Raw genomic sequence first — 277,077 nt, 5'->3', positions numbered from 1 at the left:
ATGAATGAAAACGTACTCGGTTACTAATGTAACCTCGGTTCTCTCTAGAAGAGGGAACGAGTATTGCGTAAGGTTAGCTTACGCATCGGGAAAGTCTTCTTTCTTCGAGATCTGAAGCCAAAAAATTATCCTTAATTTTGTATACATTGTCAACGCAGTGCAGCAGCCGACAGACCTAGGCAGGCTGTATAAGCGTGCTCATTGGCTGCTCGGCGGCAACTGCTTAAGCCTATCGGTGAGCGCTCTGAACGCGGCAACCAATGAGGGCGCTTCGCGCCCTCCACACCCTTCTAACCGTCAGAATGGGTGTGGCCAGCGTGTATATATTCAGCGCTCATAGGCTAAAATTCTGGTTTTCGCAGTCTGAAGCGCAAAAGCTCGTGGCGCGACACGGCAGGTTACGCAATACTCGTTCCCTCTTCTAGAGAGAACCGAGGTTACATTAGTAACCGAGTACGTTCTCTTACGAGAGGTCTCTCGTATTGCGTAAGGTTAGCTTACGCATCGGGAACCCTTTGTCAACGGGAACCCTTTGTGCGCTGAGCATCCAGCCCATGAATCCCAGGGAAACCGGGGAAAACACTCTGCTGGGAAATGTGGCCGGTCGGAGAGACGGGCCAGCGCAGTACAGGCACTTCATGCAGCATATGAAATAGAGCGGCGTGGCCGGTCTATAAACATATAACAGTACAAACAGTAGGGCCGGCAGAGCGAGCCCATACAGTACATAAGCACTCATAAAGGTAGGAGAAAAACGACATAGTCGGTCTCACATGAAGGGAAAAATTCCCGCGCGACAGAGAATAATACGAAATGAAAAGAAATGGGCAGAGCATACATGTCACTTATGCTGACAGTATTTTTGCCAGTAGGGCAGGAACTTCCAGGTTATAAAACCTCACGAATGTTGACGGGGAGGCCCAGCCCGCCACCATACAAATACCGTGATTAGAAATTCCGCTGGACCAGGTCCACGACGAGGCCATGCCTCTAGTGGAGTGGGCTCTGATGCCCAGAGGGCACTGCAGGTGTCTGGAGGCATAAGCTGCTGCTATCGCGTCCACTATCCACCTGGACAAGCTCTGCTTCGAGGCGGCAAGACCCTTGGTGCGTCCGCCGAAGGAAACAAAGAGCTGCTCTGAACGCCTGAAAGCGGCGGAGCGCGTGATGTAAACTCTCAGCGCCCGGACAGGGCATAGGAGGTTATCACTGTCCCCACTGTCGGATGCTGGCAGAGCCGAGAGGGACATAACTTGTGCCCTAAACGGGGTTCCAATCGCTTTGGGGATGTAACCGTGTCTCGGTCTGAGAATGACTTTCGAGTCATTCGGCCCGAACTCAAGACATGCAGGGCTAACAGATAGCGCGTGCAAATCACCCACTCGTTTGACTGAAGACAGAGCTATCAGAAAAACGGTTTTAAGCGACAGATACTTTAGATCCGCGGATTCAAGCGGTTCAAAGGGAAAAGCCTCTAGGGCCGCTAGGACCAAGGACAGATCCCACGAGGGAACCGAGGGGGGCCGCGGGGGATTCATCCGTCTAGCTCCTCTGAGGAAGCGGATATTGAGCTCATTCCTTCCCATTGCCCGGCCGCGCGTCGTCTCAGCGAACGCTGCAATAGCGGCCACATATACTTTGAGCGTGGAAGGGGATCTGCCCTTTTCCAACAGCTCTTGTAAGAAGGAGAGCACCCGCGGGACCCCGCATGCGCGCGGATCCAAGTTTTTAGTAGCGCACCATTTAGAAAACACCGACCATTTAGACGCGTAGAGCCGTCTCGTGGAGGGGGCTCTCGACTGTGTGATCGTGTTCACGACCCCTTCTGACAGGTCAACGGGTATCCGTTGATCACCCATGCATGCAGCGACCAGCGCTCTGGATGGGGATGCCAGATCGATCCACCGGCTTGGGAGAGGAGATCCTTTCTCACCGGGATCGGCCATGGGGGTGAGTGCGACAGCCTCACTAGCTCTGGGTACCAAGTTTGGTTTTCCCATCGCGGGGCTATAAGCAGCACTGAGTGGTGCGTTTCTCTGATCCTCGAAATGACCTGTGGCAACAGGGAGATCGGAGGAAAAGCATACAGCGGGAGGCTGGGCCATGTCTGGGACAGCGCGTCCTCGCTCTTCGAATAAAACTTCGGGCATTGAGCATTGTCTTTCGATGCAAAGAGGTCGATTTCCGCTCTGCCGAATAGGCGCCAGAGAAACTGGACTGTCTGGGGGTGCAGAGACCATTCTCCCGGGGGAATGTTGTCCCTGGACAGTCTGTCTGGACCGACATTCAGGTGGCCCGGCACGTGCGCGGCTCTCAGCGAGCGCAGCGAGCGGTAAGCCCACACGAGAAGGCGTTCTGTCAGCCTGCACAGATTCCTGGATCTGACACCGCCCTGTCGGTTCACATAGGATACCACGGACGTGTTGTCCGAGCGGACTAGCACATGGTGATCCCGTATGAATGGGAGGAAGCGCCTGAGCGCGTTCTCGACCGCTATCATCTCCAAACAGTTTATGTGGAGGCATTTTTCCCGGTCTGACCATAGGCCAAAAGCCGGTTTGCCCTCGAACAGAGCGCCCCAGCCTGAGGTGGAAGCGTCCGTCGAGATAACTTTGCGGTGTGAGATAGCTCCCATTGTCACTCCCCGCTGGTACCAGTCGGCCGCTAACCAGGGCTTCAGAGCTGAAACGCAGCTCTGAGTCACTCTGATGCGAATACCGCCGGAAGCCCATGCTCTGTGAGGCACTCGGGCATTCAGCCAGCGTTGTAGCGGGCGCATTTGTAAAAGACCCAGCCGAAGCACTGAGGCCATACAACCCAGTAACCTCTGAAATGTTTTGAGAGGTACGGTGCTGCCCGGCCGGAGGAACGCGGCCAGGCGTCGAATGCAGCGCGCGCGTTGTGTCGACAGGCGGGCCGTGTACTGATATACCTGACCGTCGAAGGCGAATCTCAAGAATGGCCTGTGACGGGGTATTATCTGGATCTGAAAAGCACGCGTCTTTTAGATCGAGAGATATAAACCAGTCCCTCGGGCGAATTTGCGCGAGAATTTGTCTGGTTGTGAGCATTTTGAACGGTCTTCTCATAAGAGCCTTGTTCAAACGTCTCAGATCCAAAATTGGTCTGAGAGCTCCGTCCTTCTTGGGAACGAGGAAATAACGGCTGTAAAAGCCCGACTCGCTCATGGAAGGGGAAACCGGTTCTATAGCCCTTTTGCACAGAAGCGTAGCTATTTCTGCTCGAAGTAGATGTGCTACTTCCCCATTCACTCTGGTCTCGATACGCGCTTGAAAGCGCGGAGGGCGGCGAGCGAACTGCAGAGTATAGCCCTGTTTTACTGTGCTTAGCACCCGTTCTGATGCGCCTGGAATAGCTTCCCACGCTTTTGCGTGTGCAGCCAGGGGCAGAATGGCCTCCGGGCTCCGATCGCCGCGCATCGCGGGCTCGAGAGCTCGAAACGGAGGGGCGGGCGCGGCGCGAGCGCTCTTGGTGCTTAGATACGGCGGATCGCACGCAGTGATAGCTGGCCGTTTTACACACAGTGTCCCGGTGGCTTTAGACGGGGAACATAAAGTGTGAGGCGCGACGCGCGATGGCGGCGTCGGGGGCGAAAATGTTCGTTAGTATGTGTGAGCGCTCGAGGGCGGGCACAGGACTTACATTCAGGGGCGGGCGCGGCGCGCGCTCTTGGTGCTTAGATACGGCGGATCGCACGTAGCGATAGCTGGCCGTTTTACACACAGTGTCCCGGTGGCTTTGGACGGGGAACATATAGTGTGAGGCGCGATGCGCGATGTCGGCGTCGGGGCGAAAATGTTAGTTAGTATGTGTGAGCGCTCGAGGGCGGGAACAGGACTTACATTTAAAACATGACCGGTCGTGCGAGGCCGTGTGACAGAGCGGGCAGTGAGTAGGTGTGGGCACGGAGAAGTGGACACGTGACCTACTTTTAACACTAAAGCGGCTTTTGCCTGCTTCATGAGAGTGGGCTCTGTGAGAGACACGGGATGTATAGTGCTTGTGTACAGGGGTGAGCACAGAACGTGGGCACATTCACTGTACTAGAAACACATACGGCGTCAGCCGTGCAACCAGACATTATGCTCTTTTGAAATTTCTCTGGGTTACCGTGAGAACGGCGGATGCGCGCAGGCGAGCGGGTAGATATACCGGCTCGTTGACTGCGGGGTAAACAGCTGCAGTAGCCGTGGCAACGGGGACTGACAGAGCGTTAAGCTTCGACGGTGGTCCAGCCGCAGGGCTGCGGGATTTAACCGTCTTTTCTTCTCTCGTGTTTAGACGCTCAAAAATACTCGAGCACCCTGAGAAGGTGTGGTGCGAGAGGCGGGTTCGCTTTCTGTAAGTAAGAAAGACTGGCCGCGAGCTCGGAGAAGCAAGCAGCATAAATTTTTATCTGCCCCGAGAGCTGGGATCGAACGCGGATCTCCCGCATGAAAGCGTATGATTCTGCCACTGAGCCACAGGGGAAAACACATTAGCTTTCAGTTAGCGCGAGCATATAAAAAGCGACCTCATGTGTCGCGTCGGCGTTTGTTTGCAGGCGTGCGTGTGTTTAAAACAGGCTCGTTTACTGCAATAGTAATATTTCCAGTCGCCTGAACTTAAGAGGGGACTGAGAAATGTGTGAGGATTGGCGGTTGTCCAGCCGTAGCGAGACTAACACACTCTCTTCTCTTTTCGCCGGTGAGTGAGGCGCGCACGCTGAACGCTGCTCGTGACCGTCCGCTTTGTCATCCCTTGAACGGCGCAATCTGCGCGGCCCAACGAGGGAGAGAGCGGGCTTGTTTTCTGTATGTAAGAAAAACTGGCCGCGAGCTCGGAGAATCGAACAGCATAAACTTTATCTGCCGCGAGAGCGGGGACCGAACCCGGGTCTCTGGCTTGACAGTCTAGGATTCCGCCACTGAGCCACAGGGGAGAATACATTAGTACTCGGTTAGCGTCATCATGTCTTGTGACGGCGTTTGCTTGCAGGCGAGCGTGTATTTATAACAGGCTCGTATACTGCAATAGTAACAATTCCAGTCGCCTGAACTTAAGAGGGGACTGAGAAATGTGTGAGAAATGGAGGTTATAGTCCAGGCCACGGCGGGACGAAAACACTCTGTTCCCCTTTCACCGGTGAGTGACGCGCGAGGACGGAGTAGCTTTCTTGTAACGTAAAGAGAGCTCCAAGACCGTCCGCTCCTGCCATCCCTTGTGAGCGGCGCAGTTTGCGCGGCTCGAACAGAGGGAGAGGAAACTCGCTCCGAGACCGTCCGCTCCTGCCATCCCTCGTGAGCGGCGCAGTTTGCGCGGCTCGAACAGAGGGAGAGGAAACTCGCTCCGAGACCGTCCGCTTCTGCCATCCCTTGTGAGCGGCGTAGTTGCACGGCTCGAACAGAGGGAGAGTACGGGTATCTATCACATTCGCCTCATCTCCTGACGCGTCGGCGGCGCGGGCGAGAGCCGGCGGTTGAGCGGCCGGGAGGGAGAGGGCGAGAGAGAGCTCAAGGGAGAGGTTCCGGCGAGCTCCTCAGTCACAACAGTCTCCGGTGGTCGCTGCGAGCGGCGCTTCTTATTGCGCGGCCCGGCAGGGACAGGCGGAGCGACAGCTTGGTCGAAAGCTTCAAGTCGAGCCCGCAGGGTCGACATTGAAAGCTCTTCGCACTCGGAGAGTGCGGTGGCGGCGTGCCCGCGGCCCAGGCGGAGAGCGCAGAGAGGTGGCGGTCTCCGTTGCTGAGCGGGGCGCGGCACGAGCCGCAAAAACGAGGCGTGCTCTTTTAGAATACACACAGAAACAGTAATATAGTAAAGGATATGTCGCCGGATAGCGTAGCAGGCACGGATGGCTGAAGGCGGCGAAGACGGCCGGCTTCCTCAGGCACTGTCCTAAGCTTACTGGTCGCTGGTTTCAACGGCGGCGGCTCTCAAGATCCAGCGATGCGAAGAGCGTCGCTGAAGACAAGAAAATCAGAATTTTAGCCTATGAGCGCTGAATATATACACGCTGGCCACACCCATTCTGACGGTTAGAAGGGTGTGGAGGGCGCGAAGCGCCCTCATTGGTTGCCGCGTTCAGAGCGCTCACCGATAGGCTTAAGCAGTTGCCGCCGAGCAGCCAATGAGCACGCTTATACAGCCTGCCTAGGTCTGTCGGCTGCTGCACTGTGTTGACAATGTATACAAAATTAAGGATCATTTTTTGGCTTCAGATCTCGAAGAAAGAAGACTTTCCCGATGCGTAAGCTAACCTTACGCAATACGAGAGACCTCTCGTAAGAGAACTTCTTCTAAATATCTTATTTTGTGTTCCACAAAGGAAAGAAAGAAAGTCATACTAAATGTTCATTTCTGGATGAGTTATCCCTTTAACAGCTTCTCCTGAACTTCATTTACATTTTTTTTTTATTTGGCAGACGTTTTTATACAAATGAGAACTTTACTTAACAAATGAGCAGAAAACACAATTTATCTTCCAAACCAACCGTTGAAAAACGACATTTGTTAGAGCACTGATATGCACATGATATCACCTTCCCACATGCTGAGAGCCAGAAAAAAAAATTAAAAATAAAAAAAATTGCACATTTCCTTCCCTTTTCTGATTAAATGATACTTATGCAATCTGTTCTGAATTTGAGAGCCGTTGCTCATGGAAAATGTCACGCTCCATCATGCGATGGGATCAGCACTTGGAGAGAAACATTGTTTGTTTAAACTACGTATGAATTGGTCTTTCTATTAGGACAGATTCATCATGAAACATTTTTCTGATCTGTTTTCAGCTGTTAATGGGCTTGCATGAACAGATTTAATCTTGCTGAACAGATTTTCATAAGTCTTCACTGCTAAGGAATAAAGTATGTTCTTCTTCCTGTTTCACTCTTCACATAAACACATTGATGTCTCCATTGGGAAACATTGTTGAAAGCAAATAAACTCAGCTCAAAAAGTTATAAAAGATGAAACTGAAATCACTTGCACCTGATGGGCAAAAAAACTTAAAAGCAGAGCACAACGGGCTAAATATTTAGTCAAACAGGGATGCTAATAATGGTTGTGTCAACAATGAGGGTTTATTTTTATCTCAAAAAACAAACTTGCGTGAATGTGTAGAGAAAGCTGGAAAGATTTAGCTCTCTGAGATAGGCAAGTTCCAGTCATTAATGATAAACGGTTATGATATGAGGAGCTAAATCAAGGCTAGATATAAATCACAATGCTAAATAGTTCTACTATGACATGCACAACAATATTCTGATACCCTTTAGAATTTGGTCATATTTTGATTAAGTTATAACCAGATTAAGATGCTTGCATAAATCTGAATTTGGGGTCATGTAAACATCTTATTCAGAATTTGTCTAACTGAATATTTCAACATATGAAACATTAGATTTACATATAAGAAGCCACAGGAAAATAATGTGTACGTCCTACCTTTGTAAAAAACAAGTGTGCTTATTTGTATTTGCAGGAATATTCCAATAGCTGTATTCCTTTATTCCTTTTTTGGAACTAGAATATGGGCCTTATTCGGAAAATGTTGTTCATGTAAACACAAGTCTCAGTTTTAAGACTTGAACGGGTGGCTTAAAAATACATTTGCCACAACTTACAAATTAGTGGAAGAACTATCAATGTGTTGTTGTTTTGGCGAACAAGCAGATGATGATTGCGGTTTTTGACATCAGCCGTTTTAGTAGTTGGTGAATGTGTCTGAATGAGCTTGGCTTTAGAGTAAAGACAATCTTCATGTCCTTGAGGGAAAAGGACAACTTGTCTCTCAGCCCCCTCGCGTTTGCTCCACCTCAGGACTGAAGCGAGGGATAAAGCGAAAGAATAACAGGATTTATGAAGTCGTAACACAACACCCTCAGATCTTTAAAGACAGGCTTGTAAGATTAACACTTCATAAGTAGAGAAAGAGAGAGCAAGACAGATGGAGAAAGACTGAAAACTCATTTGTCATCAAGCTGACATGCAGCACCAGTTTACCATTCAACAGACTGATAGGACTATTCTGAACATCTCACATGGGTCTGTCTTTATAAAGTGTCCTTGAAGATGGTCTAAACACACCAGCTGAATGAGCTCTACATGTATCCACAAAGATAGTAAAAGCTGAAAACTTACACTGTGGCACCCAACTCATGGTCAACACGGGACACGGGTCAAAACTTGGTTGATTATAATGGGAGCTATCTAGTTTTATCACATCAGTCTAGCCAGACTTAGTTGTTGTTTTGAAATTGTACGTGGTGATGTCTAGGAATGTGTCCGAAGCTAAATACCTTATTCAGAAAGGCATCAATAATGACTTTAAAATGTAATTCTACAAAGAGAGAACCACAAACATGGTTGGGAGGGAGCATGAAGAATCATTTTCACACATGAATTGGCACCATGAGTCCAGACCTTAAATTCATTGAAAGTCTTTGGGATGTGCTGGAGGAGACTTTACAGAGTGCTGGACTCTTGCATTGACAATACAAGATCTTGACCAAAAATGTATGCTGTTGTGATATTATTTCCATCAAGAGGTGCATAATTGTTTTGTCAAGATCTTGACAATGCAAGAGTCAAGCACCTCTGACATCATACAGACCACACACACACAGTCTAACTTATATAATATTTACCTTATAACTATAAATTAAGCAGCGGGAGAAAAGGAGAAAAAGAGGCAGAGGCTGTCAGACATGCATTGCCATGCAGAAACAGAAAACACACTGCCATCTGTGCATTCATGGCACCAAATGCACATAAATCAAGCATGAGAATCTTCTAAGTCAGAGTGATGATCCATTTCCAAGCATCTGTAATGGTTCTGATCAGTTGTGAGAGGCGCCACAGAACCGCTGGCTTCTGAGAGCCGACACATGTGCTCCAATCCAGTCCGACGCTCACAAGCTGAGATTCTGGAGTCTGCAGACATGAGAAAATCCCTGTGTGACACCTGATGCAAACTCTGTAAGTACTTAAAGAAATGGAGAGTTTATTTCATGTGATTGTGGTTTGAAGACACCTTTAAATACACCTCCAATAGGCCAAACGATTTCCCACTGGAAACTTCGCAAAAAGATCAAGTTGGTCACATAAATTCACTGCATTGACCACTGCTTGGTTTGAAAGTGACTTTTTTTGTGAGCTGTGCTTCATATATCGATTAGGGATGCACCGATATGAAAATTTTGGCTGATGTCGATAACCGATAAATTGGCCGATAAATCTAAATCCAAATTTTTATATAATTTTTGAGAGCCTGATTACAAAAACATAAGTCTAATCATTAAAAGCCATGTCCAAAGCACACAATTATACTGGTCTCATTATAATTGTATGTATTATATGACAGACTTGGGCTGCACATGTTGCACCTAACTGTATTTTCTTTTTTTAAATGATTCCAATCATATTTCAAGCAATTCAAAACCATCATGGTGAACAGTGCGCATCTGAAGTGTCTCAGCTAAAGGAAATAATCCATTATTTATCGGCTTTAATATATCAGCCAAATTTCCTTATTGGGCCAATAACGATAACATTAAAAATGTACATATCGGCTGATACCAATATGGTGGCCGATATATCGTGCATCCCTAACATCGATCGCTATACTATTGACAGTAGACAATGGACCTATTTGACCACAACCTTAGTGTCTTTGACTGTAATGGCATTCTTTAAAATAAAAACATTTTTACACAAAATTCAGTTTAATTCAGGTCAAGCTTGGGTTTGGGGACATGCCAATGACCCCAGAACCACGACACAACCGCAACGGCTGACAGGCTCATCAGTGGAATATCTCTGACAAACATCTGCTTCACTTTTCGTCTACAAAGCCACACCGTCTGAGAAACTGCAGCAGCGCCAGCGTGTGAGGAATATCGTTTTAGGCATGTGCGGCAAGAACAGGGAGGATAAACAAAAACCTCCTTTTCCTTTTGTGTTCTTGGAAAAGAGCAGTTTGGACATTCTATGAAACATCTCAACAGAAGAAATAAAGTCATACAGGTTTTGAATGATATGAGGGTGAATAAACAATGACAGAACTTACATTTTTCAATGAACCTTCCCTTTCAAACTCAACGGCTCTGGTGTCAAAGGTTTGCATCCTTGCTGAGCCCATAAGGACTTTCTAGATGTTTCACAATCCATTATTACTGGTGTTTCTGTTCAGATACACCCTTGCCAAGGTGCTTATGCTGAGGGAAGTATCGGGTGGGCCAAATCCTTGACATGATTGTGAAACTCAGGCGGCTGTATGCGAACTGCGTAAGCTGCTTTGTGTTGAAGATCTGGCTCAACGCACTCTGTTCTGCATTCAAAACTGCAATCCACTGTGCCTCATTACGCCTGAGAAATAACTCCACCACAAATGAGAAAATCAGGCAAAAGCGTTGAACAAAGAGGGAAAGAAAACTGACTCTATCTTTCTTTCATTCATTTGCTGTTTTCTATTTCCCACTCAGCCAAGAGCAAGATTGCTTCAAGCCCCGCTGCACCGCTGTTCCTCTGAGTATCCGTATGGGGTGGATGGGGTTTCAAAACTCCAAACATGAACTCAAGTCACAAACCTGTGCCAGATTACAAAAGGGAGATGAACAATTTACTTCATTTGAACATATGTGCACACTTTTAACAAAATGATGGGGAAGGAGAAATGTTGTGGTCTTTCTCACAGTGAATAATTTTGACTTTACAGCTCCCCATGTACACAAACAGACCTGAGAAAGATGAGTGAAGATGTGATAGAAGAACCATGAGAATATTACACACTCCTGCTTTTTCATTGCAACTGGATTGAGCAATGTGGTTTATTATGGGTGTTTAAAAATGACTCTAAGGGGAGCTAACTTCAAAGTTAAGTCATAGTTAAAAAGGTAGAGTTTAACTAAATGCTTCATTTTCCCTCCCATATGTATTAAAAGGTTAGTCATCAATTACTCGCCCTCATGTTGTTCCAAACCCATAAGACTTTCAGCACGTTCACGCAGCACGCTTGAACTTCCTCAAGGACCAATGAGGTTCATTCTTATATGTTATGCACCACTTTTAAGCTTTCACAAGAACTAATGAGGTTAATTCTCATGTTACGCAGCACGTTTGAGCTTGAGCAAGAACCAATGAGGTTCATTCTTGTGTGTTACGCCGCTTTCTCAAGAGGTTTGTTCTTGAAAGTATGGTTGAGCTTCTTTTTACGTTCGCTGATCAATGTTTATATGTGAATAAAGGCTTAAATTAAATCTGTACATTATATAAAGCGATCGTGTCTCTTCAGAAAAGTTGGACTAAACCGCTCAATTCATGTGGATTAGTTTTATGATCTCTCTATGAACAAGTGACAAATTGGTAGTTGCGTAGCTGTCTGGGACATGAAGCTCTCAGATGTCATCAAAATATCTTAATTTATCTTTATTTTTCAAAGATGAACAAAAGTCATACAGATTTAGAATGAGATGAGGGTGAGTAGGCTAAATGATGACAGAATTTTCATTTTAGGGTGAACTATCCCTTTAAGTCAAATTCAAATGTAATGTACATGACTCTATGCATTAATAGTGTTTTTAATGGTTTTTAGCATCAGAAAGTATATACATTACCGTTCAAAGGTTTGGGGTCAGTACGTTTTGTTTTTGAGAAATGAATACTTTCATTCAGCAAGGACACATTAAATTGATCAAAAGTGACAGTAAAGACATTAATAATGCTACAGAATATTTCTGTTTCAAATAAATGCTGTTCTTTTTTCATCAAAGAATCCTGAAAAAAAAGTATAATGGTTTCCACAAAAATGTTAAGCAGCACAACTGTTTGATAATCATAAGAAAGGTTACTTAAGCAGCAAATCATATTGGAATGATTTCTGAAGGATCATATGTCATTTCAAAATATATTAATTTTTAAATATATTACAACAGCAAAGTTATTTTAATCTGTTTATTAATCTGTTTAATCTTAAATATTTCACAATATCGCAGTTAATATAAATATACCCTTGGGGAGGAAAAAGTGACATCTTTCAAAAACTTTAACAAAAATTGACCCCAAACTTTTGAAAGGTGGTGTAAATACATAATATATGCATGTTATTATAGGCTAAATGTCTTTGACTTGGAAAGGCCCCTGTTAGAGACTTGAGTCAAGTATTGCAAGTTCCATCCACCCTTCAATTTCCATCTGTACATGAGGAGAAATCCCCCGTGTTTTCATGGTAATGGATTTTTGGGTGACCTTGCTTTTTTTGTGTGTGTGTGTGTGGTTTGCATGCACATATGTATGAGTCACTGCGTTTGTGTGTGTAGCTATAGTCCACAACTCGAAATCCCAGAAAAGACTAAACCAGCTTGGTTTAGAAAGCCAGAACACAGTGTCAATATTTTCACAGATGAGTGACAGATGTTAGTGGCCTATCAGAGAGGATGAAGAATTATGCCTGATAAAGACATGGGTCATTTTAAACAGCATACATGTTTCGAAATGACAAAATGATGACATGAACTTTCATTTTTGGGTGAACTGTTCCTAAATGTGATTTGGGATGGTTTGTGGACTCTGCAAATGTTCTTGTGGGTAATGAGTGGGTTCAATGGAAGGATTCAGAGAGGCGTATGGTTTTCTGTGGAGTAATGCACTTTGGGCCCTGTAAGCACTTCTGAATTTCCCTTTCTTCCATTGCAACCACACACACATTTTCCCTCAATCTGGGCCCTTACTCACCCACACACTCCCACTTTCTTCTGGCAATCTACCAGTTCAACACACTCCACAACACAAACCTTGACAGTATAATTTAAATCCACATGGATCTGCGTAGACAACCTCCACACGGCCCTGCCAGGTACTTTCCTTTGTCCACTCCACCCGTTTCTTCTCTTCTCCCTCTATCTGTATTATTCCATCCCTCCTTTCCTTCATAAGGGATTCATTCCTCTTATAAAGCATGAGGGACTTTTGAAAATCTGCCTGCCTACATTCCACCCACCCACTTTGTCTTTTTTTCCCCCCTTCTCTCTTCAGTACACATCGTCTTTTCCCTCCAACTTCTTCCACAAGGTCCACAGAGGGATAAAATTTAAGATATGGAGAACATACAGAAGAATCTGTAGTTGATTCATCCGTTTCATTCTTCAATTTCCTGTCTCTCTACTTCTTCTAATTGGAAACAGATCTCAGTTTCATCTTTTGTCCACAGGCCACTGTTTTTGTCCTTTCTGTAGCTCTATCATTTATTCTTGTCCTCAACACACTGACAGTAAATTTACCTAGTTTTTACCCAGTAATTATTTACTTATATATATATATATAATGTGGAATGTATATCATTATTCCTAAAAATAATTAAATTAATACAATTTTACTTCACTGTAATCACACAATTCTCTGGAATACTTGGTTCTGATTAGTGAAATTTGTTGTCAGATATTTTTGTTTGACTGCTCAACTGAATAATTGTGCCAAAAATCAGATTTCCTACACAGTTGTGCTAGTGTTAATTACACTTAATTCTTTAGCTGGTAATTATTTATGTACACTATCCCTGAATTATGGTTTTCACACACCCAAAAAAAAAGGAAAAGGAAAAAAAAAGCCCAAACTCTACTGGTCCATTTACAGTGAAACCCAAGAAAGTCATTAGGCCACAACATGGCACTGTCCCTATTCTTCTCAGGCACCCTCAGTATGTGGTGTTGATAAAACAGTGCTGGTTTTAAAAGTCAAAATACGGCAAGGAGTTGGTAAAATACAGCATTTTACGTTCACAATATAGTACGCACAATATGGCCAACCTAGAAAGACTAGCCCTGCGTCTCAATGTGCATATACTATCCATCCTAAATAGTATGTGAGATTAGAAAAAGTGTGTCCCAAAGCATAGTATGTTGACAAGAGTATGCCAAAAGTCTCCGGATGGTCTACTATTTCCGGTAGATTTTCGAAGTGTGGATCCGTGCACACTATAATGGCTAATATTGCGGTTCAGAACTCGTAATCACGACTTCAGAAGTGGGAAGTAGAAAAAGTGGAAATTTCCGATAGCACGTGAAGGCAACATTAGATAAAAGGGTTTAAGTTACTAATAATCAACATTTAAACTGATGAAAATGCTTATTTAAAGGGATAGTTCACCCAAAAATGAAAATTCTGTCATCATTTAATCACCCTCATGTTGTTTCAAACCTGTATGAATTTCTTTTTTCTGCTGAACACAAAAGAAGATATTTTGAAAAATGTCTGTAACCAAACAGGTGATGGTCCCCATTGACTTCCATAGTATTTTTTTTTTTCCTACTATGGAAGTCAATGGGGTCCATCAACTGTTTGGTTACAGACATTTTTCAAAATATCTTCTTTTGTGTTCAGCAGAAAAAAGAAATTCATACAGGTTTGAAACAACTTGAGGGTGAGTAAATGATGACAGAATTTTCATTTTTGGGTGAACTACTCCTTTAATGCTATCTTTGTTATATTTTATCTACAACAACGTGAACTTTTATAAAGATCTGTTTGGCAATTAACTCTTAAATACATCATTATGCTAAAATATGAGGAGAGTTCTCTGCATGAAAGACCCACGACTGGCGGATCAATGTGTTTCTTCTTTTCTCTCCAATACACTGTAAAAAGTGAATAGTTGGATCAACTTAAAAAAATTACTTCAATTGGTAACATCTAAAGAAATTAAGTTTTCTCAACTTAAATTATCACGTTTTTCACGATAAAACGTGATAATTTAAGTTGAGAAAACTTCATTTCTTTAGGTGTTACCAATTAAAGTAATTTTTTTAAGTTGATCCAACTATTCACTTTTTACAGTGTACGGTAGGAAATTAAATGAAATATAATGTGGAGGTGACAAGATGATTGGCAGGCCAGTTTATGGTGACAGTATGCATGTAATTATGCAACAGAGTGTCCGTTAAAAATGCAATTTTATGACGTAATAGTATGTCCCAAAATGTATGGCCAATTGTTTATAAATTGTGTAGAGGCACTATATAGCACAAGTCAAAATATTAAGTGAATAATGGCTTACATTTCAGTCTGCTCTTTAAATTAGAAGACTTGTAATATTAATGGTAATAATGTTAAGTACTTTAATGGTACCTTTCTGTCCTTTTTGGAGCTCAACACAAGGAGTAGATGACATAATTTGCATGGGTGTACTATACCTTTAATTCTAGCTGTGTCATAGTTTAGGTGTAGTAATAGTGTGCTGGATTCCCTGATAGGGGAATAGGGGAGAAGAGAGAAGTGAGAGATGGAGGAAGGGAAAGAGAAAGAGAGAGTATGGGGTGATGTCTCCCTTGACCATCTGCAGTTAAATATAGCTCCATCGACAAGCTTTTCATCCAGAGACTTACTCTGTTTGTTTAGGTTTGTTCTGTTTTTTGGGGGGGCGGGGGGGGGGGGGGGGGGGCAGGATAGGGGTTGGGGGATCTTCCCACGGCCCGACCAAGTGGGACGAGTAACTCCAACAAGTGAAGGGGAGAATGAGGATGGAAGGAGTTGATATAGAATTGGACAATTCCCAAACAGTCCTACCTTCCAAACAGTTTAATTCTCCTTCATTAACACAGTCCAGACTTCCGGTGCTTGAGAGTTCATGTGTATATATTTTTTTGAAAAGACCCCCAAAAAAATTGGAAGTGCTGGTGTCCCTAACAGGATTCTTATTCTTATTCATTGGCCAACAAGCATTTTTGGGTCTACCAGGTGGTCCAGTAGCCTGACTACGTCAGACTTCGTACTTCCGCTCAATTTCATTTCGCTTCTGTACTTAGTCTGAGACAGCTTCAGAGCTTTCTGTTTGCCACCGGTCTGGAAACAGCCGGGCCAATCAACGAACAGAGGGCGGGCTGAGAGCCGTGACGTAGACGCTGATTGTACCGTGGATGCGTAGATTTACTTCACTTAACCTGCAAAAGTCGTTCACAGCCATGTTCACTCCGGTATTTCGCTCGATGGTTTTGTTTTTGCATCATACATGTGTTTACAGTGGAAGTTAAATGCGGCTGAGCATGCGCATAACACACGCCATAACCAAACGTCATGTGATTGGCTTACGGGTAACCAATGATTTTAAACTTCAGACAAGCGCCCCCCCCGCGAGAGAGAAAACACTTCTCTGTTATGCCATTCCAGACTCTGTCTACGAAGCAAAGAGAAGTAGCAGAGTCTGGTATTACCAGGCTAGTGGTCCAGCACTAACCAGCTAGAAATTCATGAAATTCAGCCGGTGAAGCTAGTTGCCCAGAGGTGTATTTCCCAAAAGCATCATAAGCCACATATGGTTCCATAGTTCCAACAAGCATTAACAATGTGTGGTTTCTCCAGAATCCCAAAACTCAACAGGTCATGGTCTTATAAGCAAGGTGGAAATGGAAGATGCCTGGGATGTTTGCAAGATGGCTGACTCTAGTGGTATAGAGCTCAGTACCTTCTATCCTACATCAACTATAAAACAACTAAGGCTAGAATACACTGCATGACTTTTTGTATTGACGAGTCGACACTAGTTGCTGAAATTGAGCAGTTGGAGTTAATACAGACTTACAGAGTATCGAGTAGAGTATAATGGGCAAAGACTCAGAGCACAGCTTCAGACTATGATTTCATATTTTGAGCCAATTTTAGAACACATTGTTTTCATTTGTCATGTGTCTCTTATCAACAAGGCATGTGTTTCTGCATAAGTTTGAACTTGAAAGTTTAGTGTGTGTGATCCTTAGTCATTTAGTGAATGATGACTAGTTTTTCTCTGTAACCATTTACCAGGCTGAAAGGTGAACTGTATGTATGATACCTAGAATTAAAAGTTATGTAGTGTATTCCATACTTTACTTAACATTACAGCGACTTGCATGTTGAGGAGGTGCTACATGAGATTGCTGGATTGGAATGAACTTCTGGACTCCAGCTATCGCTTCAGGGTCCCACTTCCAAACCACAATAAACAAAGACACGGAAAATCATGCTCTCCGAATGAAAGATGACTGATGCTACACCAAGAGGAGTTGAGGAGCAGGTCACAGCTTGTTACTGTTGGGAGTCCTAAATGCTATATTGGAGGAGATATGTGGGAGATGGGAGTCTTGAAATACAGATGTAACTGGCAAGAAGAGGAGACGGGAGTGTTCCTGCTGCCCAGCCATCCATCAGCACTGCGTTCTCACCAGTGTAGATTTCCATCAGCTGGCACTGCGCTCATACACACTCTCATACACCATAAACCTTTTATTTCCTGTCCCTATCACTTGCTTAAATCACATAAACACACCGGTGATGACAGATATGATAAGGTTGAGAAGAAACAGAGGAGATCATTTTGGTAACATTGAAGTTTTTAGAAAGGTTAAGGTAGTGATGTTTGTTATGCTACGCTAACTGATATGATTGGGTCATGCTCTCTCCTAGAATAGCTGTGAGCTCTTTTTCTTCTGGTCACCTTACACTGCGAGCGAGTGGCGGAACACACCGTGACAAAACTAGACCATGCGCTTGCGGTGTAGATTGATTATAATGGCAGCAGTCTTGTCTGGTCTCCTTACACCAGTAGATTGCAGTGTTGACAAGGCGCATGTCAGCTAACTGTCCATGTAAACACGTACAAATATATCCGTGAGATTGCTAATGCTTCATGTGCGAGTGATTACAGACATGTCAGACTGGGCTTTTGCTATATGAAGCAACCTCGCTCGCTGTCAGCTCTTCTGTACAGCATCGTCCATCAGTTGGGTGTACTCTGAGTGAAAATGTGTTGTGAAATCACTCGCTTTGGATCTCCTAAAATGGCAAATGGAAGTCAGTATTCTTTTTATGTTCTTAAAGGAATTGTTCACTCAAAAGGAAAATTCAGAAAATTCCAAAACCTGTAAATCTTTCTTATGTCCTTAGAACACATAAACAGAAATTTTTAATATTGTACTGGTATCTCTTTTCCATTCAGCTTCAATGAACTGGAGCTTTTCAAGCTCAAAAAGTACACAGAAAGTATCATAAATGTAGGTCCACATGCTGTATTCCAAATATTCTGAAGTTGTATATCACTGTTAAGTGAGAAACACACCAACATTTACATCATTATTCCCTGCAGTGAGCTCTTAACTCAAGAACCGGATTGAGTCAGTGAGTCATATGGATCAATCGTATTCAAATAACTAAAAGTTGTTGGAATATCAACCGATTCCTTTAAAAATAGTTAACCTGAAATAGATAACTGGCCATAGAAGAAGTCAGTTTATGCTAATGCATGCTATAGCGCCCCTAGTGGCAGCACTGAGAATGCGACAAATACATTTCACATTGCAGGTTCACATATGGGCATCACATCACTTATGGGATTTTTAAAACACTTCAAATCACTGTAAATGTAAATTATATAATCAATAAGTTATGACAACATATGTTTTACATTGCTTTAACTCACCAAAATAAGTGACCATAATTGTATAAGTCATACAAGATTCACCTAATTTTTTAAGTCAGTTTAATGTAATTTAAGTTGAAATGACTTAAACATCCAAGTTGATTGTACTTAAAAATTTAAGGCAGCAACTTTTTTACAGTGTATGAATTTTTGCATGAACAATCTGCAAGAAACATTTTGATAGCTAACTATAGTGCTATCAAATAGAAAAAGAGTCTTACTGATGTTTCACAGTGCAGTTTAAAAGGAAGTGTTTTTTTTAAAACAAACATACAGTAAATCTGTTAAACACAGACACACCAATGCGATAATGATGTTTAACTCTCAACAAATTATAGTCAGCAAACACATTCTCAATTACACTGGCAAGAACCTTATCAGTTTTTCACAAGCCAATAAACTCAGAATGTACAAAGTATAAAGTGACAAGCAAATAAAGAAATGTTTGAACAAAAGCACTATAAAAGCAGTGATGACATATGTGAATACCTAAGGCCCGTCCCATACTGTCTTTTTACAGCTTTGGGAAGAGGAAGAACAACTGTGTGTTCACAAACAAAGTCTTCTGTAAATTTGCTGACAGGTCTGTGATGCAGCATTTAACTCGACAGAAGAGTCTTCAGAAAAGCCCTGGGAAAAGCTAACCTTGGTTTGCACAGGTTCACACTGCAACAAAAAAGACGTACGATGAAAATGGCAATGAACTGAATTATGCACATTATGTTTCTGGCTCAGAAAGACAAAAAATCAAGCATAAAGATGGGGGCGGAAACGGACGTTTTTCAGGAAAGTGTCTTGCCCAATATTTAATGTCACAGACTGAGTGATATATGTTCCTCAAAGGATGCAATTACTTGTAGAAAAGTAGTTATTGCACACCTAAAATTGCACACCTAACTCATAAATACACAAGTATGTGAAAGATGAAGCTTTTACAATAATGTCAACAGAATGTATACTACATCTTTAATGAAAAAAATGGTCACATATTGTGTAGTTATCTTTAATGCAAGGTGAAGTTTAATAACCAGGCTTTTGACAAAAGAAAAAAAAAAATTTCACACAAATACCGTTTTTAACGTTTAGCTAAACAGTTTATTTTTTGCAGCCAATAAGTGACTATATAATGACTTTTAAAACTAAACCTGAAAAGTATTCACTGGAACAAAATGCAGCCTCTGCCTTCCATCTAAAAATTTCCAAAGTGAGCTTTTATAGTAAATTTAAGGCATGTTATATTTCATGGAAAGTGTCATATAACACTTTACACTATGTTTTTGAATTATGGCGAGAGATTTGATTTAATGTACATTCATTTGAGCTGAATATAATGCCAGATACTCCATGGCGCCGTTCATGTCTCACATTAAAACGCTCATCAGCTCAAAGAGGTTGCACTCCTTCACCTTTCCTCCAAAGTAGCCACATGTCTTTCTACTATATGTGCTTGTCTCTCTCTTTTTTTCTAAACCAATCAACATGTTGGCAGTCCATCCAAGCACATCATTTCAAGGTCCAAAATAAGCCAGAAGAAGTGCCTGGAATGTCTCCCAAAACAACAGGACACGTTCACCTCAGCGTTCCAGACGAACTGCGTATTGCTGGATCCTGTGCCGAGTGTGTACATGCGAGTGTGTATACAGTCTATATGCATAAACCTTTCCTCTGTCATTATTCCAATAAGATGACTAAAAACTGTAGGTCACCGTACAGCTAGACTCTTCAAATCTAGCAGCACAGCTGTTTCAACAGAACTGAACAATGAACCCCTGTGACTTCAGGCATTTACTCGCTCCCTTTGTCCTCATTTTCTTCAGCACTTTCTTCTTCTATGATCTCACACCTTTCGCAGTTGTGAAACTGACCGGCTGTAAATGCAATGTAGAGTTCCAGCTCATTAACAACACGAGGCATAGATATGAAACACAAAGCGAAATAACAGAAAAAGACAGTGAATTCATGCAACAGTTGTATTGCAGTGCGGAAACCTGTCTTATTCACTAACCTAATTCTTTTGTATGCAAATTACACACATTATAGATCGCATTTTATTCACAAATTCAGTGCTATGTGTGGCTCGATTGTGTTGTGCTATTATTGTTAATTGTAAACGATACTACAACAAAAACGCAAATTTGTGAAAGCGGTGACACCATGCGCATGTGTATTATGTGTTCAGTAGGCACGTAGTGTTTCTTCACAAAGTGGTATCGCCAACTACTGGCAAGAATGAATAATACAGCGTTTTTAGACATTTAACGGATCTGTGTGAACAGGGATAATTTTGACAATGTTGTTGTCTGTACACGAAAAACACAAAGGAAAACATTTTTTGTTGTTAGTACATCATTATCATGTAGACAAAACATTAAAAAACTAATTAAGTCCCCCACAATAATTAGAAATGGCCAAATTGCACGTTGTTTTAGTGCTCAGTTCTCTAAATCAGGGTTTCCGAAAAAGGGGTTTGCAAACCCCTGGAGGTTCGTGAGGGAACTGCAGGGTTTGTGCATTTATGGAAAGCTAATAATTTATTAAATCATAAAAATGAAAATTTTAAATAAACAATTACAATTAACTTGTACATGTTTAATATGTAAAAAAAAAATATTTAAAAAGTTTCATTTTTCAAAATAAAACACTTTCTAAAAAAAGTCATGTCATGTGACAATTAACCGACATCAGCAAACCGTGAACATGCAAATGTGTTGTTAAATTATTGAAATATTCACTTTAAATCCCAAGGGCTACTACAAGTAAATATTTAGGTCAAAAGTTCGGCCGACAAATTGTTTGGGAATCCCTGCACTAAAAGAATCAGCTAAAAACAGCGACCATAAAATTTGTGCTGAACAGAAATGAAATGCCACAATTCTTATCTCTTAATATAAATATAATTCCCTTTACCACCATTTAGCACCTTAGTGATTAAAACACTTTTTAACTGAAATACCTGTTTGCGTCTTGCTCTGCCTTACAATGTGAGACTAAAATCTAGAAAGGTTCACTAAGATCTGCATAGGATCATTCTCGCACAGACACACACACACACACAGTGCACTGCAACATGATCGCTTATTTTTCACAAGGACACACATAAATAGACAAACACACACACACACAGTCTAGTCTCATTTTTCTCATAGCTAAATTGCGGTGCTCTGAGCTCACTATTTCCATCTGTGTAGTTGAGGCCATTTACCCCAGTAGCTGATCAGAGCCAAGGTGGAGTAATGGGCCATAAGTAAAATTGCAGATTCAATATGTTTTATTGGGAAAAGTTGCAAAATGTACCTTCCAAGGCTTCTAAACAAAAAAGATTTATGAGGGTTATTTGACCGAACGGAGCAAGACAGGCATGCAGTTTAAATTATGTTGTTGTAAAAAGCGAATCATCATCAATCGTAGCAATTACCACCAGACTCCTGGATTTTTTACTGAGATGGGTTTCAAAAGAACAGCTCGGGGGAATACCGGTCAGCAAGTGTGAGGTTTGGACCGTGATGTTTGCATTGTGGGAGTTGTGAATTTTGACAGCTGCATTAAAGGTCTGTTATTCCTCTCAGCTCTTTGTTTACTTACATGCAGAACACACATACACACACACACACACACACACACACACACACAAAGAGATGCATTTATATGCATTTATAGACTGAAATAGCAACAGCGTTCCATACAGAACATATTATAACTTTCAAAACCTAGCGAGCTGCCTTCATAGACAGTGTTTTAGGCTTCAATCTCCCAAAATGAAGACTCTCCTAAACGTTCAGAAGCATGAATTAAGATACTTTCTTTTGGCCAAAATCTAAGACATCATCCCATGTATCCAGCTTATTTTGCAATGTGGAAGTAAAGTAAGCATTTTGATGTGAATGTGTGAACTTCCGATTAATTAGCCACTATAGATAACTGTAAGAATGCAGTAAATAGTAAAATAATTCACTCAACAAACCAGTTTATGATTACGGTAATAGTTTAAAATATGCATCACATTGTTAGTTTACACCAAAGGCTTTAGATATACAAAGATGGTGCACTCATATTACTTACGAATGGGAAAAAGTGCAACACGCAATACGGCGGAAAAGTCCCGTTTTGTTTTTGAAATTATGTTATAATTAACATATATGGGACAGTTCATGTCAGATTTTGCTGCCGCTTTGAAAAATGTTATTTAATTGAGAGTTCTGCAAGCATTTTTTGAGCTTTTAGGATTCCCCCATTTACATAGATAGGACTTGGTCTTGGATGCCCGAAATAGCTGCCCAGAGGCGCTGCAAATATGGCCGCTGAGTGAACAGACTTTCCTTGAAAGGGACTTTGATTACACTCTGTAGAAATCAAGCCAAGCTTGTATGCTGCACAGATATAGAGTCGCTGCCTATATTGAGTTTTAAAATCTTTCATATCGTTAAAATTTTCACTTATGATGGGCCGTTTCAGTTAGGATGATGCCTTAATAGCTAAGATCTGTCAATTAAATCTCAGATCTATGTATAGATTAATTATCTAAACAATGTTCCTGAAATCAGACATAGAACTAGATAGATTTGAATAGTTAGGAAGCACTAAGTTATAAGTTATTAGTCTTGGTCTGAGAATCTACAGTTTAATGTCAGGTCAAAGTGGCCTATCTCTCTCCTGTGGCCATGTTTTACAAGTCATCTCTGGCCTAAAGAGAAACCCGGGAGCCTTGTTCCCACAGGGAGCACGACCTCTGAGGTCAACCCAGCCACCAAGAAGCTGCATTGGGAAAGCAACACTGCACGGGTTCCCCTGCATTATGGGGTCGGAGGTTAAGGCCAGCCTGGCTGAGAAGAACATCACTGAAACGCCTTTTCTTGCTTCCTCAAAAACAAAAAAAACTACAACAAAATCTGCTTTGAAGGTGCCACCATCAGTGAGCTCCTCACTCCTCAATAATAAAGCAACTCAGAGGACAATTTTATTGCTCAAAAGTTACTTGATGGGCTTTTCAGTTATGTTTAATTAAAGTACCACCCTTGTTTCTGAAGTTCCTCCTAAATTTCCTTAAGACGTTCCAGAGTTAGCAGGGTGTTCCGAACTCACCCGCTGTGAGTTTTCCTTCCTCAAACCCCACACACCGTCACCAAATGTACTGTTTATATTTCAGAGGCTCTAGACAAGAGGGCAGACATGAGAGATGAGATGAGACAGGGTTCACACGAGCTTTCAGTGATTTAGGGATCTGTCACCTCGCACCAGAAACGAACCAGTTAAGACGAGGCGAAACTACTTTTACACTTGGTCTAATTATGGGCCTGGCTTTGATTCTGTCTTGTGGCATTTTCGTCTAATTATACGTTTCTGAAAATGAAAGGAACTGTTTGTCAAATGCCCATTGTAGTAAAAAAGGCCCTTGCCTGACCTATAACAAGAACACACTGACAGAACTGAAATACAGTGACCAGTTTTATTGTGTTTTATTTATACTCCTTGATTATACGTTTATAATCTTGCGATTCCGGAACTGTAGATGACAGTATCTTTAGTCAAACAAGAGCGTAATGAGTCAAAATGGGTAATGAGAGACTTCACAATACCTGCTCTATGCAGTCCGATCATTGATTGCTTGAAAAAATGTCCACGTTTGCCTCCTGCTGGTGTCTACCAACAGACTTTTTACCTTTGCAAAACAAACCGAGTCTTTACAAGAAGCAATAGTTTCCTTCTCCAACTTTCGGTTTAACCTCTGTAATCACTGTGCATGTGGCTAAAACAATGTTCCTCTGATTGAAACAGCTATAATCAAGACACCATTTGGGACTGGACCAAAACACTCACTTGATGCAGGCCTGAATCTGTCCCCAGTACAGACAGTTTAATATAGTCTATCCCATCTGCTGTAGGTTTGTTTCCAAACTCATGGGGAAAAAATCTGGGCTGCATATTGATAATGAACTAGGTCCAAAACACCTCACCCTGAAGGATCTATTTGTCCTTCTCACAGGAGTTCCAGTACATCAAAACAAAACTTTAGAGCTATTAAATGATGGGTATATGAGTTACTCACTGCCTAAAGAAAACACCAATTATAAATATAGTTCTCAATTTTTGCTAATCTTGCTCTAAACACGAGTATGGCTGGTCACCAGCATATATTGCGTTTTGGATTCTGGTTTACTAGTGTCCCCATCAGGTTACTTAATGTCAGTTACTTTAGTGGTCAACCAGCTTTATTAACTGGTGTAAAGCATGGATATGCAAACCAGAATCAGATCAGCAATAACCAGTCAATACAAGCATTCCTAGTCAAAATTTTAACTAACTGAAACTAACTTTCTCAGTAGGAACTTTACCAATAAAGAACAATCATAAGTTCACATTCCAAAGAAAGGACAGGCCACAACGATCTTGCCTAGTTCCTGCTAATATCCATTGGTGGTCCAGGCACAACTTTCCTATAACAAAATCCTTAACCCAATCATAAACATAAAGTACCCCTGAAATCAGAGGGACTAAAGGACATTTACCATTGTTCAGTCGAAATCCAGTCTTCGGAAACGCAGATTTTGCAACGGGTTCAAATTAGTCAAGTGATTTTACTGTGTTCACCAACTTTCTGTCTGCTTGGTTTGAAAGTGACTTTTGATACATCACTAGCCAATTGACTTTTTCGGCCAGACAATTTCGCTAATTTGACCACAACATAACCCTAGTTCTTTCCTTATGTCTAAGATTTGATTGTTTCATAGTTGGGGTGCTCAGTCTTGCTTTTTCCAAATGATCAAGGATTTGGGGTTCATTTACAAACATAAACTCAGCAGGAAGGTAGATCTCCAAGAGCAGGAATGAACACCCTTGGTTTTAGGAATGTTGTTCCAAGAATGTTGATCCAGGAATATGTCCTACTTGGAAATGTCAAGGTCATCAATATGGCAAGGTGGATAGCTGAGGTAAGGAAGGCCTACTGAAGACTGAACCATAGTGTGACCCCTTCATTTTTTGTTTAGAGTCCAATCTTGGTCCTGGAGAAACCCTAACTAGCACATTTTGGATGCCTCCCTTGCCTAGCACACCTGATTCAACACATGCTCATGAACGGAAGTGGCTGTGCCAAATAAGAGACACATCCATCATGTGCAATGTTGGTGGCGCTCCAGGATTATAAAACACTTGCTCTCCGCTCAGTCTCATAATACTTTCTTCATGTTATTCTACTCATTCTAAAGGCTTCAACCCTGCCAAACTGGACACCCTAACACAAATCAACCCTAGATCAGGTTGGTGCGTGGATTTATGTGTTCCTGCACCACATAAACACATGCTCAGTAACTCTATCCCTCTGTTTAAAGCAGAGGTGATGTGTGGCCTTGGTTAGAAAGGACATAATCTACGTAATAGGTCTGTAATCTAATGGTGAATTACAGTTAATTCTTGAAAACGAGCAACATCCCTCTGACCTCCGAACTTTGATCCCTCCTCACTCTGCCCCTCGACCCGCATATGGCAGTGATCAGAGCCAATAAGAGTATTGGAACTGGGAATGAGGGGAAATGGGAGTAATGGGAAACAGATTCACACACATACAAATGCCACAAGATTGTAGTTATTTGGCCTGCGAAAATCCCATTTTATGGACGTTGAGAGGCTGGTGTCGTACTCTGTGATTACCGTTATCCTGCTGTGTTGTCTATCATTTGTGACTTCTCTGGGATTGCATCTCTCATCCTTCATTTCTCCGTGACCACACTGCATCCGTATTTTTTCCTTTCTGATTCTTTTCTTCTCAATCATTCATGGCGTAGGCACTGCAGTTATGACGGCAGAGCGTTGGCTTTAACGCACTTTGAATGAGTTTAATTTTGTGGTATCAACTAGTTCAGATAAACACAGCACATCAAAACCAAACAAACTGTGGTTGGTCACTTAAATGTCAGTTCAAAGGTCTCTTCCTGTCAAAGTAGGCAGTTCTTAGCCAGAAAAATGGCACTATGGCAACACCAGATGCTTCCTAACTAACATGGGTCAAGCATAACAACCTCCCCCAAACCATATATACACTGTGGGTACAACTGAATATCCAAAATGCATTCATTCACACACAGCAAACAATCATTCAGCTTTAAACACATTTAATCATGTGAAAGAACATTGTGCCTTGGTCTTTAATGAGTTTTTGGGGCTCATTTTAATGAAGGGTCATAACCTCCACTCGGTTCCCACTGAATGACTCAAGCTTGCTGGAGAAACACAATTACCGCAATAAAGTTCCTTTGTGACAGCTTTACCACACCAGCTTCTGATCAGAGCAAACTGTCAATCGGTCCTGCTCCACAAATAAATCATATATTTCAGCTGAAGGACATTTTTAGATAAGGTTGGGCACATAGTATATTTGCACTCACAACATTGAGCAGTACTAGTCTTCATACGCAAGTTAGAGAATTGAACAAACTCCTAACTACACCAATTTTGGCACATAACATATCCCACACTATTTGTCCAACAGACATGAATGATATTTTAAACTGTGCAGCTTGTTGTGGAGATTACTTGCTATTTTCTATTACTTTTCAGACTTTTCTATTAACACTCAGACTAAGTGGATGATGAAACCGTGAAAGAATCTTAAGGAGGGACCCGAAATTAATAGCCACAGAGACCAGTATCCAAAACACCATTGCAAACCCCTAGAAACCATTCAAAGCCAACACTGACACTTTCATTAGAAAAGTGTAAACTAGTTTACCCTGGTGAAAAAGAAGCACACTTTAGCACAGGCTACTTTTTAAAAGAGCACTTAATATGGAAATAATATACAGTACTTTACAAGAATATACTTAAGTGTAAACTGAATGTAATATTTCTAGACACTTATTTGCATGTTAATTGAAACTAAATTAAATTAGTGAAAATGTATTATAGTGCTTTTTGATCCACTTAGTACATCTTTATATATAATTTCATACTTCTAATGTCATTGAAATATGGTTAAAGCGTACTGCCGAATGTAGTGAAAAGCATTAAACAAAAATATACTATTTGAACGTTGTATGTCATTTATTAAACATATTAGATATTTCTAATGATGAAGTTGCAATTTAGTACATTAAAAATATATTAACTTTACATGTAATATGAAATACTACACCACAGTTAAAATTATGATTATGTACTTTACATGTGCTTTAGTATGTCAGTCAACACGAAAAGGTTATTAAACCATAATGATATAATTTAACATTTTTAAAAGTGCACTTAAAGCCCCATTTCCATCGAAATTCCTCATAACAATTTGTCCCAGGAACTTTTTTCCCCCCAGACCTGTTGCTGTCTGAGTCTTAAGTCGTGAAGATTAGGCAAATAGGACGTAGGACTGCGCACGACTTTCCAGTCCCCGCTGAATTTCGTCCTCTGCATATAAACTTAAAGCCTGAACCTCGTCGTCGGTCCATCGGTTGTATTTTTTAAACTCCATTGTTGATTCGAACAGCAAACACCTCTTACTGCACGCACCGCAACAGACCTTTAAAAATGGTGGTTGAAATAAAATGCTGCGTGGAGTCAACCAATCAAAATGCTGCGTGAACTCAACCAATCAGCATGTTCAGCGCCCAAGTCCCATCCCCGCAGGGACTTTCTGACGGGGGATTTTTCTACCCGGAACTTCATTTAGATCCTGGTCCCTGTGGTTGAAACACCGAGTACCAAGTCCCTCGTTCCTGGGGAAAGTTCCTTAACTGGCCTTTGATTTCATTAACGTTGTTATCTGCCAGTACAGTATTTTGTAAAAAGTGATCAGTTGACTTAACTTGAAAAAGTGATCAGTTGACTTAACTTGAAAAAGTGAGAAAAACCCGCTGCCTTAAAGGTGCCGTAGGTGATTCTCTGCAGAAACTTTTTTTGCTATGCTGGTTGAAAGTCTCCTCATATCCTGATAGCAATCACTCCGTTTAAGTGGTCTAAATGTACTTTTATAAATATATGTCGTCTGTGTAAGGCGTAGGACCATAAAATGTTCGTTCAATCGTTGCGTTCGGTCCGAACGGTCCTATAGCACGTGTTCCCTATGTGTTTGCATAGCATGCGTTCACGCAGACATAATAAGTCATCAGCGCGTTCATGTACGCTGTGCAGACAGAGCGAGAATGGCAGGCAAGCAGCAACAACCTAACTTTCCTTCTGAACCGACAACAAGTGGCACTGGCAAAGGATCTACTCTCTATCTATCTTCATCGGAGCCAAGCAGACTCTCATCGTGGAAACCCTGTCATGCAAGAAATATTATTACACTGACAAGTTTTGCTAGCTAAACAAACCAAAATCTTGATGCACGTAATTCTGTTTTTAAGAATTTGTTTACGTTTGGTATTGTAGTGTTACTAGCTGTACTGTGAAGTTTTCTCACCGGTGAATGACACATGATGTATTGCAGTAACTTTGTCTCGGGTCCTCTGGGCTGTGCGCGTTCATGCTTTCAGGAGGCGTGGCTTTGGCCTGTGATTTGCAGGGAGGGTGGGACGTACGCTTTAACTGCTATCAGGCTAAAGTTAGCATTTTCCCAGATGTCCTAGAGCACCTTTAAATTTATTAAGTAATAAACAAAAATAAATAAGAAAAAAATAAGTTATGTGAACTTGACAATTCCACATAACTTAATAAGTTTATTTACTTAATTTTAAGGCAACGGGTTTCCTCACTTTTTTAAGTTAAGTCAACTGATCATTTTTTAGTACACTATAAATGCACATTAAATACAATTAAGCACACTTCTTCTTCGCAAGGGTGTGCTATTAGATTAGCCATTAGCAATGTTAGCAATTCATTGCCATGTCTATCTCAAGCATGTGTGCAACAGTAAGCAAAAGATTGAGTGTGTGAAAGAGCGCAGTTGAAAGCAGTTGAGAGCTGTAGAGCAGTGGGACTTTCTTAATTCAACACACATGTTAGCCATGCTTGTTTTACTGAGGGTGATTGGGGATTGTTAACTTTCACTGTACGCTGAAAGAGAAAGATGAACTATGCCTGGGTCTGAACCGCTGCCCACTCAAGAATGTCTTCATTCATTTAATATAGACAATTATCTCAGTGGAGTTTCCATACTTAAACATAAAATACATCCCGTTTGGGATTCCCAGAGATGACATAAGCAAACAAAGACACTCCATTCCCTATTTCAAATAAAATGGCCCTTTCTCACACAGAAACGGGCGTATTTCTGCCTGCGGAGGTGGCATAAGAGGCGCAGTGGTTAAACTCACCACACACACAAGCCTCTGCGTTCAACCAGCAACCAGGCTCATCATGACATCAGCCACAGTCGTTATGACATCATCACCAGGGGTCTCAGTGCGTCCAAACCCCAGTCGCCACAGGCCGGCAACACCACACTGCTCCGTATTAAACAGAGCCAGGGTTAGACCACACTTATGACTTGTGGAAATTGTGGGGTTTTATGAGTACAGTATACACTGTTCAAAATATCATTTTCCCTCTTCAAGAAACCTCAAGTCTGTTAAAAATGCTCGTTTCAACTCCTGACTCTGTCCCATGGGCTATATGTCAGCAGTCTTTCTGTACAGTGGGGAAGAAATGTGGAAATACTTAAAGAAAAATAAAGACTTTACTGTAAGGATGATCTTGGTCTGGATCTGAGCCTCAAGGGGCCTAGACTTGGTTCTGGTTTTGACTCCAGTTTTGCTATGGGAAAAAATGAGTTTAGATTCTCAGGATATATTACATGCTTAGTTTATAGCCTACAGCAGACAACTTTTATAAAATGCATAAATATCATGTGACACCTTATATTTTCCAATTATCTTAGTAAGATGACATTTAATGTTTAGTTTTATGATAAAAGCCCTGTAGTTTAATGCAGTGCAATACACTGACGATTGAGAGTTGAACGAATAAATGTTCCTAAAAAGCCTGATATCATATTTGATACTAGTTTAACATGATTTTCTTTTCTAAAAAGTGATGTATGGATAATCAAGTAAACGTAAGTGGCTTCAGTCCAGTAAGTGTTCAGCTTGAAATATTAATAACAATATAACGTATTCTTTTGTTTATCAAAAAAAGACGTGTACCACTTTTAGAGTTAGTCTAAAAGGCATTTACTTGGAAAAAAAAAATAAGAAGCATAAACTACCTATCAGATGACAGAAAGTAATTAGTAGATTGTGTTCGACGGGTTTTTCACCAAAGGTTATTGATCATTTAGACGCCTTAGAAAATTGCATATCAAATAATATTATGATACAGTAGGCTTTAAAGAGTTAATACAGTGTTATTAACTTACAGAAATAGCTTGTATTACCTATCGTATACACCACTGCTATCAAATTGCATATAAAAAAGCTCTTGTACACAAAACATGAAACCAGTCGTCTTCATCTCCCCAAACTGTGTTCACACCGCTCCATCTAGTGGTGAAGAGCCGCACAGCACTTTTAAATGAAACACCACGCGCATGCGCAGTACACAGCCGGCCCATAGAGCGATGTAAACATGGCAGCCTCCAGTGCTAGCTGTACTACACGTTGGCTGTCAGGCGGTTTACCTGGACTTCGCAGCACCTGTGCACTTTTAAAGTCCTCTAGACACAGAGACATCGCGGCTTTGAGGATATGTTGGACGCGTAGTCATGTGACGGGGGGTAATTTAAGCTGCTGGAGGCGCAGAGGATGTGTGACATTGAAGGGGGTACCAGGTGAGCTGGTTATGTGATCAAAGTTGTTACGTTAGTGGATCAAGCTTATTTTTAATAAATATACCAGGTCTAACATATCACACTTTTGTGGACGTATTTGTCCATTTATGTGTAGTATTAGAGAAGTTAAAAGAGATGATGCAACTGACTGACATAATTGCCAATATGAGTAAAGGCATAATATGCCAATTTTATTTTTTATCATTGTAACAGTAATAGTTATTGTCACTAACGTTAAAGTGTGGTATCTTGGATTTAAGATTGAATGTGTGATATTATAGACAAAAGTTCACTAAAAAAGTTGTTACATTTTAGGTAGAAATAGAAACCACTTTCTATGTCCAATTACTTTGTCTGTTTTTGCACCACCAAATAAATTATTTCCAAACAAACTCATGGCTGGATAAACAAAAGTTTGCGTGTTTCCGAGCGGCATACAGCAGAATTAGTGTTTTTTGGTGAGTGAAGGATTCGATCATAAGGAGAAGATTTGTTCCTGAATGCTTCCGATGTTGAATTCGGAACGCATACGAGCAGTGAATGATTCAATGATTCACTAATAATACACGTGTCGCCACCTACTGGCATGGTTATGTAAACTGCAGAAAGAACGGCTGAGTGACATTTCATTACTCCCTACATTGCAAAAAAACAATGAAAGAGATGACGATAGTGACACTTTTTCAATAAAGTGATGGAAATGTCTTTTTTATCCCATTCATAGAAGAAATAATGGTCTTATATTATTGTTGAGTCTGTGTTTGTGTTCTTCAGAGTGGAGGAATCACAGTGTATTCAGCTCTCATTTCTTCCACACTACTTCTGCGTGCCATCAGCAGGATTTCTATGACGTTTTGGGGGTTCCTCGGACTGCCACTCAGAAAGACATTAAGAAAGCCTACTACCAGGTTTGACAACCCATATGACAATAGATTCATATTTTTGAAGGATGGTTCACATGGGGTTTTAACACGGGTATTTTCACTCAGTTGGCCAAGAAATACCATCCAGACACCAACCCAGATGACCCTGAAGCTAAGGAGAAGTTTGCCAAGCTGGCAGAAGCCTATGAGGTGAGGAAAGTGTAATGTTTATTTTTTCCTCTAAATGTCTTGCATTACATTATTATTTGGGTGAAAAATACAAAATTATTTTTTGCATAAAGAAAAAAAAGCCTATTTTTTTAGTACCATAATTTTTTTTCATTGTGACAGTGTTTAATGACAATTATTAAGCACATTCCCTCCACCCAAATCTCATTAATATAATGTAAAAATATAATTTAAATATTACATTTTAAAGGATTTTACATAGGCTTTATGCGTAAAGTAACATCATATTTATCTTTATAGTCAATGTTTACGTTACCATTCAAAAGTTTTAGATGGGTATGATTTTGTAATGTTTTAGAAAGATTTTTTAAGGATTCTTTAATGCATATCATATTTAAAAAATAAAATGTATTGAAAAATGTTATATATATATTAGGGCTGTCAAACGATTAATCGCGATTAATCGCATCCAAAATAAAAGTTTGTTTTCACATAATATATGTGTGTGTATGGAGTATAATTATTTTCTATATATAAATACACACACATCCATATATATTTAAGAAAAATGTGTTATTTATATATAAAATATTTATATATAATATAAATTATATATAATATAAATATATATACACAGTATATACATGCAAATATTTCTTAAACATATACATGCATGTGTGTGTATTTATATATAGAAAATAATTATACACCGTACACGCACATATATTATGTAAAAACAAACTTTTATTTTGGATGCGATTAATCGCGATTAATCGTTTGACAGCCCTAATATATATTGGGGGCGAAATACATACAAGTATGACCCATGTTTTTTTTTTTTTTTTTCGAAATTCATCAGGATCTTTAATTAGGTGTGTTTGCCGTTCTGTGTGTATAGACCCTCAGTGATGAGCTGAAGAGGAAGCAGTATGACACGTACGGTTCTGCCGGTCCCAGCGCGAGTGGGGCGGGACAGCAGCAGTACTGGAGAGGCGGGGCCACTGTGGACCCAGAAGAGCTGTTCAGGAAGATCTTTGGAGAGTTTACGGGGGGGCGTGGCTTCGGAGACGTCAACTCCATGTTTGATCAGGCACCTGAAGTGAGACACACAGTGACGACTGTCCCTCATTTGTGTTCCTCTTTAAATTCCCACCACCTGAACCCTCTCTCTCTCCATAGTTTGTGATGGAGCTGACGTTCACGCAGGCTGCCAAGGGCGTGAATAAGGAGATAACGGTCAACTTAGATGACGCCTGTCCACGCTGTGACGGAAAAGGTCATGAGCCGGGAACTAAAGTTACACATTGTCACTATTGCAATGGCACAGGCATGGTGAGGACGCCATAGAAACCGTATTAGCAACCTTATTTATTTTCCTTACATTTTTTTGAAATAATTGACTCTTTTGTGCAGGAGTCTATTAGCACGGGCCCGTTTATGATGCGCTCAACGTGTAGGCGGTGTGGTGGGCGGGGCTCTATCATCATCACCCCTTGCATTTTGTGCCGGGCAACTGGACAAACCAAACAGAAACAGACCGTCATGGTTCCTGTGCCTGCAGGTGTGCTGCGCTGTGTACAGAACGAACTGTGGTGAACGTATGAGGTACTGACTGTCTATTGTGGATGTGTTTTAGGTATAGAAGACGGACAGACAGTTAAGGTGCCGGTCGGGAAGAAATACATTTATATCACGTTCAAGGTGAGTTGAATGGCATTCACAAAAAGCCGTGTGAACACAGTTTATAGCCTATATAATTACTCTATGAACATGGAAAACAGCGATAGATGGACCGACGCCGAAGTCCAGGCACTTCTCGACATTCACGCTAAGGAGGGAATCCAACGCGACTTTGAAGGAACCAAGCGAAACATGATTATGTATTTCTGCTCAGTTTGTGACATTTGGCATCAACCAGTTTTTTTAAACACTTTTTATTCATGTTTGTAGTTCTGAAACGAATCCTCCTTCAAAACGCAATGGGTTGTGGGCAATATTAGGCGTTATAGTGAGCACTGATCCACACTTTGAAAAATCTAACCGGAAAAAGCATACTCTTTTCAACATACTATGCTTCGGGACACACTTATTCTAATCTCACTACTATTTGGGATGTAGGGTTGGTTGGCTAGTTCCTATAATTACCCGATGAAAAAGCCCCTGTCCAAAGTGTCCAAATTCTATGTGTTTTCATTTTGAACTGTATGTGTATCATTTTATGAATTTAAAACCTAACAAACTTATGTTTTTCTAGCGATATCATTAAAATATATATTTTTTGTTTATGTTTTATATATCAGTTTATCTTAAGTGTTACTAAATATGTCAATTATTGTAAAAATGATCATATTCAGGCCCCAAAAAGTATATGATCATTTTTACAATAATTGACATATTTAGTCTTATTACAGATTTTTCTTGTGTCTACTATTATATACAGTTATTTAACTTTACTATCCCTTTTAAAAACTAATTTTAATGTAATCTTCATAAATTATACATTCTCTACTGTTATTTTTCTTTAAGTAACTCTAATTTATGAAGAAAACAAATGAAATAATTCCTGTTTATTTCATTATTATTATTTTTTTATTTTATTTTATTCTACACTTCAACTAGTGTTTTATTACATTTTATACTTTATATCTTTCATTTTTTTCAACATTTACTATCCCTTTTGTAACCGTTCTATTACTATTTATGAATGTTATTCTTCTGATTTATTCCTATTCATTAAATTGCTAATTGTTGTTGTTCATTTCTCATTTTCCTATGCTCTTCCCGTTTTCCCTCTCATTTTATTCCAAGCAATTTGCAAGTGTGTGTATCTCACTTCCCGTTTTGCAGGTCCAGAGGAGTCCAGTGTTTCGTCGTGATGGGGCCGATATCCACTCTGATGTGATGATTTCAGTAGCGCAGGCGATTCTAGGGGGAACAGCCAGAGCTCAGGGCCTGTACAGCTCCATCGACATTGCGGTTAGAAAATAAAAAACACAGAGTGGAATTCGACACCGTATTTTATGACTAAAAGAGGAAATGTGTTTCTTGCAGATTCCTCCAGGCATTCAAACAGACCATAAGATCAAACTGGCTGGAAAAGGCATCCCACGCTTGAATAGCTTTGGCTATGGAGACCATTATGTATATATCAAAATCAAAATTCCTAAGTAAGAGACTTTCACAGACACGCACGCCTATAGGAACTTCCAGTTTGTGTTTGTCTAATAAATCTCATGGATCACCTACAGGAAACTGACACATAAGCAGCGAACGTTGCTTTTAAGTTATGCAGAGGATGAGATGGATGTGGAGGGAGCTGTTACTGGAGTAACCAGACCAGCCACCGGTAGATCAACGAACACCTCCATACGCACAGACAAGAAGAATGCAAAGTACACTTACCTCAAACTTAAGCTTTTTTGATAAATGTTTGTGTGTTTATTCAGGTAATTCTCAAGCCGGACAGACCTCAGAATCAGGGCAGAGCAGAGAGGAAGAGCCAGAGAAAGAGGAAGGGGGATTTTTCTCTAAACTGAAGAAGATGTTTACCTGAAGATCATGGAAGGAAGCAGTCTTGTGATATTTTAGTGTAGACTTGGTGTGTATGAGCAGTATGTTCGATATTTAAAGCCACTATAGAGTCCAAAAGTGGGCCACTAAAACATAAACAGTGTCTTACTAGTTTTGAGAATAGATGAACATTTTAATTTTCAGTCAGTGTCTTTTAAACCATCACAATGGTTGATGCATCAGTCAAGTTAACAATGATTATTACCAGTACAAATTATTTATTTATTATTATTTTTTTTTTCATTCAGGTAAACAATCTCGTATTTCTATTCTACTTGAAGGCCAAAGACAAGAAGTGTGAAAGGAGCACAAGAATGAAGCGCTTTTACCCCGTAGAGGACATCTCTAATCACTCCTCGTGTCACATTTGCTCATGCAGATTAATTACAGAAGAGGCAATTTCAGATTCTTTGAAATTAAGGATTAAAAAAAAAAAAAAAACATAACTCCACCAATCTCTGTGTGCTAAATGTGTGCTGTTTGGTGTGTGTTGTTGTTGTTTTTTAAGGGGAATGTCTGAATAAATTAAGTTACTAGAAATCTGTCTTGTTATACACTAACAAACAGAACTGTAATAAAATGAATACAGTTAACACTAATAAGGTATGAAAGGCTATATTTTATTGTTAAAATAGTTGAGACTAAAGAGCATTTCTTGGCTGGTCACAGCAACCCTTCAGCTGTGACTACATTATAAATAAAATTGTATTCTTTGAATATTTACTTCTCAGTTGAATGCGTTTTACACTGTAAACAGAATATAACCGATGTCTCCTAAAATTACTATTTATTTAATCAGAATATTTTGTTGAAATAAATTTCGCTGAAAAAGCTATCTATTATTCAAAGAAAATTGTTATTTTTTCATTTTAAAAATCGAAAATTAATTGGCGCCAAAAAGATGTGCGGAAAAAAGCTGCTCGAGCTCTCTGACAGGATCAGTATCAGACGATGCTTCGTAAGTACTGAGTACTGACAGTATGTTCTTCCTATAGCTATGTACATTACAAAAAAACTTAATTTTGTTCAAAAATGCTTTGGCATACATATTAAAAATGCACAAAATAGGCTACTTATTACCTCATTTTAACCGTGAAACACGCGCTCTCACTGGCACCGTCTTTCCTCTCCACTAGGTGGAGGCCTTGCTTTGATAATTAAAGACTGCATTTCTGAGAGGTGAGTGAACGGGAAAGTATCCGTATAAATGTAAAAATTAGTTAAGCACTGGAACATCATATGTGACATTAAACTTAAATCCCCTAGTGAGGTGTCTTACTAGCTCTATTCTGCATTAATATCTCAGTCTGTCCCTATTAGAGTCAGAATCTCCAGTGCTTTCATGGATGTTGATTTCCTCCATGTTTTTGTTATTCAGCCTGTCACTTGTGGCTTCTACTTCAGCGCATTGTGATCTATAATAACAATATGGAGACTTCAGTGTATCTTCTGGGCTTATCTGTCTATAAAAACTATCCTAATAGAATGTCCACAGTCTGGACAATACAAAACTAGAAAATGTAGCTACACAAAGTGACTTTGAACCATATTGGCGTCAACCCATGATTTGTTCTTTTTACTGGGAGACAGTCCCTGGATTTTGAGGATGAGGAGTAAGTGGAATCTGGAGTTGTATAAATGCAAGTCAATCTGGTCTCCAAAACAGCAGGACCATCACAGCAACGTCAATGTACAGGGACTCGTAAGTACAGACACTGGCTCCACATACCCAACTGACACTCCAATACACAGTAGCTTTGCCCAGAGGAAGCCCAGAAAGAGACTGCGTATGGAGGAATGTCAATCCGTAGTTGTGTTTGTTCTCTGCTGCTCCTTGGATACTCAAAGTATCACTCGTCACAGTGTCTTTACAAAGCCGAAGAAATGTGAACTACAAAAGTAAATAATGTACGGCACACTAGGCTAACTGACCTTAAAGCAAAACCCTTAAATTCTTAAGTCAATAGGCAGCTATACTGAATGAATGGGTAATGTATAAACCTGTAGGTTGTAGTATGTAGGTCATTCTCTGCACAGACATTCTAGCACAGACAAAATGGTTTAAAGACACTTACACACTGCTGCTTGTATACGCCTCAGGAGCTGTAGGATTACATAGACGGGTCAAAAAAGGGTGAAGTCCATAGAGAGAAATATGAGCAAACAATATAATTAGGCCTAGTAACGCAGTAATAGGTTGTATAAATTACTGTTCATGATCCCTTAAAATGCACTTTATGGTCAGTTGAGTGTAGAAGTTTCAAAAATTGTGTCAAAATAAGTAAAATATTTTTAAATAACATATTTTAACAAGCTTTATTAATACATGTGAAAGTACACAATTATTATATATATATATATATATATATATATATATATATATATATATATATATATTTAAAGAAAACTTAAAAAAAATACCATGAATTCATTTACATATCATTAAGACTATTTTTGATACTAACCTTTCGAACCCTGCTATGACATAAAATGGTTAAATTATATAAAGAAAAGTTTAACTATAATATCATTTTATATAATTTAAAAAAATGTATTTTAACAAAACTTTTTCTAATAAATACTATTATGACAAAAAATGAATTTTTCTTTTCTTTTTTTTCCCATTAAGATATATCAGGACAGTTGTATCACCCTGACATTTTTTAAATTAATGCTTTCCAAAATATCTTTAATTAGCCTAATTAATTAATTAAAACCAGCTTGTCATAGAAAAGCTGGATTTAAGTCATTTTTATAAATTAATTGCTTGTATTTTTTGGATAAATTAATAGACAGGATGAAAAATGAGCATTGTATCACTGACTCGGTTCACATGGCAGCATCAAATGTGCAGCTGTTGAGCGTACTAACAGAAAATACATTTTTTAACAATCAAGAAGCAAGTTCTTCATCAAATGCTTTATGCAGGTTTCCAGTAAAATGTTACCACATAATGTTCAAACCTTTTCACTTCATGCAGTTTCTGGTTGGGTATTTGATAGTTTGAGGTGCTTCCATTGAGATGGAAAAACGTATTGAAGTGGACGTTCAGACTGTGGTTGGCGGCTCTCTTCTGGTAGGGCAGTAAAGGGGAAAAGGGCTCCTTTGTGTGGCTGACTGAGGAACATAAAGTACAGTAGTGAGCTCTGATTACTTTTAATGTGTGTGTGTGTGTAATATGAAGTGGGTGGAGGGCAATAGAGTGGTTCTTCCTGGGCCAGCGCCCTGTGTAGCACTGCTCTCTGTACACACACTTCTCTACACTGATATATATCTCTCCGCTGCTTAATGGCAGGCTTTCCACAGGAACTGCAAAGCTCTGATCAAGGCAACAAATTACTAGATTGCCACCATTCCCACTGACAGACCATGGGGGGGGGGGGGTGTGGTAGTGGTAGTAAAAAAATGTTCCAGACCCAAGACAAAATTCAAACCTCAAACCATCAAGAAGTAAAGCTTGTAAAAGCATATTAAAGAAGTACAGTGGCCCTTGTAAGTAAAAGTAAAGTACTTGGACACTTTTGCATTCTTAAAAATGTAATTTTATTAGATTAAATGATTTAAAGGCACACTATGTAATTCTTCGCCACTAGAGGTCGCTTATTCAAAACAAAGGTGTGACTTGATGCCTTGAATTCGCTAAATCATGGGAGTTGTTGTCTTCACCTCTACAGCCGGTGGAGAATGCAACGGAACTTGGGCAGAAATCATATTCATGGATGACCTGTAATGTATTAAAGATTTATTAACGTTACGAAAGCCGCTGGAGTGGAACAAGCCGCTGGAGCGATTGCTAATGAGAGACGAGCGCGACATGTGGCTCGAGAGCAGTGGAGCTTTAATTATGCCTTAAGGCCTGTTCACACCGGGACGAATTTCGCGCGCGATATTCGACGACGTTTAACGCCTCGTGACTAAACAAAGGGCGCCAATGTGAGTGTGCACACCGGCGCGAAAAACGCCACGCGTAAAAGCGGCATTTTTTGAAAAACGCCTCGGGTTCGTTTTTTTGGTTTGACGCGCCGCATCAAAAACTATCCAACCAATGAGATTGCCGCTTTTGTTCACGTGTCTGGAGCTTCTGAAGTTACAGTAAAACACAACTTGGGGGCGCTCAAACACAAAACGGTCTTGCCGAGCACACATACGTAACGGCGAAGAAGATATACACCAAGTAGCGTCTACACTGCCGGGAAGAAATAAGATGAGGAAGATGCAAGGCAAGATGAATGTAGAGCTGCTGGTCTCGTTGGTGTCGGAACATAAAGAACTATATGACAAACGCGACAGCGACTACAAAAATCTTGATAAAAGAGAACTGTTATGGAGTGGTATTGCACCTTGTGTACCGGGGTATTTCTGTTTTACATTAAGCGCCATCTAATGTCAGGGAATGAATTTGCATGTTCACTCGGCTCATCGTCAGCGAAAATCGCTTGGGTGTGAACACAAAAAACGCGTTGAAAAACGCTGGCGAATAACGCGCGCCGATATTCGTCCCGGTGTGTAGGGTGCTTAAGGCGCCCTTTCCGCTTCTTCCGGTCATGAGTATGTGGGGTCTGTTTTATCATATTGGATACATTTGAGTGTGTTGAAAGTTGTTATAATGCAACTCTGTGCGTTCGCTCGGCGGCTACTATATGAGACACTTGTTGCTCACTGCAGTGAGCTAGACCGATATTAGGCATGGTAAAAATGGTACTCGCGGTAAATCAAGAAAACGAGATTTAAACAAAAACACAAAATATATAACCTTGTTCTAGTGGTTTTTGGATATTTTGATCCAAAAATCTTAGTGTACCTTTAAGCAGAACACTATAGAATTGTAACAAGGAGCGTTTGGCGAGTGCTTTAGCGACCTGCAGGCCTTCAGAGAGTCGTATACGACCTGCATAGCACAGGTGTGCTGGATTACCGGGTGGAGGTAAGTATGCAAGGGTCTGTGCGTGGAGCCGCTGGGTCACCGGGCCGCCATAAACATCAGCTCAAACACAGAGCGGGAGATGGAGGAGACACCACTACCAGCCCTGCCCTGGGGTCATCCTAGCAGAAGACTGATATAATACAGACTCATCTGCTAAAGCAACACACCCCACCGTACCCTCTGGACGTCGAAGCGTGTGTCTGCATGCACCTTGCGTTGTGTGCGTTTTTGGAGTGATGGAAGTTGATGGTTTAATCTCCGACTGTAACTGACCGCCGAGCAGCTGGACGAGACGGAAAGTGGAAGACGGCTCTCTTTGAAATATGACAGATGATAGCATGTGATCTTGGCCATGCGAAATGCTTCACCTCGACCTTTTCGTCATCTCTCATTCTGCGCGGCGTTCCTTCGTGGCCTTTTGTTCTGTTCCTCTTGTTTTTTTTTTTGCTCTCCTTTCTCTCTCTGAGTCGTGAGAATTCTTGCAAATCCCCGCTGAGAAGCAGTCTTCTCTCCCGCTGCTGATTGTTCAAAGCTTTAAAATGGGAAAATAGGATGTGTATGTTTTTTTAACACAGCTTTTTGCGGTTTCGCCAAGCATTTTTCCAGCTAGGACCGTTTTAGCATTACACGATAAAACCCAAACTGGACTTAATCATGTTCCCTCCTCGCCACTTAATGTCGGAGGAGCGGGAGGGTCTGAAACCAGACGATATCCTGAGGAGACCAAGAGCAAGACCACCCACACACAGAGAAAAAGCAAGGGGGACTCCCGCTCGACAGAAAACCTGAGCTGGCTCCGTTTCCACAGCCGCCCTTCTGTTCTCAAAGAATACCTGAACCCATGACATCATTCTTCAACTGTAGGAGACAGAAAATAGATGGCTGTGATCTCCTGGGTACAATCATGCACTGATGACTGAAACATATCAGAAGTTGGAGATCAAGGAGTGCGGCTGGGTGTGTTTATAAAAGCAGCATGGGATTTTATGTGAATGAGAGCCGTATGTGTGTGAGAGGAACCTTCTGAATGACTGTAGGAGCATTAAATCTACAGCGCCTCAAAGAAATTATGTTTTACATGAGATTCTGGGGTTGCAGTCTGAACTGAATGTGATCAGATAAAACAACCGGATACAATAATGTTACATTGCTGGATGCACACAAACAACAAACATACTGCACAGAGGGACCAGTGTTAGTCTTATGAGCAACTTCTTTTAATGAAAAGATTCATAAACTCAGACGTTATCAGTTTAAACAAAGTCCCTTTAATGCAATTCATTCAGCTTCCATCTTGGTAACGCATCCATTTTATATCTATGTAATCCAAATGCTTGTGAAAAACATAAAATACTGCTAAAGTGTATTATAACTTTGGAATTGTAATAATTAATCACATTAAATAATAATATTATCAAATGAATGATATAATAATAATTATAATTATTAAATATTCCAATATTGTTAGATTTAATTTCAAATCAATTTTAAATTAAAACATTAAAAAAAATATTCAAAAATGTAAAAATATTATGTAGAATACCCTAAAATAGCCAACTTGGGCAGCCATCCCCATTTTATATCTAGGTAATCCAGATGGTAAGATATGATAAATAATAATAATAAATTAACTATTAAAAATTAAAAGTTTATTTAAAATAACTTTTTAAATAATTGAAAATATTTTGAAAAAAAGTATTGTTTTATACGTAAATACCTGTGTTTAATTATGATCCATGATTCCGCTTTTGATACAGAATACATTGGGGAACAATGCATTAAAGGGGTGGTTCAGGATTTTCGACATCGGACCTCATTTTCAAGTGAGCCTGGTTGTTATTCATCAGTGGAGACAGTTTTCAAAAAAATTCATCCAGTCCTTACTTTTGCGTAGTTCGCCTATGCTAGGCTAGCGCGAGTCAACGGTGCACGTTAGCCTGCCATTAAAAACAGTTTTACCCACTCCACAGTACACCAAAAGCGAATAAATTATAACGCCAGACTATCGATGTAAATGTCTGTTGAGAGAATAATGTTTGAAATCAAACTACCCTTTCATCACATTGCATTAGTTATAATTTGTTCCCTGTATTTATAAGCAGTCTACAGCAGCGGCGGAGTTATATTTGGTTACCTAGGAAACCGAGAGAGCCGGTCCACATAACAATCACGCAAGTGTATTTACCTGCCGCAGATAATTGAGATGCACTTTGATTTCTAACATTATTCTCTCAATAGACATTTACATCGATAGTCTGGCGTTATAATTTATTTGCTTTTGGTGTACTGTGGAGTGGGTAAAACTGTTTTTAATGGCAGGCTAACGTGCACCGTTGACTCGCGCTAGCCTAGCATAGGCGAACTATCCAAAAGTAAGGACTGGATGAATTTTTTTGAAAACTGTCTCCACTGATGAATAACAACCAGGCTCACTTGAAAATTATGAAGGACTAAAAATGACAGAACGAAAAATAAATAAATAAATAAATAAAAGTAGAAATAAATAAATAAATGCAGAAATAATAGTAAAAATAAATACATTTTGGTAATATAAATGGCTATTTCTGTATTTTTACATGTATTTATTTATTTATTTATGCATTTCTATATGTATTTATTTATGTATTTATACATTTATTTATATATTTATGTATTTATATATTTATTTATTTATATATTTATATATGTATTTATTTATACATTTATTTATTCCTATATTTATTTATTTCTGTATTTCCACATTTCTACATTTATTTATTTCTGTATTTCCACATTTCTACATTTATTTATTTCTGTATTTCCACATTTCTACATTTATTTTTCCCTGCGCATGTATGCTAATTGACCAATGGCTAACCACGCCCCCTCCACTCACTCAGTCAACATTCGGTAACAGGCGCTATGGCAGCTGTCACAGTCGGAGACATTTCACAGGAGGCAATTGATGATTTTTTGGAGACAGAAAGATTATATATCATCTCGATGTCACCAAAGGGCCTTAAATATGCATTGGAGGGTTATATTAATGATTTTATTGTTGAGAAGGTCGATAAGCTTCAGCTCCAGAACAAAGATTTACAGTTCACAGTGTAAACGTTATAGTTTGGTGCTATTTCGCTTCAAACGCTCGCTTTATACGCGCGTCCTATTCGCTTTGGATTCAAAATGTTCAAGCGTCGAACTAGACGCGGATACGCGCGAATTTGACGCTCTATTCGCGTTTGGTGGGAGCGCAGAATAATGAACAGGCTGCGATGTCAACTGTCACCCAACCAAAATCACACACACACGCTGTTTAAAAGCCAAAATGACAAGAAAAAACATAAAAACGAATGAAAACTGATAACCGCAATGCATTGCAATGGACGAGGAAGCAGAGAATGTCCAAGTGTATTGGGTTAGCTATGCGTACTGTGATTGGCTCATCGCGTTTGGGGGCGTGGCTTAGCCATTGGTCAATTAGCATACATGCGCAGGGAAAAATAAATGTAGAAATGTGGAAATACAGAAATAAATAAATGTAGAAATGTGGAAATACAGAAATAAATAAATGTAGGAATAAATAAATGTATAAATAAATACATATATAGATATATAAATAAATAAATATATAAATACATAAATATATAAATAAATGTATAAATACATAAATAAATACATATAGAAATGCATAAATAAATAAATAAATACATGTAAAAATACAGAAATAGCCATTTATATTACCAAAATATATTTATTTTTACTATTATTTCTGCATTTATTTATTTATTTCTACTTTTATTTATTTATTTATTTATTTTTCGTTCTGTCATTTTTAGTCCTTCATAGAAAATGAGGTCCGATGTCGAAAATCCTGAACCACCCCTTTAAGGCCCGTTTACACCAAGAACGATAACTATAAAGATAACCATATTAGATATCGTTTTGTTTATTCTAAGCGTGTGCTTGTCTGTCACTTTAAATGCCCGAGCTCGTTACAGCAGGATGGATTCTGATTGGCTGTCTATATTTTTATCATTTATCAGCTGGATAAAATGATTCTGAAAGTGATTCCAACAATATCGTTTCTCTGCGCCGTTATCCTTATAGCTGTGGTGTGATCTCTGCTATTCTTTAATATTGAGAATGATTTTTAGAACTATATCTTTATCGTTATCTTTATACTTATCGTCATTGGTGTGAACGGGCCTTTAGTGTGTGTGTGGTAACAATCTCCCTCCATCTGGTCTTTGAGCTCTTATGTTGATCTGAGCCACTGAAAGCAAGCCAGTCAGGCTAAGTGCTGTTATCTAATGATACCTTCGTTTGGGAAAACTAACTATTTTCAACACCAACCCTGTTTAGATCACAGGAGGTCCTGAAGGCATCCTCACATTTATCTAACCCGATTCCTTCTGCACTCTCCGTAGTCCCAGGTTAAGCCAGGGGCCTGTGAGATTTGAGACCCCAGCACCTTTTTTAAGTCCTCCCCAGTGTTTTTAGGTTCTCTGATGTTGAGGTCAGTGACTTCCGTACACTAACGCCTCTAGCAATGGTTTCAGCGTGTCTCACTGTGCTGATACAAATGTGTTTTAAAGTGATAACCTTTATCCAGGACCACCAGGTCTCTCACTTCACTTGTACCCCCAGGAAAGGAATCAGTCCCTGAGCTCAAAGGCCAAGTCCAATCCCACCGTCACCATCTCAAAAACATTCCACTGTTGCACAATCCTTGCAGCCTTTAGACATTTTGGCTACGTGCCCTGCCAAAAAAAGGATTTAGACACCTAAGGCATATCTTAAGCTTGTTCATCCTCATGAAGCTCCTCGGTGCCCAAAGGCAATGAATTAGAAATTTGTCTCCTAATATCTCAACGACTCCTGAAAGTGCACCAATCAAATCGCAGCAGATGTCACAGAGGGTATTGGGTCCATCCCGTAACAAGGCTTGCACAGAATACTTTTATTTTTCCTCTTGATCGACACAGTTTTCTGCATTTAATTCAGATGGATAGTCTTGTACAAGAACAGATGCATTACATCAAAGCGAAAAAGAGTCAGAAAGTGAATGAAGGCAGGCAAGGTGGCAGATGAAGAGGGTACGGAGTAAGAAGACAGCTGCATGAAGAGGAAGATGAGAGGATGAAGAGCAGGGATGTTGACAGGGAAGCTTTGGCTCACATGCACACATCTGGCGAGAGATTACAGCTGGCACGGCAGCATGCATGAGCGTGAGCACTACTGTAACTCCATCACTGCCTCTAGAAGTCATTCATTTCCATTGGAGATTTGATAGATTTGACAGTGATCGTTCATGATGCAACATTTGAGGAGATTTAAACTTTATGCATTTAAGCAGCGACTACCGATGGGAGCTCAAATGCGTTTGATTCAACCTTGCAAAACCTAAAAAAAACTGAACAAATTCACCTGTCTCTTCATTTCCTCTCTCTCTTTCCTTTATTCTCTCTTTTTTTCTCCATATCATTTTCTCTTCCCTCACCCTCTTTTCCCCTTTGATGTGAAATGCATCTCAAATCTGAGGACATCATGATCACATTAAAACAGTTACCCGCTTGCCAGTGAGGCATTTGGTCTTTGATGAAAGGGGGAAAAAATGAGTAGAAAAAAGTGACAGAGGTGGGCTTGTCAAACTCAAAATCCCTGTTCGGATCCTGCCCCAGCACGTATGGACAAGCAGGGCTTTCCCCGAGCAGCTTTGAACTAACGAAAGCACAGCTATAAATCACATTATGTTTATATATATATATATATATATATAAATATATATATAGATATATAATGTAATATATAATGTGTTTTATGTTGGGATAAGGGTGAGGTATGCCCGTTTTGTCAACAATCTACCCTACCAGTTCAGGTCTCTCTCTCTTCTTCTTCTCTCTTTCTCTAACCCGCAGGCTTTCCTTCTCTTTATTGCTCTGCTCCTCTGATGTTCTTGCCCTAATCTTGGCTGTTCTGCAAGTTGAAAACCCTTTTTCTCTGTTTCCGCGCTGTTTGATCTTGCACGTTAAGCTTGAGGAGCCTTCCCAGAGCCGAGAGACCCCGAGGTGAGGGGTAGCATAGAACAAAGGACAGAATATTGTATAGCTTTGCTCACATGAAAACATAGATAAAACTGTCTAAAACTGGCATTTGCACTTAAAGATCAATGCTCAATTCTTGACATATTGCAATGTAAGTCACACAATACTGTACATGGATGTTCAAACTTTGCAGGTCGGTGGAAATGCAATGACTTGACCCTTGCTTTATATAACGGCTTTATTCAACGAGAATCACTGCTGTGTTGGTGGAAATAAGAGATGTTTTATGAAGTCTAATAAATATTTATTCCTAGTCTAACTTAGCCAGACTATCAGCATAAACTGCCCACTTAAACAGGAAGGGACATCTGAACAATGCTTTTTTAACTTGACATTTAGTGATGTGTAAATCTGAAAGTCAGACATAGCACTGAAACAAATCTAGCCAAATATTTTATGGTATTTATATTGCAACCATTGGCAAATCTAATGTCTAAAAAAAAAAATGGAGGTGAACAATTTACATATCAAAAAACTACAATATTTCATAACACTGTTTCAGTATTCTTATGACAAGAATCTGTATTTTACGTAAGTGACATGTATTTTTAAATGCTTTTGGCTGGAAAAAATGCAATATAAATCTATTCTAATGAAGAATTCTAAAATGCAGTCAAAATTCTTAAAAAAAAAATCAATCGCAGTTTTAACGTACTGTGACACAAATATCAAGAGTTTTAAATTTCAGTGTCTGGTTATGAATTAAGGTAACAAATAGCAAAAAAACGAATTACTTTTTGAATTTTGATGGATGGATGGATGGATGGATGGATGGATGGATGGATGGATGGATAAAAGGATGGATGGATGGATAAAAGGATGGATGGATGGATGGATGGATGGATGGTGGATGGATGGATGGATGGATGGATGGATGGATGGATAAAAGGATGGATGGATGGATGGATGGATAAAAGGATGGATGGATGGATGGATGGATGGATGGATGGATGGATGGATGGATGGATGGATGGATGGATAAATGGATGGATGGATGGATGGATGGATGGATGGATGGAGTAAAAATCCAAACTGTGACATTAAATGGATTTGGATCCACACCAAAAAGTCTGAAAACATCCTAAAAGCATGAAACACAATATTAAAAAAAAGACTTTTGTCCACTTTTGTTCATCTTTGAAACACAAATGAAGATATTTTTTATGAAATCTGAGAGATTTCTGTCCCTCCATTAAAAGTCTATTCACCCAAAACTCTGATGGTTCAAAACGTACATAAAGAGATCATAGATTTGAATTTTTGGGTGAACTAACCTTTAATGCACAATATTCTTAAAAAGCCACAAAAAAGTATCTTCTAAGTCAATAAAGAGAGCAGACACGTGCTCAAGGCTCTTCAAAGCTGTACAAAAGTGAGTTGGTTTTCCTGTGGGAATCCCTGAAGGAATTTAGGGCTGAATTAACTGAGCTGCTGAGTCACACAGTGGATGGGCTCTTGAGAGGATCTGCTCTTTCATCAACTGTGCAATAATGCTAAATCTTATTTGTTTTTCTTCCAAGAGTATGAAGCGTATGTGTGTGTATGTGAAAGGGAGCGAGACTGGAGGAGGGGGGTGATGGAATCCCATCTTGCTTCTGGGCAAGTTGGCACCTGACTGCTTAACAAAGCCCCGGTCAGAGGTCAAAGGTCAGATGTCACGGGGAGAGAGCCCCTACGTGGAGCGTGCTGAATAAACTGCAGCTAAATCTTCCTTTATGTCCCTTTAACTCATCCTCTCCTTCGTTGTCCTCCCTTCTCTCCTCGGCTTTCTCTTTATCAGTCTAGTCCAGGCGTCTTGAGCTCTATTCTCTCTGTGTGATGTATGTAAGACAAGGGTGAATGTAAACCCAAGGGCTCCTCAATCATCTGTTGGAGGGAAACCGTTTAAAGCCTCAATCCACACTCAAAGTCCATTGTTTATTAGGTGACGCTGAAGGTGCAGACAGACTGACAATGCACTGTACACTGGTAGTGCAGATGGTGAAAAGGTCTAGAAATGTGACGTTGCAGTGTAAGTTTGTTTTAAAGTTAACCCTCATGCTCGGTTGGGGTATAAAAGACCGCGTGAGCACTTTAAAAAGCACAAACAACGATTGAATTTAGGCTTTTATTCACATTTAAAAATTGATCAGCGAACATAAACAGAAGCTCAATCAAACCTGCCTCTTGTTGAAGCTCAAACGTGCTGCGTAACACGAGAATGAACCGCATTGGTTCTTGTGGAAACTCAAACGTGCTGTGTAACACGAGAATGAACCTCATTGGTTCTTGTGAAAACTCAAACGTGCTGCGTAACACGAGAATGAACCTCATTGGTTCTTGTGGAAACTCAAACGTGCTGCGTAACACGAGAATGAACCTCATTGGTTCTTGTGGAAACTCAAACGTGCTGCGTAACACGAGAATGAACCTCATTGGTTCTTGTGGAAACTCAAACGTGCTGCGTAACATGAGAATGAACCTCATTGGTTCTTGCTGAAGCTCAAACGTGCTGCGTAACACGAGAATGAACCTCATTGGTTCTTGTGGAAACTCAAACGTGCTGCGTAACACGAGAATGAACCTCATTGGTTCTTGTGGAAACTCAAACGTGCTGCGTAACACGAGAATGAACCTCATTGGTTCTTGTGGAAACTCAAACGTGCTGCGTAACACGAGAATGAACCTCATTGGTTCTTGTGGAAACTCAAACGTGCTGCGTAACACGAGAATGAACCTCATTGGTTCTTGTGGAAACTCAAACGTGCTGCGTAACACGAGAATGAACCTCATTGGTTCTTGTGGAAACTCAAACGTGCTGAGTAACACGAGAATGAACCTCATTGGTTCTTGTGGAAACTCAAACGTGCTGCGTAACACGAGAATGAACCTCATTGGTTCTTGTGGAAACTCAAACGTGCTGCGTAACACGAGAATGAACCTCATTGGTTCTTGTGGAAACTCAAACGTGCTGCGTAACACGAGAATGAACCTCATTGGTTCTTGTGGAAACTCAAACGTGCTGCGTAACACGAGAATGAACCTCATTGGTTCTTGTGGAAACTCAAACGTGCTGCGTAACATGAGAATGAACCTCATTGGTTCTTGCTGAAGCTCAAACGTGCTGCGTAATACGAGAATGAACCTCATTGGTTCTTGTGGAAACTCAAACGTGCTGCGTAACACGAGAATGAACCTCATTGGTTCTTGTGGAAACTCAAACGTGCTGCGTAATACGAGAATGAACCTCATTGGTTCTTGCTGAAGCTCAAACGTGCTGCGTAATACGAGAATGAACCTCATTGGTTCTTGTGGAAACTCAAACGTGCTGCGTAACACGAGAATGAACCTCATTGGTTCTTGTGGAAGCTCAAACGTGCTGCGTAACATGAGAATGAACCTCATTGGTTCTTGCTGAAGCTCAAACGTGCTGCGTAATACGAGAACGAACCTCATTGGTTCTTGTGGAAACTCAAACGTGCTGCGTAACACGAGAATGAACCTCATTGGTTCTTGTGGAAACTCAAACGTGCTGCGTAATACGAGAATGAACCTCATTGGTTCTTGTGGAAACTCAAACGTGCTGCGTAACATGAGAATGAACCTCATTGGTTCTTGTGGAAGCTCAAACGTGCTGCGTAACACGAGAATGAACCTCATTGGTTCTTGCTGAAGCTCAAACGTGCTGCGTAATACGAGAATGAACCTCATTGGTTCTTGCAGAAGATCAAACGTGCTGCGTAACACGAGAATGAACCTCATTGGTTCTTGTGGAAACTCAAATGTGCTGCGTAACACGAGAATGAACCTCAATGGTTCTTGTGGAAACTCAAACGTGCTGCGTAACACGAGAATGAACCTCATTGGTTCTTGTGGAAACTCAAACTTGCTGCGTAACACGAGAATGAACCTCATTGGTTCTTGCTGAAGCTCAAACGTGCTGCGTAATACGAGAATGAACCTCATTGGTTCTTGTGGAAACTCAAACGTGCTGCGTACCTCATTGGTTCTTGCTGAAACTCAAACGTGCTGCGTAACACGAGAATGAAACTCATTGGTTCGCTCAAATGTGCTCAATTGAGCTTCAAGAAGGACCAGTTAGATTCATTCTCATTGAGTTAGAAAAAGAAGCAGAAACAAGCAATAAAAGCATTGCTTATGCAAATAATGCGATCATCAAACATTAAACAGCATATAAATCAAAACTGCCAAACATTACCGTATGAAATGTCGACATTTGTGAAATTGATCAAAAATGCTGGCAGTGGCTGGCAATTATTTGTTTTTACCGCTGGTGGGGAAAGAGTTAATATTACGAGAACTGATTACACACAAAAATGCCCTACATGAAAAACGTTACATTAGCCTGCCAAACTGATTTGTATACTCACACTTTATAAGTACACTCCTGACAGTTATTTACTTTATTCCAAAACCTAGTGAGCCGCGTGTTTACATGCACTAATTTTCTTCAATTGGAATGAATCCAATCCAATTTCAGATTCTGAATGCCTTGTTTACATGAACCCGTCTGATTCACATATTAGTTTACATGTGAATTACATATATTCCAAACAAAACTTCAGCGCATGCGCAGTTACCACAGTTACCAAGCCACCGTGATAATGCCATCAGAGCTTCCACAAACATAATTATCATTTTAGCCTTGATGACATACAGATATATGTATAAAGCTGACGTTTTTAGAATTTTATCTCACCATGTTCACCATTTTGGCTCAGTACATTATGGGATTGCCTTCTCCACAAAAGGATACATTCGATAGCTATTTGGCTAATACAGGTTTTAGAACATATATCAGTTGGGGTCAAACTAATCTCAAACAGAAACAATGTTATTATATTGGATATTAATCGCTGTTCTGGAAAGAATGTCTACTTTGTGAAAATCAGAGGAATATATTAAAAAAAATATTCATTTTGGAACAACTACTATTTAAAAAAAACATGCAAACAGAATGAAAATGATCACATGATCTAGAGGGTTAGGGACTAAATGTGAGGATAAATTGACTGGGCTTCCCCTTCTCTGTCTCCAATTCTTTCTCTCTTTTCTCTTTCTCTTCGTCTTGTTATGGTCCATTGGTCTTTAAATCACCAAACGCCTCGGGTTTCCCCTTTTCTGTAGTGTTGTTTTTACACCTCCCCTGTTCTTCATTCTCCCTGTCTGCTAAATTCCTCCTCCTTGTTTTCTAAACATCTCCTCCTTGTTCTGTGAAGTGTCTCCCTTGTTCTTTCGTTCCTCCTCCGTGTCTTTCCTCTCTCTATTTTCGCTTTGAGGTGTTGTTATTCTGAAGAGCCAGACATCCTCTGAATGGCATGCAGCAACTGCTTCTTTTCATTCTTCACTCTTGCCTTTATTCCTCTACTTCACCTCCCCTGCCCTTCATCTTGAGCCAGCACTTAAACCAGCCAGAGAGTCGAGCGTGAAGAGAAAGCAGGAGATTTAGCCGAAGTGCCGGTCACAGCAAGGAGCGAGAAGAGGATAAAAGAAGACAGAACAAAGTGTGTCTTCAAACAGCTCTACATTTTCTCTGCTAACTTAAACGGATGCCCAGATGCTGATCTTAAAGAGATGCTAAAGCTTTTTTGATTTTGAAAACTGAACACATTTGAGTTGCCGAAGTGTTTCCACAACCAATTTATTGGGTGTGCGTGTGTGAGGGAGGCCATATTGGTGATTTAGTGATTCAACTTGTCAGCTCATAAGCTTCCCTTTGTCCTCGTGGTGAGGCTAAACCTGTTTCATCCCTATAATTCACTCCTTCAATAAAAAGACTTACTTTTGCTTCAGTGGCCCTGAGTACCCCTGCTGCCCTTTCTCCAAAATACTCTACCCCATCCCCTAAACTCCCTGCACCTTCGACCCACCACTTGCCCATTATCTGTTTAGACCCTTAAGGGCAAAACGACTTTGTTTTTTTTATTTCAATATAATATAATATAATTATGTATTCAAACTATATGTATTATAGTGATGCAAGAGACACAAAATCACTTACCTGCAGGGACAACAGTAAATTATACAATTTATTGTTATTATACAAAAATATGTATTAACAGTTATTATATAAATGTTTAATAGTATTAATAATAATTAATATTACTATTTTCGCCTTAGCCTACTGATGTAACTGATGTAAGTTATAAATAGCCATATCTGTTAATCTGGATTAGAAATCCCAGGTCAGGATATATCCATTCTCTATCTCGCTTTATCTCTCTCTTTCTCTCATACTCATGTGTGCTTAGACAATAAAAGAAACGGTTTTAGCACCAAATCCCTTTGTGGAGTTTTCTATGGTAATCCCTGTGTCTATACAAGACATTGCTGCACTATATCCTGTAATTCTGGGAAATACAATCCCTTGTTTGAATGCGAGGCATGTGTCGGTGTGTTAAATGTGAGTAGAGTATCTCCCTTTCTCTCACCGACTCACTCGAGAGCCCTCACCCTGTCGGCTTCACCAGGCTTTTAATGGATTTGTATATAATGAAAAACTGCCGATGGATTAAAACAGAACGTGAGTCGTCATCTCCGCCATGGGATGAACGGAACCAGGCTGTAATCCTGCAAATGGCTGGAGTTTGTGAGAGGTGGAGAAAATAAATAGGTTATGGGACAATCTGTGGCAAAAGGTACTGAGATTGAATGACTGAACAGTGATTCTGGCAGTGGTGTCTTCTGGAAAGAGTTTCCTAATTAATGTTTGGGAGGCACATGACCATATAATTCCACCCATAACAACGATAAGGGAATATAAATAGTTGTTCACTTCACTCCTTTCCAACAGTCCTTCTGGAATCCCTCCTCCACCTAAACTCTGTTTTTACTCGTTATACACTGTCAGAGATTTACACCCACTTTTTAAAACTGAAGATTATTTGTTCTTGAGTTTTAAGTCAAATCAAATTTGTGCCAAAGTTCAGTTTCAACTTTGTTTACTGATGATTGTTTTTTGAGAAGTTCTGAAAACTAATAGACTAAACTTGACATTTTGAAGCATTTTGAATGTTTCCAGCTCATTTTATAATTACCCAAAACTTAAACATAGTTCATACCTTACGCGTGTTATCACGTCCGTCAAAAACTTAGACTGGCAGTCGGTAGGAATATTAGAACTGAAAACACACGCTCGGGCATCAATCACTTCATACGACATCATATTCATATTCAGTCATAACAAAACATCTGATTCTGACATTCCTGATTTGAATATTTTCAATAATTTTCTATTCTTGACTGATAATTGATTTGGCAATAGATGAACTGTTAATTGATGAGTCCAATTTGACTCTCATATGCTTATGTAATACATATTATAATCTTGACAGGTGATTTTTATAAAATGTAGTTTGATCACTATCTTCTTAGTTGTTTAAAAGATTAAGGAAATGAACAAAGTTTGATCAAATGATAGATTTTGCACACTTTTATGTCAGACAGGTATATAGACAAACAGACATGTTATTAAGACCAGTTCAAAAGAATTTGGTACTTAGATTTCTCTCTTTCACACTGACGCTCACAAACACAGACTCCCTGCTGTTTGAGTGACTGACGAGCGCAAGTAGAGAGTTCATCAAAAAGCACTTAGCATCCACAACACATCCTCTTATCAGTTCTTTTATCGCTCTCTCCTTCTTTTCGGCTCTCTCGCCCACCCTTCTTTTGTCTCAGCGTCTAACAGAGACAAAGTGGGAGTTCCATGGAGGGGGGGGGGCTCAGGGATGAGACACATTGTGTGTGTGTGTGAGGGACGGATTGACGGATGGATGAATACTGTTGAAGAGCGACCATTTAGCTGATAGTGATCAGCCAGTTTAACTCAGATCCCCCCACCCAACTCATCAACCTCGCTCTCTTCCCCTGGCTCTGCACCTCATCCATCCTTTTGTTCCGGACCTGCATGTCTCTACTTCTCCTCATTGTTGCTCTGATTGAGCCTCAGTAGCTCCTCTATCACCACACACACATTCTCCCTCATCTCGGATCAAATCCTCCATCCCTCCCCCTCGAGAGTATTAACCTGCCCTGTTCCTCAAAGTAGAATGTCACAGCTGGACTAATCCTCCATATGCAGACCTAAGACACTGAAGAACTAGACACAGCACTGCTGACAGTTTACACTTCCACTTTGGTGACTTTGTATAAATTCATACACTTCCACTATTGGCTGCATCTTCCAATCTGATCTCAAATTCATAAGTTTCAAATTCGATTTTGTATGAATTCTTACGATCTGTTTCGTACAAAAGCATATAGTACATATTGTAGGTAAAACATCAACATGAAGGTCCCTAAATCTAACCAGAATGTACATAAACATACAAATGAGATTGTGCGAATACATTAGAATCTGGCACGAATTCGCCACCATGGGCGAAGAAAATCTCCAAGAGATGCACTGGAGGAGGTTCTGAAGCCATGTTTAGAAGCAGGGCTTGACATTAACACCCGCCAACAGCCGATGGATTTCAGCAGTGGCATGTAACGCAGTCACTCCTACTAGCCACTGTGGCAGGTTGAATTTTATATATAATACATACATTTTTCAATTGTAGTAAAAAGGCGTCTGAAACAATAAACTAAGTGCAATGTCGTCCAGGCCCTTCTCGTCCTTATCGTCCAGGCCCTTGTCATCTCTAGGCTTGACTACTGCAATGCTCTTCTTGCTGGACTTCCATCATGTGCAACTAAACCTCTACAAATGATTCAGAATGCTGCAGCTCGTCTTGTCTTCAACGAGCCCAAAAGGGCCCACGTCACTCCTCTGTTAATTACTGTGCACTGGCTACCACTCGCTGTTCGCATCAAGTTCAAGGCATTGACGCTTGCTTACAGATCTATCACAGGCTCAGCTCCCTCCTACTTTCACTCACTCCTACAAGTCTACATCCCTACCAGAAGCCTACGATCGGTCAACGAGCGATGTCTCGTGGTTCCATCACAGTGAGCCACAAAATCACTTTCCAGAACATTCTCATTCACGGTTCCATGTTGGTGGAACGCTCTCCCCACCCTCATCCGGAATGCAGAATCCCTGACAACATTCAAAAGATAGCTGATAACCCATCTCTTCCGTGAGCACTTAACCTCATAAAAAAATGTAACAAAACTTTTCTTTTCCTTTATTTCTTCGCTTATCGGGCTTATGCTACTCTGAACAATGCCTGAACTTCGTATTTTGAGCACGTATTGCGTTGTTTTTTGCCTCTTCACGATGACTCGCTTAACTCAGTCCTAATTTGTAAGTCGCTTTGGACAAAAGCGTCTGCTAAATGACTAAATGTAAATGTAAATGTAGTGTTGCCAAAAATAGCGATTTTTTCGATACATATCGATACTACTGCAATGTCATTTGCAATATCTGAAACGCTTCGAATACACATTTTCCGCAGAACAGAAATACAAGACCAGCTGTGCTTTCGCGCTCTCTGTGCAAAGCCGCCTCTCAGTACTAAATCGAGTTCTTTTTAGCTGCTTATTGCACTTAAACAGTCACATACACAAAATAATGTCATAATACCAGTCTTGGCGAGTATTCACGTAAACACAGTCAGTTATGTTTTAAGTGAACGTAAACAGTTGAGAAGGAAAACGCACGTGTAACAGTATAATGGATCAGTGCTTCAGTTCTTAAAGTGACCGCAGCCTAATACACCTGTATTAAAAATGTCTGTATGGCAGTTTTTCCCCATGGTATTGATGTCAAATTTGCGGCCAGTGAAAATGCTGAGTGGCTATTAACTTTAGTTAATGTGCTAGTGAGAAAAAAATGTTTATGTCAAGCCCTGTTTAGAGGCTAGAATTTAAGACACTGTTGAGTGCTTTTGACTACTTAACAACCACACAGAAACCCCATACAACCACCAAGCCATGCTCTCAAAAACACCCAGAACACCCTGTGGCGTAAAGTTTTACAGTGATTTTACCACAGTTAAAATGGCTTTTAGCTATTTTTACCACATTACCGTGCTAAAATCACTGTAAATCATGACTTTGAGTGGCTTCTTGCTTTAGTATGACAGCAGTTACCGTAGAATACACTGTTGAATAAATGTCAGGTATGTTGTGACAAAAGATGTGAGATCACTTGTAGCCCTTCAGTCAGAAAGCTTAAAACAGGAAATAGACATACATGCCTGGAGGCCTGGATTCACAGCGTTGGATCTTTCATATCAGATCAACACTTTGTGAAACAAAAGTCATTTTCTTAAGAACAATCACGTTGTGTTATAGCGACTATATTCAGTTCTACCCCGGAGGAGAAATACTTTCTCTACGATATCAAAAGATGTCAGTTGCTGAAGGATAAAACAAATGAAGTGGTTGTTTATTGTACTCACAAGAAAGCTTTCAGAAGAGAGAGGGAAAATGAGAATGAAAGAAAGAAAATGGGTTGAAATGTGAGTCTGAGAAACAAATTCCCTGTATCCTTTCCTTTGTTTGCTTCCATCTGAGGTCAGAAACCCGAATCCATCAGACAGTCCAGGAAAAGGCCATTCTGTAATTTACACTATTAACGGCAATAAACCTGATTTCCACACATGACAGAGTTTAAACAGCTGAATTAAGCTTCTGTACTTCAACTTAAATTGCGTGAAACAGATCTCTCTTGTCCTTCTTTTTCTCACTTTCGTTCGGAGGCTAAATGAGCTCAGACTTTTCAAAACCTAGTGAACTGCCTCTCTTTTTGAAAGATACACAGGGAACGGAAACTCGAATAAAAAATGAATTCAGTGTTAGCATGTTGCTAACGATTCAATACTCTAATCAGCATAGAAATACAGAGCACCATTTTATAAGAAGCAGACTAGAGGTTTCAATCACAGCTGATTCTATTAGCATTTTTTTAAAAAACATGAAATCAAAATGGACATTTTCCATTTTGTTCTTGTTCGAGAAGCCAATTCAATACAATAGGGGAGAAAAGATTAGCCTTTCGCAATTTCTGTAACATGCCATAAGATAATAGCATGATATACAAATACGCAAAAATACAGCACATGCAAAATGGTTAAAATAGTCAATTTATAATTCATCAGTACTTTTAGGTATTGAATGAAATGTACTTTAATCGACGTTTTTACATTCTAATCGTGTATGCTTCTGGCCTTATCCCGCCTGTTTTTTGAAAAGTGGACGTGTTGGTTTACTTAGATGTGACTATCACAACAAAGTCACACTAATGACTCACATTGGATCTATTGTGCCTTCAAACACACCCAAGCTGGTGGTTTGAAGTAAAGAAAGCATGTTTAAGTCCTCAAACCAACATGTTACCGCATTTGTGGGTAATAGGCCTACTTGTTACGTAACAACAAGATCTCAAACATCACATGACGTTATTCTGAGCTCGTCTCTCAGCTAACCACTGTCTACAAGAGTTTTGTGTATGAACGCTAGGTCTGTGACAGTAACTGGCAATTATAATTAGCTTTCATTTTGAAACAACGCAGGGTTTCAGCACAAGCCAATTCCAGGAGCCCCATCAAAGTTTCTGGAGCAGCCAGACAGGAACTGGGCGACCAGTCAGGGCACAGTTTGGTTTAGTGGTTTGGATGTGTGTGTTTATGTGGCTGATGTTTGCTTTGGATATGCCAGAACCTGACAGAGCAGCTTCCATCATCTCAATTATCGTCATATTAGAGAAAGAGAGCTGCACGAAATAAGCCAATCAGAACTTATTAGATGCCTTAAAGTCCTCCAGGAAAGTTCATACTGGCGCGACGTGAAAGCGAAAATGGGGCGTGACCCGACGCGATCAAACAACAAATCAGTTTTTTTTTATTTACTGAAGGCTACAAATTGTATTATATTAATTCTCAGTATGTACACATTCATTATTAATCTTGTCCCTAACATGATGAAAACGGCTTTGTTAATTTTTCTTGTCACCTCACAATGACAGTAAACTAATTATTACGAGTCACGTTACATAGGCCGATTTTCAGTTCAAAATGGCGAAATTAGACGAAAGTTTATTCTGATTATTTTTGTCATTCGTTTAACATTTATGACCTAAAAAAACTGTCAAATATGAAATGTTTAGTTTAGCTACTTACATCTTTTCTCGCACTTGACTGTAAACTGAAGCGTCGAGTCGCTCCGCTAAAATTCGCGAACATAAAGCCCGCCTACTTTGATTTGATTGGTCATCTCAAATATTCTGACATTGACGAGCAGTGACAGTCCAGAGGCTCAGATGAACACACACACACACACACACACACACACACACCCTGCTGCCTTTCACCATCCACTCATTTAGCTGCTGTCGCATTACTTGACATGCCAAGTCATGTCCTTTTCCCTCTTTTTTTAAATATTTTTAGCCCACGACAGGTTTTTTGCATTATCCATCTTTTTCGAGGACAACTCACTACTCGTACCACTACCCCTTTAACTTGTGGTTGCATTAATCTCAATAATATTGTCTGTGGGACATATTTAAAATAGACTTAAAAATGGCTTGTCACCCATGGTTTTGATGTGGTTGCATTTGGTTCAAGAAACATTCCAGATCGACACTGAAGAGAGAAGATTTATCACAATGCTCCTGGTTAGGAAACGGTGTTATGAATGCACATAATCACACTCATCTTTGAGACATATTAATCTTTCAGACAAACGTCATAAAATGTATTCACTTTATTAGTATCAGTTACTGTAGATTGTGTTTTGTTGTACTCGTTCATTCTACGGCATATATAAGACAAGAGAAGATCAGTGTTGATAGAAAACTGGCAGTTATACAAAAATAAGATGATACAGATATTTGCTGGAGAAATACATTTTGATACACAAATAAAGTTGTGATAGATGCTCCTTTAAAAGGTCGTGGAATCAGTACTTCGACGTCTGCGACTCAAAGTTCGTTTTTCAGGCTCTGCGAGTCTCTGTCATTGCAGTCTCTAGTTTGTTGTGCTTTGTTCCCCCAGGGTTTTAATCCAAAGTCTCTCTCCGGGTCGCTTCTAAAGGTGCATCAAAAGTCCAAAGTAAGCCAAAAAGGCCGCCCTGATTCGCTCATTGTTGAACAGTTCACATCCGCCTCGTCTCTTCAGATGATATCACCCAATGGCTGTCGTGCAGTCCGAGTTATCTGATTGGATGCGATGGCCCTCCTTCTCTGCTTTCTTTTATCCAGAGCCACGCTCACCTTATATCTGCTGTGGAGAAAAGACTTTGTTAGCTTTTGACAGCGCACCTGTTGAACGGACAAAAAAAAAAAAGAAAAGCTGCTTACAATGGATGTCTGTGAGTGAAGTGTGCAATGGATGAAAAAAAAAATGATTTTGTTTCTTTGTTCTTCATTTTTCTTCCTCAAAGTTTATTTGTCTTAATATTAAAAATTGCATTTTATTATATATATATTTTTTTTAAATATTATTAGATTTTATATAAAATTGCACAAAAATGGTCTTGTCTTGAATAATTGTTAAAATAATCTTACATTTTTATATTAAAAATAATCAAATTTTGTATAAAAATACTCCCTAGACTGTTCTTACTCTCGACCTTGACCAATAAGTCCACTTGGCTTTCATCTTACTGACCAATAGTCTAAATATAGAGTCTGTAAATCTTGACTGCCTGCTTTTGGACAGTTTATCTTATTTTCCATTTCCTCTTCTTTTTTTAGCTCTGGCCTTTGAGCGAAGGAATGAAGGGAAACGACAAGGCAGGAAAAAAGGGTGGAGAGGGAAAAATAAAACAAGGTGTGGGAAAGCAAATGATTAAAAAGACGGAGTGTGTTTAAAGGTACAGTAAGCGATTCCTGAGAAACGCTGTTGAAAGTGGATTATACCGAGCGCCACAACAAACGTGTAGCCATTCAGCAATAGGGGGCGTGTCCATTCATGATGGGGGGGAGAGAGAGAGAGCAAGAGGAAGATTTGAAGAAAGACTGTAGAAAGAGAGATGCCTGAGAGACATTACAAAAGCGAAAAGCTCAGAGGAATATCACTGGAAAAAGAAAGGATATGAGCTTTAGGACCAGCGTTAAAGTGCCTTGGAACGCGCAGCTTTGTATGATGCATTGGCGTAATTTCCACTGAAACAGGAAGCTAAGGCGGGACATATTGAATGGCCCCTCCTCCTTTTCAAATAGCCAATAGCGTTTAGTTTACCTCACAGACTGCAAGTCGTACTTGACAGCACCATGGAAGCGAATCCGAGCGCTGATGATACGTTGGATTCAATAGTAACGTTAGAGGTGTGAATAAATTCTAGCCATTTCATTCTTAGCCAACGTACAGTTGGAAAACGGAATAAAACTCGAGCGTCTGAGCAACCGAACACACATTTTCAACCCATATTGCTCTGTGACATGTCTGTCAATGGTCGCTTTGGCCAGGTGGTATTTATAGCATAGGGGGCGGGAGTCCTAGACGCTTTAGATTCTAGAAAGCATTTGATTGGACAGAAGATGTGATGAGAAGCTGAAGTCCGCGGTGATGTCATACAAATCCGTGATCCATCTCCTAAATGCAAATTTTGTCATTGTTCTGGAACACACCAGCTTATTCATAATCTTAAGGCTAACATATTCATACTAAAAGCTAAAAATCGTATGTTTTGATTTCAGGGGGCCTTTAATATTAGAAAAGCTTTCCACCACTGGAGAGACAGAAGTGGAAAGGCCTGAAAACAGACGCAAGGTTGCGTTGTTTCTGCTCCATATACGTAAGTAACATTGGTTTTGCTGTTTCACAGAACCAAGATATGCTGTTGTTGTAATGTTGCTATAGTAACAGCACAGTTTTGAGTGTCATTGTTTATCTGGAGCTGCTGGCGACTAACAACAAACTCTTGCTTTCAAGACTCTTGTGTACTGTATGTTAATTTTTTGTTCTTTCGTCATCTTCGCATTATTTTGCTTTGCTTCAGCTATGATAAAGAGACATCCATTGTGCATTTTGGGGGCGGAGCAATAAAGGGAGGGGTGTGTTTGTTTGGGTTGATTTTAAATATCAACAGTGTTTCTCAGAAATCGCGTACTGCACCTTTAAGGGGCGGCAGTGTTTGCGTACCTGTGTGTATGCGGGACTCTGAGTGATGTTTGGACGTGCACACGCACTCGAGATGATCCTCCAGCTGCACCTGCACCTCCCGAAGCTTTGGCCTCCTGCGTACATATTCCACCTTGGCCACCTGAGAGAGAGAGAGAGAGAGAGAGAGAGAGAGATTGTGGGAACATCCTGAGTTGCACGCACACACTCATAACCCTATCAACAGTGTGTTTTTTCCTCTGCTTTTCCAGAGGTGAGATAAGGCGAGAGCTAAATGTGACTCGGTTGGTTTCCTGTAACGCAGATGAGCCGCCTCAAACCTCTCTTTCAAAACACACACACCTCATATCATACTGACAGACTCCTTCCCTCCCTGCCAACTCAGCTGCCCTGCAGGCCCATTTATACAATACTTTATTCAGGTCTGAACACTCACACACATTGCTGGCGAGATAAACGGAACAGAACACACCCCACAGCCGTGGAGTAACAGACAGATATTTGCAGCGGTTAACTCAAGGTTAGGGCTATTCGTTAACCAGCCGCGGAAGTCTGGCCTGAAACTCTTTCAGTGTGTTCAGCGGCCCTGAAATTCTCATTGACACTGTCCTCCCTTTTGGCACGTCCTACGCCTCGCTCTTGTTACATTTAAATTTGAGAAATGTGAAAAGCTTTGCATGGTGAAAATGAGCCTGGCAAGTGGCAAACACGGTCACAGCCTAGTGCGCAGGAGATTTGCATCAATAAAAACGTATTTCCAATATAAATGTGCTTAGACGAGGAGAAAGAAGGGAGTTGTTTCACTTAACTTTCACCTACAGTTCCTATAAAAATGCAGAAATGAGAAAAAAAAAAATCACACGCAGGAAAAATGGTGCGCTTTAAAATGTATGTGGATGTCATAACTCAGATAACTTGGTCTTGGAAGAAAAACACCTGAGTTCATATTAAGATTTTACATTTCATATTAAGATTAAGACTTTTGACTGCAGATTTTTAGATTGTTTTATATTTATTATTATGAAAAATATTTGTAAAATTATTTAAAATAATTATAATTTAATAGTCATTTATAATATGTTTAATCTATGTGCATAAAATATTACAATATATAACAATGTATATATATATATATATATATATATATATATATATATATATATATATATATATATATATATATATATATATTATTTTATATGTATTAATTATAAAACATTGAACATTTTTATTTGCCAAATTATTTAAAATTATTTAAATTTAATAATAATTGTAATTTAATCATAAGTTAAATATTTAAAATAGAAATATATATATATATATATATATATATATATATATATATATATATAATATGTTATATTTTTAAGCTAAATTTGCTAAATTATGCAAAATATAGTTATAATTAAGTATTATTTTAAATATATTGAGTATATATTTTTAATATATAAATTAGAAATATTTCTATTTTATAATAATACTCATTTTATATAATAATGTCTTATATTCATGATATATAAAAACATGTATATATAAATTAATATATAAAATATGTATTATTTATAAAACATTGAACATTTAAAATTTGCCAAACTATTTACAATTATAAATATTTGTATATATATATATAAAAAAGTGTATATATATATATATATATATATATATATATATATAATTTTATATTTTAATTTAAAATAATGATTAAATAATTACATTTCAAAAAAGTATATACTAGAGGGGAAGATGTGTGTTTTCTCACCTTCACAGTCCTGTAGTGTTTTCTGGACGGGTGGCAGCGCATGTTGCTGGTGTTGCAGCAGCCTGAGCATCGCCTCACCTCGACACACGGAGGCCAGATCAGGAAGTTGGCAGCCGTGGGATCCACCTGACTGCGTGGGATCTCGTAGATCACTGTGCGAGTCTTACAGACGGCTGGCACTGCCTCCTCTAAACACACAATAGCCCATAAACACACAGAACAACCTTTGCAGGAGCTTTGCAACCTGAGCATGTGTGTGTGTCTGTGTTTTACCAATGCTTCTCTTGCGTCTAGAGTGTGCGTGTGAACTCTTGAGGTGTCTGCTGTCATACAGATGCTCCTTATGGTGGCCCTGCTTAACGTCTTCCAGCACCTCATTCTCTGCAAAACAAGTCAACGAAGCACAAAGTCAACAGTGTTTAAGCAACATATTTTGGCTTGTAGAACAAGCAACCATCCAATGCACAATCCCTCCCTCACTATTGTGAAGAAAGAGTGCCCTTGAACCTCTTTGTGAACCCCGCCTCCGCCAGCCCGATGCAAAGAAATGAAGAAAACCCGGTCTGATTACTAAGTAAAGAATAAAAGGTGTCCGCAAACCTGCCTGCACGCTTCATTCGAAAGCAAATATATGCACCGCCTGAGGACACACCGAGAAAACCTACTCAACAATAAGACGTTCGGAAAGGATTGTGTCATTTAAAATGCTTTAAGGATGTCTGGTTGGTTAGTCTGAGCAAAGTGCGCAGTATTTAATCATGCTGTTCCAGGGATCCGCAGAGCCATTCAGCCATACAGCGGGACGATGGGGGGGCAGAGATGCCCCTGTTGTTGCCCCCGGAAACCGGCCCAATGGAGGAGGAGGGTGGTTTTAATTCAGGCTTGAGCACCGTGGCCGACCGACCCGCTCGGCTTTTCACACAGTCGTTAGCGGAGCAACAGACCTCACAAACGCAAACACTACTTGAGCTTCAGCCTCTTTTCTCTCCCAAACACACGGACACACACTCGCACGCAGAGATGCACACACAAACTGAGGAATTCGACATGAATAATACATTACAGCAGCGCTGGCATTCAGCCGCACTCAACTCATAAAGGCAGCATGACAACAGTATAATGGAGAGAGTCTCTTGACCTCCCTCAGGCACCAGCCACACAGACGCAGCTGTTTGCATTTCAATTACAGCGCTTATGGGCCGAATCAAATCTGAGGCTCATATCGTTACGGCTGCAGCATTTCCTCATTAGATGCGCTGGAAGTTTATATTTGAGGCGTTGTGGGTATTTTAACCCTTTCGCTTGGGTCTTCGCCATCAAATCTTTGCGATTAAAAAAGCTCCCGTTTAGGGTCAGATGATCTGAAAATCATACTAGGCTTCCTTAAAGGGATAGTTCACCCAAACATAAAAATTCTGTCATCCCTTACTCACCCTCATGTTGTTCCAAACCTGTATGAGTTTCTTTCTACTGTTGAACACAAAAGAAGAATGTTGGTAATCAAACAGTTGATGGTAGCCATTGACTTCCATGGTATTTATGGAAGTCAATGGGGTCCATCAACTGTTTGATTACAACATTCTTTAAAATATCTTCTTTTGTGTTCAACAGTAGAAAGAAACTCATACAGGTTTGGAGCAACATGAGGGTGAGTAAGGGATGACATTTTTTTTTTTTTTTTTTTTTGGGTGAACTATTTTACTATTTATATACTTTAAAAATTATTTGTGGGATGTGCAAAACTTCTTCTTATTAAAATTGACTAGTCTTCATTGTGGGAATAACTAATCAACAGCATCTGTACAGTGTAAAGGCAGCCGTTGATAAGTTGAAAAGATGCAAGCAAAGACAAATGACGATTGAGAATGCAAATAAATGCAAGGAATAGGACCAATAGCAATGCAGTATGCAAATGCTGCACTGACATCATCACTGTCAGTTAGAATTTAGAATTCTGAACATTCAATCATTGTAAGCCAAACCGAGATTTTTAAACTTTACGTTTTTAAAAAGCATTTATTTTTACACATATTCACAAAACATGCTGAAATATCACTCATGCTTCAAGAATGAGAATAAACTACTTTTTCATACGATGGAATAAATTTTTTTTACTGTGACTGCATAATTTCAAAGGACATATTTGAGTTCAGAATGTTTGTGCTGCCAAAATGTCACATGATTTAGCAAGTTCAAATGCTGATGCGGCGCCATGAGTGCAGGAGCGGGACTGCGGTCTCTAGGCAACATGTGCTGAGGCGTTCGTGGCGAGGTCCATAAACTTTGAGTGCAATAAAAGATTGAGTGAGTCTCCTCTGAATGGATAGTTCCCACAGTCTTGTTCTCCTAACATTGCACCTCAACATTTTGGCGACTTGACACATTGTGCTGACATTGGTTGGGTTTCACTCATGTTTTAAACAAATCTTTTAAGTGAACAAATCATTCTAAAACAAATCAAGGACTGCAACAATTCTCCGATTTATCTAGCACACAACCCACATTCCTGTAGTAGTTGCAGTGCTTATTTAGCAACTTGTTTAGCAACCAGCTGACAAGAAGGTTGAGTGAATGTTTCAATGACTCATTCATAAACTTGTCGCCAAAGATGTAACATGCAGAAAGGACCACTAAACAAAGCTGAATGAATCTGAAGAAATCTTTTTTTTTTTTCATTTTGAACAGATTCACAAGATTCAAGTCACAGATATGAATCACCACTAGCTGGTTTAGGTTTAGGATTTATTTTAGATCATATTCAGCCTACACACACCAGAAAAAACAGAATGACTTTACCTACGAAGTCAATCTCCAGGAGCCTCTGGAGGTCGCTAATGCTGCGGATGTCGCTGTTAGAGAGTCTCTCGATCAGCTCTCGGGGAATCGGCGCTTCCTGTGGAAGAAAATGGTCCTTCCAAAATACATCAAATTGAAATGAATGAAAATTCATGTGTTGTGGACCAAACCCCTTAAATTCTTTAGTAAAATATTTATTAAATAGTATTTAAATACTTTTACGGTTGCACCACTTGAAATTGAAAGTCATTATATCAAAATATTTGTAGAAAATTCTATATTTTTATGGTAAGACTTTACAATAAGGTTTCATTTGTTACTTCGACAGCATGTATTAATCTTAGTTAATGTTATTCTCAACATTTAGGCTACTAATACACTTTTTAGAACAAAAGCTGTAAGCTATCTTTTAACATTAGTTAACAAAGTGAACTAATATTCCCAAGGGTTATTTAATGCTGCATGCAAATACATTGCTTATTGTTAGTTCATGTGAGTTAATGCATTAACTGATGTTAACAAATGAAACCTTACTGTAAAGTGTTACGATTTTTTTCAATTGCATAACCAACATGAGTAGCCAACAAATATTTCATATATTTCTAATAACTTGTGTTAAAAAAGTTTAGAAAAAGTATGTGCAATACGAATGGGCGTTACTTTTATGATCATTTTATGACCATTAATAAATTATGACCAGTTAATGAAGAACTGTAAAGTGACAGACCATAAATTAAGCATCAAAATAAGTTGAGCAATTTTCAAATTTTTTAAATAATTTATACGGTACAAGATCCAACTCTTAAGTCAGTTTAATGTAATTTAAGTTGAAATGACTTAAACATCCAAGTTGATTGTAGGCCTACTTAAAATTTTAAGGAAGCAAATTCTTTTTTTTCTTTTTTTTTTTTACAGTGAACAATGATTCATCATTTGTAAAGGAATCTCTCTCTCTAAACATCGTGTTCCTCTGCCTCTATCCATAATGAATATGTGTTCAGAGGTTGGTCTTACCTCGGCGGCTGCTGAAAGCAGAGAGAAGCAGCAGAAGAGAAAGTAGATCAGCGCGGTTCTCATCTCCCCTGTGGTCCAAATGTGTCCCAGCGCAGGCGAAACCTTCCCGACCGGAGCCGCAAAGATGCTCCTACCGGCGTGGAGCCAGGGAACATGCCTTTCCACAGACAAACCTCTCTAAGGATAAACTCTTCACAAGTCTGTTAAAGCACTAAAACGACACTCTGAAATCAAATACTCCTTTTAACAAGTAATTGTCGTTTTAATCCGTTAAGATCACTTCACACACAAAAAAAGAAAACATGAATGAAGCGATCTTTCATCTCTTGGCCGCATCGCTTCTGAATTTAATTTAAAAAATCCTAAATTCTAAATCCAAAGGTAATCCTAGATTCAAAACCATGATAGAATAAAGAGTCCACGTTTATCCAAAATAGTCCATTTTATGCTCCGTCCACACCTTGTGTCTTCAACTCCTCATATAAAACTAATTCGGTTCAAACTTGAACAGGTCTCGCTCGCGCGCGTGGAGGGGATCTGACAGTGAATGAACTGGCGCTTCTCTCATCTCCTCAACTTAAACTCAGAGAGCCGCGCGCCCCCTCAGGACGAGGTAATCTCTGCTAACCAGCCTTTCAAGTCACCGCATTTCGAATCATTTCAGTGATTCCAATCTTTTCAATCAGTAAAAAAAAAAAAAAAAAAAAAAGATCCACTAAGTGACCGTCGGTAAAATCGTTAAGTCAGTAGGTGACGACGACTTCAGCCGTATCGTTAAAAACACCGTTCACTTAAAAGATAGGTTCAGAAAGTTGCTCAGAAATTAAACATCACCATAATTCAGATGTGTTTCACCTTGCTCACCCTGTGAAGACAGAATTATTTCTACTTGACTCCACATTTCCTCAAGATTTGACAAGTGAGGACGTGACATCCTACCCTCGCGTGTTATTTTTGAAAGAAACGGTTAAGCTATTTTCCTTGATATTTCGACTCTGGAGGTGAGTTATCAAGGTAACTTCCTCTGAGCTATTAGAAAGTTAATAGTTAACACGTTTAGTTCAGATTCAGACAGTGTTTACATTAGTCATGTTCTGTCAGATAATGTCTAACAGGAGAAATAGGAGTGGGTGAGTTTCAGGGTCTACTGAATCCAGTGTTCTCAGTTTTAGATGGGTGAATCCTTAATTAGCCCCACTGAGACAGGAAGCACCATAGACAGACAACTAGGAGACATTATGGGAGAGAAGGAAACACTGAATGGACTACAAGATAATAAGGAAAAGGTGAAGACAGCAGACTACAGGAGGTGAGCACACTGTCCTAGAGTTGAAACAATGTAGGCTAGATAAATAGACACGGCACACACACTAGCTTCCAAATTGGGTTTGGTGCAGTTTGGTGAGGTAAAAGGGAATAATGAAATTCTCTGGAAGCTTTCCATTCATTCCGCTCATTCCACAGATTGGCTCTTGGAATAAAAGACTTGGCATTTTCTTCTGTAACAAAATACATTATGGTTGTGCATGTTCCCTTTTCATTACTTTTGAGGGTTTGTGTGTGTGACAAGCACAATTTGCATTCCTGACCCTGGCTTTAGCCGTAAGATGGAGAGGAATGTGTGAGGACCCACACACACACACACACTAAAGCTTCAGCAGGTGAAGAAGCTGGAAATCCAGCGTCTATGTAGTTCATGACTGACATCTCAATGAAGACGGAGGGGGAAGGGGTACGAGGTCAGACGAGCTGAACCGAAAGAGCTGATACGGAAAGACGTTTTGGTATGGATGGACGTCTAGCGACAGTTTGATATGAAGGAAAAAGGAAAAGCAAATGAGACGACATTTGTTATGGTTGTGGTAAAAATAGGCAGAGAAAAAAGGGACTATGGGAGTTGAAGTCCCTTGAGATCCCGCCTTGCCAAAGAGAATGAGTCACAGCACAACCACATCTACCAGTAATGTGTGTGGGAAACCTCTACGGAGCACGCAGATGCGTACTTGTATCTTTTCTGTAAGACAGACACTCTTGGACACACGGACACCCACACATACCTCGAGCACCAGTGGTCCATGCCAAGCTGGGATTCCTGCCAAAACCAAAAACCTTTGCTCTCCTTCCCATCCATCCAAGCATGAGAATAATAAGTTGAACTTCTATCGTGTAAAAACACTGCACACTTGCTAGCTGGTCAAGCTCTTGACTTGAGGGACTTTTAAGGAATGGTTCGGAAATGAAAACTCTGTTACCATTTACTCACCATGATATCATTCCAAACCTGGCTTTGTTTCTTCTGTGGAATGCAAAAGGAGAATTAAATCAAAGCAATTTTGTTTTAAAACATTATGTAACTTGATAATATTTAAATAAACTTAATAAAATCAATGTGGTGTAACCAACACACAGAGGCCAGTTTTCCATCATCTGACCACTTTAAATCTTCACGATTGTCTCAATCATTACATTTTTCATTAAACAATGCATTTTATTCAGGTCAGATGGACTAACCCTAAGAAAACATGTTGATATTAATGACTCAAAGTGCATGATATTTTTACAAATAAAAATAAGAATCTTAAAAATAATTTTTAAACATTTGTGAATAATGATTAAATGTATGCAAAACCCAAAGAAAGTATTTAAGTATTTTCTACTTGGTTTCACCACTTGACATTTTAAAATCTAAATATTTGTAGTCATTAAATCAAAGTATTGTAAAAAAAATTGTGCAAATTTGGGGAAAAAATAGACCATTAAAATGTGTAGTTTAGTAGCGCATACGCATTCTTTTACAGAATGTTTTCCTTTGCATTTTTCGGGTACAGACGAGACGACAACTTTGTCAAAGTGATCCCCATTTCAAACAGATATGTGAAACAACTAAAAATGCTGTATTATATATGCCAGGCCAGTAGATAGCAATTTACGCGAAATATGAACACGAAATATGCACGCCGTCACCGTTTTCACAGATTCACGTTTTTGTAGTTTACACAGAGACGATAACAGTATCGTTTTCATAAACTTACATATTAATTTGTTCCCTTGTTTTAGGTGGTTTAACCATGGTTTAACTAAATACAAAGAGGGAACTTATTAGTACAACTTGGCCATGATTTACCTATGGGTATCCTTTGGAGACGGCTTATGGTAGAGAAATGAATATTCAATTCGTGGGCAACAGCTCTGGTGGACATTCCTGCAGTCAGCATGCCAATTGCACACTCCCTCAAAACTTGCAACATCTGTGGCATTGTGCTGTGTGATAAAACTGCAGATTTTAAAGTGGCCTTTTATGGAGGCCAGCCTAAGGCACACCTGTGCAATAATCATGCTGTCTAATCAGCATCTTGATATGCCACACCTGTGAGGTGGATGGATTATCTCAGCAAAGGAGAAGTGCTCACTAACACAGATTTAGACAGATTTGTGAACAATATTTGAGAGAAATAGGCCTTTTGTGTACATAGAAAAAGTCTTAGATCTTTGAGTTCAGCTCATGAAAAATGGGTGCAAAAACAAAAGTGTTGCGTTTATAATTGTGTTCAGTATATGATGTCAGATGTATGGAACACATGGCATGTGGGGGAAAAAAGATGTTGTGGCCACTAATTAACAATTCATTCCCATGACTTAATTTGTGGCCAAGTTTTATTAAAGGTGCTCTAAGCGATGTCACACGTTTTTTAGGCTGAAACATTTTTTGTCACATACAGCAAACATCTCCTCACTATCCGTTAGCTGCCTGTCCCCTGAACACACTGTAAAAAAACGCAGTCTCTGTAGACACCACAGGCTCCACAAACGGCAACAAAAACAAACTGGGCCAACCTGCACCACGAAACATAAACAGTGTTCCAGCCAATAACCGACAAGAATGATTTGGGAGTGGGGGTGGGGGGGTTAGTGCGCGTGCACATGAAGGGGGGTGTGGGGAGAGGAGGAGAGAGAAGCATGAAGAGGGAAGTTAGCTAGAGGAGAGATGTCCTAGACAACGACAACGACTAACGTTAGAATTATATTCTCTTGAATTTTGAAATGGCTGACACGACCAAAGAGACGACTTTCCGATGAACAAATAGCAAAGAAGAGGGAAAAAGGAGAAGGAACGCACGAAGTCCCGAATTTACATTGGAAAAGCACGGAAGGGAGGGGGAGGGGGAGGGGGAGGGGATGAGAAGGAGGGAGGGTCGAGCTAGCCCCCGTTTTGTTTGACAATACTTCGAACATCAACAAGAAGTGACGTCACCCAACATCGCTTAGAGCACCTTTAATTAATCCCTCGTTTTAGCTAAATCATTGGCATGGTTTAATTGAATAGCCCCGCACATGACATGCGAGAAAAAAAAAACAAGATATCGTGATGACAAATTAAGAATTTGTTTCCACAATTTACTAATTTACACTACACCATTTTTAACTAATAAATGAAAACTTTGTATGCGTTTTGGCTGTTCATTTACATAACAATGGAAACAGTGACGGCATGCGTATTACGTGTTCAGTCTATGTGTGTAGTGTTTCTTTACAAAGTGACATCTACTGGCCTGGCATGAATAATACAGCAATTTTAGTCATTTCACGGATGAATGGGGATTTGAATGGCGATCGCTTTGACAAAGTTTTACCTAAAACGAGGGAACAATTGAATAATCATATGGACGAACACTTAATTTGTGTCCACAATATCTTGACTCCACCGTCTCCTTTGAAAATATGGAGGCATGAATAAAAATTGAGAACTTTGTGTCCCAAAGTTTTGGCTCTTTTGAAAGTAAGTGAAAGTTGAGCAAGTGAGAAATAACATGTCTTGAAATGTCATGTAGCATCGATGCCAGAACAGTGGGACCAAAATATGTTCTTCAGTAATGGATCTTGGCAGTGGAGTGACAGCATCAGTTATTTTGATTTGCTCTGCAGCACTCATGAGTGGATAAAACATATAAATGTACATACAAAAGTATTATTGATGAGGGAGGAAAAAGACCCCTGCTCTGTCCCTCCTCCTCCTCAGTCTCTCTCAATTCATGCACTGTTCATCATCCCCAGTGTCTCTGGCTCCTGCAGAGCTTCAGTGTGTCCGGAGGAATTAACAGACCAAGACCTCTGCCACCAGAGACAAGCCCTCAAGCCCTCACAAGAATAACAGTGTGTTGCAATGCTTGAACGGGGAGAAAAAAAATTAAGGGAAATTCCCAGGAGCAGTCCAGACAGTTTACACAAAGAGACAGACTAGACTTATCTCACCCTCCTCCAATTACTGGCTTTGCGTATTTTTTTTTTATTATACATAGATTGTGTATGTTTGTGTTTGTGCATGTCTCATCTCATCCCTGTAAGTTATTTAATACTGAGACCTTAAGATGGAAGAAGGAAAGAAAGGTGTGGTTGAGCATGTTTGTTGTACCTGGAAGGAGTGTTTTTTACAGCGTGTGTAAGTTGTACCAAAAATGTGTTCAGGAAATATTAACCAGAGACTCTTGTTTCTCCCTCACTGATGGGGAGTAACTAGCGCCATGTAGCGATGCTGCTAACATAACTTTTTAGTAGCGTGACATTAGCTCAGCTATTCTCAAAATAGTGTTGATTTTCCAGTAATAAGCTACATCATTTTCAGCATTAAGCGGTGTAGCATGACTAAACTCTCCATCTGTGTTTTTTTATGTCACAATGTATTATGCTAACAGCCTTACAGCTAAGCAAGGCATACTGTATTAAAGTCAACATGAAATTCAAATGGTCCCTATTTACTTTTTTAATTGATGTTCCTGGTCTAACTCCAAAGGGGGAAAAAAATCTATAAATGTTTAGGAAAATGTAGCAACGTAATAATGCTAACAAATAGGAAAATAGCTACCTAGGCTACTTTTTTAACAAACTCACATTCAGTTTCTATAACTCTTACTTTTTATAATCTAATAAGTTCTCATTGGGTAAAATTTAATTCCACCTGAATTTTTTTCTCCTTGAATATCATGTTATAATTAATAAATACATCACATTATGGAAGTAAAATTGGCCACATAATGAACTTCATGTTGACATGAATGGAAAAATCTTTTAAAATGTCCCCTCTCTCAACCAATGTTGTTATTGTTAAATCAAATTAAACATTTTCATTCATTGAAATAAGGCTGAAATAAAATAAAATATAAATATTACAGGAAAACTTCAACTTAAAAAACTTAAAATAATTTGAAATTTGACATTTTGCCCTCGCAACTATCTTTAAAGAAATAATAGATTAAAACTAAATTACTTAAACATACACTAAAATTACAATAGAAGCTGAAAAATACAAAAATAAAAACTAATTCAAGATATTAATAAATGCTATAAAAGTTTAATAATATTAACCCTCTGGTACTGTTTGCGTGTCAGTCAAAAATGACAGATTTTTTATTTTATGTCAATGAAATGATTTTATAATATTTTAGTTCGATAATATTTTTTATTTAATATTTTGTATTTTTAGGGGGGTATTATGGTACTAAATTATATTTATGCAGTGGTTATAATCCATTTATTCACTTTTTGAGCCTGAAAATGAAATTTAATCTGTCACAAATCTTGAATGCTTTGAAGCACAGACTTAACACAGACTTGGTTTCTTTTTAAAGACGACACTTGACAGATTATTTCTGAAGTGAAAAAAGTTCTAAAATTTTACATTTATTGTTATGAAAAATGCAAAAATTCACAAAAATAAAATTTTAAATTTTTAAATGAAATACATATTTTCCAAAATATGTTTTACTCTACAGCTGTGAGAAAATCAAAGCTGTGTCCAAAATTTGAGGAATGATATCTTTAAAAAAAATTAGCTTTCAGTAAGATTTTGTTTGGGCGCAGTACCAAACATTTCCAATAGATGAAATTCGTCTCCCATTCATTTCCAATGCGGCCATTTTTGACAGCGAACAATACAAGTGTGAACAATTTCAAGTGTGTTCGCACAGCAAGTGCGAAAACCTTTACAAAGTTTCGTACCATTCCAATGAAGTAAAAAATTCAACAATAACAAAACTGAACGTAAACTTTTTCGGTCTAAAATTACCGAAAAGCACCAGAGGATTAAAATAATATGAAAATAACACTGATCTCAAATAGCCTTATTCACAGTCTACCAGGACATTTTTAAATTGTAAGGAGAAAAAAAAAAAACTATTTACCAATTAATCCCTGCACAACATAAACTTGAACTAGCTTGAACTCTCTTGTGGTTTGGCAAGCTGAAGTTTCAAAAGGAGCTTCCTCAACCCTGGCCTGCATCAGTAGGTAGGTCAGAGAGGACATCAAAGCCTATACTCAGTGTAAGCCTTGTTGGCTGCCAACCAAAACCTATTGTGCATCATTGCAGGAGCATTTGGGTGGTGTCCAATCAAAGGCTTATCCCAGATAATGCATGAATATGCTTAAGTTTACTCATAGACACTACTGTCATACGTCAAACAACATCTGCACGGTGATGACGGGAGCTTGCGTGTGAGCGCAGCTGAAGAGGTCAAGACCGATGATGTTGCACAGCTACCGTGTTTGAGAACGAGCCCTGCCGTAATCAGCATGAGAATAAAGCTTTGTTTTGATATCTAGGATCAGACACACATGCAGGAACATGCTTACATGTGTGTATCGCAGTTTGGAATGCTCTTACTCTTAGGAACAGCGTGTTACAACCTTATCTCCATTGTGCAAGGCCAAGTCTCTATCTTACAGCATTCACAAATGCACTTATTGACCGAAATATATCATTAGTGATGCTTGCTATGGGTGCATACTTAGTGTTAGTGATTTGAACAACTCCTCCTCCCACCAAATGCCGGCATGATGCATCAGAAGAAGCTGGATTTAATATTCTGAATTATTTCAATCCACAATCTGACTTGTCATGCAGACTGGAATTATAACCACACTATGTTATTTCGTCTTGCCAGAGGAGAACTGGTCCCCTGACTGGCCTAGTATACTTAAAAAACAGTATACTTTGGGCTTTACCCTAAAGGTGAAAATTCTCTGCATTTCATCTCTCATAATTTGTGCTACATCCATAAATGATACCTACTGAAGCTTGTTTCCGCCACAGAATAAAACATTTTAAAAGATAATTGCGTTTAAAAGTTTACATCTCGCAATTCTGACTTTATTTCTCAGAATTGCGTGATAGAAAGTCGCAATTGCGTGTTATAGTCAGAATTGCGAGAAATAAACTTGCAAGTTTATGCGAGTTTAGGCTATATCTCACAATTCTGACTTTATAACATGCAATTGCAACTTTATATCATGCAATTCTGACTTTATATCTTCCAATTGGCTTTATGCCCAGCTGCACTACTTCCTGAACTTCAGCCAGCTCCTTTGTTTCCTGTCTGCCATTATTGGACAAACTGATTAATCCAGGTGTGCCTGACCTCATTAGTCACAAAAACAATAATCAGACACCAAAATATGTTTGCGAAATAATTGCGAAATATAAACAGGCAATTCTGAGAAAGAATTTTCAAAATTTAAAATTTAAACTGAAAAATTTCAGAATTTTTATTTAGTTTATTTCTCGCAATTGCGAGTTTATATCACACAATTCTGACTTCATAACACACAATTACCACTTTATATTACACAATTCTGACTTTATAACTCGCAATTGCGACGTTATATCACGTAAAGTCAGAATTGCGAGAAGAACACTCGCAATTGTGAGAAACAAAGTCCGAATTGTGAGATAAAAAGTCACAATTACCTTTTTTATTTTTCATTCTATGGTGGAAGGTTTCAAGCTTCCATAGAAACCTCTAGGATAGAATCTATTTAGAACACTCTAAAACCAACCAATTGTAATTTAGCATGCTAACGGCTAGTTTTGCATGGCTAAGAGCCACTAATATTTCCTTCAAAGTAGTTTTAAGGAAGGTCTTTTTAACCTCATAAAGGACCTCATGTATAAAATTTGTGTTGATTTCATTCTAAAAGCGCCTTCTCCCCAAAATAACCATATTTGGACCTTACGACGCCTAGTTTTACTATGCATAACCTCATCTGCATATCATTTCCACATGGATATGGATGTGTTTAACGTTAGCCTACAAAACACTGTGGCCTATAAATCCTGAAATGCACTTTACAACACCCAGTTTGTGCTTATGCAACTTTATACATCAGACCCCAGATCTGAACGATCTTTCATATCTGAGTTTTATAGATAAAGCCGAAGCATGGAAATAGATAAGTGCTTTCCTGGTTTCCATTTTGATTCCTTATCTCCTGCACTAGTCATCTTCTATATATACTAAAACAAGAGGCTCTTTCTTTCATTGCTTCCCCCTGCTTTCTGTCTGCTGTTGTAATTTTTTTCCCCCGTGTCCTTGATCTTGTGTGTAAGATTAGTGGTCACCGTGGCATTGTTCTGTTTATCACTGAGCAGATGTGCCGAACACTGCTGAGTGGCCCACATCTTCCTCTCTCCTTCCTCTCCCCTCTTCCTCTGAGTGACAGTGATGAAGGTATTTGGGTAAACAGGACTCAGTGTTGATGGATGGGTCAGTAAGCATCTGGTGTGTGAGATCAGCGGCGGCAAGCACCTGCAAAAGACTCAGAGGAAACACTTGTTCATTCTTCTCATCTATATTTAGAGCTTTGTTTAAAGAGAAACTCTGTGATCATTCACTAATTTCTTCTGTGGAACACAAAAAGAGATATTTTCAACAATGTCCATGCTGCTCTTTTCCATATATTTAAAGCTTACACTCACTAGGGACTGTTATTTAATTATTATTTTTGTTTATTGTAATGTAGTCACTCCTACTACTTTGGCGGGTTGAATTATATATATAATATATCAACTCTATCTCACGACCAATTCGTACGAATGATAAAAAGTTGGCTAATTCGTATGAATTCGTACAACGTCACTCGTACGAATTTGTACGATTTGTCTAAACCCACGTGATGGTAGGTTTAGGGGCGGGGTCAGGGGTAGGTCATTCGTATGAATTCATACGAATTCGGCAATTCGTAAAATATGTACGATTTAGCAAAAATCGTACTAATTCGTACGAGTGAGGTCGTATGAATTCGTACGAATTAGCCACTTTGTTAAATTGTTACGAATTCGTCGTGAGATAGGGTTGAATATATACATTTTCAATTGTAGTCATTTAAAAAGTCATCTGAAATAATAAACTAAGTGGTATGTAGTGTTGTCAAAAATAGCAATTTCTCAATACGTTTCGATACGGAAATATCTGAAATGCTTCCAATACTCATTATCCTCAGAATAGATACATGATACCAGCTGCACTTTCTCTCTCTCTCATCTCTCTGACAGGCAGTTACACACAAACCCGCCTCCATTCACTCACTCATTTCATTTGTTCCAGATGAATATTGTTGCTGTTACAGGGCTTGAATTTCGTCGTGGGATTGCGGATATTGCGCATAATTTTAATCATTCCTCAAACTGACTCATTACTCATTTCGCTGCTTATTGCGCTTAAACAGTCAAATACACACAAAATAATGTCAAAATACCGGTCTTGGCGAGTATTCACGTATACACAGTCAGTTGTGTTTTAAGTGAACGTAAACAGTTGAGAAAGAAAACGCATGTTTAACAGTATAATGGATCTGCGTGTCAGGTCTTAAAGTGACAGCAGCCTAATATACCTGCAGTAAAAAATGCTTTTGAGATTGGTCTTTATGTTCACCAAGGTTGCATTTATTTGATCAAAATAAAGTAAAAACAATAATATTCTTACATAATATTACAATTTAGAACTGTTTTCTGTTTTATTATATTTTAAGATATAATTTATTCCTTTGATGCAAAGCTTATTTTTCAGCATCATTACTCCAGTTTTCAGTGTCACACGATCCTTCAGAACGCATTCTAATATGATGATTTGCTGCTCAAGAAATATTTCTGATTATTATGAAAACAGTTGTGCTGCTTAATATTTTTGTGGAAACGACGATACTTTTTTCAGGATTCTATGATGAATAGAAAGTTCAAAAGAACAGCATTTATTTGAAATAAAAATGATTTGTATTATTATAAATGTCTAAATATCGTATGTAACACATACAATAATCAAAACATTTTATAAACAAAAAAATAGAACATTCTTAATATCTCCTTTTGAATTACACAGAACACAAGATTCCATCTTGCATAACTCATTTCCTCAATTAAAGGTATAGCGGAGGATCTTTCCGAATTTTAGATAAGACCCGCCCTCTCCACTTTTTGAAAAGTTTGATTGATTCACCAGAATGATTGACAATTAGGAGGACCAATAGTATATCACCTCCACCCGGAAGTAAAAAATCCTCCGCTATACCTTTAATTGACAAACACTGACAAGCCCGCATTTGATCTTTCACGCCTGTTTTTAAGCCACGCCTTCTTCATGCTCTCATTAGGATGAATGACATTGTTCAAAGAAAGAATAAACCGTACACACCAGTGCAATGCAATGACGAATTTCATGATCTGTCTGGGTTGTTGTAGGCTACTTTTTTTACACGCAAGATTAGTCCAATTAGCAATGCGGTCACATGCTCAGGGGCTTTGCGAATAGCATTGTCTGAGTTGTATCGCTTATCCGCAGTGTCTTACAGAGAGGAAAGAGAAAGGCGTGAAGTGCAGTGTTACTCACTGGAATAATGAGGTCATTTTTGTCCGACCACACAATGCTTGCAGTCTTCCCTCGATTTAATATGCAGCTATTGGCGGGAAAGGACAGTATTGTTCTCGCTTTAGATTGAACGTGTGTGTGTGTGGGAGAGAGAGAGAGAGAGAGCTACCGCTATAGGTGACATCATCAGTGCAGAGAAAACCCCTCATTAGGGAGTGATTCATCTTATTAGTAGCGTTTCAGAAACGCAGCACGTGGGGCCCAAAGGAAAAGGTACTCGCGGTCAGATGATGACGGAGAGCTTTTCAGCACTTAAATACACACACAAACACACGCACATGCCCACACACACCTGTGCAGGTGGGCTTTTTGAGTTGCTTCATTTGAAGCCACAATAATAGATCAAAAAGGCCTCGCTGCCTATCCCAAGCTTTCATGAGACTGTTTAAAAATACAGTGAGCATGTGTGAAAAAGAAGTCGTTTACGTTATGATGGCAGTGCAAACATTGCGTTCTAAAGACAGGTGCACTGATGAGAATCATCTTTCTCACAGCGATTTATTGATGATTTCTGAAATATCATATCTTATGTTGATGATTATATTTTAATACATGTTTTCCATGATGTTTTCATAAGAAGAACAGTAGGCCTATGTGAGCATTTCGATATTTGGCGTTCAGAAAAACACTTTTCATAGCATATCTGACCATTTCAATGAATCTGTTCAAAACGCTGATGCACCATTGAATCCACCGTTCAGAAATATTCATAGAAAATGATAGTATTATATAAATAAATAAATAACAAAAAATATAATAAAATAAATAATAAATACATTTATTTATATTATTATTTTTTATAAAATAAATATAAATAAATAAAAATAATAAATTGTTGTATTGGAACATACAAATCATATATTTTTATTTTTAACATTTATTTTAGGTTTTTATCTCCTTTACGCCATTTTGATTAAAAACTGGGATGTAGGTCTACTCAAATATCACAAAAATTGTGACAAGAATATAATTTTTTAAATATATAAAGTATAAAATTAGGCCTAGTGTAGAAAGAAGTTTTAAAATATATACTGTAAAAAAGAAAGAATGTAGGCTCACTCAAATATTGTAAAATGGCTGAAAAATATATATTTTTTAGAATATAAATATAAAAAGATATGATACATATAATAAAAAATAAATTTTCCCTTTTTTATCCATTTTGATTAAATACGAAGATATAGGCCTACTCAAATATTGCAAGAATACTGAACGATTAATATAATTTGTTATAAAATATAAAGGATTATGAATAAAGATAAAAAAATATACAAAAAAAATATTTTGCACACAGGTATAAAAAGTCGCTGTTTGGATTTAAATGATTGGATCATTATTGCAGTGATTATTATGTTTCTTTCATGTTATATTGGCAACAGTTCTTTTAGCCCTAATTGATGGAGTGTGTAGCTTTTCATTTCTTAAACAACCATGTAGGAAGACACATCATGGCCATATTCCAGGATGACGATGTCAAGATTCATATATACATATGTGTGTGTATAGTTCATTTTCTTTTGATGTTAAAGTGTATCTGGTGAGATTTTAGTGTATCTGTGGACCATACGCATGTACGTACCTCTCAGATCTCAAAGATCAGAGAATCCACAGCAGGTTAAGTGCAGTAATGATGGTATGAGTGTGTTTATGTCGAGTGTGAGCGCTGAGAGTGCATGCCTGTGCTTGTGAGTGTCAGATGGAATGGCTTACAGCAACAGCCTGTTACAATACTAGGAAAATACTATTAAGTGTCTCTCCATCACTCTGAAGAAGAGTGGAGGGATTCTAAAGGTAAATGCTGATCATCTTATAGATGTGGGTGAAAGACGGTAATTCTCTGGTTTGATTTTTAATACCAAGAACCATTCCTACATGCAATGAGAAACCACAAAAAAAAAAAAAAAAAACACTAATATTTTTACATCTATCTTTTTTCTTTTTTATCAGTACGGTCATGCATTGCTCAGTCATGGTTTATCTTAGATAAACCGGGTTTGGCTTAACCGCACAGGTTATCTTTGAACTGCACACCTGTTGGTACTTTAAAAAAGCTGGCAGGTGAGTGGAGATGAAGGGGCGCATGAGACAAGCCAGAGAAGGAAGGGGAATGTGTGTGTGTAATGCTGGCAGTAATTGTCCCTTTGGCTTCTTGCCTGGTTTGTAATGGCTGGTGCTTTTTAATGGCACCGCAGCAGGTTGAGCTGGTGAATGAGGACATACTGTTACTGTAAATATAATAAAACAGAGCAGACGATCTAAACAGGAAGCCTCTCTCGCAGTGCCCTTCAGTTTGAGCTGGCGGGGAGGGCATTGTTTCTTTCTTCCTCTGTGTTATGACTAGATATTAAGCTCTCAGGGTCTTTCACACACTCACACACAATCGCTTATGACTGCGTGTGTGAATATGAAAGGAACCCTTGAACATGTCTTTGAAAATGTGATTTAAAATGAATTACAACTTAAACTATTTAAGGTTTTTTTTTTTTTTTTAATTAAAATAGTGATGTCTGACTCTTAACACTATAACTGGACAGGATCTCGCTTGAATGTCAGCTAATACTTGTTAAATTGCACCCTCTGGTGGTGATGGACTTAGACTGCATGATTTAGACATTTGTTGTCATGCCAGATCAAACATGATACGGAGCACCGCAAAAATAGATATTGGGACCACATATTGAGAATTTGTTCCAATAATTTATTCATGGCCACGTTTTATGAAGTCATTCCATTGTTTTAGTTAAATCATTGCCACACCATAGGCTACTAATTCATTCCCTTAATTGACTAGTTGCACGTGGCCGCCATTTTGGAATTCGGATCAGCGAGTGTACGCGTAGACACTTCCGGTTTCGCATTACGGTCGGTGCGGGGAGCCGGAGAAAGCCAAAAATTATCTTTTATAGTTGTTTATAGAATCAATTATCACTTAAAATACTACTAAGATCCATTACTATCACACGAGCCAATGGCAATTAAATGCACGGATGCATGGTCAGATTAATTAATGAAATACAACTGTTCACGGACAGAAGATTGTATTTGACTCATGCTGCATACACATACGCAATGACAATTATGCCTACTGTAAATATAGAGTTACAACTATGATAAGAGTTGTTTGCATAAAATGCAGTGTGAGCATTCAACTCGGTCACTGTTGTCTCTCGCTCTCGCTGTCAGATCACCGGAAGTACTGGCGCGCACACTCAAGTTCGAACGTAACGGTCGTGGTGCAACTAGTCAATTGTGGCCACGTTTTCCTAAATCATTCCCTTGTTTTAAGCAAATTTAAATTTTTGGGTGAACTATCCCTTTAAGTTTAATTGTGGCCACGTTGACTAGAATAATGATGTACTAAAAACGGAAAATATTTTCCTTTGCGTTTTTCGTGTAGGCCTACAGATGACAACGTAGTCAAAACAACACGTTTGTCACGGTGTTGGTTTATGTTCCCTGGTGTCCACTAGAGGTCCTCTTCCCCCACGGTGTCATTCACATTAGGAACTGCATTCCCCACTATCCTTGTCTGCACACATCACTGTTCATTGCACCCAGCTGTTCCCCATCATGATTGTTAGTTTCTGTGTGTATATAATCCCTGCCTGTTTAGTGTTTGTTACGGAGTCCTTGTTGAATGTCACTGCACTTTTGAAGTCTGTTTTCCTTGCCTGTTCTTGTATTATTTCTCGTGTTTGGATTGGATTATATGGATTTTGACCCCCTGCTTGGATGACTACGAGATTGGATTACATTTAATAAACTACTGCTACTGGATCTACCTTTTCCCGTGTGTGTTCCGTGACACCGTTAACACGGATCCGCGAAAACAACGAAAAACGCTGCATTATGCTGTCAGGCCAGTAAATGGCGATGTCACTTTGTAAATAAACAAACATTATGCGCCTAGACTGAACACGTAATGTCAAAACTAAACATGTTTTAATTTAGTTTTAACACCGTTTTCAACTGAAAACAGAAGACTTTTTATGTGTTTTCGCCGTTCTTTTACACGACGATGGCGTTTTGGGTGCCTGAAAACGCAAACTTCTGAAAATTGGTTTCAAAGTGCAAGTTTTTAAAAACAATAACTTTATTGTCTCAGATTAAACTACAAAAACATGAATTTGTGAAAACGGTGACATCATGTACAGTATTACAATGTTCAGTCTAGGCGCATATTATAGTGTTTCTAAATAAATAAATAAAACATTCAACATAACAGCACAGCTCTGTAACACTTTTATCAATGATATACAGTATAATATGACATCAGAGTATTAGGGTTTTTTTGTGTTAAGCTTCTGGTACAGATTAAGCATTGATTGCATTTTTTGGTAGTTGTTTTCTTTACACACATGCATTTTCGAAGTTGTAAACAAAACAAAGATTATTGGAGTATATAAAATACTATTTCAGTCTATGTCTACTTGCAGTTTCTTTGTAATTAATTGAGAAATTTACTAGCAATAACAGATTTGTTTTTCTTCTGTGGACTAAAAAAAACCCAATAAACATGCCAAAATTCATCAGTATATTCAAAGAACAGCATTTGTCTCAAGACTGACAGCCACTTTCTGTCAGTGCCGTTGCGAAGCTCTTCAGCTTGTCGCATTTCTCCTGCAGAGGAGATCCAGCACCGCATTCAGACTCAGCCGGCCAGCGCTCGACCCACGTGTCTTTACCCAGCGTATACACATACCTGAGAGGGAAACCGTGAGCGAATAGTCAAATACAGACCCTAACATGAACATTTCCAGTGCTATTACGCTACTCGCCTGTTGGACGTGCTCCCCGCTTGCCAAACATCAGCGATCGGCCCAATGATCAGATAGTCCTGACCCTCTCTTAAACCAAGCCCTGTCCTACAGCTCGCATGAGAGAGGAACATTCGTCTTTCCTTCTCGATCAGACCTTCTTCTGTCCCTACGCAAACAGAAATGTATGGAGGTACATGAGGTTAGATAAGATTATACACAAAATAACGGTTCTTTATTGGCATTTGTGATTCCGTGAACAACCTTTAAAGGGTTAGTTCACCCAAAAATGAAAATTCTGTCAGTAATTACTCACTCTCATGTTGTTCCAACCCCGTAAGACCTTCGTTCATCTTCGGAACATAAATTAAGATATTTTTGATGAAATCTGAGAGCTGATCACTCCTCCATAGGCTTCTAGGTGACCGAAACTTGCTGGCCCAGAAAAGTTATTAAAGAGATCTATAATATAGTCCAAGTGACTACAGTGGCTCAATCTTAAGTCTGTGTTACACGTCACCACGTAGGCTCACAATTGGCCGAAGCTGGTCATGTGTGTGATGCGTGATGACGTGCAACACAGACGCGCTGCGCAAAAACACTACGAGGCCCAGAGAGAAGGAAATGAATAGTGGAATAAAGTCGTTATTTTTGTTTGTTTTTGCGCACAAAAAGTATTCTCGTCGCTTGATATACTTAAGATTAAGCCACTGTAGTCACTTGGACTATATTGACGATCTCTTTAATAACTTTTCTGGGCCAGCAAGTTTCGGTCACCTAGCAGCCTATGGAGAAGTGATCAGCTCTCAGATTTCATCAAAAATATCTTAATTTGTGTTCCGAAGATGAACGAAGGTCTTACGCGGTTGGAACAACATGAGGGTGAGTAATTACTGACAAAATTTTCATTTTTGGGTGAACTAACCCTTTAACATCCATGGAACCTTTCCGTTATAGTGGAAAAGGGTTCTTAAAATGTTTTTGTAAAAGGGCATAATAGGTCCCCTTTATGAGTGTAGTAGACATACCCTCTTTGATAACCTGCACGATCTCCATCTCGTACTGGTCATAGTGACTCTGGCTGGCGCTGATCAGTTTGACCCTGTAGGCTGAAGAAAAGACACATTTATTGAGAAGATGGTGAGATCATGACCTGTTCCCCTCCAAAAAGAAACTTTTACCATGATGTAATCCATTGCACACAGCATCCTTCCTCTGTTCTGTCCCAAAAGACAAGGAGTCTTCTTTCACTACACAACAGTCACCTATGAAAGGAAGTTTTAAAACTGGTTAAAGTTGAGAAGTTGATTGAAAACATAAAGATAGTCTTGCTGAACTGACCCTGTGAGCAGCGGCACACGTCGTCTTTGCAGATCTGATCGAGCTGCTGTTGGTCTTCAGGAGGAGAGTAGAATCTGCTACAGCGCTTATCTGACAGAGCAAAGACCATAATCACAATCACACCGTTAGTTTCCTAATTCATGGGAACTAATTCTTAATAATCTGTTTTTCACATGTCTTGTGCGGGAATCCAAAGCATTCATAAGATTAAACGGGTTTTCAAATTGGGGTTCGTGAGCCACAAGGTAAGGGCTAGATAATTTGATTACTTTATCAAAGTTAAGATGTAACTCAATAAGTAAATAAACTTGCTCAATAAAGCAAGAGAGATTTGACGGGGCGCCACCTCTCAAACCTGCATTGCTGGTTTTGCCTTTAACGGTGTAGATTAGTAGTATAACTTCACAAACCTTTGTGTGTACGAACCTTTGTTGTAGTACTGGTAAACTGTGACAGTGGAGGGCTGAAGGAGCCCCACTTTAAATTTCTGATGCAGTCTGAATGAGATCATGTCTGTCTCAGTACTGGACACCTGTCCGGGTCATTCATACAAAGACAAATATTCAATGTTGCCTTCATTTACATCATAGTAAACAAGTGTGAACTGTAAGGGTGGTTGTTAGGTTACCTTAAACAAGTGAATTATGAGGGATCCTCTGTCACTCAGGTTGTCCACCACTTGGAAGTTGTTAATGTAGCGGTCTACTGAATTTTTAAGCTAAAAAAAAAAAAAGAAAATCAATCCTGACATTATCACTTCAATAACCTAATGATTTGCCTTCCTGCATACATTCTACCTGCCTACATAGTTAGCATCCTAACTGTCAAGGGGACAGATTTGAAGCGCTCTTCATAGTCAGAAAATGCGTGCAACACAAATAGACTCAACTCACAATTGTTTCCAATAGAGTTCAGTGTTAACATGTTGCTAAGCTAAAAACACAATACCCTTGGCATAAAAATACAAAGTACACACAAATATTGGGTAGAAAAGCCCACTGGTGTGTTGAATGAAAAAAATCATGATATTTTTAATCAACATCAACTAATTTTCATGATTTTTTCAACCATCTTGGATGTAGCTTGTGGCAATGCATTATGGGATTGTATTCTCCATGATAGATACATGTAATCCTGCCAAATTTGGCCAAAGTTAGAGCTTTCATGTCTGGAGTGCAGATGTGATGCCTCCAAATGTTGGCATGGTAGGCTACAACACAGCTAGCTACATGATTAGCTGTTATCGCTAATGTGTCATGAGTTTGGTCTTACCAACTCTAAATCTGAGTTTTCAGGCTCAAAGCCGGTGGGCAGGCTGATGTCCAGAATAACCATCCTCACTTGGCGTCCCTCCAGAGCCCTTTGGGGGTGCAAAGCAGAGAATTGTGGCAACCACAATAATATATCCTAGCAAAATATAAGATATCAAACTGCATACAAGCGCTCACCTCACGTGGATATTGAGTCTGTAGGACTTTTCTACATCCGGTGGGGTTTTTTCTAAAATGGACCAGAGAGCATCTTAATTAAAACGACATAACTCGACATTTCGAGTTTTACAGATTTAATGTATATTTACACAGTAAACATATATTTCATTAACTGATATAATGCCAGGTAACACTTTATTTTAGTATTCTTATGCTGCCTTCACATGCTAATCAGAATTATCATAAATACGAGTTTCCTAGTTAAAAATTGGACATGAACGCACTCTCAAGTCATATTTACCGCTGGGAAGCTTGGCGATAATTTTGATACCCAAGTTTCATAAACTTAAAACATGCCGGAGGGGACCGAACTACTGCTGTCGTGGCTGGTTTTCTTTATTATTTTCTCCACAACAGATACATAGCCTTGTCTTGTTGTTAAAGTAGTGCATATTTACATATATGAATAATCATTTGAAGCATATTGATGTTTTATACACAGCGAAAATAGCCTGCATTTGACCAAAATTCCAGAATTGCAACCAAGCTGACTATAGATAGTGCAGTGGATGTTTATGGTTGTCAATAAATGGGACGCTAAAAATAATTTTGGCTTTAATAACATTTTTCCAATAAATAGGCAAGAATAAACCTGATATCCTCCATGATTCCTGTTCTTTCCGATGTGACGAGCTTGTAAATACAACTTAAGAAGTGGGAAGATGGAAATTTCCGATAGCATGTGATGACAGCATTAATGCACGTTACTACATGTACTTAATATAGTAATACAATTAATTATGCATAATTAATTTAGACTTTTTATCTCAGAACAAAAAATTCAGCTCAATTGTGACTCCCCCCCACACACAATTCTGACTTTAGAACTCACAGTTGCGTGTTTATACCTCACAGCTATGAGAAATTGTAAAAATTGTCAGAATTTTGAGATAATTACTTGCAATTACTTTTTTTTTTAATTTTTCCATATAAACTGATTAGAGAACATACCATTAGTCTCAGCAATGGAGACGTCCAACTGAAAGCCATTACACGTGCTGTTCTCGTACACATCAGGAAGCTGGTGGTACACAGTCACTACCTGAGACACATAAAATGCAACAGAGAAAAGATTGTAAGTAAATTACGTCTTGGTTTTATATTTTAATAGTTCAATGTTTTGGTGTAGATGTGGGCATTTAGCACCTCCAAAATTCCCTTGCCCTTCCCAGAAGCCACCACTGTGAATTCCTGGTCAAGAGGTACCTGAAAGAGATAATGAAGGTGAGTAACGTAGTTATTGTACAGGGCCTTTGTGTTGGTGAAGTTGAAGTCATGCAACCCTGGTGTAGTTCGTTTAATATAGCCTACGTTTAGCTTTTAACTTCTGCCAACTGTATTTAGGCTTAAAAATTCATATCTTTTTTTCATTTATCTTGATGAACTAAACATGTGAGAATCATAAACGTTTGTTGGTCACCAAGCTTTTTTTCTGCAATAATCCAAACGCCAATGGAAAAATCCTATTGGGTTTTTGTCGGGGGAACCAGGGTGACTGTGACAGGGAGAGCACTGTATATTTGTGCGAAAGTGAAGGGAATCTGTGCTAGCTGATATATTTGTGCAGTATAATAACACCATATATATTTACAAAAACATACAGTTGTAATCAAAACTATTCAACCCCCATTGCAAATCAGGATTATTGGCAAAGTTTACAGACTATCAGCTGTTTGCAATGAACAAATCAAACAAAATTTAAATAGCTCAACACAAATGTTTCAAGTGGTTTCCCCAAATTTAACTGAAAATGACACTTTCAATGACTTCTACAGTCTCAAAATTATTCAACCCCTGAATAGAATCCCTCACAACAGCACAAATCTGCAAAACAGGTGTTGTCTCAAGCACACCTGATGCAACTAATCAAGGGCTTTATTAGTTGAACCAGGTGTGCTTGAGCTAAAACACATGAAATATCTGAACTGGCTAGGTTTGTTGAGTGTCACGTTTGACTGCATGTTCGAAATCAAAAGAATGGTCCAAAAAGTTAAGAGAAGATATCGTCGCCCTTCACAAACAGGATACAAAAAGTTTGCGAAGGCACGAAATGTTTCTAGTGACACAGTTGGAAGCATAGTTCGCAAGTTCAAAGTTAAAGGAACAGTGGTTACACTGTCCTGGACGGGGCAGAAAAAAGAAGCTATCAACCGCTGCAACCAGATTTCTAGGAAGGCAGGTTCAGAAAAACCCTTGAGAGACTGCAAAAGACCTGCAGCAAGACTTGGTGGCAACAGGCACTGGGGTTTCAGCTGCACAGTAGGGCGAGTAATAAACGCATGCAGTTTCCATGCCAGAACTCCAAGAACTACACCACTACTGACCCAAAATCACAAGAAAAGTTGGCTCCAATTTGCTCCAAAAAGCATATAAATAACCCACAGAGGTTCTGAGGTTCTGTTCTGTGGAGCGATGAAACAAAATTGGAACTTTTCCGGCCCTCTGAATCAGAAGTATGTCTGGAGGAAGAAGAATGAAGCATATGCTTAAAACAACACTCTGCCTACAGTTAAGCATGGTGGTGCTCTGCGGCTGCTTTATATCCTCTGGCACTGGAAACCTTTCTTGAACCCCATAGATTACCCCATAGAAAATCTCTGGTGGGATTTGAAGAAGGCTCGCAACACGCAAACCCAAGAATATCACTGAACTGGAGGCCGTTGCTCATGAGGAATGGGCTAAGTTTCCTCAGAAATGCTGCCTCATTTGCAGCAGGTCATTACAGCAAAAGCGTGCTCTACTAAGTAATAAAAATGCGTGCCATGAAGGGCTTGAATCATTTTTAGACTGCAGAAGTCATTAAAAGTTGCATTTTCAGTTGAATTTGGGGGAACCACACAACATTTGTTGTGTTGAGCTATAATTACTTTTGTTTGATTTGTTCATTGTAAACAGCTGAAAGGCTGTACATTTTGCCAATAAACATTTTGAATGAAACTGTAAAAGAGAGTTTGAAAGATATACTATCGCACCCGTGAAGATCGGGCCACGTAAGCAACTTCGGGATTGAAGGTCCAGCGTACGTCACTGCGACCGGGAACACTGAGCTGCACCAATAAATTGAGGTCAGTAGGAGGAGGGCTCTTCACGAGGTACTCAGACAGGGCCTGTAGCACTACCATAGTAGACTGATGGGAGAAAAACAGTCATTATATGAATAACCATGTACCTTAAATACAAATGTAAGACAATTAGTAAAGGTTTACACAAGATTTTTACCTGAGTAGAGCCGTACCCTCCCCCAATGCCCCGCTTCTCGCTCAGCCATTGAAAGGGGGCGGCTGCTTCTTCCATGTGGCCGCTTTTGATAAGCGCTAACAATGCGTAGCCTGTAGCTTCCAGCGTGAAGAAATAATTATCAGAGTCAGGCCAGTGGGTACGATCTGTAGACAGAAAATAAAGAAAGATGAGAAAGACAAGCCCACAAAAAGCAACATGTTTTATATTTTTGTTTTCAAAAGCTATGTACCAGGTGAGGCTAATTTTAGCAACATGCTCTTCATGCAGCCGTGGTTGGAGACTGCTAAGGCGTAGCATGCTATAGCCGCTGTGTACGGCCTCGACAGCCGGGGGAAATGCTCTCTTATGTAAATCGCTGCTTTTCTGGACTTGTCCTGCAATGATCGAATGTAGAAAATACAATTAGCATCATTGAATATTCAATTTTTTATCCGTGTTAAAGAGTGACGTTACCTGTACGTCAAGGCCTGGCTCTTGGCAGGTAACAGCGTTTTGTGCCTCTGCCAAAGCAATGAGCACGAATGCAGTCAGAGACACTTTGGATTCAGAGCCACGCAGGCCTCCCTGCATCACAAAACGTGTTAGCTAGTACTGTGAGAAAGCATTCAGATGACAGTGGTCCCCTTTTATAGATGATCATGAAACTAGTGCAATCACAGTTATAAATTCTCACCGTCATACTGGTGTCGTAGACAGGATTGTTCTCCTGAAAGGATCCATCTGGACGCTGTTTATTCTTGAGAAGGTACAGCAGAGGGCCACACAGATGCTTCTCATTGACACTGATAAACGAGTGTGCCATGGAGAACACCTTTACCACATATGCAGTGACCCTGAGACGGACATAACAAAGACACATTAACTTTACAAGGAAACGTTCAATATAGTGCTATAGTTTAGTGCTAGCATGAATACCATGTGCTTGTGCCTTCTTTGGCGTAGGGAGGGTACGAGTCATCCGTTTTCCGATAATTAAGTTGATTTTCGTAACCTGTAAATGAAAAAACAATAGAATATAAATAATCGATTTTAATCATATCTGAAAGAATGCAGTTAATCCCTGTTTGTCTGTCATTGCACCTCTTTGAATGTATTTGATGGCCTCTTCTCTGCGACTTACTCCCACAACGTCCCATTTTGCACTGCGGTCCAAGTAATGGGCAGCAATGAGGGGCAGTGTGATGGTGGCCAGGTTCTGCTCCACGCACCCGCCGGGCATGCGGATCAGTGATGCCAGCGAGTCATCCTGAATGGAGTTATCAATGCTGTCTGCCAGCAAATCACCTGAAAAACACACATACAGATCAGTACAAAACTGGGTCAAGAATTTCCCAGTTTTGTTCATTCACATAAATTTCCATTATGTAATTGAGTGTTAATACCATTTCATAATATCATGAATATTGCTTAATAAAATGGCAAACCTCTGACATTGACAAATGTCTCCGGCAGAGATCTTGGTACAACGGCGTCCAGCTGCATCTTCTCCACTTCTATCATCTGTCTCCCAGCTGAGACAAAAGGAAATTTTTAATCATTTATTATAACAAAAATATATAAATGAAATCATAACATGAATAAATTATTGAAATGAACATATACATTTTAATAATATAACATATACTTTTCATGCATCAAGACCCATTTATATTGTGTTACACTGCTGCTGAAACAATTTTTTTTAAAAGCGTGATTTTACAAAGGCAAGAATTTAAGTTAATTAAATGTTTTTTGTGTGTGTTATTGCATTGATCATTAATAATCTCATGATTTCCAACCAGTCTTACCACTGTCTCCTTTCTGAATGGGGTTCAACACAAAACTCCTCACTTTAATTGTCTGGATGCCTTCTACCTAAAACACAAGATATAGCATCATATCCCAGACAGTTACTAAAAACGTGTACGAACATGTAATTAATATCTAATGTAAAATATGTTCAATATTACGCAGGATTTAGTAACTTACTACCACACGTAGATTCTTCCTCACTGCATCATCCCCCATGAAGGAGGCCGCAATGGCTGTGACCTGTAGGGGGAGCTGTCCTGTTTTGAGGGGGATGATAGTGTATGTAATGAGCTTGGAGGAGCTGGCCTGCACCGAAACCTGCTGTCTGTGGGGTCCGCTAAATGCCACGCTACACATGTCCTCTGTCTTATCCAGGATCACCATTACCTACAAACAGACGGTTGTTCAGGTCAGGTCACAGAGACAATAGAGTGGGAGTGTGATTGTTGGATGATGGTGTGAATCTAACCTCCAGTTTTGAGTTCATGTAGTTGTGGACCACAGCTTTGATTTGCACATGTTCATTTCTGGACACTGAGTGAGGCAACCGCAGGTCTATGAAGAACGGCTTCCACGATCGCACGTTATAAGGTTCAGCTACACAGAAACCTGCGAGAGGTTCACAAACCAGGAGTAATCTCATTCTCAGGGACATTTTCACATTCATTCTCAGAAATGTCTGATATGTAGCATGAAAAGCTAAATAATAATTATTAAAATATTCTTAGTTCATGATGAAATACTTCATATGTAGCACTAAAAGCTAAACAGTAATTTGTATGGAAGCTTGTTTCCGCCACAGAATAAAACATTTTAAAAGATAATTGCGACTTTTTATCTCACAATTGCGAGTTTACATCTCGCAATTCTGACTTTATTTCTCAGAATTGTGAGAGATAAAGTCAGAATTGCGTGAAATAAAGTCACAATTGCGTGTTATAAAGTCAGAATTCGGACTTTTTTTCTCGCAATTGCGACTTTATATCACACAATTCTGATTTTATAACATAATTGCGAGTTTATATCTTCTGACATCTTTTCTCAGAATTGTGAGATATAAAGTCCAATTCTAAGGGGGAAAAAAAGACTGACTTTTTTTTTTTCTTTACCTCAGAATAGTTTATCTCACAATTCTGACTTTATAAGACGCAATTGCGACTTTATATCATGCAATTCTGACTTTATATCTCCCAATTGCGTATTATAATGTCAGAATTGCGTGATATAAAGTCGTAATTCTGAGAAATAAAGTCAGAATTGTGAGATGTAAACTCGCAATTGTGAGATAAAAAGTCGCAATTATCTTTTAAAATGTTTTATTCTGTGGCGGAAACAAGCTTCCATACGTGTTACATGTAGCATTAACATTCTATTTATTGATAAATAATGAATAATTAATTTGACATGTAACATTAAAATGTAAATAATTATTGATAAATAATTCATCATTAATTTGACATGTAGCATTAAAAGTTAAATAACTATTAGTAGAATATTTGTAAATTATATGCAGAAATATTTGACAGAATTAAAAGCTAAATAGTTATTAATAAAATACTCATAATAAATTGGCATATAGCATTAAAGCCTAAATAATTATTCATAAAATATCCATAATTAATTAGACTTGTAGCATTTAAAGCTAAATAAATATTATTAAAATATACATAATTTATATGCAGAAATGCATTACATATAGCATTAAAGCCTAAATAATTATTAATAAAATATCCATAATTAATTTGACTTGTAGCATTAAAAGCTAAATAACTATTACTAAAAAATATTTTAAATTCTTATGAAGAAATGCTTGGCACGTAGCATTAAAAGCGAAATAATACTTTTTTAAATATTCATAATTTGTATGCAGAAATGCTAGGCATGTAGCATTAAAAGCTAAGCATTATTATATTCATAGTTCATATGCAAAAACGCTTGACAGGTACCATTAATAGTTAAGCAATTATTAAAATATCACATTCATATGTTTATGTTGCATTAAAAGCTAAATAATAATAATTATTATTAATAATATATCCATAATTCATATGCAGAAATGCTTGTCTTGTTGCATTAAAAGCTAAATATTAATTATTAATATATTCCAAATTCATGTGCAGAAATGGCTCATATAGCATTAAAATCTAATAAAAAAGATCATAATTTATATCTTTTCATTGTAATTATTCAGCTATCACTATGACCATATAAAGGAGCTCTGCCCAGACAAACAGATGATCTTCAGACGAGACTCTTTACCCTTCTCAGGCGAGGCACTGACGGCCAGAAACCCCCACTGAGTGATACTGTCAGGAAGAACCGTGTCCACTGAAAACACAGCTAGCCTGGAATAACAAACACTTCATCAGTGAACATGATAAAAGTGGGACTTCTTCACTGAGTCTAAGTCAAACTCTTACCCATCAGACTTGGGTGCGCTGGGCAGTCTGATGTCAGTCCACAGCCACGACTCGAAGAACTTGGTGCGCACGTAAATGTCTTCTATGTCAGCTAAATCATCTTCATCGAACTCTTGCTCCTCTTCCTCCTCCTCCACCACCTCCACGTTCATTCTTTCAACATGCCTGTCCCTGCTTGGTGACACCCCAAGTCTTTGGAAGGAAGATTCGAGGACGACAGATTCGGCAACCTCAACACGATCTGAAAAGGTAAAATAATCCAAGCCACGTCCACGATTAAGCATAGGTAAATGAAGGCGACCGAAGGTGGGTCTAGGGATGAAGGTGGTGGTGGGTGTAGGGGTGGTGGTGGGTGTAGGGGTGGTCGTCGGGGGCCTGGTAACGACACCAAGCTCCTCCCCTCTGTACTGTGCGCAACAGCGGAGGAAAGCTAACACGCAGCTCCAGTCCTCTGTGATGTAGAGGGAGCGGCGGTAGCACGAATAGGGCATGGGAATCTCCCGCATGCCGTCCACACAACATCTCTGCAGGAGCTCGTCAGAATATACCTTCTCTGAGAGACAAGAACGTGTTAAGGCAGGGCGCATTAGCTCGACTCGCTCATTTTGGCTAGCGCTTTTGCTAACACTTGTCAACAAACTTTAAAATATCAAACTTTTTAAAGTTTTCTGATGCACAGCGACTCACCCAGCTGCTCTCTGAGCTGCAGTTTGGCAGCAGAACGTCTTCTTCTAGATTTACTGGAGCAATCTGTTCCAAACAAACCAAAAGAAATACACTCTTAAAAATAAAGGTTCTTTATTGGCTTCTACGGTTCCATGAAGAACCTTTAACATCCATGGAACCTTTCCATTCCACTAAAGGTTCTTGATGGTGGAAAAAGGTTCTTTGAAATGTTTTTCACTCTAAGAAAAAAATGGTTTTAAGAACTGACCACTGAAAGGTTCTTTGGGGAACCAAAAATGGTTCTTCTATGGCATCGCTGTGAAACCATGGCGAATGGGACGTGGATGCTGAAGGTCAAGATCACCCTAGAGAGCATCTCAACGTAATACCAATGATATTTGATATTATTGCCATAATGTTACTTTGCCATTAATCTGCAATACATTACAGTGTTAAAGTCCCCCTGTAGTCAATAATTATCCCTTAAAACTCATCTTTGATCACCAAAATAACATATTGAACGTTTTTTTCCTTGAAAAAAATTCTTCATGTCTTAAAATGGTTTGAATGTAACTCTACACCCTTGAATATGCAAATGAGCCCCGCCTCCACTCACTCACTCACTCACACCAGCTCATAGATCCACTCGTTGACAGTCACACGCTGACCTGATTGGTTACAAGATAGTTTGTGACGTCAGAAACACCAGCGATTTCAAACCGTGTTTTTGGTTCACTTGAGAAGGAGAAAATACTCAGCAATGAAGTTGACTTATGAATTTGCACATGTTTTGTCTTAAAGCATCTTAAAACACCACATAGACATTTAAACAACATTAAAAGCTTGATTTTCACCACAGGGGGACTTTAACCATGGGTAGGAGTTTTGAAAGGATGCATAACAACTGTTGCCTAAAAATGGGATGTATGTGTCCTGTATTTTTGATTAGACATTTGGTTGCACTTTATTTTACTGTACATGGGACTTATGTGCAAAGTGTACATTAGAAAGTAGAAAGTACAGGTTAATATAAGGTAACTACATTGTTTAAGGTTAGTACACAGTTATTGCAATTACTATAATAAGTATATAGTATGTACATGGGGAACAGGACTGTAAAATCATTTAGAGTTTGCCATTTTTGTGCAATTTTGTGTTGTTGCCATCCTCATTATCTTTGCCTAATTCTGAAGCTTTGGACTTGTTTTATAAATATAACCGTTCAGGGTCAGTAGTATTTGAAAGAAAGTTATACATTAATTCATCAAGTAAGCATTAAATTGATCAAAAGTGGCAGTTAATACATTTAAAATGCTACAAAAGATTAATATTTCAAATAAATGCTGTTCTTTTGAACTTTCTATTCTAAAATCCTGAACAAAAATGTATTATAAAAAAAGCACTGATAATAATATTATAATATTATAATAATAATAATAATATTATAAAACACTGATAATAATAATGAGCATCAAAACCGCATGTTAGAATGATTCTGAAGGATCATGTGACACTGAAGACTGGAGTAATGATGCTTTGATCACAGTACACAATATATTCAAATACAAAATAGTTATTTTCAACTGTAAAAATATTTCACAATATTGCTGTTTTACTGTATTTTTGATCAAATAAATGCAGCTGTGATGAACATAAAGGACTTTAAAAAACTTTAAATATGTTCCAATCTTTGAATGGTAGTGTAATGACATTTATTCTAGTCAAATTGATTAGATGTTAATGCTGTGTGTGTGAAGGACCTTTTTTGTAGTCAGTGGAACTTCCTCTGCTGGAATAAAACATCAGTCCTGCATCACTGAAAACACCCATATTATTCTTGCCTCCTCCTGAGGTGCAGCCCATATCGCCCTGTCCCACCACCTCCCACACCTGAGTGAAAGAGTCATGAGTGTCAATGAGGCCCTGGAGAAGGTTCTGGAGAGTACAGTGAAAATAACGTCGTCACTCACCTTCTTCTGCGTCAGGCGGTTTTTACTCAACAGAAAGATGGCGTTATCCACCGCAACCAGGCTGACCTTTGCTCCCGGGTCACCTTTCACTTCAAATTTAAAGCTGCTGCCTGGTGAGTAGTAATTGAGTTTTTCTCCCTCCACTGATCCTACACTGAGCTAATACAATCATAAAAACACTCAAATAAAATAATGCACTCATAAATAAACGAATGTAAGCCACTATTATGGCATTAAACTTATATGGCCTTTTTTTTTGCGGACAAAGTAACCTCTTAAAGGTGCACTGTGTAATTTTTAGCGGGATCTAGTGGTGAGGTTGCGAATTGCAACCAACAGAGGTTACGGTGGCGGACAGGAAAAGATCTTGTAGCCAGTTAAATAATGAGGTTTCTTTACAAAGAAAAATTAAGAAATTAGGTTTACTTAATTATTCAGTAAAACAATATGTTATTGCGAATATTATTGTTACTTGTTCATCATTGTTTATTCACTGACTTTAGCTAGCTTCTTTGCATGAAGAACAACATAGTGACGAAACGTGTGCGTTTAGGGCTCCTGTAGAAACATGTCGATGTAAGAGGATCCGCGGTGTTTGTTGATAGAAATGGCTCATTCTAAGGTAATAAAAACATAACGGTTCATTAAGTAAGGTCTTTATACACCACTGACAACATAGTTATGTATATGATATTGCATTTCTGTCAACAGATCCTCCTAAATATTACACAATGCACCTTTAAGTGGTTTAAAAGCCACATTATTGAAAAATAGGCGTTAAGTGCTAGAATCATGCAATGTTAATAATTTCTTATGGATACCACTAGCCTGGTTAAAACTAGACCATTCTCAGTAGTAACTGAGTTATGGTCTGGCAAAGCTTCATTAATAACTCATTTCCAAAGGGGCGTCACCAACGGATGTCGCTCAAATGCCTCTGGGCACAATTGGATAGATCTAAAACCAATCAGAGTGATCGTCATCGTGTACAGCCATATGCTGCGTCCCAATTCGCCTAAGTTACACTACGCCATAAAAGTATGTACTCTTTTTGTGAAGAAAAGGTATTTACTTTTGAATGTGTAGCAAAAAAGTAGGCAAGCTTTGGGACATACTACTTCGTCATCTTTATCGGACGGATGTCGCGTGCATCCTGTCACGTAAACTGCCCTGTCAATCATCTTGTCACAGTTAAAATCCTCTATTAAATCTAATTTAATTTCCTACCGTTTCGGAGAGAAATGTAGTAGCACGTTCATCTGCCAGTGGGTCTTTCATGGAGACTGTCCTCGTGTGTTTGCAATTTGAATATAATAATGCATTTAAAAGTTTGTGCGCTTCACCAACGGACGTCGCTCAAATGCCTCTGGGCGCAATTGGATAGACCTAAAACCAATCAGAGCGATCGTCATCGTGTAAAGCCCGCCTCAACATTTCTGATTGGTGCCTCGATTTGGACGGATTAGAAATCGGCTTGAATGGGCTCTTTCCCAGACTACTTGCAGAACAAATCTAAATTTGCCGGAAGTTTATCTGGGTTTTCCCAGGCTAGGTCACCACATGAACTCACCGAACCTACACACCGGTCCTCCACATCAACAAACACAGAATCTGCCACCACTTCCGCATTATATTTCCATGGCAAAATGTAGTACGCCACAATCCGAAAGGCAGGTAGCATTTCTGTGGTAACCAGCAGAGGAATGTTTATGACAGCCAGGTCTTTGACATTCATTCTCCCAGCATGGATTATATTTCCCTTGCTTAACACCTATAGAAACAATTGTAAGGGTAATCAATACCAAGATTGCAGTCATTTTCATCCCAAAATGCCCCAAGTGTCATACTCACGGCATACGTCAGATGCTCCACAAACTTTTTTTGATTTGGTGGGGATTTGATGTGCGCTTCGACGTTGATTCTGTCGCCCACCACCACTCGATTGAGACCCACTGAGATATGCAGGAAGTTCCTGTAGCCGGAATGAGGGGAATATGGCTCCACATGCACTTCTAAAACAGCCTGCTGTTCTGGTTTCAGTGAAGGATTCGTTGTCTCCACCTACACATGAATACGTCAATCATGACAAGTCTCTGGGTAGTTTTGGCAGGTTAATAAATATGGCAATGTTAATGTATTTTGTCTTGGTGGACTAGATCTGCTACGCTGCTTCAGAGTAAGTATGGACTTGCTTCTTCTAATAGATACACAAACACGCTGCTGTGAGCAAGCAAGATATGCTGCTGGTGCATAAATAGACATGCATAGATCTAGGCAGGTGGAGCTGCGGGAGGTGGAGGGGTTCAGAGGAACTCTGATAGCGCACTGCAGGACTAGCTTACAGCAAACACTGAACCAGACTATTTAAATGTTGAGCAAGCAATATCATTGGCTGCAGGATCAGCAGAGGCCAATCAGCTTGTGCCATGGAGTAATGATGTAATAGCTTGCAGATTGCATGTAAAGGACTTATCATATGCCCTGTGTGTATATATATATATATGTTTCTATTGTGTGTGTATGTTTTTTCTGTGAGTGACTTACTTTCAGTATCTGTGATTTACCATATGAGCTGGCCGTGTTAGGCATGTTGATGTAGACTTGGATGATGCCGCTGTGAACACTGATTGGGCTTTCAAGAAAGCTGATTTTAACAGGAATATTAGGGGCTGGAGAGCCGTCATGGTTACTCACTGCAACCTAAGCAACAAAATACAAACTAATTTGTAATAATGCTACCGTCATGTGCTAAAATCAACAATTCTATTATATATATACTGTATATATTTGTAAAAAAAAGAAAAACTTAAAATTAGAAATGCCTTGGGAATTAACTAAAATGAATCACACAGGAATGAAATGAAGGGTGAACTATCCCTTAAAGCAGTAAATGTCGCAACAGAAAGTAAATTACCGTCATGCCAAATGGCAGGCCATGTTTGAAATACTTTGGTGTGTCCCTGATGGACAGCATGTAGGGTGATATTACTATTTTAATGCCGGATATCTCTGCTTCCACAAGGTCGCTACCTGAGAAGAAAGTCTTAAGACGTAAGAGTGTTTTCAGAGAGGAAAACTCAGAGGCAAACGCTGATATTTACTGATTTCCCCACCTGAGCTGGTCATTACTGACGCTTTGACGTACACAGAAGACCCCACTAGGCTGTTCGTGTCAGGATAGACCCTCTTTATCTCCTCCATAGTCAAACTAACAATTCCTCCCTTCAGCTGCAATTTATAAAACATAATTACAAAAGTCTCTTTCTACAAAGCTGATTTAATGTTTAAGATACTTAAAGTGAAGTTTTTTTCTTGTTTAACCACTTACATCATTCAGTTGCTTCATAGATGTGAGTCTCTTCTTCTCACCATTTATTTCAATACCAAACAGCACATATGCAACACCTTGCACTGGTTCACCATAAAGATACCTGGAAAAAATATTCACAGATATTCACTTAAAAGGTTTTTGGACAGTTATGAATGTTGAATTCAATACGTCACTGTTCAGAAATTCAGAGTTTGATTCACACACCTGGCTGTTACTTCTACTTCCAGCTTATCTGCATCTAGACCGAGGTGGGACGTCTTTGGAGTCAAAGTGACATTGAACGCTGGGAGCACTTGGGAGCAAGAAGAAATGGCGTTAACCCACCGACAGAGGGAAATAAATAAGAATCTGAAGATTATATGAATTGCTTACCATATTTCTTTACTTCAAACTCTCTGCTGAAAATGTTCTCTTTTCCCTGATCAAACTTTGCAACAACTTTCCACTTGCCCTCTCTGGAAAATCAAAAAGATCAGCAGCACAGGGTAAATCAAAATGTATTATAATTATATTAATATATAATATTAAATATAAATTACATTATTTTATGATCTTAAATTTTAATTAAATATATATATATATATATATTTATATAACAATTTAAAATATTGAATGTTTAATTAATTATAAATCAGAGATAATTACATTTAAACACACAAACTATACTAATTGTGTAATTATACTATAAACCACAAATGAACAGTTCTATATGCATACTTGACTATAGTGGAGAGGAGGTAGGTGTCAGATAGTATCCCATCTATTGCTTTGGCTCTGGAAATACCATGAACTGCAATACCATCTGGATTCTGAAACATGAGCCAATTGAGCCATAAAACATTGTTGAAGATAAATAAACTGTTGCCTTGCAAACTGTAATGACGCTTATGTCAATGCCAGCGACAATCACCTGAATCTCAAGAGATATGGTTTTCTCAGAAGCACGGAATTCTGAATCAGATACAAAAGCCCTGGAACGCACTGGAAAATTCCGGAGTGATCAAGGAAAACAAAAAGGATTGAACAATGCACTAATAATTGATGATATCAATGTGCTCAACAGCATGTGAGAGCTGACCTGCATCTCCAGGGTTGTAAACAGGTTTATCAGTCTGAATGAAGATGTGTCCAGTGCGGAACGACACTGTTATTACTCTTTCTGCACGATGGAAGTGGCCGAACTGAGCAACCAGCTTCACATATTTCTTCTTTCCATCTGGAAGTAGCACATTTGGATCAATCTGGCAAAAGACCGTATTTTATTACATTTAGGTTCAGCATGCAACATGAGCAATGTCTCAAACAAGTGAGAACTTTAACCAACCAAGTTTAAACCAACCAAGATCAAATACATTCATACATAAATTCACCTCAATGGTCTTGAGGGCGCTGTAGTTGTTGTCTGACTTGAGGATAACTGTGTCCCGCCAATAGACAGTTTCGGAGACTGGATAGTCATAGACCTGGATATCGACTTTTAGTACCCGGGCCAGATTCTGACCCTCAAGCAGGATGTTCAGTTTTGTTCCAGGCCTTATCTTTGCTGGAGCTAGAATAGAAAACCTAAACCAAAACATACACATCCAAGCACACATAACTTCGATGGGAAACATGTTTTCAATTTTCAAATTAAGACATTTTAAATGATTTTGTTTTTGTGGTAAAATAAGTTAAAAATGTCAAAGTGGTCTGACCTAAAAGAAAATAAATTGAATAGCCTGACGTTCAAAAAGAATATTTCTAAACTAAAAAAATAAAAGAAGTGTGTTACAGTGTGTGTTAACCAACTCAGGTCAGAGGACTGTTGTGTACTTACGTCGGAGACGGGTCAATAACCGGCTCACTGTCAACACAGAACACACTCACTTACAGATAAACCCTACTTGATTTTACATACAACAAAAATCAATACTGAGAATTTTATATCCATGAAAGTTTTTCAAACAATTATCTCAGAAGCACAAAATACACAACACACAAAAAAGATATAGACTACATACGGTACTCGCATATTAGGTCCCCAAACTGTCCTCTTGCTGTTCAATTGACAAGATAAACACACTTTAAATCAACTTCTTCAAGACAATGAGAACATTTACACATTATTAAACGTTATTAATATAATATTAAACGCACTGTCTTTGAGAGGAAGCCTGGCCATCGGAGATGTGACAGAGCAAAGTCGTCCATATCAGCAGTGGAAGGAGCATATCGTCCTTAGGACTGAGTGACGACTCATAAAATGTCCGAAACATCAACGGGAGAGCTGTAATACCTCAAAATCCCTCCCACTAAACCAGACCACCGCTATCTTCAAACTTTGAAACTTCAAACTTTGAGAAACTCTTGTGTAATGTTTGCATTATTCTAAGCACCAGCCATATCTGGCAACATACACATAGGCAACATGATTTCAGCATTAGAAACTCTTAAAACATTGCCAAACATCATTTTATTAAAAGTAGATTTTTTTTTATTTTCTGAGTAAAATTTGTGAAAACGTTCATTATCATGATGCCAGTACCACGGTGTTTATTGTAGTTTGTGCTTTCTCTGCGTTGCCGCAAGGGGACGCTAATGCAGAAATTAGTGTAAATATAATTTTTACAGCAAATTTTCCTTTTTAGGTCAACTACTGTCAGTTTGAAGAGAATCTTCCAGATCATGTTATTTAAAGTCTAAATTTTAATAGCAACTTACCTGAATAATAAGCCATTTTCTTTCCATAAAGAAGTGCAAACACCATCCAGCAGCCAATTCTAAAGATTTCATTGGTTATTACAGAGTGCTAATTGCATACACAAAGCAGAAACAAATACTATCCCTGTGACCGTACCCTAAACCCAACCTTAACCTTGGAATGTGTTGGAAGCATATTCTGAAAGATAGCATTACTGTACTGTCTCCTGAAATAGTAGGTCATCCAGGTACTTTTCACCTACTGTTTAATGAGCACTGTGAATACGGACATACTTCTTTTGTGACATACTGTTTACCGCCTACTAAATAGTAGGGAATTATGCAATATCGGTTGCAGCCTATATTTGGAGATACTTTTTTTGCCGCACTGTTTTTCGCCAACTATATAGTAGGGAAGTATGCGATTTTGGATGCAGCCTTTATAGACCTTTTTTTTAACAGTTGCAAACTTCGTTCCTCATCAATTCTGGTACACTAGACAGTATGCGATTTCTGACGCAGTCATCCATTTAAATGCAAGAGGCATTTTAATGCAACTCTCTCGCCCCCTTGTGTTTTGGAGTTTGTTACCATGATTGCTGTGAGCAAATCAATAAACTAAGTTCAATTTTCAATGTTTGAAAGTTAAAAAGAGACACACTTTTCAGTATGGAAGAGTTTATTTTTTGGTAAATGACGACTAATTGTTGACCATAAGAAGACTGATATACGTGTGAATAATTTAAACTTCCGATCTTTTTCAGACCTCACTGCCCGAGTCGGAGTCACTGTAATCTGCAACCAGAGACTTTCCAGCACACGGGTCAATGGCGTTGTCCTCCTCTGATGTGGTTCCTTCACGAGTCTCTGTAGTGCAGCTGTGAGTGTTTGTGTTTTTGCTCACATTCGCATTATTTGTGAGAGGAGAAGATGAGTCCCTGGGGTTTATGTCCACAGCTGCTGGGTTAGTGTCGGGAGACGACGAGTTGGAGTTCATAATGTTAGCGCTTTCAGTCTTGCCATTTTCGGACTTCCTGCGTACCAGAATGTGTGGGCTGGGAATAGTCGAGCTGAGTGCTTTAGCCATGGCTGCTCCTCGACCCTGTTGGCCTAACTTTAGCAAGAGGCTCCCGGCAGCTCCCCCTGCCGCTGAAGACGAGGGACTGAACCAGGAACGAGTCGATATCTGTTTCCTTTTCGACTGCTGACCCTCATCATAAGCTGGAAGAGAAAAAGATTTATCCAGATCAATATATGTATAGATTTATCCATTATAAGCAATAAAAGATGAACAAAAAGAGTAACAAATAGTAAAATCAGTTGAAAGATTAATATATATACAAATAAAAAATCTAATTAAACAGATATAATACATAGATTTTTGACTTGAAAAAGAGAGCAGGTTCACTCACAGTCTGGAATCTGAAGGGTGAGTAGTGAGGCGAGCTTCTTATCTTCTTCTCTCTCGGGTAATAACGGGATGGACAGGCCAGTCCTCATTCGCACGGCGTTGTCTTTTTCCACCTCCTCGGCAATCACTTTCTTCTCAGACTGTATTTGCAAACCAGGAATAGGTTAACGTGGCAAATCTTTCATGGCAGATGCATATCTGATGCAGCGGGCAACGTGTAACCCACCCTGAACTTCCTGCGGAGGACGCTGTTCAGCTGAAAATCATCTTTCCAGCTGGACTGGTGATCTTGAAGCTCATTGAGAGACGGGATGGCAGCACGTAGCTTTTCCTTATCCTTTCCTCCGTGATCTAATTTATACATGGCATCTGTCTCCAGCTTCTCTTTCTCACTGTGCTCTATAAGGGAAAACAGCACACTGAGCCTAAATATCTTGATGACTGTCATACAAATAACTGTAATTGATTACTCAAATGCCTTTTTCAAATATTTGCAATAAATAATACTGAAAATATGGGTGGACTGACAGATAGACAGAAAGACAGACAAATAGATTAGCTCATAGACAGAGATGGATGGACAGACAGATCGAGACAGAAAGATGGATAGATTTACAGACAGATAGATAGATAGATAGATAGATAGATAGATAGATAGATAGATAGATAGATAGATAGATAGATAGATAGATAGAAAATCTGCACGATACATCAGTTAACGAAATATCACAAATGTACATAACGCGATTTGCATATCGCAATGGCTTACAATAACTGAATGACTTTAATCCTTCAAAAGAATATGAATGAGTTTTAGGTCGACGCAGACATTAGAGAATAGACTGGACACATGACTGTCACATACGTGTGACATGCTTAATCTTATTAGGAGAAATAAGAGAAGTGGGGCCTATTTACACACAGAAAACTGCGTCTCGGAGAGCACGTAATCCCGATTTCAGTTCTCTCTTCCGCAGCTTATATGGCCAGATACACAGAAAATGATAGGGGGAAAAAATGCCCGTCTTGGTGAGTTTTCACTTAAACAGTCAGTTTATCTTAATTGGGGCAAACAGTTGAGAAAAAAAGCACCCGTGTATTAATTTATTGGATCCGTGCAGCTCTTAAAGAGACAGCAGCCTAATAAACCTGCTTCCGTCTGTGTGTTTAATGTTAATCAAACAACAAAAGACAAAGAGAAAATCTCTCACTGCTCTTGATAGAATAACTTTTGTAGCTTTAATGGTATAATATAATTCATACAGTGAAGACTAAGCAGTGTTTTATTTTTACATTTAACTATTCAATTTCAGTTGTTAAATAAACCTAAGTTAGGTTAGTAACGTAGGCCTACCTGAAACCCTGAAGTTTACACTGACGTTAAAATGACACTTACTTTATACAGCTACAGTAAAACACTGCTGTTCAATTTCAGTTGTAGGGATGCTTTCTTCACTTAAAAAAATAGATTGTGAAACATGTATGTTGGTTATATCATTTTCAGTTTTTAAATATGTTTGAACATAATTACATTTATTTTACACACTTAAAGCATCATCGTCGTATCGCATTTTGAATATCGCACTATTTAACAAGTTATCGCAAAATATCGTACTTCTATATTGTGCAGCCCTGACAGACAGACAGACAGACGGAGAGATAGAGATAGATAGACAGACAGATAGACAGATAGACAGACATATAGATAGAGACAGACAGACAGACAGACAGACAGATAGATAGCTATATAGAGACAGACAGATAGATAGATAGATAGACAGACAGACATATAGATAGATAGAGACAGACAGACAGACAGATAGATAGACAGACAGACATATAGATAGACAGACAGCTATATAGAGACAGACAGATAGATAGACAGATAGACAGACATATATAGATAGAGACAGACAGACAGACAGACATATAGATAGACAGACAGATATATAGAGACAGACAGACAGACAGACAGATAGATAGAGATAGATAGATAGACAGACATATAGATAGACAGACAGATATAGAGACAGACAGACAGACAGATAGATAGACAGACATATAGATAGACAGACAGATATATAGAAACAGACAGATAGATAGATAGACAGACATATATATAGATAAATAGACATACAGACAGATAGATAGATAGATAGATAGATAGATAGATAGATAGATAGATAGATAGACAGATAGATAGATAGACATAGATAGATAGACATATAGATAGATAGATAGACAGACAGATTTATAGAGATAGACAGACAGATAGATAGATATAGAGACAGACAGATATATAGAGACAGACAGACAGATATATAGAGAGAGACAGACAGACATGTAAAGAGACAGACAGACAGACAGATGTATAGAGAGACAGACAATTATATAAAGACAGACAGACAGATATATAGAAAGAGACAGACAGATATATAGAGAGAGACAGACAAATATAGAGAGAGACAGACAGACAGAGAGATATGTATATAGAGACAGACAGACAGACAGACAGACAGGTATAGAGACAGACAGATATACAAAGAGAGACAGACAGACAAATATATAAAGACAGACAGACAGACAGATATATAGAAAGAGACAGACAGATATATAGAGACAGACAGACAGATATATAGAGACAGACAGACAGATATATACACAGACAGACAGATATATAGAGACAGACAGACAGATATATATAGAGACAGACAGATATATAGAGACAGACAGATATATAGAGACAGACAGACAGATATATATAGAGACAGACAGATATATAGAGACAGACAGACAAATATATAAAGACAGACAGACAGATATATAGAGAGAGACAGATATATAGAGACAGACAGATATATTGAGGCAGACAGATATATAGAGAGACAGACAGATATATTGAGACAGACAGACAGATATATAGAGAGAGACAGACAGATATATAGAGACAGACAGATATATAGAGAGACAGACAGACAAATATATAAAGACAGACAGACAGATATATAGAGAGAGACAGACAGATATATAGAGACAGACAGATATATAGAGAGACAGACAGACAGACAGATATATAGAGACAGACAGACCGATATATAGAGACAGACAGACAGATATATAGAGACAGACAGATATATAGAGACAGACAGACAGACAGATATATAGAGACAGACAGACAGATAGAGACAGACAGACAGATATATAGAGACAGACAGACAGATATATAGAGAGAGACAGACAGATATATAGAGACAGACAGATATATAGAGAGACAGACAGATATATAGAGACAGACAGATAGACAGATATATAGAGACAGACAGACAGATATATAGAGAGACAGACAGACAGATATATAGAGACAGACAGACAGATATATAGAGACAGACAGACAGATATATAGAGAGACAGACAGACAGATATATAGAGACAGACAGACAGACAGATATATAGAGAGACAGACAGACAGATATATAGAGACAGACAGACAGATATATATAGAGAGACAGACAGATATATAGAGACAGACAGATATATAGAGAGACAGACAGATATATAGAGACAGACAGATAGACAGATATATAGAGACAGACAGACAGATATATAGAGAGACAGACAGACAGATATATAGAGACAGACAGACAGACAGATATATAGAGACAGACAGACAGATATATAGAGACAGACAGACAGACAGACAGATATATAGAGACAGACAGACAGACAGATATATAGAGACAGACAGACAGATATATAGAGACAGACAGACAGATATAGAGAGACAGACAGACAGACAGACAGTTTCGCACCAGTAGTGAGTATCTGCTCATTCTCAGCCATGTCCCATCTTTCTTCCTTCCTTTGGGCTCCACTCACAATGACATAATCACAGGTGGCCGGGTCTGTCTGCATCTCTATGTAGTTCACACACAGATGGCACTTCATCTTGAACCTGTGGTACACACAAACCTACAGGTTAACACATGCTGCCTCGTGGCATACGAAACTGAACAGTAAGAGATCAGACGACATATCACCTGTATATCGGAGTTGTGTAGTAATTTCCCACTTTCGACTTCTCTGCATTGTATCGAACCCCTTTAAAGACAAAACGAATTAGACATCCTGTCAGACAAAATATCTATGTTCAGAATGGAATACTGAGTCAAGAAGAAATCCGGGTAATTCATCACACTAGAGAAATAGAAAATCAAGTTGGAGAGGATTGCATTGTGACAAACTATGTAAAATTTACATACTATATACTACAGAAATAGTACGAGTAGTACAGCTTTATGCACAACTTAAGAGTCGTACCCATGCCGATATGATTCTTACAGCCATCACACCAAATATTATAAGGCATCTCAAATCTGTAAACACAAAACAAACAATCATCACATGTGAATCAAAAAACAGTGACAGATACTGTTTAATGAAAATGTGTATTACCGGATGATGAGGATGCCCTGAGACAGTTTCCTGGCCCTCTCCCGCAGCGGGTGACTTTTCCTGTAGCCGTTGATGGAGCCATGCTGTTATGAGATACATATGTCAGGATATTTAATACACAAGCTGTCACACAGTCTTGAAAGACAGAACCCAGAAAAATTGTTGTTCTCACCTTGGCTGGATCGAAATCCGGAGGGTAGTACTTGTTCACTCCTTTACGTTCACCCTAAAACAGAGAACAAGCATTAAAATAATATTTTATTTTTTTAACAGAACCAGTGTGTTATTGTTAACTAAAACTATGAAAAATGGTTTTCAGTAGTTGAAATAAAGCTGAAATAAAATTAAATGAAAAACTTAGTTAAAAGTTTAAGTTGAAGTGCCAAAATGACAAAAAATAAACCTGAAATAAATATGAATTAAAGCTTATTCATATTTAAAATTAAAATTAAAATAAAACATAAAAATGACTAAAACTTTAACTAAAATTTAAAACAAATTATTAAAATAAAAGCAAATTAAAATTATTAATAGATAGTAATATATAAATAATACTTAAAAATATGGTCCATACCATTTTTTCTGGTTTAGATCAGCTCCAGATGATTTTAGTATCAATCAGAATACAACTGCAGAAAAGAACATGGTAGAGAAAAACATTATTATAAATCATAAATATGGTGTTTCAGACTCTTATAAGTTACATGTATCGCCTTAACGCTGACAAAAATAATACATTGTTTCATGGACATGACGCTGCGCTTATGTATATCAAAGTACCGTGGTAATACTGTCACTCCAGTACTTTTACAGGACTAATTAAATTGCCAGAGCAAAAATTAAAACGTGTTATAATTACAATAAAACGCAAATTGACTGTAGTTGTCAGCTGATACACGATATGTCTTAAAATAACCAAAAACCAGCCGACTAATATCAAACAACAACCACTGCGGAAACTTTATTCTATTTACACTACTAATACACGTAGAAACATATGAACATTATAAATTAGATGAAAATAATGCCCTGCGTTAAAATACTGACCAAACAACCGTCTGCGTAAACAGCGTCTGAGTTTCCTTGTCGTCGTCGCCTCGCGTCACTCTAGAGCTGAGAGTCCCGACAGCGCCACCTCTTGAGCGGAGGACGCGACGCGACGCGACGCGACGGACAGGTAACTCAAAATCTCAAAAAAGTTTATTTAAATTTATAAAATGTAAGGTTATCATATAAATAAAATATACTCGGACAACGGGGAACCCCTCTGAGATGGAAAAATCCGTTGTGAGTCAATCGTGAGGCGTAAATAGCATCCTGTCGTCTGTTGGCTCACATTCACTCGGAATAACCATGCCATGTTTGCCAGTTGGGATTTCGCTTCCAGGTGGGCATTTTCCCGCCAGTGAGTGGTAATGGAACATCTCTGGAGTTTATTTTTTGTGCATGTGTAGCCAGGTGGTCAGAAAAACTTGGACATGTGAGGGTTTTTCCAATCTTAGGCATGGAAACATACATGAGATGAGACAAATAGGATAAATACCATTTTGAAGAAAAAAAATAAAAATACCTTTGGAGTTCAATGTGCCCTGCTGGTCCAGTGTGATGGAGGGATGCTGAGAAAGGTGTGAGTGGATGAGAAGTGATGGAGGAGGCAGGAGCTTCTAGTGCGCTGGTCAGATTTACAGCACAAACAGCCCTTGTCTGGCGAGTTTGAGATTCCCCACTAATTCCCACAGAATACTTCCCAATACTGGAACGCTGCTCTTGCATTCCTGCCCGGAGCAGACGAGCCCTATATGGGCCGGCCGGGAGACCCGCCGGGGAAGGAATGCAACACAACTCTGGTATAAGGTCATCCATACCTTAAACACCCCTGAGAAATGCCCCTGATCTAACACACGATACACCTGAGCAGCATATAGACACATTTTATTCTCTTTATAGTCATTTAGCTTGCGCTCTTGGGAACCAGGTGTTTGCCAACAGGCGCATATAAGAAAAAAATTTCAAGTTGCATTATTCACTCATGCATGAACACAACGATATCATATACAGTAAGCTTCTAAAATATGTTACACAGTTTCACTGTAATAACATAAAATGAATTATTATTTAAAAGAATACTTTACAGACCACATTGGATCAAGTAGAGCTATTGTGATTCATTAATATTGTGTTGTTTTGCATCCATCTTCCCTAAGAATTATCTTATCAGAAAACAAAAGTATGAGGAATGCTGAGAGACTATGTACTTTTTTAAGACTAAATCCATGAGTGCATGCATAGGTGAGCTCTTGTGATTTGTACCAGACAGACAAAGCTCTTTTCCGTGGGTCCACACCTCCCTTCCATGTCACTGTGTGTTTTACAGTGTGCGAGTGAGACTGTTTTTCCACTCTGTGACTTTGATATTCATTCCTGCCTGACTCAGACTGCCTCGGATTCCTGAGAGGGTCTTTCAGGACATGCCAGAAGGGTTACCGTATCCCGACTGTACTTCCGTTAATAGGGTACGCTTTGGTGGACAAATCCCATGTGTTTTTTGTTTTTTTTGTTTTTTTGGGTGAGACCTATTTAATAGTTTGATAAACTATTATCTTATAGTCTCAGCCTCAGATGTCACACTCATGGACTGTTGGCTGAGGGTCTGATGCATAAAGGCACACAAAATTCTATGACTGGTTGAATTCTACAGAATTTCCAGGAGACGTGTGCGTCGTGTTTTTTAACGGTCCACCGAGAAACAAAGCCGTTGTGATGCCAAACCCCCTTATGGAAGAAGAAAGTCATCGTGTTTAGCGCTTATCTGGATCAACTAAACAATGGATTTTAACAAGTATAGTGAAGTTCACGGCATAGACTCTTTAAAAGAAGTATGAAAGCTTCACTTGAGGCACTTATAGTGAACGACCAGTCTGTTATTGTTGGAACATTAAATTCACATTTCCATGCCCCTAATCATGACGCTGAACAAACTTCTGCCATCAGTCTGAAGGTCTGGCTACGCAAGACTAATTATCGTACAGAAATTAGCATCGAAAGTAGCTACTAAGTATGAAAATTGGCTACTTTTAAACACATCAAATGCCTGCACACATTTGGCGATTTCGTATGAATTTATATGATGTGATTTGGACGGAAACGTATAATAAAAAAAACTTAAGCATGAAGGTCCACCCCGAAACCTAACCATTAGGCGTAAGCAAATTGTACGAATACATGCAAATGAGACTGTATGAATTCATATGAATTAGCCACAAATGTAAAACACTTGGCTGTCCAACAACTAAAATATGTCATAATTTTGATGTAATCTGTTAAATTATGCCACCTCGGATGTGCATTTTTTTCCCAAATAATTCAACGGCCCGTCATCAATTATTCCTTACTTAATTACTGAAAGCATAACATTTAACCTTTGCCTTTTGTATTCCATCCTGTAACTGCTGATTGATTATTTTATTCAATGATTTCCCCTAAATTGCCACAAACAAAACAAGTTGTGACATCTAAGCAGTGAAATCAATTAGACTCTAAAGCAGGATAAGAAAAATCCAATCCAAATTTAATACAAAATGTAGTGTTAACTGCATTCAAGTTCAGCCCTGTTTCATAGTTATTGTTAAAAAATGTTAAAATCTAATTCTTTTCTTAATTTATAGGACATGTAAATTGATCATAACTACAAAAGAACATTAAGTTGCAAACTAGCTATAGCCCCTACTGAGTGACAACGAAATTTAGGCTAAATTTGCAACCCTGTTACCTATTCTGGCATATACTGTATATGTTTATATATATACTTTTATTTGTATGTTTATTTATCATGTGCATACTAGAAAATAAAGTCCTCTTGGTGAAAAACGTGTTTGGATAACAGGGTTGGAAAAAAATGCAAACCCAATATATATTGAATAGAAATCTGCTTATTTTATATTTTGACCATATTTTTGAAAAGGAAAAAAAGATCTAATGTTTTTCAGGCTCAGATTTGTAGTGTAAAGTGCCATGCATATCCTCCTTACTTTCACTTCTTCATCATCTTCTTTATTTCGGCTTTATTCAAGGATGGAATCATACATAACTCTGGGAGGACAAACAGGAGTAAGGAAAGGATAATAAACCGAAGCAAAAAGGAATATATCATACTTTTGTTGTTTTGGCGAGACAAATAGCTAATATATTCCAAATCCATTCCCTCTTACTGATCTAATTCACTCTTTCTCCTTTGCGTGTCTGGGGACACAGCAGACCTGAACACTGCATGTTCACTCTGGTCTGGATGAAGACGTCCAGTTTTAACAAGGTTGTAAGGAGGTTTGAGTCAACAGCATGGCAGCAGCACCAGTGGAAACTGATCTCACTGTAATCTTCGTTATGATGGATGGGTTAAAAAGAGTTCTAAAAAGAAACAGACTAGCTGAGAAGAGATTTCTGTGGAAGTCTCCCTGTAAAGCAGATTGTTATATGGTCCTGTGTCAGATTTAAACTGCCCGACGATTGGCTGAAATCCTTTTCCATTGATCTAATTTTAATATTGATGGATGTCTGACTGGAAAACATTCCAAACTGCACACAATCCAAACTCTTAGGTATTTTTCTTAAATATAACTGCACTCAATAAGAATTGGCATTATCCTCAGACTAAAATTCAATTTATTTAAAGGATTTAGCTACATTTTATAAAACCACCATAGATATATATTTGCATTAAGTTATATCTGCAAAGCATGGCTATTTTTTTCTGTTTATACCTATGAAGTTTAAAGTTTAGGTAACATCCTCAGCCTTAGCGGTTTAAGCGATGGACAGCCACACAGAAAGATGGAATACAACATACCGTAATTACAATAAGGTAAGAAAATATACGAACAGTGGAGTTTAGTTTAAAAAGAAGTTAGAATAAAGACACTTAAAGTAACTTCAACCCTACATCTTAGCTCCTTTTATTACAAATATTCTGTCAAAATTACTACATCTGTGCACAGAACAGTAACATAATTATAATAAGGAAAGAAAATATATGAATAGTGGAATTAAGTTTGAAAACAGTCAACCCTGTTGCCTGTTACAATCATAACATTTTATTACAATAGTTCTGTCAAAATTACATCATCTTTTCAGGAAGTTCACTGCCAAAGTCACGAAAATGTCTGTTTTTAATAGGGCACAATCTTAGAATGTCAACCCTGTTACCATGCACGATTTTAAACAGTAAATGAGTGCAAAAATATATGATATTTGTATTATTCCAGTATTAAATTCTCTTTTTAACAAGATCCCTTGAGTATGGTGAGCACAAAGCAAGGAATGTTAAATCAAACTGTAAAACTGTCAACCCTGTTACCATCATAAAGCCCTTTTATTACAATAATCCTGTAAAAATTACATCTTTAAAATAAGTGAACATTCAAAGCCACGTTAATGTCTCCTGTTTTTAATAGGGCACACTCTTAGAATGTCAACCCTGTTACCATGCACGATTTTAAACAGTAAATGATTGCTAAAAAATAGATATTTGTATAATCCCAGCATTAAATTATCTTTTTAACAAGATCCCTTGAGTATCATAATGGTGAGCACAATTTAGCAAGGAATGTTAAATCAAACTGTAAAACTGTCAACCCCGTTACCATTATAACTCCCTTTTATTACAATAATTCTGTCAAAATTACATCTGCCTTTCAGAAAATGAACTCTTCAAAGGCATGTAAATATCTTCTGTTTTGTCAGTAGAGGATGACGCTTAGAATATCAACCCTGTTACAATCATTTTAAATAGTAAATGATTACTAAAAATTTGATTTCAGATTTCTATTTATCAGTATTAAAATCTCTTTTTGACAAAGAGCCCCGTAGTATCGTCATGGTGAGGTCAGCAAGTCTTACTGAACTGTAAAACAATCAACCCTGTTATCTTTTTAAAGTGCTGTATTTATTTATCCTTAGATTCATAATGGAATGTATCAACACTGAAAGATGTTCTTTGTCTGGTAGAAGATTTAACAAAAAATTTGTTTTTATAGCTAAAGGTTAAGGTTGTCGGTTTAAGATCCACTTGCATACAGTGGCCTAAAAAAGTATGTGGATGCTTGAAACACACTTAATAAATGTGTCTGAAATGTATGAATTAATGTATTAAAAAGATTTTAAGCAATATATTTCACAAAAATAATGTTTGCAAATGCAGCTTGGTTTAAAATTCGTTACCTAATGCTATTAAGTGTGACTTAAGTGTCCAAATATATTATGGTGCCGCTTTACTCATATAACACAAGATATCACTGCAAGTCATGCGCATTCACTTCTCCAGCACTGCAGGACTTCATGCCTTCATAGTTAAATAAGGAATGTAGATAGCGAGAGAAAAAAATCATATTTTAATAAATCCCCAAATTTATGTATCTGAAGACAGCCATTATTCTTGGAATTTCCATTCAAATAACTTCTGTCATCTATTTAGTTTTTTTTTAATTATGGGCCTTTCTTCCATCCTTCATACAGTTAACCCTTTATTTTCCTTGTTCATCATATTGTATCAAATGTGTGTAAAAAAAAAACCCTATTCCATGTGTTTCATCGGCTCAACCTCCATGATGACTACGCCAGTCAGACGTCCAACAGCTTTAAACAATTTACCCCCATTTTCCATACTCTCAGCCGCTCAGACTTAAAGAAATACCAGTGGCTTTCCAAACATTACATCTAGTTGCCTCTAATCATAGCCACGAGTCCAGGTGAGAGAGTGAAGGGTTATTCCACCTCCCTCCCCTCCAGGCCGCACCCCATCATCCCCTCCGCCCCGCTTAGATGCCTATAAAAGAGACGGTGACTCTGGCGCATCTCAGCATCACCTGCGCTCTCATCCTGAAGAAGGAAAACCAGGCGAATAGACAAGAAGAACGATGCGTTCACTACTGAAGATCACCGTTCTGCTGTTTTGCGTTCAAGCGGGAGAAGGACACTGGCTTAGAACACTACTGGGTAAGCCTGGAGGTCATGACTTTTGAGGAGAGGGCAACTCAATTTCTGTAGATTTATTATAGGCTCACAATTGCCGTTCCAAACCTGTATGACTTTTTTTCTTCTGTGGAACACATAGAAGTTATTTTGAAAAAAAAAAATGTTTTGTCTATACAGTGGAAGTCAATGGGGTCCAGTACTATTGTTTGGACCCCATTGACTTTTAATGTAGACAAAAAGGCATTTTCAGAAAAACTTTGAGTGCTACCATCATACATTTGACCTTGAATCAAGCATTTTTACTGAATAGAGATGTGCTGCTACTTTTCTAAGTTCTGGCAACCACGAGTATTTATGTTTCGCACTTTCTTTTTCAGACACAGACCTCCGTGACGAAGAGAGAAGAGGAGGTGATGGTGAGGAAAAGGAGGGTTCGGGGAGGGCGATTCGGTCGCCCCGCAGCGCTGAGTCCCCGTGTGCTCTGCACTCCATCCTGCTGCAGGTGCGGGACCTCGGGCTGGGATACGACTCGGATGAGACGGTGCTGTTTAAATACTGCAGCGGGACCTGCCCTCGCCTCGCCTCCAACCACGACCTCACGCTCACCAACCTCCTGCAGAGCGGCACCCTTCAATACACCGGCCACTGGCACCATCAGCCCTGCTGTCGCCCCACACACCACGAGGACATAGCCTTCCTCGACAACCTCCATCGCTGGCACAAAGTGGAGAAACTCTCCGCCGCTGCATGTGTGTGTATGGGGTAGAGACAGCCCAAATCCAGCTACTGTCTGCTTATCCTATTGGTTTAGAGACTGTACGAATAGTGCCTTGAATTTAAATAAAAGGCTGTTTAAGGTACTTTATTCAGGAAGAAATAATATGTATGTACTGAAATGTATTAAGATGTATATGTTGCTTTCTCTGATGACATGGCTTATTCAGCTATAATTGCGTCTAAAAGTTTAGTTTTGGTTAATGGCAACACAATACTGTGTTTGAATGGCCAATTCTGAGTCAAGACTGATTCCATCCAAACCAAAAATGTAAGATATTTATGTGCTTATAAATTATTTATTTATTTGAAACCCATTTTTACTGCCAAATAAATTATTGTTCATCTTTATTTTATTTTGCTGCTTGTAAATATGTACAGTTCTGATTAAATATACAAACAAAAGTTGTTGTGCTCGTTTTGTTGTAACTACACTTTGTTTACAATGATGAACTAACGACACAAAAGTATGATCACATAAAAACATCCTAAAATTATATAAAAAATACATTATAAAAACTTTAATTTTTTACTTTTTTTAATTGCTTTTTATATTAACATACAAAAATATGTATGACACAATCAAAATGATACAAAATAATGATTTGAATGAGTCCTGCTCATGTGTTTGGTGTTCAACACACACTACTCAGCTTTGACGCCATCCACAGCTGCATCCTCTGGCTCCGCCCCCCATACCTGAACACACCCCTCCATTGAAGTCAAAAGGCGGGGCTCCGTTGGGTGGAAGGACAGCGATTGGACGACAGCTTTCCCAACAGGCAGCTTTAAAGTCAGGGAGCCCTACAAGGATAGATTTACAGCTTCACATATTCAACTTGACATTATGTCATAGCATTGGCTCTGTGGGTCATGTGACATTCTGCTCACCTCCACCAGATCCCAGAAGTAAACATGGCCATCTTCTGAACAGCTCAGAACATGTGTGTCTTTATCAGACAGACAGCAGTCAAGCTTATAGCCTTTATTGACATGACCGGAGTACCTGTGAAGAGACACCACAGAAACACGTTATATTGAAGTGATAATAGTACAGATGTATAGAAATAATACATTAATGTAGTGTAGTATTTACTGTTCCATTTAACTAACATTTTAACATGAATTAAATTAACTGTTTTAGAAAATTAACTGACAGTTTGAAATGTGAATTACTTTATTTCACTGCCATGTTTAATTATGCTTTTAAACATAACTTTAATTAAACTGTTTTCAATAATGCACATTTATTTGTTAATGTGATGAGTGATTTATTTATTAATATTACCATGTTTAACTAAGCTTTTAAACAAAATATGCAAATTTATTCTTTTGAAAAGTGAATTTTTTGGGGGGTTGTCAAATTTAATTTATTAATTTAAAGTCCACTTTTAGACATTGTAAGTGTGCAATTATTATTATTTTTTTGTCAATTTGAAAAGTTAGGTTTAATGTCCATTTTTATTTTTGAATTAACACATTGAAAATAAAGTTCTCCATATACTTTATTCATAAAAGCTGAAAGAATCGTGGCAACTAGCGTTGTTTTTTAAAAAAAAATCTAGTTTTATTGTACGTGTGTAGTAGTTTGATCTGAGTTGTACATACTCTCCCAGCATCTCCCCTGAGCTTTTGTCCAACAGGCGCACCGTAGAGTCCAAACTGGAGCTAAGTGTGCACTGACCGTCCCGACTGAAACACACACAAGTGATGGGACCTGTGGAGCACAAATACACACAACAAAAGCATGTTAGACATCACACAGTACAAGACATGTATTTTTATTCCCTCATGTGTGATATAACTCACTTCCAATGAAATCGACATGAAGCTGCCCCATTCTTAGGTCATAACGCCTCACTCTTCCATCCACAGACCTGATAAACAACAAACTTCAGGTCCACACTCTTATTCTCACATCATATCCTACAATAAGATGAGTTTAGTTTGGTTCTGACCCCGTCAAAAGCTCATGCTCTGACACTTTTAGGCTGCTGATGCCATCACGAGCCTCGTCCAGGATCTGGATCGGCTCCATCCGTCTGGATCTAGTGTCCCAGCATCGTACTGTCCCATCAATGGAGCCTGAAGCATTAAGAAGTAACTTAGTCACAGTGAGATTGAGATTGGACTGCGGTTATTCCCATAATCAATTATGTTTAAATCAAATTCATAAAGCCTAACCCACCTGACAGCATCACAGTAGCCTCCTCATTAAACTGCACACAGTTCACTTTCTAGGGAACGAGCATAACATTGAAAACAAAAGACATTTTAGTGAACAAATCATCTATACCTAGTGAGTTTTATTTATTTACAATTATATACTGCAATTATCTTAGCAAACACAAATAATAAAGGCAGTATAATATCGTGGTGGGGAATGCGGTATTACCCCTGCGTGCCCGCGAAGTTTGCGCGTCACCTGTCCAGACCCCACATCCCACAGAATGACGGTTTTATCCGAGCTGCAGGAGCACAGCTGACTGTTGTCATAAGAACTGCAAAAAGAAAGTGAAATTAACACAAACCTAACACAGTAGTGATGATATTTTAATGTGATGTATGTAAGATATAAAAATACCAGTCCACGTCCAGCACTTCATATCCGTGACCGGTGTAAGTCTTCAGCAGAGTCCCTCGACTCACACTCCAAAGCTTCAGAGATTTATCACCTCCACAGGTCAGCAGATAATTCCCATCAGCTGGAAGAGCATATAATAAATGACAGGTGGTTACAGGTCTGAGATTAGCTCTGTTTTCACTGGTGTTCCCCAGGGCTCAGTCTTGGGCCCTTTACTCTTTCATATTTATCTGTCACCACTTGGTCCTTTGTTGTGATCGCTTGGCCTTCATCACTTTCATGCTGATGATACGCAGATTTATTATATACAGTACACTCAAAATCTGGTGAATACCCTGATGCTGGTCTTCTCTTAGGCCGTATTCCTGAGATAAAAACGTGGATGAGTAATAATTTCTTGTGTCTGAATAGTGGTAAAACTGAAGTTATACTCATTGGTTCCCGTCATCAAATTTCCAAAGCTGGTTCACTGTTTTTGACTACTGATGGCTCTGTCTTGGAGACTCAAAATAAAGCGAGGAACCTTGGAGTTATTTTTATTGCTAGTCTTTCACTTGATTCTTTAGTTCAGAGTACTGTTAAAACATACTTTTTTCACCTCAGAAATATAGCAAGATTGCATCCAATTCTCTGTAGCTTAAAAGCGAATAAAGAATGAAAAAGAAGCTGATAAAGATGAATGTTGGTAATCAAACCGTGACGGCACCAGTTGACTTTCATATTAGGAAAAAGTCATATGGAAGTCAATGGGGCCGTCAACTGTCTGGTCAACAACATTCTTCTTCTGTGTGCAACAGAAGAAAGAAAGTGATACAGGTTTAGAACAATTTGACGGTGAGTAGGCTAAGCAATGACGAAAAAAAAAAAATCATTTGGGTGACACCCCTTTAAGCATATGTGAAACAACAGCGTCACGCAGTACCTGTTACTTTTCTCAACGCTAATCTGGAATGGCCAATCAGAATCGCTAGTACTAGAGGTAAGACTGTGAGGTACAAATCTTTAAAAATTAACATATTTAAAAGACTATACTTAGTGTATAGCAGGTCTCCAACAAAGCGATAAAATGAAATTGAAATATGCGACCCGTCCTGTACCTTCTTGAGATAGACAGCTGTTTGTTTTAAGGTTAAAAAAGAAGATAGTTCGCTCAACAGTCCGGGCTCTTACCGTTGAAGCGCACGGCTCTCACGGCGCCCTGCTGACAGTCGACAGTCCGCAGGAGAAGCTGCGGCAGCTGAGGAGCTTGAGGACGGGGCTGGGGGAAAGCCATGACTCTAGCTGAAGATATTTACTAAAAAATACATATTGAAGCGGTAACACCACGATAAACCCAGGACTACTCCACAAACTGCATAAAAACACCGTTTTCTTCAGCGGAATGTATGTTGATAAACGGTGCTCATTATCGCCATCTGATGTGTCGGAAGATGCACGTTCTTGAAAATACTACGCTAAAACATTTTTGTTCGCATTGTGTTAGTTTATTTATCAGGTTTAAATATATATTTTTTTTAACTTCATGCTTTTCATTATAACTATTTCATAAGTTATCATGTGCATGTGATGGAAAATGCATCTAAATTTACTCCTCAATATTAATGAAACGCAATAACAGAAGCCAGATATGATGCACCTTCCTAGTGATTTTGATAACCAGAATGAAAGGTTCTTTTCACATTCATGACACACAATGACAGTGTGTAGTAATAACAACAAATAAAAAGGACACAAAATTGTGCAACAATATTTTACTCAACCATAAAGTCAAGAGCAAAATGGACCATGATCACATATACAATCAAATACTGTGCAATGTGAACAAACTGTTGGCTAAAAATCACTGGATTGTTGAATATCTTCCCACCCACATCATAAACGTGCCTGATTTCCAGTACATATCTGTATGAATCAAAATAGCTATTTACAATGACTAAGTAATCAAAGAATTTAAGGTACATGTCACGTAAAAAGTTAGCCTGAGTCTCAGCTTAAGTAACTTGTAATGTTTCTCTTACAGAAAAAGACATCTGGATTGTTATCAGCATCTACAGACATTACAAGAGAAGCAAAACGGAGGTCAAAAACAGTTGGTGATTTAGGAAAAGCACATTATTTCTTCTTGCCCTTGCTGGCTTTGGCCAAGAGCGCAGGGTCAATCTGATCTGCAGCCAGTCCTCTGACGGAGAACAGACGCGCAGCCCGTTCCTGCAGGGTTCCTCCACACTTCATCCCTCGTTCCATCAGCTCTTTCTTCAGCCGCTCCAGACCCAAAGCCTCCAGCTGCTCTGGCCCACTCGCAGAGAGCAGATCCAGCGGACCCTCCGCCTGAACAGAGAGGTCAGGATTATCAAACAAAAAAAACATTTCCAACAGGAACAACCACATCAGAAGTAGGAGATCTCACCACTTCCAGCGCCTGAGTGCTCTCGGCTGGGCCGCTCTGTGCTTCTGCTGGCGCAACCTGCAACTTCTCCTCTTCGGTGCTGCTGTTTTTAATGATGTCAACCTGCAACTTCTCCTCTTCGGTGCTGCTGTTTTTAATGATGTCAACCTGCAACTTCTCTTCTCCAGTGCTGCCATTTTGACTGATATCAACCTGCAACTTCTCTTCTGTGCCACTGTTTTGGCTGATGTCAACGTGCATCTTCTCCTCCTCTTTGGTGCTGCAGTTTTTAATGATGTCAACCTGCATCTTCTCCTCTTCGGTGCTGTCGTTTTGGCTGATGTCAACCTGTAACTTCTCTTCTGTGCCACTGTTTTGGCTGATATCAGCTGTACGTTCCTTCTCGGCCTCCTTCTGCTCCTCTTCCTGGCTGTGTGTTGGGGAGCTTGTTGAACTCGAGGAGGAGCTGCTGGTGCTGCTGGGCTGGTCCTGAGGTTCTGTCCTGTCACTCCCCCTGGTGGTTGAAGCCGGCTTAGGTTTGGGAACATCTGAACTACAGGAAGCGCCAGAGGTGGATGGGGAGGCCTCGCTGTCACTGTCATCACTTCCTTCACCAGAGCTGCCCGTGTCTTCCAGTTCCCCAATGCCAGACCTAATGGATTAAAGAAGGCATATTGCAGATTTGAAATTGTAGGATATGAATTTCATCTTTGTAGTCCATCTACATTTCCTTTATCATTGCCCACAACACATGTGAAATCTCACCAGAAACATTTCTTCTTTGCTTTCTTTTGGCCGTCGGTTGGTGACGGACGCTTGCGGCTCGGTTTCTCGTCCGCCTGAACGAGACCACTAGAGGAAGCCTGCATGCCTGAAAAGTAGAGAAGTTTATTTTCAACTTTTAGCTTTACTGTCAAGAATAATTAAGGATAGGGGATATAGTGAACATTTACAATATGCAAATATATTATGTAAAAACAAACTTTTATTTTGGATGCGTTTAATCGCGATTAATCGTTTGACAGCCCTAATAAATTATATATATTATATTATATTATATATATATATATATATATATATATATATATATATATATATATATATATATATATATATATATATATATATATACATACATATACATACATATACATACATATACATACATATACATATACATACATATACATACATATACATATACATACATATATTAAAAAAAAAATATATATATATATAGAGTTGTAATCAAAATTATTCAACCCCCATTGCAAATCAGGTTTATTGGCAAAATTTACAGACTTTTTGCAATAAATTAATCAAACAAAAGTAATTGAAATAGGTCAACACAACACATGTTTCAAGTGGTTTCCCCAAATTCAACTGAAAATGCAACTTTTAATGACTTCTGCAGTCTCACTACAGCACAGATCTTCAAAGCTTGTTGTCTCAAGCACATCTGATGCAATTAATAAAGAGCTTCATTAGTTGCACCAGGTGTGCTTGAGTGAGAACACATGAAATATCTGAACTGGCTAGGTTTGTTGAGTGTCACGTTTCACTGCATGTTAGATTTACTTATTTTTATTGATACCAACCGCTTGTGACAGGGCGCATGTTTAACTGAAAGAACGAGCAGAGAGAGAGACCCGGTCGCGCGCGCACACTTTCTCTCTTCGAAGCCAGGCGAAAGTGTAAACAAGACTTCACCGTCTCCAAACTAAGCGCTATCTTGCTCTCTCTCCCTCGCACATATTAATCAAAATAAATCGATACGGTGGTAAAAGGTCGGAAGAACAAAGTTTCATGTGGAGCATTCAGAGATTTTTTTTTTCCTGAATTACCGCTAGTTGTGAATTGTGCTAAATAAGTTGCCTTATCTTCTCTGAAAAGCGTTCCGGACATGCAGCTGACATGAAACAACACTTTAATTAAACGAAAAAAACTATCCAGTGATGAAATGTTTTCTGTGTTGACAGAAATCTTGGATGTCCATGTCCTAACTGCTGGAATAATCACACAACACGGATTGATAATCAGAATCGTCAGTGGCATTATTATTGATAAAATCTTATCAATTCCCATCCCTATGTGAAGACAGTAAAATTATAATCAAACAATAAAGAACATGTTTTTTTAATAGTTTTTTTGAGAGTTAAAAGATTAAAACATTTTGCTAACATGAGGTTTTGTGTCACTGTCAGTCTTTTTACATCAGTGCAAAACTAGGGTATGCAGATTAAGACCACTATTCATCAGCATGCATTGATAAATCCCATGGCATGTAGCAAAAAAAAAAAAAAAGGTGCGACCAAATCATATGCTGGTGCGACCAACTGAGAAAGTTGGTAGCACCAGTGCAACCAGTGGAAAAGTTAGTCTGGAGCCCTGATATATACGTTTATAAATATTCATAATTCTTCTATGTAAATGTAATGTATTCTAGGCTAGCAAATGGAATTTGAACACAGAAAATCACCAAGTTACCTTTCAATACAGAGTCCTCCAGTCTCTCTGAGAGGTCGTGGCACTGCCGTTCATAATTCGTGTCAGTGAAATAATGTTTTGGCTCGGCCAATTTCCTCTGAATCCGCTCCAGACGACGCTGCTCCTTTTCCGCCTCTCGGTCGGATTGCTTTTTCAACCACTCTGCCATTCTACACAAATAAATATTCACTTACTCATACAGTCATACAAGCCAGATGTGATGCAGCTTATGAAAATTATAATCAAACAAGCATGCAAAAAAAGCATATGGTATTAATCAGCATTACTCTTTCTCATGATTGACGTCTCGAAGTCTTCTTCCACTCAGATCTCTGCAGGCCTCGCGGTTCGTGGTCTTTTCGATTTGTGCACCGAGGGCCCTCAACATAGAGCCAAATCCTACAAAATATGAGTTTAAAACATTTTTATAACTTTTAAATGTTCAAAACGTTATATAAATATTTTCTACAACAAAATAAAATCTAACAGAATCATAATTTAGAACCAAGAATTAAAGAAAGAAAGAAATACCACCATTTGGGATTGGTTCCAAATAATGACAAATTAATTTCATTCCCATTTTATAGTCGAGGAAAAATTTATACCAAAGAAGACCCGAATCATTACACTACAATATAAATCTATAAAACAATCAGTCAAATATCAACAGCCTATCATATTGTAATATTTACAGACTTGAGACAGATCAATACTCGTCTGGTTAACGTTACCTCCTTTGCCTCCTCGTAACCGAGGCTCCAGACGGTACACAACTCCAGACTGAAGCGGGTCTTCACTGCCAGAGACGCGGCCATTACTCTTCACATAGAAATCCGTACAACAGACGCCCTGAGAGAAAATAAATACATACTTTAGGAAACTTTAATCATCATCAAAATCACATTGAACCATCAGCAGTGAGAGAGTACATCACAACTAGAGTTCATATCGCATTACCGTTCGGCTAATGATAGACTCACCTCTTTAACGGCAAAATGACTGATAAGATCGCTGACAGTCGAATCCGGGCCGACAGTTAGGTTAGTAAACCTCAAATTCGGTGAAATTACGAAGAGCTCCATGTTTTCTTCTCCACTGTTTGTTCTCGAAGATGTGCTTATAAACTTCCGGTAAAAGCTGTGACATATAACTGCGTTGACTCAACTACGGAAGCCGAGAGAACTTTCCAAATCGTAGCAAATTCAAAAGTATTTTTTATACAAAATAAATTGAGCAATGTCTCGAAGCTTTTTCATCTTCGGAGATCTACAAAATTCTGAAGACAGTAAAACTGTATTGCCTTTTTAATTTAATAAGATATATATATATATAATTTATTATATATATTTGATGTTTAATATAATATTGATATGAAATATTTTATATTTTTGATGTTATTTTTAATTTATTTATTACTGTATTATATTATATTATTGTGCTTTACATTTCTAGTTATTTGTACTATATTAAGTCTGTACATAATCTTTTTGTGATGTGATAACTCAAAAATGCCCTAAGAATAACAGAACCAAAATACATTTTATATTTTTTATGTGTAAATGATGATTTAAATAAATTACATAACTCACTGGTATAGGCCTAAATCTATCACCGAGCCCCTGGCTGAATATATGTATATATATATATATATATAAACACAAACTTTTATGTTAGACGATTAATAAAACTTTAGCATACTATGAGCGTCATAAATCCAAAACCACTATGCTAGAATCTCACTTTTTTTCTCTCATTTTCCATGAAAATCCCACTTTCTCGTGTATGCTCTTATTTTGAAATGCTCCCTGCGTGCTCTGCTCCTTATGACGTTTCAACATGGCGTCGCTCTGCAAGGTGATGTTCAACGTGAGTTCCAGATCATCTTTCCTGCCAAAACACAGCGTTTCAGCCACGCTCCGATCATTATACAGCTCAGACGCGAGCGGAGGAGAGGATGAGTCGCCCCAGAGGGTGAAGAGCGGGTTTGCAGCCGCATATGATCTGCACTCGGACCTGCGGCAGAGCGGCGACCGGAGCGCAGCGGCGCGGAGGAGCTCCAGGGACGAGACCTCCTTCACATCGCTCCTGCGACACTCCCCGCTCATGCAGATGGGTCCCGCCAAAGACAAGATCGTCATCGGGAAAATCTATCACGTCGTCAATGACGATCTGTATATCGATTTCGGCGGGAAGTTCCACTGTGTGTGCAGGAGGCCCCCGGCGCCGGACGGGCAGAAGTACCAGAGGGGCAGCAGGGTGAGACTGAGGCTGGAGGACCTGGAGTTGACCTCGCGGTTCCTGGGAGCGACCAGCGACACGACGCTGCTGGAGGCGGACGCCACACTGCTGGGACTGATGGAGAGCAAAGACACCAAGACCAAGGAATAGTTGCCACGGACAACACTGAGATTGAACTTTGTGTGTGTGTGTGTGTGTGTGAATGGACACTGTAATATTTGAGATATATAAAATTTTAAATCGCACTGATTTTGATTATTGTTTATTAATGTCTGAGGCCCTAAATATGTATACAATAAAAAAAAAAAAAAAAAAAAAAAATATATATATATATATATATATATATATATAATATATATATATATATATATATATATATTATACACACATTCAAAAACAGCCTTTTCAAAATCACATATGGTTATTTATGTTACAATTATTCAAATGATCACAGAAGTACCGAGATAAAAGTATTTAGTTAAGATATAAACACTGCGAATGTTGATTGTAATGGTGCTTCAAATACCCTAACTGTTGTATTAATTACATCGTTACACCAGTAGGTGGCGACAAGTTACTGTTAAAAAATGTATTTGTCATTGAATCATTCACTCGAGATTTGTTCAATAACGCGGATTCATTCAATACTGAAAGAAGTGAATATTTACAAGGGAGTCATTGAATTATTCAATCAAATTAAATAATCATTTTTTAAATAGACAGCAGTTATTACAATTTTATCAGAACCTCTAGTAAATTGTTATTCAGTTGTCTGTTCAGAATTGTAATCTCTATTTGAAACCCCCAAAAATAGCGGTTATCAATTTATCCAGAATCATTTATATAGACCATTTCAAGGACGTAAACAATAACAAACGCGTTGGAATGCTACTGTGCATGTCTGGCCCTGAAGCACTTCCGGTGGCGCCATTTTTAAACCACAGAGCTGTCAAAACAAAATGACTAGCACATACTTTTTAAGTCTAGCTAAAACAGAACAGTTAAGATATTTAAAAAAAATTCAAATCGGCGATAGCGTGGAATTACCGGACCCTTTAAATCAGACGTCAGAGGGCCAAAGACGTCACTTCCTTCCATCTTATAAATAGCCGTTGAAATGGTCTATATTCAGTGTATATAGCCATTAAAAACATAACATGCCAATAAGTTAAATTTAACCTTTATTTTCACTTCATATTAAGCAGCACAAAAGAAAGGATCTAGTGTAGCACAATTCCCTGAACATCCTATAAGAACATAAGTTATTTTTATATAGATAATAATTGCACAGCAAATCACAGTGATCATAAATTCTAACAAAATCATACACGAACAAGATCAATTTCTGAATCTCAAGTAAAACGTTTCTTTAAATATCAAGGCCGTAATGGTGCAAACTTCAAAATGCTAAGTTAAGCTACATATGCAACCTACAATAAAATATATCCTACAGCATAAGGTTAGTCGCATGCGGTTATATATATATTCATTTACATTTAGTGGTTTATAATTGATAAAAGCATCTTTCATAATGAGGTGTCCTGTTTTAATCAAAAAGCATAGTGCCATAAGCTGATGTGATGGTTATGTTGGATGTGTTTTAAGGCAGTATTGTATTGCTCAGGCATCTTTGGGTGTGTAATGGCTTAAAGCTGCGGTTGAGGGAGTGTGATTTCGGCCCTTCTAGTCCAGCACGATATGATCTTCACACATCAACCACACATGGTCATGTACAGCCACTGTTAGGGACAGCAAGAGGGTTAACAAATTCATTTCCTTTATATACAATATTAATTATCAATTATATGTCTTACCATGTTGAAGAACATAGGAGACACTTTACCCACCTCGCTTATATTGAGTTCTGCGATGCCTGACCCCTCTCTATCCAGCTCTCTAAAAGACCCTGTTGAATACGACAGTCAATGAGATATTCTAGTGGAATATTAGCGAATACATGATACAAATAAATAAATGACATACTGAACATGGTCTCCAGTTTGACCAGGCAACAGACAAAGTTGTCAAAGTCAATTGTATCTCCTTCGGAATATCGCGCCACCAGTATCTGATGAAGCTTGTTATTCAGTTTAAAACCTTAGGACAAGAAAATAGGCACTGGTAAAACGATAGATTTTCACTGATTAAACACGCATTTAATTGGAATGATCCTAATATGTTCTTAAAATCCCAAAATAGATTGATTTACAGTGGCTGCATAAAACGTATTTCTAAACTTGATGAGTTGCTTCACTCTTGGGAATCAAAAATATACAGCATTACCCGTTTCATGAACAAATTACTCTTATGAATCAGTTCTTTTTAGTGAATAAAAAACAGAGCAACCTGATGCCTGAAAGAATGACTCTTTTGAACTTATTAACTTTAAAGCATACAGCCTCGATTCCCGAAATCATGTGCAAGTAAAATGGTCACTATAACTGAAATATATCGAAATGAATCTGATTCAAATCAATTTGTTAAAGACATCTGTTATCGAGATTAAGCATGGGTATCCATACAGATCTTCTGATTCGATTTTGATTCACAAGCTCTTGGATCAATTCTGGTTCCTATGGAAACTTGTTTCTGCCACGGAATAAAACAATTTAAAAGGTAATTGCGACTTTCTCACAATTCTGACGCAATTCTCAGAATTGTGATAGGCCTATAAACTTGCAGTTGCGTGTTATAAAGTCAGAATTGCATGAAATAAATTCGCAATTCTGAGAAAAAAAGTGTATAACTTATTAACATGCAATTGCGAGTTTAAATCACACAATTATGACTTTATAACTCGCAATTGCGAGTTTATTTCACGCAATTCTGACTTTATAACTCGCAATTGCAACTGACGCAATTCTGACTTCATAACATGCAATTGCGAGTTTATATCACACAATTCTGAATTTATAACGCGCAATTGCGAGTTTATTTCACGCAATTCTGAATTTATAACTCGCAATTGCGAGTTTATATCACACAATTCTGACTTTATAACGCGCAATTGCGAGTTTATTTCACGCAATTCTGAATTTATAACTCGCAATTGCGAGTTTATATCACACAATTCTGGCTTTATAACGCGCAATTGCGAGTTTATATCACGCAATTCCAACTTTATAACTCGCAATTGTGAGTTTATATCACGCAATTCCAACTTTATAACTCGCAATTGCGAGTTTATTTCACGCAATTGTGAATTTATAACTCGCAATTGCGAGTTTATATCACACAATTCTGAATTTATAACTCGCAATTGCGAGATTATATCACGCAATTCCAACTTTATAACTCGCAATTGTGAGTTTATATCTCGCAATTATGACTTTATAACACACAATTATGACATTATATTGCGCAATTGCTACTTTCATGCAATTCTGACTTTATAACTCGCAATTGCGAGTTTATATCACGCAATTCCAACTTTATAACTCGCAATTGCGAGTTTATTTCACGCAATTGTGAATTTATAACTCGCAATTGCGAGTTTATATCACACAATTCTGAATTTATAACTCGCAATTGCGAGATTATATCACGCAATTCCAACTTTATAACTCGCAATTGTGAGTTTATATCTCGCAATTATGACTTTATAACACACAATTATGACATTATATTGCGCAATTGCTACTTTCATGCAATTCTGACTTTATAACTCGCAATTGCGAGTTTATATCATGCAATTGGGAGAAAAAAGTCAGAATTGAGAGATAAAAAGTCGCAATTACCTTTTTTATTTCTTATTCTGTGGCGGAAACAAGCTTCCACAGGTTCCAAATCAGTTTGATTTGAAACTGGGATCGCATCAAGAGCTTGCCTTGTGAATCAAAATCAAATCAGTATTTGATCTTTAGTCTCTAACCAGGAACCACACAAGATTAACATTAAAAACTGATTATTACCAGCTGACTCCACAGCCAGGCGCATTTCATAGGAGCTCATTGTGCCAGATTTATCCAGATCAAACTCTCTGAAAATGCCCTGCAAATGAGATAAACGAGTATGAGTTGCCACCATACTATGTGATGTAGGGAGGAATATGTGATGATTGATGAACCACTCAGTTTCTCACCAGCCACTTCCTGATTTTATTCCACAGAATCTGGAACTCCACAATTCCCAGCCGTGCACTGCCATCTTTCTGAGTTCGATCAGTCAAGGCACATTACAGTATAAACTAAATGCTTATTAATAATCCGCCAAAATGCATATACAGTACGCAATCTGATAAGCAAAAGTCGTTAGCATTTCAGAATCAGAGGATACATCCATCAAGCTGACCATGCATCTGCACGACTCCATACTGAACCCATCTGTCTTTAAGTCCCTGTCTGCAGAACACAGAAGAGTAGAGGTGTTTCTCAAGCACACATAGACACAGACCAGACGTGAACACTTGAAAACCTCAGCCGAGCTTACGTTTGCTCACCACTCGGTTCAGAATGGTCCTGAGCTCCTGAACTGAAATCTCCATGTCCTACAAGAGAGTTTAGATCAAGTTTAATCTAATGGAATACACAATATCATTAATCAAGACACGCACAGACACATACACACCTCTCCAGACAGCTGAGCAAACATTTTTTTGAAAGAGTTATCAATATTCTCCACTGAAACCTCTTCCTGTGAATAAAACACACATTTATACATTGGATATACACTGTTCCTTCCTTAAATGTAAGTCTATGTACTTTTTTCCATCTGCAATATGAGAAAAGCATGGAAGCTTGTTTCTGCCATGGAATTAAAAATAAAAAAGGTAATTGCAACTTTTTATCTCACAATTCTGGCATTTTCCTTGCAATTGCGAGTTTACATCTCGTGATTCTTTTCGTCAAACTGCGTGATATGAACTTGAAAATTATGACTTTTCTCGCAATTGCGAGTTTGTGTCTCACAATTCTGACTTTTTTCTCGCAATCTTTTTTCAGATCTCACAATTCAGAATTACGAGTTTGCATCTCGCAATGCAATTCTGACTTTTTTCTCTGAATTGTGAGATATAAACTGCCAATTTTCCCTCAGAATTGGACTTTATAACTCGAAATTGGCAGTTTATATTTCACAGTTCAGAGAAAAGAAGTCAGAATTGCAAAAAAGTAGAGCAATTGTCTTTTTTATTTATTTTTATTTCATGGCGAAAACAAACTTCTGTAGAAAAGTACTTACTTCATCTTCCAGGTTAAATGAAATCTCATCATCCATTTCGCTAAAAAAAAAAAAAGAAGATTTTTTTTTGTGTTCTCCATAATGATGCTGCACAATGAAATACAACAAACAGGCGACTCCAAAAAAGCTAAATAATTAAATATAATCAATATTTTAAACTACTTATTTATACTACTGGTGTTTGTTGTAGATGAATGGTCAAGTCACTTACTGAGTTTCTGACTGTTTCTCTGTGAAGACTCGCAGGACGAAGTCAGCCTCTTTTCCAGGCTCAAAAGTGGAAGGGACAATGAGATACTCGCCCGGTGGCAGTTTCAGTCGCGTACTGACCTCTCGCAGATTAATGAAGCTCTCAGACCGCGCACAGGACGATTGACGCAAGAAAAACTCCTTCTTGAGGTGAACACTCTGGGAGCCACGAAACTAAAAACAGAAGAAATACAGCTTTTAACATCACAAGTTTATGAATGTAATTTATAGGTGAAGTCTGTAATTTCTCCACCACCAAACAGATGAAAAAATTATTGTTTTTAAACAGGTTTCCTGAACACTTCCCTGTCTGTCATTGGTCAGTTAAACAGATAGCTCCGCCCCACACTCACGGCATTGGTTAAGCCGCTGTTACTATGCGGGGCTGGTCAAAATACTCAAACAAACAGAGCAATATTTTGAAAACACCACAGGGACACAGTGTTTATACAATTAGGGGAATATCAACCTAGAAATGACTTAATTAAAAGCCTCTGCAGATTACAAAGTGTTTTATACACTTCACCTTTAGATTCATATAAAACTGAAAAGATGACATACCTCTTCTGGGACCTAAAAACATGAAAAAAGACAAGAAATTAGGTATGATATAAGTTAACCATGATATCTAACAAAGTCTGTGAGTGCTGTTTCTTAATTTTTGTCCTCAAACCTCATATAAGGCGAAGCCGATGGTGTGCATGTCCTGTCCTTGCTTGCGGTAACGCCGTCTGTCCTTTTGCATCAAGGCCACCATGAATGTGCAGGCCACCTCATCATCCTCAGGATCATCATCTTCCTCCTGTAGCGTGATCTTATATTGAGGATTTATCCAGAATGTATCTGACAAAAGAGACACCAAACTAGATGTGTAATGCAGTATGTTTTAGCTGATGAATAAGTTGCATTGTGAATTAATCTCACTGGGGTGGTTCCTGCAGCCCCCTGCTGTACTTCCTCGCCTCCAGGTGCCATTAAACTTAATCGTGTTCCAGAAATTTAGAGAATCTTCACTCAGAGCATCTGGTGTGAGGTTACAGATCTCCAGACGAGAAAACTGACGTTTGAACTCCTCAAATGGCATCCTGATGTGGGCAGAGAAGCAAAGCATCAGTATCACAGCAAAACTCTGTGAAGAAAAAGTATACACAGGAAATAGAAATGATTCAATTCAAGAGCTTTTGGAATTGGAGTCGATTCCAAGAACTGATACCAGACTATTTCTCTTGATTTTTGAGAAAAAACACGGCAGATAATGAGCTGCTCGCGCTTCACTCCGAAACATGCAACTCACGTATAAATGAACACAGTGCTGCGCTTCACTCCGAAACATGCAACTCGCGTATATCCAAAGCTTTGGAGTCGACTCTGGAGTCTGGACTCCCAACATCTCAGAATCAAAGAATCACTTCTTCTTGGAACTAACTCACAGCCCTAATATAGAGCGCATAATCCATAAAGATCAGATTTCTATGCAGGAGATTTACCAAAACTCGCCATCCTCCATGTGGTTGTTCATTTCCTCTCTTTCTGCTGGATCAATTCCATTCCACTCAGAAGAACTGGAAATGAAGTATAAGTGTTATACTTTGAGCATGTCCGGTATAGCAAGTCCATTCAAATTCATTCTGATTGGCTGACTCACTTGTCACTCCAAGCCCCTGTCCATTCAACTTGCCCCCAAGGGTTTCGGACGCGGATCAACCTCTCTCTCCTGCCACGGAAATCCACCTAAAATTAAAACAACAAAAGATTGATGTAAATGATTAAAATGATAAACTAATGAGCTCAAGATACATTTTAGACGTGATCCTGACCTCTCTGAGACCTGTGACGGAGTACGCATGCCCCTTCACCAGCTTCTTAAAGGTCACGGCCTCCATGTCAAAGGCACTGGTGATCTACCAGACAAACACATTAAATCACACAAAAAAACTGTCCATCTTTATTTGGATAACTCATAAATGTTGAGATGTGTCTCCAGGCCTGTAGTAGGCGCTGTTGGGACTCACATCAATGGAGCAGCCCAGCAGTGAGCCTCTCTCCAAGGCTTTGGCAATGATGCGGTGCATGTCTTTGGGAGCTTTACGCAGCTCGTACATCTCGGCCACTCCACCGGTGAAGTCCTCAAAGCCTTCGGTGGTGGAACCTCCCGACAGAGCTTCATATGAGCCGTTCAGCCTACAGGCACAAACACACATTATGGTCCCTATAAATGGCATATAAAAGAAAAGAGAGGAAGAGACCCACTTGGCATAGGCCTTCTCCAAAAGGGCGCTCCAGAACTCATTTCCCTCTGCTGAGTGAACAAACATTAGCTCTTTATCCTTTACAGGCAATCGGTCATCAATCACAACGTCCACCCAGTCGCCAAACTGCCAGAACTGCACAACAAGGAAACAACACACATTAGTGCATGGTAAAGTAAAGAAAAATATAGTTTATTAGCAGTCGGCTGTGCACCTGGAAGTGGAAGATGCCGGCATACTCGTCCGTAAAGCTTTGCCCATGAGGTACAACTCTGTGAAGCAGCTTGTCGTTTAAAGTCAGGGACCCAATAGCAGCCAAAAGCCAACAGTCACCTGATTACCACAGAAAATACTGTTACTGTATATAATTTACAGTGGAAGCCTATAGGGCAAGACATTCTGAGGAAAAAAGAACCTTATGTACTATAACAATGCTTATAACTGAAAACGTCCTCCCCAGTCCAAAAAAAAATGTTTATTGAAAGTTTTTTTTACTATTAAATCGGCATTAAACAGAGGCGGTAATAGTTTTTTTCTGCCCTATTGTGGCTTATATCCGAGTAAAATGGCTTCTCGAAGAGAAAATGTAGGGCGCGACTATTTTTGTAAATCAGGAATTTATTGGATGGTTGTGGTTTGCTATTGGTCGATCTCATGTGATTGACAGGCTGCCCCACCCTCATGCCAGTAAACACATCATCAGAGAAGAGATGATGCTGCCAGAGGGAGGAGAGGTTATTTATCATGAGGGCACATGAATGTAAAAAAAAAAAAATGCATTTATAAACAATTTGAAAGGTTTATAAAAGTTTTCAAACCTATTACCCTTATAAAAATGTACCATGGTTAATAAATGCACCATAGTTTTAGCCAAAATACAATTGATAATACAGCAATTGTTACTACAAGAATTGTTCGTCTTCAAAGTTTGAGAAGCTAATTCTGAAGAAACAATAACTAGTATGATAAATATGTGTGTACTACAATGACCCATTAGGGGGAGCCCTACACCCACAGCCAAAGAGGGGGAGGAGAATGTGTTTATGTTTGAGATACTTCCGTACTCTATATTTACTTAGGATGAATGCTGTTTTATCTCAAACACCCTTGGCAAAGCCAAACCCGTTTGTCCGTATGTCTGAGGCGGCTCAATCTTTTCTATGTGCTAACTGAAAGGTAAAATGCATTTCTGCGATAAGCTTCCCCATCCTACTCCACCCTGTGTTTGCTGTACAAACGTCGGCACTAATGAGTGCACACCCACAGACTCTCTCTCTCTCTCACACACACACACACACACACACAGACACGCGCTGTGGGCTGTGGCTTGCAGCCAGCAATGGCAGAGTTCTCTAATGCGTGACTCACCACTCAGGCATCGTGTTTGAGCACTCCCACCAGCCAGGAAACAAACACACACATTCATCTAGCCCTCTAACACACATTTCCTCTCAGAAGCGACATAAAACACTATGCATTGTGATCATAGTAACATAATGAATGAATCAGATTTTGACTAAGTGGGATTTGTCATAAAGTCATTCATAAAACCAACTGTAATAAACCCAAATTATATAATATATGCAGTAAAATCTATCTATCTATCCATCCATCTATCTATCGTCCATGTAATATAATATTACATTACATTTACATGTTAATAAAAACATGCTAATGTGCAAATCATGCTAATAGCCTACCTATGCTTTTATGTCTACAATACATTGATGCATGTCTGCAAATATATGATGTTGAACAAGTTATTTTTCATAAAAAATGATTGGGAGACATCGGTTTCTTCATTTGTGTGGCAACATTTGACAGCCAATAGGCTATGTGTGAAGTTTGTATACATACTCTGTTTTGCTTAGATTTAAGCTGTAGGATCACCCAAACTGCAGTGAACACAAATTAATCTTTTGACATTCGTTAACGTGTGCAAGCACGCACAAACATACACACCCAGGCTCGTATAGTACATACTCACCTAGAGCCCCCTGGCAAATATCTGTCCGAGTGGCTCCGCCAACTATGAACTGAGGATTGTTCGACAGCTCCTGCAAACATTACGCAAGCAGATACACCTCAGCCAAAGTGTGATACTCTCCCTGTCAACCTAATAACACACTTTGCGCATGACTACATATCAACCATATCATCAAACATCTTCATCATACGCCTGCGAGATGAACTCAATGTCTCTGTCTTTAATATATGAGATGCCAACAAGTCTATACATATATTGAACAGGTTGGATACTGTCAGTTTGCCAATGAAAATATTGAGTTTGACAATGGTACACAGGCCGAGACAAATATAACACTCCTTGATGATTCAATGAAGAAATTACATTACTTGCTGCTTGTATGAAGAAATTAAACAATTTAAATTAATTAAATGTTTCAGCATACATATGGATATTTCCTTTCCTTTTTTTAGAGAAAAGAGGGAATATTTCATTTTTGCTTGTCCATTACAAAGTAATTTAACTCTCAATTTCAAATCTGTCTCGGTAATTAGCACCAGATGTTGCATCTTGGGACATGAGAGTTCGAGGCTAGCTCAGTCTTTTTTCAGTGTCAAAATGTGCCAAAAACAAAACAAAAACATGTTCCCTCAGTGACTATGCAGTTGTATGTGGTTTCTACCATGCTGCTTGTATAGACGGTGCTCTGTGACACTCACAGTGGGTCTTATCCACTGCACACCGCGTGTTTTGGAGGAGTTTGGCGCGAGCTCCTTGAAGCCCAGTGACTGGGGCACGGCGGGAAAGCAGGAGTCCTCAAACAGCCTGCCGCTCTCCACACACTCTCTCTTCAGCTCCTCGTAGTCCTGGTTCAGGAACTTGACTGCATTGTCATTGCTTCCCATCCCTTCAGCCTGCAAGCGCTCCTTGTAGATACGCGACGACACTCCTCCAATTGAAAACATACTGTAGCGCACCAAAATAAGGTAGTCATTTAAACACAAAGTAGATCCCATCCCATTTTGTTCCAAACCCGTATCCCACAGTCTCCATTTACTTTCAATATATGGAAAAGATATGCACTTTCTTCAACATTTCTCTGTTTGCAACACAGGTTTGGAACAACAGGGACAATTTTTTTGTGAGCTATCGCTTTAAATGATTATAGCTCATGGCTCGCTTCTTGTGGGAATCAAACCAGGAACCTCCTGATCACAAGTTCAGAGCTTTAACCGCTACACCAAACAAAACAAAAGAGTAAAAGTGTGTGCATATGACTAGAAGCTAGCACAGGAATAGCACCAATCATTCGACAGCACGCGTTCAATGTCTCTTGAGCGTTTAGCACAAAGTGCTGCTGCTAAAAGCTTATGATGCTTGCTTATGTTCGCTTATGGTCACCCACTTTGCCATTATTAGTGCAGCAGCATTCATGCGGCTTTTAGTCCAGCGTGCTGAGAGAAATGCCCTCTACAACAGTCACTCGATTAGCGCCATACTGAGGGTGGAGAGAGGTTTGCTAATGACTGGCTGATTTCATGTGGTCTTGACTTGTAATAGGGTTAAACATCAGCTCTGCAGATTTCCAGACCCTGTTTACCATGATTTCATGGACAATGCAATGTCCATGGAGGGCAGTTCTCTAAGCGTTAGCTAAAGGAAACCTCATACACCCAGCTGAGATAACTGTTAAATAGTCCATATTTAGGTCATTATCATTCCTTAATTTAAACTGGTACTACAGAAAGACAAGATGGCGAATATACCTTCAGTTCCTTGTGAGGGCCGTGGGCTTGAGGAGAAAAAGGTAATTTAGAAATGTATTGATCAGAAAGAGAAATCAGTTCATGGCTAATTTGCTAATGCTACCACATGATGAATTCATGTTAACATGGTACAGTGATGCTAACAGACAGTAATACCATGGTATTTTGATACCATTGTGTATACTGTATATTCATGTACTTTGGTTGTTACATGGCAATCCAAAGCACTGTAACTGTAGTTTGTAACTTTGTAGTTTGTATTACTTTGTAACAAAAAATATTAACATGTGATACTTTTTTGTTGCCTGCATGTAAGTGTTAAATGTACACATAACTGTTAATTTATATATTTATATAAGGTTTAAAAGGGCAGTGGATGTTCTCCAAAACATACTCTTGAAACTATACCAAAATGACAAACTTTTAACTAGTCTGTGGATTTTTTCGAGGTGCAGTAGGGCAGATCATGTGGAATGTAAACAGTGGCTACTGATACAATGTCAGCTGACTTAGTGATGTGAAATCAATAGGCCAGACTGAGCATCAGCATTCTAGTGTTTGTTTTAGTTGATGAATGAACACACCCTCAAAAACAGTTGCACATATTCACCACATATTCACTATCAGTTTGTATCTTTTGTTGTAAATGAGTTCATTATATATATATATATATATATATATATATATATATATATATATATATATATATATATATATATATATATATAAATGCACATCCTAAATGTGACCCCTTTGTTTACAATTATTAATATCGATTCACAATCGCCGGTAGAAATTAAACAAATAAGCAATAAGAAAATAGTTTCGTCACTTGCTAGAAATATAGGGCAGAGGTTTTATACTAACAGACGGATATCGCATATTAACACGGAAAAGTTAAACAAAACTTACCACCGTTTAGTTGTCGTTATGGTTATTAGCCCAGCGGGTTCGTTTTAAATTAACTGACAATAGGGAATGATGACCGGATCCGTGCAGATGAGACAACAATCAGGGTACCGCAGTGCACGGCCACGCCTATGAGGGCGGGACTAGCGAATGATTGACAGCTGAGACGTCAAATGCCTTAAAGGGACCGGAAGTGTTTCTTTAGTAACTTCCATTGATGTACAAAAATACGAGTTCGTACAGTTTCAAAAGTGTTTAATAATGTTCTTCAGAGAGAGAAAAAAATAATAATAACAATGCACACAGTTTTATTACACAGTGGTTAAAATTCTCCTGGTTCAACAATGCTTCCATTTGTAAACGAAAATAGTGTGGACAATGTCAAACACAATAAAATCATGCAAAATATGGAAGTAAGACTGGTCAAAAGTGCAATAGACAATTTAAAAAATAAAAGTAAATACCTATCTTTAAAAGTTTGACACATGTAATCTTAATAATTCATTCTTGAGTGGTGCGGTCTGTTGTCATCTAAATCATGGTAAAGTTCAGCCACTAAAAAAATATAGAAAATGCGTTAAAAAATGTATTTATTTAAATATTTACATTTAAAAAAAAATTATAGCGTGACAAACCTGCTGAAAGTCCAGCTCAATGAAGCCACTTTTGTGGGCATCCAGCTTTTTGAACACCCCTAGAAATGAGAGACACATTCACAATGATCAGACCAGAGATGTAGTACAAAACCTCTGCATATCTACAGGGGCGCAGACCCAACATCAAATGCCTAGACAGAATCTGCAGAGATTTTATATGCAGATTTTAGGGTCAAATCTGTTAAAGGCAGGGTAGGCAATTTTTTGTTATCCTGGTTGAAACTCTCTTCAAATCCTGATAGCAATCAATAACAGAAGTGGTCTAAATATTTAAACATGTACATATTAGGGGTGTGCATGAATAGTTGAATATTCAATCTGTAATTATTAATTATAATAAAAATAAAAGTGAAATCATAAGCTCGCAAACTAAGGGTGTTTTTACACTGGCAGAATTCGGACCGGGGGCATGGCTCGCATGAAAAATCAGTAATGTGAAAGCTATCATGTGGACCTGAGCAACACGGACTCGGGGTGCGCACTTTTTCAGAAGGAAAAGTAACCTGCACATGCGTTGTAGCAGATTACATTGTATTCATTTTTTATGAGACCAATTTGAATTCAATATTTTTGACAAATGGCCATCCCTAGTACAAATATCTTTTGTGGAAGTCTTAGGACCAAATAAGGTTCGTCCAATCATTGCATTCGGACCGGATAAGATGTCCTACCTGCTGGTCAAAGTATGTATTTCTATACCTCCGCGCACCTGCTCGCGCAGACATCACACGTCATTAGCGCGTTTCATGCTATGCAGAGTTAGACAGACGTCAGTCACCGAGCAGCGCAACCAAAACATCAGCTGCCTTTTACAGTTCCTCCTGAACCAAAACAACCAGCTTATGCTGCGTTCACAACATAACTACTGTAATTTGGAAGAGATGGAAACCTGTGACGTTATACTCTGATGTTCGTGACTCAAATTTATTGCAACACTATCAACGCCGAAATGAATCTGCAGCAGTCAGGTGGTACAGGTCAGAGCACTTTAAGTTGCTTATGTTCATTAATATTGTAATGTTATGTGCTTTGAGACATGAGGTATTTTAATGAAATAGTAGGTTTGCAGACTCTCCATGTGTTTTGGAGGAGGCGTGGCTTTGGAGACGCTCTAAAGGGAGGGTGGGATCTCATGCTTTTAAAGCTAGCTCGCTATTGCTAGCTGCTCTGAAAATGACCTACCCTATCTTTAAATCTAAATTTGATTAAATGTGTTCACTGCAAGATATTTGATAAACGAACACTCAAGGGACTTACGGAACATCATCTCCAGACGCATGAGGCAGGCCACAAAGTTATCAAAGTCAAGGGTCATGTCTGTCTCAGCGTAACGTGCTACCAGCAGCTGAAATATAGCGTTATTCAGGCAGAAACCTAGGAGAGGAATGAGAAACCAAGCAGTGAATATTAAAATACATCCCAAAATAAGATTATTGCTTGTATGTATGCGAGTATCTGAGTCTGGCTTGACTCACCGGCCTCTTTCAGTGCCATCCGCAGCTCTGGAGTGCTTATGGTTCCTGAGCCATCCATGTCATTCTTCTTGTAAATTGCCTGGGGTGATTTTAAAATAAGACAACATGTTCAGAATAATGTTAAATGGTTAATTAAGTAAAAGGCTTCTGGGTTTTGGGATCTCTTACAAGGTATTTCTGCACTTTCTTCCACAGAGTAGCGAACTCTCCAAGACCCAGTTTTCCATTCCCACTGTCCTGAGATACAGTTAAGGGAAATTTACAATACAGCAACGCATCAAATTCTTGTAATTCCTGACTCCAGCGCACATGTCACGTTAACACAAACATAAAAATGTAAGGAGTAGCAACTGAGAGGATACATCCATGATGTTCACCATGACACGACACGTCTCCATACTGAAGCCGCTTGTCTTTATGTCAGTTCCTGCAAAACAACGCACAGCTCCTTAGACTCCCCCTTAGATCTCGAGTGTAAACTAAAGGATGCAGGAGTACTTACGTTTTGCGATGATTCTGTTTAAGATAGTGTTGAGCTCCAAGGCTGAGATTTCCATGTCCTAGCGAGAGAAGTATGATTCAGTTGATCTGCTTTTCAGAATATATAAACGTTTACTGCATAACAAGTCGTCTCCACTTACAGCTCCAGCGAGTTTTACGAACATGGTTCTGAATCCAGATTCAACTTCAGCGTCTGAGACAGTCTCCTGAAAACATGAAGAAGCACATTTTAAAAGAAAGTTTCAGGTTCAATACGACTTCAATATGACAAAATGTTGATTACAACTGAAAATATTAATATTTCTTAATGAGGATGATTATTTTTAATTCATTGATTCTTATTATTGTTGTTATTATTTATTCATTTATTATTGTTACTATTAGATATTAATCATTATTAAATTGAAATTATAATTTACTAGTAATAATTTTCAACATTTCTACTAGTAATAGAAATAAACATGTGACAGGCTGTTTTCAGTGACAGGCTATAGCTTGTTTTCATCCATTTGTGCAAATTTTAGGATATTGCATAAAAAAAGTTGGATGGAAACGGTAAAATGCGTATCAAATCTTAAAATGTGAATAAAAAAACGTATGTACGTATTGAAGCAGATAAAAAAATTACCCGATAAGAAAACGCTCATAAACTATGACGGAAACACATTTACCGAATAAATTCTTTGATGGGCAACAAAAAACATGTGACTGAAAACTAATAATAATAATAATAATAATAATTCGTTACATTTATATAGCGCTTTTTCTGAGACCTCAAAGCGCTTTACATAGATGGGGGGATCTCCTCAACCACCACCAATGTGCAGCATCCACTTGGATGATGCGACGGCAGCCATATTGCGCCAGAACGCCCACCACACACCAGCTTACTGGTGGAGAGGAGACAGTGATGAAGCCAATCAGTATATGGGGATGATTAGGAGGCCATGATGGACAGAGGCCAAGGGGCAAATTTGGCCAGGATGCCGGGGTTACACCCCTACTCTTTATCGAAGGACATCCTGGGATTTTTAATGACCACAGAGAGTCAGGACCTCGGTTTAACGTCTCATCCGAAGGATGCACTCCCTAGAAGTGACGATTTTGTTCTCTTGAACACATGGGATAGAAACGGTGCTTTGTTCCCAAATGTTTTATGTGGTATTCCAATTTTCAGCATGAACTGAATTAGCCACTTTGGAAGGAAGCATAACTAATGTGATGCGGTTAACTTTTGAGAGCGATACATTATATTATTTGAGAGCAGTCTGTTGAGTTACTTACATCAGGTAATTCAGCATCCACAGGGTCATCACATATTCTAGGAGAAAACATACGATTTTCCAATCAAATAAATTCAGAACCAAGTATTTGAAATAAAAATATATTCTGTTTGCATATTGGCATTAAAGGCACAGTATGTAAGTTGCAACGCTAGAGTTCGCTTATTCAAAGAACAACAAAGGCGTAGCTTGATGACACCGTGAATGAGTGTGGAATCATGGGAGTTGTCGTCTTCACCTCCACAGCCGATGGAAAGCATCACTGATTCTCTGGATTTAAACATTATCGGGAAAATTAAAAAATCGTTCAAATGGTTTTTGGATATTTGAATCCAAGGGCCCTATCATACACCTGGCAAAATGCGGCGCCAAGCACAACGCAAGTGTTTTTTGCTAGTTTCAGTCCGACGCAGTTATCATTTTCATGTCCTGTGCCATGTTGTTTAAATAGCAAATGCATTTGTGCCCATTTGTGCACCCACGGGCCTGCTGGTCTGAAAACGAGGTGTTCAGGCGCATTGTTGGCGCGTTGCTATTTTGAGGCAACAGAAATAGACAAAGTGTACATGCATTGTTGACCCACCTATAGGCGCATATTACTAACGTGCTCTTTAAATAACAAAAAAAAAAAAATTGCGCCATTGACTTTAGACCAGGTTTCAGTTGGTCAATGGCGCAATTTATTTATTTTTGTTATTTAAAGAGCACGTTAGTAATATGCGTCTATAGGTGGGTCAACAATGCATGTACACTTTGTCCCGTAGATGGACTGCTTGTGTGCTTTAACCTCGAGCAGATCCGTTTCCTCGCTAGAAAAGCGTTAAATTTTTCCGTTTGCAAATTCAGCCATGTAAACAGCAATCCGCCATGGCGCGAGCGCAGCTGGCTTTTGAAGGGAAAGGGAGAGTAGACTCTGATTGGTATATTGCATGTTACGGCCAAAACACACCCATTACTCATTAAGAGAATAGGGATAACCCTTTTAGAACATACGCCGGGCACGCCGACCATTTTTCCAGACGTTAAACTAGCAAAAGTGGATTTGGACACGCCCTAAGTGCACTTGCAAATTAAAATAGGGCCCCCAAAAAATCTTACATGTTGTGCCTTTAAGTAGGGAAACATCACACAGATGTGATACATTACAGTGTTTCTGTCTCTCTTTCGGAAAAGACACGCAGGCAAAAGTCTCCGTCCAGGTTGGCTTCGAAGGTGGAAGGCACAACTAGGTATTCTCCTGGAGGCAATTTGAAGCGCGTGCAGACCTCCCTCAAGTTAATGAAAGTCTCAGAGCGAGCTTTCTGCCCGTGCGTCAGGAAGAAGTTCTTATCGAGGTGCACGTCCCGCTGACCCTGAAACTGATGGAGACAAAGGCCAATCAGCGAGCCAGGAAGGCTGTGGCTAATGTGAATTCTCATATATGATTGGTCAAGGGAAAAGTCACCACCCCTCTTTGTAGTTTAATGCTTACCTGAGGAGGTACCTGTGGAAACAAACAAAAAAACATTGATTTGATATTGTTCAAATGTAATCTGGGAGTTCTGTTAAAGTACATGTGTTCCTTTCATCTCCATCCATCATAATCACAATGTTTAGACTGCTCTTTGTGTCTCCACCCACCTCATAAATAGCAAAGCCAATAGTGTGCATGTCCTCTCCCATTTTCCTAAGGCGGCGCCGGTTCTTCTGGATCAGACCCACCACGAAACTGCAGTCCGGCTCATTATCGTCTGGATTGTCATCTTCCAGCTTAATCACAAACTGAGGATTCATCCAGAATGTGTCTGAGCAATGAATGGATGCATTATTATTAATCAAACCAAACCAACCAAACTTTGTCCATGTGAATCATTTTGTTTGCACTGAAATCTGAATCTGCTTCATGATGCTTATAGTGTGTTTGCAGTTCTTTTGTGGCTCACAAGGGTTGTTTCTGCAGCCCCCGGCGGTGGAGCCTTTCCTCCAAGTGCCGTCGTGGTTAGTCACGGCCCAGTGTTTTACCGAATCGCTGGTGATGGTGTCCGGGGTCAGAGTGCAGATCTCTATACGAGAGTAATGGCTTAGGAATTCTGAGAATGACATCCTAAACAAATAGAGAAAACATGTTATACATATTTAATATAATGTATGGAACTTTTTTAATACCCTATATTATGTAAATGGATGTTAGATTGTAAACGCACCAGAATTCACCATCCTCAGCGTTGGCGTTCGGTCGCTCTGAAGCCGCAACACTGTTCCATTCAGATGAACTAAAGGAATGAAGAAATAAACCCTTCAGATAACCATCAGCAGTTCAGTGTTTGATGTAGATGTTTGATGATGATGTTTGATGCTATCGTCTCCAAATAAGTTCCAAGCACTCCATAAAACTATGATTTCAACATAGGCCATTTTCTACACTTCTGTCCACAGTCAAGATTTCTTGCACCACAAATACTCATGTAAATAGTCAGGTGTTTTTGCACTGAATGACTAACTTCCAAATGCTGTCATAATTCACACTGTTGTTTAACAGGGGTGGACTAATGAATTCTGAATAGGCCACATATGTCAATATGGACGGTTATATGTTAATGATTTCTAGTGTTTTTAGTCAGTATTTCATTGTCACATTCATTCATTTTAGTCTAAGTAGCATCTAATTTTAGCTGACCAAAATAAAATTGCACGTTTATATCTCACAATTCTGACTTTATAACATGCAATTGCGACTTTATATCATGCAATTCTGGCTTTATATCTCCCAGTTGCGTGTTATAAAGTCAGAATTGAGAGATATAAACATGCAATTCTGAGAAAAAACTCTGAATTTCGTGTTTATTTCTCGCAATTGCGACTATATCACGCAATTCTGACTTTATAGCTTGTAATTGCGACTTTATATCACACAATTCTAAGAAAAAAAGTCAGAATTGTGAGATAAAAAGTCAATTACCTTTTTTATTTTTCATTCTGTGGAGGAAACAATGAGTAACAATTCTTATCCCCTGACGTCTGTGATTTCATGTACCAATTGGGATTGGACTAACATCTCTGTGTTTATTACACAGCTGGGAGAGTGTTTTCTAGTCCCGCCCGAATAGGGCTTAAGTCTTTGTGTGTCGGCCGTTGTCTTTACATCCCCCTTGTAAAACATTTGCTTATGTTTCTGTCTCGTTTGGATGAGTGTTTTTGCTGGAATATCGTCAGCCTTGTTTTGTTTTATGTTTTGTTCCTTGTTTGTACTTCCCACATCTGCAGCCCTGCTTGTATTTACTCTGTTTGTGTTTTCAAAAATAAACTTTACTGTACTTGGATACTTCTCTTCCCTGCCGTCGTGTGACAACATCAACATTTAACAAAAACTACCAGCAAAAACTCTCCTGAAATAACACAGAGTAAACTATGTCTCTCTCTCTCTGTTTGCACATTTGACCAGCCAATTATTACTAATTCTATGTCTTTTCTTTCTTTATTCTTTAGGTATGAATCTGAAGAGTCTGTACAGGCTATACAGGAATTTCATCCTGATGCATTCAAGAGGTTTTATCTTGGCATTCAATAAAAAACATGATTTACACATTCTGAGCTGAAGTCATCTTTACAGTTGATATTTTATCATGTCATTTAAAATATATGGAGTACCACATAAAATCAGCCACTTTTATGAATTCTTTGTTTGGTAAGGTACTGGTTTATAAAAATAAGAGTGGTTGGAAAGTGAATTTTGCATAGTGAATTATCCGACCCACTGGAATCTTCAAAGAAATTAATAAATGAGGCCCAATTTTCACCCATTGTGGTTAAACAAAAAAAAAAAAAATGGGGCCATTTGTGGGTCCAGGGTGATCACCCATGTGGCCCCCATAAGGATTTGTGTGTACCCCAACTTGGCCCCATTATTAGCACTCATTTGGGACCCAAGTGAGCCCATACAATGAACATCTAAATGGGCCCCACTTAGAGCCCACTATGGACCAATCATGGCCCCAATGGGCTAACACACCCATGTGGAGCCGGAGGACAAATTTATCTGGGTAGGGCCTTTGGGTTGCCCATGCAGAGCCCAAGTGACAGCCAATCAAAAGCCCACATGCAAATGTTGGCTGGGAAAGTTATTGATGAATCATGATTTGTTCGTGAAAACGTTTGCATAAAGATTTTACACACTAATTCATGCGTAAAATTTTGCAACTGTCAGATTTTTAATCAAAGGTATGTTTGTTTTAATTAAAATCAGTTCATTCTTTTCATGATCTGCAATTTCTGTTATTGCTGACGAAGTCAAAAAACCCTTCGTTTCTAACCATTTTCATCAGTCAAGTTTATCGACACTGCACGGTTGCGACCTCATACTTTCTGAATAACTGCTATTTCAGTTACGTTTAGTGAATTATATTAGTATACCGATGAACTTATGTCGTATCTCTGGTTCTGGCGGTAATCAAACCGTACCTGTCACTCCAGGCTCCGGTCCACTCCACCTGCCCCCAAGGGTTGCGCATACGGACCAGCTTCTCCTTACGGCCACGATAGTTCACCTGAAGAAAAATAGCATGTACTCTAATGACACAATTTAATAATTCTGTCATTAAGAAAAGGGCTTGCCAATAACTTTATTCATACCTCTGTCGCCCCCGTGAGCGAGTAGGCGTGGCCTTTCACCAGCTTCTGACGGGTGACGGCTTCTGAATCAGAAGCACTAGTGATCTACATCATAGAAATAAGCATTAAACAGGGATATCTGACAAAGGGCGGGGCTTATGACCCAAAAGTTTTTTCCAAATTCAGGTCAAAGCATATTAAACTTTTTTTGGCCCTGTTTACACCTGGTATTAAATTGTGTTTTGGACAATCGGATCACTAGTAGACAAGTTAGCCACATTCCCGTTTACACCTGCTGTTTTAATCTGTCTCTTTTGTCCACTTTCAACTACTTCTGTCCTGATTTCTTCAAGGGGAGGGTCTATGGGCGGGTTAATGTATGGGTTTTCACATCTTTCAGTCTAATGGACGAAAATAATCTTGAGCAATTTACATTTGAACACGACCGGAGATTATGGGAAAATATATGGAGAGCAGCAGCTTCAGTTTCTGCTCTGACAGACGCAAGACGGTGAGTGTGTGTGTGAGAAATCAGGAATGGTGAGAGAACATTGTGCTTGATATGTTTTTCATCTTCAAACCGAACTTGGGTCTTCAGCCACTAAAGTTTAAATCCCACCTGGCTAGAGCGATTCCCATAATGTTAACGCATGAGGTCAGTAGGAGGAGAGTAGACTGTCTTTTGTGGCACATTCGACCACCTGAGCGTTTACACTGCGAAAGCAATCCGGTCTAATGCGTTTTCACTTACTCTGGAAGTGGTTGAAAGTGGACAAGCTCAAAACGTTTTAGACTCCATTTACACCTGCATTTAGTGTCGTCCACATCTTAATACCAGGTGTAAACATGCCTTAGTGTCGTTATACTAGTGAAATTTGTTCTGTATATAGTTATTGGACTTGATGCCCGATAAACTACGAACACACACAGATTTACATAAGACGCTTGTCTTATGAGTAACTTAAATTAATTTATGAGTGTCATGAGTGCAGGCAGAGGAATCTCACATCGATGGAGCATCCCAGCAAAGCTCCAGATTCCAGGGCTTTCTGGATGATCTGAAACATGTTGGCCGGCGCTTTACTCAGGTCGTAGTTCTCAGCGATGCCTCCGGTGAAATCCTCAAAACCCTCACTGGTGGATCCTCCAGACAGGGCTTCATAACAGCCGTTCACCCTGCCAGAAACCATAAAACTCACCGTTAGAGTTATGAAACGACATGTGCGCACATGTCTTTGGAATGTTTTCAGAAACTAATTAAGGCCTATAAGACAGTCTCGTTAAAAAATAAACTATAGTAAATCCTATTAAACAACATGTTTGATACTATACAAAGATTGTAGGCCAATTCACAGAAACAAATTAGCATTTTAACACTTCTGGCTTCATCATCCTGAAGTCAATTGTTTTTTTGTTTGTTTTTTAATGGGTTTTTGGTTAAATGCCTGAAATAAGGTCTGTGGTTATGAACACAAGCTCAAGATATTTTCACGTCTTATTCTACAACATAAAATAATTAATTGTGTGAATGTTTAAAAGCTTTTTCTTGTCTTAAAAAAGGTAGTTTCTAACAAGAAGCTAAATGGGATTTCACCAAGTACCACATGTTCCTGGATCAACATCTTTGTTGATCCTGGAACAACTTTCCAATCAACCAATCAGATTTGAGGGACAAGTTTACAGTTTATGTCAAGTTTAGGCTTAGAACCAGGGTGAGGTGCTTCAACATCAGTGTTATTCACCTATCATTTCCCTCTGATTTTAGGGAAAAGTTATGGGAAGGGTTATGTTTAGGGGTAGGGATAGGGTAAGGACAAAATTTTGGGACAGGAATGTTATTCCAGGATCAACAAAATATGTTGATCCAGGAACATGTCTTACTTTGCTAAATCACAGTGACCATGGAACTACAGAGGTTGTCAGAGACATTAAACATCTTCACAGCTAACAAATAAACTCTCAACTACTCACTAATTCACTTTCACAGCCTTGTTATGTTTATTTGTTAACTCAAAGTTTCAGGGAAAATGATTCTGAAAGAGTTGTCGGAAGCGTAGTGATTGTGACGTTGAAGTCATGCGACTAGTGTAGTTCGTTTATAGTCTACATTCAACTTTTTATTTCAACCCTACTATAAATGCTCATGCATGACATCATTCCCGGCCATTCCCGTAGTTCACATGGTGGTTCCAAAATTAGTAGGCAATCTTACACACAACGCAACAAACAACAGGTGTTGACATTTCATGTTCAGCTGGCAACGATAAATGGAAATTTCCTCTTGATGGAAATAAATGTTGTGATGTTTCAATCAAGAGGTGCATACATTTTTTGTCCAGAGACTCATAGATGCCAATTCATGTGTGAGAATAATTGTTCATGCTCCCTCCCAACCATTCTTTCACAATTTGAGCCTGATGAATGTCATTGTCATCCTGCAATATGGCCATGATGTTTCTTCCTACATGGTTGTTTAAGAAATGAAAAGCTACACACTCCATCAGTTAGTGTTAGAAAAACTGTTGCCAAACATACACTCACCTAAAGGATTATTAGGAACACCATACTAATACTGTGTTTGACCCCCTTTCGCCTTAAGAACTGCCTTAATTCTACGTGGCATTGATTCAACAAGGTGCTGAAAGCATTCTTTAGAAAAGTTGGCCCATATTGATAGGATAGCATCTTGCAGTTGATGGAGATTTGTGGGATGCACATCCAGTGCACGAAGCTCCCGTTCCACCACATCCCAAAGATGCTCTATTGGGTTGAGATCTGGTGACTGTGGGGGCCATTTTAGTACAGTGAACTCATTGTCATGTTCAAGAAACCAATTTGAAATGATTCGAGCTTTGTGACATGGTGCATTATCCTGCTGGAAGTAGCCATCAGAGGATGGGTACATGGTGGTCATAAAGGGATGGACATGGTCAGAAACAATGCTCAGGTAGGCCGTGGAATTTAAACGATGCCCAATTGGCACTAATGGGCCTAAAGTGTGCCAAGAAAACATCCCCCACACCATTACACCACCACCACCAGCCTGCACAGTGGTAACAAGGCATGATGGATCCATGTTCTCATTCTGTTTATGCCAAATTCTGACTCTACCATCTGAATGTCTCAACAGAAATCGAGACTCATCAGACCAGGCAACATTTTTCCAGTCTTCAACTGTCCAATTTTGGTGAGCTCGTGCAAATTGTAGCCTCTTTTTCCTATTTGTAGTGGAGATGAGTGGTACCCGGTGGGGTCTTCTGCTGTTGTAGCCCATCCGCCTCAAGGTTGTGCGTGTTGTGGCTTCACAAATGCTTTGCTGCATACCTCGGTTGTAACGAGTGGTTATTTCAGTCAAAGTTGCTCTTCTATCAGCTTGAATCAGTCGGCCCATTCTCCTCTGACCTCTAGCATCAACAAGGCATTTTCGCCCACAGGACTGCCGCATACTGGATGTTTTTCCCTTTTCACACCATTCTTTGTAAACCCTAGAAATGGTTGTGCGTGAAAATCCCAGTAACTGAGCAGATTGTGAAATACTCAGACCGGCCCGTTAAATCACCTTATAAAATTGCTAAAATTGCTTAAATCACCTTTCTTTCCCATTCTGACATTCAGTTTGGAGTTCAGGAGATTGTCTTGACCAGGACCACACCCCTAAATGCATTGAAGCAACTGCCATGTGATTGGTTGATTAGATAATTGCATTAATGAGAAATTGAACAGGTGTTCCTAATAATCCTTTAGGTGAGTGTATAACATGCTAGAAACATACAGTAATAATCACTGCAATAATGATCCAATCATAGACTCTAAGCATTTGTTTATGGGCAGTCACACCCTTATTCCAGGAATACACCTGCGGTGGTTAAAGCCTGCTGTGCTTGTATCCAAAGTTCAACAACCAGATTTTTGGGACTAGTTTTTTCGGTTACACTCTTTTTTGATGGGTCACTTTAGACACTCACCTACAAGTAACTTTGCAACTACATGTCAACTAACTCTCATTAGAGCATTAGTAGACTATTAGATTAGGGTTAGGTAAGAATTATGTGATTTTTTTTTCCCTCATTTATATAATTAAATATTACAAATTGAATTTATTAAAATTGAATGTGTTACCATAATTACAAAAAAAAAATAAAAAAAAAATAATAAAAAAAATAAAATAATAATTGAGAGTAATCAAATCAATTGACAACCCTAAAGAAAACACTTGGTTATTCTGTTGTTATTTTCCTAGAAAGCAAGTTCCACAAATAATCTGGTTTTCTGGTTTAGCCAGTTCTAACTTAACTGCAGTAATTATTGCCCTTCCAAACAGAAAAACACAAGAAACAACATGCACAAACACTAACTTAGCATAGGCCTTCTCCAGCAGGGCGCTCCAGAACTCATTTCCCTCGGCGGAGTGAACAAACACCAGCGCGCCGTCTTTCACCGGCAGCCGATCATCAATGACAACATCCACCCATTCACCAAACTGCCAGAACTAAAGGACAAAGGTTCAAGGTGCAGTCTCAGATTTATCTGTTCGATCTCAAGATGTGTGTTAAACTGCAAAGACACCCATATACAAACTTAGAGTCAAACTCTGCATTAAAGGCAATACGAAAATGCACCAAAAAGTGCTTTTCTGGACACCAGTATAGTATTACCATATTTTACCATACTTTTGGATATGAACTATGTATTATCTTGGGTTTTTAGACATATAATATGCTATTACCATGTTTTTTTTAGTCATGTACTATGGTATCACAATATACACTACCATTTAAACGTTCACCAAGGCTGCGTTTATAGGAATGAAAAGATGGTATATGCAATATTTTCACAATATATAATGTATTTAAAATAACTGCTTTCTACCGGAATGCATTTTAAAATGCAAGTAATTCCTGTGATGTCACAATCATCTTGTTATTTTTTTATTGCTTGGCAAAAATAAGCTTCCATAGTAATACCATGTTGTTGTTTTTTTTTTTTTTTTTTTTTTTTTGGTAAATTAATATAGTTTCCATGATATACTGTATATAAAAATGTAATTATATAATATATGTTAAATTACATAATAATTAAATACCATCCCTGTACCACCACAGTATTTTAAGGAGTGTCATGTATTGCATATTATTACAATTATATGCAATAAGCAACAAATCCCTTCAGAAATATAATGTACATATTGTTGATTAGCATGCTAATGATTTTATATTGTAACATGAACACCAATGCATAGTGACACACTTGAGGAAACACTGCAGATACCTGGAAATGGAAGATTCCAGCATAACTGTCATCAAAGTTCTGTCCGCTGGGCACCACTCGGGCCAGAACGTCTTCATTCAGGGTCAGGGAAGCAATAGCCGCTAGCAGCCAGCAGTCACCTGAGAGACAGGAAGTGAGACTGTTACTGTGTGTTTACAACTGCTCTGCAGTCTGGAGTTTAAACATGCCACAGAGAGGCCTGTGTTCACTTGCTCACTTACTCACTTATTCAGTATTCTACAGATATGGAAAATGATTCGCATTTGAAATGCAACTTTAATCACATTCAAATGCCTGCAGACAAACAAGAACAGACACATTTTGGAGGGACTCAACCTCGTGATCAAATCGGAGCAGCTATTGTGGTTTTCATGTCACGCAAGTGGTGAGCTGCCAGTCTGAGAAAGCAGATGCATGTAGAAAATGCAGAGACTTGAATCCGCTCTCTTTAAAAGACAATAGGCTGCTTTTCCTGCAGTCTGACACATGTATCACATTAAGACATTACAGGATAAATACAGCCAGGTTTTCCTCTCTTTAACTGCAACCTTTAATAACTGTTCGAAATCCCTCTGGCTAGTTTCTGCGTTCGGGTGGTTTGCATTATGTGTTTGGCTCAGTTATTCAGTCAGTGGTAAACACAACACAGGAAGGAATGAGGCAAAAGATAGTATAGAAGGGGAGAGAGAGGCGTTACTAAAGTTAGCAGTGTGAAGCTAAATGGTATGAGCCTCCCATGTTATTTTAGGATTGTTTATATACTGTTACAGTGTTTATAATAACACATATATATATAACACAATATGGTTTCAGTTAACATTAGTTAACTACAGTTGACACGAACTAAGAATGAACAATACTTCTACAGCGTTTATTAATCTAAATGTTAATTTCAACACACTATTAAAATCAAAAGTTGTATTTGTTAACATTAGTTAATGCACTGTGTAAACTAACATGAACAAACGATAACTAACATTAACAAAGATTAATAAATACTGTAGCAAATGTATTGCTCAATGTTAGTTCATGTTAGTTAATACATTAACTAATGTTAACAAATTAAACATTGTAAATTGTTACCGTATTTATTTAATATTTAAAATTAGCTTTTATTTTTATATTTTCATTTTATGTTTTTATTTTCATTTTATTTTAAGTTTTAGTCTTTTTGTTGTGCTTTTGTCATTTCTTTTTTCTTTTTTAATTTTTTTATTATTCACTTATTTTAGTTTTTTTTCTTTTTTTTTTTTTTTTTTCTTTCGGTTAGTTGTGAAGGCAACATTTCTAATTTTCCTCTAAGTTTTAAGTTTACTTTTTTTTTTTTGCATCTAATATTTGTATTTTATTTTATTTCAGCTTTATTTCATTAAGTGAAAACAAGTCTTAGTTAACAATAATAACAATGGTATGAGCTCTAGGTTAAAAGCATCCTTTAAATACTGACCCGCCCTAGGAGTGCTTGTGAGTGTTTGCTTGTCAAGTTCACAGTTAACCTTAATGCGCTTTACCGGATTTACAAGCATCGGGTATTACGCAATCAATTTTTTTTCAAATAATGAGTAAAGTGAGGGGTCGTTTACACGACACTGTTTTCAACTAAAAACATAAAACTGAAAACGCAAACTTTTGAAACGGGTTTCAAAAGATAAAGTTATCTTCTCCGTGTAATCAACAAAAACGCGAATTTGTGAAAACGGTGACATCATGCCCATGTGTAATACGTGTTCAATCTATAGGTGCTTAGTGTTTCTTTACTACTGGCCTGGCCTGAATAATACAGCGTTTTTAGTCGTTTTCGTGGATCTGTGTGAACGAGGATTGTTTTGACAACGTTGTCGTCTGTACGCAAAAATATTCGGTTTTGATCGTTTTTTCTTTTCAGTCAATTCACGTCAAAAATGTAACATTCAGGTGCGTAACACACGATTTTGATGTGTAAATGCACTTATGCCACACTAAAAAGGCCATTTTTGTAATACAGCCTATTTGTTGTTGCATGCAAACTATTTTAAATACAGAGAGAGTCCCAGTCAGATGATGGTGAACAATATTGGGGAAAGTTACTTTTAAAAGTAATGAGTTTCAATATCACGCTAAAAAAGTAACTAAATGCGTACTTTTTATGGAAAGTAATGCGCTACGTTTGCGTAAGATTCTGACATTGCATGTCACTGTTTTAATTCATTTTGAGGATTGCTGACTCTGTTTTTGTGCAAGTGAAATGAGTAAATGCAACAGAAAAGTAACTTGCGTTACTTATTTGAAAAAGTAACTCAGATATTTTGTTGTAAATTTAAAAGCAATGCTTTACTAGTTACTTGAAAAAAAGTAATCTGATTACGTAACGCACATTACGCCCAACCCCAAAAAGTAGCACAAAAGCAACTTATTTTTTACTCTCCATTGCAAGTAATAGTACAAATAATTTGTTACCTTTTATAATGAATCATACAATAGTATTACCGCATGAAGCACATTTTAGGTTGCCTTTGTTTACAGAGTAGAATGAGCAATATGCTGAATTATTGGTTGAGGTACTTAAAAACGTTTAATATGCAATTGACTTGCAGGTATCCTATGTTTAAAGAATTAAGATAAGGAGGGCGAGAAGAGATATGTGACTCAGTGTGCAGTATTGTTGACCTAAAGGCACGGTCTGTATTGAAAAGGTTCTTGTCATTTAGACAAACATGGAAGATTAGCACACAGAATATTAAAATAAATGTTCATTTTACCCAAAGCTCCTTGACAGATATCCGTCCGTGTCGCTCCACCGACGATGAACTGTGGTTTCGAGCACAGCTCCTGTAAAAAACACCAAAAACAGCCACATTTGAAACGCAGGATCATAGCATGCAATCAATATTATTATTGTAATATAGCATGACAAGTTTTTGCATTAATTAATCATATTGTAATCAAAGTGAAAAGGAAGGTATATAGACACAAAACAGTAAGATTGTATTTATTTACATTTCATATTGGGGTCCATGTACCAAGACAATAAATATAGACAATAGACAATAAATGATTACAATGGCACACTGTAAAACAAATATGTGATCAATAAGTTATGACAACATATGTTTTTACATTGTTTTAACTCATCAAAATGAGTCAAGCAATTTTCTACTTTTTCAAGTTATACAAGATTAAATTCATTTTTAAGTCAGTTTATTGTAATTTGAGTTGAAATGACTTAAACATTCAAGTTGATTGTCCTTAAAACATTTTTTTTTTACAGTGCATCTGTTCTGTATTAATTCGACCACCTACGGTGAGCAATGCAACAAAATGGAATAGAATCAACAGAATGCATTGTGGGAATTATTTTGGTCTGGCCATAAGAAGTCATAAAATATGAGTAGGGCCTATAAGTTTTAACATTGCTTTCAAATGTGTTTAACTCCAAAAGTTAATCAAATACTTGCGAACCATAGCAAACAGTCATTATCAGACGTGGCATAGGCAAAACATTATACAGATTTACATAACACAAATATTTGACAAAAAAAGTCTTTTGTGAAAAGCCTTTTAAGACTTTTGGCACTAAACGATGTGCTTGCAATAACATTAAAAGTTATCTGTATGTTCAAAGTTGTCTGTTCTTTAACATTGTTCTCAAAGCGTTCGCACAATAATACGTTTTGAACGTCCAGGGAACATTCAGAGATATCGTTTTTATAACTTCAAATGAACAGCGAAACGTTCTAAAAAAATGGTTTTGTTTGCTGGGTAGTTTATATAATCCCCATACTGACGCGACCCTAAAAAAAATGAGACGCAACAACCAAGACGTCAGTCACAGCACACCTAGATATAATATTAAAAACAGCGCTGCGACGTTAGAACGCAAATACGCGACGTACGAAAACTCTCGTTCGAAGTGAAATCGTTTACATAAATGCAACTAATAAGGATTTTGGAAATGCATGGAATTCCCGTTTAACCAACAACGCACAAACGATGCCCTCCATATTAAAACTTATAATACTGAAGTCATACCCCGGGTCTTTTCCATACTATTCCTCTGGTTTTGGACGTGTTGGGTCCGAGTTCTTTAAAGCCCAGGGATTCGGGAGCGGCTGGGAAAGACGGGTCTGAGAACAGGGTCCCTCTGCCGAGACACTGGCTCCTGAGCGCCTCAAAGTCCTGGTTGAGGTATTTGGTGGCATTGGCGTTCGTTCCAAACCCTGCAGCCTGCGCTCTCTTCTTGGCCAGGGTAGAGGCGACTCCCGACATTTTCCACTTCTGAAGAACCAAAAAAATCTGAGAAATGTGCAACTGTCTTGATGCTTCAACTTAGATTACTGTGACTCTCCGCCCCAAACTTTCTAGGAGTGGTCATCAGGCTGTCATGAGCGAGTTATTGCGCGTTTTTACGCACACAGTGAAGAACAGGAAGAGTGAACATAAATACACTGTCAGCTGAGCTACTGTATCGCTGCGACAACAGTAACCATATCTTATCTGAATGATCAAGAATTATTGCTGTAGCAATTTAGTATTATACTACAATATATATAAAATACTATTTAAGCTACGTTTCAAACAATATATTATTGTTTAGCTACATAAAATAACCTTTTATTTTGCAATGGCACTGCGGCGGAGCGCCGATATATAGCCTAATTAAAGGATTTTTTTTTAATTGTTAAAATTGTGCTAATTGTGCGAACATAACTTATATTTGTCCATACATGTTCATTCTGATATTTTCTAGGCTACATAACGGTGGAGAGACAAGCTCAATACTCGATTAGCTGCACAACAACGCCACCTATTGGATATTAAAGGTGGTGCAGCCAGAGCATTGATTTCTACACAATTAGACTTGTCTAACTTAACCCTTTTTTACAGTATATGGTCTGCACACGTTTTGATTCATGTTAATAAAATGCCGTGTCATTAAAGTATTTATTTTATTACTTGCACCGAGTTATATTACTACTGGATAGACCATGAACATTCTCAAATGAAGTTTTGATTTCCCTTGGGTGGAGCTTGACGTCCAGCTCCCCCTCGCTTGGACGTAAATGGGTGGAGTTAGACGTTTCAACCACACCCTCACCCTACAGCTAAACGTAACTCCGCCCACGCCCATTATGTACACATAGGTGGAGCTGGTCGTCATCTGGGTCTGCAGTGAGCGCGGTTTTTGTGGCAGCCGCAATCTCAACATAGGATTTTTTAGACGGCAACACTTTATGTGTGAGAGGAAGTTAGTGTTTCAGTTATGAACAGAGGTGGGTAGAGTAGGCTATCCAAAAACTGTACTCAAGTAAAAGTACAAGTACTTATAGAAATATTTACTCAAAGTAAAAGTAAAAGTAATCTTAATAGTTACTTGAGTAAGAGTAAAAAAGTATCCAATGAAAAAACTACTCAAGTAGCGAGTTACTAGTTCAGATCATATAGGCCTATATATATATATATATATATATATATATATATATATATATATATGAAGACTTCATGATGCAAAAGTCTCTGAGTGCCATCTGAAATTTTCTTCTAAAAGAGCATTTTTATCAAGCTCGTATATTTAAGTTCAGTAATTTCACTTTAATGACAATTAATTTAGGTACTTTTCATTGCCATTTAAGTGAAATAACAACATAAACATACAAGCTTGATAAAAATGCTCTTTTAGAAGAAAATTTTAGATGGTACTTAGAGGCTTTTGCCTTTGAAGTCGTCGATTTTTTTTTTATTTAAAAGTACAATTTTTCCAAAAAAGTACTCAAGTAAATGTAACGAAGTAAATGTACTTCGTTACTACTACCCACCTCTGGTTATGAAATTAGTTAACCATATACTAACAAACATGCAATATACAGAAAATAAAAGCTATAGTGTGAAATCCCAATTGCAACGTTTGGTGATGTAATTTAAGCATAAGCATTTGAAATGTTTTAGGACAGCACAAATTATAGTAGGCTATCTAGGTTTTGAATTTGCATAATAAAACGCTTGGCCATGGCCATGCACACCCCTTTAATTGGTTTTGCCCTGGCCCCGTAATTCCAGTGAAGACAAATCTTGTTTCCTGCTCTGTCAATCCATAAATTAAGGTTAATATAGAAATGTTACTGAGTCTGGAGTAAAAAACAAACAAAACTTGACTTGACAGAGGATGAACTGGAAGTAGGAGCTGTTAGGAAGGACTACATGTCATGCCTGTGGTTTTGACTCTAAATGTTTCACAAATCATATGGGTGTGATGTTTGGGTGTCTAGCCACAGTGTAGATCCAAACATAGGTCCATAATATTTTTTGCTATAGTTGTTGTGGATATGTGAAGCAACACTGGCATTAGTCCTGCTGCTGCTGCTATTATTGCTGCTGTTGGTTGTTGCTTCTGCTGCTGCTGTTATTGCTGCTGCTGGTGGTACGGGACTTGCCACTGCCAATACATGAACGACACGCTTCTGTCAAGTCAAGTCAAGTCATCTTCATTTATATAGCGCTTTTAACATAGATTGTTTCAAAGCAGCTTTACAGAGATAAACGTAAAATTTAAGGTAACAGAGATTATTTTGGCTTTATAGCGGTTCTTTAATAAAGTTATTTTCCAGCTAAAGTCAGTTTTGATTGATTTGCTTCCGTCGCAACGATCATTTGTTATTAAATTTGGGGCCGCTAAGACGACACCATTCTATACACAGACTTTAAACGCGAACCTGTGAGAAACGCTGATGGCGGTCACATGCGCATTAAGAATTGGTTCTATAGTTATGTGCGTTTGAATATATGTGCGCAGGTTTGGAATTCCTTACAAACCAAGCCTAAACAAAGTACTGGTGTTTCCTTATAGTTTTTGATACAGAATTTTATTTTATTTTATCAATTTGGGGTAGGCACGCGAATTGAGTTTCCCGACAACGCTTTATCTGTAGAGTGGTAAAGGGATCCTCCATAGGGAGAGACTAGTTGGCACTTCAGCACTGCGTTGGATCGGGTCCAGGCGAAGGTCCTTCATCAGATCTGGATACGGCCTGGATCTGGCTGGCTGCGGGAAAACCTCGGGATAAACAGAGACACTAAAATTAGCGTAGATGCCATTCTTCTTATGATGTAACGAGTACATCAGGATTTATGGGAAGTGTTCCCGGTTCCAGCTGACCTAATCTATGCAGCCTAACATTGAATTATAGAAGTCTATAATGTATTATGTGAATGCTAGGTCAAAGAGATGTGTCTTTAATCTAGCTTTAAACTGACAGAGTGTGTCTGCTTCCCGGACAATGGTAGGAAGACTGTTCCAGAGTTTTGGTGCTAAATAGGAGAAGGATCTACTGCCAGCAGTCGATTTTGATATTCTAGGTATTATCAACTGGCCGGAGTTTTGAGATCGCAATAGACGTGAAGGACTATAATGCGTTAAGAGCTCGCTCAAGTACTGCGGAGCTAAACCATTTAGTGCTTTGTAAGTAGTCAGCAATATTTTAAAATTGATGCGATGTTTAATAGGGAGCCAATGCAGTTTTGACAGAACCGGGCTAATATGGTCATACTTCCTGGTTCTGGTAAGAACTCGAGCTGCTGCGTTTTGAACTAGCTGTAGTTTGTTTATTAAGCGTGCAGGGCAACCACCCAGTAGAGCATTACAATAATCTAGCCTTGAGGTCATGAACACATGAACTAATTGTTCCGCATTTGTCAATGAGAGCATATGACGTATTTTAGATATATTTTTAAGATGGAAAAATGCGGTTTTACAGATACTAGACACATGACTTTCAAATGAAAGATTGGTATCAAAGAGCACACCCAGGTTCCTAACCGACGACGAAGACTTAACAGAGCAGCCATCAAGTGTTAGACAGTATTCTAGGTTATTACGTGAGGAAGTTTTTTGTCCAATAATTAGAATCTCTGTTTTTTCAGAGTTAAGTAGTAGGAAATTATGAGTCATCCAATTTTTTATATCATCTATGCATTCCATTAATTTTGTGAATTGGTAAGTTTCGTTAGGTTTTGAAGAAATATAGAGCTGAGTATCGTCGGCATAACAGTGGAAGCTAATTCCATGTTTCCTAATGATATCTCCTAATGGTAGCATGTACAGAGTGAACAGCAGCAGTCCTAGTACTGAGCCTTGTGGTACGCCATACTGAACTTGTGATCGATGAGACATCTCTTCATTTACTGCTACAAACTGATAACGGTCAGATAAGTATGATTTAAACCATGCTAGTGCAATTCCACTAATGCCAACATAATTTTCGAGTCTATTTAAAAGAATGTTGTGGTCGATAGTGTCAAATGCAGCACTAAGATCGAGTAACACTAATAGAGAGACACAACCACGATCGGATGATAAGAGCAAATCATTTGTGACTCTAACGAGAGCAGTCTCGGTACTATGGTACGGTCTAAATCCAGACTGGAAATCTTCGCAGATATCATTTCTTTCAAGAAAGGAACACAGTTGTGAAGACACTGCTTTTTCTAATATCTTTGACAGAAAAGGTAGATTCGAGATCGGCCTGTAATTGACTAATTCTGTAGGATCAAGTTGCGGTTTTTTAACAAGCGGTTTAATCATAGCCAGCTTAAAGGTTTTTGGTACGTATCCTAGAGACAAAGATGAATTAATGATATTAAGAAGAGGATCTGTGACCTCTGGAAGCATCTCTTTCAGTAGCTTAGTCGGTATAGGGTCTAACATACATGTTGTCGATTTAGATGATTTAACGAATTTAGTAAATTCTTCCTCTTCTATAACAACGAACGAATCAAATTTTCCCTCAGGGAGACGACAATGCACTGCCTGATGCGATACTGTAGTAGACGGTTGCATAGTTATAATTTTCTCCCTGATATTATCAATCTTATAAGTGAAGAAGTTCATAAAGTCATTACTGCTGTGTTGCTTGGAAACTTCGGTGCTTGAAGCTTTCTTTTCTTTAGTTTAGCCACCGTTTCAAATAAATACCTAGGATTATGTTTATTTTCTTCTAATAGGTGAGTTCTGTGAGCAAGTAAGACCGGCTGCTGCTGTACAATATAGCATACTTAAATTACTGTAGCAGATCTATATACAGGTGGAACTGGGGAAGGTGGAGGGTTTCTGAAAGCGCGCTGCAACTGCTACAGCAAATGCTGACCAAGTGTTTGAAGGATGAGCAGCAAGCTCATTGGCTACTGATACAGCAGGAACCAATCAGCTGTGCCCTGTAGAGAATGATGTGATTGCAAGCAGATTGAGTTAAGGACCTATTAGTCTGCGCCATTAATGTACAACAGACTTATTTATCTCAAAAATATTTATAATTAGTGTCAATAAGCAGCAATTTCCCAATGTGACAATATGGGGGATGCCATCACAAAAGGTCAATGTGTATGTTTTGAGGGGGCAACAACACTGCAAAAGCATTTTTTTTTTTTTTGTAGCCAAGACATTAAGGTATGAATAGAAACTGCATTTCATAATGAAACCTGAGAAATGTTCACTGGACTAAAATTGTGAAAACCAGCCCAGGTCTCCCAAAGAACAAAAAAAAAAATAGAACAATAGAAACAAAAGAGGTCTGAATTCAGTGTATTGGGTCACAATTTATACAAGACTCGTGTTACAGTGCAATTACATTGGTAAGTATTAAAGTAGTGAAATGAATATACTTTGAAAAGCGTCTTAAGTGATAAAGTAACAAAAAGCATATACTTGCTCAACAGTTTTCTTCACAGGGTAACATGATGCTAAACCAGTGTGAAAGCAACACCTGCCCCGATCCGCTGACAGGTGAGTGTGACTCCGCCCATGCTCACCATATAGCCTCTCTCACATTAAAACCAGCATCTGTCTCACACAAACACTCGGCAAGCTAGAGGCACTAGAGGAAGACTACAGGGCAGCATGTCTAATATTGCAAAGGTTCTTTCTAGGAGGCAGGACAGAGGAGAAGGAGTGGGAACAAATGAGAATGCGGTTCCCTTCAATAAGCAGGACTACGAGAGCCTGAAGCGGGAATGTCTGGCGAAAAGAACCCTGTTCTGTGACCCGACCTTCCCTGCTGAATCCGACTCTCTGGGATACAACGAACTCGGGCGGTACTCCTTCAAGACCAAAGGAGTGGAGTGGAAGAGACCAAAGGTACTGTAATGTCCTCTGTGTGTGCTTCAGGTAAACCCTACGTTATGGGGAGAAAATGTCCCCACACAAATGGCAATATCTGAAATCCTTGACCTTGTGGGGAAATTTTTTGTTCCCCATGAGGAAAACAGCTCATTAATCATACAGAATGATGTTTTTTGTAAAAATGTAAAAATGCAGAAAGTTTTCTGTGATGGGTAGGCTTAGGGGATAGAATATACAGTTAAAAAATCATTATGTCTATGCTAAGTTATGTGTGTGTGCTTTATTTGCACAGGTGGAGTTTAGGCAAATATAAAGGCGTGTTTTTGTGATCTTTGTTTGTTTTATAGAATCTTTTTTATAGAATCTTAAAAAAAATACTTTTTACCCAGTTACTTCATTAAAAGAAAAAAAGAAGAGTAAAATAAAAAAGCAGTGAGGTTAATTCAAGAGTAGTAAGGTAAATTGAAAATATTAATATCAATATTAAATAATATTATATTTTAATCATTTTTTTTAATATGGTTTTTGTCATCCTTGTGTGTTATAATTTTAATTACATATTTTTGTAGAGTATTTTTTCAAGTCTTTAAGGTGATATTTCCATTCACAAGGAACAATTGGAGGAGTTTTAGTAATTAATAACAGGTACTATTAAATAAAAACATTTTAAAAATGGTCAAATTGAAAATGTATGTTTAATTGCTGCCTTTGAATTTTAATAAATTCCAATAACTTCAAGTAAAACGTTCATTGCACTTTTTTAACCACTTTGAATTGAATTACTAAATCAAGCTGAAATTCAAAGAGTAGAAATGACAAACATTTTAAAACAATAATAGGTCTATATATAAAATAAAATAAATAAATAATAATAAAAAAAAAAAAAAATATATATATATATATATATATATATATATATATAAAATAGAATAAAAAGAAAAATGTTGATAGGACATGAAACATTTTTACAGCTTAGGCTATCTGATATGCAAAACATGTATTGTTCTGTACGTGTGCGTGCGTATAGATACGCTCACTATGGTAACCGACGGCAGCTCAGGTGTTAGAAGGATCTTTGTGCGTGTGTGTGTGTGTGTGTGTGTGTGTGTGTGTGTGTGTGTGTGTGTGTGTTGATACTTACAACAAGCATACTCCCTACTCATTGGTTTGCATTGTTATATAAACAAACACATTTATCTGTATTTTTTTCTTTTACGAGTACAATAGCAACCACACAATTGATCAACTGAACCTTTTAAATGCGCTGTTTGCTAAGAGCAAATAAAACATATTTTTACTCATGTGTACCATTGCAAAACGTAACAATATCAGATGTAATTATGCTCAAATTTTCCGTTTTTAAAGGAGCTGTGCTCAAACCCAGAGTTCATTGTGGACGGCGCCAAGCGGACGGACATCTGCCAGGGAGCTTTAGGTAAGAAAAGATCCTTTTGGTCACAATAGTGTTCGGGTGTGGCCTGTAGAGGAATACAATGAATCATTTAGGATTCTCACTAACATGGTGGTCAATACAGGTGAAGACATTGAAGTGCAGCATCAACAAACATGATGAATACGGAATTTCAGGATTGGTTTAATTTTTTATTATGATACCAAATGAGGTGTTTAGTTACCTGTATGATATCTGCTGGTGTGTCTGCTTTATGTTGACTTGAGTACACTGTCCTCCACCCCAAACTCACACAGACTCATATTGTGCGGAACTAACCACAATGACACAACGAATATAAACCCTTTACATGCGGCTTCACAAATATTCAAAACTCTTAATATGATAAATTAACACCATAGAGCCATTTTGTTTGTTCAAACAAAAAGAGATGTAAAATTGCACAGAGCCGCCAAGAGGAAATGGTCATGGAAGAAATATGAGATGGGAAGAAAAATTATATTTCAATGCATTTTTCGTTCCCCCAAGAAATTCACAGCGAATGCAAGGTTATACAGGGAATGTGATATTTTTGCAAGAGAACACAAAAGTACCTAAAGGGACATAGTGGTAGAAAAAAATATGTGCCGGGAAGAAAAAAAGTATGTCAATGCTTTTGCGTTCCCCCCCAAGAAAGTTCACGTTCACTTGCAAAGAGCTCAAAAGGTTTGCTAGCAAATGCAGTTTCTCAGGGGAACGCAAACTTTTGCTAGAGAACGCAAAAGGATTGACACATATTTGACATATATCCTCCCGTCACATGTTTTTTTCCATCATCATGTCACTTTAGGGGCTCCATACAAAAGTTGTGCAAGCTAATGAAAAATTTCTCTGGAGAACGCAATATTTTTGCAAGAGAACGCAAAAGATGTGTAAGCAAATGTAAAGTTTCTCCGGGGAACGCAATTTTTCTTTTTTTTGCAAAAGAACACAAAAGTTGTGCGAGCGAATTAAAAGTTTCTTGGGGGAGCGTACAATCTGCAACAGAACGCAAAAGTTTTGCAAGCGAATGCAAAAGCACTGAAATATGGAGGATGTGATGTGGAATGAAATACATGCTCAAGTGTTAGTGGTAAGAAGTTAAGAACAAAGTATGGAGCAATAATAATAATGATGCTAGCTTCAGCAACCGCTAAATAACGTTACCTCACACTACAATTGCACAACTTCTGTAGTGAAAAAACATGGGCGTGGTTAAAGACTTAAGCTTGAAGGTTGTAGGTTCAAACCCCACAATGGTTGATCCATGAACCATCAGGACTGAGCAATACAAATACGCCCAGGATACTCATTGAGCAAAACACTGAAGGCCAGCTTGATCCTGTAAGACTATCGCTGTAATTAATGCACTGAAAGTTATTTTGCATAAAATCATTTGCTCAAGGCACACCAAATATCTAATGATGATACATTGGCAGGTGACTGTTGGTTGCTGGCAGCCATTGCATCTCTGACTCTGGATAATGAGATTCTGGAACGTGTAGTTCCACCTGGACAGAGTTTTACGGAGGACTATAGCGGCATCTTTCACTTTCAGGTCAGAACATACAAACAGACTGAGTCCACATTGAAGATCTGGGATTTAAAGTCTAATTTAAACCTGGGGGGAATGGTCAATACTTCATTCAAGTATTTCTTACGATGCACCATATGATCATATTATAATTTCAATGACAGATTAAAGGGACACTGTCAGACTGACGTGTTGTTCTCGTCTCTTCAGTTCTGGCAGTACGGTGTATGGGTGGATGTGGTCATTGATGACCGGTTGCCCACCAGAGATGGGAAGCTGCTGTTTCTTCACTCCGCCGAGGGCTCTGAGTTTTGGAGCGCTCTACTGGAGAAGGCCTATGCAAAGTGAGTGTGTGTGTTTATTCATCAAAAATTACCTGCTACTACTTACCTGAACTGCAATGTTTAACATAATACGAGTCATCTGAAACTCTTGGTAAACACTCTGCCTACAACCACAGCCTACAAAATACACAATGGTTATCCAACATCACATATCCGTGACATTCCAACCCATGACGCTGATTTCTACCTTGTTTTGAAGGGTAACCGGGTCATATGAAGCTCTGTCGGGAGGTACGACCACTGAGGGTTTTGAGGATTTCACCGGAGGCATCGCTGAGAACTATGAGCTGAGCAAAGCTCCTCCGTACCTGTTTAAGATCATGCAGAAAGCCCTGACGCTGGGCTCATTACTGGGCTGCTCCATTGATGTGAGTCGTATTCCACGCATTTTGAGCTGCAATGGCTAGAAGAAATAGTGATTAATACATAATACATTCAGATAAATGTTTTGTTGGAGCTGTGGTATACTTAAACACACTTTAGATACCCAAAACCCTTATTTATGAAGATCCAGATTAAAGCTGGAGACTAATTTTCTTTTGAGACCGAACAATTTGCATGTGCTTCAAGGATGTTTTGCAGGCGACTTACTAAGAATACTTAACACATATGCAAATAGGTTAGTCTCACCCATTTTTAAAGGATTTTGTGTGTGGAAATATCAAATGTTAGCTCACTTGTGGCTGAATATTTAGGTATTAATTTTTTAAAAAGAAAATCTGACTAACCCAAACATTTTAAATGAACGTGCCATTGCTCTAATGTGGGAAAAGCGAATAGAAATAATTTGTTAATTATTGAGCAGATTTCCAGTTCCTATGAGACTGAGGCGGTGACGAGTCTGAAGCTGGTGAAGGGTCATGCCTACTCCGTCACGGCCGCAGAGGAGGTCAGACATCGCCACTGATGCTGAAATATGGATTCAATAGGAATAATTTGAAGTAGATCTAATGATTGTCACCTCAACCTCAGGTTCACTTCAAAGGTAATCCGGTTGAACTGGTGCGTATCAGGAACCCGTGGGGTCAGGTGGAGTGGACAGGCCCTTGGAGTGATGAGTTAGTTCCCTAAACAGATCGTACTAGTTCAACATCAGTCTTTAGAGTCCTGTAAAATGTTTACCATCTCTTCCTCAGTTCAAAAGAATGGGATAGCATCCAACCAGATGAGAAAGCTAAACTGGATTATTCAGCTGAAGATGGAGAGTTCTGGTAAGAGAACTTGAGATTTTTTAACCCTCAACAACGTAACAAATACCTTGGTTGACGAATCTTCCTCGTCCTGTCAGGATGGCGTATTCTGACTTCATACAGCAGTTCTCCAAGTTGGAGATCTGTAATCTGACTCCAGACACGCTTTCAAGTGAGGATGTGAGTCGCTGGAGCTACAGCCAGTTTGAAGGCACCTGGAGGGTGGGCTCCACCGCAGGAGGCTGCAGGAACAACCCAGGTATATCAAATCAACATGCATGTGCTTGAAACCAAATTTGGTTTTAAAGTTGTTTTTGTTCCACCGTCCAACCATTTGGTTTCTCCTCTCTAGCTACATTCTGCTCAAACCCTCAGTTTGTGATCAAGCTGGAGGATGCAGATGATGATCCATATGATGGAGAAGACGGATGCACTTTCCTTTTGGGTCTAATGCAGAAAGATGGTCGTAAAGACAAGCGGTTTGGACGAGACCTGAACACCATTGGCTTTGCCATCTATAAGGTAACTGGTTAAATACAATCAGTAATAACATTGCAACTGGGAACAACATTACTATCAACACCAAAGACAACTTCACAACCAACAGTACCACCAACCTTGCAACCACTTGTTCAGCATTCTTGGTTCTAGAAGTGTCTTTCCTATTCATTTTCTCCATACAGATTAAAAAAAATCATGACCCAAACCAACCTGCCCTGAGATTAATCGCAAAATTACAACATTTGATTTGAAGAAAAAATCTTTCTCTTTAGCATTTATGGGTAGTGGAGATCTTCACCTGGTGTTTGACTTAAAAAGATTTTTTTTCTGAAATATTGATTACTAGCCTCTGAGCTCATAGTACATATATCTGGAAATATATATATAAAAAAATCTCTATGGAGAATCTGATTTTATTTCCAGAATCCGACTGTTGTACAACACATTATACAACACATTTTTTCCATGAACATAACCATCAACATTAACACAGAATATTTTTTTATGGTGAAAATGTATGAATTTGAACATTGAATAATATAATATTCTTTGGTGTTTTTCAGGTTCCAGATGAGGTGTGTTTGAGCTCTACATGTTTTGTACATACTGGACACCAAAAATGTAACCAGTCATTCTTTCATTTATACAATACAACGGAGCCCCTGAAGGGGCATGGTGATGATAAAAAATTAAATGGGAAAAAAATATATATTTCAATGCTTTTGTGTTCTTTGCAAAACTCTCTCCTTTTGGGAGAGAACACAAAGTTTTTTGAGGGAAAGTAATTCTTTGGGAGAGAACGCAAATTTTCTTGGGGGAACAATCCTTTGGGAGAGAACGCAAAGTTTGGGGGAACGCTGTTCTTTAGGAGAGAACGCAAAGTTTGGGGGAACGCAGTTCTTTAGGAGAGAACGCAAAGTTTCTTGGGGGAACGCAATCCTTTGGGAGAGAACATAAAGTTTCTTGGGGGAATGCAATCCTTTGGGAGAGAACGCAAAGTTTCTTGGGGGAACGCAATTCTTTGGGAGAGAACACAAAGTTTCTTGGGGGAATGCAATCCTTTGGGAGAGAACACAAAGTTTCTTGGGGAACGCAATTCTTTGGGAGAGAATGCAAAGTTACTCAAAGAAATGCAATTCTTTGGAAGAGAACGCAAAGTTTCTCAGAGGAACGCAATCCATTTGGAAAGAACACAAAGTTTCTCAGAGGAACGCAATCCTTTGGGAGAGAATGCAAAGTTACTCAAAGAAATGCAATCCTTTGGGAGAGAACACAAAGTTTCTCAGAGGAACACAATCCATTAGGAAAGAATGCAAAGTTTCTTGGGGGAACGTATCCTTTGGGAGAGAACGCAAAATTTCTCAGAGGAACGCAATCCTTTGGGAGGGAACGCAAAGTTTCTCAGAGGAACGCAATCCATTAGGAAAGAATGCAAAGTTTCTTGGGGGAAGGCAATTCTTTGTGATCGAATGCAAAAGCATTAAAATATGATTTTGTAAAATACTATTTCTTACATTTTTTTCCATCACCATACAGTGAGGAAAATAAGTATTTGAACACCCTGCTATTTTGCAAGTTCTCCCACTTGGAAATCTTGGAGGGGTCTGAAATTGTCATCGTAGGTGCATGTCCACTGTGAGAGACATAATCTAAAAAAAAAAAATCCAGAAATCACAATATATGATTTTTTAACTATTTATTTGTATGATACAGCTGCAAATAAGTATTTGAACACCTGTCTATCAGCTAGAATTCTGACCCTCAAAGACCTGTTAGTCTGCCTTTAAAATGTCCACCTCCACTCCATTTATTATCCTAAATTAGATGCACCTGTTTGAGGTCGTTAGCTGCATAAAGACACCTGTCCACCCCATACAATCAGTAAGAATCCAACTACTAACATGGCCAAGACCAAAGAGCTGTCCAAAGACACTAGAGACAAAATTGTACACCTCCACAAGGCTGGAAAGGGCTACGGGGAAATTGCCAAGCAGCTTGGTGAAAAAAGGTCCACTGTTGGAGCAATCATTAGAAAATGGAAGAAGCTAAACATGACTGTCAATCTCCCTCGGACTGGGGCTCCATGCAAGATCTCACCTCGTGGGGTCTCAATGATCCTAAGAAAGGTGAGAAATCAGCCCAGAACTACACGGGAGGAGCTGGTCAATGACCTGAAAAGAGCTGGGACCACCGTTTCCAAGGTTACTGTTGGTAATACACTAAGACGTCATGGTTTGAAATCATGCATGGCACGGAAGGTTCCCCTGCTTAAACCAGCACATGTCAAGGCCCGTCTTAAGTTTGCCAATGACCATTTGGATGATCCAGAGGAGTCATGGGAGAAAGTCATGTGGTCAGATGAGACCAAAATAGAACTTTTTGGTCATAATTCCACTAAACGTGTTCGGAGGAAGAAGAATGATGAGTACCATCCCAAGAACACCATCCCTACTGTGAAGCATGGGGGTGGTAGCATCATGCTTTGGGGGTGTTTTTCTGCACATGGGACAGAGCGACTGCACTGTATTAAGGAGAGGATGACCGGGGCCATGTATTGCGAGATTTTGGGGAACAACCTCCTTCCCTCAGTTAGAGCATTGAAGATGGGTCGAGGCTGGGTCTTCCAACATGACAATGACCCGAAGCACACAGCCAGGATAACCAAGGAGTGGCTCTGTAAGAAGCATATCAAGGTTCTGGCGTGGCCTAGCCAGTCTCCAGACCTAAACCCATTAGAGAATCTTTGGAGGGAGCTCAAACTCCGTGTTTCTCAGCGACAGCACAGAAACCTGACTGATCTAGAGAAGATCTGTGTGGAGGAGTGGGCCAAAATCCCTCCTGCAGTGTGTGCAAACCTGGTGAAAAACTACAGGAAACGTTTGACCTCTGTAATTGCAAACAAAGGCTACTGTACCAAATATTAACATTGATTTTCTCAGGTGTTCAAATACTTATTTGCAGCTGTATCATACAAATAAATAGTTAAAAAATCATACATTGTGATTTCTGGATTTTTTTTTTTTTAGATTATGTCTCTCACAGTGGACATGCACCTACGATGACAATTTCAGACCCCTCCATGATTTCTAAGTGGGAGAACTTGCAAAATAGCAGGGTGTTCAAATACTTATTTTCCTCACTGTACACCTATATGGAACAAGTTTTCAGATATAATTTCATCCGTGTTTGTGTTGCAGTTCAAGGGTCGCAACAATATTCATCTCGGCCCTGACGTACTGCTGCGTCAGCGGTCCATTGCAGGGAGCAGCACCTTCATCAACCTGCGAGAGATGAGTGAGCGCTTCAAACTGCCTCCTGGTGAATACGTCATCATCCCCTCCACTTTCGAGCCGCACCGCAAGGGAAGCTTCATACTGCGAGTGTTCACAGAGAAAGAGGCTGGTGCCAAGTGAGTTCCTAACTGTTCTAGTTTTAGACCACATGGTGGTGATGTTGCACGGGTTCTGTTCTGAGTGGATAGTAACACTAACACATCAGCTTGATATGTGTTTGTCTGACCAATAAATCATAATTGTTCGTTAAACATTCTTGTATTTGCACCCAAATGCATGATGGATGTATTTCTGACTCTCGTCCCTGCAGCCCGATGGATGCAGAGATCAGTGCAGATATAAAAAGGGTGAATTTATCATTTATCATTTACAAACATAGTGTATATTATATACATATATATTATTATTTTTTACTTCAATTTTTTTCTTCTTTCCCAGGAATACATATCTGAGAGTGATGTGGACCCACATTTCAAACACCTTTTCAAACAGATTGCTGGAAATGTAAGGCACAATATATATATATATATATTTTTAGTTTGGGGTAATTATCATTTTATTTTTCCCAGTTGCATGATCTTATCTTTACTCTGCAGGACTCAGAGGTGTCTGTGTTTGAACTACAGCAGACCCTGGACAGTGTTATGTCGAAACGTAGGAAAACACACTTTACTATTTTTATTTGAATTTATATAAATATATAGATATTTGCATTCGAAAGCCCCTTGTTCAACAGTCTGTGCTGATCATTTTTTTCAATGTTTTGTGGTATTTCACACAGGAACCGATCTGAAGACAGATGGATTCAGTATGGAAACCTGTCGCCACATTTTCAGCCTGCTAGATGTATCCTTACCTCACTAGATAATATGAATGTATAGATACTACATGGATTAATGTAGGGATTAATAATATTTTTTGTCAGCCAAACCTCTTTGACTCTAAATATTTTCTACCCCCTGAGATTTCAATAATTCGACAACACATTCGCATGTTCACGTTTCTCTGAGGACTTTCTTCTATAACTTATATACATTTTTTTTAACAATATAGTTTTGCTAAGTGTTATTTTGATTGTTTTATTTTTAAAATATGTATTCATTTTGATTTTACATTTAGTTAGCTTTTCATCAACTCATAAACTACCTGCGATTTGCGAACCTCATTAAGGAATTTAAACACAGATTATCTAAATGTATTAAGTGTGCGCAACATAGCGTCCTTTCATTGTACTCATGTAATCATCATAACCCAGCTATAACCTTTGACCTCAGTCCAGAGAGATGGCAGCGGCAAACTTGGCCTTGTGGAGTTTCACACACTGTGGACAAAGATTCAGAAATATTTGGTATAATATATTTTGGTATAATATTTCAGATCAATTAAAAAGAAACTCCGACAAGATATATTGTGCATTCCTACCACAGAGCAACATTTTTGTTATGATCAATTCTTAATTTTTTAGTCAAGTTTATTATTGAATGTGGATTTTCTGTTATACCTCACCAGGAAATTTTTAAGAACCGCGATACAGACAACTCAGGCACTATGAGTTCGCATGAGATGAGAGATGCCGTGAAGGAAGCAGGTAATGAGTCTATGTTAGACAGACCATTGAAGATAATGAATTAAGAATACATTTCTTCTAAAAGAGTATAATAATATATAGATCGTAATATAGAGTGAAGTAATGCTTGCATGCATTTTCTCCACAGGGTTCCAGCTGAACAACGAAGTACTTCAGGTGATAATCTCACGTTACGCCAATCAGCAGTACGCCATTGACTTCGATTGCTTCGTCGGCTGCCTGATTCGCCTGGAGATGCTCTTCAGTAAGTTTTGCTGAAGATTATCCAGAATGTTCAATATGGAATTATGAAAGTTTGTTTATTAGTGGTTTACTGTAACATTTTCACCTGTGCTCTACACAGAAATGTTTAAAACGTTCGACAAGAAGGAGACCGGGAAAATCGAGCTGGATATCTTGCAGGTGATGCACAAGTGTGACCATGGATGTTGATTTCTCTATCTTCTCAATGTAGTGTGTTATCATTTACAGATGTGTTGTTTTGTGTTGCAGTGGCTCTGCTTGGCCCTCAGTTGAAAATCCACTTATCATAATTCACAAGAAGTCCATTTCCTGCAATTAAACTGGAGGACACAGCAAATAAAGAACTGAACTGCTTTCAAAATGCAATTTGTTTATGGTTAATGGTTTATGGGCAATTTGTTTAATTTTTCATATTTACAAAGTAACTCATTTTGATGATTTTATGTCCTGTTTACAAATAAATACCATAGTTTCCACCAAAATAACATAGTAGGCTACACTGTTTCTACTGTAAAAATCATAAACTAATAGGTAGGCTATAGCATTGATTTATACCATGCATGGTAATTTACATGGTGGTACAATGGTATCTTGTTAGCGCATATACATACATTTAAATTCACAGATATCTAGGCTACCTCATTTTTTTTAAAAGGTGGCCTGTGAATGTGAGACTTCCGATAGGCTATATTAGCCGCTAGGTAGCCTAAATAAGAAGTGCAGTAGTGCACTAAACGCTAAAACTAATTTGCAATTCAAACGAGTGGTTATGATCTATGATACAAGCATGATAACAAAAACCATAGACTGTAAAAAGACAAAATCCAGCATCAAGCATAACTGTTTTTGTGAGCTACTAGCTGATCACCGATTGCGGCTGACATGGGCGAGGCTAGCCCCTTTTTAGGGGTGCTTCAGCACCCCTAAAAAGGAGCTCAGCACCCCTAAAACTTGGAGTAAGAAATGTTGTTATTCTAAAAATATATACTGTATATATATATATATATTTTGTCTTTGACAAGGTTAAATAATGTTCTTCATCTTCAGTCGGCAGCAGCGCCAAGCAGAGCGCAGGTCAGAAACAGAGGCGCGCGTGTGTGTGCGTGTTTGTTCATCTGAGCCTCATTGGTCTTTCACTTCTCGTCGGTGTCAGAATATTTGAGATGACCAATCAAATCAAAGTAGGCGGGCTTTATGTTCACAGAAGCTGCTGAGCGCGAATTTTACATGGAATTTTAGCAGCACGACTGACGCTTCAGTTTACGGTCAAGTGCGAGTTAAGAAGATGTAAGTAGCTAAACTAAACATTTTATATTTGACAGTTTTTTAAGTCATAAATGTTAAACGAATGACAAAAATAATTAGAAAACTAATAAACTTTTGTCTAATTTCGACATTTTGAGCTGAAAATAGGCCTATATAACGTGTAATGTCATTGTGAGGGGACAAGAAACATTAACAAAGCCGTTTTCATAGGCACAAGATTAATAATGCATGTGTACATGTTGAGAATTAATATAATACAATTTGTAGCCTTCAGTAAATTAAAAAAGTTCAGCTTTAGGAGGGGAAGAGACAGGGCAAGATCAGGAGACTGAGAGAAAAAGACAGAGTGATGGAGATGAGGAGAGAGCAGGTTTTAAATCTATTTCTTATCCTTTTTGGCCTTCAAACGTCTTGAAATGCACATATCAGAGAAATAAAAATGTTTAACCCCATAACAACCTCACATTTATGACCTCTTTGATTATAAAGCCCTGTCTACGGCCATGTATTAGGCCTAGATCAATAATGAATGTGTACATATTGTGAATGAATTTAATAAACTTAGTTACCTAGCTTTCCTGGTAGCTTTGTCTGAGAAAATGATTCATAAATCAACCTATCAGTTGACCCTATGTTTACTTTCTTCACTGACAGACACAAATGAAAAGCCTATATCAGTCAAAGCTCAGCTTTAGGAGGGGAAAAGACTGAGCAAGATAAAAACAAAGAGAAGAAGAGTGTGATGCTGATGAAGTGTGGAAAATAAACAGCTGCCCGCACATGGTTTTAAAGCTGTTGTTATCCAATTTTTTTGGCCTTCAAAACATCTTAAAATGCACATATGTAGATCAGAGAAATCAAAATTTTCTCGGGGGAGCATGCCCCCGAACCCCCCTAAATACCTCGCATTTGGTACCTCAGTGATTATAAAACCCTGCCATATGCAATTACTGGATGATTGAATGAAACTAGTTAATAATGCGCATTAGACCATAAACTAACTTTTTTTTTTTTTTTTAATCATACCCTCATTGGGGGCTGAGCCCCCCTAAAATGAAAATCCTAGAATCGCCCCTGGCGGCTGACATTCACATTCAAGCTGAAAATGCCCGCGTAAGCTATACACATTTTAATTATAAATCAATTTGACGATGGAGATTACCGTACAGACATGAAATCACTTTCTCTGCCATCACAATATTTCAGCAATTATGTTGCTCGCGTTCTCCTGTATTCTCTCTCATTACGAATCAGAAGAGGGAGTCGGTTCGAGAGTCGGTTCTTTTCAAAGGTGTTTGAAAATCGTTTTTCATCTGAACAGCGCTTAGCCTACGCTCTGACTCGTTTGAAGCAGTTTCTCAATAAAAACAGGATGGTGCACATTAAGATATCAAAATAGGCTATGCATCCATAATACCACCACAGTAGCCTAGCATTTTTTGAACGATCATTTTTTAAGATTTTGTAAAGCTGTGTCATGAAGTAGAGTCTGAACTGAAGCTAGTTAAAATGTGTGGAATCATGAATGTGGATAGATGGGTTTTTGCTTTCAGTACCACAAGAAACTTATAGCCTATTACAGTCAAGTTACATACATTTAATGTTTTTAGACAAAAACAAAATACAAAAAGCGTCTTTCTCTAAACAGCGTCTTTGTTTGTTGCAAAAGATTTATGTAGGCTAATTTAAAATAATTTATAAAAGTATTTTGGTTTGAAAACCCACTTCTTCTTTTACTATTTTCATAATAAAACACATATAATTGCATAATGTAGATTTTTGTTTTAAAATGATCTGTCAAATTACATTCTGAAAATAAAAACAACACAACAAACACACAAAAAAATAGTTCATCATGCACCCAAGTTTTCTATTAATACAGGTTTCTAAATATTTCCGAAATAATATTGAATGAATTAAAAACATGCAGAATTGTCTTTTATTCCAGTCCACAAAATTCCCAAGTATATATATATTTTTTTTTTAATCATAACGGGGTAAATATGGCTAGAATTGTAGGATACTTCTTTAATTCTGTTATTAATACAACATTTGTTTTGCATTTCCCTTGCTTTGACCCAGATCCTTTTATGTGTTAAAAGTATCACATGTTTGATATGCGTTCATCAATGAAAAGGGAAGGTTGTAAATTATGTTTAGGTAGCCTATTAGTTAAGCCGATAATAGGCTAAATAAATGTAGCCTACAATATCTAGTGAAATCATAGCCCCATGCTAGTAAACAATATAGAAATGTTTTGGTTGCACTTTAATTTACAGTATGTGCACTTACAGTGTACTAAGAAATACTGGTTAACATATAAGGTAAGGTAAAGGTTATACGTTTAGGGTTAGTATAGTTACCCAGTTACTGTAATATAATATGTACATGGGGAACAGGACTGTAAAATAAAGTGCTACCAAAGGTTTTTTTTTTTTTTCAATAATAGCCCAATAGAACTTGTGTCCTTTTATTGCACTTGTTCCCTACTGACGAAAGGCTAATAACGCCCCTGGCTACGCCCTCTCCAAACGCGTTGTGAGCTGAGGTGTGCGTGTGTTTTCACTGTTTGTTGTGACGGACGAGCAGAGATGTCAGGAATTGCGGCGAAGCTCCAGCAAAACAGGGCTCGAGCAGCGGGCATCGGTACCAACGCTCAAGCGGTCAAATTCCTCAACCAGGACTACGAGGCGCTCAAGCGCGAGTGTCTGGAGTGCGGACGCTTATTTCAGGATGACACGTTTGAAGCTAATACATCTGCGCTCGGGTTCAATGAACTGGGACCAAACTCCTCTAAAGTGCGCGGGGTTGAGTGGATGAGACCAAAGGTGGGTGTAATACAATCCTTTTATATTTCAAATATTTAATAATAATAATAAAACTGAAAGTACACTGTACCTATTGTAGCTATTCCATGTTTTGATATCTTTGGCATGGACATTTCCCTTATTTGCATGTTTGAAGTAGTCTATTCATCCCAATAGTAACACATAATAGACATATTCTATATGATATTATATAGAATCGATATTCTTCTCAAACCAAGTTCACTTGGTTTGAGTATTTTGACTACTTTTCTTTCTGTTTTGCTCTAGGCCATCACACCTTGCTCATCTTGTTTTAGATGAGTTGTTCTGTGTTCGGTAAATATCTGGGTGTGTTCACCATCATTTGTTTTTTTTTTGAGGCACTATGAACAGGAAGCTGTCCATAGTTATTATAGGTCAGTCAGATCATTGTACTGAAAGATGAATGTGATTTCAGAAAAACAAATACACATCAATGTGTTTTCAAAAACCATCCAGGCAGCCATGAAAGAACAATAAGTCTACACTAATGACCGTGTAAAGCCAGCCATTACTTGTTAGTCTGAACCTGACAAACTGCTTCAGTACCAGACAGACCAGCAAATTATAGGAAGATCTGCTCACCCAAGATCATTTTAAATTGTGCATGCACTGCTTTGTGAGCCGCGTTATGCATTACTGGTTGCCAGAAGACCTTTTAGAGTCAATTAGAGTAAATATGATCCTTACAGCTGGGATGATGGATGGTTATTGTTGTATTCAAGAATGGTGTCAGTTAGACTCACAGCTTTTTTTCCCCAGAGGAATAAATGTATTCAAACAATTTTTTAGAATAAATATTGTGGCCTAATTGTTAGAGAGTCGGACTGCGGGTTCGATTTTCAATACTGTTTGGAAATGACTGAGGTGCCCTTGAGCAAGTCACCTAACCCCCAATCGCTCCCCGGGCACCACAGCAAAATGGCTGCCCACTGCTCTGGGAGTGTGTGTGTGTGTGTGTGTTCACTACTCACTACTCCTAATGTGTGTGCACTGACTTGGAATGGGTTAAATCAGAGGACAAATTCCGAGAATGGTTACCCATCCTTGGCCTTCACATGTCACTGATTACTTATTATTGCTTATTAAAGTCATTAGAAAACCTTTGAGATTTCTTTCAATAACTACACACCGAATTATAAGCTAATTTTTCAACCCTGTTACTGCATTTCTCCCGTTATAGAAAATGTAACGTAAAATTCAAACACCCGAGAAGACATATCATTTGAACCCTTCCGATGATGGGAAGATAAAATTAATTTTCAGTGTCAATTTTTACACAAATTTCAGTGTTGACTGCTCAACCATTCAACCCTGTTACTCACTTTATTGTAATAACAATAATCAAGAAAATATGTTTCTTATGGTAAATATAGGTTAATAACTACAACTCAATAAAATAACCACAAAATATCTAGCGCCTACTGAGCTGTGTGTTATTTAAGCAAATTTTGAAACCCTGTTACTGCAATCCCCCCTTGTTATAGAAAATGTAACTTAAAACTGTAACACCCAAGAAGAAATATCTTTTGAATCCTTCCAATGGTGGGAAGACAAAATAACTTAGTTTTCATTGTCAGTTTTTACACAAATTTCAGAGTCGACTGCTCAACCATTCAACTATGTTACTCAGGTTATTGTAATAAAAATGATCAAGCAAGTATACACTTTTTAATTTATGGTAAATATAGGTTAATCAGTAACTACAACCCAAAATAATAACCACAAAATATCTAGCTACTGAGTTATGTTTTATCTAAGCTAATTTTGCAACCCTGTCCTGCATTTCCCTCCTGTTATAAAAAATGAAACTTAAAATTGTAACACCCAAGAGGACATATCATTTGGACCCTTCCAATGGCGGGAAGATAAAATTACTTAATTTTCATTGTACATTTTGACACAAATTTCAGAGTTAACGGCTCAACCATTCAACCCTGTTACTCAGGTCATTGTAATAAAAATGACCAAGCCAATATTAAAATAACCACAAAATATCTAGCTCCTTCTGAGTTCTATGTTATTTAAGCAAAGTTTTCTACCCCATTACTTGGCCCTATTTTGTTTTCTATTGTATGGAGCCATGTGTTTGATCATGTTGATCCAGCAATTAACTCATCTCTTGTTAAGGTAAACCTGTGATTCATGTTTCTGAAATGCATGTTTTGTCATCCAGCAACTGACGTCCAACCCAACGTTCATTAGTGGAGGAGCGACCAGAACTGACATCTGCCAGGGTGCTTTGGGTGAGTCCATTTACCTGTAATATTAGCCTATTGTTGAGCTGCTGAAACTTTAGAAATGTTGATAACAAAAGTTCATGTATAGAACTGCCTCATATAGAATGGCCATCAGAAGACACAAAAGCATTTTTTCTGGTTGAGGGAGTTTGAAAATCATCAGATTTGCACAGGGAAACACCCTGTTTTAACACACTAATTCAATATGATCCATTTTTTATTATTATTACATTGTCTATTTCCTCATATCTGGGAATTATATTAATTACATATCTTAAAGAACTGTTCTGAAATGAAAATAACTACCAGGCTCAGTAGAATCTGTGGAATGGAACAGAATTCCTATTGTAGAATATGGAAAAAGCAAAACCTTTTTGTCTAGGTTGCAACTCTATATCCAAAACAAACACATACAGTGAGGAAAATAAGTATTTGAACACCCTGCTATTTTGCAAGTTCTCCCACTTAGAAATCATGGAGGGGTCTGAAAGACCTGAAATTCTATCAGCTAGAATTCTGACCCTCAAAGACCTGTTAGTCTGCCTTTAAAATGTCCACCTCCACTCCATTTATTATCCTAAATTAGATGCACCTGTTTGAGGTCGTTAGCTGCATAAAGACACCTGTCCACCCCATACAATCAGTAAGAATCCAACTACTAACATGGCCAAGACCAAAGAGCTGTCCAAAGACACTAGAGACAAAATTGTACACCTCCACAAGGCTGGAAAGGGCTACGGGGGAAATTGCCAAGCAGCTTGGTGAAAAAAGGTCCACTGTTGGAGCAATCATTAGAAAATGGAAGAAGCTAAACATGACTGTCAATCTCCCTCGGACTGGGGCTCCATGCAAGATCTCACCTCGTGGGGTCTCAATGATCCTAAGAAAGGTGAGAAATCAGCCCAGAACTACACGGGAGGAGCTGGTCAATGACCTAAAAAGAGCTGGGACCACCGTTTCCAAGGTTACTGTTGGTAATACACTAAGACGTCATGGTTTGAAATCATGCATGGCACGGAAGGTTCCCCTGCTTAAACCAGCACATGTCAAGGCCCGTCTTAAGTTTGCCAATGACCATTTGGATGATCCAGAGGAGTCATGGGAGAAAGTCATGTGGTCAGATGAGACCAAAATATAACTTTTTGGTCATAATTCCACTAAACGTGTTCGGAGGAAGAAGAATGATGAGTACCATCCCAAGAACACCATCCCTTCTGTGAAGCATGGGGGTGGTAGCATCATGCTTTGGGGGTGTTTTTCTGCACATGGGACAGGGCGACTGCACTGTATTAAGGAGAGGATGACCGGGGCCATGTATTGCGAGATTTTGGGGAACAACCTCCTTCCCTCAGTTAGAGCATTGAAGATGGGTCGAGGCTGGGTCTTCCAACATGACAATGACCCGAAGCACACAGCCAGGATAACCAAGGAGTGGCTCTGTAAGAAGCATATCAAGGTTCTGGCGTGGCCTAGCCAGTCTCCAGACCTAAACCCAATAGAGAATCTTTGGAGGGAGCTCAAACTCCGTGTTTCTCAGCGACAGCCCAGAAACCTGACTGATCTAGAGAAGATCTGTGTGGAGGAGTGGGCCAAAATCCCTCCTGCAGTGTGTGCAAACCTGGTGAAAAACTACAGGAAACGTTTGACCTCTGTAATTGCAAACAAAGGCTACTGTACCAAATATTAACATTGATTTTCTCAGGTGTTCAAATACGTATTTGCAGCTGTATCATACAAATAAATAGGTAAAAAATCATACATTGTGATTTCTGGATTTCTTTTTTTTTAGATTATGTCTCTCACAGTGGACATGCACCTACGATGACAATTTCAGACCCCTCCATGATTTCTAAGTGGGAGAACTTGCAAAATAGCAGGGTGTTCAAATACTTATTTTCCTCACTGTAAACACACCCTGTCAAAACCTGCTTTATTCCATACAACCCAAACACTTTTGTGCTTTTTTTCCTATCTTGGATCAAACGCCACGGGTTTTCTCACATACAAACATGTCCCTCCAGTTTTCCACTCTATATGAAATTCTTTGGCACTGATAAGAATCACAATCATGCTGCTTTTGGTGAACTGATGCCACATACTGGCTATAAAGAAAACGTCTGTGATGCAAATAAGTTTGCAAAGTGTGTAGGAGGAGCAGGAATAATAGGAAAATTATATCACATCTCCCTACTGGTTTTCCAGGTGACTGTTGGCTTCTAGCTGCCATCGCTTCTCTCACCCTGAACCAGGACGTCTTCGGCCGCGTCGTCCCATCTGGTCAGAGTTTTGACGAAGGCTACGCTGGAATATTTCATTTCCAGGTTAATAGCCTCTCGTCACATAAAAGCCAACAAACCAAACATATTACGACTGATTTAGCTTTTTTTATGGGCACTACCAAATACGGATTATTTTAATGTTTAAGTGTCTGCTAACTGAGATCCTGAACAATTTTTTAATTTCCTTTTTCTTTTTGACATCCTATTAACATAATATACATGTTTTATTTTCATATTAATTTATTTATTTGCACACTCAGTATTGATATTGTTGTTATTTATGATAAATTGTCTCCAATCTTTAAGTAAAGGTTATTAAGCCACACATTTCCCTCTTAAAAATGATATTTGTTACCATACATTCAGTTGCGCTGTTATATCTAATTGACATTTTCCATGAAGACGTTTGTCAAATGTTCCATTGTTCACATATGTCCATTGTTTCTTCAGTTCTGGCAGTACGGTGAATGGGTGGACGTGGTCATTGATGACCGTCTGCCTGCAAGAAAAGGAGAGTTGCTGTTCGTTCACTCCGCCGAGGGCTCTGAGTTTTGGAGCGCTCTGCTGGAAAAGGCCTATGCAAAGTGAGTATTTGTAGATTTCTAGCTCAGTAGATTAAAAGTTGTAGCCTCAAACTCATTTACACTAATAAAGAATAAAGAAATGAAGTGAAGAACCTTTAATATCCATAGAACCTTTCCATTCCACAAAAGGTTCTTTAGATTATTAAAATGTTATTTATACTTAGACTGTTTACACCTGGTATTAAGATGTGTTTTGGTTGATCGAATCACAAGTGGACGACGCTAAATACAGGTGTAAACGGGGTCTACAACGTTTTTAGCTTGTCCACTTTTGACCACTTCCTGAGGTAGTCGAAAATGCATTAGACCGGATTGCTTTCGTAGTGTAAACGCTCATGTGATCGAATGCGTTCAAACAGCCGCAAAAGACCGTCTACTCTCCACCTACTGACCTAACGCGTTAACGTTATGGGAAGCGCACTAGCCAGATGGGATTTAAAGTTTGTTGGCTAAAGACCCAAGTTTAGTTTGAAGATAAAAAAAAACTGAAAAACTACTTCCTTGTCCTCAGGCTGAACGGCAGCTATGAAGCTCTCTCTGGTGGCTCCACCACAGAGGGATTTGAGGATTTCACCGGAGGCATCGCTGAGGTCCACGAATTGGCGAAAGCAAGTCCAAATCTCTTCAAAACCATCCAGAAGGCTTTGAGCTGGGGCTCACTGCTGGGCTGCTCAATTGACGTGAGAAACTTCATATTTATGTGACTTTGTAATTATTAGCAGTTTGTAACTGGATCTGTTATTTTAACTGTCACTGAACTGTAATTAAAAGTCATGCGTAACCGGTTCTGTTATGTTTCTGTTTCCTGTAGATTACAAACACTGCAGATTCAGAGGCGATTACTAGTCAGAAACTGGTCAAAGGACATGCCTACTCTCTTACAGGAGCCGAAGAGGTCGGTGTTGAGGAGTATTAAGCATTTCTATGTCATTGGTTTGCATAGATCATTAAATGTTGCCCGGTGTCTGCACAGGTGGAGTACAGGGGCGAGTTAACCAAACTGGTCCGGATCAGGAACCCCTGGGGGCAGGTGGAGTGGACCGGACCCTGGAGTGATGGGTGTGTAAACCGGTGTTGGCTTCAAAACACACAATGTGACATGTCTGCAAATTGATTAGCACATAAAGCTATAATTCTGAAATCCGTTTGAGGAAAAGAGGTTATGCAGGTTGGTGTTGCGGAAAGTAACCACACCCACCTGTGGCTTCTTTCGGACATGTTTACTATAGGAGAGACCGGAGTTGCTATGGGAACTCTGTTTAAGCCCTTGTTCCCTCAGGTGTTGGAAGAACAGGTTCAGTGCCGCCCATCCTCCTTGTCACGCAGAGTACACCTAACAACTCAATAAAGCTCTTCCTCGTTTCACAACTAAATCAACTGACTATAACATACTTAACCTATTTACACTTGACTCATTCTTTTTCTTGTATTATTTTTATATAATTTATATTATAATTATATACTTGCTCTTATATATACTGTATAATATAAAAAAAATAATAATAACAATGAAAATAAAAAATGAAATTAATATTTTTAATAAGCAAGGATGCATTAAATTGATCACAATTGACAGTAATATTAAAATAAATGCTGCTCTTTTGATCTTTCTATTCATCAAAGAATCCTGAAAAAAATGTATCATGGTTTCCACAAAAATAGTAAAGGGATAGTTCACCCAAAAATGAAAATTTGCTGTTAATCCTGATGCTGAAAATTCAGCTTTGATCACAAGAATAAATTACATCTTAAAAAATATTACAATAGAAAATATTTATATTTATTTACAATATTACAATTGTAATCATATTTCACAATCACAATATTACTGTTTTTACTGTATTTTTTTATTAAATAAATGAAGTCTTGGTGAAAATAAGAGACTTCTTTTAAAAACATATACAAATCTTACAGACCCTAAACTTTTGATCAGTAGTGTGTGTATACAGTACATACATAGAAAATAGCTTTTTTTTTTCATGCTGGATTTAACAATTTAGCTATATAATGACAAATTCACTGAAGATCATGTGATTGATCTATAGGTCGACAGAATGGCGTCAGGTCAGTGACAGTGACCGTGAGAAACTGAACTCCAAAGCAGAAGATGGAGAGTTCTGGTAATCTGCAAATGTTTTATTTATTCATTTTTCTACATTTTTATTTAGCATTTTTCCTGTTCTGCTGTCTTAGATCATTGACTAGATATATCTCTGCATTCCAGGATGTCATACTCTGATTTCCTGCGTCATTACTCGCGGGTGGAGATCTGTAATCTGACCCCTGATGCTCTGTCAGATGACAGCGTCAATAAGTGGGCGCTGTCTAAGTTTGATGGCAACTGGAGGAGAGGATCTACTGCTGGAGGCTGCAGGAACTTCCCAAGTAATTAACTGAATCTACTGCCTGATATATTACATTATGTCATTTTATATAATTTTTTGGAAGTGAATCTTTTACCAAGAGTACAAAAAAAGAATACTAAAAACAACAAGGAAAACAAAATAATTCTAAACAAAATCAACAAAAAAGAAAACAAAAGAATATAAAAAACGTACTTAGAGATAAGGGAACGAGTACTGCGTTGCGAACGCTATGGGAAACTCCTTTTCTCGAGAATATTGAAGCCTTTATTTTAAAAAGCATTGCAGCTGCACAGCAAGAGCATCATAGCTGGTCTGAACGAGCTGATTGGCTGTGCTGCGGCAACTGCACAAACCTATGGTGAGTCAGCAGAGGCGAGCGGTCCAATCAGAACGCTTTGCGCCTTGCCAGCCTCGAGCGCGCCAAAATAGGCATGGCTGAAGGGTATAAATTCAGAGAAAACTCGGCATATGACAGGTTTAAATCAACTGAAGCGAAGCACCTGATATAAGCGAAATAGCACAGCAGGCAATGCAGTACTCGTTCCCTTATCTCTAAGGGAACCGAGGTTACGTAAGTAACCAAGTACGTTCCCTTACGAGAACGGTTCTCTCGTTCTGCATTGCAAACGCTATGGGAACCCATTTTAAAACGCCGTGCTATTCGCCGTAGAATGATATACACCACACATAGAGAGTACGGAGGCCACCGCAGGGGGGGCCTGGGTCATACATAGGTCTGGGTCGAAAGAGCCAGAGCCCTAAATGGAGAGAACTCGTGCCTGCAAGACGAGAACCTCTAGGTTATAGAATCTTGGAAATGTGGAGGGAGCGGACCAGCCGGCCGCCGCACAAATGTCTTCAATGGGGACTCAACTGGACCATGCCCAAGAGGAAGCCATGCCTCTTGTGAACTGAGCTCTTACACCTATGGGGCACGGAAGACCCAGGGAGGTGTAGGCCAGAGAGATGGCATCCACTATCCATCTTGACAGTGTGAGTTTTGTGACCGGCAGCCCTTTGGTGCGGCCCCTGAAACAGATAAAGAGCTGTTTAGACTGTCTGAAAGAGGCAGAACGCTCCAGATGTATTCTCAGGGCTCTGACGGGGCAGAGCGGGAGGGCGTCACTATCTTCTTCCGATACAGGAAGAGCTGATAGGGAAATAACCTGGGCTCTGAACGGAGTTGAGAGCACCTTTGGTACATATCCGTGTCTTGGTTTAAGGACGACTTTGGAGTCATTGGGCCCGAACTCAAGACAGGAAGCACTCGTGGAGAGTGCTTGTAAGTCCCCAACTCTTTTAACTGACGCTAGTGCTAACAGCAGAGCGGTTTTAAGAGAGGGATTTCAGATCAGCCGACTGAAGTGGCTCGAAGGGAGGTCCCTTAAGAGCCCGTAAAACCAGGGAAAGGTCCCAGGCCGGCACTAAAGGTGGCCGAGGCGGGTTAAGTCTCCTGGCTCCTTTAAGGAAGTGAACGATGAGGTCGCTTTTACCCAAGGAAGAGCCAGCCACCGGTAAGTGAAAAGCTACAATAGCTGCCACATATACTTTGAGCGTGGAGGGGGATCGTCCCGCGTCCAACAGCTCTTGGAGAAATGTAAGTACCATAGGTACTTCACAGTTATACGGGTCGAGGTTCCGAGCTAGACACCAGCTGGAGAACACTGACCATTTGAAGTGGTAGAGGCGCCTAGTGGACAGAGCTCTAGCCTCCATTATGGTATTTAGGACACCTTCTGGGAGGTCCTGGGGTACCCGTTGAGGGGCCACGCATGAAGGGCCCACAAGTCGGGACGGGGGTGCCAGATTGTCCTGTTTGCCTGCGTGAGGAGGTCGCTCCTCAGCGGGATCGGCCACGGAGCTGTCGTAGAGGGGGGCTACAAGAAGGACTGTGCACTTGATGTTCCTGATCTGTTCGATGACCTGGGAGAGCATCAAGTCCGGAGGGAACGCATAAAGGGGAGGCTGGGCCACTAGTGGGCCAGCGCATCCCTGCTCTTTGAAAAGAAGATTTGGCAATGAGAGTTGTCTTCTGAGGCGAGGAGGTCTACCTCTGCCTCGCCGAAGACTTCCCACAACAAGAGAACCGTCTGGGGGTGGAGAGACAATTCCTCTGGGGAAACGTTGCCCCGAGATAGCATGTCTGCTCCTAATTCATCGTGCCCAGCACGTGAGCTGCCCTGAGTGAGCGCAGGTTGGCATGAGCCCATAACAGTAGCTGTTTGGCTATGGTGAACAGGTTGCGAGACCTGAGGCCGCCCTGGCGATTTATGTAGGACACCACCGCCGTTTCTCCGAGCTCGACCAGAGGCCGGAGGCAGGCCCGCCCTCGTACAGGGCTCCCCAACCGAGGTTGGAAGCGTCTGTTGAGATAACCCTCCTCTCTGAAACCAAACCCATGCTCACACCCTGCTGGTACCAGCTGGTGTCCTTCCAGGGGGCCAGAGCTCTGGTACAGCGCTGGTTTATCCTGATATTTACGAGGCCCGAACGCCACGCATGGGCTGGAATTTGAGGCATTAGCCACAGCTGAAGGGGCCGCATACGCAGTAGACCTAGTTGGAGTACTGAAGATGCCGAAGCCATAAGGCCTAAAACCCTTTGAAACGTTCTGAGGGGTACACGGGAGCCCACTTTGAACGACGCGGCGAGCCGCTGGATTGATAAAGCCCGGCCCGGCGTGGGCCATGCTCTCAAATGTCGAGTCGAGAACTGTTCCCAGGAACGTGATCCGTTGGCTGGGGGACAGCACACTCTTGGCAAAGTTTACCCAGAGGCATTCTAGATGGCCAAGGAGCCAGGCTCTGTGAGTATGGGACTCCGCCTCTGACTGAGTCAGTATGAGCCAGTCATCGAGGTAGTTCAGGATACGCATTCCCCGCTGTCTCAGGGGGAAGAGAGCCGCATCCATGCACTTCATGAATGTACATGAATGCTAGAGCCAGTCCAAATTGGTAGGACTGTGTATTGAAATGTCTGCCCCTCGAAGGCAAATCTCAATGGCCTGTGATGGGGGTTCACCTGGATGTGAAAGTAAGCGTCTTTTAGATCTACTGAGAAGAACCAGTCTCCTGGGCGGATCTGCACCAGGATGTGTCTGGTCGTAAGCATCCTGAATGACCGTACCATGAGGTGTCTGAGATCTAAAATGGGTCTCAGGCCGCCGTCTTTCTTCGGAACAAGAAAGTAACGGCTGTAGAAGCCTGACTCGCTTTGTGATGCGGGAACTATCTCGATAGCCCCTTTTGCTAGCAGACTCAATACTTCGGAGCGGAGGACATGAGCCATTCTGCTCCCTACCGAAGTGTAAGTTATAGCGCAAAAGCGTGGAGGTCTGCGGGCGAATTGAAGCAAGTAACCGTTCATTATGACATTCATCACCCAATCTGACACTTCGGGAATGGCCGGCCAAGCCAGAGCCCGATAAGCCAGTGGCTGGATCACATCTGAAGGCGAAGCGCCCAGACTTGGGGGCTCAACCTGACAGAGGTTTAAGTGAGGAAATTTGCTCGATTTGTGCTCTGTGTGGGTCGCTGTTAAAACCAGCGTTTGGGTGCATGACAAATGACGGGTCCATGTTCTGCATTTAACACTACTCCAACCGCCTGAACTGAAGAGGGAGCTGTGAGAGGCACTCGAGCGATCTTCAGGGGTGGTCCGGCCGCAGCGGGACATGGACCCCTCTTTCCGCTGGCTAGGACGGCTTCTTAGGCTCATGGTCCAGCGTGAGCTTTGGCCGAGGGCCCTGGCGCTTGGGTAGCGGGTAGCGCATTGCTGGCTTGTAGCGTTGGCCAGTCTCAGCCACTGGGTGGGGCTCTTCACAGAGCCGCTGACGGAAGGGCCGAAGAGACCTGTCGTGGAGACTGGTGAGTTGAGGAAGGCGGTCCTGTCCGCATCCCTGATCTCAGTCAGATTCACCCTTCGGGCGACAATTCAGCCGATTCAGCCACAAGTGGCGCTCCAGAACAACCAGGCTGGCCATGTCGCAGGGCATAAGCGCGGCCGGCCATAGCGGAAGTAGTCCTGCACGGCTTAGACGGGTGCGTCGCTTTTGTTCTCCAACTGCCTGCAGTGGGAGGGCACAAATGAGCGGGGACCGCTTTCTCGAGTGGCCGGAGCTTCACATAGCCCTTCTCCTCAGCGCCGTCAACGGATGAGAGTGTGGCAGAGGTAGAAGAGCGCGTTCGCGCTGAAAAGGGCACGCGCCAGGATTTAGTGAGCTCGTCGTGGACCTCGGGGAAAAATGGAGCGGCACGCTGGCGAGGAGCCTGTTGGCGCCCCGGCAGGAACCATTCATCGAGGCGGCTTCTAGCGGGCTCTTCTGGGGAAAGCCAATCGAGTCCCAGCTCGACGACAGCGCGAGTGACAATGCGGAGAAGCTCTGCATCAATACTTGCTCTGGTGTTGATTCGTTCAGCCTGAGAGGGAGGGGCGGGGTCTGCGGAGCCCGACCAATCCTCACACTCAGACGCCGCCACAGAAACTGCATCATACAGGTCCTCTGCAGATCCGCCGAAAGAGATGAGTGCAGCCGCTTCGAGAGAGGGGCGTTGATCACTCTTTGCGAATAGCACAGGAGAAGTGTCAGAAGGTGTGGGCGAGGCATGCGGGGACGGGACCGGTGTGCACGCGCTCAGATCACCGCGCTCGTGGATTCTCTGTTCGCGCCGCTTCTTCCTTCGGGGCTCGATGGGCGCCGGAGACGGAAGATGGGCGGGCTCGCTCTCTGACATAGCGAGAGCGAGCCTGGATCGAAGCACTGAGACCGACATGCTGTCACAGGAAAGGCAGCTGCCTTTAGTTAGTGCCGCCCCGCGTGCTCAGGACCAATGCAGACAGCACACTGGGTGTGTCTGTCAGACACATGAAGGGGAATCCCGCAGGATTCGCAGACGGGGAGCGGCATTTGTATCAAATCGCTCTACTCTTTTAGATGAAAAGCGTAAAGGATATCTCGTCAGATGCCACAGGGAAACGATCAGCTGGGCAAAGAAATGCCAGGCACTGAAGCTGTTCCGCTGAAGGGCTGCTCGACGACGAGAAGGCTTCTTATCCGGAGAGATCAGTGAACGAGGTGAGAAACAGAGCTCAAGCTGAAGATTAAATCTGTCACATGGAGAGTTTTTTCTGAATTTATACCCTTCAGCCACGCCTATTTTGGCTGGCAAGGCGCCAAGCACTCCGATTGGACCGCTCGCCTCTGCTGACTCGCCATAGGTTCCTGCAGTTGCCACAGCACAGCCAATCAGCTCGCTCAGACGAGCTATGATGCTCTTGCTGTGCAGCTGCAATGTGTTTTAAAATAAAGGCTTCAATATTCTCAAGAAAAGGAGTTTCCCATAGTGTTTGCAACGCAGTACGAGAGAACCGTTCTCGTAAGGGAACAGCAAAAAAACTAAAACAAAAAGGAAACAAAATAATATAAAACAAAAACAACAGCAAAAAACGTTTAAAAAAATAATCAAAAACAACTAAAAAGAAAAAGGAACAAACCAAAACAACAGCAAAAAAAAAAAAGATACCACAAAAAAAAAAGCAAAAAAAAAAAAAAAGTATACTCAACTAAAACAACAGCAAAAAAATAAAAATATTATAGGAAAAAAAGAACAAACAAAAACAACAGCAAAAAAAAAAAGATACTTATATTATACATAGATATTTGTGTTTAATATTTTAAAGTACCCTTTATTACAACAGAAGCCATGTGTTTGACCTCGTTTTGTTCCTGGCAGACTCTTTCTATATGAACCCTCAGTTCGTGATCAAGCTGGAGGAGGAGGATGACGACCCGGCCGATAATGAAGCGGGATGCAGCTTTGTTGTGGGACTTATCCAGAAGAACCGTCGCAAAATGAGAAAGGCCGGAGAGGACATGCACACCATTGGCTTCGCCATCTACGAGGTGAGCAGCCTAACACTCTCTACACGCTGGAAGTTTACTCATACAAGTCTAATTCACTTTCCAACTTATTCTGGCCAAGAACAGTGATAAGAACTGATTATTTCATGAACATAAATCTCTCTTATTGTTGTCTACAGGTTCCTCAAGAGGTATGGACTGCACATACTGAAGCACAAAATGACCAGAAATAACAGTACAAATTCCACTAGTGTACTCATCAGTTCCTCTTAAAGAGACAGTTCACCCATAAATGAACACCAATTATCAAATTTCTTATTGAAACATTCTTTTGTAGTTTGTCGGGCAGAGGAACGCCCACCTGGATCGTAACTTCTTTGTGCGACATGCCTCGGCGGCCCGTTCTGAGACCTTCATCAACCTGCGGGAGGTGTGCTCTCGTTTCTGTCTGCCCCCCGGCGAGTATCTCATTGTCCCGTCGACCTTTGAGCCCAACAAAGATGGAGACTTCTGCGTGCGCGTCTTCTCCGAAAAACAGGCAGAGTTCCAGTGAGTTCCTGGATTATTCTGGCTCACAATACTTAAATTAGTCCTAACGAAAGTTTCTGTCTCCTCACTGAAATGTGTTTGTTTTTTAGAGAGCTTGATGACCCTGTCGAGTGCAAGGTTCCCGAGGTACATTTTTTGCACCATGTTCAATATGAATATAATACTGTATTATGACACAAACATGCATTATTTCTATTTGTATCGTGCAGATTGATGTGAAAGAGGGGGATATTGACAGCCGGTTCAAGAATCTGTTTGGACAGCTTGCTGGGGCCGTGAGTATTACAGGATATTTAAGATTATTTAATTTATGCTATTTTGGTTCATATTAATTTATCTAAACCATATCAAATCATTTTCCAAATTTTCCTTCCACAAGGATGCTGAAATCTCTCCATTTGAGCTGCAAAATATCCTGAACAAAGTGATATCTAAACGTAAGCTTTTTGACACTTTTTACAGGCCAGATTACATTTGTAAAATATATAGTAAATCATTTATTTATATAGTAATATAATTAATGAATATAATTTGTGATTTAAAAAAAAAAAGACAAGAAATGAATGTCAATAGATAAATTATATATATATATATATATATATATATATATATATATATATATAAAACGGTTAGTTCCAATCCTTGATTCTGATTGGTCAATAGCTGTGCTTTATTCACGATAAAACACGGCTATGACCGCTTCACCCAACGGTTCTTTTTATCACTGCGCCCTATGAAAATAGCACAGCCTCTCGTACCTTATTGCTTACATATATCATGTATTTACATTTATTTATTGTAGTATATATATATATATATAGAGAGAGAGATAGAGAGAGAGACGGACGCTGTGTTAGAATGTATGTATACATTATTGACCAATTTTTTTATCTTTTTTTTTTTAAGGCAAAGACATTAAAACTGATGGATTTAGTTTGGACACTTGCCGCAACATGGTCAACTTACTGGATGTATCCTTTTGAAAAAATGCACAAGATTTGATGAACCGGACCAGTTTTACTAAAATAATTAGAAATGACGCAAAGAACGTTTGGTTGATGTATTTCTACTAGTTGTTCTAGTCTATTCTTTCCTTTATTGATGTCTCAGAAAGACGGCAGTGGAAAACTGGGCTTGACTGAATTTAAAATTCTCTGGACTAAAATTGAGATTTACCTGGTATGTTTTCATGCTTCTATCATTTTCATTTTTTGTACAATCCAACTTATATATATATTATATATATATATATATTATATATATATATAAAATGTCGTAACATTGCGATCCGCCTGTGTTTGTCTTCTGTAGGACATTTACTGTAAAATTGACATAGACAAGTCGGGCACAATGAGCTCTATGGAGATGAGAGGAGCCGTGGAGAAAGCAGGTCAGATCTTGTGTCTTAAAGGTACAGTTCAGCCAAAAATGGCAATTCTGTGATCATTTAATGGTGTTTTTTTGTACAGGCTTCTCTCTGAGCAACCCTCTACACCAGATCCTGGTGGCGCGCTACAGCGACTCCGATCTCACCATCGACTTCGACAACTTCGTGGGCTGTATTATGCGTCTCGAATGCATGTTCAGTGAGTGTCTGATAAAGAGCGCCATTTGAATTAAGACTGATATGTAAATTGTGCATTTATATCTAAATTCTCATTTGCAGAAACATTTAAAATGCTGGACAAGGACAAGAATGGCACAGTAGAGCTGAACATGATGGAGGTTGGTGTCTTTGTTAGTCATGCGACACAGTGAAACTTCTAGGATGATCTAGAATCGTGGCATGTTTATGAAGAACAACATTTTTGTTCAGTTATCATCTTGGTGAATTTCCATTTTCCCCAAATGACGAGTAAAAGACTATTGTTTTATTACTTTATGACTGTAATTCTAATTCACATCTCTACACTCTTAGAAAGGAAGGTTCTAGGGTTCTTGACTCAGTTTTGTTTAATGGGTTATTTCATTTAATGTATGTTTATGAGCTGTTTAATTCATTAAATTTCATTGAAATTAAAAATGAACTAAAACTAAATTAAATAATTAAAACTAAATCCATAAAATGATCCCATGATGGGGACCTTGAAATGTTCTATATGAAGCGTCTGACAGAACTCTTTAAGGTTCTTCCTTCTTCCAAAGGCCCGTTCACACCACGGACGATAACTATAACAATTAAGATGTACAGTTCTTCAAATCATTCTAAATATAAAAAAATAGCAGAGTTCACACCACTATTATAACGATAACGCACAGAGAATGATTGAAAAAAACACTGACAGCCAATCAGAATCCATCCTGCTTTTTAAAGCGAAAGACGACAAATCTGCAGCGCACGCTTATAACAAACAGAACAATATCATCCGCTGGTGTGGACGCTATTGTTATAGTTATCGTTTTTGGTGTGAATGGGACTTAACAGTGTAGAAATTGAAGGTCAAGTTGAGCGCATTGCATTGTGGGATGCAGTATTCCATCTTTCTATTCAATGCACAATACAGATAATGTGCTTACTGTGAAAGAATATATGATCAATAACTTATGACAACTTATGTTTTTACATTGCTTTAACTCATCAAAATAAGTTATACTAAATACATTTTTTTAAGTGAGTTTAATGTAATTTAAGTTGAAATGACTTAAACATCCAACTTGGTTGTACTTAAAAATGTAAGGCAGCAGTGTATATACTGCAGCAACAGTTATAAAATTATGTTATGCTCTTCCAAATATATCGTTCCCAGTCGATTGACTCTGAAATGTCTTTTGTCTCCCTCTAGTGGCTGAATTTTGCCATGCTTTGAGGAAAATGAGCAGATTCTGGACCGCTGGGAGGAGATCTGACCAGTTTCTTATGCATCGTTCTAACATTGACATCTACTGGAATTACTAAGAGAGAGAAGGAAAAAAGAAAAACTGATGTCGCTATTTGCGTCATAGAAATGCATAGAAGTGCAGTTAATAGAAATCATATCATGGTGGTTCAGCCTGGTAGTTATTGGTAGGTATTACTATAAAGAATACTATGATAAAAGAATAATACTATGATGATAGATGACAAAAATATGTTAGATACAAACGACTATTTTATGTTTCTGTTTCTAAAAATGTAATCATGAACGCAAATAAATTGTCTGACTTTAAGGACTCTGTTAATGACAGCAGCACTTCTTTCTACAACAACAACAACAACAAAGAAGATCTAGCCAGATGAAGAATCTCCTTAGTGAACAAAACATATAGAACCTGCTGGGGGGGTTCACCTTCCATTAAAATACACACACACACACACACATGCATGTGTGGTCCAGGTAAACCCTACGTTATTGGGTCAAAATGTCCCCACAAGGATAATTATACCATGAATTTCTTGCTTAACAGCTTATAAATCATACTAAATTGTTTTTTTTTTGAAAATGTAAAATATGATAATGTGCATAAATGTGCGTTCCCTTTTTGTCTCTCATACATTCTTCTTTATAATACTTGAATGCCAGTTACGATTTCAACTGATTGTGACAATTTCAATCGATTGTACTTACATTCAAAAATCAAAAGCCATCCATCCATCCAATCCTCTCACAAAGAATATCCCAGCATCTCAGGCCGCAGGTGGGGAAAACACCCTGGCCAATCCATAGCAAGGTTCTCCAATTCACCTATCCTGCATGTCTTTGGACTGTGGGGGAAGCTGGAGTACCCAGAGGAAACCCATGCTAACACTGGGAGAACATACACAGAAAGGCCTCCCGTCCCAGCCAGAACTCGATTCGGGGACCTTCTTGCTGAGAGGTGAAGCCGTGCCGGCCCAAAATTAAGAGCCAGGATATTTTTTTTAAATATAACTCAGATTGTATTCGTCTGAAAGAAGGATGTCATATACACCTTGGATGGCTTAAGAGTAAATCATGGTGTAATTTTTGGGTGAACAAACCATTTAATGCACACAAACTCAGCTGCCCTCTGCAGGTCATATTTTCCTCTGTCGCGAATGACCTGCAGGGGGCAGCAGAGGAGATCTGATACAAATAGAAAATACTTTTTTTTTTTTTTTTTTTTACCGTTTTTGCAGAAGCTGTATGATCTGTCGAGTTTAAGCAATATCACACGAGCGAGAGCAGCTATACTGAATATTAGACTATGTAGTGCAGCAGCTAATATGACATCTAAAATATTAGTAGGTAATGTTTAAATGATTCAGAGCTCCAGTGAACACAGCACAGGTGTGGCCAGTGGGTTTGAAATGAAATATAAACAAGCACTTATGGTTGTGGTGTTCAGGTGTCCACATACTGGCCATGTAGTGTTGTTGTGACAGGTCTTTCAAGACTCTCACAATGAGGTAATTCTCGTCTTTCCTGCTGACAGTGACCTTTTGACACGGGCGGATCAACATAAGGGCTAGGAGTGGACCCGAAATTGGCTATAGAGGGACGGAAAAATAGGCAACTTGGAGAACCTGAACTTTTCCCCAGTGGGCCAATCACCAAAACCCCACCATGCAACATATTAAACTGTCTGAGTACTATCAGGATCTGAGTGAGAGAGGAACCATATCCAGGACGTGCAGTGAGTAGATTTTATTAAAAATGCAGCAGACAGGACACAGGACCCCCCCCCCCCCAAACTTCTACAGTAGTACAAATAGGTTCTGTACTCATAAAACTAGGCATTGGAAAGTTTTAAGTACATCAGGAGTTTATTTAAATAACACTTGCCTGATGGCTAATGCTACCGCTAACCCGGACGTCGAGGTCACTTCAGTGATTTGAGAAAAGCACGTAAAAGTCCTGGCAGAAAGCGATGCATAGGATGTAGTGTAACGACGCCCAGTTCCAGGAATGCACTAATATTTTGTTGGTACCAGTTTGCAACAATTTTTAGTTAACACTAAGTTGACAACACTTCGGAAAAATAAAATAAAAAATGTTGGATATACTGGCTTTCTGCCAGGACTTTTATGTGCTTTTCCCTAATCACTGAAGTGACCTCGACGACCGGGTTAGCGGTAGCATTAGCCATCAGGCAAGTGTTATTTAAATAAACTCCTGATGTGCTTACAAACTTTCCAATGCGTTGTTTTATGAGCACAGAACCTGTTTGTACTACTCTAGAAGTTTGGTACCATTCAGGGCATTATTAGTGGGGTAATTTACGAGATACAGCCTAGGATCCATTAGCGCCTGCACTAAGCCATCCGGCTGATTTCTCTAAATAAGCTCTAACTTTAATAATGTTCGACCAAGTGAAAAAAAGGCTTCTGGGGGGTGTTTGGCTCGAGGTCATGGTGCAAAGGACCCTAGGTTGATTTTACTCCGAACCATCCCTTTAAGAACTGGAGAGGATGTGGCAACACAAGACAGATAGTTGTGGAGAAGCCCAGACAAGAACACAATGAACCAGAGTGTGAACTGATACTTGATCACAGATACTATACCTGTAAAGTATCTGTGTAAAGGAGCTAGGTAAAGGAAACCAGTGGGAAGTCTCAGGATAAATTTCAGGAGAACACAACACAACACAACAGGACTTAACAAGACAAGACTTGTAGATAAGTGATGACTTGTTATGCAGTTAGTTATGGTATTTGATGGGTGTATCAACAGAAGTTAAGGACATATATGGTCATTCCAGTCTCTTGGAGGGTTTCCCTGGAGATAAACAAGTTCATACTGGTTGAGTGATGGGGGTCCTAGATAATAGATAATAAAAGATGTTGTTCCCCAGCAAACAAAAGCCTCCGTGTCTATACCTGCAAGACTCAAGATCACAAGGACAACACAATGGGAAAAGGCAGCAAGAGAACGCACAGAATAATAAAGAACTGATAAAAGATAATGACTCAAGTAACAAAAACACAAGATAAGAACAAAAGAGAAATGAACAAAACTAAAAGCAAATAACTACATTATACAAAAAATAAATAGAATGGGAATATACAAGGCTGATAGAGATTGCTAAAGAAAGAAAATAACGAAAATACTAAAAAAAGTATTTTTAGAAGTAGAGGTCTTGAATAAGCAACTTAATCAAAAAAGAAACGAGGAAATCTTTGACAAGGATACACAAGAAACCGTAGCAAAGACTTTGGCTGCATTCGAAAACATGTTGTCTCATGCCTTAATGCAGCGTTTGTGCACAAAGGTTCCTCACGAAACTGATTTCAGACAGACTCTTGAGGCAGTGTTACTGTTTAACGATCAACAGCAAAATAGAGCGAGCTTTGAGCTTATATTTAATTACTACAATAGTAATTTCTCGCTAGAAATTACATCAGAAGTGTAAAATGTTGGTCAAAAAAGTACATTTACACACAAACTGACCACCAACCGCAACTTTCCGATCCCATCTTTATTTTCTAGCTCAACTATCAAGGAATGGAAAGCACAGAATTGTGGGATATCAAAGGCAGAGAAGGATACATCTATGGTGCCTTCAAAAATCCATCAGATGAAGGAGACAGGAAGTGAAGCAAACATTGGATTCGAATGCCTAAGACACAGTTTAAAAACTGACTACACGTGGCACAAAACGAACTGGCAAAGACAAGAGGGTAAAGGGTGAAGAGCACAATAAATTGGGAGGAAAGCACACAAGGCATAGGTGAGGCAAACGAGGACTAGACAAGTAGTGTGTTCCACTTGATGCTGCGCTGCGCAGACCGATTGGTGTGTGACATCAAAGTACCGCACGATTAAAGGGATAGTTCACTCAAAAATGAAAATTGTGTCATCACTTACTCAACCTCGTGTTGTTCTAAACCTGTATGGGTTTCTCTGTTCTGTTGAACACAAAAGATGATATTTTGAAGAATGTCAGTAACCAGACAGTTGATGGACCCCTTTGACTTCCATAGTATTTTTTTTTCCCCACTATGGAAGTCAATGGTGTCCATCAACTGTCTGGTTACTGACATTCTTCAAAATATCTTCTTTTGTGTTCAGCAGAAGAAAGAAACTCACACAGGTTTAGAACAACACGAGGTTGAGTAAGTGATAAGTCAATAAAATGTTTTAATCACGTGTACATCACAAACAAGAACACATTATTTGTGGGCATAAGCAAAAAAGAAGCATGTTCTGATTTAGCACAACATTTTATTGATCTTGAACAGCCAAAATGTCTCTATTTTTTTCAATGTTTAACATTTGTTAACCAAACTAAAATACCAATTACAAAATACTGAATTATTATATAAAGGGATAGTTCACCCAAAAATGAAAATTCTGTCATTTACTCACCCTCATGTTCCAAGCCTGTATGAGTTTCTTTCTTCTGCTGAACACAAAAGAAGATATTTTGAAGAATGTTTGTAACCAAGCAAATAGAGCAACCATTGACTACCATTACTGGAGAAAAACATATTATGGTAAGCGGAGGAAGCGACATCTGGTTACAAACATTCTTCCAAGCATCTTTGTGTTTAGCATAACATAGAAAGGTATACAGGTTTGAAACATGAGGTTGAGTAAATTATGACAATTTTCATTTTTGGGTGAACTATCCCTTAAACACATTGTTTGGCTCATTTTTTGTATCCACCACCCCCAGCTCTTCCTGGAGCGTGTTTCAGGTGTTCTGCCATTGCTGCATCAATTTCAGTGTCTGTAGCATGTGGGCTCCACCGCTTCACAGCATCTAAGGGAAGAGAATATATTTCTTTTTAAAATAAATAAAATTAAATATCTTCAAAATATTTTTATGGTCTACAGCTAAATTTAAAAAACCATGGAACAAGATGAATGAATCATGAATGAAACATTAGAAAAAGGTAATCAACATACATTACATTTTATTTTATTGTATAAAATATGTTCTGCTTTAAATTGGTGTTAGATCAGTTGGGGGGCGGGGTAAATTTAAATTGACAATATGGGCATCATTTCTTTCGGTTCATTCATGTCAAAGTAAAACTCAAGCACGTTAATCTAATAATACAAAATGTACTTACCCAACAGTAGATTTTTAATAATATCGATACAACTCCCTCCTCAATTCCTCCTCTCCTCATGGTTGTTCAATGTTCCGGAGTCTATGGGGAGAACGCGTTAACATCTCGCGAGATAATCTATCCTATCGCGGGATTTTGTAATATCGCATCCAACTCAGACATAAATGGTGACCGGATATATTTCTGTTTTACATGTATATGCATACATTCCATAAAAAAATAACAACGAATACATCAGGTACAACAGGTTGAAATAATGACTAAAATGCAGTGGCTTTGCAATCACTTAACAACACTGGGCACTTTGTGATTATAATTTATTTAAACAAGATAAAGTAAATATATTTACATTGTATACAATTCGTGTATTTCATAAAGATAATTCCTGGGGTTTTTTTCTGTCTTGCTTGACTAGACGTGTAAAAGACGTCAGTGGACGTCTATTCACAGCCTTGACTAGACGTGTAAAGGACGTCAATGGACGTCTTCACAACCTCTTAAAATCTACTTGGGCAATTAAATTAATTATTGCAGTATTAACCATGCAAGGATTAAGCACAGCTTTTGCATATTTCACAAGGGTTTCATAGAGGGTCATGGTGGACTATAAATGCATGTGTAAAAGATGTCGCCAGGTGATGTCCTCTCACCCGAAAAACACTATATATTGAACTACACGTAGCTAAAAGTCAAAATAACAATTATACATGCAACCCCAGAGAACTGTAGACATGTACAAATGTATCTGAATGCATTTTTAGGAAATGTTCTGTGTTACATATTTTTACCGATTTATGCCGTCCTACCGCGACTATTTTTGGCAGGGACACGACGTTGCCGTCGGACCAATGTTTGCTGGGTAATCGCTCTCGCGATACTTTGACGTCACACACCGACCGGTCTTAAAACACAAGGCAAACATAGAAACATTAAACAAAGACAAGACAGACAGAGCTGCCAGGGCAGAACCCTGACATTAAACGCTGTTATTTACAGGAATGCATGGGAAACAATCACCAAAAGCCAAGTGTTAAATAGGCGCACAAGAGCAGTTAAAACAAAGTTACGCCACTGGTTAAACCGGATTCTCCAGCTCAGCACTGACATGCTTGCTTGATGTTTTTGGCTTCTCTATTGAAGCGCAAGTCGCTTGACCCTTATGAATTTTGACACAAGAAAAATATGATAGGCTATGTGAACATTAAAGTCTCTGTGGTGAATCTATGGCTGAAACCATACTGAATAGATCAGACAATGTAAACTGAAGTGTCGAGGTAAACTGTAGTGCTGGGTAGATTACTTACAAATTGTAATCGGTTACTGATTAGCCTACAAATTACATGAATTTTTTTTAGGTAATATACACGTTTTAGGTAATATAATCTTTTAGACTACTTTTAGATTATTTTTTACCTAACTTGTTTATCACATTGATTTGAGTAGAATAATCTCGGACCATATTGATATAAAAATACAAAGAGAAAGAAAATATATTCCATTCTTTGTTATGTTTTAGCCTACATTACGTTAGGGTTTCTCAGACTGGAGTTTGTGATGGAACTGCAGGGGCTTCTGAGTTTAATGAAAAGCTATTAAGTAATTAAATCATAAACATTTTAAATTAAAATAAATATATTTTTTAATAAAAACAATACAAATAAAACACTATTAAAAATATTTTATTGGTTTGGCTGCATGTCATGTGACCATTAACGACATCAGAGAACCGTGAACTTAATTTTATTTTTTATTTTTATTGACTTAATTTTATTATTAACCTAACTTAAATTTTTAAATCTCAGGGGGTACTTCAAGTGAATATATTAGGTCAAAGAAATTTCAGCTGACAAAAAAGTTGGGGAATTCCTGCATTGCATGTAAATTAAATTATATGAATTTGTACATTTTAATGTGTTTGAAAGACAAAAGCCTTCCAAAGACATTAATGCATGGTTAAATAACTCACTGAAACTTAGTAATAATTACAATAATAATTAATATGTGAATGAGGAGTTGGTTACATATGCAATGGCAACATATGCAAGTTGATAACACTTTAGTTTAGGGTCCAATTCTTCAAATAGGCTTAATAATTTTATTAGCACTAAATAAATTAAAGTGTATTGCATAGTCGATATTATAGGTCACTTTTAAAATCATGTCATATTTTATAATTATATCCTGGCCATGGATGCATTAATCATTGCATCTGTCTTTCAAAGATGTCAGGTAAAAAGCAATTAAGCATCCTCTCATTCGCCCTGAGAGGAAAGTCCCCTAAAAAGGCCAGGTTAGAGGATGCTGGCCCAGAGAAGGTGGCGAAAAGGGTAGATCCATTAGAGGAGGAGACAGAGGTAGAGACAGTGCAGGTGGAAGGCAACAAGTCCAAAAAGGCAACAAACACTTACAATAAACAACACCAGTCATAATCTCTCTCTCTCTCTCTCGCTCTCACACACACACATGCACATGCAGAAATTGAATAAATACTTTGTATTTGAGCAATTATTAATAACAACAACAAAAACACTAATAATAATATTATTAATGAAACACCCCCATTCCCGCGACCTGTCCAACCCGTCCAACCCGCCCGCCCTTTGAGGGGGGTGGGGGGAATGTCACTCTTGTCTGTCTTCAAAACTTGAGAGCCCTGAGACTAGGTTAGTCATGTTTGCTTTGTAGTTGCTCTCACAAAGAGGTAATTCTTGTTGATCTTTAAATATTTGAACTGCTTTTCCACCGTCAGGCCAAGCTCGAATTCTCAAAGTCTCCAATCGACGTTTAATATATAGTTTACCTGGGTCGTCTCCAATCTACATTCCCTAACGTCTCCAATCGACTTATAATATATAGTCTACCTCTCTAAGCTAACTCGCCTGCTGCGCGAAATTAACAGACAGACTTCAGCAAATGTCCTTCAGATTCTTTAATCACGGCCGGGAGAGTACTCGAGCAGTTCTCAGAGAATCTCACCCAAGCAGAAGAATACATCAGGTTTCATAGGATAAAGACAGACACATCAAAATAAGATCAGCGTGACTAACATGTCACCTTCTATCAATATGATTGGTTCAACTGGTAAAGCAAGCCCCTGCCTTCTTTACCCTCTGTTATTGGCATAAGTAAAATCATCAACAAAAACAAAACTAAAACTAAAGACCTAAAAGAAGAAGTAAGATTTAGTTTGGTATGTTGTAAGACCTTGAAGGGGAAGTCAGGTAAAAGTTTTTCATAATGTTAGACTCAAAGGAGAAGTTATCAGATTTTTATAATGGTTTGTTCTAGTTTACTATCTTATTAATTAAAAATCCACAATTCTCATTAATAATTGAACAAACTATAAACTAGCATACAAACCAGAATCAAATAGTCCAGATAGTTTAATTCATGTAAGCAAATATTTACTTTCTTCTTCAGTTAAATGACGGCCATAACGTAATTTAGGTAGTTTAAAACATCATGAAGATCATATTTTGAAAGGTTTCATTATTTTGTGAAAATGTTTAGTATGTGTGAACTGTAAAGTTGTCCTTCAGAGTCAGCAAGTTTGAGGTGGATGAAAGTATGGTTATATAAATGTTGTGGGAGTGTCCATGTAGGTTTATATGACCAATGACTTGAATGATATTTAAATTGGCAGGCTATTCAGAAAGAAAATGATTATATCATGCTAGTTAACACTTCATATTTAAAGTCACCATGACAAAAATTAATATTTTTTTGCAGTTTATAATAAATTATTTATCTGTGAATTTTTTTTATTTATTAATGTGCCCTCATATTCTTGATATAAAATAACTTCCCCTCTCTCTTGCAGCATCATCTATTCTCTGATGATGTGTTTACTGGCAGAAGGACGGGACAACCTGTCACTCACATGAGATCCACCAATAGTAAACCACAACAATCCAATGTGAACAATGATCAGACAATTAACCAATGACAAGACAAATGGCAGAATCACATGACAAGACACAGAAACATGACAATGATAAGAAAACCCAAACCGTGACAAAATGGATGTATTAAGAGTAATATCTGCATATTGTTTTCATGTCAGTTCTCAAACAAAACTGTAAATCATCAGAGTAAATAAGCAAGTTATAAATAATTTAAAAAAATATGTTTTTACAAGTAACACTTGTTTAATTGTTCCTGAGGATATGTTCATAATACAAATGGTTTCACTTGAAATAAACAAATAAAATGCTCTCTCTCTCTCACACACACACACACTTTACTTTTGTAAACTGATGTAAAGTGAACCAGTACACCAACGTAACATGTTTTTTTCTTGCGGTCAGAAACATAATATGAGGAATATTCGGGATGTTTCCACCTCAGCATGGTTGGCTGGATGAATAAATATCTGTCCAATAAGAAGTCATCTGATTTGTGTTTTCTGTAAGTATTGCTATTAGTCTAGAATAGTAACAGCGATTGTACTGCAGTAGTCTCACCTCAAACAGTTCGATGTTTGGCGGTTTGGTGGGGACGATACCTAAATGCTCCAAACACATTCCAAGATATGCATCCTCAATATATATGGGCTTAACTTCCCTTGCTCCCAGTAGAATCTTTTGTGGGAGGTCCATAGAAATGATGTAACACATGCCCAGAGGATATGGAGGATATGTGTCCCTGGAGTACACGTCGTAGGGGAGAAAAAACCTGTTGGACGGGTCTCGTATTACAGTGCTGCTATCCCACACTAACCCGGTCATATAGTTGCGTTGTACTGCGTTCAGACTCACAAGCATATTTATTAGGTTGTTCATGTTTAGGAGCACGTCGGCGTCCACTTTCACCGCGTAGGACGCCTGTTGACATTTTTCGTTGAGCCATTCCAGCATCACCATGGTTTTAATGGTCAGATTCCTGTAGGAATCCTGGAAGTTGCTCTGTAGAAGGTCTTTGTATTGTTGGCTCTCATTCCGGAGTTTCTCCTGCAACATCTCTTCATCGTTTCCACTGTGTACGCCTGTAAGAAACAGAACCAGCACCACTTTGTCCCCAAAAACCATTTGTTTACCCCACGTCTTCCTGATGCCATTGCGTGCATCAACGTCCCCAGGGGGCACGGGGACAATTGCCACCAAGTAGGGCTTTTGTTGTTCACATATATCTGGCTGGTCAATGATGAATTCGTATTTTCTGGGGTAAGCAACATAGTAAATCCCTGATACTTCCTGAAAAGTTTCCTTGGTTGGTCCTTCTGTCCTTTGCAACCACTTTTTTGTCAAAGGGATATAAGTGAGATAGAGCAGTAAAGATGTTCCTGCAACCAGGAGACAAAACAGTAACCCCTTCTTTAAGGACATCTTTGTGAACGAGGCACAACTGAAAGAGCACAAAAAGAGACTAGGTCAATGACAACTTTTACATTTAAAGGAGAACTCCGGTCAATTTTAACATTGAGCTCATTTTTTGGTAAATTTGGAGTGCTGTCAGTACAGAGAACAACGACAAAAATCGGTGTTGCCTACACCGTGTTATCCTCTATTTAAAATTTGCACCCTGTTGACTTCAATGGGGCAAGTTTTAAACCTGCTTTTAGCCTCTTAACATCCTTGATGTGTCATTAAAAGTGCACCAGCCATGTGAGTGATTCCTTCAGAGTGAACACGAGTGAGTCTGACTGCAGTAGATGTGAAAGATATGAATAAAAATGATGTTATTTCAGCCAGCGCAAATACCTGTATTTTCTTCCTGTTTTCGGTCGAAGTCCACAGTAGTCGATTGTCGAGTTCACGCGCATAGGTTATCACGCGAATTAACTCGACAATCGACTATTTCGGACTTCGACCGAAAACAGGAAGAAAATACAGGTATTTGCGCTGGCTAAATTAACATAATTTTTATTCATATCTTTCACATCTACTGCAGTCAGATTCACCCGTGTTCACTCTAAAGGAATCACTCACATGACCTGTGCACTTGTAATGACACATCAAGGATGTTAAGAGGCTAAAAGCAGGTTTAAAACTTGCCCCATTGAAGTCAACAGGGTGCAAATTTTAAAAAGAGGATAACACAGTGTACTGACAGCACTCCAAATTTACAAAAAAATTAGCTCAATGTTAAAATTGACCGGAGTTCTCCTTTAATGAAAGAAAAGTTACATTTAATGACTCGGAAATGGCGTAACCATCAAGTAAAAAGAACTAAATTATTTGCATGTTGCACCTTGAAATATTATTTTATTTTATTCTTGAATGCCATTAAGTTTTGGGGAAGTACCACATGATGTTATCTGATTATTTTAAGAAACTAACTGACCTTTTCACACAGTCATGAGGGTCTGCAGGGCTCACACCATTGTCACGTTGCCGAACCTTTATCTTTATCTGAAGATAGACATGAGACTGTCAGGTGTTAAACAGTAAACTTACCCCTGCATTTGAGATGATGGCTGAAATCCAATGCCTCTCATTAAAAACCCAAGGTATTGAGTTTGACGACATATAGACCTTATTCACAGCAGAGCCATCTTTGATTTTTAACAGGAATGAAAGTGAGGCTATGAGGGATAGACAGACATACATCTCTTCAGTGGGTTGTACTGTTATTTAATGTGTTTTTGGATTGTTCTGCTGACGAAACACTGCAAAACTATATTTCCAAGAAATTTCAGAGGACAAAAAACTCCAGACAATATGAGCTGAAAATTATAAGTGATATAGGAGATTTATAAAGCTTTTTACAGCGGATGCCATTGAAAACATGGTAAGTTTATCCCTCACAGCCTTGCTTTCATACCTAAACGTTCTAAACAGTCTAGGGTGAATACAGGTAAAGTGGGACATTTTCTCACACAGTAATTTGTCTTTGTTTCGTGTTAAAATATGTTCCAAATGACTTCCTCATACTAAACCATTTTAAGTAGCTAAAGATCTTGACAACAACATACAGGTTCCTCTTTTTTTTGTATAATAACTTGTTCATATTCGTATATTTTCCAAGCATTTCATGCAATAAACTAACCTTTATTGTCAAAGTGGAACACCTAGTTCTTTTAAATATTAATTGTATTGATGTTTTACAAATAAACAATGTATTTGGAAGAACAAATACAGCACACAAAAAGTCGATACTTTATTAAATAGGCTATCTTCATTTATCGTTTAAGACTGATTTAACATCTTCCCTAATTGCTGGCCCTGACCTTTTGTCTTCATTTCCTGGATTCTGAAATGGTTTATTTTATCAGTAGGCATGTAGCCTACAATAAGCACATTTTAAGAGCAAATTACACATGAACTTAATAATGTAGACTTACCGAGAACTAAAAGTTTTTTCGTATTTAGACCAAAATTATGACCTACAATTTCCGCCAAAAAATAAAATAAAATATATATTTTTTAAAAATCGCCATTCCCTTTACATTCTCACATATTAATTCAAAGCGCAACCCCGCTACTTAAACCAGACCACATGTTTCTTCTTATAATGCGCACTGTAAAGTACGGCAAAAAACTGTAATGTGAATTAAATGAGGAAATCGAAATGAGGAAAATAAATATATCTGCTTACATCAGTCCGCGGTTTACAGCAGCAACACCTGGTGAACAGCTCTGAAACGCGTTAATACCTGATGGCTGCGTTTTACTCCGGCCGTTTCGACAGCCAACGGCACAAAAACAGAAATATTCGATAAAGTATGCCAGTCGATTCTTATGGCAGCAAACAGGATCCTGTTTAAGACAAAACAACAAGTGTGCCCTCACCCCTATAGCCACACCCGCTCACCTTAGGCTATTTTGCGCCTTCATTTATTGTCAAAGTAGGACACCTGACTACTAGATCTTTTAAATACATAATTTAATTGTAAAAGCGAATTTTTAAGTTAAAAATGTAACTCTTTAAGTTAATATGGGATATGCTTCGATCACTTCGATGCCTTTAAAAAAAAATTAGGCCTAATTACATTTTTAGCCTACATTTAATTTAACTCTTTTTTTTTTTCTTGACAGCTTTTTTTGTGCAATTTGTTGCACACAAATAATATAAATAAATAAATAAATAATAATAATAACAATTAAAAACTGAAGTATGGTATTTGAAATTATATTTATGTTTGAGCATCAAATTGTGATCATCATCGTTAATTATTAACACAATCTCTACATTAACAGCATCCTCAGAGTTTCAGATAGTGATGGCAAAATGAGGCTTCCTGAACCACTGAGACCTCGCAGCCCATTGCTTCAGCCAAAGGTTCATTACTCGAAGCTTCATTCAGCATTGCTCACTAGTGACACCTAGCTACTGTGCAAAGAAATAGCAGACAAATTAATTCATTCTGAACCATTCTGTCGCGCCCTCCCTCCCTCCCTCCCTCCCCCCCCCCCTCCCTCCTCCCCTCCCTCCTCCCTCCTCCCTCCTCCCTCCTCCCTCCCTCCTTCCCTCCTTCCTTCCTTCCCTCCTTCCTTCCCTCCTTCCTTTTATATATATATAAAAATGTATATTTTATAAAAAATAATTTTATAAATAAAAATATTTATTTGTAATGTAAATATACAAATACATATTTATATTTATATTTAAATGTATATTTTATAAAAAAAATATTTTTATAAATAAAAATATTTATTTATTTTGTACTCACTGTTGATGTCTGTAACCTTTCATTTGCAATAATAAAAATACATGATCATTTGTCCATTACTGTGTATAATATAAAATATGTATCTTTCTCTCTCTGAATTTACTTGTGCAGTCACACACACAGTTAATTAATTATTCATAAATTGTTTGGATAGTGACAGTATGAACAACAACAGTGAACAACAACAGTGACACTGTGTTGAGTGCATGTTAGAGGGAGTGTAATAAAGTACATTTATTCATTTAGCAGATTATAGATAACAGATTAAAGTAAACTGCAACAGAATAGTTCCGGAAGGAAGGATTACAATAGATTTTTGATTGAGAAACAGAATTATTTCAAGTGTGTTGGGGTTTAGACGATTCCTCTTCTTGGACAAAATCTCTCTAGCCTTGGAAAAGATCCTTTCACAAGGAACAGAGGATGCATCATGCAGGGGAACATAAAAATGGTATAAATGAGGATACTGCTTCTGTTGAGCCCAGACAGGGGAGGATTCCCTCTTTCTGCACTGCTCCGTTACCAGGAAAAAGGAAGAGTCACAAAAAGCAAACAAATCCAAAAGGGCAATCCAAATCACAAAGCAGTCTAGTCCAGATGCAAAAATCCAGAGCAATCCAAATAAACTTAACTAATTAATATAACAAGACTATAATATAGCTAGGCCTACTATAATAATAATATAACTATTCTAACCTGATAATGTAATAATATACAGCCCTCACATATGACACAATAACGACAATGACAAATTGACAATGATAGTTATCTAACTCTCTGACTCTCTGACACTACTACAACTGCTTCTTCTACTCCTGATCAACACCCACAAGGTGGCGCGAGTTTCGAACCGCCTTTTATCCGGAAGCGACACTCGGACCGAACCGATGACGTATTCACACAAACCGAGGCCTCGTTTGTCATTAGTCACGTGATTTTCACGTTAACAACACAAGCCTCGAATCGCGGCTTCATCTGGCACGCCCACTTTTTCTCGACACACGCTCCGACGCCTCGGTTCAAATGTCACATCACTACTAACGACGACCTGTTACAGTTATGCCTGTCTGATGATCCATCATTCACCTCTAATGCACTGGACCTGGCACCGCGAGCATCGATCTTCTCCGAGCAGTAACCACCACCTACCGGCCGTTTTACTTTCATATTTAATCAATAACAAGGATGGGTAATGTCGGTCCTGGGTGCAGAGTTTAGCTCCTCCAACCCTAATCAAACACACCTGAACCAGCTAATCATCGTCTTTAGGATATTTAAGACAGGTGAGGTTTTTAATCGGAGTTGATGCTAAACTCTGCAGGACAGCGGCAATCTTGAAACAACGTTACCTATCGCTGATGGAGATGTTGCTGTATTCAAATTTTAAGCTATATTTAAAACATTAATCCTAAAGTAATATGCAATTATGTAGCTATGTAAGTAAACACAATAAGTTTGTAATAAATCACTGTATTAAATTCAACTGGTTTCTTCTCTGTAACACAATCATTTTCAATAATCTTGTCAAATTTGGCGAGGTTAATAAAAAAAGGTAGGCAATGCCGTTTTAGTTTTTGCAACGAATTGTAGCGTTTCATAACTGCAGGATGTTTTACTTACAGCAGCCTTAGCATATTGACATCATGAGCCAAGTAATATTGTTTAACACCAATTACAAGTGTGCACATTAACATTCTCATGTATCTCAAAAAAGATGAATTTAATTATTTATGTCCAGAGTTAAGATAGCTTTACTGCTTGAAAGTCTTTGTAAAGTTAAATTGAACTGCCGTCTTCCCCTGTATAAGTAAGTGCAGCACTCCTGAAAAGGAGTAAGGATTAAAGAAAAATGAAATAAAAGAGAGCGCAGCAGTGCTTCTTTGTTGTTATATTTACTCAGAATGAAGTGCATCACCGGCGTGCACCACCCACTGAAGTGTGCGGTGATGTAATTACGCTGGTATGCCAAGCGAAAATAATTTAATAAATGCACATAGTGTTGCAGGCCCCGCCTCCGGAGACCCAGCAGACAAATTACTGAAAATACAGGAAAAGAAGAAGAGAGTCGGGAATCGCGTCTGTTCTCTGCCAGCTCCTCTGTATAGTATGAGCGGAGGCTGCAGAGGTAGCCCATAAGCGCGATCCCGTGTCAAAATAAAAGTCTCTGTTCTAAGTGTCCGTGCAAAATGTAAATAAAAAAAAAGTCCTTCATGAATGTCCATATGAAAAGGTATAGAAGGGAAATATTAATATATACATATAATCATATTGTGTACTCATTTTTCATGGGTACCACACTCTCCCTGACAAAAGGAAATGCAAAATCCCATAATCAACCACTCTTAATAGACAGCAGTAGCAACCCCATAAGGTGTGTGTATTGGAGGTAAGTATATGTGAGGGTAGGTGATAGGTGTGGTGTAATTAGGTGAACCCCAAACAGGCATGTGTGGAATGGGGTAGGCAGTAACTGAGTTCAGTGTGGGGTAAGGGTGGATTGCAGGCTGGCCCAACATGTCATATGTATAAATCTGTTTTGGCCTCCGCTCCCTGGCTGACCTTCTCACACTGGTTTCTCCTTCCATCCTTAGATCCTCAGCTCCATCTATGTCCTCAGACTCACTTTCTGGATTCGTACAGTGTCCTTCATCAGCATTGTCTGGACATGTAGCGTCATCAAGGTAGGTATCTGTAGCTACTAACCGAATGTTTTCCCTTACAGGTGCTCGTTCTGGGGGTTGGTTGTTCCCCACTATCGGCCAGCTGACTGGAGCTCTCAACCAGTATCCTCCTACTCTACTCTCGGCATCCGAGTCTGTCAGATCACTGTCTTCGACGTTCTCTTTGTTGACTGTTTGTCTAACTGTCTTTCTTTGTCTTTCAGGCCTCGTGGATCTAGGTGTCATTGCTGGAGCCTCCACCGGTAAGTCATTCACCAGTAACAACAGGTTTCGATGCAGCGTCCTGGTTTTTCTGCTATCACCATTCTCAGGGTATACCACGTATATGGGGTTGTTGGTCAGTTGTTCCTTTACCACATATACTGCTTTTTCCCAGTAGGACCGCAACTTTCCTGGGCCTCCTCGCTCCCTGAGGTTCCTGACAAGTACTCGATCCCCTGCCTTCAGCACAACTCCTCTCACTTTCCGGTCATACTGCTCTTTCCCTCTCGCGCTTGCCTGACGGCTGTGACTTTCCGCAATTTTGTATGCTTCAGTCATTCTGTGTGCCCACTGCTCCGCATACCCGTTTGGTGTTGTTTCTTCCTCTTGCTCCACCAGGCCAAAGATCAGATCCACTGGAAGGTGAGGATGCCGTCCATACAACAGGTAAAAGGGAGAATACCCTGTGGACTCGTGCCGTGTACAGTTGTAAGCGTGCACCACTTGAGGTAAGTAATCCTTACATCTCTCCTTTTCCCTGTCTGTTAGTGTCCTCAGCATCTGCAAGAGGGTCCGGTTGAGCCTCTCCACTGGGTTCCCTTGGGGGTGGTACGGGGTAGTGCGGGAGTGACCGATGCCAGCAAGTTGTCTGAGGTTCCGGAACAGTTCGTTTTCGAATTCACGGCCTTGATCGTGATGCAATTTGGCCGGGTATCCAAAACGTGGGATGTAGTCCTGGAACAAGCGTTCTGCTGCAGTCCGCCCTGACTTGTTTTTTGTTGGGTAGGCTTGGGCGAACCTGGTGAAATGGTCCATGACCACTAAGATATACTCATATCCTCCTCGGCTCGGCTCCAAGTGGAGGTAGTCTATACACACCAGCTCCATAGGTGAGTGCGTTGTGATACTGCCCATAGGTGCTCGGACGTGTGCGGTGGGTTTCTTCTGCTTTATGCATGGGCACCTCCTGGTCACGTACCCCTCTATTTCATTCTTCATGTACGGCCAGTAGAATCGATCCCTTGCCAAGCTGAGTACTCTCTCCGTACCCACATGTCCCATCCGGTCGTGGAGGTGCTCGAGGGCCAACTTCTTATACATGTTTGGTAGAACTAGTTGCGTTCTTTCCCTTGCTCTTCGGTAGAGAAGTCCCCGTTCCATATACAGATTTTTCCACTCATACATGAGCTTTCTGCTGGTTCCTGTCATGCTTCGTCTCATTTCCTCAGTTGGTATGACCCCATCGACTTTCCACTGTCTTACTTGTGAAATCACTGGGTCCTCTTTTTGGGCTGTAACCAGCTCTTCCAGTCCAATTGTCGGCAACCAAGTGGTAAATGGCTGTAGTTCCTCTCCCCCCGTAGACAGGTACAATGCAGCGATCCATGCCACATCCTTATCTTCTGATACGCGACTACCCTCCCAGGCTGCTCGTACTACACTGGTAGGCAACTGTTTTGTGCACTCTGACTCAAATGCTTCAATGTCCAGGGGGAGACGGGACAGAGTGTCTGCATCGATGTTAACCCTGCCTGGCCGGTATTTGATGTCAAACCGGAAGTCGGATAGCTCCCCGACCCAGCGATAGCCCACCGCATTCAGCTTTGCTGTGCCCATCACGTACGTCAGTGGGTTGTTGTCAGTGTACACTGTGAAGTGTGAGGCGTAGAATAGATAGTCGCGGAATTTTTCGCATACCGCCCACTTCAAAGCCAGGAACTCGAGTTTTCCGCTGTGTAATCGATAGTTCTTCTCAGCTATCGTCAGTGTCCTGGATCCATACCCGATGACCCTCAACTTTCCCTCCTGTCGCTGGTACAGGATAGCCCCCAAACCCTCTTCCGATGCGTCGGTATGGAGTGTAAAGGGTTGATTGAAGTCTGGATATGCCAGAACTGGTGGTTCCTCAAGCATTTTAATTAGTCTCTCTAGAGTCTGCTGATGGTCTCGGTTCCATTCCACTGGAGTCTTTGAGGGAACTTGTGGCCCTTTAGTTTTTCTTCGGCTGTGTACATCCTGCTCAATCCCTGGCTTTCTCTGCAGCAATTCATACAGGGGTTTTGCGACTCTGGAGAAATCCTGGATGAATGTTCGATAGTAGCTGAGAAACCCCAATAACCTTCGTATATCCCCCACCGTCTGAGGAATCCTGCGTGTGAGAGACCGGACAGCTTCCAGGTCCTTTGGATCTACCCGCACCCCTTCAGCCGACACCAGACGCCCCACGTACCTGACCTCTTTACGGAACAGCTCACATTTTTCAGGTTTTAACTTGACCCCGTGGCGCTGAAGGGCTTTTAACACTCTCCTTAGGCTCTCGACATGTTCCTCAAAGGACTTTGCGTAACACAGGACATCATCTAGGTATGGTATGCAGCACTCATCCCTTAATGAGTCAAGCATCTCCTCCATGCTACGTTGAAAAGCAGCAGGTGCGTTTGACAGGCCGAAAGGGATACGGACCCACTCATACAGCCCCCAAGGTGTAGTGAATGCTGTCATATGTCTGCAACCCTCAGCGATAAAGCCCTGGTGGTACGCCTTACCCTGGTCTAAGATGCTGAACCAGGAATATCCCCCCAGTGTGTCAATTAACTCCTGTATCCTGGGCAACGGGTGTCGGTCAGGTATAGTCTTCTTATTCAGGAGACGGTAGTCCACGCAAAGCCGGAGTTTGCCATCCTTTTTCCGAACACAAACCACTGGAGCGGCGTATGGCGACTTGGACTTGACAATCCATCCTTTAGCCAGGAGATCTTGTATATAGCTTTTTACTTCACTGAACAGGGGTTTTGGTACTGCCGAATACGCCCTCTGAACAGGGATGTCATCCTGGAGGATTATTGACATCTGCAGACTGGGGATACGTCCGATGTCGTCGTCGCCCTTACTGATGGCGCCGGACTCCTCATATAACATCTTCTGTACGACTTCACGTTGGCTCTCACTCAGATGTCCTAAGTCAACAGGAGGATACCACACGGTTGTGTTCATCCCTCCCTCTTGTGTCGCTGCAGTCTGGACCCTCGCCATCTGCCTTGCTCCACTTGTTCGTCCAGAATCAACTATTTCCTCTACCCGCTGCAGTGTTCCGAGGAGCGTACCCTGTTCTAGAGTTACGTCACATCCTGTGTTATTCCCAATGGGTATGGAGACGCATGAATTACGTTGTTTTGGTGCCTCCAAGAGTCCCTCCCCAATATCCAAATGTCTTAAGCGGGCATTATCCTCTTGTGGTTCAAACAAGACTACAGAGTCCATCTGCGCTAGCTTTGGTGAAACTCGACATTGAACCCAGGCGACCTGTCCTGCCGGAATGATGACTCCTCTTTGGCCGACCTTTAAACGGCCACCTTCCTCATCTTCATCTGCTGTCCGTATCACCTTGACTAGGGTCTGTGCCTTCTCGCTAGGAACATTAATGGCTCCAGCTAGTAGCGTGGCAAGTGTTGGCATGAGTCGTTCAGGCTGTCCCTGAATCAGTTCCTCTACAACATTGAAGCCCAGAAGTGGTCTCTCAATCGGCATCTTGCTCACTAGGAATGGGACATTGATGGACAGGTTGGGGTCCTCATTTCCTAGCAAGTTAACTGTAATGATTGTCCATCCGTCGAATGGAATTGGATTCCCATTCACAGCATAGACCTCCAAGTCATTTTCACATCCCAGTAAGTCTCGCAGTGGCCTCACCTCAATATTGGGTAGGTATTTATCCTTCCACATGCGATCCACTATGCTGACCTGTGCACCTGTATCAAGTAGTGCTCTCACAGTGAGTCCATTTAAGTTGCACTGGGTTAATGCTTTGCTTCCAATTAGCTTAATTATTGTGTCATTCTTTTTCTGGCAGGGATCCAGAACATTGTCTCCTGGGCTCCTATACACCACTTTTGTGTCTGTCGATTTGTCTTTTTGTCTCTGATTGGTGTGTCCGGGCCTGCTCAGCTCTGAGCAGGTTGCATAAGTGTGGGACATTCGCTCCGCGGTCACTGGTTGCCCCTCTGCAGTGGCCGGTTCTCGTTTCCCTGCCGCGGAGGTCGTCTCGAACACCCAGCTGCCCGGTGCCCTTCCTCACCACAAATGAAGCAATGTGGACAGTCCTGTCGCCCTTCTCTTGTACACTGTGGACAACAACGTGACCGGCTCACTCTGTGGGAGACTGGATGACTGGTGCAGCAGTGGCAGCCCCTCTCGTCCCGTGCTGCCATGGAGTGTTGTAGTGTATCGACCATGTTGGTTAGAGCGTCGATCCTTGCAGTCAGTTGTTTGATTGGGTCGTTCTGGCTTTTCTTTACAGCAGCCTCTGTCCTTCCTCCCACATCACTGTCAGGCTCACTATGGACTTGGGCACTACTCGCTGTGGACTGTTTTGTTCTGGTTGGTGGCCCCAACCGTCGCAGCCTCTCATTTTCGTCGCTTGTGACCTTCATTACATGTCGGAGGATGGCATCATCAGTCACGTTACTGTCAGCAAGCAGCGGCTTCAGTTCGCTGCGAATGTCTTTACATCGGTGACTCAGGCCCTGGTACACTGTATGTAAAAAAACGTCCTGCACGGTGGTTGCATTATACTTTCTCTCTGAATCAGCTTGTCTTGCTGCGAAAAGTATCTTCTGTTTCAACCCCATTACTCTGTACAGGAATTGCTGAGGGGTTTCATGCTCACTCTGTTTGGTGCACATTAGTTCTTGGAACAGCTCTGTGCTATTTCGATCCCCCAAGTGGGATTGTAAGAAACCTTTTAATTCAGCTACAGTCATATCGTCCTTGTTCATCAGCATATCTTTAAAAATGCCTGGCTTGATAATTCGCAGCACCCCTCTGACAATGTCGGCATTGCTGAAGTTCTCTTTCAGACCGCAGTCTATTTGCCTGCACACGTTGTTGTACGTTATGTCTGACGAGTGGTCCCCAATCTGACCTCCGTGTATTTTAAACTCACGGGGCTGAATATACTGTAACCCCGTAGGAAAAGCAAAATCATGAGCTACATGTTTGGGTCGCTCAGTACGATTTACATGTGCTGTAGTGGTGTTCCCCTGCGCTACAGTGTGAGTCAAGTCAGTGTTCTGGGTAAGTGTCATGTACTGGCGGATTTTTCTACTTATATCTTCATATTCTGCAAGCATTTTATGTATGTTTGTGTTTGTTTCAGATTCAGCCTCCTTAACACCCCCTGAGTCGGATGCCACATGAGGTGGAGTCATGCAAGTGTCATCAGTGGTGGATGGATGTAACACATGTGCAAAGTGAGTGTTTATATCAACATCAGATGTAGATACATCAGCGCCAATCTGTTTTGCTGATTTTACAGTATCTTGCAATGTCAACAGTTCGCTCATCCCTTGGTCCTCAGCCTCAAGCAAAGGTTCACTGGACATGTAATCGTCAATATACTTGAAACAAACCTCACTATCCTCCAGATCCAGTTCACTTGTGTGGTGTCCAGGTACTGGCCCGATACCCTTGGCAATGCGGAACAGTTCGTCAGCAGGTAAAGTGATTAAATCTCTCTTTACGTCCCACACCAGCTGTTTCCTTGCACGACCCGCCATTATGTCGCTTTGTCGGCACTCCCGTTGTAGCCTCAACCTCAAGATGACGACAGCCACCAGCAGATCGCCTGGCACACGCCTTGTCGCCTCGTTGTCCGTGGATGTAGCAGCCGCCGGCCTCTAGCCCCAACGCCGCCTGGTCCCACGGTCCTGGAAATCTTTAGATCCGCCTCCTAGCGTCGCATGGAGTGGATCCCGGACGAGCCCCCAAGAATCTGTTGCAGGCCCCGCCTCCGGAGACCCAGCAGACAAATTACTGAAAATACAGGAAAAGAAGAAGAGAGTCGGGAATCGCGTCTGTTCTCTGCCAGCTCCTCTGTATAGTATGAGCGGAGGCTGCAGAGGTAGCCCATAAGCGCAATCCCGTGTCAAAATAAAAGTCTCTGTTCTAAGTGTCCGTGCAAAATGTAAATAAAAAAAAAGTCCTTCATGAATGTCCATATGAAAAGGTATAGAAGGGAAATATTAATATATACATATAATCATATTGTGTACTCATTTTTCATGGGTACCACAATAGCAAAGCACAAATAAGAAATTGAACAGTATATAAAAGTATTAGAAAAATAACATTTTAGTATTATAATGGGATTGAAGAAACTGTACAAACATAAACAGCTTGTACTCCTACACAGGGTTGCCAGGTGCCAGCAAGGTTTTCCAGCCCAAAACCTCGTCAAAAACCGCCCAAAAAAACGCCCAATTTTTTGTGTGGCTTGTTTCTCGTTTAAACACATTAAAATCATTAACAAGCTTTAAAATAACCCATTTTTCGACTTAGCCTATCCAATTTTAGAAACAATATTCAATCAAATGAACGCAAAAGTAGGCTATTGACCTCAATCAGACTATTCTACTAAACTATAAGCTTATGTTACGGAAAATAATGCGATCAACTTATCGATGAGTCTCTTTATTGTCAATAAAAGTCACTTGGAAAAAAAGCATTCAGTAACATAAAAACAGTGGATATATGGACATAAAAAATAACCCACTTTAACATTTCAGTTATTTCAAATGGCAACATAAAAAACATGCATATTAGGGCTTGGAGAAAAAAAACGATTTTTTTTTTTGTGATTTTAAAATCGATTTTTTTTTATTACAGATATTAATTCAAATTAAATTGCTTTTTTTTTTTTTTTTTGCCCTTGCTTATAGATGAGGTTGACCGAAGTTATAGCCACTTTCGTTTCAACAGAGGATGAAATGTGTCGTTACAGAGCTGCACCATTCTTTAAAAGTCTGTGATCTCGATTCAAACACTCACGCGTTCTTCTTCCATTTCGTCTGTCTATTAAACCTTTGACAAAATCATATCGCAACATTCAAATCTGTGTTGGCGTGCGTGCGTCACTTTAAGGTAGTGGGAGGGAGTGTTGTGAGGTTAGGGGGCACATCAGCCAGGGGTGCGTTTCCCGAAAGCATCGTTGGCCAACTATGGTCGCAAGTTCATCACAATGTCCATTGAACTCTATTGGTAACGAGGGAACTTGCGACCATAGTTGGCTAACGATGCTTTCGGGAAACGCACCCCAGAGTTGTAGTGTGTGTGTGTGCGTGTGTGAGTGAGTGAGACTGCTGCCTGCTGAACATTGGGTCGCAGGAATAAGGATCTGAAGTGCCGGTGTTTCGGGAACAAAAACCCGCCGAACTGATCCGAAACCAGCCCAACTTTTATCCACCCGCCCAAACCCATTTTTGCCCGCAAAATAGATTGCAAAACCGCCCAATTGGGCGGTAAACCGCCCAATCTGGCAACCCTGCTCCTACATAAGCATCAGTAGCCACGAGTCGCATTGGTGTGACGTCAACTCCCCTCTTCGATTGATTGGCTAGAGGAGTAGCTGTCAATCTAGAACTAGTGGACCAATGGTGACTCTTAAGCCCGCCCTAATTTACATGAAACTCGAACTGCAACATTTGGGAAAGCAAGCGCAGAACATAGAAAGAAGAGCGAAGAGAAAAACAGCACAAGCGTACAAAAGAGTCAAATATGAGCAGAAAATGCAAGAAAGCACAAAGTACACCAAGGAAAACATACTTTTTAAGAAAGCATGACCATAAGTTTAAGTTTTGTGCAAAATAACTTTTAATGTGCTTAAAGTTTTTATTCATGCTTGTTATTTCTTGATTCACGCTTATTATATTTTGATCCGTAACCACGTTGTTTGCTATTCTGATCATTTTGCATTTTTTTTTTTCAGTTTGTGCAATATATTTTTACATGTGTTTTTAAATTTTTGATTCACGCTTATTATTTTTTTATACGTGACCGCTATATATTTGGCGGGAATTTGAGCCCATAGGTGCGGTGAGGTGAAGCTGGTGGTTAGCAGTGGATGTAGGGGATATGCCTGCCAGACAAGTGTTGTAATATTCCAGTATGATGTAATCTGCATCAGGCTGCTGGTGTTCTAACAAGCCATGTTCCTCTGGCACACCATTGCACACAAAACGAATTATAACGGACAAATTTTCAGTGTTGCACTGCGATCCCTTGTGCCATCATTTTTTTAAACAGAATGCAGCTGAATCAGCAGTGTCATATTTCTGTTTTATTTATTTTTTTCAGAACCTGCGGGGCTTTTTGCCAAGTTGTTTAAATACACGTTGGAAAAAGATACCTGGCTGACATTACATCAGGTATCCACAAAATGCAAAGTAGCCTACACTTCCAAAACCATCCAGAAAGAAGTGAAATTTTGGCATCCATAATCTTACTCACTATCACATGTTTCACAATCCCCGCGTAGTGGAAGCTCATTGACTGCTAAAAACTTCACAACACCTGCCATGCTTTTTATGTAATAGCGATTCTTTTCTATCTGTTGGGGGCCGAGCAAACATGCTACGGCGGCAAAACGAGGTCGATGCTTGTAAATGAGCTTGGCTGCACGCATGTTTTTGAAGACCGCGATCACGTACAATGCTGCTTTCCAGTTTCGAAAACCTGTCGAAACGAACGTGTCATTTTCAGAGAAAGCAACACCGAACACTCGACACGGAAAACAAAAGCATGCATCGATCTACAGAATATTCAAGCGTAGGCTACGTACAGCCGTGACTGATACCATAAGGTAACCTAACTCATAATTATGTTTCCTCATAAATATTCAATGAATTATGTAAACCTAAAACATAAATTTTGTTATCCTAAGAAATTATCTTCTGTATATTCTTCTTTCTCTTTTCTGCATTTCACCTTCTTCTGTAGCTTCTTTACTTTTATTAAACATGGCATTTTCTGCAAATAAAATTAATAATAAAGAAACTGCTGAATCTTTTTCTTTCTTTTTTTTTGTCTTTTTTTAAATGTTATTGTTTTTGCTCCAAATTATAGAGAAGAGTGTCATCGAGTATTGATAAGTAGTGATAAAATTAACATACACCCACAGACGTTGCCACAACGCAAATGTGTTTGCTGGCTGCGTTTACATGGACACTTATAATCGGATTGACGGCTCAATCGGACTAAAAAACCTTCATAAACCTTAATCGATCCGAATGAAATTTCGATCGGATTGAAAGGGGTGGTTTATCCCTTTTGTAATCCGATCGAGAGAACATGTAAACACTTGATCGGATTGAAACCATAGACTTAAAAAATATGGACGTCATACCGTCCATACGGTAATCTCTGTACTGTGCGACAGAGAGTCGCGTGGTTATGACGCAATTGTTAGCCTATTTTTACAAAAACTGCTTCTACGGGGCCATAACAAGCTACTGGTAATGGAGCATTTTATACATGGTCGTGTTTCTTTAGAAATAAATAATGGACAAATAGAGTCTTTAAACGCCTCAGATGTAAAGTTATTCGCTGTTAAAGTGACGCCAAAATGAATGGGAGTCAATGGAATGCTAACAGCAGGTGAAGTTCTGCTACAAGATGGTGGCACGCGACCGGCTTCAACTTCCGGTCGACTTCCTTCCCGCTTGATTGAAACCCGAAACTGAAAGGACTGCGCATGTGCAATGACGTTAAATAGCGTAATGACGTATGACGCGCGGAACGAGCTGTTCTTCCTGTTGAATTCGCTCCGTGCACGACGACCGTTGACGTTCGAACTTGAGTGTGCGCGCCAGTACTTCCGGTGATCTGACAGCGAGAGCGAGAGACAACAGCGACCGAGTTCCATTACCACTGAGATATTTTTTCACAATGAGTGTTTTTAGGATTCAAGAGAGGCGACTTGCCTTTCAGAGAGGGTGACAGCCGCGGCACTTCATCGCTGTGTGCCGTTATGTACCATTTAGTCACGTTACAACAGAGAAGTCAGCTTTCATGCATTCCCCGTTGTCGCTGCGGTACGGGCTGAGTGGATGCAGAAGATCCGGAGGGATGACTTCAACCCGACCAAATTTTTAAATGCATATAATTTTCAGTGTATTTCACCTGTGCGTTTCTATGCTTTCTATTACTGCATTTATTTTGTGCAAGTGAGATGAGTAAAGATCATAAATCATTATCTGTCTGGTGTTCATAAGCAGCACAGTATTTTACTACGTGTAAAATATACACAAACTTACCTATATTCAAGGTACCTACTGTTAAAAATGTAAAATATTTGCTGATAATATTGATCGAGCAATTGATGTAAGTAAAAATATATGCGCAGAATTGAGAAAATAGATAGCACCGACTATTTGATGTGCATTATACATCTGGAAGACGTATTTTTAAGAGTGTTTGCTCATCTGCAATACGTCTATAGGACGTTTCCTGTCAGATGTCAAATAGACGTTTATAGAAGATGTCAGTTTAACATACATTCTAAATCATTACATCTTAAAGACATCTTCTAAATGTCTATTTGACATCTGACAGGAAACGTCCTATGTATTGCAGATGAGCAAACACTCTGAAAAATACGTCTTCCAGATGTAAAATGCACATCAAATAGTCGGTGCTATCTGGGGAGATAAACATAGCCTATCTCAGGGCAAACGTGAATGCTCACTACATTTTAAGCAAACAACTCTAATCGTAGTTATTTACAGTAGGCATAATTGTCATTGCATATGTGTACCATAGACGATGTGTACGCAGCATTAATCAAATACATTGTTCGTGATCAGTTGTATTTCATTCATTCATCTGACTATGCATCCATGCATTTAATTGCCATAGGCCTAACTGTTGTCGTGTGTTAGCATGGTGGGCATTGTAGGCTTCACTACAATGAAAGAAGTGAATGTGCGTCGTCCATCTTTTTTACAGTCTATGCTTGTGCCATGCTGTTGTATGAGGGTAAAAGAGTAGCAAAAAAAAGCAAAAAGAGTAGCAAGAATTTGAGAACTTGTACAATAAATATTCGTACTTGTACATGGACATTTACACTCACAGCTCCAATGTGAAAACCTGTAAAATAAAAATATGAAGTTGAATGTTGAAATTTCCACTCGCAGACAAGTCACAAACCTGTAGGCTATTCTGAATTTGAAGACAAGTAGTCACAAATGTGTAAAATGCAAATCAACATTGTCAACTGTTTGTCTGAAATGCACAGTCGGGTAGGCTATCGATGACCTATAGAGCTGGTAAGTCCCGCCCATCCGTAAAACCCCAAGTGGACCTATTAAAAATTCACAGACAACATATGTTCACATTCATGGCACAATTCAAACGGGACCAGAAAATAATTATTTTCTCCCATTCACTTGCATTGACGATTTTTCAACCTAGAGGTCCAGTGGGGTTAGCGGAAGGGGCTGGACTTACCAGCTCTATACAGTAATTTATGAGTCCCAGGAAACTTTGAAGTCTTTGATGCTTTGAACCCTGTATGTAGCCTACATGGTATGGAATTCATCATAGTAGGCGCGTTGAGGACGACTGGCACAAGTGGGACAATTAATTGGTTAATGGCACGCAGGTCTTGTGTGAGTCATCAGCTACACAGCAAATTTCTGAGTGATAAAAAACCTAGTGTTGGGCAGCTAGTGATAAAATCTGGTGTTAATTTACAAAAAATGATATGCTTTATCACTTGTTTAGTGATATCAGAGAATGTCTAATAGTAAGAGAATCGGCACTCTCTGCTTACTTCCGGTTTCTGGACTGCTGCAGTAACACGTCTCTGTCCATGCGGGGGCGCTCGCAGGCGAGTGCGGAATGAATGGAGGTCTATGGCGAAATACCCATCAAAATCCACTTTTCTCAGGATATAATTTTTTGTCTAGTAATTTGAATGTTGTATTCGAAAGGAGATGCAAAGAAATTACACATTGCTGGGTGTTAGATTTTTTAGAGTCACTTAGTTGCTTTAAAAATTAGCCACTTTTTTATCACGAGTACGAATACGAATTGGTCGTGAGATAGCGTAGTTCTTGTGTGTGGGTATTAAACAGAATCTGTAGTAAAACACAAAGTGACCTAGTGATTATATTGAGTCTGTTAGTTAGCTTTTTCCTATGGAGGACAAGCACACTGCATAAACCAATGCCTGTGCCCACACTGTAATGTTGTCATATGCATTTGGTGACAAATTAAATTCTTATTAGTTTTCTGTTTGAATTTGTATCTTATGTATTTTTATCTTTCTGTGTCATTTTTGTTTGTATAAAATGTCATTCAAGTTTGCTTAACTTTTACAGGTTGGACAGTAAAGGCAAGAACACAATACATGGACACTAGAAAATAATGTAAAACTCAAAGAGCCATGCTTTTTGGAGTTTGTCACTGAAGGTAAGTCTGTAAATGAAGCTATATTATACATTAAATGCACAAAGTACTTTGATGTCTTAATGATAAATAATTTTTGGGGGTAGTAATGAAGTTATTGTTTTACAGCAAAAAAAGCATTTGCCATTCTAGAACAGACACCTGTTAAGGTAACGGATGACACCTCTACAGAAGTGGACGTGAATGTATTTCCTGAACTTGTTGCTGAAAGGGGCATGTGCTTTAGTTTACATATTAATGATGGTAATTATGTTTATACTTTTCTGGTCTTATTTTAAAATTGTGGTGATGCTTACATTTTTGCTAGTAATATTTGTATATACTGTATACAGATTCCACTTCTGCACATGAGTTGTCCCCTCTTCTGACTGAGGGGAACTCTGTCAGCAAGTCTTCAACCTTTACTGAATGCAATGAAGGCAACAAAACGTCTGCATTCCCTTCCAAAAGACCCAGGTTGGATGATTCCAAGCTTGCAAAAGAGGTTGGAAAGACAAGGGATCTAACCCAGTTTAAAGAAAATGTTCTCCAGTTTATCAAAAAATGCTGTTCTATAGACAATGTGTACATTTTGGTGTTGTCTGTTTAGACCATTGAAGACATCCTAAAGTGCAAACCTGGTGGTGTAGAAGTGATGCAGCACTATAGTGCCATATGCTTTAACAACTGGATTAATTGGTGTGTTATAGGGTGAGTGTGTTGGCACGACCCAAGGTTATTTTCGTAAACGAAAACAAACTAAGACTAAAACTATTGGTCAAAAAACATTTTTGTAAACTGAAATAAAATACGAATTTCAACAAAAATTAAAAACTAAAACTAAACGAAACTAACAACACTTACTGAAAAAACTAACTGAAATAAAATAATAATTAGCAAAAATAAATAATCGTTTTTGTAATTAATAAGCTCTCATGCTGTAGCCTACAGGAAAATCACTTTTTTCCATTCCACTACCTTACTTTATTTTTCAATGTATGACCGTTGCGCTCGAGTCTCGCGTCTTTTGCATCGTTTCGCGCATGACACAATGTTCTAAAAACGCGGCGCACTCAAGTTAAAATAAGTTAAACTTTTTCCGTTTTTCAAAGCAAAACCGCTTTCTGTGTGAACCAGCCCTAAGAAGCAGAAATAGCCAATTAAATATTTCTATCATGACTAGACTTATGCAAATACGGCTGTATGTTAATTCCAGGTAAGATAACTTCCATCTGAAACTAAACCACACATGTTAGACTAGATACCACACTGAGCAGAAAACGGAAAAAACTAATTACATGTCTAGCCCAGATATAGACATAGGCTACATTTGTCAGAGAAGTAGGCCTATACTATATGGAATGCCAAAGCTGACTTAATTATAAGTAAATAGCCTAAATACATAAATAAATATACGAAGAAATGTAAAAAATCAAAAATACATAAATACATATACAAAGAAATGTAAAAAAGTACAAATAAATGAGTATTTATACTTTTATTTCTTTATTTATGTATAATTGTATTTTTTCACACATTTATTTATTTTTTTATTTATACATTTCCACATTTATTTATTTCCACTTTTATTTATTTCCACATTTATTTATGTAGGCTATATATGTTTTTATGTCTACATTTATTTATTTTCACATTTATTTTTTTCTATATTTATTTATTTCCACATTTATTTATTTCTACATTTATTTATTTCTACATTTCTTTGTCCGTATGCTAATGAGGGGGGCGTGTTTTACCTCAGACATCAGCAATCGAGCTCAGAGTGGCAGTGCTGAAGCTTTGAGGCCACAGTGACACCTTGTGGTGTGACCAAACGAAATGCAAGAGGTGTGCGGACAATTTCACATTTTAAGTCATGTAATATCACCCTAACTGTATGTAGGGTAGGCTATATAGGGTTAACACACATAGCACACCTATTTAATAAGGTTTGGGGGAAAAACGACCCTGGAAATCAGTTTATAGGGGAAATATCACCACGACCAGAAGTCAACTTCTCAACCTCTTCTGTGGTATAGCGCTTCTGTGGTGGCAGATGAATTTGGCAGATGAAAGTATGGTTATATAAATGCTGTGGGAGTGTCCATGTAGGTTAATATGACCAATGACTTGAATGATATTTAAATGGGCAGGCTATTCAGAAAGAAAATGATTATATCATGCTAGTTAACACTTCATATTTAAAGTCACCATGCCAAAAATGTATAATTTTTTATGGAATATTGCAGTTTATAATAAATTATTTATCTGCGCAATTTTTTTATTTTTTATTAATGTGCCCTCATATTCTTGATATAAAATAACTTCCCCTCTCTCTTGCAGCATCATCTATTCTCTGATGATGTGTTTACTGGCAGAAGGACGGGACAACCTGTCACTCACATGAGATCCACCAATAGTAAACCACAACAATCCAATGTGAACAATGATCAGACAATTAACCAATGACAAGACAAATGGCAGAATCACATGACAAAACACAGAAACATGACAATGATAAGAAAACCCAAACCGTGACAAAATGGATGTATTAAGAGTAATATCTGCATATTGTTTTCATGTCAGTTCTCAAACAAAACTGTAAATCATCAGAGTAAATAAGCAAGTTATAAATAATTTTAAAAAATATGTTTTTACATGTAACACTTGTTTAATTGTTCCTGAGGATATGTTCATAATACAAATGGTTTCACTTGATAAAAACAAATAAAATGCTCTCTCTCTCTCTCTCTCTCTCTCTCTCTCTCTCTCTCTCTCTCTCTCTCTCACACACACACACACACACACACACACACACACACACTTTACTTTTGTAAACTGATGTAAAGTGAACCAGTACACCAACGTAACGTTTTTTTCTTGCGGTCAGAAACATAATATGAGGAATATTCGGGATGTTTCCACCTCAGCATGGTTGGCTGGATGAATAAATATCTGTCCAATAAGAAGTCATCTGATTTGTGTTTTCTGTAAGTATTGCTATTAGTCTAGAATAGTAACAGCGATTGTACTGCAGTAGTCTCACCTCAAACAGTTCGATGTTTGGCGGTTTGGTGGGGACGATACCTAAACGCTCCAAACACATTCCAAGATATGCATCCTCAATATATATGGGCTTAACTTCCCTTGCTCCCAGTAGAATCTTTTGTGGGAGGTCCATAGAAATGATGTAACACATGCCCAGAGGATATGGAGGATATGTGTCCCTGGAGTACACGTCGTAGGGGAGAAAAAACCTGTTGGACGGGTCTCGTATTACAGTGCTGCTATCCCACACTAACCCGGTCATATAGTTGCGTTGTACTGCGTTCAGACTCACAAGCATATTTATTAGGTTGTTCATGTTTAGGAGCACGTCGGCGTCCACTTTCACCGCGTAGGACGCCTGTTGACAATTTTCACTGAGCCATTCCAGCATCACCATGGTTTTAATGGTCAGATTCCTGTAGGAATCCTGGAAGTTGCTCTGTAGAAGGTCTTTGTATTGTTGGCTCTCATTCCGGAGTTTCTCCTGCAACATCTCTTCATCGTTTCCACTGTGTACGCCTATAAGAAACAGAACCAGCACCACTTTGTCCCCAAAAACCTTTTGTTTACCCCACGTCTTCCTGATGCCATTGCGTGCATCAACGTCCCCAGGGGGCACGGGGACAATTGCCACCAAGTAGGGCTTTTGTTGTTCACATATATCTGGCTGGTCAATGATGAATTCGTATTTTCTGGGGTAAGCAACATAGTAAATCCCTGATACTTCCTGAAAATTGGTTGGTCCTTCTGTCCTTTGCAACCACTTTTTTGTCAAAGGGATATAAGTGAGATAGAGCAGTAAAGATGTTCCTGAAACCAGGAGACAAAACAGTAACCCCTTCTTTAAGGACATCTTTGTGAACGAGGCACAACTGAAAGAGCACAAAAAGAGGCTAGGTCAATGACAACTTTTACATTTAATGAAAGAAAAGTTACATTTAATGACTCGGAAATGGCGTAACCATCAAGTAAAAAGAACTAAATTATTTGCATGTTGCACTTGAATGTGTTGGAAATATTATTTTATTGTATTCTTTGATGCCATTACGTTTTGGGGAAGTACCACATGATGTTATCTGATTATTTTAAGAAACTAACTGACCTTTTCACACAGTCATGAGGGTCTGCAGGGCTCACACCATTGTCACGTTGCCGAACCTTTATCTTTATCTGAAGATAGACATGAGACTGTCAGGTGTTAAACAGTAAACTTACCCCTGCATTTGAGATGATGGCTGAAATCCAATGCCTCTCATTAAAAACCCAAGGTATTGAGTTTGACGACATATAGACCTTATTCACAGCAGAGCCATCTTTGATTTTTAACAGGAATGAAAATGAGGCTATGAGGGATAGACAGACATACATCTCTTCAGTGGGTTGCACTGTTATTTAATGTGTTTTTGGATTGTTCTGCTGACGAAACACTGCAAAACTATATTTCCAAGAAATTTCAGAAGACAAAAAACTCCAGACAATATGAGCTGAAAATGATAAGTGATATAGGAGATTTATACAGCTTTTTACAGCGGATGCCATTGAAAACATGGTAAGTTTATCCCTCACAGCCTTGCTTTCATACCTAAACGTTCTAAACCGTCTAGGGTGAATACAGGTAAAGTGGGACATTTTCTCACACAGTAATTTGTCTTTGTTTCGTGTTAAAATATGTTCCAAATGACTTCCTCATACTAAACCATTTTAAGTAGCTAAAGATCTTGACAACAATATACAGGTTCCTCTTTATTTGTATAAAAACTTGTTCATATTTGTATATTTTCCAAGCATTTCATGCAATAAACTAACCTTTATTGTCAAAGTGGAACACCTAGTTCTTTTAAATATTAATTGTATTGATGTTTTACAAATAAACAATGTATTTGGAAGAACAAATACAGCACACAAAAAGTCGATACTTTATTAAATAGGCTATCTTCATTTATCGTTTAAGACTGATTTAACATCTTCCCTAATTGCTGGCCCTGACCTTTTGTCTTCATTTCCTGGATTCTGAAATGGTTTATTATTTTATCAGGCAGTAGCCTACAATAAGCTCATTTTAAGAGCAAATTACACATTACACATGAACTTAATAATGTAGACTTACCGAGAACTAAAAGTTTTTTCGTATTTAGACCAAAATTATGACCTACAATTTCCACAAAAAAAACAAAAAACAAACAAATCGCCATTCCCCTTACAATCTCACATATTAATTCAAAGCGCAAGCCCGCTACTTAAACCAAACCACATATTTCTTCCTTATAATGCGCACTGTAAAGTACGGCAAAAAGCTGTAATGTGAATTAAACTCTCGAAATGAGGAAAATAAATATATCTGCTTACATCAGTCCGCGGTTTACAGCAGCAACACCTGGTGAACAGCTCTGAAACGCGTTAATACCTGATGGCTGCGTTTTACTCCGGCCGTTTCGACAGCCAACGGCACAAAAACAGAAATATTCGATAAAGTATGCCAGTCGATTGTTATGGCAGCAAACAGGATCCTGTTTAAGACAAAACAACAAGTGTGCCCTCACCCCTATAGTCACACCCGCTCACCTTAGGCTATTTTGCTCCTTCATTTATTGTCAAAGTAGGACACCTGACTACTAGATCTTTTAAATACATAATTTAATTGTAAAAGCGAATTTTTAAGTTAAAAATGTAACTCTTTAAGTTAATATGGGATATGCTTCGATCACTTCGATGCCTTTAAAAAAAATTATTAGGCCTAATTACATTTTTAGCCTACATTTAATTTAACTCTTTTTTTTCTTGACATTTGTTGCACACAAATAATACAAATAAATAAATAAATAACAATAATAATAATAATAATAATTAAAAACTGAAGTATGGTATTTGAAATTATATTTATGTTTGAGCATCAAATTGTGATGATCATCGTTAATTATTAACACAATCTCTACATTAACAGCATCCTCAGAGTTTCAGAACAGCGTGAAACATTCCAATCAAAATCAGAATGAGAACAGACAGGCTACATATTTGTCATAGTGTATAGCCTATATTTATAGCCTGTAGGCTACATTTTTTCTTTATCAACAACAACTTAAAGAGATTAGATAGCGTCCTGTTTGTTTAGCAGAGCTTTGCTGCCTTCTAGTGGCTTTAAAGCAAGTAGCTGATAGAAAATCCAAAGTCAAGTTCCTGTTCTGATTCTTAAAGGTACAGTATGTTGTTCCGAAACAGAGAGTAAAATATGTGCAAACACTTTTCTTTTAACAATGGCCACTTTAAATCATTTATGATTTACCAGAGTTTGCAAGGCTGTTTTTGTGGGGGACAGACCCCTTTATTAATGCAAGTTTATCTTAGAAGAACGGACACTATTGCTTCCCTGACAGTGATCGCTCACTTTGTTAGACCCTCGGTCACCTAAACACCTACTGAATATGCCTATAAGATCCCAAAACAGTCTTCACCATCCCAAGTCATGTGACCTTTGACTTGACTATCGCTTAAATAAGGTCTGCTATTAACTCTGAGTGGGATATTGGTTTCCCATCTGCGTTTTTAACATTTCTTTGCGCCCATGTTTTGGCAAAGTGGTGTACTACACCATGAGCATACTTAGAATCTGTGTAAATTGTTACTGCTTTATCTTTTGTAGGCTATGCTCTTGTGAGCGAAATTAGCTCCGAATAGTGCATGCTTCTATATTACCATCGAGTTTTACGATTGAATACCCACAGAGGAAAACACCATCAGAAGGTTTTGAGCAAGACCCATCTACATAGGCTACTCTCCCCTCATCCAGGGGCGTTTCTAACAGTAACAGATCATCCCTGGAGGATTTCTTTCAAACTGGTGGTTAGCAGTGGATGTAGGGGATATGCCTGCCAGACAAGTGTTGTAATATTCAGTATGATGTAATCTGCATCAGGCTGCTGGTGTTCTAACAAGCCAAGATGTACTACCTCTGGCACACCATTGCACACAAAACGAATTATAACGGACAAATTTTCAGTGTTGCACTGCGATCCCTTGTGCCATCACTTTTTAAACAGAATGCAGCTGAATCAGCAGTGTCATATTTCTGTTTTATTTATTTTTTTCAGAACCTGCGGGGCTTTTTGCCAAGTTGTTTAAATACACGTTGGAAAAAGATACCTGGCTGACATTACATCAGGTATCCACAAAATGCAAAGTAGCCTACACTTCCAAAACCATCCAGAAAGAAGTGATTGAAATTTTGGCATCCATATGCAATCTTACTCACTATCACATGTTTCACAATCCCCGCGTAGTGGAAGCTCATTGACTGCTAAAAACTTCACAACACCTGCCATGCTTTTTATGTAATACTATAGCGATTCTTTTCTATCTGTTGGGGGCCGAGCAAACATGCTACGCCCAGCAAACACATTTACGTTGTGGCAACGTCTCTGGCACGTTGCATTTCTGCTATGGCAACGCCGTTGTCTACGTGCTCGCAACATATTAACAGCGTAGAATTGTAAGACGTGACAGGGCTGTAGCAACGTTGTTGCGCGACATTCAGCAACTGAGAGACGACGTTCTTACAATATTTTTATATGGTGTATTTTGTTAGATAATTATATATTTTTTATCGTTTATTGTTTATCTATATTATTATTTAATGGGGCTATCTACACCTGCAAGTGTAGCCTACACTTTGAAGAGTAAAAATGACAGAAGGTTTAGTTAATTCAATTTTATTAAAACTGCATATAATCAAATTGCACTTCCAAAAGTCATACATTTGTGAAAAAAAGAAAAAAAAAATGAAATAAACGAATATACAAATTTATTTTAAGTATAATAAATAAAACATATACAAGCAAAGGCAGATCAGAACATTTAATGAACAGGTCTGTATGGCGGACAGTATAGCCGAAAGCAGGTGTCACTGGGGAAACATCCAGAAATCCAGAGGAGCAAAGAAAATGAGACTAAATAGCGGAAAAATCCAACGAAAAACTAAACAGTGCGAGCGATGCTACATTAATCACATTAGAAATTAAAGTTGTACGTTGTGTTTGATAGCTAAGGTAGGCTAAACGCAATACTCACGTATCCTTGCTCGATGATGAATGAGAACAGCCCAACAACAGGTGGTTGGAATTTACAAGGCTGATTTTTCCGCTTCAGGGCAGTGACGAGTATAGCCGCCTACATAATTATGTAGTCCAGTGGTTGTCAAGACACCGTTGGCACAACCTTAAGCAATGGCCTTGAACGGTGGTTTAATGTCATCATTGTGACAACGCTGTAACAACCTTCACTACACAACATAGTTATATCAACCTTTTGGTCATGTTGTTAAAACGTTGTTAGAAGGTTGGCTACGTTGTGCCAACGTTCTGTGTTTGCTGGGCGGTCTCCCCCGACACCAGTCGGCGGCAAAACTCTGTCCATGAGGTCGAGGATTGTAAATGAGCTTGGCTGCACGCATGTTTTTCCAATACGATCTCATGAAAGTGCGTATCTATAGCACGAATGATATTTCTCGTATCAAAAATGTTCAAATGATACGCACTGTAAACCCCTTGGGTAGGATTAGGGATGAGGAGGGCGTGCATATTACACGCTATAAAGTGCGTATGCACGCGAAAACTGCGTATCAGGCCTACGCAAAAACTAATTTTGGCGTATTAAATGATACGAGAAATATCATTTGTGCTATCGCACTTTCATGAGATCGGGCTCTGTTTTTGAAGACCGCGATCACGTTATAATGCTGCTTTCCAGTTTCGAAACCTGAAACGAACGTGTCATTTTCAGAGAAAGCAACACCGAACACCAGGGACGGACTGACAATCTGTGCGTTCTGGAAAAGTCCAGAACGGCCGTCCAACCGAGGGCCGTCGGCACAAAAAAAAAAAAAAAAAAAAAAAAAAAAAAAAACTCTAATTAAGCAATATGAACAGCCAACAGCAGGGGCACTAATACGATCACTTATATGCTACGTGTAAAAAACAACAACTGAGGAAGAAGAGTCGGCCTATAGCCACTGACAGAAAGTTAGTTTTATAAGGCTGCACTTTTAAATTTGCTTAGGCCCTACATTATATTTGAATAGCAGTGGTCTCCAACGTGGTGCCTGTGAGTTGCCCGCTAAACACATTCTATAAATAGCCACAACTTGCCGTCGGGGTTCCAGACTTCGAATAAATAGTATAATTTTTGCGACCTTTTCAACTAAACGTTTCAATTTGAACTTTTGCCTCCACAAAATTACCCAACTCTCTTTGATTATACGCTGTCATTTGCGTTGCGTATGAGAAACATCAAATGGCAAACGCTCAAAAAGCGGAACAAAACTTGTTTGATCTGAGCAGCGCATTATTAGCTCGGCCCAAAAAACAGCGATCGCGGCCAAAGCACGTTACGCTGATCTCGATCACGCGAACATTATTACACAGAGCTGCGCCATCCACTGAGAAGCATTTAAATTCAGCGCAGAATTCTCTATCTCTATTATAAACCCACAAATGACTATGTGATTTAAGCTTGTAAAAAGCCAGATGAAACAGCGCTGATATTCTCAACATATTGACGCAAAAAAACAAACAAACAAAAAAAAAAAACCAGGCGAAACATTGTTCCAAGAACAAACCAGTTAGAATTTCACACCAAAACTTATGAATTAACTTTAGTAAAACAAACTTTTTTGGCAGAAATGTGCCTGTATTCATATTAAAAATGCTGTTATATTAATATAGTCATGTAAAATGTAGCCTAATGCAGTAATGTTTTGTTTAGAAGTTATGGCAGTTTATTTTTTTATTTTTTTTTCATTTATATTTATACTAAATGTTTGGGCTACTGTTTTTGATAACACATACAATAGGTTTATAGAAAATCAACAAAAAAATTGTTTTGGAATTGTTTTTTTTTTTTTTTAAACGCATGTAAGTCTGAACCAGAATATCAAGATATTTTATTATTTCCCATATGATGGTGAAAAGTAAAAAAGCTTCACCATGTTATGTATAATAAATATTGGAGTAAGAAATAAAAATTCCTTCTAGATTATTTTATCCCTTGAGGTAGCCCTCGCACACAAAAAAGTTGGACCCTGGTATATAGTAACTATATGTTTTATAATTACAAGTTTGTCTAATTTGGGGTTACTGTAGCCAGTGACATTTCATTATTTGTATTTTATGGCATTGTACATTTTTTGTTTTTATTTGAAGGCTGAGGCTTCATTAATAAATACAACCCCAATTATCATAATTGGTTTTGAGATGTTACTTGCTGTGAATACCTTGTCTGATAGGCTACAGTATTGTGGCATATACTGTAGTATCAGCACATCCTGGCTAGTGTCTGTCGCACACGGCTAGAGGCGAATGGCCGGATGATGGGCCTATTTGGGAGAAAGTCCAGGGCTGTTTTTTAGCCCCAGTCCGTCCCTGCCGAACACTCAACACGGAAAACAAAAGCATGCATCGCGATCTACAGAATATTCAAGCGTAGGCTACGTAGCCGTGACTGATACCATAAGGTGACTTTAATGTTTCCTCATAAATATTCAATGAATTATGTAAACCTAAAACATAAATTTTGTTATCCTAAGAAATTATCTTCTTCTTCTTTCTCTTTTCTGCATTTCACCTTCTTCTGTCTTTACTTTTATTAAACATGGCATTTTCTGCAAATAAAATTAATAATAAAGAAACTGCTAGCTGAATCTTTTTCTTTCTTTAAAAAAAAAAAAAAAATGTCTTTATTGTTTTTGCTCCAAATTATAGAGAAGAGTGTCATAGAGTATTGATAAGTATCAGTGATAAAATTAACCTACACCCACAGACGTTGCCACAACGCATGTGTTTGCTGGGTAGTCACTGAGGCCACCAACAGAGTGAACAGACTTTTTGGAGGATTTCCGGGAAGAAGATCGGATCTTCAACTTTATTTTCTACATTTCCATAACTGTTTATGCACGCTGACAGTTCTGTAGTAAACTGTAGCCTATAAACACGTCGGTTTCTGCGAGAGTGAGGGCAGGAGCTTGATATCGCGGCTCTTCACGTTCACTACTGCGCAGAATCCGGTCCCAAATCAGCGCAAGACGTCAGCGCCATAATGGGACTTTGGCGGCTTCACTACAATGAAAGAAGTGAATGTGCGTCGTCCATCTTTTTTACAGTCTATGCTTGTGCCATGCTGTTGTATGAGGGTAGAGTAGCAAAACGAGCACAAAAAAAGCAAAAAGAGTAGCAAGAATTTGAGAACTTGTACAATAAATATTCGTACTTGTACGTGGACAACTCAAGGTTGCCAACCGTTCCGTATAATAGGCCTACGAAATCGTCCCGTATTTGACACATAAAAGTCTTGTTCCGTATTGAACTGATACGGAACGCACTTTGTTCCGTATTTTTGAGAATCAATTCAGTGCAAATCCATGACAGACACATAGCTTCTAATATATAAGAGAGAGAAAAACCCGACGGTGCGGTAGATAATTTCTCCCTCTGTTTGTCTATGATCAGCGTAGCGTTTTTAACATCTTGGAACATCATCAGAGAATGCCCTTTTAATTGGTCGTTTCAGTCACTGAGTCACGTATCGTAGCAACGATGACGACAAGTGACAACAGCGGGAAATGTAAAAATCACTACCTCCGAGCAGCCGGCGAAAAAGAGCACAAAAATATAGAATTGAATGGGAAAATGACTACCCATGGAATGCGTGAGGGAATACTGTTGTGTTTATTTTTCTTCAAATGCAGTCTAAGCCGATGAGTTTTGAATGTTATCTGTTGTATTTGTTTAAGTTAAAAATAAAACGTATTATAAAGTAAACAAATCCATGGTTCATTGCTGGCAAAATGATCATGATAGCCTTTATATTTCACATCTATGTGGTTCAGTCTTGTATATTGATTATGCCTACTTTGCTATTCTATAAATATATAGGCCTAATAAGTTGTATAAGTTGTATTATAATATGCTACAATGTATGAAATATATTTATCTAAATGTATCAATTAGTTTCCACAATATTCACCAGAAGTCATCATTTCATGGGTTATTTTTCCAAAAAAAATTCCGTGGGGGCATGTCCACCCCCACCCCCCCTTCCTTATTTCCATTTCAGAAAGTTGGCAACCCTACAGCTCCAATGTGAAAACCTGTAAAATAAAAATCTGAAGTTGAATGTTGAAATTTGCACTCGCAGACAAGTCACAAACCTGTATTCTGAATTTGAAGCAGCAGACAAGTAGGCCAAGTCACAAATGTGTAAAATGCAAATCAACATTGTCAACTGTTAGTCTAAAATGCACAGTCAGGTATCAATGACCTACAGTAATTTATGAGTCCCAGGAAACTCTGAAGTCTTTGATGCTTTTAACCCCGTATGTAGCCTACATGGTATGGAATTCATCATAGGTGCGTTCAGGGATGGATTACTGACCGGGCCTATGGGGCCAGTGCCCAAGGGCCCTTGCCTACCAGAAGTCCGGGGGGGGGGGGGGGGGGGGGGGCCTGGAGTTTAAGGCCACGCAATCCAGTTTGGTTCAGAAAACCCATTAACAATGAAAACAAATGTTTATTAATTCTGTAATATATGTGTCCTATAGCCTACACAAGGCCTCTTAAACAAGGCACTTGGACTATGAGGGCTCCCTGGAACTTACTGTTGGGCCCTATGTGAATATGAAGGCCCTGTGGAGTTACAAATTTAAGAATCTGTATAAGATCTGCTGATCTTATGTCCTTACATAACATAACTAAGTTAGAACAATACTAAGGTAGAGCACATTGAATTTAGCATTTAAGGTTATGATGATGATATCAGCTGTTAATCAAAGTTTCCAGCAAGAGATTTGTGCCAGTCCTGTTCTCTCTATTGCAAGTTAAATGTGTCAGATTGGTAGTCTAACAAAGATATCAATAGCAAGATTAGTTTTAACATTATGTGACCATTGCATATCGACATGATGAAAATATTCATTCAAAATCATTTGTGCATTAATGCTGCATAATTATACCTGAGAATGCTTTGACGAGTTTCCACAGCGCACAATGCTTAAGGGAACGTCTGCCAATTCCACCAACTGCGGTAAACGTAGTCTATAATGTGTATTATTTTAAATTACTTTTAACATTTAAAAACAGACGTTTTCAAATTCCAAAGCTTGCAGAAGGTTCCTAATGGCAATACTGACTTAGGCTACAGCTTTCCTGGTAGCCTTGAGTGAATTAACTTGTCTAAGAAAATGATTCATAAAACGTATAAATATCAGTTGAGCCTATGTTTACTTTCGTCACTGACACAGACGAAGATGAAAAGACTAAGTTCAGCTTTAGGAGGGGAAGAAATAGGCCAGGATAAGAAGACTGAGAGAAAAAGAAATATGAAGATGAGGAGAGAGCAGGTATTGACAAATAATCTAATGACAAGGTTTTAAAGATAGCCTATTTCTTATAATTTTTTGGCCTTCAAAAGTCCTAAATTGCACATATGTAGATCAGAGAAATCAAAATTTTCTCGGGGGAGCATGCACCCGAACCCCCCTAACTACACCGGGGCCTTGAGTCTTATTGCCCAGAGCACAAATAACAACTTATGATTTCGGGGGTTTAGCAGGCTATTGTTCGGTTTCCCCGGCAAAATCGACTGACGCCGCGTCTGATCAAAAGTAACCTGCCTTGTCTTGTCTGTTGGTGTCAGTGGCCTCTTTGCTTCGGGATTTTTCATTGCGTGAAAAAACGGAGAACTGTGTCAACACGATGCGTGAGATTTGGCAGCCCTGTCTTCACCAACAACATTGTGCATTATATTTATCAAAAAACGATTTTATTATCGAACTGAGGGGGGGCTGGGGGGGGCCTTTGGAGATAACTGGCCCCAGGGCCTTCACAAGTCATAATCCGTCCCTGGGTGCGTTGAAGACGACTGGCACAAGTGGGACAATTAATTGGTTAATGGCACGCAGGTCTTGTGTGAGTCGCCAGCTACACAGCAAATTTCTGAGTGATAAAAAACCTAGTGTTGGGCAGCTAGTGATAAAATCTGGTGTTAATTTACAAAAATTATATGCTTTATCACTTGTTTAGTGATATTTGCACAGTGTTTCCTTTGGGTGTTCACACATAACATCTGCGAATGTACAGAGCATTTTCAATCTCCCCGCCCATCATGCGCTCTTCGGTCTCCATGACTACACATCGTAATGGGAATAACAAAACAAAAAAAAACTCAAATATTAAATGTGTTACAAAAGATTCACTGGAGGCAAGCTGGTTGAGAACCCAAACGCAACTTTAATAACAAAACAATTCAAAAACAAGATCAAACATAAAACAAAAGCATGGTATTGACAAGACACATGGCAGGATAACATGACAAACAGGGAATCACATGACAAGACACAGAAACATGACAATGATAAGAAAACCCAAACTGTGACAGAATGGATGTATTAAGAGTAATATCTGCATATTGTTTTCATGTCAGTTCCATAAGTTCTGACTGTAAATCAGCAAGTAATAAATAATTAAAAAAAAATAAGTTTGCATACACTTCGATCCTGAGGATATGTTCATGATGCAAATGGTTTCACTTGATAGAAACAAATAAAATGCTCTCTCTCTCACACACACACACACACACACACACACACACACACACACACACACACACACACACACACACACTTTTTATACACATTTTGTAAACTGATGTAAAGTGAACCAGTACACCAACATAACATGTTTTTTTCTTGCGGTCAGAAACATAATATGAGGAATATTCGGGATGTTTCCACCTCAGCATGGTTGGCTGGATGAATAAATATCTGTCCAATAAGAAGTCATCTGATTTGTGTTTTCTGTAAGTATTGCTATTAGTCTAGAATAGTAACAGCGATTGTACTGCAGTAGTCTCACCTCAAACAGTTCGATGTTTGGCGGTTTGGTGGGGACGATACCTAAACGCTCCAAACACATTCCAAGATATGCATCCTCAATATATATGGGCTTAACTTCCCTTGCTCCCAGTAGAATCTTTTGTGGGAGGTCCATAGAAATGATGTAACACATGCCCAGAGGATATGGAGGATATGTGTCCCTGGAGTACACGTCGTAGGGGAGAAAAAACCTGTTGGACGGGTCTCGTATTACAGTGCTGCCATACCACACTAACCCGGTCATATAGTTGCGTTGTACTGCGTTCAAACTCACAAGCATATTTATTAGGTTGTTCATGTTTAGGAGCACGTCGGCGTCCACTTTCACCGCGTAGGACGCCTGTTGACATTTTTTGTTGAGCCATTCCAGCATCACCATGGTTTTAATGGTCAGATTCCTGTAGGAATCCTGGAAGTTGCTCTGTAGAAGGTCTTTGTATTGTTGGCTCTCATTCCGGAGTTTCTCCTGCAACATCTCTTCATCGTTTCCACTGTGTACGCCTATAAGAAACAGAACCAGCACCACTTTGTCCCCAAAAACCTTTTGTTTACCCCACGTCTTCCTGATGCCATTGCGTGCATCAACGTCCCCAGGGGGCACGGGGACAATTGCCACCAAGTAGGGCTTTTGTTGTTCACATATATCTGGCTGGTCAATGATGAATTCGTATTTTCTGGGGTAAGCAACATAGTAAATCCCTGATACTTCCTGAAAAGTTTCCTTGGTTGGTCCCTCTGTCCTTTGCAACCACATTTTTGTCAAAGGGATATAAGTGAGATAGAGCAGTAAAGATGTTCCTGAAACCAGGAGACAAAACAGTAACCCCTTCTTTAAGGACATCTTTGCGAACGAGGCACAACTGAAAGAGCACAAAAAGAGACTAGGTCAATGACAACTTTTACATTTAATGAAAGTAAAGTTACATTTAATGACTCGGAAATGGCGTAACCATCAAGTAAAAAGAACTAAATTATTTGCATGTTGCACTTGAATGTGTTGGAAATATTATTTTATTGTATTCTTTGATGCCATTACGTTTTGGGGAAGTACCACATGATGTTATCTGATTATTTTAAGAAACTAACTGACCTTTTCACACAGTCATGAGGGTCTGCAGGGGTCACACGGTTGTCACATTGCCGAACCTTTATCTTTATCTGAAGATAGACATGAGACTGTCAGGTGTTAAACAGTAAACTTACCCCTGCATTTGAGATGATGGCTGAAATCCAATGCCTCTCATTAAAAACCCAAGGTATTGAGTTTGACGACATATAGACCTTATTCACAGCAGAGCCATCTTTGATTTTTAACAGGAATGAAAATGAGGCTATGAGGGATAGACAGACATACATCTCTTCAGTGGGTTGTACTGTTATTTAATGTGTTTTTGGATTGTTCTGCTGACGAAACACTGCAAAACTATATTTCCAAGAAATTTCAGAAGACAAAAAACTCCAGACAATATGAGCTGAAAATTATAAGTGATATAGGAGATTGATATAGGAGATTTATACAGCTTTTTACAGCGGATGCCATTGAAAACATGGTAAGTTTATCCCTCACAGCCTTGCTTTCATACCTAAACATTCTAAACAGTCTAGGGTGAATACAGGTAAAGTGGGACATTTTCTCACACAGTAATTTGCCTTTGGTTTCGTGTTAAAATATGTTCCAAATGACTTCCTCATACTAAACCATTTTAAGTAGCTAAAGATCTTGACAACAACATACAGGTTCCTCTTTTTTTATATAAAAACTTGTTCATATTCATATATTTTCCAAGAATTTCATGCAATAAACTAACATTTATTGTCAAAGTGGGACACCTAGTTCTTTTAAATATTAATTGTATTGATGTTTTACAAATAAACAATGTATTTGGAAGAACAAATACAGCACACAAAAAGTCGATACTTTATTTAATATCTTTATTTATCTTTTTAGACTGATTTAACATCTTCCCTAATTGCTGGCCCTGACCTTTTGTCTTCATTTCCTGGATTCTGAAATGGTTTATTATTTTATCAGTAGGCAAGTACAATAAGCACATTTTAAGAGCAAATTACACATGAACTTAATTATGTAGACTTACCGAGAACTAAAAGTTTTTTCGTATTTAGGCCAACATTTTGACCTACATTTTCCGCAAAAAAAAAAAAAAAAAAAAAAATCGCCATTCCCCTTACATTCTCACATATTAATTCAAAGCGCTGTAATCTTGACAACCCCGCTACTTAAACCAGACCACATGTTTCTTCCTTACTAACGCGCACTGTAAAGTACGGCAAAAAACTGTAATGTATATTAAACTCTCGAAATGAGGAAAATAAATATATCTGCTAACATCAGTCCGCGGTTTACGGCAGCAACACCTGGTGAACAGCTCTGAAACGCATTAATACCTCATGACTGCGTTTCACTCTGGCTGTTTCGACAGCCAACGGCACAATAACAGAAATATTCAATAAAGTATGCCAGTCCCCAGCAATAGCCGTCATTTCACCGTCTCGGTTAAATATAGACCCAATACGTCTGGCTATGTGCAACCCACTTTTAGCCAAAATAACACTGAATCTGGTTAAATGTAATTTTTTGCAAAATAACTTGCGAGATGTATGATATTCCATCATGTAGGCACAGTCAACTGTGATTACAAGGTGTTTGGTTTAATTTCTTTGACATGTTCTATGTGTAGGCTGTGTGTAGCCACGATTTAGCTCGTGGTCAGACCGGCTATTTGTAGCCCACTTATAGTCAAAACTGATTAATTGTAGTTGTTTTGGCCAGGCAGCGCATGAGATGGTTGATATCCCATTATGTTCGCATTGGTAATAATATCTACAAGGTGCAAGTGTCATTTCATGACATGGTCGACCTATAGATTTAGCTCTGAATAGCCCTGATTTAGACCAGCGATTAGTATAGCCTAGCCTAGAAATCTAGACGCACCCTAGCGGCAGCAAAATTTATTTTAACCGCTACCGCTAGATGGCAACAGCCCTACTGAGACATGACTACTGGCAACGCGAGACTTGATAATTAGTAGGCTAGAAATCACTGTTCTCACGATAAACATTTCCACCATTTTGAAACATTTTAAACGAGACGGAGCATTGCATTCACTTATCTGTCGGTCGAAGAGAACAGGTAAAAGACATTCCTACTTTTGTCTTGTAAGTATCTGTGTTTTCGTTTTAACATGTGCAAATTTTTTTATCTAAATTATTTGTTGTTGTTGGAATCGTGACATTTTTGCGGGTAACAGTGTACAGTGAACTATAACCCGTTTCCATGTTTCCTTAAACTCGAATTATCTGAATTCAAAGGGGTAAACATGAAATGTCTCGGTTACTAACGTATCCTCGGTTCCCTGAGATGAGGGAACGAGTATTGCGTAAGTAGCTTACGCTATGGGAAAACTCCTTTTCTCCAGAATATTGAAGCCAAATTTTTAAAACGCAGTGCAGCTGCACAGCATACACAGATGAATGGCGAGAGCGGTCATTGGCTGTGCTGCGGCAACTGCACAAACCTATGACGGGGCGGCTCAGCACAAAACCCCCATAAAACTTGGGCCCGATACTTATCCGGTCCTGTTTTTAACACGAACTACGGTTCATTATAAAGGTTTGGCCCTTATTAGGCCCACTCCTTGTCTTTTCCCTTATGAAGCCCGTCACTGACCGGATTACTGGGTTATACTTTACGACTTTACGCGTAAACCAATCAGGGAATTTCGCGCCCTGACATGTCAGAGCCCGCCAGAATGGCCGTGGCCAGAGGCTATAAATTGAGCCCATCGTCCGTCAGGGACTTTAGGTTAAATCGACTGAAGCGATTCCCTGATCAAAGCACAAGCACGGCGAGTTACGCAATACTCGTTCCCTCATCTCAGGGAACGTTTCGAGAGGTCTCTCGTATTGCGTAAGTAGCTTACGCTATGGGAACCTTCAAAACGCCGTGCGTGCTTAACTTAGCTCTAATATTAGCCCGAGGCAAGATACCTGAAGCCGTAAAGAGTAAAGTATAACCCAGTAATCCAGTCAGTGACGGGCTTCATAAGGGAAAAGAAAAGGAGTGGGCCTAATGAGGGCCAAACCTTAATAATGAACCGTAGTTTGTGTTAAAAACAGGACCGGATAAGTATCGGGCCCAAGTTTTATGGGGGTTTTGTGCTTACACATTTCATATTGAAAGTACCCTTGAATGCAAGCAGGGACATGTAGGTTATAAAACCTGCTAAATGTGGACAGTGAGACCCAGCCGGTTGCCGCACAGATATGTTCAATGGGTATTCAAGCCCAAGAGACGAGACCATGCCTCTCGTGGAATGACCTCTGATACCTAAGGGGCAATGAAGGCCCTTAGATTCATAAGTCAGCACTATAGCATCAACTATCCAGCGCGATAATCTCTGCTTTGAGACGGCGAGCCTCTTGATGCGGCCGCCAAAGCACACAAAAAGCTGTTCTGACTGTATGAATGAGGCAGAACGCTCTAGATAAAACTCTGAGAGCCCTGACAAAACAGAGTAAACTCGCATCTCTTTTGTCCTTTGGTGAGGAAAGAGCTGCTACGGAAATAACCTGTGCTCTGAATGGAGTCGAGAGCACTTAGGAATATAACCATGCCTTGGCTTAAGGACGGCTCTGGAGTCGTTAAGCCCAAACTCAAGGTAGGACGCGCTTGATGACAGCGCGTGTAAATCGCCCACTCTTTTAACTGAAGCGAGCGCTAGTAAAAGAGCGGTTTTGAGCGAGAGGTGCTTCAGGCCTGCAGACTGAAGCGGCTCAAACGGGGAGAGGTCCCAGATTGGCACAGAGGGAGGACATGGAGGATTCAGCCTCCTTGCCCCTTTAAGGAAGCGGACAATGAGATCGCTTCTTCCCAGTGATTGTCCGGCCACAAGAGCTTGGAATGCTATTATGGCTGCCACATATACTTTGAGCGTGGAGGGGTTGTGACCCACGTCCATGAGCTCTTGAAAAAAGGTGAGTATGGTACCTCGCAAGAGTAGGGGTCCAGGCTCCGTGCAGCGCACCAGCTAGAGAACACCCTCCATATCTGAGCGTAGAGGCGCCTAGTTGAGGGCGCTCTTGCTTCAGTGGTGGTTTTCAGCACCCTATTGAGATAGAAAATTGCCCAAAACCACACTGCTTTCATTTATTAATCAGCATTTATTCAGTGTTACTTTGTACAATTTCTAAGCCAGTACATTTTGAACATTAACGATTTTTACAAAATTGCACTGTGTTTTAAAAATGACCAAACAAAGCCCAATTTTCAACGTCTATTTTTGGGCTAAATTTGGACCAAATCAGACGGACCAAACGTCTATTTTTGGGCTAAATGAAGGCTATGACGGGCCAACTTGATTTAGCCCAAAAAAAAAAAAAACATCTTAATGACGTCTGGAGCTGGGTGGGGAAACCGTCCAAATTTAGCCCAAAAATAGACTTTGAAAATTGGGCTTTGTTTGGTCCATCTGATTTGGTCCAATTTTAGCCAAAAAAAGACTTTGAAAATTTGGCTTTGTTTATTTAGCCCAAGACGCACATCTGTTTTGGACCACATATAGCCCTAATATAGCATAAAAACAATTAAAGTCTATTGTAGCATGTGAAGAAATAGATTGTAGAAATAGTTTCAAAGTTACGTGCCACTGCACATCCCAGAAATACATTACTTGTAAGCACCTATACGTTCGCAAACCATATAAATACCTACATGATTTGGCATAAATCCAGCAAAAAGCACACCTTAGTGGTTTGATGCCACACCTTAGAATGGCATTTTACACATTTGTGACTACTTGTGTCCAGCTTCAAATTCAGAATACAGGTTTGTGACTTGTCTGCGAGTGCAAATTTCAACATTCAACATTCAATTTTTATTTTACAGGTTTTCACATTGGAGCTGTGAGTGTAAATGTTCACGTACAAGGACGAATATTTATTGTACAAGTTCTCAAATTCACATCTACGTGGTCTCGAGTTTTGCTACTCTTTTACCTTCATAAGCCTCCCAAGCATGTAAGTGGAAAGTCTTTTTGTAGTCAGGAAGTCCCAGCATGGGAGTTGACGTCATAGCTTTCTTTGAAGCCTTAAAGTGGTGCGTGGTTTCTTCCGTCCACGTTATTCTGTGCAATGGAGGTGCCGTGTGGTCAATCAACAGTTTGTCAACTGTTTGTCGTGAAATGTACAGTCTGGTTTCGATGACCTACATAAATGTATGAGTCCCAGAAAACTTTGAAGCCTTTGATGCTTTGAACCCCGTATGTAGGGGTATGGAATTCATCATAGGCGCGTTGAGGACGACTGGCACAAGTGGGACGAATAATTGGTTAATGGCACGCAGGTCTACTCTTGAGTGAGTTGCCAGCTAGTGCCATATGCTTTAACAACTGGATTAATTTGTGTGTTATAGGGTGAGTGTGTTGGCACGACCCAAGGTTATTTTCGTAAACGAAAACTGAAACTAAGACTAAAACTATTGGTCAAAAAACATTTTCGTAAACTGAAATAAAATAGAAATTTCAACAAAAATGAAAAACTAAAACTAAACGAAACTAACAACACTTACTGAAAAACTAACTGAAATAAAATAATAATTAGCAAAAATAAATAGTCGTTTTTGTAATTAATAAGCTCTCATCCTGTAGCCTACCGGAAAATCACTTTTTTCCATTCCACTGCGGTCCGTGTATCTTTTGGTATTTTGATTTTCTGTTTGGAATGGAATAACGAGAAATGAAAACCAGCTCGTTTATTCGTTTTTTAGTTTAGTTTAAAGAACGAAAAATTAGATTTTGGCTCGATTTTTAATTTTTTGTTAGTGGTTTACAAATCGGTTTATGGGTTCGATATTTCATTTGCACATGTGGGCGGCGCTGAAACGCCCCTTTCATCTGATTGGTCAAAACGCTCCGCCTTCAGTAAGCTACAAGCTTTTCTTTCTGTCAGGCAGAATAAGAGTCAATATCAGTGCGGCACTTACAAATGCACTTTAATAAAATAATGTCTGAAACCACCACTCACTGTTAACTACACACAATATTTGAAGCAGAATATGTTGCTGGTCACGTAATTCGTGCTGCTGCGACTTGCAAGCGACCCCAATAATGTGAGCCACAGTATGGCCTATAGCCTATGACAGATTATTTTAGCATGATGTATTTCCCGTTGATAAATCAGTGCAAATAGTTCCGTCACTTTGGATAAAAGGGAAGTGGAAATAAAAATCAATAATAGGGTGAACTGTACATGATAATTTGTCCGTAACATGTACCACTCTCATCTTTTATTTACATCAAAAGTCAGGTAGGCGTGTGTGACATATGTACACACACGTGTGTGAGACATATGCCAGACTGTAGGCTATAATTAATTTAGAAAATTGAATAGAAATAAAGTTTATATTTATAAATGTAAGCATGTGTAGTCTACTCAGTTCACATGAAAAGAAAGAGACAGAAAAGAGAGAAGCTAGAATCAGTGAACGTATATTAATACTGACAAAATTACCAGGTTTGGGATTAATTAAATCATGTCGGTTGAAGAGCACGGCATACCTTTAAAATGTTATTAGTTTTATTATAAAACTAATACAATTTTATTACATACTGAATTGGTCGACGTTTCTCTGAGTTTTCTTTATTATGTTGGCTTAAGAAAGCCAGCATATTTGAACATTATTATTATTATTATTATTATTATTATTATTATTTATTATTATTATTATGAGAAATTGACTCTGCCTAGAACTTTAATGCTTCACCAAACTCAGCTCAGACCTTCAGACTAGTCTGACTCGCTTATATCTTTTCTAACTGGTCAGACTTACTTTCCCAAAAAATGACTTGCGTTATCTGAGCAATGAAGGCCGTAATACTTAATGCTGTCCACTAGAGGGGGGGACAGGATAATAAATGTTTTCCACTGTTTGCATCAGTTTAAATGACAAATAAATAGGCCATATCTGTGTATCCACTCTCTAGTTTATTTTAACATATTGTTATTTGTGGTGTAATCTGTTTTATGGTGAAGGGCCTAACAGGAAGTACGGGGACTACTGTGTGCTTACTGTGATGTGAATGGCTTTGAGTTTGAACAACGTAAAATAAATGCTGTTCAGTTGCTCTACAACGTGTCGCTTGAATCTATGCCCAAAAACACGACATGGTGTCAGAAGTCGGGCGGCAGTAAGAGCTTAATCGCCGGGGAGTGAAAGTAAGCTGTTCTGGGAGTGAAAAAGACTTTATCCGGAGAAAAAGATGTCGGATACAGATGAAGCGGGAGCTAGCGCACCGCATACGCAGCCTCGCATTCTACCGCCCCAGCTACAAGTAAACGGCAACAATGCTAACGCTAATCCACCCCCAAACGCCACATTCACCATTCAGCCTCCCGAAGCATTTGATTTTTCTAAGCCTCAGCAATGGGAAAAGTGGATACGGAGGTTTGAAAGATTCCGATTAGCCAGCAATCTGCACCTTAGCTCAGAGGCTAACCAGGTAAACACGCTCATCTACTGTATGGGGGATGAAGCGGACGACATTCTTCGAGGTCAAGCTTTATCGGACGTGCAGAGACAACAGTACCAAGCGGTAAGAGACACTTAGACATATATTTCGTGCCCAGGAAAAACATTATCTACGAAAGAGCCCGGTTTAATCAAAGAGTGCAGCTAGCTAATGAGACTGTTGACTCGTTTGTCACCGCACTTTATGCTTTGGTGGAAAACTGCAACTACGGAGCACTACGCGATGAGTTACTAAGAGATCGCCTCGTCGTGGGACTCAGAGACACCAGCTTAGCTGAGAGACTTCAAATGGACAAGGATTTGACGCTGGAGAAGGCAGTAAATCAAGCCCGGCAGTCAGAAGTCATAAAAAGGCAACAAACAGACATCAGAGGAGAAAGCAACATGGAAATAGATGCTGTGTCAGTGAAATATAGGAAACAACAGCATCCAAAATACAAGTCCCCAAGTCAACCAAAATACACAACAAAGTCCAAAACACCAAATGAGAGATCCTGCTACAGATGTGGTAAAACCCCTGCACATGCTAAAGGACAATGTCCAGCAAAAGATGTGACCTGTCGCATACGCCTCACGCTCAACTGAGACAGAGCAGAGGTATGCACAGGTGGAGAAGGAGGCGCTTGGACTAACGTGGGGATGCGAAAGATTTAAAGACTTTCTCATCGGGAGACACTTCTCCTTAGAAACTGACCACAAGCCACTTGTCAGTCTGCTGGGACAACAAGCCCTAACCGAGCTTCCACCCAGGATCCAGCGGTTCCGACTCAGGCTCATGAGGTACAGTTACTCCATCTCACACATTCCAGGCAAAGCACTCTTCACAGCAGACACACTGTCACACGCACCTGTCGAGCAAGATTCAGATTCTAAGGCTACAGCAGAACTACTGGCTGACACAAACATCTACGTCGATGAAATAATCAGAAGCCTACCTGCTAGCTCAACGTACATCACACAACTGAAAGAACAACTAAAAACAGACAACACATGTTCTGAAGTCATGTCATTGTGTCAGAGAGGCTGGCCAGATTACAGCCATCTCACAGGCCCAATCAAAGCATATTGGCCACACAGAGACACTGTAACTGTACATGATGAACTGTTACTGAAAGGCACCAGACTCGTGATTCCTACCACTATGCGCAACTCTGTCCTCGTAGCCCTACATGAGGGACATCAGGGAATGTCTAGATGCAGAGAGAGAGCTAGAGAGACAGTGTGGTGGCCTGGTCTGAGTGGCCAAATCAACGAACTTGTGAAAAACTGCACCATATGCATTAAAGAACGTGCCAACTCAGTGGAGCCTTTAATGCCCAGTGAGTTCCCTGAAAGACCATGGCAAAAAGTTGGAGCTGATCTTTTTACTCTCAACAACAGTAACTATGTACTTGTGGTGGACTATTATTCCAGATTTGTGGAGATAGCCAAACTGACGCCCACGAGATCAGAAGATGTTATAGTACACCTAAAGTCAATCTTTTCCAGACATGGGATTCCAGAGCTTTTCTACAGCGACAATGGACCTCAGTTCTCAAGCCATGGTTTCAGACATGTAACCAGCAGTCCAAGATTTGTAATTTCTTTGCATCTCCTTTTCTTTGCATCTCCTTTCGAATACAACATTCAAATTACTAGACAAAAAATTGTATCCTGAGAAAAGTGGATTTTGATGGGTATAGCTCCATAGACCTCCATTCATTCTGCACTCGCCTGCGAGCGCCCCCGCATGGACAGAGACGTGTTACTGCAGCCAGTCCAGAAACTGGAAGTAACCAGAGAGTGCCAATTCTCTTCATATTAGACATTCGCTGTTAATACTCCAAAGGCAGCTACCCCAGGTCCTGTCAGAACTAGGCTTGGCAGAGTTGTCGTAAAACTTCAAAGACTGAACTTGTGAATACAAAAGAGTTAAATAAAAAGAAAGTGTTCAATAATTTGTAAAAGGTAAAAGAAAGAAAAAAAGAGTTTTCTTTCATGCAGTATAGGTTCATTTAAGTCTGCATTCATCTCATAGAAAGGGGGATGTTGTGTAATCTGTTTTATGGTGAAGGGCCTAACAGGAAGTGTGGGGACTACTGTGTGCTTACTGTGATGTGAATGGCTTTGAGTTTGAATGACGCAAAATAAATGCTGTTCAGTTGCTCTACAACGTGTCGCTTGAATCTATGCCCAAAAACACGACATTATTCACACTGGTTTTTGCATTTAATGTTTGTCCATCTGGAACTTTTATTTGTCATGAGCTCTATATTTTAAGATGTAGCCTACTAGAAAAAAAAATATGATTCAACAACACAAACTCTGTTTTTACTCTGCAAATTTGTTTTCCTTTCAAGTAGGCTATAGCCTACAAGTTCTGCTTTTTGCCATGGCTTGCCATACTGCCCAGAACAAACAATATTTTCTCCACACGAGATGTTTAAAAACCCTGCATGTAGTTTTTGTGAAGACGAGCGCATATCTTACAAAGGTTCCAGTTCTGTTTAGGCTATTGTAGTTTGTAATGCTTGTTATGTTCCTAAATTTATATAGGCCTAACACATTTAAACTTCTATCTATCTATCTATCTATCTATCTGACTGATTGACTGACTGAGCTTCCTTTGAGAAAAATAGCAGACCACCTTTTTTAAACTGTTATTTAAACCGGTGGTCTGCTATATTTCACAAAGGAAGCCCAGGTTGTTGGCGTTATATGAGAAGGACATTTTGAATATGTGCCTACTGTAAAATTAGCTGGCTTAAAAATGCGGATTGATCAGTGCAGAGTTATTCCAGATGCCTCCTGGTGCTGTTCATATTGGAATTGTGTAATCACAGATTATGAACAGATGTTTTCAGAGGTGGACAAAGTACACAACTTCCTTACTTGAGTGAAAGTACTGATACTACTGGTCAAATATTACTCTGTTACAAGTAAAAGTTGTAAAGACCGATTTTTACTTAAGTAAAAGTACAGAAGTACTCGTTTTTAAAAGTACTTAAGTATCAAAAGTAAATGTCAATGCATTGTTTTATTATTGTTGCATTGTTGTGTGTAATACTCACAGTACCTTATGCCTCTGAATCTATGCCTGCCTTCCTACCCTCATATCAATATCACATTTATTTCTAGAACACAGTTCCAGTAGTGGGATTGAATGTGAGACTGAATAAATGCACTCAATAACGTCCACAATGGTTTCGGACACCCAAATGGCTGTTCCCTCAAACAGTGTCATATTTAAAGTTTTTGGGCTTTTAGTATGAATATGTTAGCCTTACTGTTATCTAAGCTAGTGTTCACCAAAACAATGACAAAATTCGCATTTAGAAGACCAAACCCAATGTTGAAAATGAAAATCAGTTTCAATACAGTAAAATCAAGTAAAGTACAGATACTCAAAAAGTGTACTTAAGTAGGGGAGAACGGGGTAATGTGAGACATCGGGTAATGTGAGACACCCCCTGTATCTAGGCAATGGAACACAATTTTGGTCATTTGAACATTATGTTTTCAAGCCCCTCTCATTTACCCTTGGCCATGAAGGAGAGGACCTCATGGTGCTGTAGTAAGCATGTTTTTTTCACAAAAATATTTTTTTTGCATGTAAAAGTAAATTTTCTTGCTGTCAACTTAATCAACTGTTGTGCCAAAGCAAATTGATTCAGGTAGAAAAACTTATATCATACATGTTGATGAACTACCAACATATAAAACCATGTGATGATGCTAGCTGAAGATAAGCCTGAATTGCTAAGAGAGATCGTTTTTTTCTAAAATGTGGCGGTGGGGTAAAGTGAGACAAATGCTTTGGGGTAAAGTGAGACATGAGGCACAAGTTAAGTTTAGTCTTAAACATATTTTAACGTAATATTACATGACATGTTTTATTTTTAATGTCATAAACATTGTAGAAAAGCCATCAAAAAGAGAAGGGGGAAGCAAAATCAGTAGCCTGGGGTGCAGTAGCTGAGGCAAAGAGGTGGAGCACCTTCTCCCTCTAACCTTGTCCTAATGGAGCATTTGTCCCCTTCTCGACAAAACCCCCAAGGTTCGTTTTAGGACCGAGGTCGCTCCGACAAGAGCTCCGCACTCTCCCTGGTAGCCTGCTAGGGAGTAAAGTCAGCATGGGAATCTCGTCCATCTGCAACCTCACAGACACTGTCCGTTTTTGTTTTCGTCGGAGGACCTTCCTTTTTCTCCAGGCGTGTCTCAAGCCCCTGGAGTCGCTTCGCCGTTTACCAAGACCGACCATTCGACAAGCATACGTTTTACCTTTGGATCAACCGAGAAGCCCCGGACGGTTCGGGATCAACCGAGAAGCCCCGGATGGTGAACCCCCCCCCCCCCACCGCCTTTGCAGACATCCGTTTCAGACAGGCTATCTGAGTCTCCCGAGGTCTCGTATCGACGCACAAATCAGGGAGGAGCAAGCTCCCACTCGAGCGGACAGGGGCCGTCCCCAGGCACGTCCGAAGCTCCAATCGACCGGGCACCCCGACTTAACGGCCCGAAGGAGAGGGTGCACTCCTCTGGGCCCCAGGCAACCCTGAGGCGCCTGTTTTCCATTACCTTGTCCGATAAGAGTGTCATCTCCCTCCTCTACAACACCCCGAGCGTCCGTGTTTGGACCGTCGTTGCTTTAGCAGGAGCGCCAGCAGGTGTACAGATCTGACTTTGACCGGAGATGACCCACCCTCCCTGGGGCTGGCCCGGGAGGTCTGTGAGCATATAAGATATTTTTGGACATTTTTACGAGGAGGAATATCCTCCAGTGTGTCTTTCACCCCTAGTTCACCCAGGACGGTGCACGTTCACCGGTATGCACGCCCTGGCACCGAGGGACTGGGTGTCCAAACCAGACCCTATTTACTGGAAGTCTCGCCCACACAAAGTGCACTTTCTCTGGGCTGGGCCAGGCGGTTTCCCCACCCGATCTGACCACCACGGTTCTCTGGTCCGTGTTCCTTGTCCAAGTGGAGCATTGTCCCTCCTACACAAAGACCTAAAGGTCTGTTTTAGGACCGACTTTGCTCCAGACAGAGCTCCAGCGGTGGCGGACAAATCTGAATCTGGCCCAGGACAGGCCACCCTCCTTGGGCTGGGCAGGGCAGGTCTGAATGCATTGACCTTCCAAACGTGTCACAATATTTTGGACATAGTTATTTTTTTTTTTAGGAGGAATTTTCTCCAGCGTGCCATTCACCCTTATCACGCCAAGGGCGTTGCACCTTCACTTAGATGCGCACCGGTGGGTCATCAAAAAAATGTGCTTAATTGACCAATCCCCATGATTCTGTTACTAGTCCGACATTAGTTCTGGAATGTGTGGTTGCCAAGCTAGCTGTCAAGATTCTTACTTTTACAACATGTGTTGTTATGGAAGTTTCAGAGTGGAAAAAGTAAGCGGATCAGTTTACCCCCAGCTGGTTCACTTTACCCCCTTGATTTCTCTGGTCTGTCTCAGTTTACCCCTAAGCTGGGGTAAAGTGAGACACAAGACCACTTTTTTAAAAACAATCATATTTTCACTGCCCTTCGTCCTGAATACATTCTAATAATGTCCATTGCTAGGAAACATCCTGAATTAATGGGAAATGTGTAAATTTGACTGATATATCATTTTAGCTCGCTTAGAGGGGAACAAATGTAAAAAATGTCTCACTTTACCCCACTCTCCCCTACAGTACTCAAGTAAATGTACTTTGTTACTGTCCAACGTCTGGATGTTTTACACAACAAGGATATATTCCCATTGGGTTGTTGGGTTTTCATGTTTAATGGGAACTTTAGACACAATGATTTTTATACTGTACAAACTGTGTTATCCCCTAACTCTAATGTAACAGTTATGGGTAGGTCATCTACGGACATCTAATGTTACGGACATATTATCATGGTACAGTTCAGCCTATTATTGATTTTTATTTCCACTTCCCTTTTATCCAAAGAGACGGAACTATTTGCACTGTATTTATCAACGGGAAATACATCATGCTAAAATAATCTGTCATAGGCTATACTGTGGCTCACATTATTGGGGTCGCTTGCAAGTCACAGCAGCACGAATTACGTGACCAGCAACATATTTCTGCTTTAAATATTGTGCGTAGTTAACAGTGAGTGGTGGTTCAGACATTATTTTATTAAAGTGCATTTGCCTGACAGAAAGAAAAGCTCGTAGCTTACTGAAGGCGGAGCGTTTTGACCAATCAGATGAAAGGGGCGTTTCAGCGCCGCCCACATGTGCAAATTAAATATCGAACCCATAAACTGATTTGTAAACCGAGTCTCGCGTCTTTTGCATCATTTCGCGCATGACACAACGTTCTAAAAACGCAAGTTAAAATAAGTTAAACTTTTAAAAGACATGTCTCGAGACCTTGCACTTTTTCCCATTCCACTGCCCGCGTCTTTTTTCCGTTTTTCAAAGCAAAACCGCTTTCTGTGTGAACCAGCCCTAAGAAGCAGAAATAGCCAATTAAATATTTCTATCATGACTAGACTTGCGGTTGTATGTTAATTCCAGGTAAGATAAACATCTCATGTGAAACTAAACCACACATGTTAGACTAGATACCACACTGAGCAGAAAACGGAAAAAACGAATTACATATCTAGGCCAGATATAGACATAGGCTACATTTGTCAGAGAAGTAGGCCTATACTAAATGTCTGGTCTGAATAGAACATTTGAATATGAGTATAACTATGAGTATATGATTTTAAACGAAGCAATAGACAAAAAGCATAAATGTATCAATACAAGAATAATGTTTGAAAGGATTAATCATAGAAATAACCTTAAAGAATAATCATAATAATCATACGCATATTTTTTTTTTCTTTCTTATACACCACGTTAAACAAGATTTCATTTTTAATATGAATGAGTATGAATGAATAATTTTTACTTTCTAGTTGCATATGTTTGGTTCTTTGTTCATCCTCAAACAATTTTATTATTATTATTATTATTAAGAGGTTTTCACAAGAGTTAACTGCAAACTACAAACATTAAACTTTGCTGAAATTAAATGTCTTTAACTGGAAGTGTTCTGTTAACTTTGCTAAACTATAATTAGCCTACTAAAGCTAAAACTGAAACTAAATATATAAAAACTAAATAGAAATGTGTTCACAAAATAAGAACGAAACTAAAACTAACAAAACCATTAATGAAACTAACTAAAACTAAACTGAAATTTATAGGAAATTTGAAAATGATATTAAAATAAAAACTACAATAACCTTGACGACTACACCCTGTGCTACAAAATTGTCCAACAGTGGCTGGATACACAGGTGACAATGAGTACTGTTTGACATACACGTGAGATGAAGTTTTTAGCTTGGCTCTGTATGGTTCAATATTCACAAAACCTGTGTCATATTTAAATTTAAACCAAAGAATTGGGTTTACTTGCTCAACTTAGGGCCTCGTCTGTGGTATAGCGCTTCTGTGGTGCAATCCAACGGCATTACATACATTTTACAATGGTTCAACAGAGAGCTGCAGGCTTTTTTTTTTTGTTGCTTTTTGCTTTTTCTCAGGTCCCTGGACCCACACTTTCTTCATATTTTTTCCACACCTCAGATTCATTCATATATTTTATGTCCCGATTTGGGTCACCCCAACCATCAAGCACCATTGATTTTTGTGACATGGGTTCAGACCAAGCAGCAAGATTGGACACTAAAGTTTCTGTCCAGAAACCTTTACTATATCTATACATAAAATCCACTGGTCTTTCCCCAGGGAGTGATCTTGAAACCCTATTTCCACATTCCAGCAATTAATTTAGACACATCAATCAAATGACAATCAACAGATAAAACAATTACAGATCTGGTAATATTTTAGTCACTCTCTAGTCTTTTGTATGAAAGTCGCACGACTATGATTCCCTCATCTTGTTCACTTTAACCAAAGTGGCCTGGACAAATTCCAGCCTTAAGATATCATAAATCCTTTTCTATTTTGGGTTTTATGTCAAACAGAGACTACAGTGAGAGTTTATATTTATACAGGCTGACGTCGAGCAAGTGTTATCTCAATCTTTAGAGAAGAAAACACACTTACACAAGATCAGCCTCCTGAAGATCCAAAATTGGTCCTGGTTCTGCTTGGACTATCCCAGACAAAGCCCCCAATCTGTTAGATCATAATTATGGATCTTCCTTATCGAATTAAAGACAGAGAGTGACACTGATATCAGGGACCAAAAATGGTGCAGACACAGAAGGTTCAATCAAAATCAAGTCTTTGTTGAGAACCCTTCACCTATGTGTGTGCGTGTAAAGTTATGAGAAGTTGGTGTGTTGAGTTAAGGATGTGGTGGTGTGATGCCACAAAATGGTATATCATGTGATGTACTTCTGCACAGTGGAAAAAAACAATATGTGCAATCAATTCCTTTCTTTTACATTTTTTTTTTCAACTGCTTAAACACAAAATCCTTACTTGTCATACAATTTTTGAAACACCACACACCAAATCTACAAAACCATACACTAATTATCGGCCTTCGACTCAGTTTTAAATTTCATAAAACACTTTTTGCAAAACCACAACACACAATTATTACTCGCAAAAATCTAAAAGTAAGTATCTTGATTTCCTTTTTCTAACACAACCTATCAAAATGCCACACTAATTCATCAGAGCCTCACACTAACTCCTCACATGTGCAAACAACCCCAACCAATCATGGCTTTAGAATAGGCCTATAAATAATTCAAAGGTCAAGTTATAGGTTTTTCGGACTGTGTAATATTGTATTCACAACCACAAATGCTTACAGTAAAAAAAATGTATCATTTGGTTTCAATCTTGCTTCCGTGTTTACCGTGAATTTTTCAACATCCCTCTGCCAGTTACTTTACAGTTTTTCTCATTTGCTAAGACACACTAAATGAAACTGGGATCCGCTTGATCTTCATCATCACATTATTAGCACAGCAGAAGTCTTGTCTTGCAAATGTTTTAACACTTTTTCATTTGTTTCACACATTTCATTTGTTTCACACATTTCATTTGTTTCACACATTTCATTTGTTTCACACATTCAGACCCTTTGTCAAAACAGTTACCACAGATCTCATTGAAAGACCCCGAACTCTATTGGATTCACCGTGTTGAACAAAAGGAAAACATCTATTCACAGCTGATAGAAAGTTGCATAATTATAAATCTCTAATGCACCTGTGTGAAACTCATTTGCACAACTCTTCAATCAGCAATCAGTCCTCATCTATCTATAAAAGATGCCACCTCTGTATTACTATTTGCAAGCATGGGTCAAAGAGGCCATAGGCATGGAAGGAGAGTAAGAGGCCATGGCAGAGGGGCCCGAGGAAGAGGAGTTTGTATGCGTGTTGGAGGAGCTGCAGCAGCAAGAGGACAAAATCAAGCTCAAGTTTCAAATTAAATTCGGGCAACAATTATTGACCATGTCATCAATCATGGCTTGTCCTTTAGAGAGGCTGGACAAAGGGTCCAGCCCATTCTGAGTCGGAGCACTGTGGCATCTATTGTCAGGCTTTTTCGGAATGAGAACAGGTAATTCACAGTGTTACTGTAATGTATTAGCCTGGGTTTCCCCATGCGGCCTTGCGCGCAGCGCGATTTTATTCACGCTGCTAGGCAGCCTGGACACCATGGACCAGATTTTCCACTCAAAAAGGGAACAATCACAGAACGGGGAGGGAGCAGCAAGACGATGACAATGTCTATGCGACACACCGGAGCAGTTTGTTTGTATCTGTGGATTCAACATGGCATCAGACGTGAAGTTACCTTTCGATGCAGCCTTAGATAGTGTTCTAAGTAGTTTAGAACGCAAGTTTATTTCGTCTTCTTCCTCGTCGAATTTCTGTCGCTCTACATACGTCATCTGGTATAATTGAAACGATTGGCTATGAGCTACGTGCAGGCGCATTTGATAGACATTCGTAGCGCCCAATAAACGGCTCTGGGCATTCGTAAACCACGCCTCAAATACGAGAAAATGAACATGTGGTTCCCAGACCACGTCTCAATGAGAAGAGGTCTGACGTTAGCCAGGCTAGTAATGTATACCACTATGTATTTCAGCTTTACTGTATTGCCCTGTTAGCAGAAGAAACTGTGTCTACAGTAATGCAATGTTTTATCAATCCCATTTATGTGACTGTCATACAGTTGTAAGAGGTTTACCGTTTAGGACCCAAGGACCAGATGTTTGAAAGAAGACCCAGAGTCAGAATTATAAAAAATTGAAGAAAAGTTTTACTGAAGATAGTTTGCAGTTTCTTCAGCAGAAGTCAGCTTCAAGACTCACACAGGAGTTCGTTGGCCGCCCCCCTTACAGTTACAAAGATCACAGAAGTTATACCATTTCCAAGGTCTAAGCTACGTCATTGCTTACAGGTTGAATGATTCTAAATTGGCTAAGAAATTGATAAACATAGTAATTTTCCACACATATACAGATAGACAGAAGCATATCTCCATAGATTATGCCGCTGACACTCGGACCCTGAAGTTAGGCACGTCGTGACCTTCCAGGTCGCAGATTTGGGTTGCTGGGCGCCAGAATGTCCCCAACAACAACTCAGTCAATCTCCAACAATGCCAGTGGTTCCTTAACCTGTAACCAAGAAGACTAACACACACACTGACACACATCTTTTCCAAGGTTGGATTTGGCTAGGCTCTAACTATAAACAGGAGTCTCGTCTCAAAACATCAAGATAACAAGTTCTTTCTCTCAGGATAGGACTCTTTAGTCTGAATGGAAAATATAGGCTTTAACTGACAAATGGTGCCTTAAACTATAGACTTCAATGACCCCTATGTATTTTAACATGTTGAAGACCTTTCTCAAACACAAAACAAGTCCCTATTTAATTTCTGGAAGCCTGGATAAATAGGCAAGCACTGTTACTACATTCAAATATCAAATACTGATATTAAAAAGAATACATGAAAATAACAGAAATTTCAGTAATCACACTGGTAACTTCAATAACAAAATAAAATCTCCAGAGAAGTCATTCAACTCATGTGATATATAGAAGGAAAAATATTGATTAATACCTTGATGATAATCACTCATTACATATACATTGAAGCAGCAGTGGATTCCAATCCACCCCCTTCACAGTAGTCAATTTTGACATGCTTTTTGCTTTTACTTTATAGAATCCACACATTGGTGGCAGAGGAAAGATATTTAGTATTGAACAGGAGTCTGCCATTGTAGATATGGTAGTGGCAAACAATGCAATCAGACTGTGTGAAATCCAGGCAGCAGTAATTGCAGATCAGGGAGCATTTAGAAATCTAAACAGTGTGAGTTTGGCAACTGTAGATCGAGTCCTTAAACAAAACCATGTCAGAATAAAGCAGCTGTACAGAGGTCCATTTCAAAGAAACTCTGACATCGTAAAGGAGGCACGATTCCAGTATGTGCAGGTACAGATTTTTTTATTGTAATACCTTGTTTACCATAGTTACATGCGACTGGAATAATTTGCTTTATGAATTTGCTCTTTTTCTTAGAGAATAATGGAGCTTGAAGCTGAAGGGGCACATCACAAATTCATTTTTGTGGGTGAAGCCGGCTTCAACCTCTGTAAAGTGAGGAGACGCAGGAGGAACATCATTGGGCAGAGGGCCACTGTCACAGTGCCAGGTCAGAGGGGTGCCAATATCACCATGTGTGCTGCCATCTCCAATGATGGGGTCCTTTGCCTCATACCAACTATTGGCCCATACAATACAGAACGCCTCATCACATTTCTTGATGCATTGAAAGAAATACTGATTCCACCAGAAGAGAGAGAGCTGTTGAGGCCTGGCATGACTCTGTATGTCATAATTTAGGACAATGTGGCTTTCCACCACTCTCGCCTTGTGAATGAATGGTTTGCAGCACAGCCTCGTATTATGATGCAATTGTCATGGGGATGAAGGTAGATGAACCCAGAAGCAGACTGAATGCTCACACACAATTTATTGTAGACAAAACAGAGAAAACAAAACCCACGAGGGGGCAAAACAAGACAAGAGGCAATTAGCCTTGACTCGACTTGACCTTGACGATGACTAGACAGTAACTAACAGCAAAACAGTTCTCACTATACGTTAAACAGGATTCCAGACAAAGTACTCACAGAGGTATATCATAAAGCTAGACAGTGTTTGACAATGAACCGACAAAGGACAGAGAAACACAAGGGGGTTATAAAGGGAGGCTAAAAATGAACACAACAGGTGAGACTAATATGGTAATAATTACAAAACGAGGATAACAAGGGGGCGGGGTTAGAAACGAGACAACGCAAGCACATGGCCCAAACAAATGGCCATGTGCTGCACATAAAAACATGGGTCTGTCATGATTCTGCCTCAAGACGAGAGAAAATCAAGAACAAGATGGCAGAATCATGACAGCAATTCCTCCCTGCATACTCGCCTTTTCTGAACCCAATCGAGGAGTTCTCAATCACCGTTGTATGATCACCGGCCATATGAGCAGATGCCCCTCCTGGAGGCAATGAATGCTGGTTGCCTGGCAATAGGTGCAGAGGACTGCCAGGGATGGATACGCCATGCAAGGAGGTATTTCCCTCGGTGCATTGCAAGGGAAAACATTCAATGCGATGTTGATGAGAACCTGTGGCATAATCGTCAAGAACGAATGGACTGAATGTGAAAGATAATATATATATATCTTTTATTAAAAGGTATTTCCACCCATAAGTTTCCTTTGGTAGCTTTTTTTTTTTCCAGTATCCATTTGAGTTTGTAAAGTATCATATTTCATATTGATGGCTGTATTTTGTATTTTGTTGTCCATTTTGTAATGATTGATTGAAAGAATAAATTAATTTGACCACAAGTTGTGGTGTTTGATGGAAATATTTGCTTATGTTGCATGTTTTTAATGTTTTGTGAGTGTTAGAGCATTTTGCTAACAAAATGAGTCATTTTGGCCATTGAGCTTCAGTTTTATCCTGTGTGTTAACTGTTTTGAAAATGTGATGTCAGAGTGGGCAAATGTGTTTAAGCAATCTCGAAAAACTGTAAAATAGGAGCTCATGAAAGAAGAGCTTTAGGTTTTTAATAACTGTGTGTATATGATATATCCAAAAATATGGTGTAACCCAGACTTAAATTAGTACATTTGCAGTCTATGCCAAAGATAATTTGTCCAAAAAGTTCAAAATTTAAATCAATAATGACATATTTAACTAAATATGTATGTGAGTGAACAGCAAATAAAACAAAACCTTGTGACAATGTGATAGTTTATTATAATATGTAAATCATATATTTTATTATTCATATAAGTAATAGCCTATGTAAATTATTGCAACTAATAAGAACTGGAAATAGCACTGCAGATGTTTGGCATCCAATCAGAAAAACCAGGCAGCAGCACTGACTCCGCCCCAGTGAGTGGCACTGACTCCCCCCCAGTGAGCGGCACTGACTCCGCCCCCCTGTGAGCAACGCAGATCGGAAAACCGGAGATAGAATACAGAGAGGAGAAAGAGTGATTTAGAGAATTAATTGTGATAAGTCGCGTGACGAGTGAAGGAAATAGATGGCGAGCCACCCGTAAACAAACCGAACTTGGATCTACTTTTCTCATTTTCCATCGGATTTGCATCATTCCTGCAGTTCGTTCATCTGTAAGAGTTCTTCTCTTTTGAACTTAAAGGAACACTATGTAGCTTTTCAACCTTCATAATATATTTCCAAGACCCTTGTGATGGTACATCGACTTACAATAGGTTGAATGACACGTCTGCCATAGCCTGACGGGGTCTGTATCGCTTTTACTGGCACTATGTAACTTTGGGGTTCGGGTAGTAACCCGAGCACAAAAAGAACTACAAAATTCGACTGCTTTACGGCATACGTCACTTCCCCCACCACTTCCTATTTACGACAGTGCAAGTATTCCACAGCGACTCTAGGGGTCGCTGTTTGACAAAAACACAATTTCTACACAGTGTGCCTTTAAAGGTCCCATATTGTCCAAAATGAAATTTCCTGGCTTTTTTCATGATAGCAGAGGTCTAGGGGCTATGTAACTACCATATAAGTTTCAAAACAGTCAATCCACAGACAAATGCACAAAGCCATCAGGGCTGGACTGGGACAAACAATCGGCCCTGGCATTTTGGCCCAGACTGGCCCACTATGATCATAAACACCACCCATCTTTGGATGCCCCTGAATGTACATGCACCAACTCCTATTCCTTAAAACCACTAATGCCATGTAACGAGTGAGTAAGAATGAGTGAGAGTTAACAGATGAAATAACTCCAAAATTAAATGTAATAATACAATTGAACTATACCTCTACAATGATGAATCCTAAAATAAGCTATAAGCTGCAGTGGCATAGCAATACCAGTGTTTCCCACAGGATATTTAGTAAAACTGTGGTGGGTGGACCTGGGGCCTTCTGGAGGGGTTCGGGGGCAGAGCGCTCAGACTGGCGCAGAGTGCGTTTCCAATTCATTACTCACAGTGTGTGTAAAGAAATGCGCTTGTGAAGTCGAACTGCCTCGGACATGATCTACACAAAATAGTAGCTTTTTACTTTTATCTGGGCTTTCAACAAAAGGAAATTCTACACAGGTGCCAATCTACCAACATGCATTACCATGGAGTTGCCTATAGACGAGCACAGACTCCGCCGGAGTAGGTCTCACAATCTGGTCCAAACTTTATGTGGCAGTGTTTTTGACGTGTTTTCGTGCTCATCTATAGGCAACACCATCTGGGTCGAGAACACTTAACAGTAACCGTACTGTCTCCCTCTTCACCGTAAATACGTTCTGGATACATTTTACCTGGTTTTATATTTCTATTTGCATTTGATTAATAGTAGGCCTCATTTATCTGAGAGTAGGCATCTCATTTCGGTCAAAAATTGCTGGCCATTGAAAGTGAATGGGAGAGATTGAAAATAAGAGAAAAATTTAGTTTTCAGGAGCATGTTCATTATGTTCATGTATATGATCATGTGTGCTTGCATACATCGAGCCCTTGGACCTGTGCATGTGTGGATACATGCATACACACACTACCTAAACACACACACACGTTAAAACACGAACTTTTTTCTGATTTTGTTTTGTGATAGTTTCCATTTTGTCTTTTGTTTTATAGATATTTATAGATCTCCTTTGCTGTCACAGTTAACATCACAAGAAATGGAGATGGAGAAAGTGGTTTTGTTTTAAACTAAAGATAAACCCACAGCTTCCTTTTAATGTAAGATGCTGTGTTAGTTTGGGTCACGAGGCTACGAGGGGGAGGGGGGCCTCCAGGGGCCTCTGCTTTCTAAAAGCGCGCCTGTTACCGTGAACTCTACACTCACTCATCTCTCCGTATCCTCCTCACTATCATCATCTGCCACAGGAGCTGATGAAGGTCCTGCTGCTGCAGGAAACATATCTGTTATTTTGACACATTTTAGCGTCTGCTTGAAGGGCCTGTTTCTTTTTTTCATGCTATATCTCTGCACATTCCTTGCGTTTTATTCTCCATCTCTCTGACTATTTTGACAGATACACACTGACACGGCACGTGCGCGTAGAGCCCAAAGGAGGAGGTGTTTAAAGATGTGATTGGGCCAGCCCAGTGTCAATCAATAAAAGAACCAATGGGCCGCTGATCTATGTGTTTCATGGTCCGGTCTGTGAGAAAGAAAAAAACCTACGATGACTTTTTTTGATGAATGCAAAAGACCCCAGCGAATTAAGTAAAACAAAACAAAATGAATGGGCTGCCGATGTACCAATTTTATGGGCCGTTTAGACCAGTGGTTCTCGATTCCAGTCCTCGGGACCCCTTGCTCTGCACATTTTGTATGTCTCTCTTATCTGACACACTCAGTTTAGTTCATGGAGTCTCTCCTAATGAGCTGATGATCTGGTTCAGGTGTGTTAAATAAGGGAGACATACAAAATGTGCAGAGCAGCGGGCAGCGCCGGCTCTAGCCCTTTGGTTGCCCTAGGCGAGATTGAGTTTCAGGCTGAGTATCCCTGGTCTCAGTGGTCTGTGTTTCACTGGTGCCTGGAATGCTAGATGTGCCCCCCCCTCCCCCTCCCCCTCCCCCTCCCCCCTCCCCCAACTAATAAATTGTTCATACACAAATGCTACAAATAATGTTCGAGGATATTTACCAAATTAAGTAATAAACTCCATTAACTGTGCAAAACTATACCCTCTACAAACAAAAGTCCCTTTCGGCTTTCAAAAATTGAAAAAAATGTCAAAATTGACGCAGCATTACAATTTGACTCGTTTGGACTTCCTAATGACAAATTCGTTGATGGTATCATCAAATGATATTTTACTTGAGACCTCTTGGTTGATGCTCATCAGTGCAAGCCCATTGAGGCGTTCCTGACTCATCGTTGAATTCAGGTAGGTCTTAAGTAATTTTAATTTAGAGAAGCTTCTTTCAGCAGAAGCTACTGTCACAGGTAGTGTGACAGCAATTCTTAGGGCCACCCACATATTAGGAAAAACTTCTTCAAGTTTCTTCTCCTTCAAGTAATTCAGAATTTCCATTGTCGTCATGCCAGCTTTTGGCAACACTGGGAAATTTTTCAACTCAAGTGCCAGTTCCCTTCCATCAACATCTTTATGGTCACCGTGGCTCAGAGTGTTGCTGAGGGTTTCGCACTCCTTTGCAAGTTCTTCCTCTGGCAAATTAGGAAAGTTCACCAACACTCCAAACTTGTCCTCAACATCACCCAAGAGCCACATCCAGTTGCATAGACATGGACTGTAATGCTTTGCTGACATGATGAATTTTGGCCAGCATGTCATACCACACAACGCTACAAATGGAGAAGCGGTATGACCCAACCTCTTCAGCCAAAGACTGTGCCTCAGTGTTACAACCACAAGATGATTTAATATTGTCTAAGGACATTAAGGGAGTGACATTTATTTTGCAACTGAATATCTTTAAGAAGTACAACGCAAAAAGTGGGAAATAATAATAAAGCAGAGGAATTCAGAATATGTACATGGATTTATTCATATTACCAGCCCATAAACATAATGAGAAAATAAACTTTAAATGGTTCCGACTATAAATAGTCAACGAAGATAAAGAAAAATACAATGAAGTTCACCAAATAAAATGAAAAGCACGAGTGTTGCCCAAATCAAAGAACAAAACAAAACAAAACACCTCTAACTATAACCATGAAATCTAACCTAGCTAAATAAAAAGAAAATCCAAAAAGAAACATCTTCGGTGTGCTAACGCACCCCTTAACTTACCTCCACTAACTAACAAACAAAAACTACAACTCAAGGCAACACTCCCTAAACTAATGAACTAATACATAAAAAATACGCTACGTGTAGCACGATGTATGTCACGTGACATTCTAGCTTGCTCTTCAATGAACACGAGAACACACAGTCATAACCAATCAGAACTAGACACAAGAATTAAAGAACTAAATAAAGAAACAAATTAACAATGAATGAGGGACACAGGGCTACATAATAAATCTCTACGAGGGCGCGTGCGCACATACAGCAAAAGCCCAGCCAATGCCCTTCCTTAAAGACAGCTGACGTTGCCTTTTATAGCCAGCTTCCGGCAGAGCGTCATGGAGACGAACGAATCCCAGTAGACTGTCAGGATCCGAAGCCAATCAGAATCTAACAACAAGACACAGATCATGAGCACACAAACATAATCGTAACACACAGTTTTAACCATTCCTTATCCATCTTAATTAATCCACTAGTTTACAGCTTAAATACATGCAGTAGCTTCTTAATTACATTAAATTACAGAAATGTTACACAGGTATAAGCTTCGTAAAATAAAGTGTATCAAGATTGTACTTAAGTGTACTTTGTGTATACATACCTTATCCATCTCTGCCTTAGTTTGATTTAAACTCACTAGTTCACAGCTTAAATACATGCAGTAGCTTCCTAATTACATTGCAATTACATAATATTACACAGGGATAAGCTACGTAAAATAAAGTGTATCAAGATTGTACTTAAAGGGGGGGTGAAATGCTCATTTTCACTCAATCTCCTGTTAATCTTGAGTACCTATAGAGTAGTATTGCATCCTTCATATCTCCAAAACGTCTTTAGTTTTATTATATTTAGAGGTGAAAGATTGGCTGTACCGAGTCTTTCCGGAAAAAACCGAGCGGCTGGGGGCGGGCCGTGTGGGCGGTGTGCTATAGCTGTGCTAACTGATCTAACAACAACACAGAGAGACATTTGAAGTAGTTTACTCACCGTGACTGCTCGATCCTTAAGCATTAGACGATCTGCAAATAAGTCGATCTGGGCTTTGTTTATAAAACAATCATCGTCGAAATGCAGGGAACAAAGAGTCGTGCACAACCTCCGTTTCGAAAAAACAAACTCCATCCACTATTCCCTTAACGCTGGGTTCTTTGGGAATCTGTGCAGGGTTGTCTTGCCCTGCCAACCAAAAACCCACTTCTTTGGTGACATTGACTTCCCTAAAAGCCGAGCATAGCGCTTTGAGGTAACGTACTGCTTTCGCTCTCTTCTCTCTCTGGTCTGCGAGTGCGCGCGCGGCCGCGGAGAAGTGCCCTTAGGACCCATATAAGGAAATTCCGCTCTATCTTACGTAAGACAGAGCCATACTCGAAAAAAACTTTCCGAAACTTGTGACAAACCGGAAGGAGTATTTTTGGAACAAAAATACTCCTTCAAACGTACAACTTAACTTTTGAAACTTTGTCCATGTTTAGCATGGGAATCCAACTCTTTAACAGTGTAAAAAACTCAGTATGCATGAAACAGCAATTCACCCCCCCCTTTAAGTGTACTTCATGTGTATCTATAAACCTTATCCATCTCGGCTTGTTACTTATGTGTAACAGTACACTGTTAAAAATTACCTGTAAATTTTACAGTAAAATACTGGCAGCAGGGTTGCCAGCCAATTACTGTATTTTTTACAGTAGCGTTTCTGTAATTTAATTTACAGAATTTTACTGTATTCTCTGATTACAGTAAAATTCTGTAAATTAAATTACAGAAACGCTACTGTAAAATATACAGTAATTGGCTGGCAACCCTGCTGCCAGTATTTTACTGTAAAATTTACAGGTAATTTTTAACAGTGTATGTAAAATGGAGTATACAATATATTTTCCTGATTTTTGAGTATTAATGACTGGCAGCTGAATTTTAAATGTAAATTATTTATCAACTACATAAGCTTTAAACAATTGTTTTTAAATACATAAAGTGTTGTATAATGCACAACTTAATTCCCCTATTACTTCACAAAACAAAAAAATTATTCAACATACTTATCTTGAAAAACAGGTAAAAATTTATAACTTTAAAATCTGCATGAAAAAAAGTCATAAACAGTGTATTTTGTATTATTTTGATTTCATTTTTATTTACAAAATTGTATTTTTTTTTAAATGGACATGAAATTAAATATTTTTAAATTACTTGAAACAAATTAGCCGTCATGGCCCTTCACACAAAGAAGAAATACGCAAACAACATACATTTAAAACCACAAGTTGACCAACATGATCATAATAATAAAACAAAAAGAGACGGGTGAATTTTCACCACTTCATTACCAGACAAACATGTCCAAACAACAAGGCCCCAAGTCAGTCCAACAAACTTCTGATCAAAAATGGAGAACAATTCAGCTCCAGAATGCTGTTCCATCACAGGATGCAAAGAGTGGCTAGAAACATTGAAAAGAAAAAAGAGGACAATATATATTAGATATATTACAAAATATAATGATACAGTCAAAGACAGATACAGGGATGACAGATACAGTTAAGCCCCTTTCACACAGAGATTCCGGAAAAGTGACCCGGGATTTGATCCAGGTTCATTTGATTTGGTTCATTCACACTGCCAGTGATTTTCCGGAATCAGAGAGTGCATTCACACACAACACGTAAAGACACGTGACATCGATGTGACTTGTAATGTCTCAGCAGCGTCTTAAGTTTGCTTATGAGCTGCGATCTCTCTCTCTCTCTCTCTCTCTCTCAAGAAACCACGCTTGTGCATTTTTTTCTCTGATTCAATCATAAACTTGCGCATTACGTACCGTTTCACAGCTGGCGAACAATCCCGGCTTCAGCGTCATCACTACAACATGGCATTATTACGGCTTTTGTTCACATGAACAAAGATGGCGGCGCGCAGCAGTGCAGCGGCTTCTCAGCTACCGGCAAATGGCGTGACATTACTTGCTAAACTAGGTATAGCGAGGTACAGTTCGACTGAACTTCTTCAACTTAATGTTCCCAGCATGGTGGTTAAACCAGAGTTAAAAACAATGTTGGGCAGAATGCGGCTCTTGAGGACAGTGGTTTGGAGGAACAGGTCACACCCGCTGAGGGGGAAGCGGAAGCGATGTGCACGGAGGCAGAAGAGAGGTAAGCGGGCCGGCTTGCTAGCTAGGCTAAAGGCTAGCAACAGACCCGCTCTTCCAACACTATTTCTGGCCAACGTCCGCTCGTTAGACAAAAAGATGGACCTAATGCGACTCCGACTGATCAGTTTCACGGAAATGCGGAACTGTTGTGCAATGCTCCTGACGGAAACATGGCTCAACAACAGCATGCCGGATTCAGCTTACCAGATCGACGGGCTACTTCTCTTCCGTGCTGACCGTAACAATCTGTCAGGTAAATCTCGAGGAGGGGGGCTGTGTGTTTACATCAATAAAAACTGGTGTACAAATTGTAGTCAGGTGAGCAGCCACTGTTCGGAATCTGTGGAATATCTATCATTAAAATGCCGGCCGTTTCATCTGCCCCGGGAGTTTACAGTTGTATATATTGTAGCCGTTTACATTCCCCCGAGTGCTAACGTTAGCATAGCACTCAGGGAGCTTCATGATCACATCTGTGAGCTCCAGAATAAGCATCCAGAGGCTTTTTTCATTGTAGCAGGGGACTTTAACCAGGCTAAACTAACGGACATTCTGCCACGCTTCCACCAGCATGTCTCCTTAGCAACTAGGGGAAATAATACACTTGACCAGGTGTACACTAACAGACGGGAGGCATACAGAGCAGTGCCCCGCCCCAACCTAGGTTTCTCTGACCACATCTCCATCATGCTGGTTCCTACTCATCATCCTGTACTCAAAAACAACAAGCCCACAGAGAGGACCATCACTGTGTGGCCAAATGGAGCCGTCTCCATGTTACAGGACTGTTTTGAGTGTACTTCTTGGCAGGTATTTAGGGAAGCAGCAACAGATGAAAATGGGGTGGACCTGGAGGAATATGTATCATCTGTTTGTGGATACATTAGCAAATGTACCAATGACGTCACTACTACCAAGAAAATAATTATGTGTCCAAATCAGAAACCCTGGTTAAATGGAGTAGTGCGGTCTCTTTTAAAAGCACGAGACGCAGCCTTTAGGTCTGGGGACGCAGTGGCACTAAGAGCAGCAAGGAGGGAACTAGTGGTTGGCATTGAAAACGCCAAGGCTACTTATGCCCTACGGATACAGGGTCATTTTCACACTAATGACCCCCGGAGCATGTGGAGGGGCATTAAGTGCATCACAGGATATAAAGGAAAGGATGTAGAATGTCCTCTGGACCCATCCCTTCCTGATACTCTAAATGCCTTCTATGCTCGTTTTGATTTATCCAACTCCTCCAAAAGCACCGGGTTTACACCACCTCCAGGTGAGCTATCTTTTAGTGTGTCTGCTGAGGAAGTGAGGACAACGCTGCGGCGGATTAACCCACGTAAGGCAGCAGGACCAGATAGCATCCCTGGCCGGGTTCTTAAAGAATGTGCTCAGGAGCTTACAGGGGTGCTAACAGACATTTTTAATCTATCACTTTCCCTAGCTACTGTACCTGTTTGTCTTAAGACATTCATTATAGTACCAGTGCCTAAAAAATCAGTAGTGGAAAGTATGAATGACTATCGTCCCGTGGCCCTCACTCCACTGATCATGAAATGCTTTGAGCGACTGGTTCTGGCTCACATAAAGGACACTGTTAACATCGAGGTGGACCCCCACCAGTATGCTTACAGAAGTAATCGGTCTGTGTCTGACGCAGTGTCAACTGTCATCCACTCTGCTCTCACCCACCTAGAGAGCAGGGATTCCTATGTCAGGCTGCTTTTCCTGGACTTTTCATCTGCCTTTAATACCATCATTCCGCAGACATTAATAAACAAACTGATGTTGCTGGGACTAAGACCATCTCTTTGTAATTGGGTCCTGGACTTCTTAACAAACAGGCCACAGTCGGTTAGGATCCACGGCACCTCATCTTCCACCCTTATACTCAACACTGGCTCCCCACAAGGATGTGTCTTGAGCCCTTTGCTGTATACGCTCCTCACATATGATTGCTCTGCAACACATCTGAGCAATCACATAGTGAAGTTTGCAGATGACACGGCTGTGATTGGACTGATATCTAATAATGACGAGTTGGCGTATAGGCAGGAGGTGGAGGAACTCGTGGTCTGGTGCAGGGAAAACAATCTCTGCATCAATGTGGGAAAGACTAAGGAGATGGTTGTGGATTTTAGGAGGAGAGATCACATTCTACCTCCACCCATCTCCATTGATGGAGAAATTGTGGAGATGGTGACCAATGTTAAATATCTGGGCTTGTACATCTCCAACGACCTCACATGGGCCACAAATACAGCCAGCATTATTAAGAAGGCACACCAACGCTTGTACTTTTTGAGGAGGTTGAAGCAGGCCGGCCTCAACCCTGCTATCCTGACCTGTTTTTACCGGTGTGTGGTGGAGAGCACATTGACATCCTCCATTACCGTCTGGTATGGAAACTGCTCTGCAGCTGACAGGAAGGCGCTGCAGCGAGTAGTTAAGTCTGCTAAGAAAATAACAACAAATGACAGCCTTTCTTCCCTAGATGACATCTATGTCAGCAGGTGCAGAAGCAGGGCATCAGATATTATGAAGGACTCCACTCACCCGGCGCAAAAACTGTTTACCACCCTCCCCTCTGGCAGAAGGCTGCGCAGCCTTAAAGCAAGAACTACCAGGCTAACGTGCAGCTTCTTTCCAGAGGCTGTGAGGCTTATGAACTCTTTGGTTTAGAGCTCCTCCTGCCCTCTGCTCACTCGCTGCTGCTACTGCATAATGCACTTTAATGATGCCATATGGTTAAATTATGGCTTTGATTGTTTATTATGGTTAAGACTATTTTAATGTTTTTATAGGTCTACGTTTTATATGCTTTATATAGGGTCTATTTTAGAATTGTAAATTGTTATTTATTGTATTACGCTGCTGGACCTGAGAAACAAATTTCGTTCCTTCATGTTTAACATGTTTGAATGACAATAAAGTGAAACTGAAACTGAACTGAAACTGAAACTGAAAACATAGCGCACGTTCCGGGACTGAACACGGCAATGTTACTAGGTCCCCAACCCGGCATCGATCCCGGCATCAGTCCCAGGTCATGTTTGCGTTCACACAGAAGGCATTCTGGCAATTTCCCGGGAACATCGCGCTGTGTGAAAAGGGCTTTAGAGACAGATAGAGAATATTAAAAGGTTACAATTAAAGGGAAAATAGATCTGTGTGTGTGTGTACTACTTACATTTCAGAAATTCCACTGTTAATCCATCACTTTGCTGGGCAGAGTGGCAACATGTGGGTTCACTGCAACCTGTTTCTTCTGTACCATTTGCCCTGTTGTTTTAGATGGCAATTTTTCTCTTGATTTCTTTGTTCCTCTTTCCGGATTAATACATACAAAGCGCCTAAAGGGTCAGGAAACAGACAATATGTAATTAAGATTGGTTTTAAGTTTTTGAGGCTTGTAATCATGTTTTTAAAATTGGACCATATATTAGAGCAGTGTTTCTCAACTCCAGTCATGAGGACCTCCCAGGAAGGAAGTTTTATATGTCCACTAATTAAAACACCTGATTTAACTCATTAGCTTGCTAGTGTTAAAGATGGAGACATCTAAATCATTCGCCCTAAAAATTCTCTCTTCTCGAGTTGAGAAACATTGTGTTAAAGGGATAGTTCGGCCAAAATTGATATTAAACCCATGATTTACTCACCCTCAAGCCGTTCGAGATGCATATGTCAATAATTTTTCAGACTAACACATTTTCAGTTATTTTAGAAAATGTCTTAGATCTTTCAGTGGTTATAATGTCAAGTTATGGGGTCCACCTCCTTCAAGTCCCAAAAATGTGCATGCATCCTTCACAAAAGTAATCCATCCGGGTCCAGAGGGATAAACGAAGGCCTTCTGAGAGTAATCCGTGCGGTTTTGTCGTAAAAATATACATATTTAAAACTTTATAAATGAAAATAACTGGCTTGAAGGAGTGGACCCCATAGCTTCACATTATAACCACTGAAAGATCTAAGACATTTTCTAAAATAACTGAAAATGTGTTTGTCTGAAAAATGATTGACATATGCATCTCGAACGGCTTGAGGGTGAGTAAATCATGGGTTTAATATAATTTTTGGCCGAACTATTCCTTTAAAGGCCTCAACAGAAAAGGCAAGTTCTGATATTGAATAAATGTGTAAAATGCAGGTACTGAGGTTGTTAAGAATTCAATCCTTACCTTTGAATGAACTCCAAGGTACTGCCTCCTCCTGATTGAATATGTAATATGCTGTGAACAGTATGGGAAGGCCAGACAGGAAGCTGGGCTGAAAGCCCTCCTCACACACACAACTTGGCCTTCCAGTGCCCACTTGTCTGTCTCCCCTAAAACAATACAACATGTGACAATAGTTATTTTTAACTATACCATTTTTATTTTTCGTTTTTTTACATTTAAACTATAATTTAGTATTCAGAGTGCAGGAACACTTTCTTTTAAATAAAGTTAAAAACGGCATTACAAACAAACAATAAGCAAATTTCACACACAGAGTAGGCTACAGCTAAAAAAACACATTTCGTACTGAAATGTAAGCCAACTATGGATTTTTACACCGGCATATTAAACGTGCAACAAACCTGGTAACTTATTACAGCATAATTTATAATTTATATGACACGCATCCTCCGTGAGTCTGACGCAAGGCTTTAGCAACGGCGTTTTCATTTCGGCGCCCATTTTAACAGATGACTTGATTTTGATTTGATTTACACCATAAAATAATCACGACGAAGTGTGCTAATCAACACGAAGCTCGTGTGAATACCGACAGTTGTCATTAAAGCATTAGTCCATGAGCCAGGGGGGTCCATCGGTATCAACGGGGGGGCAAATGCTATCATTGTTTTTTGGCAAGGTATACACCCCTAGTATTAGAAAAATCACGATAGCAGTGCAGCGGTGGTAGCGAAATCACTTTTTTGAGCTCATGAAGTTACTAACCCCCTAAAATAAATTCCGTTTTTGAAATCTGGTGTATATCTGGTTTAGGCTCATGCTAGGGATATTATCAATATTCTATAATATGGTGCTTGGTATCGTTGGAAAGGGGACCTTTTAGGCTTTCATTTAAGCCCAGTACTGAATCTGTCTGACAAACACAGAGGTCACAAGACTTCTTTAAACCAGAAATAACACACATTTTTTCACAATTTCCGCCTAAACTGTATGCTTTCTTTTATCCCTGTGGCATGAAAGAACAACATGGACACAAAACTCAACAACTTCAATACTCAAGGCACTCTGATGACTCAGAAAATGTATAATATACCCATACTATTTATTTGTGAGAGCCTTAAATTAGACTTGTGCAGCCAGCACAAGTCTTCAAAATAGAATAGAGCCAATAGAATGGACAAATAGAATACCCTATTAGTCCAGGGCCAAATGGCCTATTTATTCATGTACAGTTGTAATAAAAAGTAATTGTTTCAATAGTGTAGTCAATGGTGTTGTAAACATAACACTTGTAAATGGTTTAACAAAATGTTTCTATCATGTATTTTGATATTCAGATATGATGTCAGAAAGTAGCTCATGCACGGAATGTTGATGGATTTTGACAATTTGACGAGGTTTTGTCAGTTTTGTGAAAAGATTGTTGGTTCAGTTGACTGGTTATAACAACACTACCAACTATGTCATCTTCAAACAACTTCCATTGAGTTCCAGGGGTATTAAATGTAAGTACAAAATACTTTTTCTCTTGTGCTTGTGAATTGGTTGGGAATAGTAGCAGTAGCTAATGTAAGCTTGGTGTTTTTCACACTTAGTATACTTCTTTTAAACTTAAAATAAGAAAGTATACTTTCAGTCTACTTTTTATGTACTTCTCAGAAATAGACTTAAAATTACACTTCAGTGTAGGCCTACTTGATTTATACTGAGAGAAAAGTCCAGGGCCCGTATTCATAAAGATTCTAAGAATCCTCTCAGAAAACTCTTAAAGGACAAGTTCGGTATTTTACACTTAAAGCCCTGTTTACAGATCGTTTCTGATGAAATAGAATGGTTAAGATTGAAATTTGGACACATGTTGCTGTCCCGAGAATTTTCGGTTTCTATGGTAGCACCCCCCCACCTCCACAATGGCTGCATAGGTTCACTGGAACAATCCTTCCTAAAACGCATTAAACAAAAATTGCAGCAAAAGATGCATAGTGCACCTATGCAGCCATTGTGGAGGTGGGGGGGGTGCTACCCCAGAAACCGAAAATTTTACATTTTAAAATTTTAAACCGAAATCTTAACTGTTCTATTTAATCAGAAACGATCTGAAAACAGGGCTTTAAGTGTAAAATACCGAACTTGTCCTTTAATTTAGCTTAAAAACTTTTACATAAGAGTCTTAGCTTAAGAGCGATTCGGGGCCAATCTGAGAGCAACTCTGAGCAAGGAAAAGACAAAAACTTTCATCTTAGTGAGGAGGCGGGGCTGACCCCGTTGCTATGTATGACACAATCTTTTGAAGACTGTGATTGGCTGGTTGTCCAAGAAGGAAAAAAAGAGTGAAAAGTATAGGGTCTATTCTAAGCCTTCACTGAAATGAAATGACATGTGACTGTGTACATTACACACTGCTGCATTGTTGCATTTTCCCAGTTGCCAAATATCGTAATGTAGTGATTACTTTCATTTCTGGCGCTATGGCATTTCTGCACTGTGTCGGAGATGTTAGCGCGTCTCTAAGATCAGTCACAAACATGATCCCTGCACGATCTAATCTATAGCGTCTTATTAACTCACTGTCATCCATTGTCTGCAACACATTTTTTCTCCCTCTTCGTCTTTCTGCCATGTTCTCCTCTGCTAAAGAATCTCTTCAGCCTCTGAAAAGTCCTCGTCCGTACTCCTTACAATTTTGACCTTAAGACTTCTTTTAAGGGTTAAGATGCTTTCTGAATTACTTTTTTCTTTACTGGGATTTTTTCTTTAATTTTAAGAGTAAACGCCCACATTTCTAAGAATTTTCTTAGAATTTTGTCACTAGGAGCTACTCTTTGCATTAGATTCTTTATGAATACGGGCCCAGGTATATTTGGCCTGTACTTGAACTCAATCTTTTGATCCAGATATACTTAAAAGAATAATTAAGAATTCAAAGTATACTTGTCTTGTAGTTGTGTTAACTCTTTTGATTGAGTAGTCAATTAAATATACTTTTTTTACATAGTTTTTCATATACAGTCTTATGAAACTTACATTGTTTGAAAATATTGATTAGAATATTGATATAAAACAGATATGTTTCTAATTCTGCATATCTGAATTTTTGTGTAGGCTAGTCCACTGGTAGTGTATAGCAATTTACTCTAATTCTACTTTTTTGTTTAAAATGTTGCCTTTCTTTATGAAACTTACTGACATTCAAGTGTTGATTAAAAAAGGATGCATGAAGCTAATAAAATGTTTTTAAAATTAAAGAACAGTTAAAGGTATTTTTCAAGTGCAAAAATAATATATAAATAGTAAACTATAAGTATAATGTTATGTTCAATTAAAGAAAACTTACAAGTATACTTGTAGTATAAACTACGAAACTAGTAGTTTACTGAGAGCACACATCAGTTTGTACTTTCATAAAATAAAAAATGTACTACTTGTATTAAAATAGTAAACTACTAGTATACTTATAAGTTCACTTGTAGTACAGATGCATTACAAATGAGAAAACTAGTTGTGTACTTAGTTTACTCTTACAAATACTAAAAATACTAAAAGTGGGCCAATTTAGTCCCAAGCAGTATTGAAATAGTACACACGTTTACTACAAGTACACATTATTAGTATACTTACAACATAAAGTATACTTAAAAAATATACTTGAAAATTACTTAAGTATACTTCATAAAATGAACATGAAGACATGCACATGGATAGATGCACTTTTATGATGGATAGATGCACTTTTATGATGGATAGATGCACATTTATGATGGACAGATGTACTTTTATGATGGACAGATGCACTTTTATAATGGATAGATGCACTGTTATGATGGATAGATGCCCTTTTTTGATGGATAGATGCTCTTTTATAATAGATAGATGCACTTTTATGATGGATAGATGCCCTTTTTTGATGGATAGATGCTCTTTTATAATGGAGAGATGCACTTTTATGATGGACAGATGCTCTTTTATAATGGATAGATACACTTATGATGGATAGATGCACTTTTATAATGGATAGATGCACTTTTATAATGGATACATGCACTTTTATAATGGATAGATGGACTTTTATAATGGATAGATGGACTTTTATAATGGATAGATGCACTTTTATAATGGATAGATGCACTTTTATAATGGATAGATGGACTTTTATAATGGATAGATGCACTTTTATAATGGATAGATGGACTTTTATAATGGATAGATGCACTTTTATAATGGATAGATGGACTTTTATAATGGATAGATGGACTTTTATAATGGATAGATGCACTTTTATAATGGATAGATGGACTTTTATAATGGATAGATGGACTTTTATAATGGACAGATGGACTTTTATAATGGATAGATGCACTTTTATGATGGACAGATGCACTTTTATGATGGACAGATGCTCTTTTATAATGGATAGATGCACTTTTATAATGGATAGATGGACTTTTATAATGGACAGATGCACTTTTATAATGGATAGATGCACTTTTATAATGGATACATGCACTTTTATAATGGATAGATGGACTTTTATAATGGATAGATGCACTTTTATAATGGATAGATGGACTTTTATAATGGATAGATGCACTTTTATAATGATAGATGGACTTTTATAATGGATAGATGGACTTTTATAATGGACAGATGCACTTTTATAATGGATAGATGCACTTTTATGATGGACAGATGCACTTTTATAATGGATAGATGCACTTTTATAATGGATACATGCACTTTTATAATGGATAGATGGACTTTTATAATGGATAGATGGACTTTTATAATGGATAGATGCACTTTTATAATGGATAGATGCACTTTTATAATGGATAGATGGACTTTTATAATGGATAGATGCACTTTTATAATGGATAGATGGACTTTTATAATGGATAGATGGACTTTTATAATGGATAGATGCACTTTTATAATGGATAGATGCACTTTTATAATGGATAGATGGACTTTTATAATGGATAGATGCACTTTTATAATGGATAGATGCACTTTTATAATGGATAGATGGACTTTTATAATGGATAGATGCACTTTTATAATGGATAGATGCACTTTTATAATGGACAGATGCACTTTTATAATGGATAGATGCACTTTTATAATGGATACATGCACTTTTATAATGGATAGATGGACTTTTATAATGGATAGATGGACTTTTATAATGGATAGATGCACTTTTATAATGGATAGATGCACTTTTATAATGGATAGATGGACTTTTATAATGGATAGATGCACTTTTATAATGGATAGATGGACTTTTATAATGGATAGATGGACTTTTATAATGGACAGATGGACTTTTATAATGGATAGATGCACTTTTATGATGGACAGATGCACTTTTATGATGGACAGATGCTCTTTTATAATGGATAGATGCACTTTTATAATGGATAGATGGACTTTTATAATGGACAGATGCACTTTTATAATGGATAGATGCACTTTTATAATGGATACATGCACTTTTATAATGGATAGATGGACTTTTATAATGGATAGATGCACTTTTATAATGGATAGATGGACTTTTATAATGGATAGATGCACTTTTATAATGATAGATGGACTTTTATAATGGATAGATGGACTTTTATAATGGACAGATGCACTTTTATAATGGATAGATGCACTTTTATGATGGACAGATGCACTTTTATGATGGACAGATGCTCTTTTATAATGGATAGATGCACTTTTATAATGGATAGATGGACTTTTATAATGGACAGATGCACTTTTATAATGGATAGATGCACTTTTATAATGGATACATGCACTTTTATAATGAATAGATGGACTTTTATAATGGATAGATGCACTTTTATAATGGATAGATGCTCTTTTATGATGGATAGATGCACTTTTATGATGGATAGATGCTCTTTTATAATGGATAGATGCACTTTTATAATGGATAGATGCTCTTTTATAATGGATAGATGCACTTTTATAATGGATAGATGCACTTTTATAGTGGATAGATGCACTTTTATAATGGATAATGGATAGATGCACTTTTATAATGGATAGACAATAATAGATTTTTACAGCGATTGATTCCTGCCGGTTCCATAATGAGACTGGCGCGGCCAGAGACATTTTGGGCACTGCGGCATATTAAATATATTATAAATAGTTTTTCCGCGTTAGAAATACAATGTGTGGCGAGAGGGCGTGACAAAAGACCGAAATGAGTGACTGTCACGTGACACTTGAGAGCCCTGACTGCACTGTAGCAGTTACTGTTACACTGTTTAACCTGCAAGCTAGCTAGCCTGCTAGATAGCTAGCCTGCTAAAAACACCAAGCTTACATTAGCTACTGCTACTATTCCCCACCAATTCACAAGCACAAGAGAAAAAGTATTTTGTACTTACATTTAATACCCCTGGAACTCAATGGAAGTTGTTTGAAGATGACATAGTTGGTAGTGTTGTTATAACCAGTCAACTGAACCAACAATCTTTTCACAAAACTGACAAAACCTCGTCAAATTGTCAAAATCCATCAACATTCCGTGCATGAGCTACTTTCTGACATCATATCTGAATATCAAAATACATGATAGAAACATTTTGTTAAACCATTTACAAGTGTTATGTTTACAACACCATTGACTACACTATTGAAACAATTACTTTTTATTACAACTGTACATGAATAAATAGGCCATTTGGCCCTGGACTAATAGGGTATTCTATTTGTCCATTCTATTGGCTCTATTCTATTTTGAAGACTTGTGCTGGCTGCACAAGTCTAATTTAAGGCTCTCACAAATAAATAGTATGGGTATATTATACATTTTCTGAGTCATCAGAGTGCCTTGAGTATTGAAGTTGTTGAGTTTTGTGTCCATGTTGTTCTTTCATGCCACAGGGATAAAAGAAAGCATACAGTTTAGGCGGAAATTGTGAAAAAATGTGTGTTATTTCTGGTTTAA

General features: G+C 39.2%; 14 protein-coding genes and 1 long non-coding RNA gene across 28 annotated transcripts; 5 read left to right on the top strand and 10 right to left on the bottom strand.

Annotated features, from left to right (window-relative positions):
• Positions 1 to 30,858: 30,858 nt before the first annotated feature.
• On the top strand, positions 30,859 to 36,466 carry dnaja3b (DnaJ heat shock protein family (Hsp40) member A3b). The gene is made up of 12 exons (XM_079889823.1): positions 30,859 to 31,127; positions 31,902 to 32,035; positions 32,117 to 32,200; positions 33,078 to 33,278; positions 33,359 to 33,511; positions 33,593 to 33,740; positions 33,816 to 33,880; positions 35,027 to 35,155; positions 35,231 to 35,346; positions 35,428 to 35,525; positions 35,626 to 35,777; positions 35,998 to 36,466. Exons 1-11 carry the CDS (start codon positions 30,926 to 30,928, stop codon positions 35,730 to 35,732), a joined length of 1,437 nt encoding a protein of 478 aa, XP_079745949.1. The 5' UTR covers positions 30,859 to 30,925; the 3' UTR covers positions 35,733 to 35,777; positions 35,998 to 36,466.
• Positions 36,467 to 59,396: 22,930 nt separating this feature from the next.
• Positions 59,397 to 67,945, bottom strand: pdgfaa (platelet-derived growth factor alpha polypeptide a). 4 transcript variants are annotated; one of them, XM_079891196.1, is made up of 6 exons: positions 67,343 to 67,945; positions 66,329 to 66,425; positions 63,806 to 63,913; positions 63,533 to 63,720; positions 61,795 to 61,915; positions 59,397 to 59,931 (listed from the first exon to the last, which is right to left on the bottom strand). In XM_079891196.1, exons 1-6 carry the CDS (start codon positions 67,403 to 67,405, stop codon positions 59,918 to 59,920), a joined length of 591 nt encoding a protein of 196 aa, XP_079747322.1. In that variant the 5' UTR covers positions 67,406 to 67,945; the 3' UTR covers positions 59,397 to 59,917. The 4 variants fall into 4 exon arrangements, with proteins under 4 accessions (XP_079747322.1, XP_079747320.1, XP_079747323.1 ...); XM_079891194.1 differs by having other exon boundaries at positions 66,329 to 66,443; positions 67,343 to 67,539; XM_079891197.1 differs by having other exon boundaries at positions 59,400 to 59,928; positions 67,343 to 67,629.
• A 15,162-nt stretch (positions 67,946 to 83,107) lies between these two features.
• c3b.2 (complement component c3b, tandem duplicate 2) lies at positions 83,108 to 102,293 on the bottom strand. The gene is made up of 42 exons (XM_079891472.1): positions 102,178 to 102,293; positions 102,042 to 102,077; positions 101,858 to 101,884; positions 101,412 to 101,604; positions 101,120 to 101,282; positions 100,952 to 101,022; positions 100,759 to 100,850; positions 100,414 to 100,496; positions 100,246 to 100,333; positions 100,039 to 100,141; positions 99,824 to 99,938; positions 99,625 to 99,740; positions 99,255 to 99,410; positions 98,562 to 98,771; positions 98,281 to 98,481; positions 96,711 to 96,869; positions 96,501 to 96,630; positions 94,762 to 94,824; positions 94,075 to 94,627; positions 93,914 to 93,999; positions 92,124 to 92,263; positions 91,832 to 92,041; positions 91,651 to 91,717; positions 91,288 to 91,374; positions 90,944 to 91,147; positions 90,779 to 90,854; positions 90,537 to 90,696; positions 90,317 to 90,427; positions 90,093 to 90,237; positions 89,843 to 90,006; positions 89,596 to 89,751; positions 87,770 to 87,829; positions 87,575 to 87,665; positions 86,582 to 86,633; positions 86,406 to 86,493; positions 85,762 to 85,851; positions 85,560 to 85,665; positions 85,134 to 85,223; positions 84,974 to 85,057; positions 84,821 to 84,901; positions 83,814 to 83,961; positions 83,108 to 83,737 (listed from the first exon to the last, which is right to left on the bottom strand). Exons 1-42 carry the CDS (start codon positions 102,249 to 102,251, stop codon positions 83,593 to 83,595), a joined length of 5,274 nt encoding a protein of 1,757 aa, XP_079747598.1. The 5' UTR covers positions 102,252 to 102,293; the 3' UTR covers positions 83,108 to 83,592.
• A 228-nt stretch (positions 102,294 to 102,521) lies between these two features.
• Positions 102,522 to 109,710, bottom strand: yju2b (YJU2 splicing factor homolog B). 3 transcript variants are annotated; one of them, XM_079891225.1, is made up of 10 exons: positions 109,631 to 109,710; positions 109,158 to 109,212; positions 108,756 to 108,809; positions 108,584 to 108,666; positions 108,449 to 108,504; positions 108,169 to 108,229; positions 107,941 to 108,083; positions 104,358 to 104,530; positions 104,133 to 104,271; positions 102,522 to 103,941 (listed from the first exon to the last, which is right to left on the bottom strand). In XM_079891225.1, the coding sequence occupies exons 2-10, from the start codon at positions 109,158 to 109,160 to the stop codon at positions 103,481 to 103,483; spliced, it is 1,173 nt and encodes a 390-aa protein (XP_079747351.1). In that variant the 5' UTR covers positions 109,161 to 109,212; positions 109,631 to 109,710; the 3' UTR covers positions 102,522 to 103,480. The 3 variants fall into 3 exon arrangements, with proteins under 3 accessions (XP_079747351.1, XP_079747352.1, XP_079747353.1); XM_079891226.1 differs by having other exon boundaries at positions 102,528 to 103,941; positions 109,627 to 109,687; XM_079891227.1 differs by lacking the exon at positions 109,631 to 109,710 and adding an exon at positions 109,364 to 109,442 and having other exon boundaries at positions 102,528 to 103,941.
• Positions 109,711 to 109,853: 143 nt separating this feature from the next.
• On the top strand, positions 109,854 to 116,604 carry LOC307170180 (persephin). 3 transcript variants are annotated; one of them, XM_079891224.1, is made up of 3 exons: positions 109,854 to 109,970; positions 115,364 to 115,570; positions 115,927 to 116,604. In XM_079891224.1, the coding sequence occupies exons 2-3, from the start codon at positions 115,492 to 115,494 to the stop codon at positions 116,313 to 116,315; spliced, it is 468 nt and encodes a 155-aa protein (XP_079747350.1). In that variant the 5' UTR covers positions 109,854 to 109,970; positions 115,364 to 115,491; the 3' UTR covers positions 116,316 to 116,604. The 3 variants fall into 3 exon arrangements, with proteins under 3 accessions (XP_079747350.1, XP_079747348.1, XP_079747349.1); XM_079891222.1 differs by lacking the exon at positions 109,854 to 109,970 and adding an exon at positions 111,021 to 111,096; XM_079891223.1 differs by lacking the exon at positions 109,854 to 109,970 and having other exon boundaries at positions 115,112 to 115,570.
• Positions 116,605 to 116,612: 8 nt separating this feature from the next.
• On the bottom strand, positions 116,613 to 120,298 carry wdr83 (WD repeat domain containing 83). The gene is made up of 9 exons (XM_079891221.1): positions 120,078 to 120,298; positions 118,908 to 119,028; positions 118,719 to 118,824; positions 118,512 to 118,560; positions 118,282 to 118,408; positions 118,133 to 118,200; positions 117,932 to 118,040; positions 117,215 to 117,329; positions 116,613 to 117,127 (listed from the first exon to the last, which is right to left on the bottom strand). Exons 1-9 carry the CDS (start codon positions 120,178 to 120,180, stop codon positions 116,969 to 116,971), a joined length of 957 nt encoding a protein of 318 aa, XP_079747347.1. The 5' UTR covers positions 120,181 to 120,298; the 3' UTR covers positions 116,613 to 116,968.
• A 79-nt stretch (positions 120,299 to 120,377) lies between these two features.
• sde2 (SDE2 telomere maintenance homolog (S. pombe)) lies at positions 120,378 to 124,943 on the bottom strand. Of its 2 annotated transcripts, XM_079889822.1 has the most exons (8): positions 124,761 to 124,943; positions 124,512 to 124,629; positions 124,068 to 124,179; positions 123,781 to 123,950; positions 122,059 to 122,164; positions 121,462 to 121,945; positions 121,315 to 121,416; positions 120,384 to 121,235 (listed from the first exon to the last, which is right to left on the bottom strand). In XM_079889822.1, the coding sequence occupies exons 1-8, from the start codon at positions 124,860 to 124,862 to the stop codon at positions 121,020 to 121,022; spliced, it is 1,410 nt and encodes a 469-aa protein (XP_079745948.1). In that variant the 5' UTR covers positions 124,863 to 124,943; the 3' UTR covers positions 120,384 to 121,019. The 2 variants fall into 2 exon arrangements, with proteins under 2 accessions (XP_079745947.1, XP_079745948.1); XM_079889821.1 differs by having other exon boundaries at positions 120,378 to 121,235; positions 121,315 to 121,945.
• Positions 124,944 to 125,568: 625 nt separating this feature from the next.
• On the top strand, positions 125,569 to 126,293 carry mrps28 (mitochondrial ribosomal protein S28). Its single transcript, XM_079891671.1, has one exon. It carries the CDS (start codon positions 125,617 to 125,619, stop codon positions 126,166 to 126,168), a length of 552 nt encoding a protein of 183 aa, XP_079747797.1. The 5' UTR covers positions 125,569 to 125,616; the 3' UTR covers positions 126,169 to 126,293.
• Positions 126,294 to 126,694: 401 nt separating this feature from the next.
• LOC307169594 (calpain-1 catalytic subunit-like) lies at positions 126,695 to 156,559 on the bottom strand. The gene is made up of 42 exons (XM_079890328.1): positions 156,114 to 156,559; positions 154,844 to 154,913; positions 152,106 to 152,224; positions 151,193 to 151,326; positions 147,845 to 148,013; positions 146,859 to 146,942; positions 146,688 to 146,773; positions 144,434 to 144,502; positions 144,173 to 144,333; positions 143,871 to 144,034; positions 143,722 to 143,733; positions 143,397 to 143,608; positions 142,252 to 142,288; positions 141,108 to 141,173; positions 140,969 to 141,026; positions 140,829 to 140,893; positions 140,635 to 140,703; positions 140,467 to 140,545; positions 140,249 to 140,365; positions 138,971 to 139,029; positions 138,868 to 138,890; positions 136,380 to 136,626; positions 135,682 to 135,751; positions 133,909 to 134,027; positions 133,696 to 133,829; positions 133,458 to 133,626; positions 133,263 to 133,346; positions 133,091 to 133,176; positions 132,933 to 133,007; positions 132,370 to 132,530; positions 132,119 to 132,288; positions 132,007 to 132,018; positions 131,408 to 131,619; positions 131,197 to 131,236; positions 130,585 to 130,650; positions 130,447 to 130,504; positions 130,294 to 130,358; positions 130,100 to 130,168; positions 129,930 to 130,008; positions 128,002 to 128,115; positions 127,866 to 127,924; positions 126,695 to 127,757 (listed from the first exon to the last, which is right to left on the bottom strand). The coding sequence occupies exons 1-42, from the start codon at positions 156,348 to 156,350 to the stop codon at positions 127,731 to 127,733; spliced, it is 4,206 nt and encodes a 1,401-aa protein (XP_079746454.1). The 5' UTR covers positions 156,351 to 156,559; the 3' UTR covers positions 126,695 to 127,730.
• Positions 156,560 to 161,921: 5,362 nt separating this feature from the next.
• Positions 161,922 to 172,818, top strand: capn8 (calpain 8). The gene is made up of 21 exons (XM_079889968.1): positions 161,922 to 162,207; positions 163,558 to 163,627; positions 165,061 to 165,179; positions 165,366 to 165,499; positions 165,699 to 165,867; positions 166,305 to 166,388; positions 166,472 to 166,557; positions 166,636 to 166,710; positions 166,788 to 166,948; positions 167,042 to 167,211; positions 167,754 to 167,765; positions 170,388 to 170,599; positions 170,794 to 170,830; positions 170,922 to 170,987; positions 171,080 to 171,137; positions 171,265 to 171,329; positions 171,763 to 171,831; positions 171,993 to 172,071; positions 172,199 to 172,315; positions 172,415 to 172,473; positions 172,564 to 172,818. The coding sequence occupies exons 1-21, from the start codon at positions 161,971 to 161,973 to the stop codon at positions 172,585 to 172,587; spliced, it is 2,103 nt and encodes a 700-aa protein (XP_079746094.1). The 5' UTR covers positions 161,922 to 161,970; the 3' UTR covers positions 172,588 to 172,818.
• A 3,263-nt stretch (positions 172,819 to 176,081) lies between these two features.
• Positions 176,082 to 202,644, top strand: LOC307169362 (calpain-2 catalytic subunit-like). Its single transcript, XM_079889967.1, has 24 exons — positions 176,082 to 176,408; positions 178,603 to 178,672; positions 180,869 to 180,987; positions 181,396 to 181,529; positions 182,041 to 182,209; positions 182,341 to 182,424; positions 182,503 to 182,588; positions 183,575 to 183,649; positions 183,754 to 183,914; positions 189,628 to 189,797; positions 189,935 to 189,946; positions 190,093 to 190,304; positions 190,394 to 190,430; positions 190,514 to 190,579; positions 190,684 to 190,741; positions 191,211 to 191,275; positions 191,415 to 191,483; positions 191,616 to 191,694; positions 191,774 to 191,890; positions 191,971 to 192,029; positions 193,088 to 194,876; positions 196,670 to 196,910; positions 198,020 to 198,078; positions 202,079 to 202,644. The coding sequence occupies exons 1-21, from the start codon at positions 176,172 to 176,174 to the stop codon at positions 193,109 to 193,111; spliced, it is 2,103 nt and encodes a 700-aa protein (XP_079746093.1). The 5' UTR covers positions 176,082 to 176,171; the 3' UTR covers positions 193,112 to 194,876; positions 196,670 to 196,910; positions 198,020 to 198,078; positions 202,079 to 202,644.
• LOC307169371 (beta-1,3-galactosyltransferase 1-like) lies at positions 202,219 to 206,019 on the bottom strand. Of its 2 annotated transcripts, none has more exons than XM_079889979.1 (3): positions 205,795 to 206,019; positions 204,541 to 204,608; positions 202,219 to 203,601 (listed from the first exon to the last, which is right to left on the bottom strand). In XM_079889979.1, the coding sequence occupies exon 3, from the start codon at positions 203,580 to 203,582 to the stop codon at positions 202,602 to 202,604; it is 981 nt and encodes a 326-aa protein (XP_079746105.1). In that variant the 5' UTR covers positions 203,583 to 203,601; positions 204,541 to 204,608; positions 205,795 to 206,019; the 3' UTR covers positions 202,219 to 202,601. The 2 variants fall into 2 exon arrangements, with proteins under 2 accessions (XP_079746105.1, XP_079746106.1); XM_079889980.1 differs by having other exon boundaries at positions 202,219 to 203,539.
• Positions 206,020 to 224,216: 18,197 nt separating this feature from the next.
• Positions 224,217 to 227,600, bottom strand: LOC307169373 (beta-1,3-galactosyltransferase 2-like). 3 transcript variants are annotated; one of them, XM_079889985.1, is made up of 3 exons: positions 227,584 to 227,600; positions 226,124 to 226,191; positions 224,217 to 225,893 (listed from the first exon to the last, which is right to left on the bottom strand). In XM_079889985.1, exon 3 carries the CDS (start codon positions 225,872 to 225,874, stop codon positions 224,900 to 224,902), a length of 975 nt encoding a protein of 324 aa, XP_079746111.1. In that variant the 5' UTR covers positions 225,875 to 225,893; positions 226,124 to 226,191; positions 227,584 to 227,600; the 3' UTR covers positions 224,217 to 224,899. The 3 variants fall into 3 exon arrangements, with proteins under 3 accessions (XP_079746111.1, XP_079746110.1, XP_079746112.1); XM_079889984.1 differs by having other exon boundaries at positions 227,368 to 227,586; XM_079889986.1 differs by lacking the exon at positions 227,584 to 227,600 and adding an exon at positions 227,368 to 227,498 and having other exon boundaries at positions 224,217 to 225,831.
• An 8,669-nt stretch (positions 227,601 to 236,269) lies between these two features.
• Positions 236,270 to 253,738, bottom strand: LOC307169372 (beta-1,3-galactosyltransferase 2-like). 3 transcript variants are annotated; one of them, XM_079889982.1, is made up of 3 exons: positions 253,549 to 253,738; positions 238,026 to 238,093; positions 236,270 to 237,795 (listed from the first exon to the last, which is right to left on the bottom strand). In XM_079889982.1, the coding sequence occupies exon 3, from the start codon at positions 237,774 to 237,776 to the stop codon at positions 236,796 to 236,798; it is 981 nt and encodes a 326-aa protein (XP_079746108.1). In that variant the 5' UTR covers positions 237,777 to 237,795; positions 238,026 to 238,093; positions 253,549 to 253,738; the 3' UTR covers positions 236,270 to 236,795. The 3 variants fall into 3 exon arrangements, with proteins under 3 accessions (XP_079746108.1, XP_079746107.1, XP_079746109.1); XM_079889981.1 differs by lacking the exon at positions 253,549 to 253,738 and adding an exon at positions 239,284 to 239,413; XM_079889983.1 differs by lacking the exon at positions 253,549 to 253,738 and adding an exon at positions 239,284 to 239,413 and having other exon boundaries at positions 236,276 to 237,733.
• Positions 253,739 to 268,977: 15,239 nt separating this feature from the next.
• LOC307169406 lies at positions 268,978 to 270,222 on the bottom strand. Its single transcript, XR_013823117.1, has 3 exons — positions 270,111 to 270,222; positions 269,117 to 269,279; positions 268,978 to 269,040 (listed from the first exon to the last, which is right to left on the bottom strand). It is a non-coding gene; the product is annotated as an uncharacterized lncRNA (long non-coding RNA).
• Between the last annotated feature and the right edge of the window lie 6,855 nt (positions 270,223 to 277,077).

This window comes from Squalius cephalus (assembly GCF_949319135.1).
Source record: "Squalius cephalus genome assembly, chromosome: 13".
NCBI lineage: Eukaryota > Metazoa > Chordata > Actinopteri > Cypriniformes > Leuciscidae > Squalius > Squalius cephalus.
The sequence above is the reverse complement of the archived record's forward strand: the minus strand, read 5'-3'. Positions and strand labels throughout refer to the sequence as shown.

What these genes read in the sequence shown, in the direction of transcription:
- dnaja3b (XM_079889823.1), top strand. Translation starts at nt 30,926, where the DNA reads ATGGCAGCCTCCAGTGCTAGCTGTACTACACGTTGGCTGTCAGGCGGT. An exon ending in ATTGCAATGGCACAGGCATG is followed by an intron (nt 33,512 to 33,592) that starts GTGAGGACGCCA and finishes TCTTTTGTGCAG; the next exon opens with GAGTCTATTAGCACGGGCCC. An exon ending in ACATTTATATCACGTTCAAG is followed by an intron (nt 33,881 to 35,026) that starts GTGAGTTGAATG and finishes CCCGTTTTGCAG; the next exon opens with GTCCAGAGGAGTCCAGTGTT.
- pdgfaa (XM_079891194.1), bottom strand. Translation starts at nt 67,405, where the DNA reads ATGAGAACCGCGCTGATCTACTTTCTCTTCTGCTGCTTCTCTCTGCTT. An exon ending in CCTGGAGATTGACTTCGTAG is followed by an intron (nt 63,914 to 66,328) that starts GTAAAGTCATTC and finishes CTTGTTTTGCAG; the next exon opens with AGAATGAGGTGCTGGAAGAC. An exon ending in TAGACGCAAGAGAAGCATTG is followed by an intron (nt 63,721 to 63,805) that starts GTAAAACACAGA and finishes TTGTGTGTTTAG; the next exon opens with AGGAGGCAGTGCCAGCCGTC.
- c3b.2 (XM_079891472.1), bottom strand. Translation starts at nt 102,251, where the DNA reads ATGCTCCTTCCACTGCTGATATGGACGACTTTGCTCTGTCACATCTCC. An exon ending in GAAGTAGAAGTAACAGCCAG is followed by an intron (nt 100,142 to 100,245) that starts GTGTGTGAATCA and finishes TATTTTTTCCAG; the next exon opens with GTATCTTTATGGTGAACCAG. An exon ending in AGCCAGGCCTTGACGTACAG is followed by an intron (nt 90,238 to 90,316) that starts GTAACGTCACTC and finishes CGATCATTGCAG; the next exon opens with GACAAGTCCAGAAAAGCAGC.
- yju2b (XM_079891225.1), bottom strand. An exon ending in TAAGAATCATATCGGCATGG is followed by an intron (nt 108,230 to 108,448) that starts GTACGACTCTTA and finishes TTGTCTTTAAAG; the next exon opens with GGGTTCGATACAATGCAGAG. An exon ending in CACCCTTCAGATTCCAGACT is followed by an intron (nt 103,942 to 104,132) that starts GTGAGTGAACCT and finishes TTTCTCTTCCAG; the next exon opens with CTTATGATGAGGGTCAGCAG.
- LOC307170180 (XM_079891224.1), top strand. Translation starts at nt 115,492, where the DNA reads ATGCGTTCACTACTGAAGATCACCGTTCTGCTGTTTTGCGTTCAAGCG. An exon ending in CTGGCTTAGAACACTACTGG is followed by an intron (nt 115,571 to 115,926) that starts GTAAGCCTGGAG and finishes TTTCTTTTTCAG; the next exon opens with ACACAGACCTCCGTGACGAA.
- wdr83 (XM_079891221.1), bottom strand. Translation starts at nt 120,180, where the DNA reads ATGGCTTTCCCCCAGCCCCGTCCTCAAGCTCCTCAGCTGCCGCAGCTT. An exon ending in GAGAGCCGTGCGCTTCAACG is followed by an intron (nt 119,029 to 120,077) that starts GTAAGAGCCCGG and finishes ATGCTCTTCCAG; the next exon opens with CTGATGGGAATTATCTGCTG. An exon ending in GGCTACTGTGATGCTGTCAG is followed by an intron (nt 118,409 to 118,511) that starts GTGGGTTAGGCT and finishes TTAATGCTTCAG; the next exon opens with GCTCCATTGATGGGACAGTA.
- sde2 (XM_079889821.1), bottom strand. Translation starts at nt 124,862, where the DNA reads ATGGAGCTCTTCGTAATTTCACCGAATTTGAGGTTTACTAACCTAACT. An exon ending in GTCATTTTGCCGTTAAAGAG is followed by an intron (nt 124,630 to 124,760) that starts GTGAGTCTATCA and finishes ATTTTCTCTCAG; the next exon opens with GGCGTCTGTTGTACGGATTT. An exon ending in GTTACGAGGAGGCAAAGGAG is followed by an intron (nt 124,180 to 124,511) that starts GTAACGTTAACC and finishes CATATTTTGTAG; the next exon opens with GATTTGGCTCTATGTTGAGG.
- mrps28 (XM_079891671.1), top strand. Translation starts at nt 125,617, where the DNA reads ATGGCGTCGCTCTGCAAGGTGATGTTCAACGTGAGTTCCAGATCATCT.
- LOC307169594 (XM_079890328.1), bottom strand. Translation starts at nt 156,350, where the DNA reads ATGTCGGGAGTCGCCTCTACCCTGGCCAAGAAGAGAGCGCAGGCTGCA. An exon ending in TATCTGTCAAGGAGCTTTGG is followed by an intron (nt 152,225 to 154,843) that starts GTAAAATGAACA and finishes CCTGTCTCTCAG; the next exon opens with GTGACTGCTGGCTGCTAGCG. An exon ending in GCATGGTCAGCTTGATGGAT is followed by an intron (nt 130,169 to 130,293) that starts GTATCCTCTGAT and finishes GATCGAACTCAG; the next exon opens with AAAGATGGCAGTGCACGGCT.
- capn8 (XM_079889968.1), top strand. Translation starts at nt 161,971, where the DNA reads ATGTCTAATATTGCAAAGGTTCTTTCTAGGAGGCAGGACAGAGGAGAA. An exon ending in GAGAAAGAGGCTGGTGCCAA is followed by an intron (nt 170,600 to 170,793) that starts GTGAGTTCCTAA and finishes TCGTCCCTGCAG; the next exon opens with CCCGATGGATGCAGAGATCA. An exon ending in CAAAGATTCAGAAATATTTG is followed by an intron (nt 171,832 to 171,992) that starts GTATAATATATT and finishes ATACCTCACCAG; the next exon opens with GAAATTTTTAAGAACCGCGA.
- LOC307169362 (XM_079889967.1), top strand. Translation starts at nt 176,172, where the DNA reads ATGTCAGGAATTGCGGCGAAGCTCCAGCAAAACAGGGCTCGAGCAGCG. An exon ending in TTGGACAGCTTGCTGGGGCC is followed by an intron (nt 190,580 to 190,683) that starts GTGAGTATTACA and finishes TCCTTCCACAAG; the next exon opens with GATGCTGAAATCTCTCCATT. An exon ending in AGGAGCCGTGGAGAAAGCAG is followed by an intron (nt 191,695 to 191,773) that starts GTCAGATCTTGT and finishes TTTTTTGTACAG; the next exon opens with GCTTCTCTCTGAGCAACCCT.
- LOC307169371 (XM_079889979.1), bottom strand. Translation starts at nt 203,582, where the DNA reads ATGTCCTTAAAGAAGGGGTTACTGTTTTGTCTCCTGGTTGCAGGAACA.
- LOC307169373 (XM_079889985.1), bottom strand. Translation starts at nt 225,874, where the DNA reads ATGTCCTTAAAGAAGGGGTTACTGTTTTGTCTCCTGGTTTCAGGAACA.
- LOC307169372 (XM_079889982.1), bottom strand. Translation starts at nt 237,776, where the DNA reads ATGTCCTTAAAGAAGGGGTTACTGTTTTGTCTCCTGGTTTCAGGAACA.